This window comes from Lepidochelys kempii, chromosome 7 (genome assembly GCF_965140285.1).
Source record: "Lepidochelys kempii isolate rLepKem1 chromosome 7, rLepKem1.hap1, whole genome shotgun sequence".
NCBI lineage: Eukaryota > Metazoa > Chordata > Testudines > Cheloniidae > Lepidochelys > Lepidochelys kempii.
In genome coordinates, this window is record NC_136386.1 from 92,244,285 (window position 1) to 92,532,642 (window position 288,358).

General features: G+C 41.2%; 2 protein-coding genes across 15 annotated transcripts; both read left to right on the top strand.

Moving 5' to 3' along the window:
* The first annotated feature begins 3,653 nt into the window (after positions 1–3,653).
* Positions 3,654–152,933, top strand: PCGF5 (polycomb group ring finger 5). Of its 10 annotated transcripts, none has more exons than XR_012160028.1 (12): positions 3,659–3,857; positions 4,440–4,740; positions 10,370–10,466; positions 29,907–29,962; positions 30,076–30,135; positions 43,715–43,863; positions 52,216–52,314; positions 53,837–53,926; positions 56,040–56,099; positions 89,721–89,877; positions 129,208–129,618; positions 133,830–133,902. XR_012160028.1 is itself a non-coding variant. In XM_073353828.2 (12 exons), exons 2-11 carry the CDS (start codon positions 4,629–4,631, stop codon positions 133,865–133,867), a joined length of 918 nt encoding a protein of 305 aa, XP_073209929.1. In that variant the 5' UTR covers positions 3,659–3,857; positions 4,440–4,628; the 3' UTR covers positions 133,868–133,901; positions 151,940–152,933. The 10 variants fall into 10 exon arrangements, 9 of the variants coding, with proteins under 9 accessions (XP_078709958.1, XP_073209929.1, XP_073209930.1 ...); XM_073353828.2 differs by lacking the exon at positions 129,208–129,618 and adding an exon at positions 151,940–152,933 and having other exon boundaries at positions 133,830–133,901; XM_078853830.1 differs by lacking the exons at positions 3,659–3,857; positions 129,208–129,618 and adding exons at positions 4,187–4,286; positions 151,940–152,933 and having other exon boundaries at positions 133,830–133,901.
* Positions 152,934–156,424: 3,491 nt separating this feature from the next.
* Positions 156,425–230,982, top strand: HECTD2 (HECT domain E3 ubiquitin protein ligase 2). 5 transcript variants are annotated; one of them, XM_073353824.2, is made up of 24 exons: positions 156,598–156,657; positions 162,274–162,421; positions 162,957–163,036; positions 169,145–169,274; positions 178,348–178,512; positions 182,960–183,098; positions 185,995–186,097; positions 187,622–187,711; positions 190,463–190,527; positions 194,501–194,546; positions 195,811–195,920; positions 197,411–197,559; positions 199,823–199,946; positions 204,856–204,952; positions 205,515–205,622; positions 208,437–208,569; positions 209,368–209,456; positions 210,917–211,075; positions 213,264–213,338; positions 214,231–214,318; positions 214,568–214,674; positions 220,286–220,401; positions 221,263–221,406; positions 228,349–230,982. In XM_073353824.2, the coding sequence occupies exons 5-24, from the start codon at positions 178,413–178,415 to the stop codon at positions 228,467–228,469; spliced, it is 2,163 nt and encodes a 720-aa protein (XP_073209925.1). In that variant the 5' UTR covers positions 156,598–156,657; positions 162,274–162,421; positions 162,957–163,036; positions 169,145–169,274; positions 178,348–178,412; the 3' UTR covers positions 228,470–230,982. The 5 variants fall into 5 exon arrangements, with proteins under 5 accessions (XP_073209923.2, XP_073209924.2, XP_073209925.1 ...); XM_073353825.2 differs by lacking the exon at positions 162,957–163,036; XM_073353822.2 differs by lacking the exons at positions 162,274–162,421; positions 162,957–163,036 and having other exon boundaries at positions 156,425–156,657.
* Positions 230,983–288,358: the final 57,376 nt, after the last annotated feature.

The following is a 288,358-nucleotide window of genomic DNA, read 5'->3' on the forward strand; positions in this document are numbered from 1 at the left end:
AATTTTTCATTTTGTATGTGTGCAATTGATCCTTCCTAAGTGGAGTACTTTGCATTTGTCCTTATTGAATTTCATGAGTGTCTAAACCAGTCACTTCTGTATGGGTAGTTAGCAGAACTGCAGTTTGGCTCTAAAATATGGTATGAGCTAGACATCATTACAACAACATCATTCCACCTTTGTAGCTATGCTTTAATGGGATGTTGTGCATCAATTACTATTTGAAACTGAGTCTGGTGGAAGAACAAATATACTTAGAAATGTCCTTTTAACAAGCAATACTCCTGGGGGAATTCTGCACCACTGCACAATGCAGAATTTTGCAGAAATTAATGTTATGTAGGCAGAATTTCCTTTCCCGCACAGAAACTGGCTGCAGTGCTGCTGGCCACCACTAGGGGCCACTGGCCGCAGCAGAGCCCAGTTCGCACATAGAAGACACTGCCAAAGGAAGGGAGCTAGAGGGTTCCCAGCAGCTGCAGTTCCCAGCACGCCTTGAGGGAAGGAGACAGCCTGCAGGAAACTCCATGCAAGCCTCCATCAGGCTCTTTCTCCTTCTGGATCCCTGGGCTCTGAGGGGTAGGGGGCAAGTGTCTGGGCATGGCTGGGCTTTGGTGGGTAGAGGGTGTGAGTATCTGGGCAAGGAGGGGCATGGTTGGGCTCGGGGGGGCCTGCAGCTTGGCTGTGGGGGGAAGGGAGTGTGGGTGTCTGGGCTATGGGGGTCCTGTGACTGGGCTCTGGGGGGAGGGAGGGGTTGTGGATGTCTGGCTCCCTGCTGGGCTCGGGGGGGGGGCAAAGGGGGCAGAGAAACAGGAACTGGGTTGTCATAGGCTTTCTTTAACTCTCTACTCCTGGGGGAATTTTTGTGTGTCTGTATTGTTACAGAGATACTTGCTGATTTTGAAATAAATTACCAAATTAATTGAAACGGGCATGATTATGCAATGTTATTTTGACAAAATTTGCAGAATTTTAAAATATTGTGTGCAGAATTTTTAATTCTTGGCGCAGAATTCCCACAGGAGTAAAGCAAGAGATTTTATAAACCGAGTAAGTTTTGAAGTCCACAAAATTAGGATCCAGACAGAATTTCTTTTTAAAGCAACCCTCCCAGCCTCAACCATTTTGAAACGGCCAAGAGAATGTCAGCAGCTTATTTTACACCCAAAGGGGTTTCATATTGTACTCTGATGCTTATAGACTTTATTTCATGTTCAGTAGGGCCACCCAACTGATGATACTGAAAAAAAAAATCAACTTCTGACAGTTGATAAAACTTAATCACAAATGGAAATATTCAATTTGCCAAATAAAAGATTGATTGATATGAAAACGGTATTACAGTTATTCTTCTAGGAATAAATTTGTTAAAGATCATTATGATTTTTAAAAGAGTAACAATTCAATGTTTTTTTTAAATACTCCATTCAGACATCCACACCCTTTCCAGCTTTCAATTTCAAATAGCTGAACTTCCCTGTATCTTAATAATTTTGGTTTTAATTATGTTTCAAAACTGTTACTTGACTTTAATTATATTGTAGTTTGTAAAAATTAATGATTTCCTCTTCCCTCCTCCCCCACATTTCCCTAATCTGAGTCAATGCCTGTCTGCTGTGTGTAAAGAAGGAACAGCTTTAGAAAATCGGGTCTTAAAATCGTCCTTTTTATATACCTCATGGTAAAAGTTGTTTAGATTATGGGAAGCAATGTTTTTTCATTAACTTGTAATGTTTTATCAATTGAAACTTTTGAAAGTACTTGGGAATTTATTTCACTGTTTCCTTATACTTCTTTTAAACAATTTTGTCATCTAACAAATATTTGCTTACAATGCATGTTTTCCTTCTTACAAGGTAATGTTTTCTAATCTTAGTAAAACTTGCCAGAGGGTCTAATATGACAAACAGTGGGAACAGTACAAGGCCAAAGCCACCAAAATGTAACTTTTGATAGATGATAGTTTGCCAGAAGCTGGGAATGGGTGACAGGGGATGGATAACTTGATGATTACCAGTTCTGTTCATTCCTTCTGAAACACCTGGCATTGGCCACTGTCAGAAGACAGGATACTGAGCTAGATGGACCTCTGGCCTGACCCAGTATGGCCGTTCTTATGTTCTTAATACATGCTGTTTTTGTTTTTTTACTACTAAGTTAAAATTGATTATAGTTCAGCAAACTTTCATTTATATTGTAGTCTTTTTTTGTTGGAAAAGAACTTTTGGTGAATTAAAAAAAACCTCATACTTAAAAAAAATTCCAATACTTTCATTGTACCATAACTTTAATTATAAGTAAGATTTCTTTTGAACAATACTTGACCTATCCTGCACTCAGACTGAAGTAATGGGACTCCATTTGGGTGTAACGGTTCCACGCATCCAGATTTGACGGCAGGATTGGGCCTTAGGAAAGCCTCCTACTGTTGCAGCATAGCTAAATATGGAAGATGAGACTGAACTGGGCCTACACAAAGCAAATGTTTCACAAGTAAAGTGGAAAGTCACAGGCTACAGGTGGTAGACATGGCACGACAGTCACAGATTCTACAGCAAAATCACAGCATGGGAAGTACTTTGTTCTGTTTTTATCTTTAGCAAATTCCACCTAATTTGTGTCTTCGCCAACCATGCATCAGTTTTGTTTTTTTAAATATACACCAGCAGGTCCATCCCAACAACTTTGATAGCAACCCTGTATTTTAAATCAGGGAGCAAAACAGCAAATATCTGACAATGGGGAATGCTTTCATTCATGCTTAATTTTACATCCATGAGTAGTCCCATTAAAGGTAAGCGTGTATGTAATTATTTTCTGGACCTGAGCCTAATTTATTTCAGTATTTTACTGATAGTAACTGTGTTCTCTCCCTAAATGCCCAGCGCTATATAGAAAGGATAAAAGTTTTGAAAATTCATTTTAAGTTTCAGCTGTCCAAAAGTTTGATATGCCTTATAATAAGAACAAAATTCAATATTTAAAAAAAAAACCAAACACCTTGAGAGGTGTGATTCAAGTCCCTTTGGAGATATTTTTATTAAAACCATGACAGAAAGAGAAGTCACTGAGTACAGATCAGTGGGGCCCTATCTTGTTCCAATTACTGCTCTCCTCACCTAATGCCACTCAACACAGGCTGCTCCCAGCTTCAGAGCCATCCAGCCTCTTCGCTACCCCTCCTCTCCCCAGCCATCTGCCCCCTCCATCCCCACATCTCCCAGCCGCCCCTCTTCTCCATCCACACCCGTCTGCCAGCCCCATTGCAACTTCCCAGCCATCTGCCCTCTCCAGCTCGGTTACCGCCCCTCCTCTCCCCAGCCATCTGCCCCCTCCATCCCCACCTCTCCCAGCCCCCTCTCCTCTCCATCCACACCCGTCTGCCAGCCCCATTGCAACTTCCCAGCCATCTGCCCTCTCCAGCTCCGCTACTGCCCCTCCTCTCCCCAGCCATCTGCCCCCTCCATCCCCACGTCCCCTCCTCTCTCCAGCTGCCCTCTGCCTCACCTCCAAAACTACCCACTCTCCCCAACGGCTCCCCCGAGTCCCCAGCTGCCCGCTCCAGCAGCCGGTGCCTGGGGCTCTTGGGAGCGGCAGCCCCAGGGCCCGCGGGGGGACGCCGCGCCCTGCCCCGAGAGGCCGCCTGGGCTGTGGCGCAGGAGGGCTCGGCGTGGGAGCAGCGCCTGCGCGCCTGTCCCGCCTGCTCTCGCTCTGGCCCAGCGCTGGGACCGGCCGCGGCAGCCCGGCGGGAAGGAGGGCGGGCTTGAAGGGGCGGGAGGCGCACGCTGTTTCCCTTTCTCTTTCGCTGGGCAGCGCGGCTGGGGCTGCTGCCGGCCAGAGGCCGACGGGCGCCGCAGGTACTGCTCGGGGGGGCTGGGGCGGACACGGGGCAGGAGGCGCCGCAGGTGCATGGGGGGAGGGACAGGAGTTTTCCAAGAGGGAGGGAGCGCCACACTACAGCCCTGAGTCTGGGCCGTGGTGTCCCGGCCTGCCCAGCGCTCGGGGAGACTACCCCCCTTTCCCCTCAGGCCGGGGGACGGGACCCGCGCGGGGAGAGCCGCCCTTCGCCGGGACCCACTGTGAGGCCTGTTTACGGGCTGTGCCTCTACGGAAGGAGGAGTTCGCCCTGTGTGTGGTTCAGTGGGACGTTCCCAGGCTCCTCCAGGGCTTACTGAAAATCTCCCAGGGTCCCGGCAGCTTAAGCGCAGCCCCTGCACCTGTCCCCCACCCACCTTCTCCCCCAGCCCTGAGTGTCACCTTGCCCTGGTCACTTTGCTAGCCTCACGGTAAGCTCATGGGGGGCGGAGGCACTGGCTTAATTCTTGTCAGCAAAAAGCACCTAGCACAGAGTCAGTGCTGCGGATTGCCCCATGCGAAGGACTGTGACACTTGTCTGTTGGGACATCATCATTATGCTTCTCCTTTCACATGCCTTGCAGGTATGAAAACGCCTAGTCCAGAAAAGGAGCAGGAGTTATGAATGATGTCCCTGTGAGAGGTCTGGAATGTCCATCAAATGCCTGGAGAGGTGCAGTTGCACAGAGCAGCTCCTGTGAACCACATCACCTCCAGCTGTCAAACTCACGCCTCTGGCCTAAAGCGTTCAGCCAGCATCGCTTGCCCCACGAATGGCTACCCAGAGGAAGCACTTGGTGAAAGATTTCAATCCTCATATCACCTGTTACATCTGTAAAGGATATCTTATCAAGCCAACCACAGTAACTGAATGTCTCCATACCTGTAAGTAGTACTTTGCAAGGTATCCATCCTTCACAAGTAATGCATCCTCCAGATATCACCACTCATTTTTTAAAAATTGTATAGCCTGAAAGATTATAAAGTGTTTCAGGATGTTCAGCTTGGATATACACTGTTATCACTGAAAAATCTCACTGTGGAGTACTTTGGGCCTTAGAGTTAATTGGGGAAGAGAGAAGTCAAATATTTCAGTGGGATTTATTATGGTTCTGGTAGTATACTCTATTTAAAATTACAGTATACTGTATCCAATGTACATTTCTAGTAACATAAGAACATGAACTATGGGGAGGGAAGGCTCTGAACTAAGCCAAGCTCTGCCAGTTGGTGAGAAATTTTCTGTCTGCACTGAAAATGAATGCCCAAGGCATCTGCACAAGACCCCCCACCTTTGAGTTTCTGCACATGGAACTGACTACAGCTTTACAATGTATAGCCACCAATGTGGGAACCATTCCCTTTGTGGCAAGTTGAGTTGCTACTGGTGACTATCCAAGAACAGAGACTACTTCTCCCTGAGAATTCTTTGGTTTGCAGAAGAGCACTCTGGGAGATATAGCATAGGAGGAATCTGTTGCAGTGAAGCATGTCCTGCTGATCTGTATGCCAAAAATACCTACATTCTTGTGAGGATGGAAGGCTTCCAAAACTTCTGGGGCTGTGGATTGTTTTCACTTCCCAGTTCTTTAACCCCAATCAGCCGTCAGAGTTCTTCAAGCCTAAATCATACAATTCTAGTAATTTAGGCTTGATGGATCACACAGGGTGCTTCCTTAATAATAAATGCTATTTGTGCAGCACAGAAGGGCTACTAATGGTGTTAGTGCTGTGGCTTCTTAGGGACTTGACTTATCATTTAGCTAGTAAAGCCACACCCAGATGATGAAGATGTTGATGAATGGCATCTCCTCAGCCTGGATTCTCTCTTCGTTTCTCTCCCTTTAGACCAGATGTATATTATTAGCTTTTCTTGGTAGAGAAGTTGTAGATGCGGCTGCTCTGCCACTCGTAATATTTAGGTATCTGGACAATGGTCTTAGTGCAGTGTCTGTCATAAGTAACAGCTAGGAATTTTAAACCATCCTGTGCCTTCTGAATGATAGAGACAGGGAGAACTCTCTGGGGTATCTTACACACAGAGTATAGTCCTTGCAGATCAGGCTCAAAGAGCAGCATCCTCATCAAGTGAGCGTGTAATGTCTACTCAGTGAAGTTCAGGAAGGAGGGAGTACTAGCTTTACTATGATTTAAGGATGCCATTCCACACAGAAAAATTACCTGGGCCAGAATTTTCATAACTGTTTGTTGTTGCGTATTAAATATTAATAATAATAAATATATATATATCAATCTGAGTGTCTTTGACATAAATTACAAAAACAAATCTCCCTGCTGAAACTACCAGCTCATCCTACAGCATCTCCTAACAGGACTGTACTCACATCAGAAGGCCTACAGAATTTCCCAACCCTCAACAAACAAAACTCAGTCCCTTTGGTGCCCTTTCCTCCTCTGAAGCCTAAGTAATTGTGTATGACTTGCAGTGTGTTCTGAAGGTCAGTAAACCCATCCAGTTTTGGAACAAGGTGAGTCCCTCAAAGAGGATACCCTACCACCAAGACCGCTCCATTTGTAAATAGAGGGAACTCCAATTTGAGTCTCTGCTCCTTGTAATTGTGACAGTAAGGTGGTCTCTTGAGCGTGTACTTAAATAGGCAGATAGGCACTTAATGGAGCGTGTAAGTGGAAGATAAGTGCCTAAGCAATTTTCAGAAGGGTGATAAAGTGCGTGCAAGTCTGCAGTAGATTTGGGGAATAGTTGATCCTTTAATGGAATTCTACATTGTAAGTGAGTGGCTGATTAACGGTCAACTTTATTTGTGCCCTTGAACAAGTGAAGTGTTTTTAAATTATAATTTTAAGCTTGCTAATTGTTCTAAAAATTAGGTTATTTTTAAAGTTACTATATAAAGAGGTAAAAGTTTAGTTTAATAAAGTAGCTGATCTACAGAGAAGCTTTTCTGTGTATCGCCTATCTTGTTACTTAGCTGTGGATAAGGGAGAGATGAGTCAGAGCTGGAGAACCACATGCTATGCAGATCCTCTGGTCCTTCCATATGCCCCTTCTTGCTCCAAAGGCGTGGAGGCTGGAGTAGCCTCTGAGAACTGACTCCAGTTTGTCTTTGAGTTTTAGGCCTGCACTCCCTTGATTTGGGCTGGATTCTGAGGGAGGTTTTGCCCTATAATGAGCACTTCTATTGAAAATTTCATCTTATATAAATAGAACAGTTATTCAGTGTAAAATGTAAAATATAAGCAAATCTCTTGTTCCAATATGAGACTTCTGCTTAGTTGCAATCAGTGCTTAGATACCTTTGTGATTATCACTGAAAATCTTAGAGAGGCTCTTTCCCTTGAGCTATTTTTGACATAAAGAAACTAGAATGGTATGTAAATACAATTGTTTGCAGTCTTGTTGTAGCTGTGTTGATCCCAGGATATTCGAAACACAAGGGGGGTGAGGTAATATCTTTTATTGGACCAATTTCTGTTGTGGAAAGAGAGAAACTTTCAAGCTTATGCAGAGCTGAAGAAGAGCTCGATGTAAGTTCAGAAGCTTGTCGCTTTTTCAAACAGAAGTTGATCCAATAAAAGATATTACCTCACCCACCTTGTCTTTGTAAATAAAGTATCAATCACGTTGTGTTCCTTCAGTGTTAATGTGGGTGCAGCAGCACTGACACGTATACATAACTGTTTGGCTCAGTACCAGGGTTTGAAAGTGGATCATCCGTATTAACAATTACCCTATATAAAGGGAAACTAGCGCACTGTATGGCATGATTTGTATGTTAGTGAATTAAAGGTATGTCACATTGGTGCTTTTAAGCTGTGGTAAGTCACCTAGAGTGAGTTGTGAAACTTGTATAATGGTTTGCCCTAAGTGTCATGGTGCAGCCAAAAATCAAGTATATCTGACGCTTCTCTCGCTTCACTGACATGCATGGCACATATCTCAAAATTCTGAAACCCATCTCACATTTTGTTTATTTTTTTCTCCATTGTATTGGCTGTCGCTTTGTGTTGTACTATAAAACAAGACAGTTAAAATTGTACCATATTTGTGTATCTCATACTGTAAGTGTAAAGGTTTTTAAAAGGTGTTAAATAAATATAGTTGTCACTTAAATTCCTGCTCCGAGATTTTTTCCCCCTACTCTAGAAATTTCAAGTGATAGACCCAGGACAATATGCGGAGTTTTCCATATTAGGAATAATAGAATAAGAACATGCCTGTGACAGATGAAAATATTGGTTGATGGGCCTACTCCTATAGAGGTATCAAAGACTGTACAAAGTTTTTGAGTGCTAGAATTCGCATTTTGAGTTCTAATTTACTGACAGATATGTAAAAGTCATATATAGCTACTGGTAAACAACTCCCTAATGACAGCACAGTTGTACATAATAAAGAGCACAAGTTATTCAATATTCATTTACAAATCAGTTTTTCCTTTTTCTGATCAAGTGTTTTGGGCTGGTAACATTCAATTTTGGTCAAACTATGCCCTTTTTTTCTTTAACCTTGGGTAATGGAGGGGGAGTTCTTATCTTAACATCTGTCCTTTTTGGAGGATGAGAAGATTTTTGCTTATTCTGAGTTGCATGCAGAGGTAATTATCAGTCACTTTTATAAAACTAAATTACGAAGAGCTTAATTGCAGATCTGTAAGAAGTCATTGCGACTACTTATCTGCTTAAAGTAAAACATGTCTTTAAGTGCTTTGCTGGATCAGGGCCTTAATGTTGTTAGGTAGATTTTATAGCTCTTTTATATTTGAAGTTTAGAGTATTGATAACTTATTGCATACTGTTTTCTAAGGTAATAGTTTGTAAATATATTCATATGACACTAAAAACGATAGTACTGAAGTATTCATGTTTAAGAGGTTTAGGTATAAAAAAAGTTCATATAAGAGCAAACAAGACTAGAATATCAAGTTTGTTCTTCTGTTCTTAAGCCCTTTGAAGAATTTTTGCTCTGTAAGATCGTTTTGTTTTGTGCATGTATTTTCATACAAATGAAAATCAAGTTCAGTATTTAGACAGTCAGAAATATTGAAGTATTTTATTGTTGATTGCTGTAATGAGATCTGTGTAGCGAGTCTCTGTGGTTACTGTTTGTTGCTATTCCATATTAATACTTAATACCATGCAACCCCAGATAATGAAAGTTCATTTGTGTCCTGAGGGTTGTACTGTGCCTCCTTGATGGCATCTGCTTTCTCCTTTGTACCCTGTGTGTCACAAGCCTGAAGTGCATCAGGTGTGCCCCTGTTGCTGGACTTGCCAGCAAGAGATCCTCCTCACTTCATTAGGATGATGGGGGACCTGCAGTGCAGCCTGGCTTCTAGATCCATCCATCCTTGGGAAGCCAGTCATCACTCTTTATAATTAGGAGGGCCAGCCAGTGGGCCGTAAAGTCGATGCCCCAGACTCAGGGAGACGTGAATGCAGACTTTAGAACTTCTTGTGCTGGCTTTCAAGATTATTAAAATGCTTGTTTTGTGAAGATTTCAGGAGTCCCTCAAAGATCCCCATATTATTAGGGTTCACTGTTTTTGTTTCAGAAGTGGTTTTAGTTCTTTGGAGAATTGTTGGAAGAAATTACAAAATAGTTTTTCAGTCCATTTATTAAAGTATTTGCAGTTCACCTTTCAATTCAGGTGAAAAATAATAAATAGAAGAGAGTTAATCTGCATCCAGAACATTTAAACAAATTAATAATATCAGACCTATTACTTCTTGCCAAATTATGTTCCATGTTTTGTCTTAATGATGCTAAAATCTGCACTTAATCATATTTGGAAGCAACCACAGTGCCATACTTTCTGATTAAAATCTATAGTAGTGTTTGGGTTAATATAAATTTGTAGGCTCTTATTTTGATGTTATTTATTCCTAATGCAATATCCATGCTCCTCTGATTATTCTGATTTTAAGATTCAAGTACTGAATGTTCACCAGTGCTTCTACCATCACTGTTGTTAAAGGTTATATATCTGGAGAGGAAAATAGCTCATTTCAACCCGCAGAACAATTTTTTATAATTTTCGTTTTACCCTTTTAGAAAATAGTAGATGTCAAGTTTTTCAGTCACCAACATTGCAAGGAATTCTGTATCGTAACTGATTGCAAACTTACCTTCATTTCAGATCCTCCAAAGTCATGGCTAGCTCCTGCTCTGCTGAGACTCCCCAGCATGCAGTTTCTCTGAATTGCTGTGCAATGTTGTGAGGAATATAAAACAATAAAAAAAAATTGCATACTTATGAACAATACTCTCCTAACCTGTATTCGCTCAATGTTATAATATCTCAGCAGGCCACAGCTAGTCTTAATTTTTGGGAACAAGAAACAGATAAGTTAATGGTGCATTGTAATCACTTGTGTTAAAGAATACCCCTCTTATCCCTGCTACCAGAAGCATTCAGCATTAGTCTGTTTTTTTTAATTGCAAGCCAAATGTGAGCAATAATATTTTCTTGATCTAAAAGTTGCACTGTAATAATGTATAATTTTATCTAATGCACAATTTTTTCTTTTACAGTTTGTAAGACATGTATTGTTCAGCACTTCGAAGACAGCAATGATTGCCCCAGGTGTGGCAATCAGGTGCATGAGACCAATCCATTAGAAATGTTAAGGTAAGACAACATTAAACAACATTTGATTAAATATAACGGTATAATAATATACCATAATTTTCTTCTTTTTTATTTTTAATTTATTCAAATGCTGCCTCCTATGTGTATGCTCTAGGCACCCTTTATATTACTTGAATATAAAACTAAATGAATACCCAGCATAACCCACCAGCAGCAAACTGGTCAACTAAAAAGTTTCAATTTCCCCTCCTTTAAATTACTCCCGGTCTTCAAATACATAGAAAGAAAGGTGACCATTGTAGTTTGATTAACCTCCATTTAGAATAACATCACTTAAAAGGAGAAAGCACTTTAAAAATACCTCTGACATCTACATTAAATATTATACGCTTATTTTGCAACTGGGAAAGGAGCAGTGGCACAAACTCTATATATTCCCTAGAAAGCTCTTCCAAAACTGCCAGTTCCCCTTCTAGGCCTCTTCTTTTAATATGATTTTTTAAAATTTGCTGTTACTATATTTTAATGGTCTGTCGTTTTGCCCATTGCTCTGTAGCCTAATGTTTATATTTAAATTTACTGTTGTTTCTAGTATGGCCTTTCACTATATTGTTCATTCATAATTCAAACATTCCAGAATGCACTTGTACAGTTGCTGGGTACCATTTCAAACCCGATCTCTAATAAGTCCCTTTTCCAGAATTGCCTCACCAAGAATTGCATACAGTAAGCTTACATATGTAGATGATTGCTTGATCTAGGCCTGTAAATTGATTGGCATTAAAATTTATATACCCGTACACCCGTCTGGATGCGAACATTCTTAAAGTCTAGCATTAAATATCCATAATATACTTTGATTTATTCAAGACATTAGGCAGAAGCTAGACAGAAATCCCCTCTTTAGCAGACAAGAGAACAGTAGACATGGTGTTTTCCATCCCTAAAGGAACCCAGTTTGATGCTATATGAAATAGAAACAACAGAATTAGCGAATTACTATGTCAGATTCCCAATGGCATGTTTCTTGATTTCTCTCTGTCATATTTATAAGTTGCCTATCGCCTTGATATCAACATAAGATTTCCTCAGAAGAATTCAAAGTTTCAAGAAAAACAGTTGTTTAACAGAGTTTTGAATTGTCATGATGTGAAAATATATTTCATGCAGTTAAAGGCATAAACCTCCAATACCTAAATTCTCTGTCCTATCTGCCTTGTTGAGCAGCTTTTCCTTGATCCAGTTTAGACTAACAAGGCTACCTCTAGAAAATGTTCACCCTTAAGTACATAACTAATTTCCCACAGTGCAAAGTACTTACTCTAGAGAGAAACAAATGTATATGAAATATGGAATCCCATAGGCTGAAAGGCCAAAACAGTTCACCGCTATAATCCTCATGGAGAGAATGGGATATCTATTACTTTTTTAAAACACATTTTATTTTTGCACCAGCCCTAGCGCTGTCCCCCATTTCCTGCGTCTTTCCTTCCTTTTCTGTCTCTGATAGTGTCACCAATATACTGGCAACTGCAGAAATTAACAGGAGCTACATACACTCCAGAACAGTTTTTCCAATGTCCCTCTGTGTCAGCCCAAGTACATAATGGAGTATAAGTTCTCCTACCAGCCGATGGAGTTGGAGAAAAGCAAAATTCTGGTGACAACACTCCTGTTATAGAGGGCTCTGGCTGTGTCTGTTTGTCTGCAGCCCATGATGATAGTTCTTTCCTTCTTAGCCTAGCCATCTTTTTCTGTATGTGTATACTTTTCTTTTCTCTCTCTTACCTCTCTGTCAGGATTAGATTGTTTAGTGAAGGGCGCTTTGAAATGACACTAGAAGAAATTGTTCCATTCTTCTCAGCACTGATAAAGCCTCAACTGGAGTACTGTGTCCAGTTCAGGGCACCACACTTTGAGAAAGATGTGGACAAATTGGAGAAAGTCTAGAGAAGAGCAACAAAAATGATCAAAAGTCTAGAAACCATGGAAAGATTGAAAACAATGGATTTGTTTCTTCTAGAGAAGAGAAGATTGAGGTGAGGGGGGGTTTCATGGTAACTATGGTCAAGTACATAAAAAGTTGTTGTACAGAGGGTGATATCCTTATCCCCTGAGGGTTGGACAATAAGAAATGAACTTAAATTGTAACAAGGGAGATTTAGTTTAGACATTAGGAAAAATGTCCTAATGGTAAGGGTAGTTAAGCAGTGGAACAAATTGCCTGGAGAGTTTATGGACTCTCCGTCATTAGAGGTTTTTAAGAACAGATTAGACAAACTCCTGTCAGGGATGGTCTAGATAATACTTAGACCTGTCTCAGTGCAGGGAACTGTGCTTGATGACATATCCAGGTCCAGTCTACGTAATTCTATGAGTTCTGAAGGGAACTTTTAAGGTGAAAATTAGAAAATATTTTAAGGTCATTAAAATATGTTCATCATGGAAGGAGCCTTGGCCTTGCCAGAAAGGGAGTAAGAACTGCCTACACAATGTTTATTGCCTGGTGGTTCTCCTGAGGATGGCTGTTCCAACACTTTTTGTCCATGTTCAGCAGAGATAGTTACAGCTCCAGCCTTGGATGACTCTGTAGATTTGGGTGACCAACTCTTCTCCCTGATGATTACTTAGTAGGCCAAATGATAATTGGGAGAAATGCAGTTTCTCCCATATATTGTCCTTATATGAAATATATCAGCCTTCATGGCCATGGCCTCTGTCCTAGTCTCATGACAGCTCACAGTTTCAGCCTTTGACCCAAAGGAGAAAGAAACCTCAGTTTCAGAGTTTTTCTCAGCAGCGGATTAGCATCCCTTTGTGGATACCATTATTATGGAGAAAGCTATGAAAACTAATAATCCTGAAGGGAAAAAATTCCTATGGGGGTGAGTTGGACATCTTCAATGTCAAAATGTTTTAAAAAGAAAATATATTTATGCCAATTGAACAGGTGAGCTGCATTATTAATCTACAAGAGAACTCCTTGAAGTCAAAGAAGAGAGCTTCAGTTATTGCTAGCCAATGGAATATGTTTATCCACAACATTTTTGACAGAGGATGAACTATAATGGAAAACCCCCCACTATTCCATATGCTCTTAGACAACTTTTAAGTGGCTCCAAGAATGTATCTAATTTCAGTTCTTGTAGCATCTAAAGGTATGTGTACATTGCATCTGCGAGCAAGCCTCTCAGCATGGGTAAATAGACTTAGATTTGCGGGGCTCGAGCTTGCATGCTAACAATAGCATTGTGGACATTGTGGCTCGGGCAGTAGCTTGAAGACCACCCAACCCCTTGGGTCTAAGCTTAGGTGGCTAGCCCAAGTCTCTGCCAGCACTGCAATGTCTACATTGCTATTTTTATTGTGTTAGCTCAAGCCCAGGTAGCACAAGTCTGTCTGCCTGGGCTGGGAAGTTCACTCCCAGCTGCAGTATAGATGCACTCTAAAGTAGAATCCAACATCTAGAAGTGCATAGAAATACCACTTTCCTAGTTGACTGGAAGGGAGGGTCCAAAGGTTTCAGTGGGCTGGAAATCAGAGAGAGAGCACCTGAGAGAGTTCATGATTTTTGCAGTTTCTGTGCAGCTTGTGATCTGTTTGGCCTACAAAATCCTGCCATTAGTAATGTGGTATAGATCTGGTAAAGTGATATAGCAGAAAGAAAACACCAGTACAGTAGAGTCTGCAAGGGTTTTTCCTCCAGGGGTGATAGATATAGATATAAATATATTATAGATATTGACATTAGGGCTGTCAAGTGATTAATTAATCACGATTAATCACGCTTTTAAACAATAATAGAATACCATTTATTTAAATATTTTTGGATGTTTTTTATACATTTTCAAATATATCTATTTCAGTTACAACACAGAATACAAAGTGAACAGTGCTCACTTTATATTTATTTTTTATTACAAATATTTGCACTGTAAAAAACAAGAGAAACAGTATTTTTCAATTCACCTAATACAAGTACTGTAGTGCAATCTCTTTATTATGAAAGTTGAACTTACAAATGTAGAATTTTGTACAAAAAAATAACTGCATTCAAAAATAAAACAATGTAAAACTTTAGAGCCTACAAGTCCACTCGGTCCTACTTCAGCCAATCTCTCAGACAAACAAGTTTGGTTACATTTTCAGGAGATAATGCTGCCAGCTTCTTGTTTACAGTGTCACCTGAAAGTGAGAACAGGTGTTCGCATGGCACTGTTGTAACCAGCATCACAAGATATTTACGTGCCAGATGCGCTAAAGATTCATATGTCCCTTTGTGCTTCAACCACCATTCCAGAGGGCATGCATCCATGTTGATGATGGGTTCTGCTCGATAATGATCCAAAGCAGAGCAGACTGATGCATGTTCATTCTCATCGTCTGAGTCAGATGCCACCAGCAGAAGGATGGATTTTCTTTTTTGGTGGTTCAGGTTCTGTAGTTTCCACAACGGAGTGTTGCTCTTTTGAGACTTCTGAAAGCATGCTCCACACCTCGTCCCTCTCAGATTTTGGAAGGCACTTTGGATTCTTAAACCTTGGGTTGAGTGGTGTAGCTATTTTTTAGAAATCTCACACTGGTACCTTCTTTGCGTTTTGTCAGATCTGCAGTGAAAGTGTTTGTAAATCAAACGTGCTGGGTCATCATCCAAGACTGCTATAACATGAAATACATGGCGAATGCAGGTAAAACAGAATGAGAGACATACAGTTCTCTCCCAAGGAGTTCAGTCACAAATTTAATTAACGCATATCACCAGCATGGAAGCATGTTTTCTGGAATGGTGGCTGAAGCATGAAGGGGCATACGAATGTTTAGCGTATCTGGCACACAAATACCTTGCAACAGCTACAAAAGTGCCATGGGATCTCCTGTTCTCACTTTCAGGTGACGTTGTAAATAAGAAGCAGGCAGCAGTATCTCCTGTAAATGTAAACAAACTTGTTTGTCTTATTTCAGAGTAACAGCCGTGTTAGTCTGTATTCGCAAAAAGAAAAGGAGTACTTGTGGCACCTTAGAGACTAACCAATTTATTTGAGCATGAGCTTTCGTGAGCTACAGCTCACTTCATCTTAGCGATTCGCTGAACAAGAAGTAGGGCTGACTGTACTTGTAGGTTCTAAAGTTTTATATTGTTTTGTTTTTGAGTGCAGTTATGTAACAAAATGAATGTTTGTAAATTACACTTTCACAATAGAGATTGCACTACAGTACTTCCATGAGGTGAATTGAAAAATACTATTTCTTTTGTTTATCATTTTACAGTGCAAATATTTGTAATAAAAGCTATATAAAGTGAGTACTGTACACTTTGTATTTTGTGTTATAATAGAAATCAATATATTTGAAAATGTAGCAACACATCCAAAATATTTAATAAATTTAAATTGGTATACTATTGTTTAACAGTGCGATTAATCGTGATCAATTTTTTTAATTGCAGTTAATTTTTTTGTGTTAATGACGTGAGTTAACTGCGTTTAATCAACAGCCCTTCTATATATTCAGAAATTAAATCAATCGAGCCTCTGAAAATTTTTCATCCAAAAATGTTTCGATACAAAATGGCTTTTTGAAGAAAATGGAATTTTTTGTTTCCTTAAAAAGTTACAGTGAAATGAATCAAAGTGAAAATTGTTTTGTTTTGAATCAAAAAAATTTTCAATGTTTCCCCCCCTTTTCCAGTGGGAGAGATGAGGATGGGAACAACAATAATCCCTTTAATAACTGAAACAAAATGATGATTCAAATAAAGACAGTTTTAATTTCACTGAAGCATTTCAGTGAAAATTTTTGAACAAAGTGAAAATATTTTAATTTGGTTGAAAATTCACAGAAAATACTTGTTTTTTTTTTTAACTATCCCCCAAAACTGAGTTGACACAGGCAAAAAAAAAGTTAACAGATGACAACCTAGAGTTCAACTCAGTTCTTGGGTATGGAGCCCTGTCTTTCCATAGGCATTCTTCCCTCTGTGTCCCTCAAGCAGTTATTTTATGGTTCTTCCCAGAGTACATGTGCCAAGAGGAGGGTGAAGTTGAACTGAGGTTAATCCCTTGTTCACTAAGGACCAGATACTGCCCCAGCAACCTGTCACTGCTGTCTACAATACTGATTTCCAAGGCAGACTGATGAGCACTTTTTCTCCTAGGTAGAGAATTTTGAGATTTTTCTCTGCAATGGCATAATAACATAAGAACGACTATACTGGATCAGATCAATGGTCCATCTAGCCCAGTATCCTGTCTTCTGACAGTGTCCAATGCCAGGTGTTTCAGAGGGAATGAACAGAACAGGTATTCATCAAGTGATCCACCCCCTGTCACCTATTCACAGCTTCTGGCAAACAGAGGCTAAGGAAATTTCAGAGCATCATTTTGCATCCCTGTCCATCCTGGCTAATAGCCATTGATGGACCTGTCCTCCATGAATTTATCTAGTTCTTTTTCGAACCCTGTTATAGTCTTGGCCTTCACAACATTTTCTGGCAAAGAGTTCCACATGTTGAATGTGCATTGTGTGAAGAAATACTTCCTTTTGTTCGTTTTAAACCTGCTGCCTGTTAATTTCATTGGGTGACCCCTAGTCCTTGTGTTATGAAGAGTAAATAACACTTTCTTATTTACTTTCGCCATACCAGTCATGACTTTATAGATCTCTGTCATATCCCCCCTTAGTCGTCTTTTTTCCAAGCTGAAAAGTCCCAGTCTTATTAATCTCTCATATGGAAGCTGTTCCATAGTCCTAATCATTTTTGTTTCCCTTTTCTGTACCTTTTCCAATTCCAGTATATCTTTTCTGAGATGGGGCAATGAGATCTGCACACAGCATTCAAGATCTGAGCATACCAGGGATTTATATAGAGGCAATATGATATTTTCTGTCTTGTTATCTGTCCCTTTCCTACTGATTCCCAACGTTCTATTAGCTTTTTTAACTGCTGCTGCATACTGTGTGAATGTTTTCAGAGAACTATCCACAATGATACCACTCAAAAAAGAGATACTGAAAACAGTTAATTTAAATCCCATCATTTTATATGTATTGTTGGGATTATGTTTTCCAGTGTGCATTACTGTGCATTTATTAACACTGAAATTTCATCTGTTATAGTATCAGGACTTCATCTTTGTTGTGGATGCCCTAGTTAGACAAGCCTTAAGACTACAAACTTGATGGGCAAAAATCACTTTGGTAGTTTTGACCTACAAGAGACACTCAAATTTTAAATTGTTAAAGAAGAATCTGAAAGTTGCCTTCCCCCTTGGGTCAGCCCTTTTTACCAAAGGGTTAGCAGATTTGGGGATGCAGTGTCCTGACAGCTTTTCACCTCCTCCAAGGCCTTCAAATGTGCCCAGTTGTGCACACAAGTCTTTTACTTTCTGGGTTTTTTATAGGCACATACTCTGCAGTTTCTTGCTGACTAGAGTAAAGGTGTATTAGGGATAAGTAATTTTGTTGCTCCGTATTCCTCTATACCACACAGTATATAACCCACAATTTTTGTGGTGCTGTTTGAGTTAGGGTTGAGTTTTTCTTTGAATAATTTTGCATGTAGTTCCTTTACATTGGTAGGGTTTGTATTGTTCAGGTAACTTATATCTAAAGTAAATTGGGCAGACAGGCAGACTACTGTATAGAGGGAGTGATATCACAGGAGCTAGTTTGGTGGATTTGGTTTGCTATTTTTTTCTCTCTGCTGAAAAGAGGACATTTAACCATTGTCTGGGCTTTCAGAGGGAACTGAAGAAACCAAATTAACAGATAAGAAATTAACTATTCTCTGAGGTACAGTTTGCATGGTGAAACTGACTATAATTGATCTAATATCACCTGGGAAAAGCTGTAATAGGTATCTGACTCGTGCTTAAAAAGGCAGTTTAATGTTAATGGTAATTTTTGAGGATGCATGATGGACTACCTACCATCTCTTTGTGCCCAGCAACTATCTCTTTCTTTCTGTAAGGGTAAAAAAAATAACCCCCAACCTTTTACACCGGTAATAGTAGTCTGAGTTTTTCCTACTTTGTAACAGATATTCTACCAGGAGAGCTTATGATTAAAAGTGAAGAAAATATCCATATGGGATCAATATAAGAGCAAATATTCAGGTCTTAATTACATCAGAGTTGTTTATTTGTTTATTCCCTGGGGGTTTATGGTTAGGTGTTTGTATGTAGAGCAGTCCATGGGAGAACGACATGTTTAAATTGTATACAAAAAAGACAGGGTGATATTCAGCTGCATCTGACCAGTTTGGTTAATGAGTATCTCATAAAATGTCATTCTGAGCTTTTGGGGAGGTTAGGCATGAAAGGACCTCTCTCTCTTTATATATACTATATATAAATGTTATAGGTATTCATATTGCTTCCCCTCACCATAGTGCCTGAGTGACTCTGGTGCACTGTGTTTGTCCTCTCAGAAGATGGTGTGTAGCACAAACAATGCTACTTATGTGCTGAAAACAAAAATATAGTAGAAATATTTCTATGCTGATGTGAGAATTTCACTTAATCTGAAAAATATATTTCTGAACTATGTAAATAATTTTGTGCTCTAGACAGGAAATATGAACGTGAGAAAAAAACTAAGACCACAAGCTAGAACTGCAGAAACAGCAATATTCTGTGGGAAGTTTCCTTAAACCCAGTTACCCTAAAAGGGGTTTATTTGACAAGAACCTTCATAAAACAAGTAGTTTGCTAGTTACAATTTATAAAAAACAGTTTTAAAGATATGTTAAACTCAAAGTAATCAGAAGAGCAAATGAGCAGAAATATCAAACTGAGTCTTCTGATGTTGACTATATGGCTTGCTGTATATATTTTACACAATGAGTTTTCAGAGAGCCTATCCTTATCATTGCTTGAGAACAGAATAATATTTTATGTGCAATGGCATTAAACCCTGTATGAAGTTTTAACTAAAACGAATTGCACTGTTGTTTATTATGCTTGAAACTTCTCAGGGATATATGAGTGAACTGTGTTATTACATGTTTGAACCAGTTAGATTTTTGAAATATAGGTACTATATCATTATAAACTAACTTCTGAGTAATTGCCATAAGTGTTAATTTTTTAAAAATATATCTTTCAGTTACTAGTGTTCAGGGCCTGTCTAGACTGCAAAGTTAACTGTGAAATTCTATGTCAATCTTGAAAATGGAGATTCAGTTTCTGAGGGATGTTACATTGTTAAAATCACTTTGGGCCCTGTCCTGCATTCCCTGTCTAACAAAAATTATGTATGCACCAAAAATCATTGGGGGCTTTGGGTGCACCAAGAAGGTAGGATCACACTCTTTTGATATCCTGCTCTAGGGACACCAGTGAACCTGAATGAGTTTTCAGTTTGCCTTGTGATACACAATTAGTAGTGGAGAATTGCTTTGCTCATGTAATTCATCCTGTCTTTTAAAAATAAAAATGTCAGGGTTCAGTCTAAAGCTGGTATTTACATTTGATTGTTTATACTCTTCTGTACCTTTGGGGTTTTTTTGATGCAGGGAAAGGTGGCTATAGTTAATCTCTGAAAATACTTGCTTCAAGTTTTACAGGAACTATTTTGTTAAATAACAGAAAGGATTGACTTTGGAATTATCTAACGTAGGTGTTCAGGTTTCATTTTGGAATTGGTTTGGTGTAGAATGAAAGACATTTCCTTGCAGTTTTGAAAACCTTAGGATGATGGGACTACTCTGAAAGGCACATCTGAAAGTGACAAATACTTTCAAATTTTTTTTTATTCCCTATAGTTTGTAGTCAGAGCCTAACATTACTTTTTCTGCCATTTTTTGATTTATTACTTCAGACATATATTGATTTGTGTAATATTTATGCTTCTTAGAGAGCAAATGTGAAAATGACTCTGGTTTGTTTCCTTATTGAAAGAAAACATTAATTGTAGACCATGAAACCAGTACTCAATGCTATTTTCCATCTTTGGCACCCAAGTTAGAAGACAAAATAAAAGCCAATAGATGGGGAGTTCCACTCTGTAAACAAAAAGGATGGAGGAGGTTTTTTCGGGGTTTGTTTGCCCTTCTGGGGAATTAGGAGCTGTTTTGTTGGGGAGGGGGGCGGTGTTGTAGTAGTAGTAGAAGGAGTCAGATGGAGCTACTTTAGGATATAGAGTTGGTTCTAGGTAGCCTGTGCATATTCCCACTTGTGTAATATGCCCTTACCCCAGCACCACTAAGCTTTGGGAACCTTATACAAAACAGTGCCCCTTAGCTGCACTGGACATTCAGAGCTGAGGCTATAAAAGGGCCTCAGTGCTCCTGGGCCAGGCTGGTAGGCTTATTGGGGTAACTATCAGAGCAGGAGTGCTTCAGTGTCCTGGGATTCTTGTTCTCCCGCTAGCTCTATGAGTGTTGCTCTCTTAGCTTCCCTGGCCTGTTGGGACAGCCCATTTTAGATGGTAGAGTCTCAATTTAGTTCTGGCATGAAGTTGAGAAATAATTAGTAAGTGATTTGTAAAAGTGCCTAGAATATGAAAAATGCCATAGCAGGGTTTTCTTCACAATGTGACACAATAGGCCAGGACTAAAGTTCAAAAACTAGTATAGGTGTCTCATACCAAAATGCTTTGGTGACCGATCTAATTTGACCTTTTTTTAATTAGACATGCTGTCTGTAAAGAGAGAATCTGGAATTCTCATATACTTACTACAGGAAGATAATTATCTGTAGAAATCACCTTTATCCATTCCCCAACTATAAGATCACCTCTCTCCTCTTCCTTAACTTTTCACCCCTCATAGGAAAAGGTAGTGAACAAGCATGCAGTCTATGGGAGGATTATATTATAAATAATATATTTATAATAAATAAATTTTGACTGAAATTTGGCATGCATGTCTCAGTCAGAGAATAAGGTTGTGTACCTTAGTTTCTTTTTCTGTGAAATTTGAAAAAGGTATTTTATTGTACAGTTGAAGAATGGATAAAACGGAATCTGTTTGAGTCAAAATCATTTTGTGGAAGAAAGGTAACAGAGGCTACGGTGGGATAGTGCTTGGGATATGCTACAGACCCCAAGGATCCGATTTGGATATAGATGGAGACCTCTTTAATATTTTTAATGAAATAAATACTACTGGGAATTGTGTGATTAGGGGAGACTTTAATTTCCCAGATATAGTTTGGAGAATGAGTGCTACTAATAATGGTATCGCTCAGATATTCCTGGATGTGATATCTAATAGATTTCTTCACCAAATAGTCACCGGACCAACAAGAGGTGATGCCACTTTAGATTTAGTATTGGTAGCAAGGACCTCATAGAAGAACTGATTGTAGAAGACAACCTTGATCGAGTGATTATGATCTAATTTAATTTAAGATAAATTAAAGATAGATAAATGAAAATAGGTCTGTAACTAGGATCTTTGATTTCAAAAGGGCAAACTTTAAAAAATTTAAGGGAAGTAGTTGGGGAAGAGGACTGGACTGAAAACTCAATTATCTGAATGTAGAAGAGGCTTGGAATTACTTTAACTCAAGTTGCAGGAACTATCTGAAGCCTGTACCCGAAGCAAGGAGAAAAAATTTGTGGGGAAGGGTTGAAGACCAAACTGGATGAACAAGCATCTTAAGCAGGTTATTAAGAGAAAGCAGAAAGCCTACAAGGAATGGAAGATAGGATGGATCTTGGAGGTCAGAAAGTGTAGGGGGAAAGTGAGAACTGCCACAAGCCAAGCAGAGTTGGACCTTGTAAAGGGAATTAAAACCAATAGTAAAAGGTTCTTTAGCCACATAAATTAAAAAAAAAGCAAGGAAAGAAGTGGGCTAAACACTGAAGATGAGGTGCAGATTAATGATAGTCTAGGCATGGCCCAACACCTAAACCAATGCTTTACCTCAGTTTTTAATAAGGGTAATGAGATTAGAGGAAGTGGCAGGGCCTAATGGAAACGAGGATATGGAAGTAGAAATTACCACATCCAAGGTAGAAGTCAAACTCAGACAGCTTAATGGGACCGAATCGAGGAGCCCAGATAATCTCCAGCCAACAATATTAAAGGACCAGACACACAAAATTGCAAACACAGTAGCTGGGATTTTTAATGACTATGTAAGTTTGGGGATTGTATCCTATGACTAGAGAATTGTTAATATCGTACCTATTTTTAAGAGAGAGGGAAAAAATGATCTAGGATACTATAAGCCTATTCGTTTGACTTCAATTATATACAAGGACTTGGAACAAATTTTGAAAGAGAAAGTAGTTGAAGGCATAGAGGTAAACGGTAATTAGGATAAAATGCAACATGGTTTACAAAGGTAGATTGTGCCAGACCAACCTGATCTTTTTCTTTGAGAAGATAACTGATTTTTTAGATAAAGGAAATGCAGCAACTCTAATCTACCTGGATTTCATACAGTTCCACATGGTTAATACGGAGAAGATGGGGCTTACTGCAAGAATTGAAAGGTGGGTAAGGAACTGCGTAAAGGGGAGACTACAATGGGTTATACTGAAAGTTGAACTGTCAGACTGGAGGGAGGTTACTAGTGGGGTTTCTTAGGGATCAGTCTTGGGACCAATATATTTAACATTTTCATTAATGACACAGAATTACTCAATTTGGCACAGAACGTGGGAGTGTGCAAATAAATTTGCAGATGAGACAACGTTGGAAACTATCGGCAATACAGAGGAGGACTGGAATATCAGACAAGAAGAAGTGGATGACGTAGTAATAGAAGTGGAGTAATAGAAACTGAATATATTTAATAGTGTAAAGTGAAAAGTCATGCACTTAGGGAATCATTTTTGCTATCAGCTGGGGACATATCATTTCGAAGTGGCAAAGGAAGAGAGAGACCTGGGTGTTTTGATCTATCACAGGATGACTATGAGCCACCAATGTAATGCGGCCGTGAAAAAGGCTAATGCAATCATAGGATGCCTCAGATGAGGTATTTTCAGTCAAGATAGGGAAGTGTTATTACCATTGTACAAGGCACTGGTGAGATCTGATTTGGAATACTACATGCAGTTCTGGTGTCTCATGTTTACGAAAGATGAATTCAAACTGGAACAGGTTCAGAGAATGGCTACTAGGATGATCAGAGAAATGGAGAACCTTCCTTATGAGAGGAGACTTAAGGAGCTTGGCTTGTTTAACCTAACCAAACGAAGGCTGAGAGGAGATACGATTGCTCTTTATAAATACATCAGAGGGATAAACAGCAGGAAGGGGGAGGAGTTTTTTAAGTTAATGGCCAATGTTGGCACAAGAACAAATGGATATAAACTGGCCATCAACAAGCTTAGGTTCATAATTAGTGAAGGTTTCTAAGCATCAGAGGACTGATCAGGAATAGCCTTCCAATGGGGGGAAGTGGAGGCAAAAAACATAACTGTTTTCAAGACTGAGCTTGATAAGTTTAGTGGGGATGGTATGACATTCCAGGGTGCCATCCAGACCTGTGAGGGCCTTTCTCACCCTTGCCCTGCACCCTAGGATGTCTCACAATGCTTTGCTCCTGTAGCTCCCACCTGGGCTACTCTCAAACAGCCTGCCAGCCACACATCAGTCACATTCTGGTGTCCACTTCCAGGTGGCCCCAGCATTCTCACAGTCCTGAATTTCCCCCCAAAACATGTGTTCTGTACTGTCCAGCACTCTTCTGGATCAGATTCTCATGCCAGGATCTACTCCAAAGTCCAAAGGCTGTTCCTTTTGTCGTCTTAGGTGAGAGAGAGAGAGAGAGAGAGAGATGGATAGGGAGAGATATCTTGGGGTGTTTTTGCCCCTCACTTTATAGTTCAGTCCCCAAAGTTCATTGCTACTGTTGGAGTCTTGTGGTGAAAGAGGTTTCAGGCTATTGTTTGCTAAGATACAGATCTGTTCATACAGTAACTCCTTGCTTAACATTGTAGGTATGTTCTTGAAAAATGCAACTTTAAGCAAAATGATGTTTAGCTAATCCAATTTCTCCATAAGAATTAATGTAAATACAGGGGGTTAGGTTCCAGGGAAATGTTTTTCATCAGAGAAAAAACATATATACACACACACAGTATAAGTTTTAAACAAACAATTTAATACTGTACACAGCAATGATGATTGTGAAGCTTGGTTGAGGTGGTGAAGTTAGAGTGTGGAAGAGGGTGGGATATTTCCCAGGGAATGTCTTACTGCTAAATGATGAACTAGCATTCAGATGAGCCCTCAAGGGTTAACACATTGTTATTGTAGCCTCACACTCTACAAGGCAGCACGAATGGAGGGAGAGGAGACATATCCTGTGTGAGAGAGATGCGCATTGCCCCTTTAAGGATGCTGTCACCACTCTAAGTACATTGCCTTTTTAAGTAGATCAGCAAGTTGAGACAGTAGCTGCGACCAGCAAGCTCCCTCCGTCCAGAGCCCTGTCGTGTCTCCACCCTGCTCTATATGGAGAAGGGGTAAGTGGGGGACAGGAGCAGGGGGGTGGGGGCCACCCTGAAATTAGTGAAGGTTACTACTGACACACCCACACACACCCCCACACAGCAAGCAGGAGGCTCCCAGGAGCAACACATGGCAGTGCGGGCAGCTACAGCACAGGGAACTTAGGGGAGTGGGGAGCTGATAGGGGGGCTGCCGGTCCATCTGGGTTCCAAGCCCCTACCAGCTAGCTCCAATAGGCTGCTCTTCCTGCCAGCAGTGGACAATGCAGGTGGCTGCCAAACAACATTATATGGGAGCATTGCAGAACTTTAAACAAGCATGTTCCCTAATTGATCAGCAACATAAGAACGAAACAGCATTAACCGGGATGACTTTAAGTGGGAAGTTGCTGTGCTTGCTCCTCTTCCTTGCCAAAAAATGGCCACTTGATAGATGATTGTCCATCTACTTTTATTATATCTGGTTGGAGGTGTCATCTTGTCCTTTGTCTTTGAGAAACTAGTTTACCCAAACTTGTCTGGTAAACACATTTCAGACCTAATTTAGCTGTTTATAACTTTATATATAAATAATCATGATATTATTGACCAGTGAGTTATTAGTTTTCAAATGATACTTTACAATGCATATTTTGTACAAAGATTATTATAGTAGCATGTGGTATGTGAATACCATTATAGATGGTATGATGAGATTGCCTATACTGGCATATGGTCCATCCAGGCATATGGTCTGTGACTGCTAGTGGCAAATATCTCCAACTGCTGGACATTGGACACTACATGGGGAGGACTCAGAGTTACTACAGTGAAATTCCTTCCCAGGTGTCTGGCTGGTGGGTGTTGCCATCATGCTTGGGGTCTAACTGATCATCATATTTGGGGGCAGGAAGGAATTTTACCTCCAGGTCAGATTGGCAGATTGCCTTCCTCAGCAGCATGGGGCACGGGTCACTTGCTGGTTTAAACTAGAGTAAATAGTGGATTCTCTGTAACTTGAAGTCTTTACGTCAGTAATACTCAGACCTCCATGCTTCAGGAGTCAAATTAGTGATCAACAATACCCAAAAGAGTCACAGTAGTGTTAATTCATTTTTTTAAAATTTATTTATTTATTTATTTATTTTAATTTATTTTTACACACACACAGCAAAATGACTGACCAAGTATTATTATTTTATCAACTACAGTTGACTAATAACCTAGTAAAAGCATCCTGATTGGTTAATAATTAAATCACACAGTGTTTTAATATCATCTGCCACAAAGAGCCTCAGGAGACATTCTACAGAACCACTTGCAAGCCTAAGTCTGATTATCACTGCTTTTAAATCATGATTTGAGGACTTCATTAACTCAACCATAAGTTATGACTCTGTTACAGAAGTAGGTGGTTGGGGTTCTGTGGCCTGTAATGTGCAGGAGGTCAAACTAGATGATCACGATGGTCCCTTATGACCTTAAAGTCTATGAGTCTAAATAAACAAACTGCAGTTAGGAGTTTCAGATGATACACACACACAGCTTCAAACAGCTTTGTTTGCTACATTGTCATTTTGCAAGTTAATAACATCTAATATGCATGATAAGGGGTCAAGGATGGGAAATTTAAGGGCTTTTTGTTTAGAAAATATTAATAATGGTGTTAGTAAAATGTTAATTACTACTTCAGTATTTTTAACACAGAGATTTACCATAATTTCCAGAAAATAACATGCTCTTTTCATTGAATTTTGATGCTGAAAATTAAAGGAGGTGTGTGTATGAGTGCATTTTCTCTTCTACATTATTAATTATTGTGAGGGCAAGTAGAGTGCGCAACAGACATCTCGCATAATCCAACAGCAAACACTGCATTTGTGATGTGACCTCTGAGTGACTCTAGAATTGTTCTGTTTCCCTAGTATTACTATATTGTACCTTATTTGTTTGCCTTAGAGTCCTGTTTGTTGTCCAGGTTCTGAACAACGTACTTTACTGTTGGTGAGAGGAGATGAAACAGTGAGGAGAGGAAGGAAGAGAAAACAGGAGAGAAGAGGAAACAGAGAGGGAGAGGAGACCAAAAGGAGAGGTGAAGAGGTAGAAAGAAGAGGATAGACTAAGTGGACAGGAGAGTGGGTGAGATTAAGAGAGGTAAAAGAACATTGTTAGCTTTAGCAATAAAAACATAGATGCATGTTATTTTCTGGAAAATATTATATCTGTTCTTGGCAGCTGTATTGAAACAATGGGTCATATTTTAGTGATCAGAAAATTGAGAGAGAATTGATATCAAAACCCTGCATTTTTAAGTCTCTAAACGCCCTTGTACATAGTGTCTAACCATAAATACAGTATGTGGTGGGTTTTTTATGAGAGACTGTAGATGAACTGAAGGCTTAAAAACCTATTAGGACAGCTGTCTATTGACCAAATTTAGACCTGGATTAAATGAGTGCAACTCCTGTCAGGTGTAACTGGATCACAAACCAGTGTAAATGAAAAAGTAGCACAGCTAGCATCAATTTGGCACCTGGTAGCCTCAGTTCTCACCTGTGCCAAATTCACGCTCCTTGGGGAAAGTTGGGAGATGGCTCAAAGCACCTTTTTGCTTCCTTGATCCTACGCGGCTGATGGCCAAAAGGATTCCCAGCATAATTTAGAGCAGTCTCTAACTTATGCTCGCAGCAACCAATCAGCATCCTGGGGGATCTGGCAGAGCCCTCTGTGCTCAGACCTGCTCCTAGAATGTCCCACTCCATCACTCCCTCTATGTGAAGAAGTGAAACAAGTTGCATTGAGCCAACTACTCTAGCTTTACTTTAGAGACTAACCAATTTATTTGAGCATAAGCTTTCGTGAGCTACAGCTCACTTCATCAGATGCATACTGTGGAAAATACAGAAGACGTTTTTATACACACAAAGCATGAAAAAATGGGTGTTCATCACTACAAAAGGTTTTCTCTCCCCCCACCCCACTCTCCTGCTGGTAATAGCTTATCTAAAGTGATCACTCTCCTTACAATGTGTATGATAATCAAGGTGGGCCATTTCCAGCACAAATCCAGGAACCCCCCCCCCCCAAACCCACTCTCCTGTTGGCAACAGCTTATGTAAAGTGATCACTCTCCTTACAATGTGTATGATAATCAAGGTGGGCCATTTCCAGCACAAATCCAGCTTTTCTCCCCATACCCCCCCCCCACTCTCCTATTGGTTTGTGGTGGTGGGGGGGGGGGAGAGAGAACCTGGATTTGTGCTGGAAATGGCCAACCTTGATTATCATACACATTGTAAGGAGAGTGATCACTTTAGATAAACTATTACCAGCAGGAGAGTGGGGTGGGGGGAGAGAAAACCTTTTGTAGTGATAAACACCCATTTTTTCATGGTTTGTGTATATAAAAACATCTTCTGTATTTTCCACAGTATGCATCCGATGAAGTGAGCTGTAGCTCACGAAAGCTTATGCTCAAATAAATTGGTTAATCTCTAAGGTGCCACAAGTACTCCTTTTTGCGAATACAGACTAACACGGCTGTTACTCTGAAAACTACTCTAGCTTTGTGTCACATGTGGGATTCTCAGCGGGAAGAGTCCAGGGTTGAGTCCCCAGCAAAGCAGCCAGAACAGGGACCAAGAATTTAGCCTAATGAGTGTCAAAATTCAGGGTGCAGAAAGTGGGGTGATCAGGAAAAGAAACTTACAGAAGGGTTTAAAAGCAAGCCCACCCCACCACTTTCTTATACCTCTTTGCTAACAGCTTGACAATAGAGTGGAATCATCTTTGCTTTATTTTTTACTTTACTTTTTGTTTTCGATCTTGTCCTTCTGTTCTGTGGTGTGTAAATTACATTCATTTCCCACACCCAATTAATGCAATATTTGTGTATATGCTATTCTAGCACTTACTCCAATCTGCACCTCCCTTTATATCACCATTGAATTTAGTCCTATGGTTTTACTATTCTATAATATATAGTTATATTTTATATGGAACTGTTAGATTATTTTATCAATAGTCTGAATTGTTGATACCCAAAATACATACATTCTCTTTTAATCTAAAGATTATTTGGATGTCATATTACTATAGAAAACTGTATGTTTTGTTAATATATAAAAAAGCAGTGTCATAGAAACTGAGTTCCTATCCAGGCTGGTAGAAGTAATAGCAGACGCATATTCTGTCTTGTTTCATAAAGTTTAAGATAACAACTTCAGTACTAGGTAGTTACCCTCGTCTGTTTACACACACCGAGATAAAAATATATTTGCTACCATTATCTGTAAGTAGCCTTCCTTTTGTTAGTTTGTGACACAAAACTATAACCTTATGAAACATAATGTTTGTGTGTGCTAGCACTCTATATTAACCCAGTGGTTATTTTTCTGTATGGCTACCTGTTTTTAATTATTTTTAAGAGATGGTGTGTCGTTGCTTTGTTTGGTGGTACCTTGATACTGTAGTGATGGACATCTTAAAAATGCTTATGAGCATAATAGTTTATAGCAACATTCTTTAGTCCAGAAAAAAAACACAGTCAACCAGAAATTTACCAGAGAAACATTACGGTCAATGAATTTATTATTTAAAGTTGACTACAATGGCCACCATCTTAAAATGGTTGGGGGGGTGGTTACATTTTATCGTTTTTCTAATTGTCCTTTTCAAATATTAAGTGAAACACAATAATTTGCATGTGATAGAAATTGAAAAATACTATGAATGTTTTATATAGTGAGATTGTTTTTCTCCTCTTTCTTCCCCCCTTCCCTTTTTCTCTGTATTTTTTTAAATACTGACACCTGAAGTTATGCCTGATTCTGTAACAAATCAGTGCAAGGGATGGGTGAGAGGAGATAAGTGTGAATATATTTTTCTCATGTTTTTCTTTTTTTTTCATTTTGAAATCTATTGGGTTGTGAATGATGTATTACTTACCAGGAGCATTGTTATATAATTCCTGAAATGTTTGTTTAGGAGGCTTTTTAAATTTGTTTTTAATTACTTATAAGGGGTGTCTAAAATCCTGCATAGGCATCTTCTTTCTTTGAAAGAAATTTTTTTTTTCTTCCTTGAAAGGTTGGATAACACATTAGAGGAAATTATATTTAAGCTGGTGCCTGGACTTCGAGAACGTAAGTTTGATTAGTTTTGCTACCTTTTTTGTGTTATTGGAAGCAGCATTTCTAGTGATATTTCTATATTGCTGATCTGAAACATCACTTTGCTTTTGTTTGATGTTAACTAGAGGAACTTCAGCGTGAGATCGAATTTTGGAAGAAAAACAAACCTCAAGAAAATGGACAAGGTGATTTTTTTGTTGCTGTTCTAGCTATAAATTTAATAATGTATCTGTTCAGTAATGTAATGGCTCCTCCATAGGCCGCAGTCCCATGCAAATACTGGTGTTTGTGTATAGGTCCATTGAATTTAGTGGTTGGAACTACACAGGTGCATAAAATTACACTTTTGCATACGTGTTTACAGGATCAGGGCCACGATACCCTGATGTTTGTCTATTTAGCAATTGTAAATTTTAAATCTAACAATTTCATCCTTATTTTTACTTGCATTTCCCAATAATATTCCCATGTTTGAGATTCATACTACTTTCTGCTTTGAATTCTTAATATCTTTTATACTTGATGTTTTCTACTTTGATCCTAGTTATAATCTACCAGGGGTAAAACATAGAACTACGTGAGTCTTTATATACAGTTGATTTCTTTTGTTATCAAATTTGGCCAGCTGTTAAGTGGGAGGTTGTCAAGAATTAGGTTTGACAAGTAACAGAAATATTTTTCCACAAGTGCTAAACAATTGCTTTATATATATTCCAGAATGGATGTCTTTCACTATTTAGTCTTAAAAATCTTTGGGACTCCTTTATTGAGCTGATAAGTAGTGCAGAAAATCCAGGGGTTTTGTATTCTCTAAACTGGCTTCATGATTTGGATGCCACAGCGTGTTTGACTTTTTGTAAACCATTTAAAGACACACTGTCAATCCAAAGAGAGATTTATTATGCTGTATGAGGATCATCTGTTTCAAAGAGGCATTGTCAAGTACTCTTTTTATAAATTTTTTATATATTTTCTGTTTATAATATCCTCTTTGCAGTTTGAAAAAATAATATTTCCTACCTCACTAGTACTTTGTACATTTACATTTGGCAAACATTACAGGGACAACTTTAATTTTTTCTCTTCCTATTAATACAATTATTTTAATGTTAGCCTATAGTACAATTTAGACAAAACTTTACTAGTCCACTACAAAGTACCAGATATAATTAGAAGTACATATTAAATAAACTTAAGACAAATATATTTATTTATTAATTTTTATTAAAGATAAACAGAACTGTTGATAGTGTTATTTACTCATCATAATGATCCATTAAAAGAAGGGTGTCCTTTACAAGATAAAGGAATATAACAGAGTCAAGGAAATACACTGTAAATTACCAGTTACTGTAAATTTATACAGTTGTAAGGATTGTACGATTGATATATTTTTAACCAGTTCGTCCTTCTAGATCTTCCTCAAACAGTTCAGTTGTTAATCTAAGGACTTCTTTGCTTTGTAGATCAAAGTGTAGAATATAAACGGGTTATGTAGGCTGGCTACTTCCATCTCACCACGATGAAGTCTTCTTGGTTGTCATCTAGGCTGAAAGGTTGCTTGCCTTTGCTCCTACTGTGCGGTTGTTGTGACATTTTGGGGATCACCCAGGTGATTCTTTCACCACCTGTCTTGTAATTTTGGGTGCTTTACTGCTATGCTATAAGAGCTCAGAGTTTTGACACCAGTAGCCAGCCTACAAGCATAAAGGTCTCAACCCTGGCTTCCACCTGCCTAGTTACTCGTTGCAGGGCTGATCCCACTAGCCCTTCTAGTCTCGAGTGTCTCCCAAATCTGTCTGCCCAAGTTCTTAACTACCAGACACTTGGACTTTTCTCCTCCGGTTTGTCACCCCTGAAGGAGTGAAATCTGCCCCCAGTCACGAGTTCACTTGGGCACACACACTCCATACAGCTTGCACAACAAACTCTTGCTTGCAGTAAAAATAAACCAAAGTTTTGTTTGATAGAAAAATCATAAATTCAAAGATGGAATAGGGAGGAAAAACAAACACATGTTACACAGAAAATATATAGAAAGATGGAGTCTCGGTCTTTACACTTCTATGTTAGTTAAATTCCCTTTTCTCATACAAGTTACCTATTGCCTCTGAACAGTTTCCCAGCATATACCCTCTGTTCTACAGGGGATCCCATGTTTCCCAGATAGCACCCAGCTTAGAGGCTGGCCCTCAGTTTTTGGATAGCCTTCACTTCAAACCCTCATAGCACCCAGCTTAGAGGCTGGCCCTCAGTTTTTGGATAGCCTTCACTTCAAACCCTCTTCTCTTTTAACAGGGTGTGCCTTTTTTTTTTTTCCCCTTTCTGTCAGGCTCTGGTAATTCATGGATACACAGAGCAGGGGAAACTCCCTCCTTCCTTAGTTTTCTTTTCAGTTTAAATGTCTTTCCATTAACTTTAATGATCCACCATTGTATCTTCCTGGCTGGACAATGGGTGGGTATTTGAAGTTGGTTTCATGTAAACAACTGACCTGGAAGATGCCCTTCTCTGCCTGATTACTTCACCCTCTGTTCTGAGGTGATGCTGTAGTTGCACCACAGTTATTACAATTTTCTACACACACACACACACATTCATAACCATAATCTGTATACATATCACCTAATGACCGTCAAGGTCAGAACATTACAAGCTTTCATAAAAGACCTTACTTGGCATATACTTATACACAATAACACTGTATACAACCAGTTGATTCAGTTGCTTATTCTCTCGGGTTCAGACACACCTGTTCTCCCTGGGGTGTCTGTGCCCTGATTGTCACAGTTGTTGCCTTCTTTTTCTTCTCAGGTGTCTGTGGCAGCTTGCTTGTAGAGATCGATAGGATGACTGTAGGAGTGCTTGAGCAGGATAGCAGAGAGTGTGAGTGAAGGGTGGTCACTTAAGAGTTTTATACTCTTCTTTCTATTTTAATGGAATTATAGGAAAATACACCTCTTTCAGGTCTCTTTAGATTCAAGGTTGGCTGCCGTTATACTTTCATGGGCTCCATGCCTGGTTTTGGTCACACCTTCAGCTCCTGAGCACACAATCTGTTTAATGAATTTGCCGCATACTTCTAATTGCCTTTGTTCTCTTATCCTCAGATAATCTTTTAAAGTTAGTTTTATCTTTTTGTTGTTGTTATTAGTATTATTATTCAGTCCATTTCCTGAGGGCAGATCTACACTTAAAAGGTGGCAACGGCACAGCTGAACTAGAGTAATGTTTAAGTGAAGACACGCCTATGTCTATGGGAGAGCTCCTCCCGTTGGCGTAGTTACTCCACCTCCACAAGAGGCGCTAGCTGTGTTGACGGGCAAACCTCTCACACTGACATAGCGTTTTCTATACAAGGGGTTTGGTCAGTATAACTACTGGTGTGAACAATCCACACCCCTGAGTGATGTAGTTATACCAAACTAAGTCTGTAGGGTAGACATGGCCTCAGAGATCTCTTCAGTTTCATTAGGGTTCAGTAGGAAATGAAATTCTGTTTGTAAAAACTCCAGACGCTCTTAATATAAACATTTTCAGTTTTACAGTCTTTTTTAAAATTAAATAACTTTTAAAGAGGGTCTCTAGCTTAAATGGTCATTACAGAATTTATTGATTCATCATAATTTTTGGAGAGATGATTCTTCCTGACTTGGGGGAGGGGATTGCTTACATATTAAATAATTAATAAAGCTCCCATCAATATATATATATTCTATACTTAAAAGGCTTCTTAGATTAGAAATCAGTTTAGCAAGGTTATTAAATTTCAGGTTGGTACATAAAGCATTTTACCATAGCCATGATATTAACAAACCATATTAAATGTTTTTCATTCACTTAGAATACTTGCAGATACGCCATTTCAACATTTAAGAAATAAACAAAAATTTTCTGTAAGGCATTTTTCCTAGAATTTCCAGAATGAAGATTTTAGAGTGATTGTGAAAGAAACCCATTTCAATAAGGATATTTCCAGCATTCTTTTGTTTGGGTTTACTACAGTGTTTTTTTTCTTGGAAAGGGGAGCTTGCAGAGACCCGCTATACTCCTGGGTTTTATGTCTTTGATAAGGATCTTCAGTGTTCCTCTTCGAGTGGTGTCCCTGTGGGTGCTCCATTCTAGGTGTTGGTGCGTCACTGCGCCGGAGATTGGAGATTTCTCGCAGCAGTACGCGGTCGGGGGAAGGGCACCCACAGGAGTCGTCTCGTGCAACCGTTAGAACCTCCTATAGTGCGCACTCCCCCAACCATCCTCGGCTGCAGACAGATTTCCGCGGCAGTGCTCTCTTTGATACTTTCTATTAAAAAAAAAAAAGTTGCAAGTTACATAGGAACTTCTTTTTAGTCTATACTTAGTTACACTGTTTAGTTGGTCTTAGTCTATACATAATTACATAGTTTCATTAATTTCTCTTAGATGTTTTTCTTAAAAAAAAAAAAAAAAAGGAAAGGAAAGGAAAAGAGAAGAACGAAAAAGACTTTTTCTCTCCTTAACTCCCCTTTGGGAATAGTTTCTGTTTACCATTACCTTATCTCTAGAGAGGTGGGAGAGGCTTAACTGCAATCATGCCGGGCTCAACAGGATTTAAAAAGTGTGACTCCTGCCGTGAACCGATGATGGCCACACATCCTGCATTCGCTGTCTGGGAGAAACTCATATCTCCCAGAAATGCATACATTGCACCAACTTAACAACAAGGGCAAGACGTGACAGGGATCTCCGCTTGAAAGTGCTTGTCCTGGAGAAATCCTCCCAACCTCCGTGAGAGACATCCTCCGGGGAGTCTCATAAATCGAGATCCCTGAGCTCTGATAAGGCTCTGACTTCCAAACTGTCAGGAAGCGAGCCTTGACCTCTCCAGCAAGGGTCTCTCAGAAAAAGAGAGCTTCCCCAGCGAGGTCTTTACCCTCAGTGCTCCACTCATCCAGAGTTAGCACTTACGAGGCACTGGGCTCCTCCAGCACCATCCCTCAGTGGAGCCCTGCCCAACCTCAATGCGCGGCACAGGAGTTGAGACGTCAAGTCTCCTCCACAGCACACCCCGGTGCAGAGCACGGCACAGGCAGCGGCACCGCGGTCAATGCTGCCACCACCGGCACTGACCCAAGACTTGCTGCCGCCTAACAAGCCGAACCCAGTACGTGTTGGTGCTCCAACGGTCGACCACAACCCCAAGGCGGGACCAGCACAACTCCTGCATCCTGCTGACATAGCAGTTTCTTCAGCACCACAGTCACCGCTGCTCGGCACTGAACACTCCCCGAGCTACATAGCGCGGTACCATCCTTCATCTCCTGCACCACTCTCCATGCATAGTGGCAAGGAAGGAGATGTGCAGGACAATGGCGTCTCCTCTCAACGTTCATCCCCATCACACATGAGACCTACGTGGAATGCTGTGAAGCCTAAGCCTCATCCCTCCAAGCATTTACAGCCCTGGTATGCACAGCGCTGGCCTTACCCATTACCACCTTAGCCCATGCAGTGGCCACAATGGGGTCCTTGGCCTACATACCAGAGCCCCTATTCTGGTCCCCCTTCCCCAGCAACAAGAGGTTCCAGGGTACACCCATCATTACCACACAGAGAAACCTCTGACCCCCCTGAGACAGAGATAGAAGAGGAAGAGATACTATCTCAGGCAGACCTGGATGATTCACCACGTGCCCCACACTCATCTTCTGCACCAGATGAAGCAGTGACGCCGTCTACCCCTACGACACCAGATGACCTGAAACGGTTCCAAGAACTCTTCAAAAGAGTAGCAGACAGCCAAGAAATTGCCTTGCATGAGGTGCAGGAGAAACAACAGAAGTTGTTAAAAATCTTACAACCAGCATCATCGACCAGGATTGCCCTCCCCATGGATGAGGCTATAATGGAGCCTGCAGAGGTAATATGGCAAACAGCAGCATCGGCACCACCCACCAACAAAAGGGCTGACAGAAAATACTTCGTTCCAGCCAAAGGCATGGAATTTTTGTTTTCACACCCTCAAGCCTGTTCTCTGGTAGTAGAGGCTGCTAATCAGCGCAGTAAACAGCCTCATTTCTGCTCCTCACTGCAAGATAAAGAACACAAGAGACTGGACCTCTTTGGGTGAAAAGTTTACTTGTCAGCCACCCTTCTGCGTAGAGTTGCCAACTATTCTGCTCTACTAGCAAATTACAACTACTCTAACTACAGTAAAATACAAGAGCTTGTGGAGGATAAAGCATAAACATAGCATAAACGTCCTCAACTCAACACCATTATCGATGAGGGTCAGTTAATAGCCCGCACAGTGCTGCAAGCCTCAATGGATGTAGCGGACACAGCTGCCCGAACAACCGCAACAGCTGTCGTAATGAGAAGAACATCATGGTTGCAGGCTTTGGGAATTCCAAAAGAACTACAAATAAAAGTGGAGGACCACCCCTTCGATAGGGATAAACTATTCTTGTCTCAAACAGACAACATCCTCCATACCATGAAGGTCTCCCGAGCAATGCTGCATACACTAGACATACACCCACCGCCAGACAAACGCCCTTGCTTTACACCATACTAGAGGTCACGAGACGCCTTGTTTAACCGTCAACAAGCAAGATACTTCACTCAGAACAGACCCAAACAACGGGCCCAGAGACGACGAGCTCCACAGAACCAGGCCTCGTCCACCTGTCCATTTACATCTAAGCCACAATTTTGAAGTCATGGTCAAGAGTATGCACGACCTCCCCACACCTCTTGCGCCAATAGATACCCCATCCCACAATTTTGATCACCGTCTATGCCCAGTTTACCATGCCTGGGCTGCGATAACGACAGATCAATGGGTTTTGGAGATCATGCAGTCTGGCTACACCATTCCTTTCACAGCTATCCCCCCCCCCCACAGTCCCCCCTTCCCCGTCCCTCTTCAGGGACCCCTCTCACGAGCACCTTCTGCAGCAGGAGGTAGAGCACCTCCTACTGCTGGGTGCTGTAAAACCAGTACCACATCAATACCGAGGGAGGGGGTTTTTATTCCAAATATTTCCTGACAGAGAAGAAAGGAGGGGGATGGAGACCAATCTTAGATCTCCGAAAACTCAACAGGTTTGTATGCAACTGCAGGTTCAAAATGGTCACTGTGGCCCCAATAATCCCAGTGCTAGATGGGGGGACTGGTTTGCAGCCCTTGACCTCCAAGATGCATACTTCTATATTACAATACATCCTGCCCACAGACGGTTCCTGAGGTTCACAGTAGGACCCATCACTACCAATACAGGGTCCTTCCCTTCGGACTGTCCCCTGCTCCCCGCATGTTCTCAAAAACGCTCACGGTAGTAGCAGCACATTTACGATGCAAAGGAGTCATCATCTCCCCCTATTTGGACACTTGTCTTCTCAAGGGTACCAACCGACAAAAAACAGCAGGCATGCTGAAGACCACAATAGACCTGTTTCACCACCTAGGTCTACAGATAAATGAAAAGAAATCCATCCTGGAACCAATCGAGCAATTGGAGTTTATTGGAGCCGACGTAGACTCCATACAAGCCAAGGCAATATTGCCAAACCACAGATTCACTACATTGACCAATCTTATTTCCATGGTGACCGTCAGCCCACAAACTTCAGTGAGGACATGCCTCCAGATTCTGGGATGTATGGCAGCTACGACTTTCGTAGTAAAGTATGCCAGACTCCATATGCGCTCTGTGTAGCACTGGTTGAGCATGGTCTATGCACCCAGCAAACACTCAACAGACGTGTGACACTACCACCCAGGGTTATCCTCTCCCTACAATGGTGGACAAAGCCAGGGAATGTATGCTCTGGGATTCCCTTTCAACAAGACTACCCATCAGTGACTATTACAACAGATTCCTCCCTGATAGGTTGGGGCGCTCACTTGGGTCACCACAATGTACAAGGCAAGTGGTCTGCAACAGAAACCCGACTACATATCAATCTCCTGGAACTCCGTGCAGTACACAATGCATGCTGACGCTTCCTCCGTCTCATACGAGAAACCTCAATCTCTATTCTCACCGACAATGTAGCATGCGTGTTTTACATCAATCACTAAGGAGGAGCCAGGTCTCACTCGCTGTGCATAGAAGCCATGAATTTATGGAACTTCTGCATCCGCAACAATATAAACATCACAACATCATACCTACCAGGGTGCCAAAACATTACAGCCGACAACCTCAGCAGGCACTTCTCACAGGAACACGAGTGGGAAATCCACAACAGTGTTCTCAACACAATATTCCAAAAATGGGGTCACTCAGTAATTGACCTTTTCGCCTCAGTGACAAATCACAAATGTCCACTATTTTGCTCAAGGGCAGCCCTGGCACCTGGATTGTTAGGGGATGCCTTCCTCATCCCATGGAGTGCATCACTCATGTACGCCTTCCCGCTGATACCACTGATCCCATGGGTCATCCAGAAGATATGACTCGATAAAGCATACATCATTCTCATTGTCCCCACACAGCCCAGACAGACTTGGTTTGCGTACCTCTCACGTCTAGCAGTCTATGCCCCACAACCACTGCCTTTCCGGATGGATCTCCTTCCTGTCCCAGAACAAGAGCCTGATGCTCCATCCAGACCCAGCGAAACTTCATCTCAAAGCATGGCTCCTCTGTTCGGAGAAAGTAAAACAGGTATTACTAAATAGCTGTTCCCTCACCACTAGAAATACTTACCGCCATAAGTGGAAAGATTCTCCCTTTGGTGTCAGCAAAAACAGCTGAATGTGACCAAGGCGCCTCTCTCTATGATTCTAGACTGCCTACTAGAACTTAAGGAAACAGGGTTAGCCATAAGCTCTATTAAAGTACACCTCGCTGCCATTATGGCCCTCCACGAACAGATAGAAAGGGCTCCAATATTCGCTCACCCGATTAAATGGCGCTTTCTAGCAGGTATACAGAACATGTACCCAGAGGCACGCCAACCTGCACCACCATAGGATCTCAGTCTTTTGTGTTCAAATGTCTCACAAGACCACCCTTCAAACCTCTAGCAACCTGCTCACTCCTTCATATGTCAATGAAGGCTGCATTCCTAGTGGCAATCATGTCTGCCAGATGTGTCAGTGAAATAGGAGCATTTATGGCTGAACCACCGTACACTGTATTTACCAAAGACAAAATTGTTATGTCCTCTCCCAAAATTCTTCCCCAAAGTGGCTACAAATTTTCATATTAACCAAACCATAACTTTACCTGCCTTCTATCCCAAGCCACATAACAACTCTCGAGAAGCAACATTGCACATGCTAGATGTCAGACGGGCTGTAGCCTTCTACTTGGACAGAACTAAACCTTTCCGCAAGTCACCAAGACTATTCGTCTCTATAGCAGAGCGCTCTAAGGGCTCTACAGTATTCACTCTGAGACTTTCCAAATGGGTCTCTACCTGTATTCAAACTTGCTACCACCTGCATCACACCCGTGCCCACATACCCATGGGCATCAGTTCCCACTCAACGCAAGTCATGGTGACATCGATTGCATTCTTGAACAATGTCCCCTTAATAGATATTTGTAGAGCTGCAACCTGGATATCGGAGCACATTTTTGCAAAGCATTACGCTATCACCTAAGGCCTTGTCTCAGACTCTATCATTGGCCTTATAGTGCTCTCATCAACAGAGGGACTGTCGGGAGAGCGTGTGCTACAGGAGGTGCCAACGGCCGCACGAGACGACTCCTGTGCGTGCCCTTCCCCCGACCAAGTACTGCTGCGAGAAATCTCCGGCGCAGGGACACACCGATACCTAGAGTGGAGCACCCACAGGAACACACATCTCGAAGAACCATCGTTACTGTACAAGGTGAGTAACTTCTTCTTTCTTCTTTTTGAAGTCCTTTTGACCAAATTGTGTTTAACAGTTGCAATTTTTACAATTAAAACTCCAGTTAAATATTCTATACAAAGTATGAATCACAACAACCAAGTTTGCATCCATTTTCCAAAACATAGCATAAAAGGAATTGGCATAGAAGGTAAAGTTAAAAATGCAGCATTTCCAAGTTTTTGTAAACACTCTTAGGCGTCCTAAGTATCTCCCTTGATACTTGGGGACTTGTCCCTGAGGTGACAGGAAGCAGAAGCCTCCTGGAATTCCTTTGATTAGCTAGAAAACCTCCTAACATAAATAACTAAAAACGTGTTTGTCATACTCACCAAGCACCCTGGCTATAAGCTGCTTGTAACTATATGTTACTATTCAGTAAAGGTACAAGCAAGTTTGTTATGACCTAATGTTTTAAGAATAAGTTATAATAATTTTATTAATATCAGTAGTGAGGTCTGTTCACCGCAAGTCTCAAACTACCAAAATATGCTGCCACAGATATAGGGTCTTTCTGTTAGAGCAAAGGTGACCTTGGGCTGAGGGGTTCTGGATCTGCAAGACACTTCTAAGTCCAGATTACAGGTTGGATAGATATGTTTACATAACAGAAGCATTTGGAATAAGTTAGACTCCCAGAAAGTGCTTAGAAATCTGCTCTGAAAAGAAATTAAGTGTATGGATTTCTTACTGAATAATTTCACTAGTGTTTCCTTGTGGTACCGGCAGCAGCTTAATACTGTAATGTGTGAAGGACTTTTCTGCCATGTGTGGTTTGGTTCTTTTGACTTGAAGAAATTTCTTGGATACTGATTCAGTATTATAAGTCTAAAAAAGATTTTTTTTTTTCAATCACATCAAGTCATGCTTTAATAGGTTGCTTGTACCAGATGCCTGGACAGTTGCCTAGACAAGATCATAGTTGAAATAGCTGCAAGGACTTTTCTGGGAAATAGCATAGAGCTCTTAAGGCCTGGGAGGGGAGTTTGAATTCCTGTCCGGGCGTCCTGAAAGATATTTCTCTTGCACATGTTCCTGGATTGTTTATCTGATTGAAAGTTAGCTAATTCCCTAGTGTCTGGTATTGGAAAAGCCTTAACAGGAAACCCAGATCCTTAATTGAAGCTTCCTCTATTATTCAACATTAGTAACTACTGAAAATTAAAGTTATGCAAGGTTTTGTATTTGCTGCAGAAGCCGTGAAGCACAGATAATTCTCCACAGACAAATGCTTGTCATATGTACTTTGCCTGTTCGAGGGAAGGGGTTTAATTCCTGGAATTTCACAGAACTTTCCTTGGTAGTTTGATACAGTATATCCTGTTTATAGATGGTAAAAAGCAGCTGCAGGGACAAATAAAAATGTGGTTTGTTCAACTAGAAAACGTGCCAGTGATTAGTGATGTCTTGTTTCTGGCTTGTCTAAGATATTTTTCTTTCCAAAAATTTGGAGTAACAAAAGTGGACAAGGTGAATAAGGTACTATGTCTGAAAATGTGTGCATTTATTCATTAATTACTTTAGGCATGAGAGATTGTTTTCCATACAGTTTTGACTCTGGTTTCACATTTTAACTGTTTTTATTCATGTATGAGTAGTTTGAGGTGGAAATAAAAAAACATAATAGAAACTGATTTAACAGAGTATCAGAATCGGCAAAAAGTAATCCATTCAAGTCACTTGTTTATCTCATAAACCAGTTTTTGCATGCATGTGAATTGGAGCTGATAGATCAGAATGTTTAAACTGTTCTTTTGTCCTAGTTTCATTCTTATTTCTCAATTTTTATCAGCTACTCATTTTTCTGTAACTCATGTCAGCACTTCATTAGTCTTGATATGTTGAATTAGTGTTTTGTACCTGCAGTGAACAGCATTTATTTAGTAACCCCCTAAATAAAATAGAAAGACTCTGAGATTGCCACTATTACAGAGGTGGGCAAACTACGGCCCATGGGCCACATCCGGCCCGCAGGACCCTCCTGTCCGGCCCCTGAGCTCCTGGCCCAGGAGGCTAGCCCCCGGCCCCTCCCCTCCTGTTCCCCCTCCCCCGCAGCCTCAGCACACTGTGCCACGTTCTGGGCAGCTGGGCAGCGCAGGTGCAGAGCTGCGGCCCGACCTGGTGCTCTGGGTGGCGCGGCTGTAGCACTGCCAGCCACCGGTGCTCCAGGCAGCGCGGTTAGGGGGCAGGGGGAAGGTTGGATAGAGGGCAGGGGAGTTCGGGGGTGTGAATAGGGGTTGGGGGGGGTCAGAGGGCAGGGAACGGGGGGGGTTGGATGGGGCGGGGTCCCGGGGGGCAGTCAGGAATGAGGAGGGGGTTGGATGGGGCAGCAGGGGGCAGTCAGGGGTGGCGGTCCGGGGGTGGTCAGGAGACAGGGAGCAGGGGTTAGTGGATGGGGCAGGAGTCGTGGGGAGGCCATCAGGAGACAGGAAACAGTGGGGTTTGGGTAGGGCAGGAGTCCTGGGGGAGCCGTCAGGGGTAAGAATCAGGGGGTCGGATAGGAGGCAGGGGCCGGAGCACACCTGGCTGTTTGGGGAGACACAGCCTCCCCTAACCGGCCCTCCATACCATTTTGGAAACCAAGTGTGGCCCTCAGGCCAAAAAGTTTGCTCACCCCTGTACTATTAGGTGTATATAATAGGTGTGTTGTATGTTGTCTTCCAAACTTGTTAAAAGCTAAGCCAGTTAGAAACGCACCATTTTAATTTGCTGTATGATTAGTGTTATTTGTATTACAAAAACACCCAGAGGTGCCTGTTAGGATTGGGACTCTGTCAGGGGCACCAGAATGGGGGGGTCAGGGAGCCACGGCCCCCGCACTTTTAAAAGTGGGAGGGCTATGCACTTTTTACCAGCCATGAGGGCGAGTGAGGGGTGAGGAAGGGGCGGAGAAGAGTGAGCGGGGACGGGGCCTTGGGGGTGAGGGGCAGCATGAGGGCAGGGGCTTGAGGAGAAGGAGCAGTGCAGAGGCGGGGTCTAGGGGCTGGCAGCAAGGGCAGGTCACCAGTGGGGCTCCCCCCACTTCCCCCCACTTTTAGGAAGCTTCCGCTGATACTGGGCTCTATTGTGCTGGACACTGTAACATACATGGTAGGAGACACTCCATGGCCTGAAAAGTTTACAGTGTAAATTAAGATGCAACAAGTGGGTGTAACAAATAAATGGAGGGAATGGGTGAAGGAGGATAAAAGGTAACTGATAAGAACACATAGTTACAGAGGCTATGTCTTCACTGCAAAAAAAAAAAAAAAAAAGGAGGGGGCGTTTACAGCAGTATATTTAACATATTAGCTGTAAAATCTTAGTGGAGACATGGCACCTGTAGATATTACTGCAAAGTCAATACTGTACCTCCACCTGTGGCTGATCTTGCCTAGTATACTTCATGGTAAAAATACAGTGCTTTGTCGCCTCTATCCTTTACTGCAGGATAGCTAATGCATGTTAGTTATCCCACAGCTAATGCATGTTACTTTTGCATAGTTAAATGGGGTTGACTTATTCTGAGATGTGAGCTTTATTAATTACAGGAAGTAAACACACAAAAATAGACTACCATAATCACTATTCACCACCTGCCTAACCACTATCTGTAAAGTAGCAATCCTTTATGTGCATGTAAAATTGAAATTTCAGTAGTAAACTTCAGTTTTCAAGGATTGTAAATTGAGCTGTTTTTAAAGAATGCATTGAATGAAATTCAGTCCAATAGCATATTTTTAAAGAACATGCCAGATTTAAAATAATTGAACCAAAGCATTTTAATGCATTTGGGAGAATTTAGCTTTAAATATATCTTTGATTTCATATCTATATCTCTGTGTGTATGCATGAGTGTACTAATTCATTCCCAGACATTGCAAACCATTCCTTTTAATTGTATGGTATCTGAATAATCTGATCTTTATATTTTACAGATGAAAGTTCAAAAGCTGACAAGCCCAAAGTAGATGAAGAGGGTGATGAAAATCAAGACGATAAAGATTATCATCGGAGTGACCCACAGATTGCTATTTGCCTTGATTGTTTACGGAACAATGGGCAGTCAGGGGATAACATAGTAAAAGTGAGTTGTTGGAAAGAATCTGTGCTGCTTATTATTTCCTGACAATTTAAGATAAACTTCTGTGGGAGAGAGTTTTGCAGTGTTCATGACCTATAACCATCTCCATTGTCGCCATAACAAAATCCTCTCTTGGTTGGAGCATTATAAAGAATCTTGCAATTTTCACAATTCGCTGCCTATAAAATTACTCATTTGTGATTAACCTTTTCAGTAATCTATAGGACTAGCACATGTTGTGGTAAAACAGGATGAGAACTGGAATACCAAATAGAAATGTACACCGTGGTATTACAATATTTTAGATCTTCTTCTGTTGTGGTTTGTCCACTTAACATGAACAGGCTCAAATATTTTCCCATCACTTTCACAAAAAAAGTATTTAGTATTTTTAACCCAAGGATTGCTCGAGTACTGAGGAACTGAGAGCCAAATCTTCTGAGCTATAAACCTGGTGTTGACACTAACTTGTTCTGTGACCTTGGGCAAGTCACTTTCCCTATTTGAAAAATGGAGATGATGAGGCTTGCTTACCAGTCTTCCAGCACTTAGGGGTATTTTCTTTCTCTCATGTCTGAACTCTTTCTAGGGGGAGTAAGCTATGTAGGAATCCTTGCCGATTTTACTGTCAAATTGTCAAACTGCTGCAGAGAGAAAATCATAAAATGGTAGATACAAAGTACTCACCTAGTCAAATACTACAGAATGTTTTACTGTGTAGGTGTGTATTTTAAACAATCATGCTCAATATTTGAAACTCTTACTCAGTAGAAAAGTCTTTGTTCTGACCTAGGATCATCAGAACTGTGTGTGTGTCCATGTCCCTCCCTCAGCTTGATAACTCACATGTTGCAAGAAATGTCTCTTTCTCCCAAGATAGGTCTCTGTGTTTTGCAGGTTGGATGAAAAGCGTTAACCACATAAGCGCTAGGGTCTGCAATAACAGATCACATCTCAACATTGGGGCCTTAGAGAGTTTTCACTGGATTACTTGAAAAAGGTTTTAGTCTTTTACTCTTATAAGCCAAAGAGGTTTCAAGAAGTGTTCCATCTGTTCAGCTATCATGTGACTGTGTCCCTTTCCTGTTAGCCTATGTCCCTTTTATATTTTCCTCATTTCTGTATTTTTTTAAAAACTGTACAAAATACTGATACATTGGAAGAACTTGCTTCGTCAATGTTGTTGATTCCCTTAAAAGAAAGTTAAAAGCAATGCAATAGAGGACCAGCAGGGGGCTGGACAAAAATGTCTTCCTGAAGCCTGAGATGTAAGGGGTTAGCAAAGTAAACTGCCTCCATCAACTTTCTGAACCTACTAATTCCTCTTGTAAAGCAGAGCACAGGGTTTCAGAAGATGGAGTCTCCAAGGGAAAAAAAAATCAGAACACCTACTCCAGAGGTAGAAATCAAGGAGAAAATGCTGGAAAAATCCTGGCAGATGGTGAAACCCAAGAAAAGGAGACTAGGAAAAGAAAAGACAAATCCTCTCGATAACGTAATGTCAGTGGCAGAAGTGAACCTGAACAGGAGTACTCAGATATCTGAGGAATCAGCTAAAGATTAATCATAGAATATCAGGGTTGGAAGGGACCCCAGAAGGTCATCTAGTCCAACCCCCTGCTCCAAGCAGGACCAATTCCCAGTTAAATCATTATACAGAAGGGACTTCCTGAAGTCATCAAGAATGAACAATTGTGAAATAACTGTATTAATGTTAGAAGGGAAATAGTATGGTGTTTGCTTTAAGTGAGATGAGCATAATATTGTGATAGCTGCATTTTAGAAAATAAAGGTTCAATAGGGAATGGGTAGGGGTATCCTAGGGATGGAGGAGATTGACAATAGAGAGGTAATGGGGAGGAGCCCTTAGGATCAAATGTAATTCAAGTTAGCAGGTGATAATCAATCCCTGAGGGTGAGGGTCAAGGTCCCATAGGTGGAGAATGTACCATCTTTGAATTACAAGAGAAGCAGTCCAAGTATTCATGGGGAGAGTACAGAGGTTTAGGGTTCAGCAAAACACTTGTTTGGGGAGTGATTTATATGCTATGGTGGTATTTTGGTTTTGGATTGAAACTATGGGAAAGGCAGGAGTGGGGAGGCAGAGGGGAAGTGTTATAGGAAATAGCTAGGGAAGTTTAGAAATAGAAATCAAGCCATATTTAGGCAAACTATCATGAATGCAACACAATTAGAAACCAGAGACATCGGACACACAAGGATTCATGCCATCAAACAGCTAAAAAAATCACAATAATTTCAAGTTTTTCAGTAAGCTTAAATAGTTATTCTCAATGGCTCTTCCTTTTAAATAACAACTTTGAATGTCAAAGGGCTAAATAATTGCATTAAAAGGGAAAAAGTTCTGGCCAAATTTAAAAAACATGCTCTTAGATTATTGTACTTCAAGAAACTCATTCTCAGGAGGGGCAACTTTATGGGCATGAAAGGTAATTGGTTTAGGCAGATCTTTACTTTGGCTGAAGCAAAAAATAGATGTGCATGTATTTGCTGAACATGTATGTTTTAACATTAAAGACCAGTTTAGCTTGTTGAAGGGCACCATGGCTGGGTTATTAATAAGAGTTGGCTCAGTGCCTCCCAGTGAAAAGCAAATCTTTTTTTTAAGATTTTTAAAATTCTGAAGGACTTTAGGATGGAGAAATTATACCTGGAGGAGACTTCTGTTTCACACTGATTCTTTAGGGGGACAGATCTGACAAAAAAGTCAAGAGGGGTGGGAAAACAGGTGTAGCATTGATTTCTCTGTGCTAATAACGCAATCTCAGATTGTAGGAGAGAACTGCACCCGTGGGAAAGAGACTATACATTTTATTCACACCCATACTAGGCTAGATGTATTGTTTCTGTCTAAATCCTTAATGACGCAGACAGGACCTGAACAAATTGGCACCATTGCAGGGTCAGATCATGCACCGCTGAAAGTAGTATTTGATAGGTGGGATAGGTCCTAAAGATGACTTTTTTGGGGAAAATGAACTGCTTGCTTCTCCAAGACAAAGATCGGGTTTCAGCAGTTAAAGAGGATATTGTTAAATACTTTCAGATTAATGATATACAATGATCTGATATTTATATTATACAATATAAAAAGAGGTCTTATCTGGGAGATAGGTAAAACTGTATTTAGGGGCCATTTGAATAAGCAGAACTCTCAATTGAAGAAAGAAAGAGCTCAAGAAAAAAACAGAACTAGAATGGGAGATTAAAAGATTACAAGAAAGTCATACAAATAGGTTCAAAAGAAGAACATCAACGATTAACTAATATAAGGGGAAACTGAATATGTTGATGACAGATGCCACTGAAAAATCCTGTAGGTATCCAAAGCAGATGTCTTATGGAAAAGGAAATAAAAATGATAATCTTTTGACTCAAAAGCTTAAAGGGATTCAACAGCAACGTGTTATTCCAGTAAGTAAAAACAATCAGCAAAAGATAATTAAACACCCTAATGAAATATCTGCTATTTTTGCTGCTTATTATAAAAACCTCAGTATGTCAGATTATCCAAGCTCTGAAGCTATTCAGAAATATCTGTAAATAGCAGGCTTGCCAAAGATAAAATTGATTAAGCAACTTAAGTTAAAGAAATAACAGAAGAAGAAATGTTAGAGGCAATAGCAAGCATCAACAGCGATAAAACTCCAGGACCTGATGGTGTTCCAACTGAATTTTACAAGATATTTAAGGAGGTATTTGTGGGTCCCTTAAGAGGTATCTTTTGCCCTTTTCTGTTAAAGGAAGAACTTCCACAACCTATGAAAGAAGCTACTGTTATTCTCCCTAAAGTAGGAAAAGATCTTACTTTATGCACTGTTGAATCATAACATAAATATTTTAGCAAAAATACTAGCTAGCCAATTGCAAAACTCCATGCTCTCAGCTTATATAAATCCAGATCAAACTTGATTAATTAGAGACAAATGTCAGACAATATTCAGAAAGTACTTGGAATCATCCAAAATGCTGAATCGAGTAAAGATTTATTTCTTTTGTTATTCCTTCTTGTAGAGAAACCCTTTGGTAGAATAGAGTGGAACTTTCTATTTCAAGTCCTGCCCCTTATGGACGCTGACCCCCAGTTCCTTAAATAGATAATTGCTTTTTACACCAGTCCAAAAGCAGCTGTGCAAGTTACTGGGGTTAAATCAACACTGTTTGAATTACACAGAGGGACTAGGCAAGGATGTCCATTGTCCATTACTTTTTCACTGGCATGGAGCCTTTTGCACAAAGAACAATGAATCTATCACAGGAATAAAACTTGCAGGAACTTCATAGAATCATAGAATATCAGGGTTGGAAGGGAAGTCAGGAGGTCATCTAGTCCAACCCCCTGCTCAAAGCAGGACCTAATCCCCAACTAAATCATCCCAGCCAGGGCTTTGTCGAGCCTGACCTTAAAAACCTCTAAGGAAGGAGATTCCACCACCTCCCTAGGTAACCCATTCCAGTGCTTCACCACCCTCCTAGTGAAAAAGTTTTTCTAATATCCAACCTAAACCTCCCCCCACTGCAACTTGAGACCATTACTCCTTGTTCTATCATCTGGTACCACTGAGAACAGTCTAGATCCATCCTCTTTGGAACCCCCTTTCAGGTAGTTGAAAGCAGCTATCAAATCCCCCCTCATTCTTCTCTTCTGCAGACTAAATAATCCCAGTTCCCTCAGCCTATCCTCATAAGTAATGTGCTCCAGCCCCCTAATCATTTTTGTTGCCCTCCGCTGGACTCTTTCAAATTTTTTCACATCCTTCTTTTAGAGTGGGGCCCAAAACTGGACACAGTACTCCAGATGAGGCCTCACCAATCCCGAATAGAGGGGAATGATCACATTCTTCGATCTGCTGGCAGTGCTCCTACTTACACAGCCCAAAATGCCATTAGCCTTCTTGGTAACAAGGGCACACTGTTGACTCATATCCAGCTTCTCATCCACTGTAACCCCTAGGTCCTTTTCCGCAGAACTGCTGCCTAGCCACTCAGTCCCTAGTCTGTAGCAGTGCATGGGATTCTTCCTTCCTAGGTTCAGGACTCTGCACTTGTCCTTGTTGAACCTCATCAGATTTCTTTTGGCCCAATCCTCTAATTTGTCTAGGTCCCTCTGTATCCTATCCCTAACCTCCAATGTATCTACCACTCTTCCCAGTTTAGTGTCATCTGCAAACTTGCTGAGGGTGCAATCCACGCCATCCTCCAGATCATTAATGAAAATATTGAACAAAAAAATTATCAGAATGTATCTTTAAATACAAGTACTGTCATATTATTTTTAACTAAGCCAAATATTTCCCTAAAATAAATTTCTAAAGAAATCCATGACTTTGGGAAAGTGACATAATTTACTTTAAATCCAATCTGAAATGCTAGCTATAAATTTGCCAGATTCTGAAAAGTCTGCTCCAGAAAATTTGAAGGTACAAATGGGCAACAAATTCTACAAGATACCTGGGAATTTAAATCTCAGACAACCTAGAAGAGCTCTATGATTTAAATGTCAAACAACTATTTCAGCAAATGAAAAAAGATGCGGAGGACTGGAGCGAGTATGCAATTTGGTTAGGAAGAAGAGTCCATTCAAAATAAACGTTTTGCCAAGAATATCTTTCTTGTTTCAAAATCTTTCTGTGATTATCTCAGATAAAATCCTTGCAGGAATACAAAGGTTGTTGTTAGAATTTATATGGAACAAGAAAAGACCTAAAGTGAGTGTAGATACTTTATACAGACCCATTGAATAGGATGGGCTAGCTGTTCCAAATATCTATGGTATTTTCAAACTAGCCAGTGCAAAGCAGTAGCAGATTGGGGGTGCTCTAACTCAGCCAAACACCGGGTCTTTACTGCCCAAGAAAATTGTGGCAGTGTAAATGTCACCAGCCTACCTTGGATTAATAAAAAAATCAAGCCTTCCAGAAAGTTATACACATCCTTCATGAATTAATAATAAAACTAAATAATAATATAGGATCCTGACGCAGGGAACAAAGGTAAGCAGCAGGATACGGACCCTGGACTTCAGGAAAGCAGACTTCGACTCCCTCAGGGAACGGATGGCCAGGATCCCCTGGGGGACTAACTTGAAGGGGAAAGGAGTCCAGGAGAGCTGGCTGTATTTCAAGGAATCCCTGTTGAGGTTACAGGGACAAACCATCCCGATGAGTCGAAAGAATAGTAAATATGGCAGGCGACCAACTTGGCTTAATGGTGAAATCCTAGCGGATCTTAAACATAAAAAAGAAGCTTACAAGAAGTGGAAGGTTGGACATATGACCAGGGAAGAGTATAAAAATATTGCTCGGGCATGTAGGAATGTTATCAGGAGGGCCAAATCGCACCTGGAGCTGCAGCTAGCCAGAGATGTCAAGAGTAACAAGAAGGGTTTCTTCAGGTATGTTGGCAACAAGAAGAAAGCCAAGGAATGTGTGGGCCCCTTACTGAATGAGGGAGGCAACCTAGTGACAGAGGATGTGGAAAAAGCTAATGTACTCAATGCTTTTTTTGCCTCTGTTTTCACTAACAAGGTCAGCTCCCAGACTGCTGCGCTGGGCATCACAAAATGCGGAAGAGATGGCCAGCCCTCTGTGGAGATAGAGGCGGTTAGGGACTATTTAGAAAAGCTGGACGTGCACAAGTCCATGGGGCCGGACGAGTTGCATCCGAGAGTGCTGAAGGAATTGGCGGCTGTGATTGCAGAGCCACTGGCCATTATCTTTGAAAACTCGTGGCGAACCGGGGAAGTCCCGGATGACTGGAAAAAGGCTAATGTAGTGCCAATCTTTAAAAAAGGGAAGAAGGAAGATCCTGAGAACTACAGGCCAGTCAGCCTCACCTCAGTCCCTGGAAAAATCATGGAGCAGGTCCTCAAAGAATCAATCCTGAAGCACTTGCATGAGAGGAAAGTGATCAGGAACAGCCAGCATGGATTCACCAAGGGAAGGTCATGCCTGACTAATCTAATCGCCTTTTATGATGAGATTACTGGTTCTGTGGATGAAGGGAAAGCAGTGGATGTATTGTTTCTTGACTTTAGCAAAGCTTTTGACACGGTCTCCCATAGTATTCTTGTCAGCAAGTTAAGGAAGTATGGGCTGGATGAATGCACTATAAGGTGGGTAGAAAGCTTGCTAAATTGTCGGGCTCAACGGGTAGTGATCAATGGCTCCATGTCTAGTTGGCAGCCGGTATCAAGTGGAGTGCCCCAGGGGTCGGTCCTGGGGCCGGTTTTATTCAATATCTTCATAAATGATCTGGAGGATGGTGTGGATTGCACTCTCAGCAAATTTGCGGATGATACTAAACTGGGAGGAGTGGTAGATACGCTGGAGGGGAGGGATAGGATACAGAAGGACCTAGACAAATTGGAGGATTGGGCCAAAAGGAATCTGATGAGGTTCAATAAGGATAAGTGCAGGGTCCTGCACTTAGGACGGAAGAACCCAATGCACAGCTACAGACTAGGGACCGAATGGCTAGGCAGCAGTTCTGCAGAAAAGGACCTAGGGGTGACAGTGGACGAGAAGCTGGATATGAGTCAGCAGTGTGCCCTTGTTGCCAAGAAGGCCAATGGCATTTTGGGATGTATAAGTAGGGGCATAGCGAGCAGATCGAGGGACGTGATCGTTCCCCTCTATTCGACATTGGTGAGGCCTCATCTGGAGTACTGTGTCCAGTTTTGGGCCCCACACTTCAAGAAGGATGTGGATAAATTGGAGAGAGTCCAGCGAAGGGCAACAAAAATGATTAGGGGACTGGAACACATGAGTTATGAGGAGAGGCTGAGGGAGCTGGGATTGTTTAGCCTGCAGAAGAGAAGAATGAGGGGGGATTTGATAGCTGCTTTCAACTACCTGAAAGGGGGTTCCAAAGAGGATGGCTCTAGACTGTTCTCAATGGTAGCAGATGACAGAACGAGGAGTAATGGTCTCAAGTTGCAGTGGGGGAGGTTTAGATTGGATATTAGGAAAAACTTTTTCACTAAGAGGGTGGTGAAACACTGGAATGCGTTACCTAGGGAGGTGGTAGAATCTCCTTCCTTAGAGGTTTTTAAGGTCAGGCTTGACAAAGCCCTGGCTGGGATGATTACCTGGGAATTGGTCCTGCTTTGAGCAGGGGGTTGGACTAGATGACCTTCTGGGGTCCCTTCCAACCCTGATATTCTATGATTCTATGATTCTATGATTCTATGATAGGCACTACAGTAAAATTAGTTAACAGTAAACATGCCCACTCTAATAAACATTCTTGTAGCAAAAGTTGCATACATGCTCTTTAAGTGAGGGTGCTTTGTTTCAAAATATCTAACACCCCGACTCTGATATGTTCCTTTAGGGTTTAATGAAGAAATTCATCCGCTGTTCTACACGAGTGACTGTGGGAACCATCAAAAAGTTTCTCAGTTTAAAATTAAAGCTTCCGAGTTCTTATGAGGTAAGTTCCCCTGCCCCCAACTGCAAAATATAAATTTAAGCTTCAGCTAAACAAAGGCCTTTTAAAATAACTCAATCAGTGGGTACAAGGCAGTATTCAGTCTCTGGTACAAGGTTTTCTAAACCTGGAAATGAGCCATGCCCACTAAAGGGCACTTAAAAAATGGAGCACCCAACTGCACTTGCTACCCAGGCACCTTCATATAAATACTGCTTGTTGCTCAGCTTTGGAGTGACCATCATTTTGTTTTATCAGTAAGGTTAAGATTCTGTCACAGGTATTTTTAGTAAAAGTCAGGGACAGGTTGCGGGCTTCCGTGAACTTTTGTTTGTTGCCTGCGACCTGTCCCTGACTTTTACTAAAAATACTCTGGGGAGGGAGGGACAGCTGCTCCAGCCCTTCCACTGCTCTTGCGGCAGGGACTGACCCAACCCCAGCCAGCTTCTTCGGTGGCCCCGGGGCTAGCCGCTAGTCAGCTGTTCCGGGGGGTCACTGCTCCAGCCCCCATGCTGCTCCTGCAACAGGGGCTGACCCAACCCCGGCCAGCTGCTTTGGCAGCCCAGGGCTGACAGCAGCTCCAGCCCTGCCCCAGAAGAAGTCGTAGAGGTCCTGGAAAGTCACAGTATCCATAACAGAATCTGTGTAATACTTACGTATTAGTTATCTTTTCAGTTTTTTGATATACAGGTCTGTTTTCTCTTCTTGCCTCCTTTTATATAGTTAATAACAAAAGTGAGCCCTATAGCTATAACTGCTGAGAAAGGAGGAGTGGTGACTAGACACCACCTAACCAAAACATTCTGCAGTTTCATTAGTGATTCTTCATTTTTACTGTGTAATGTGAAAAGCAGCCCAGTTCTGATAGACTAGCCTATGTCTAAGAACTTATATGGCCTCCATTACCATAGTATCTGAACACCTCATGATCTTTAATATATTTGCCCTCACCATACCTGTGTGAGGTGGGGAAGTAATATTCAACTAGTCAGTGGAGCAGCTCCTCTGCTAAGCAGCAATAGGAAAATTTCTAAAAAGTCTCAGTGGAGATAAGACCTGAGTGACGATAAACAGGGGACCCCACAATGCCATTTTTGTAGAAATGCTTCTCACAGACTTATCTCACTTCATCACATTGCTTCCTTCTCCTGCCCTAAGTCCTCAATTAATGAAGAATGGTATTTGCATTTTTGGGTTATTCTTATGTTTTTTAATACGCAGGAAAGTGTGATAGTCATGTGTGTATCCTTAGGACTGAAAGAGTATTGCAATGTTCAGAGCATCTTCCAAGGCACACTGTAAAGCTTTTCTCTTTACTCAGATAACTGTATAGGATTAATAAAATCAATATTTTAGGGGGAATTCATCTGCATTGACATTTATCAACATGTTATTTAAGTCAATGTATGGTTCATGCACTAAGAGTCTCTGGTGGGATTATTAAATACCTAAGAGATTCACTTATGATTTCATTTAAAGTAACAATTTTATATCTGTTGGACTATGTCATCATTTTTTTTTAAAGCTGGATGTACTATGCAATGGTGAAATTATGGGGAAGGATCATACTATGGAATTCATCTATATGACAAGATGGAGACTAAGAGGCGAAAATGTGAGTACTTTTATGATTTTTACATGTATTTGTGTGTGCCTGTGTAGAGAGAGATTTCTTTATAGAGTTTGTATGTCTTCATGGCTTGGTCCAAAAGGTGTTCTGTGATCTTTACAAAATTTGTATTTAAAAATTAATCTCACATACTCTTCAGATTATTTATATTAAAAAATTCTAAGATTAGTTATTGAAACACTACAACAGGCATACTATATAGAGTTTGACATTCAGAATTAGCAGGAATACAAAGTTTGAATATACGTTCTAATTTTGAATTCTTAGGTGAAATATCTGAAATCACAAACACTTAGTCATCCTGGGAATTTCAGCTGAAATAGTATGATCCCTTAACTTGCAAAAGTCTAAGAGTTTGTGTCCAATCATTCTGTATTCAGAATGCTCTATTTATAATACGATGGGACATTGAGAAATCATTCGAGCCATCTAATTATTTTGACATTGCTTAATTCTGTATTCATGTCATGTACACTAAACATATAATAATGCCCACAACAGATAGGACAGCTAATTTTTTACCCCCACATATATAGTTTAGAAAAGCAATAGCTATCTTGCTGAAGGACATTTCTTAGGGATCAATAATCAAATTAAGTTAGTAACCCTTAGGTTTGTTTTGGACCATTAACTACTCCCATTTGATCACTAATTGTCAGAAATCATCTCATTGTCTGTTGTATTTATTTTATCTTTCTTTTATATATTCATTCATGTTATATGTGGTTATATATTTTGCTATTACCTTGCAAGGCTTTGGATTGTGTGCAAAGTGGTTGCATTTCAGTGCAAGGGGAAGCTGCACATGGGTTCAATTAAATTAAGTACTGGTGTAGTTTTACATACTGAGCTGTAGTAAATTCCAGAGCACCCCCATCACTCTGTTTTTCTGATTTACGAGTACTCACTGTGGCATGGGCAGAGGAGATGGGATTAAGCACAATGATGATCAAACAACTTGCAAACTTCTTTAACAGTTTTACCTTTAAACCTAGAAAGACCTTTAAAAAAATTAATTTCTGCATAGCAAATATTGACTGGGTTTGAGGACAGAATATTGCACAGAGATTAAAATAGCTATCAAGAATGCAATATTGCACCATCAAAGAGTGTTTTAATCTAAGAGTAGTATTGCCCTTGAATCCAGTTGATATTTGTTTTACTAACCTTCTGAATTTTGGTAACATTGCTTTGTGCTCTAAGGAAATATTGAGGAGAAATGAGGCAATAACAATAATAGAATGCATTCAAGATGGCTGAACTACTGCCTCCTGTCAACACATGGATCCTTGACAGTTGTATTGGTTTGGAGGCAATATTTGGACAAATGCTCATATTTGCATCAGCTTAAATTTTTCAAAAAAATTAAAAGAAAAACTTTTTCTTGGATATATATGATGTTACTGAAAACTCAGTGAAATTTTATGGATCATTTATAGTCCCACAGAATCTCCAGGTGATGCATTCACCTTTTCCATTGGAGAATTATAAATTATTCTTAATAGCCAATGATTGCAAACCAAAACCAACAGAAAAAAATATAAAATGTATAATACTATCATCTTTGAAGTAGCTCAAGTCTCTTCAGGTTGCTATTCCTGCCTGGGTGAAATATTTCAGAAATTATGTTGGTAACAAACTCTCCAGTTATTAATCTGTTTGGAAACTTCTTTTTTTTGGGGGGGGGGGGGGGGGAATTATCAAGAAGGTTATAGTAAGGCAGCTCCAGTGATGTATGCTCTTCTGTGGTTGTCTAGCCCCTGGTCAAGTTGGTTTTAGGCCAAAGTGTGGTACAGAAGCTATACTGGTTCTTAGCTGATAATCTTTCTTTGATGGATGAAGCTCAGTTAAATCCATTATCTGTGTCTATGACACTGTTCACTGTGACCTTTTGTTGACACACCTCTGGACACCAGGAGAGCTAGATATAGTCTAAGAAACAATGATAATATATTCCTTGGAAAATGCTTTTCTATTTTAAAAATAATTAATTTTAATTCTCTAATTTGAAACAAAAAAAAATTAAACGATTGATGATAAATGTATGTGTCCAGTTGTGGATGCCTCTTATCTGATCAGAAAATCATCTCCTCCGCAGTTTCGGTGTCAGAACTGCTCATCTTCGCAAGTCTGCTCACAGGATGGCACTTTTTATCAGGTAAGAGGCACTCACGACTGTACATATTACAGATCCTGTCAACATTTTAATTGTAACTCGTCATTGTGGAGGTTTTATAACTCTATGTTCCTCTGAGCTAAAACTTGACATATAAGGTCTAAGTCGTCTATTTATTCATTCCATAAAGCTTGTATTGAATTAATGAAGTACACTCAGGAGTTTTAAGGCTTACGATTTTTTAAATAAAGGCTTTTTATCTTCGTGCTTCAGTGCATACAATGATCGCCAGCAGGGTGCTAAAAGACGGCTCCACTCTTCCCTTTCTCCCCTTGTCCTCCCTTATGATAGTACTGCATGGTTAGGGACTGCATGGTACTGCATGGTTAGGGACATAATGGAAGTTTATACCTCTCTAAAGTATCCAAAATTGGCAAGTAAAGAAATGTTAGATTTTTCTAATGTTGTGTTCCTTTTTACTGCTTTAAAATTTGGAAATGGGCTGACATCCCAGCTTCATATCCCTCTAATGGAGCAAACCAAAACTCTAGATCTAAACACTCCAAAACATTGGAATCAAAATCTGATCAAAACTTTCTCAAATTTTCATATTGTTCACAATGGGTGTTCTAATTTAGCCTATTTTAAAGAAGATTTCAAGCTGTAAATTTGGATCTGAACCTGGTTTCAGTGTTTGATTTGAGCCCATCTCTATTAAAAATGGCTGTTTTTTAAAAATGACCCCAAGTAATATTTTTCTTACATGGAAAACCAAAATTAATGATCGAGGGTCAAATTCTGATACAAATGACACTTTGCAATTGTGTTGACTTCAGTTGAGTGACTTGGGTGTAACTGAGGACAGAATTCAGTCCAAATAAAAGGGTGTTCTAGAAAAACATTGTTGTTCACGCATCACAATTTGTATTTGTTCAGTTAGCTCAACATTTCTAGTGGTATGCAGACTTTGTCCACAGCAGTTTTGAGTATAGTATCGTCTCATACTAAATTTTAGGGGTGTAATTGTCCTCAGTGCTTGTGTGTAATTCCCATTAGTGTTAATAGAAGTTAGGTGCTTGTGTTCAGAAGCAAATACATAGTCTGCAAGACCAAGCATTAGTTTGAGGTGTGAAAGATTCTTAAATGTTAAATGGGATGGTTTCCTATTTCTCATGTAGTAATCATATACTGGACTAAATAATCTGAGATTGAGTTTATTTGAGCATATGGTTATTACTTATAACAAGAACTCACTTAAGGTGTTTTCTGTCTTCTCACCCAGATGCCCTAGCTACTGTAAATACCTTTGCTCTAATTGTCTGATTTTTCAGATTTCCACACCTAAAAGCCCACAACAATTGTGATCACTCCAATTTCTGACTCTTTTTCTACCATAGTGAGAAAAATTCATTAATTTCTTGCATAAGTCTTGAATGCAATGGTTATTCTTTTTTTCGGTCTCTGAGATTCATCTGTTGTATTTGAAGAATGAAAAAAGAATGCAATATTTTTGTTGCTAATGATAATTTTGTTAAACCTCAGTAATTCCACCCACACAATTAAAGAAGTCTGCACCTCAACTGTTGTCCCTTCTGCTAGTGAAGTCAGAGGCTATTTGAACCCCATGCTACTGCTGACATAATAGACCATTCCTGATTTGGTGTTAGAGAAGCTTCAACACTGAAGTAAAGTTATGTGGAGAAAACATCAGACTTCGACTGAAAAAATATACATTATATAAATGGAACTTTCAGCAGCAAGTGACCACAAGAGCCACCTTCCTTCCCTAATCACAGTGCTCCTCAATTTATGTATCCAAATGGATGTGTTGCATTTTTGTGAATGCACGATTGAGAGCTATTGAAAATGCAGCCCTGAATGAATATGAAAATAAGGGAAATATTTTCAGGAGATTTCAGTCCTCCTTTCTCATGAAAGCAAGTGACTGGTTGACTTGATTTTCAAAAGAGTTGAGTAACTGCAGCTTACATTGGTTGGTACTGGTTATAATGGGAGCTGTTGGCTCTCTGTACTTCTGAAATATCAGGCCAAGTATGTCATCTTAGAATTGATTTGATCAATATGGGATAAAAACATCTTGTGAATGTTTTTGTCAAATCTAACAGCACAGGAATACCTGAATTATTTCTAGGATCACACAAGTGTGGTTCCAGTATGTCATACATACAATTTAAGTTATGTAGCATGTGTATTGTGTATGGATGATATAATTATAATCTGACTTGTGAACTCACCGTGAAAAAGAAACTTTTCATTTTATTTTTGAAATCTGGTTGTGGATGTAAATTTTATTGAAATGTATAAAACCACATTAATCTAATGATCATCCTAGAGGTAAGTTTTTAACTTTCCTTACGGTACGGTTTAATTATATCTTGTTTGTATTTCGTATAAACCATGCCTTCATGTTATCCTTGTTTGTCTTTTTTTGTTTGTTGTTGTGTTCTTCTTTTGTTTTTGTTTCTAGTCTTACCCTATGGTACTGCAGTATCGACCCAGAATTGACTTTGGTTAGACCAAAGGGCTGGATCCCACTGAGATGAATCCTGCACTATTTGTTTACCCATCGACAGATTGCACAATGAATGGATGTGCCTGGATTAAGGGGACACAACCAGACTTTCAGCATGCAAATAAGGACATTGTCTTTCTTAAAATTGTCAATTGCATCTTTGTTGTTTCTATTAGAGCAAGCCAAGTGCCATTCTGTTACTGAAATGTGCATAAGATATTTGTAGTATCTTAAAAGTGTGCTGCAAGTCATAGCCAAAATCATGACGTGTATAGTCAAGATTCAAAAACTACAGAACATTTTGCCTGCCTGTTAGAAGAGTTTTCTGGTCCTAATGTTGATTACACTAGCAAAATGGCAGAATGCTCATTCCATGTGGTGTTGCAATTGTCACATATTTACTATTTTACTGATTTTTGTTGTATAAATGATAGCGAACTGTACAAAAAGTTATGGATTATACCTTGAAAATATTTTGTATAGAAAATATATTTAGAACAGTGGTGATTGTGCCACTACATTTTTCTTGTTAAGTTTCTCGTGCGTCCAGGTATAGCTCGCTCATGAGTATGCAGCAGTCCTTTTTCAATGAATGAAGATTATCCTTACAACAATATTAGAACATAGTAATTCAACTAAGCCATTTTAAATTGTCTAAATAGATTCTGCCAGTGTCACCTAATAGCACAATAGCCCTTGTGAGTGCAAAATTGTATGATTGGCCTAGAGATTGGAAAATGATATACAACTATTTAGGATAATGGCAGCTGGTCAAATTAAATTTCTTTTAATAAAGTCAGGGTAAAAGTGAGGTTAAAATCATTTAACTATCCAATAAAAAAGCAGAAATTCCTGTCTGAAATTACACCATATGACAAACATTTATATATCTTTTGTCACTCTGTTGCCATTCACATTAAGGATTTCTTTTTAAGATTGGGTTTAGATGTGTCCAAGTGTGGCATATAATAGAGTAAAATAATACAAACTAACATTTTTCAAAATACACAGCTTTAATGGCATTAAATTTCTGTTATGTTTATCTGGAGTTCAGAAGCTATTGCAGATTAATTTAATTAGTTATTGTCGCATCTTAAAGCTAGTTCCATAAAACTAGAGGTAATGCAATGTAGTAGATAAGCAGTCTGATGAAAATAGGCTGTTCAAGGCATTTTTTTTTTCTCAGACCTGGTGGTGGTGGGGAAAAATGTGATTTTTGCCTTAGGTATCACAAATATAATGGTTCTAGTGAAGAAAATTGTATTAAGGTTTCTAGTGACATTGCAGGGAGCATTATATTTCATATATTTTCTGTAGTCTTCCATTGTCTTTGCTCAGTTTACAAGTCAGAGTGGGTTTTTTATTTCAAACTCTGCAGAGATACTTACAGTTCAATACTTGGTATAATTTCTACTTAATGCACAGCTGCCAGCATTCCTACGAACTTTTATATGACTTTATGTATACAAAAAAAGGAAACAAATTGACTTTCAGAAGCTACTATAGAATGAATTACTCATGCTTTGAAAATCAAACAAAAAACCGAAATAAAAAACCACAGGGTCAAAGCATAAAAGCTAGATGATGGGAAATAGCTCCTATAGAAGTTTGGTGTCAGTACAATTTATATGTGTTGGGCATGCAAACAAACATGCATTACGGGTGAAATGGTGGCCCCTGAAGTCAATGGGAGTTTTGCCATTGACTTTAGTGACAACAGGATCACATCCTGTTTGTACGCACTGAGTCAAATCCTACCTTTGTGTTCCAAAAGCCACATAACAAGGGGGAGTAGAGACATTGTCCATAGCATTCTGTTAAGGAATCCTGCCATTGCAGATGAAGATTGCATATAATGTGCTGACACAGGGTGCCATGGGAAACACTCTGATACTCCCTTCTGCAGGCACAGTGTGCTGACTGGTTTTGGGGTTAGTTGGGTCATACAGTTGATAGCAAGAGATGCACTTGCTGGTTGCAAAGGCTAGTCACCTCTTGCCTTCCCAGTCCATGGCATGCTTGTTCCCAGTCCATGGCATGCTCGTTGGCAGATGTGACAAGCTGCTCCATGGTGGTAAACCCCCAGCTCCTACACAGAGCCTTAACAAATGCAGAGGTACTCTTGACAGACACAGAGGTCTGCCCACATGGATCAGCTTGCAGGAGGGGGATCCAAATTTCTATTGCATATCAATGTTATGTGCATCATACTAAATTCCTTTATAAAGTAGCAACAGGATGTTATTTCTAAATATTTACATGTATGTACAAATGACACCTTACAATTTTTATGCCCTTCACATCATAGAAGTATTGTTTTTATGCCAGGAGTATTTTCAAGGTGGCTTCACGTTCAAATGAAAGGTTTGTTTCAAAGCTTTTGGTTTCAGTTTGTCATAAAATTAATAGCAATATTCCAAGCTTAATTTTTAGTTGATTTGGGGGAGACAATGTATTTCTTCAGTTGTATATTTGCTGGTTTGGTACATTTGGACTGGGTGTTTTAAACAGAAGGACAGCACAGAATTTGTCTGCAGTGTTGTTGTAGCCATGTAGTCTCCGGATAGTCGAGAGACAAGTTAGGTGAGGTAATATTTATTGGACCAACTTCTGCTGGTGAAAGACAAGCTTTCAAGCTCACGGAGCTCTTCTTCAGGTCTGAGAAAAGTACACAGTGTGTCACAGCTAAATACAAGACGGAACAAATTGCTAAACGTAAGGAGTTAACACGTTGCAAGAGACCATGCAGGTCATTAAGTGAGCAGTTAACACCTCTGCAGTCATGGGACAAAGGAGGACTAGTGGAGCACAGATGGTTATAAGGAGCCATAAATCCAGTGTCTTTATTGAGTCCATGGTTTTTAATGTCTAGCAGAGTTGTGAATTTTTTCCAGCTTTTGAAGGTGTTATGCGGACTTCCTTTGAGGATAAGGATAGGTCAGATATGGAGTGATGGCTTTTTGAAAGGTGTTTGGTCACGGGTGATAGGGTGATTTTTGTCTTTTAACATTTTTCTCTGTGAGTTCATTTGAGAGTATAGTGATTGTCTGGTTTCACCCACAGTTGTTAATGGGGCATTTAGTGCATTGGATGAGGTACACCACATATTGTGTTAGGCATGTGTAGGACCCATGGATCTTGAATGGTGTATTGTGGAAGATATTGATCATTATAAAAGTGGAGATATGTCATCTGGGTTTTGCATCTGTTGTTCTGGCAGGGTCTAGTGCCACTTTGAGTTGGTGTATTCTGATCTGTGGGGAGCTTGCTTCTGATGATGACCTTGGTAAGGTTGGAAGGTTGTTTGAAGGCCAGAAGAGGGGGTTTGGGAAAGATTTATTTCAGGATGTGGTCCCATCGAGTATGGGTTATAATTATTTAATGATTCCCTATATGGGTTCCAATGTGGAAACACCATATTACCTGTGGGTAAACATTTTTCTCAAATATTTTTCCCACTTTATCTTGAATGATCTCTTGAAACGTGTTAACTTTTTATTTTTAACCGTCTGTTCCATCTTCTATTTAACCGTTGACAATCTGAGTATCTTTCCCAGACCCAAAGAAAAGCTCTGTGAGCTTGAAAGCTTGTCTTTCATCAACAGAAGTTGGTCCAATATAAGATTTTCCCTCACCTACCTTGTCTAACACAAAATTTATCACTTTGAGTCCATTCTTAAGGCCATGCCATAGACAGAATTTTGCACCCAACCAACAAATTCATATTGGATTTAGCATGGCCACTGAAAATTCTTTTTACTCTATTATGAGGGCCCATGAGTGACAATGAATAGAGATTTGAATGTTTCATAAGATTTTCTGCATTCTAAGTTCAGGAAGCCAAAAATTTGTCTTGCTCAGAATTGACAACTGTGTTATTTCATGGTTTTTGTTTGTTTTTTAAATCCAGCTCAGAACTGGATTAGGGAAGTCAAATCTTCTTCACTGTAAGTTCAAAAACTAAGGACAGATACATTTTCAATGTACTTAGTTGAGTATCCTGTCTTTCAGTGCTTTTATAAACATATGATCTAGCTACCTACAAGTATGAATTTCAGATATGACAGCATAGTGCCTGCTTGTGGTTTGGTTGAATGCTTGTCCTAGGGGTTAGATGCCAGCCAAATTGATATCTATATGGGCAGTTTGCATAATACAAGTGCTGTCTCTCCTGCAGTAAATTCCTCTTTTCTTATACTGCATAGTGTGACATGTCTACAGATATGTACGTGTGATTATCCCTGTTGATACATTGTGCCAATTAAAAAATAAGACAAATGTAAGAATAGTCAAGTGCATGTACAGACACTTTTGAGTGCCAAAGTCAGATTATAATGCAGTGGGAACATGGGTATTCAGTGAAAATCACACAGCGTCTCCAAATAAAACAGGACACTACTACGTACAGGCGTGCTTGATGTGGACATTTAAATAGCAGACAGTGTCTCACTGCTGCATAAAGTCAATCAGGAAGGAAGAAAATAGCTGAGCCCACAATAGTTATTCTGCAATTATCCATATTGTTGGTTCCCACCTGCAATGGGGGGTGGTCAGACCTAAAATGAGACACTTTCCCTAATTGTACAACCTTTAACTCTATCTCACAAGTTTAGGTTTTTTTCTAAAATGAGAGCCCAGAAGTTACATCCTCCTCCTTCTCCCAGATAGCCCATTAATAGAAGTCAAATGTAATGCCTTTTGTTAGACTAGAAATCTGTATGCAGTGTATGTCCCCTAACATACTGTAAATTAAGAGTTTACAGAATAGGATCTTGTAAGATCTCAAAAGCATATATAATACAAATCTATTAGATTAGCATGAAATGTGCATTACATTGTGTACTATTAAACTACCTTGACTAAGGGCCCAATCCTGCAAACACATGAATAATTCTTATTTGTCTGAATAGCCCCCACTGTAGTCAGTGGAACTTATCACTACAGTAAGGATTATTCAAATAAATGTTTTCAGAATCAGACCCTAACGTATGGGGTGCTCAGATAGGAAACAATGTGCAACAAAAATGTAACTATATTCTTCTTTTTAATGACATTTTATAATGTAAATTATTTTGACTCTTCTGGTTTTAGTGAAAATGTTATTTAAAGGAAAATGGTGGATTACTAATATAGAATATCTTTTAGACCCACTTCATACATTTTAATTAAGAATATTTTTCTGTGTATTATAAATGGTCTCAATATTTTCAGTAATAGTATTTCTTAATAGAACTCTACATAGAAGAATCTTCCTTCAAGTGAAACAAGCTGACATCAAAGAAATATTTTCTGTTAATTAGGCAGTTTAAATATGGGCAAATACAGTATCTCACATACTAGAAACTATTTAAAAAGGATGAGTCTTATGTTGAGTCAATTTTATTTTCCCCTAATCTTGAATTCTGGATCCTTATCTTTTTCCTTAGTCTGAGATATTTTGGCTGTATTTCTCTTGCAAATTCCAGGAGCAACTCAGATTTGTCCATTGTGGTTTAGGACTTAAATTTACTTTCTGCAGCAGAGTGGTAGACAGGGCTCCCATCTTATCCATTTCAATCCTAGCTTTTTAAAGCTGATTTTGTGACAGCAGCAACCAAAATCTTTTGCTCTCTACTCTCCCATAGTGAACCAAAATTTGTAGGGCTTTTCTCCCTAAATGGGACCACCCACTGAGCTCTTTTGCTCTATATGTTTTCCATTTCCATATCACCACAGAGGTCAAGAGGCAATCTATTTGCCATAAGGTCTGAGAAGCTACAGAAGGGCATTCCATGGAGTTGCAGCAAAACCACAAAAGCCAACTCAGCCAGACACTAAGGGCTTGTGTACACAAACATTTAATTTCCCACAAACTGCAGTGTGAATATACCCTACACTAGCCTGCTCTCGATACTGCTGACAAGTATTAACAGTTCATTAATATAGTCTCATTTAGTTAATAAAAGAACTGTTAATGCACGTCAGTTAGTCCATGGCAAAATAAGGCAGGGTAGAGTCACATCCCAGTTTGCCACAAACTAGAGAAGCCCTAACTGATTGAAGTTCTTGACAGCATAGTTATTCAGTGCCAATTCTCTGAGTTTCAAAACACACCAGTGGAATCCTACGTGGAGAAAAGCTTGATACAGTTCTAGCCAATTACATGGACTAGCCAAAGTGTTTGCTCCCATTCCAGTCAAGTTGAAGGATGTAAAGGTCCTTTTATTCCTATCCACAAGGGGGTAAGAACATAAGAAGAAAGCCCAAACCAAGAAATGAGTCCAACTCCTCTTTCCAGCTCATTCAGTTTGAACAGTCAAGTAGGCCTACAACAGTTTTCAGTCAAGTAGGCCTACAAAGCAGGGTATTCCCTTTTCCAGATACCTCATTCTAATTTCAGGTTTCAGAGTAACAGCCGTGTTAGTCTGTATTCGCAAAAAGAAAAGGAGTACTTGTGGCACCTTACAGACTAACCAATTTATTTGAGCATAAGCTTTCGTGAGCTACAGCTCACTTCATCGGATGCATACTTGCACAATGACTAACAGGTAAGTTCAGAACCGAGTGAAGCAGAGATGCACCCTGGAGTTCCAGACTCCTCCACATCTCTTTTTCATCCCTCTTCAACCTTGCAAGACAACTAAAAACATCAAATAATCCTGAAGGAGATCTCGCACCTGAAGGAGAGTGTCCTAGTTCAGTCAGACAGTCACCTGGAGTAAGAAGCAATAGAACTTGTCCCTCAAAGGTTCGGGACTCTGCTTCATATTCTTCAGAGTAAGAAAAAGATGAGGAGAGTCCAAGCGGTCTTAGACAAGGAAAATGAACAGGTTGACAAAATAGAAAATATTCAGATAGAAGAATTTTCTGAAGCCCTCTCAAAGTATCATTCACCTAGGAGTTGAATGCAGCCTTACCAACACAGGAAAGATTAAACATGGCCCACGCACTGATCTTTAAGTTGTGCGTACTTGCAGCCCCTTGGTCTTCTGGCCTTGTACATAGAAATTACACCCTAGACAAGAGTGCATATGGTGTTACGTCAAGGATTTCTCTTATGAGCCTGGAACTGTCACAACAAGAGATGTGTAGGAAAGCAGATACTAACTATCCAGAGTGTTTCAGTGATTCATTTGGTGGTGATGGGAAGCCCATATGATTGTAGCAACTTCCTTCTGCAGTCCAGATACCAAAATCCAGACCTCTGGTATCAACCTTTCAGGATGGGGAACACACCTGGAGCACCACAATAAACAAAGTTAAAAAAGCTCCAGAGCATCAGGTTCCCAGATTTGGGAGCCTTCAGGCTGGCTCTTTGAGACTTCAGCTCTTGCCTTAGGGAAGGAGCATATTCTAGTTCAGTCATGACCATGGCATATATAAATTGACATGAGGACATGAGAATTTCAAGTCTAAATGCCAAAGTAATGCAGATTCCCTCCTGAGAATAAACTCATCTATTTTCCAATAAAGCAAGCCACATAGGAGCTGTCCACAATGCTACAAGCTTTCGCAATCCAGACCTTTGAATCAATGATACATAATTCCCTGTATTTCCTTATAGTAAAGTTATGCGTCATGTCAACCAGAAGAGTTTCAGAAAACATTGCTTTTAGAAGACAAAGCTTTACTATATCTTCCAGGAGGACAAGATAAAGCTCTTTCTACTCTAGAGGCATTCATAAACAAGGTTAACCCATCAGTACTTCATGGGAGATTATTCATTCATTTTGTCCAATACCTCACATTTGGAGAGGATAGAAGCATGGCATATCCTACATGTGAGAAGAACAGTGAAATATACCTTAGTAGAACCAATCAATTCAGAAAAATATTGATTGTTTTGTTTTTGCCCATAATGCCTGGGCTAAGCCAGCTAAATCCTCCATAGTCAGGTGGATCTAGTCCTGCTTCACCACAGCATATTCAGCTGTAGACAGACTGATTCTAGAAGGGATCAGAGCCTACTTAACACTTTCCAAGATGGCTTTCAGGGCAGAAAAAGCTTGAGCCACCACAGAAGAAATCTGAAAAACTTCCACCTGGTCATCTATCAACATTTTAGTAAAACACTATTGGCTGGATCTTCCCTTCTCAACTGAAGCATCCTTCTGTGGGAATGTGCTCCAAACAGTGATCCCAGAATAGATTAATGCTACTAATTTTAGAGAAGGGGAATATTTTCCTTGTCTTACTCCTCTTTACTTCCCAGCTAATTTTTTTCCTTACTACTCACTACATCCCAAATGTCTCAGATGGATGGGAGGGAGAGGTCAGGATCTTTCAGATGGGATTTCTAAGTAGGGTTTCCTTTGACACAAGACATTCTGCTGGTGTTTTTACAATGGTCACTTCTGAATCCTGTCATTACCATTAAGAAGTTTGTTTCCTTTACTGATAAGCAATTTAATGTTTCTATACAGCTCTGGAAGCACTTCAAGAGTGGTGGTAGGGGTGTGGAAAAGCCCGTAGACCTGAGCTGCCTCTTGTATTTGTAGAAAGAGAGGTGCAACTCTAATGTTTCAAACTGCAGGAGAGGCCAGTCCCATAAGATAAAGATTCCATGATTATATTAACGAACCAAAGAGAGGCATTAGATTGAATTTGCATATTGCTATGATATATGTACTTTTTCTTACAGTAAACTTTATATATATATATATATAATATATATATATAAATTTTTTCTAGCAGATATTTTTAAAGGGGGCTTAATACATGACATATAAAAGGATGGATGGGATGAAAATAAATTGTTATTTTTTTCCCTTAAGGTGATGAGCAGCAGGCAGGGTTTGGATTAAGAGAGAATGGTGTAGTATATAAAATTCTTACAAGGGTAAAACATTTTTGTGCTGCTGGCTATAGTCTAAGTTTTCTATTGCAAACAAAGGTGAAGCAAAGATGTTTACTGTCAAAGTGAGAAGCATTTATTCTGTGGTGATATTCTGGTCCCATAACTGTGTTTTGTATTCTATCAGGTGATTAGCAATGTAGATGTTGCTGTTGTGTCTGAGGGATTTTGGTGCAGTATAATCAGTTGCTCACTGTACCTTTTTACTGGAAAACTGAATTCTGATTGACTTAAATTACTCCGTGCATCTGCCTATCATACATTTAATTTATTCATAAAGTTTTTTTTAAAGACTATATTTTTATGACTTATTTGCTTGCCTAATAGTTTAAGGGACGTTTTAATACCAAAGGTCAGCCATCCAGAAACTGACTTGGAATAAAGCATTGTCATTTTCCATTGAGGAGTGCAGTGGACATCTAGTTAGTCAAGTGTAATGCATCTGGTATCAAACAAACGTATGTTACTGGTGGTAGTTGTTTATTGCCAAACTAGAGTTTGGCATACCTGTCAATTTTTGAATAACAGATAAATTATTGGAAATTAGCATAAGGATTGAATTTACCAGTCATGGGTAGAAAGAATGGTCCCTTTTAGGTCATGGGTAATGTCTGTTAACAAAAAGAAGCATAAAGGCTTGCATTACTGATATCTGTGCTATACCTGGCCTGTGAACTAATAAAATACTTCCGTGTACTGTCAATCTCATAAACCTTCTGAAGCACAAAATATTCACAAAGATACTTTTGGGTTTTCTAGCTGTAGCTTAGTGAATTTTTGGAGGGTAAAAAGGACAGACTTGGAGGATCATGCAAAGATGTTAAAGTACATTTTACAGATTTTATAGCTATTTTTTTAGCAAATGGCATTGCTTTCAGTAACATCAGACTATTGATTAGTAAAAATATCAAGGTTATTTTGTGTGTGGTGCAGTAAAAATAAAAAATTAGATAAATCGCTTGCATTTCTTTTCCAGGATAGTCCTGAACTACATTGGAAAAAACAGAACAATTATTTAAAGAGATTTTAAAATCTGTCACTTAAAAAATTGCAGTAGCTCTTATTTCTTTTCTTTTTTTTCAGGAGTAGAAACTTCCTGGAATAAACATTAAGCAATGGATAATTTTGTAAATATTTTCCCAAATGCAAACTCAAAAATATTTTGCATTTTAAAAAAATCAATGCAAAGCCTGATCTATTAGACGTTCCAGGCTACCGAATAGTCTGTATAGAGTACTCTAAATGGCATTTTTTTGGATGGGGGCCTAAGTGTCCTTATATAAGCTGTGATCCAAGTAAAGATAAGAAAGGAGCTTGTGGTGGGCAGTAATTCTTCCTTGCATCTGGTCAGTGGCTATCCGTTTTTAATACAACAGCCCTCACAATACTTAGAGATCATAGAACGTATTGTAATGTTATGTTGCTAATTTTCTTTTAAAATATAAAATATTTTAAGCTTTTTGTCAAAAGTGATAACACCTTATTACAAATGAACCTTTTTGTGGTTGTAAAATTTAGCTTATAAATCATTCAAATTGAAGTGAAAAAAAAATACCAGGTCATTGTTAATGACTTAGTCTATCCTACTACTAAGAATATATGTATTTTTATAAAGGAAAAGCACTTGTAGATATTTAATCAGTCCAATATCTATGTTTATGTTTTGAAAAAACAAAAAGCTGCTTAGAGAATCACTTAAATATTTTTATTTTTGTGCTCAAATGCATTCTCAGTTGATTTATGGAATGTTTATTCTGTATAAAGCTGTATAGTTGTTACAGCTGGGCTAAATGCATTTTATACCTGGACTTAGCCAAGTCTATCTGACCATGCTACAAAAAATGTCTACATTATCAATAATTTGATTGCATAACATATAATGACGGTGCTGTTTTTTCATTTTTGACATTAGTTTCTTCCTACCTTATAACATTCCTACTTTATTGTATTTGTTGTGATACAGCAAATTTCATTGTGAGGGTCACATTCCAATGGATGTTTTAAGGTATACAGTATTTACATAGTCCATTTACAGTTTATGCAATCCATAAAATTATCTAAAGTTACAACAGATTTGCTAGACATCAGTATTTAATAGCAAATTTCCCCACTGAATGAAAATGACATACCAGATATGTGAAGCAAATAGTATTTTCCTAGTGCCGTGGGACATATCTGATACTCGATATTTTTGAATTTTAGGAAACTGCTGCTGGAACATATGCATGTTACAACTGCACCTTTTGAGTTACTAGTACATAGTAATTTGTACCAACCGTACTTTTAAACTACTTTTTTGAAAACACAAAAAACCACATGATATGACATTAGGACTTAATCTCATGGAACCATGGACACTGAAATGGTGAAATTGCAATGATGGCTGAAATGCCATTCTTAACCCATTTTTTGTGCCAGCTTGTACGGTAGTATATCTAACATCTAAAAGAACCCAGCAACACACACACACCATTCCAAATGAATTCTACCAGATCGCTGTTAAAGACAGATGGCCAGACTCTGATCTCAGTTCCACACATGTAAACCCACAGTCTTCACACAATGGGACTCTGCATGGGTCTTCACTAACAGGTCCTCAGGCTGGGTCAGAGCTCTAGATTTGACTTTAATGGTGTTTCTTTGCTTTTACGTTCATGTAACTTAGACTTGAATATGGCCAAGATTTCCCACCTTAACTCTGAATTTCCTTACATTTGTGGCATCTGTCATATCTCTAACATTAGTCACACTTAATGTTTTGTGTTAGTTTTCCATAAGTTTGTAAAGTTTAGTAACTATAAGCCCAGAAGTCCACAGTAAATTACAATATTACAATCCTAAATGTGTGTAAATATTTACATAATTAAATAGTGAGAGGATTTTATTCAATAGACTGCAAATACTTGGTAAAACCATTACCATATTAATACACTTACGCTTTTCTTAAGTTCCTAAAGTAGTCAGTATTTCTTAAACATCTTACAATTTGAATATTTTACACTTTTTAAATTTCTTGTTAAATAGCTACTAATAGTATGTCCATATTAAATCAATGGGGGCTCAACATCTCAGGGTCAACAAAGTAGTATTTTAGAATCTCAAACCACTTTGAGTTATAAATGTAATATATATGTAAAATATATATTGCAGCCCTATATATTTTTTTAAATAACCAATTGAGTATTTTTGTTAGTGTATAAAACAAGTACTGTCGTTTCCCCCCGCTCTGCCAAAGGTCACTCTGGAATATTCTTTTCAGCTGAGTTATAACTCTTTTAAAAAATAGAGGGTTGTCCTGAAAAAGGATGATAAACCCATAACTACATTAGAACAAGTGAACACTTCTATAATTAGGTACTGAGTTGGTACTAGCCTTCATTTGGCAAAATCAGGTCTGTGTTGTATTTTGATGCAGAGAGAATTGAGTTTGTTTGGAGTTATATCTACATTTGTAAAGAGGGTAAATTTTAGTACAATAACTCATGCAAACTCTGTAAATGGACATTTTAAGAAATATATTTGATATGTAACAGTTTCTTATTGTGATTGTATGTATGCTTCAGTACCAGTGATGTTAAATTGAGTGTTTCATGTAATTGTCAAGAATATCCACGGCACCTTCATTTACTGCTATAGTAAGTTACAATTGTGTAAGGTCCATATGCTGCAAGATGCCTCTGGCCCAGTTGAATTAATCCTATGAAAAATCTAGATGAGCAAGAAGTATAACTAATCTGCTTACTAGCACTGAATTGCTCCTTTCTGAAAGCAATAAATATATTCATGTTGTAACATCTGTTGTGCAGCCTACAAATACAAATTGTTTTGTTGCATTTTGTTTTCTATATAATTTATTTTGTGCAATAAAAAGTTTCTCTGGTTTCTCTGACTTTTCTCTAGATTGTAAAAATATTTGAATTCACATTTCCTAATTTCAAATCTAATCATGCAGGCTTTATAGACCAATTAAACGGCAGGTGCCTTGCTTCAAGGAGTCTCTTTTTGCAATACTTGATTTAACGCTCAATCCTATATGATGCTTAGTGCCTCCTATAGGCATGGTGTGTCCTGGTCATTGATGGCACTCAGCTAACCACAGGGTTGGGCTTTAAATTAAATACAACACAAGAGTTGACCTAAACAAGGGGAGAAGAGATAGGACATGACAGTGTTAGAGCAATAAAAAATCAGGACTTTTAGTAATCAATTAATGTAATATTAAAATGTCTGAAGAGTGTCCAGAAGTGAAAACTTCATTCAGAATGTAATTTTATAAAAACCTACTTTTAAAGTTATGAAATACCAGTGCTCAAAACCAATTGGAAATGGAACGCTATATATTTTTGCTAGATCAGCATGCACTTGTTTTATGTGGAAGATTGTTGAGTGTTGACTTAGAGTTACTACCAGCAACCACTTAAATGTATAAGTATTCTACTGTATGTTAAACTTCCTCTAGATGAGTGTTTCTCAACCTTTTTGATACCAGGGACTGACTTGCTGCCTTCCTAACTGTATCAGGGAGATCTCAGGGACCGGTTGTTGAGAAACACTGCTCTAGATGACATCATATGTACGGCCCTTGAAGTTTTTAAAAAGCTGTATGGAAGTTCAAGCATTACACTGCTTTCTCTCCTACAGTAGAAGACAGGATGTGCAGTAACCATTAGAGCATAATTTCACCAATTATTTGCAGTATAAAGAAAAAATTCTTATGTCAGATCCACACATCCTGATCTCAGAAAAGTGGCAAATAGGGCCTGAGGATTGAAACAGTAGCTCCAGATCATGTTTCAGATGGTAGAGTTCCAAACCAGATGTCATCAACACACCTTCTTCTCACTTAATTTCTGTTAGAAATTTGCGTAAAAGGTTAATCTCAGGAGTGCCAGCTATTCTATCTTTTAGGTGAAATAAGTCCCACTCTTCCACTTTATTTGATGTGAGATTGGTAGGAACATTTCAATCAATGTGTTTTGTATGTATAAATCTAATGTTAACGTTTCTGAACTAAAGAACCTAATGCTGATTTCTGGACACTCCTTAGAAGTTCTAGGTTCCATAATTACCATAAATAATCATGTGCTATGCACAGCCCTGCCCCTGTGTGTTTTGTGCTGTGGAAGAAGAAACTATCTACAGCAGGGGTTCTCAACCTTTTTCTTTCTGAGGCCCCACAATATGCTATAAAAATTCCATGGCCCACCTGTGCCACAACTGTTTTTCTGCATATAAAAGGGCTGGCATTAGGGAGTAGCAAGCAGGGAAATTCCCCAGGGCCCTATGCCACAGGGACCCCCACAAAGCTAAGTTGTTCAGGCTTTGGCTTCAGCCCCAGGTGGCAAGACTCAGGGCCCTGGTCTTCAGCCCCATGCGGTTGGGCTTTGGCTTTCTGTCCTGGGTCCCAGTGAGTCTGTCAGCCCTGCTTCATAGACCCCATGAAACCTACTTGCAGCCCCCCAGAGGGCCCCAGACCCCCGGTTGAGAACTGCTGATCTACGGTACTTTATTTTTCTTAGACCAAAATTCTGAAATCTCCAAATCAAAAGACCCATAACTCTGAATAAAGTTCAAAATGCATATGAGATACTGTTTATTTAGATAATTTTAATGTGTTCCTATCTGAGCCTCTTGGTGTAAGTCCAAATAAATGAAAATTACATAGAAGTTCACATGTACCTTAGGAATAGGGCTTGGCTCTAATGATTTTTCGTTAACGTCCAGATCAGTAAGATTGATTTGATTGATGAGTCTTTCTATTTTGCTTTTATACTTTATTGTGATACAGCCATGAGATGTAATGGTAAAACATTTGGGATGGAAATTTCAAAGGCGCTCAGTGTAGGCCTAATATTGCTCCTATTTAAGTCATTGGGAGCTTTACCATTAACTTTAATAGAAACAGAAATAGGCTAATAAATACTGAATGGTTTTGGAATACCCATCCTTAAAATACAGTTATCTTAAGTGTATTTTTCAAATCAGAGTATATAGTGTGGGCGTGTGTTTTACCATACAATTCAGTATTTTACGGTCACTTATAACTTCCGAAGCAATCCTTTAAAATGTAACAATACGATTGTAGCTTTTTCATCATGATATTTAATTTCCCTTTTACATTCTTTCCTTTTGATTTTGTTACAGCATCTGCTTGAGTTAACCTGATATCAGTATTGTTCCTTGTGATTGGGTGTATATTTTCTAATTTCTGTTTGTTAGGAATTTCAAGAAACTAAAAAAAAAACATTAAAAATAAATATATACATACATAAAAATTATAATCCAGCAAGTACACCACAGGAGAGACCCCTTCAGGAAGATGAGAAATCACCTTATTTACTCCTGGGGGAATTCTGCACCTAAGCCCTGTGCTGAGCCTCATCCCCCTGCCAAGAATCCCCCTTGTCATAAATATAAAGGGAAGGGTAAACCCCTTTAAAATCCCTCCTGGCCAGAGGAAAACTCCTCTCACCTGTAAAGGGTTAAGAAGCTAAAGGTAACTTCACTGGCACCTGACCAAAATGACCAATGAGGAGACAAGATACTTTCAAAAGCTGGGAGGAGGGAGAGAAACAAAGGGTCTCTGTCTGTCTTTATGCTGCTTTTGTCGGGGATAGATCAGGAATGGAGTCTTAGAACTTTTAGTAAGTAATCTAGCTAGGTATGTGTTAGATTATGATTTCTTTAAATGGCTGAGAAAAGAATTGTGCTGAATAGAATAACTATTTCTGTCTGTGTATCTTTTTTTGTAACTTAAGGTTTTGCCTAGAGGGATTCTCTATGTTTTGAATCTAATTACCCTGTAAGGTATCTACCATCCTAATTTTACAGAGGGGATTTCTTTACTTCTATTTACTCCTATTTCTATTAAAAGTCTTCTTGTAAGAAAACTGAATGCTTTATCATTGTTCTCAGATTCAAGGGTTTGAGTCTGTGGTCACCTATGCAACTTGGTGAGGCTTTTTATCCAACATTTCCCAGGAAAGGGGGGGTGCAAGTGTTGGGAGGATTGTTCATTGTTCCCAGCTGCCTGCACCTAGATTGCCCCACACAGAACCCTGGTACTCTTGAGGGAATTCTGCATCAAAAATTCTATGCCAAATAATTAAAAATTTTAAAATTCTACCAAGTTCTGCATATCTTATTTGTCAAAATAACACTAGCACAATAACAATATAATCACACCATTTTTAAGTATTTTGGTAATTCGTTTCACAATACTTGTCAGCAAATGGTGTGATTATATTGTTATTTTAACAAAATATGCAGAATTTTAAAATATTGTGTGCAGAATTTTTAATTTTTTGGTGCTTCCCTCAGGAGTACTTATGTTCTGAGTCATCTCAGACACAAAAGGGGGAAGCCACTCATGAGGAACTCTGTCTATCCCTGTTATGGTCAAAATCATGTCACTATTATCTCATGGTCAGTGATCTCAAAGGCTGTTCATAAATCTAAAGAAATAGGTAGGGATACTTGGTCTTCATCCTTGCCAGAAGATGATCATCAAACAACAAGATACGTACAATTTCCAAGCTCATAATATGTTCAGGGTATCCAGGAAATCTGAAGACTTCAGATTTTACAGAATTGCGTCACCACACACTTCTCAATATTCATTAAAGAGGAATATTAGAGAAAGGTCAATAGTTGATGAGATTCTCAGCATTGCAAGGATTTTAGTAAGAGCCTAGCAAATCCCCTTTCTAGCACTAATCCTTCTGAAGGGAGGCATTGGAGGATTTTTCCAATAATGGACTCTCTGCCTCCCTACTGGACTTCACAAGCCAACAAAAACATGTGTCCCATAGCTCATAGCCCAGAACTCTTCAAACACTTCCAGAAACTTTGTAATTGACGCTGACTGAAACTAAATCAAAGACACTATATTTGCATCCTGTCCCACTCCTCTCCAGCTATGGTTCTGCCATCCAAATTGGAGTGATTTTATGTAGGTAATAATCCCACAATGAGAAGTGCTCCATTCTGTAAACTAATGGAGATGGTCTGGATTCACCAGGCCCTGTAGCACCTGGAACAGTTCTTTCCCACTTTCTCTGTCACAAGCAACCTGCATATCTTGGTGCCAATGGTGTGCGTCATGATACAGAGGATACAGGACTTGGCTGTAGTGAACAAAAGGGATATTTTATTTAGAATGCTGTAATGTAGCCTACATTGCATGGTGCCACCACGCATGGTATAAGCACTGGTCTACATTAATCAATCCTACAATGGATTGTTGACTGTAATACAGTGAGTATGAAGAGAGCCTTTCAGACCATTTGGCATCAGCTTGTGAATTTTCTTGTAGATTGTTGGAAGCAATTTGCATCTGCTTATCTAAACTGGATCCATACCCTCACCGAATGTGCTGTATTTCTCATCTAATTTAGTACAATGCAGCTATCTATTTCAGGCATTTTTAAAGCACTCATAGTATCTAAGCATATAACACAGGGCCAGATTGCACCACCTTTACTCATGCTGAGTAGCACTTGACTCCACAAGTAGCTCATTACTTTCTTAAAATGAATCATGTATTGTCTCTCTTAAAATGGACCATTAGCTCTGCTGCTTGAAAATATTCCCTTCCTGGGAGTTCTTCCTGGGTAATAAAGCAAATTTTAACAAATCAGTATCATGAGCCAGCAACATGCGGGAGCTACACCTAATTAGTTGAGTCCCCTTTAATACATTTTCTAGAGGTGCTCAGATACTATGGATGCAAAATAAGAACCTCGACACCAGCAGAAACAGCTGGCTCCAGGTCAGGCTGTTGCATTTTGTTTGGTATATCAACTGGATGAGCAAGGGATTAAAATATCTTTTAATATGTAGTCATGCAATATCATATCATGTTGAGAAAGATGTAGGCAAGGAAAAGAAAAGGGAAGGAAGGAAATTGATTCACATGGAATTCTGACACTACAATAGATGTTTATGACTGTTAATGAATACACCAGCACTACTAAAAAATCTTAGAAGCCACTTAAGAAGGTGGGGTGGAAGAATGGGAGATGCATGCATTTTGCCTTTTTTAAATGTTAAGTTTCTCAAAGATCAGTGAATGAAAATCATAAATCTGAGAGATGTATGAATCTTGCAAATAGTTCCATTAAGCACAGCATTTTTCTTTTGAAAATGGATTTTGTATTCTTTGGGGTTAACCTGCATATCTATACATGTACACACGGTGGTTACATTTGAGCTTGGGAAAATGATAGACCTTCAGATATAAATAGTTCGGAAAAGAGGGAGAGAATGTTTTGAGCATAAGAATATTTCTCTTCCTCTGTTAATTTAATGGGATAGATGCCAATGCTTTTATGAATTATGAATGCAGCAGACGTTTTTCCAAATGAAGTTGTTGGAACTCTGCCCTTGGAGTGAGGCACTCACGTTACAGACTGGCAGCAGATTTCTGTTTCTTTAATGAAAACTGGATTATTAAATCTCTTTTCCTTTGAAGGAAAAATGTTATACAAGAAATTGCTATAAGCCATAGTGCAGTTGCATATCATATTCTCCTGTAGAGTGTTATAAGAAAAAATGTCATGGTACAAAAATTCAAAGCATAATTCTACCATCAGGGAGATTTATATGCAGAACTCCTGATGTTCTTTGGATTGTTGTATGATAATAAAGCTGCAAAACATTTACCAGATTCTTCCCAAATTTCTAGTTCATACATTTTATTTGCAGCTCTGGCTGCAAAAGTGACTTGCAGATTCCCACTTCAGTTACACATGGTCAGGATTTGCTCAGGAGCTAGCCATGGAGCTGCTGCTAACCCTGTGCATTGTTTCTCCTATTAAAGTACCTCTTTTTGACTGCCCAGACAAAAGACTCCCTTCCAGTAGTTTAATTACCTGAAATTATGGTGGAGGTGCTGGCTGCTGCTCCATAATTAAGCTTGAATTGAATTTTGTACTTAAAGCAGGATTCAACCACTTTATTGCGTATGAAGAATACTCATCATTCCCCTAACTTGAAGGTGCATTATGTAAAGCATAGTTATGTTCTGGGTCCATAAGTGATATCAAAAAGCAGCTCCTGAAATGTGGGCAAGTGGGCCAGCCGCCTCAGCCTGGCTGTAAGGATATTGAGCCACTGGCACCAGGAACGGAAGGGATCTTGTCCAATAGGAAGCGTTAAATTAACCGAGATGAAAATCACGTTTCCTGCCGTTTGGAATAAAACCAGCCCTTACAGGAGCGTGGGGCTGCAGTGTGCGTAACAGACCCAACGCCTTGCCCTTGGGCGTAGGAAGCAAACCATAGCTCCGTTGCCCTCCCAGTCTCAGCGTCCACCCAGGTGCATTCATGTCCGTTCTGCCCCCACTGCTGCCTGCCTTGGGGGCGGGGCTTCAGCGGCCGGCGGGCTCGGCGCTGCAGAAGGCGGCTACCCGCGGCGTGGGTTAGACGCTGCTGGCGGAGACCCGCCTGCACCGACCCAGCTTCCCCAGCCAGCCCCCGGGCCCAGCCCGGCTGCCGCTTCCACGTCTCCGGGCTCTGGCGCACTGAGCTCACCCGGAAAGGTGCGAGGGGGGGCCGGTTGGGGGGGGGTGCAGGTGTGGGGGCTAAGGCGTGGACGCTTCTGCTCTGTCCGGGGAAGGAGCCTGCTGCCCCTAGCTTGAAGGGGATCAGCGCCCCGCAGCCCTGGTGGCTGCATGCAGGGAGTCCTCGCTGCCCATTAACTGGGGCCCCGCGGGGGGCGAGCTGCTCTCTCAGCCCGTCCCTATCCCGCGGGGTCTGTCACCGACACCCAACGGCCTCTGCAAGCCCAGGCCGGGGTCTGCTCAGTCAGTCCGCCTCCGACCCGGCTGCATGAGGCTCGGGGGGCTGCCGCGGACTCCGGGGGGAGGGCTTCTGTCCGGAGCGGCCTCCGCATTGCAGGTATGTGAGCGTGTTCAAAAAGAGCTACTTTTGCAGCCTACTTCCAACAGATTCATTCTCCCTCAGAGCAGGGCGCGCCCCTGCGTTGCACCTGTAAAGCTGGAGTTAGCCGGCTCCTCCCCACCTCAGAACCAGGCTCCGTTCTTCGCTGGGGTAGCAGTTTTACAGCCCATGTGTACGGTTCCCCTCTGCCGGCCAGGGTCCGGTTATCATTCCTGGCGGTGAACATCCATGGACCAAGAGAAGGGGAAAGCCGCCTCCCTCCCAGGAGCTAGAGTTGTCTGAGTGTAACTTTAGCCAATCCACTCTTGCCCTCTCTTCTGGACGCTTCCAGTTGTCAGAACCTTTCTTTTGTCATTATGTGGTACTTGACAAAGGGAGGCATGGCACTGCTAATTCTGTGAGGAAACAGAGTAGCAGCGTGTTAGTCTGTATCCGCAAAAAGAACAGGAGAACTTGTGGCATCTTAGAGACTAACATATTTATTTGGGCATAAGCTTTCGTGAGCTACAGCTCACTTCATCGGATGTTGTAGCTCACAAAAGCTGATGCTCAAATAAATTTGTTAGTCTCTAAGGTGCCACAAGTACTCCTGTTCTTTCTGTGAGGAAAGGAACTGAAAACATGCTGTTTATCCTGATTTAATGGCTTCTGTTTTGAACAGCCCCATGGTTAATATTCCAAGACAGCAGATGTTGTGATGGCATGTTTAGAGAAATTATTAATAAATGAAGTAGAATTCTGTATCTAACTCAATAAAACTTGTGTTCCTTCATATATAGACATAATGTAAATACCACTTGGTTGTGTTGATATAGTTTGAAATGTATTACAAAAATAAAGAAACTGACTAGTGCTCTAGCCTATTTAAGAAGCAAGTTATGCCATGAAGGAGAACAAGTTCATCTATTCTTATTTCAGTTTTCAGAGAAGGCGACTGACTCTCTCAAGAATATATTTAAAATGTCAAGTTTTTCCTCAATCTACAGATTAGAAATCCACTCTGGAAGACATTAAAAACACACAAAGTGATGGGTTCCTTTAGAGAGTACCCCAGTACTGTAGTTAATGTGTGATGTGATTTGTCCTGTAGGCCCTTCCCCCAAAAGCTTAACTTTCATTCTGTATTTGCACAACATTTACCACAATAGGGTCCTGATCAGTGACCCTAAGTGCTATTGAAATATAAATCAATAATCATATTATAATCCACCCATAAAAAGGTGGTCATGTTTACTGTTCAAGAGTAACTTTCATATCATTTTATACATCCTACATTACAAAAACCTTGAAACCGAAAAATGATTACAATTTAATATCCTTTTCCTTCACCAAAACCATAAGAAATAAATAGAAGGAAACAATTTTTATATTGCACTATTCTAGCAGTGTGAAATGGATGTCATGATCCTACAACCAGGCATGTGTGTAAATTAGAAGTTCCCGTGAATAAAGTTATACATGTGTAAGTATTTGCAGGATCGAAGCCTTAGTACTGAAGTAACAGTATCTTGGAAACTTGGAAAACACAAATGTCCATGATGTTAATGAGCTGTGTGTGTTTTACAGAATGCATTTATGCAAGAAAAACATATCAGCTAGAAAATAAATAAATTTTAATCTCAAAGGAATCCAAAGTTTTATAAATTTTACACATACACACTACCCTAGTTGCTACATTGCTGAATTGCAGCCATTGGTAGAAGTAGAAAGAACATGGTAGCTTATGACAGAAAAAGTATACTGAACCCAACTGCAACCTCAAGGGAAATTTTTTAAGGTAGTTATTGTGACGTTCCCCTCGGGTGTTATCTGGACTGGTGATCTGCTAGGTCAGTCCAATCCTTGATTCTGGGAGCCAGACTTACCCTGCTTTGCTGTGAGAACCCCCACTCCTGGGTGGTTCACGCACAGCCTCTAGCATATAAACTGCTCCCTGGATTGTGCAACCGAATGACACTAGCCAATATCTCCGGTCCCAGACACAACCCTAGGAACCTCCATCTTGCAGTGTCCAGTTATGCCTGCTGGACACTGCAAGCTTATATGAGTTTGTCAATTTAACAAAGAAATTGATATGTACCAGGCCTTTTATCCCAAGTGGAGCATCTGACACACTTCAAACCAAACACACTGCTTCAGGTTGAATAAACAAACAGATTTATTAACTATAAAGATAGATTTTAAGTGATTATAAGTCAAAGCATAACAAGTCAGATTTAGTCAAATGAAATAAAAGCAAAACGCATTCTAAGCTGATCTTAACATTTTCAATGCCCTTACAAACTTAGATGCTTCTCACCACAGGCTGGCTGGTTGCTCTTCAGCCAGGCTCTCCCCTTTGATCAGTGCTTCAGTCACTTGGTGTGGTGATGTCTTTAGATGTAGGTGGAAGAGAGAGGAAAAGCATGGCAAATGTCTCTTCCTTTTATCGTGTCCTTTCCTCCCTCTTGGCTTTGCCCTCCTCCCCTTCAGAGTCAGGTGAGCATTACTGAGTCTCTCCAAGCAAGGTGGAGCAATTCCCCTGGTGTGGCCTCATGCAGGTGAGTCATTGCATTGTAGCTCCCTTGGTGGACAATGGTTGTTGATGGGTTGTTCGACACCCTACCTGGGTGTTGGTTACTTTCCTTGCTGTTGCCTCAGAGGAGCTAATATCTGGCTGATTCCCACAACTTACAGCATGTTTTAGGATATGTCTACACTTACCATTTAAAGCGCAAAAAGTTCCTTTTTTGCGCTAAAACCACAGGAGCATCTACACTTGTTAATGACCTTTTGTGGTGAAACTCAGAAGTTTCACCAAAAAGAAAACCACCTTCACGAGAGGTGTACAGCTCTTACCGCTGTTCTTTTCGTGCTGCTGTGAAAGTGAAGACATGTTCCACCAGTGTAAACACCCTTTGGCCTCCGAAGGATATCCCAATGTTCCAAAAGCAACCACTCCGGCCAGCATCTCTGACGCATGGATATCTGCCCCTCCCCCTGTAAGCCCCGGGAAGTTTCCCTTTGTTTGTAAATGTGGCGGGGAAAGCAGCCAGAAAGCAGGAGGTTTTAAAAAAAAATGCCACAGAAAAAAACAGGAAGTAATGCGGCTCCTGAGACATGAAGCAGGGCAGCACTGAGCAGGGACCCAGAATGCCTTTGGCTCAGCCCTCTCCCCCTTCCCACAGGATCTATCGAGAGATCTGCCCTGTGGGATAGCTGCCCCACAGCGCTGCTCTCATCAGCGATGGAAGTGCTGGTAGTGTAAACGCTTTCTGATGCCTGAGGAATTGAGTGAGTACACAAACCAGCGCTTTACTTTTACCGGTTCCCTATCACCCGTGAAACTTAACAGTGCAAAAACTCTGTAAGTGTAGATATACCCTTAGTGACAACCATACTACACAATTCTCATAACTTCATATGCATTAATGATATACACATATGGATAGAGAAATGACTTTCAGCAGATTGTAACCTTTCCCCTGATACGTTACAAGGCAGGCTTTATACATAAGATCATGATTATATGAAAATGAGGAATATGGGGGTTACAGCATGCTCCTCCACGGTATAGAATGTCACAGCTATAATGTACAATAATCACCCATTATGGAATTTGACAAGATCTAATACCCATATTCTTGAGAAAAGCGCTAATATATCTTTGATAAGGGGTAAAGAGCTCAGATTTTACATGTCCCCCGAAAGACTATTCTTTTTTATTTCTGTTTGTAGCTGCTGGCCAACTCCCATAGAAGCTGTGCAGCAAATTCCATAGCAAACAGATTCTTTGGAGCAAAGAGCCTTTAATTAGAATTTTACTCCATATTTCCTTTCTGTCTGTAAGCCTTAATAGAGTTAGTTGCTAACCTGGTGAAGCTACAGCAATAATCACAGCCCACAAAATTGGAAGAAAAACTATGTTCTTTTGAAGTTCTTCAGACCACTCACCTTAGAAAAGGTCATTTACGTGGTGGCAGTGACTACAGTACCCTTTTGGGGCCTATGTACTTAGTTTATCTTTTCTTCAGTCAATGAAGGAGACCAGCTAAAACAAAACCTTGAGCCCAGGGAGAAATTAAATGTCCAATATGCCTAGTTCCACTCATCTCCCATATAATTAGCATTTAGCACCCAGTATCAATCTTAGTACAGTGCTAGATGAAAGTGAGGGCAGCTTTTTACATGGGAATCAATTGTGAAAGGTTTAAGAACATGTGAGTCAGTACCTCATGGCAGGAGGGAGGCGAGGGGAGCTAGAAACTCCAGTTTTAGAGATGCTCCTGAAGCAAAACCCTAGTTCTGAACACCCCAGAACTTCAGGGAGGTTCAGCTACGGATCTGAACTTTATGGCTTGTCCCTATCTCTTATAACAGGATGTTTGGACCTTTCCCAGGTTAACCCTCTGCCCTGCAACAAGGACCAGAGTTTCCTGCAGTGAGTGCAGGGTAGTAGGGCTGGACTGGATATGAGGAATTAATTAGTTTCCACATCTTTGTTATAAAAGAGATGTACTGTGAGGTGTTGGGGCTGAAGCTGGCGGTCAGGATCTCTGCAAAGCACTAGTCCTGAGTGGGGAACTAGAAGACAGATATTTTATTCTTCTTTGAAATTTGGTTGTATTGAACCACACTTAAATACTTTTCTTTGGACTTGTCTGAAGTGAATTGTCTTTTACCTCTATTTTGAATTTTGTCAGAGAGAAGTCCTATTGTTGTGTTTGTCCTTTGTGGGGGTGGCATTTTCTTAACAATAAAGCACATCTCAAAGATGTTTCAGCTACAAACAGATGTGTACAAAAAATGTTCCTGTTCCACCAGCCAGTTGCTTCCTTACAAAGGTTCAGATCTGATACCTAACTGCCCCTCCCTCCACACACCTGGGCTTTGGGGAAGTTTGGCCTGGGATATGAACTGTTCAGCACAGACACAGCTCTAATTAGTTCTAGTTCACTGACCTGCTGGGTGACCTCAGGCATGTCATTTCACCTGTCTGTGCCACTGTTTCCTCTCTCACTCTTTACCTGTATAGTCTGTTTAGACTGTGTGCTCTTTGGATGAAGGATTGTCTCTTACTACGTGTTTGTACAATGCCTAACACAATGGGGCTCTGAACCAGGTTGAGGCTTCTAGGTGCTACTGTAATACAACTAATTAATAATAATGAGCACAAGGGTATGAAGGACTGCACTGAGGGGCAAAGGTTACCTGGGCCAAGGCAACTGTTCCTGTATAACTACATGTACCAATTCTAGCTCAAACCACATGTGCAACATTTCCTCTAACGAGCGATGAATGAACATTTGTCTGTTTCTTCATCTAGTTCTGGTGCTTTGAGAAGACAGGGTGTTACAGCAGTTAAGACAATTATGCAATAAAAAACAGTCACAGTTGCCTGGTATGAAGGTAGGCCGAGTTATGATTCCTCTTCTATTATAACTTCCCATCCTTCACCATAAAATAAAATTCAGGAAGTGGCCTTTACTGAACTCTCCCAATGACAGAGGCAATTAAGGTAGGAATGCAAAACAGATTTAAGGCTTCTTTCTGAAAATAGCTACTGAGAGCCAAAGGCTTGATTCACACGGGGGTCATTGAGTGTTGCAGCACCTAACTTTTCGAGTATGTCTACACTGGCAGAGTTACAGCACCAGCAGATACAGCGCCGCTCAGAGAGCTCTGAAGGGCAACCACTGTTGTGTGTTCACACTGTCAGCTGCCTGCACAATAGTGTGTTCACACTTGCGACACTTGAAGCAGTATTCAGAGTGGTGCACTCTGGGCAGCTATCCTACAGAGTATCTCTTCCTCTTCTGCCGCTAAGAGTTGTGGGAGTCGTGGGGCATCATGGGTCCTGTCCCAATGCCCCATGATGCATTGCTTCACATCCTAGCAATTCCTGTGCTTCCGTCTGCATTTGGCGCCATCTTTCAACAGCTTGTGTACTGTGCACTCTGCCTCTTCAGGCTGCAGGAATGGATCCTGAACCGCTGACCAGTGTGCTGCTCACTCTAACACATCACAAGTGTCAGTGGAGTTATTCCTTAAACTACAAAGGCAAAAGGAGTGCGACAATGATCTTGCCACACGTAATAGCTATGACACAAGATTGCTTGTGGCATTCACGGAGGTGCTGACCACAATTGAACGCTGCTCTTGGGCTCGGGAAACAAGCACTGAGTGGTGGGATTACATCGTCATGTAGGTCTGGGATGACAAGCAGTGGCTGCAGAACTTTCAGATGAGGAAAGCCATATCCATGGGACTGTGCGATGAGCTTGCCCAAGCCCTGCGATGCAAGGACATGAGAATGAGAGCTGCCTTGCCGCTGGAGAATCGTGTGGCGACTACACAGTGGAAGCTGGCTACTCGAGACTGCTACTGATCAGTTGCTAACCAGTTCGGAGTGGGAAAGTAGACTGTTGGACTCATGTTGACTGAAGTGTGTAGGAGCATTAATTGCATCCTGCTCCAGAAGACCCTGACTGTGGGCAACGTGCGTGAGATTTTGGATGGCTTTGCACAAATGAGCTTCCCTAACTGCAGAGGGGCGATAGATGGCACACATATTCCAATTCTGGCACCAGACCACCTAGCCACCAAGTACATTAATCGGAAGGGGTATTTCTCTATGGTTCTCCAAGCGCTTGTGGATCACCGTGGGCGTTTCACAGACATTAATGTAGGCTGCTCCAGAAAGGTGCATGACACATGCATCTTTTGGAACACTGGCCTGTTCAGGAAGCTGCAAGCAGGGACTTTCTTGCCGGACCAGAAGATCACTATAGGAGAAGTCGAAATGATCCTGGGAGACCCTGCCTACCCCTTAATGCTGTGGCTTATGAAGCCATACACGGGGCACCTTGACAGCAGCAAGGAGAGTTTCAACAACAGGCTAAGCAAGTGCAGAATGACTGTTGAGTGTGCTTTTGGCCGTTTAAAGGCCCACTGGCACTGCCTATATGGGAAACTGGACCTGGCTGATGACAATATTCCTATGCTTATAGCTGCATGCTGTACGCTTCATAATATTTGTGAAGGGAAGGGTGAAAGCTTCACTCAGGGCTGGTCCACTGAGGCTCAGCGCCTGGAGGCTGAATTTGAACAGCCAGAGACCATGGCTATTAGACCATGGGGTGCAGCACGGGGCCAGGGTCAGGGGTCTCTTGAGGCAGCAATTTGAAGCTGAAAGCCACTAATATTTTTTGCTATGATTGGGAGTGCAGTGCTTGTAAAGCTAGGAGGTGATTTGGATTGGTGCAGACGATGTACTATAAAGCTTTAAGATAATTGTTGCTTTGCAGGGCTCTGTTTGCTTTCAATTAATAGGATAAAGATTGCTTTCAAACCAACACAATTCTTTTATTAAAAAACAACAACTGGAGGAGAGAGACAAACAAAAAAAACATATCAGCACTGAGGAGGATGGGGGAAGGGAAGGTCCCAGGAGGAGGTGGGGTCCTGGGACAGTTAAGCATTTGTGTATGTCCAGGGATCATATCCAACTTTCTTCTTTGGAATACAGTGCAGCGGGTACTGTAGTTCAGAAGGGCTAACCTGAAGAGGAATGGGTGTTGAGCACAGTGGGTACTGGGAGTCCGCAGGGCTGGACTGTGACGGGGCAGGAGTGGAATGCCATGGGTACAGACTGGAGCCAGGAGGTGGATAAGAGTGTGTTGACGGTGTCTGGGGGGGTGCATGGGAAAGAGTTTTGTGACGGTGGCTGCAGGGAAGGGTGAGCGTGAGGCTACTTGGTTTGCAGTGCTAGTATCGCCTGGAGCGTGTCCGCTTGGAGCTTCATAACGTTTAAAAGCCGCTCTGTGGCTTCATTCTGGCGTGCCACATTCTCCTCTCTGTCCCTCTTCTCGCTGTCTCGCCACTCCTTCAATTCCTGTTTGTCGGCCACAGAGTGCATCATAACCTCATACAGAAAGTCCTCAGTTCTTTGTTGCCGCTTTCTAATTCTGTGCAGCCGTTCAGCTGGTGATAACAAAGAGGGAGGCTGGGCTCCCAAGGTCATCTCTGTGAAGTTTAAATACGACGTTTTACAGAAGCAGTATTGTTTGCAGCACAGACAACACTGATTCAGTGCTTTAAAACACAGGCAGTACTCACACACCTGTCACTAACTGGCTGGCCCCAGGCAAGCACACATGAGCCACAAGACCCCCAAAATGGTGAGTAGCTGCGGGGGCAGGGGAAATCAGTGTTCCCAAACCCTACTGTACACTGGGCACGTGGCTCTTGGGGAGAGCCAGCACTGTGGGGGGTGAGGCTGATAACCATTCCTGTCCCCACATGGACACCTGGAAAGATGAGCTGAGACCACTGCACACATCACTGAGCAAACAGGAAGGGGACTTTCAAAATTCCAATGGAATTTACGGGGTGGGGATGACAGTTGGTCACCTGAGGGCAGGGCAGTAGATTTCAAACTGATGACCAGAGAGGCAAGAACAGGCATTGTGGGACACCTCCCAGAGGCGAATTGCAGCGCTGTAATCGAACAGGGTATCTACACTGGCACCGTGGCGCTGTACCCCCAGCGCAGAAAGCTGTACGTCTCTCGGGGTGGTTTTTTTACAGTGCTGAAACTGCACAGTTTCTGCGCATTAAGTGGCTTGTCAGTGTGTACACCTCAGGAGTTACACCGCAGAAAGCTGCTTTACTGCGCACAAGCTTGCCAGTGCCCTGCCACTCAGTGGAATTCACAACCCTGAGTTAGTTGTCAGTCTCCCTATGCATTCAATGCATGGGAAAAACTAGGTGGCTAAGAATGGGATCCACAGAAGCCAGCATGCTGACTGGGAAGCCACCTCAGTTAGTTATTAGTAAGGCTACGTTTTAGTCATGGGTATTTTTAATAAAAGTCATGGACAGATCACAGGCCATAAACAAAAATTCATGGGCCCATGGCCAGTCCATAACTTTTACTAAAAATACCTGCCCTGACTAAAACTTGGGTGGGGGGCTGTGGCCTGGGACCCCTGCTGGTGCTGAGGCTGTATGGGGGTTGGTGGGGCTGGCAGGGGCTTCCTATCCAGCTCCGCATCCCTGCAGCTTCTAGGGTGGGAGGCAGGGGCCAGGGCATAGGCTCTGTTGCTCCCGTCACCAGTGCCAGCTGCCACAGCTCCCATTGACCAGGAACTGCAGCCAATGGGAGCTGCGGGGGCGGGGCCTGCGGGCACAGGCAGCGCACAGCACAGAGACCCCCCCCGCCCCTCCACCACCTAGGAGCTGCAGAGGGGCCATGCCAGTGGGAGCTAAGGAGCCCCCAGCCCCAAGGTAAGCACCTCCCTGCACTCTCCAACCCTCTGCCCCTAGCCCTGAGCCCCCTCCCACACACCCAAAGTGCTGCTGCTGGCCTCTAGCCCCTGAGCCAGCACCAGCCACTGCAGACATCACGGAATCCATGACAGACTTGCAGCCTTAGTTATTAGGAAGTTGGACACCTAACTCTGGGCTAGAGGAAGGCACCTAGCTCTGGTCAGGATTCTCAGTCATAAACCCTCCTGGAGCTAGGTGCCTAAGCTCGGTCATTCCTTTCTCATGAAAAATGGGGTTGGGGTTCCCTTTATACCCAATAGCCCACTGGTTAAAGCACTCAGCTGACAGAGGAGATCCAGATTCTAATTTCCACTCTGCCTGATTGGGAAGAGGGACTTGAACCCAGTTTTCCCTCTTCCCAGATGAGAGTCCTGAGCACTGGGGTGGTGCTTGCTGAATCTCTCCTGTTGAAACTTCCATTATGTATGAAATATTTAAGTAGTTACTGGACCAGAGAGAGTGAGAATTACACTATAGCCCAGTGGCAAGAGCACTATCGTGGGAGGGAGGAGACTTGGGTTACAGTCCCTGCTCTAGTGACTAGTCAAGTAGTTCATACAAAGTGGAATTGCTTCAATAGGAAAGAGTGCCACCCCAGAATACCCAATAGCCCAGGGGTTTGGGCACTTACATGGAAGGGGAAGACCAGGGTTTATGTCCCTGCTCCAAATCAGGCAGAATGGGTATTTGAGCCTGAGTCTCCTAGCTATGTGCCCTAACCACTAGGCTATTGAAGATAAAGGGAGCATCTCTTCCTCCCCAGCTGTCTTTTGTGCAGGTTAGATGTGCTCAGAAGTTGGCTGCTGGGTTGGGCCCTCCAGCTGAGATAGGCATGGGACTGGCTAGTTTGTGAATCCTGCTGGGTGTTAGCTAGGTCTGAGGTAGGGTTCGAAACAGCTAATGGGGTCAGGACTTAGGGAGCTGTGCCACAAGCAGAAATTTAAGTGCCTAAGGAACTTTAGCAGTGGCAGCGTAGTTGCCTATTGGGTTAGGCAGCATTTGAGTGGTGATTTTGTGGCACCTAAAGGGTGGCCTTAGGCAGCTAAAGAGGCAGTTAGACTCCCTTGTGAATCTAGCCCCAATTACTCTATGTGAGATGAAGGAAAATTACATTGTCAGAGACACCTAGTGGGGAGGAATGAGGCTATGTATTATGCAATGTGGAGTCAAGAAAGAGCACACTGTTTTTACATAGAATGCAACCGCCTGCCACAGCTCTGGAGTGAACAGTACAATTAAACTACGGATAGGCAAGACATTTCAAACCAGAGTCAAAACAAACCTCAGATCTTGCTTTACCGTTTGTTGTTTCAAATGTTTATAGCTTTAATTCACTTCTCTAGCTAACTGGTACTGTCTGGTTTTGGACTAGAAGGAAATGGCACGGGAGAGATTATTATCATGACAGTGCCAACTTGACCAAAAGCAGGAAGTGAAATGAAGATAGCATGAGAACCTCTTCTTGCGTTATTTCCTGCATCAATGGCAGCCTACAATCTATGCAGCAGCACAGGGCCTAGTATTTCCAAAGGCTTTGCACTATATAACTTTCCAGCCAAAGCATTATTCTTCATTTGCAGTCCTGTCTAAGGCCTGTCTATACTGAAAAAATGCTTCCTGTTATAAAAGGTTCTAACACAAGGTTAAATACTATGTATCCTTTACTGTCAACAAGGACAGTAATGTTTAAAAATATGTTAACCTCGACCAGCTAACACATTTTTAACACAATGCATGTCTCCAGTACGAATGAGCCCTAATTCAAGTATCAACCCACCACAGCAATGACTGAATACAGTAAACACCAACCCCCTCTCACTGTTGGAAGTTAGTTCTTCAGCTGCTGGTTTCCCTGTCCATGTAAGGGGATTTCTAGAGGACACAGAACTGCATGAATTTGGAAAGCAGTGGAAGGTGCATCAGGGCCTTGGTATGAGGTCATAGTCAGGAGAAAGGGCCAAAGAGTTGGTCTGAGCATGCAGAATCTTGGACACTTTGTTAGAGGTGGTGATGGAATTAGAAGGGGCTACACAGCTACTTAGCATAATCCCTGGTTTTATTTAATTTCTTGTTGTCAATCATTTTAGGAAGTGCAGGCAGTGGGGAGGAAGTGCCTGACTGCAGACAGTAACACGATGCAGCTACAGCAGCAGGACTGTTTTTCTTCTGAAAGACAGCCAGGTAGCCTCGGAAGAATTCATCAGGAGAAGAAACTTTGTATGAGAAAAAAGAAAGGTGCCTCAGGTAATGTGGTGAGGAATGTCATAGACATGGCTATAACTAAAATACCTGTGTGAGTGAGTGGACGCTAGGCAATGCTCCTTACCACTAAGAAGTTACTAAAGAGAAAAAATGTCATTTAGCATGAGCAGCAACTTGTGGTCTATAGTCTACAGCCAAGAGAATGTGCCCCCAAATTACCCCCATACAAAGTATCTGTATCCTTTTAGGGTACAGATCAGAGGTTGCTCTTTCACATTTTAGTTCAGGTTCCATTGTACGTGTTTGTAATGGGGAAATACCACAGGTACAATTGCCACAAATACAAACAGACCACAAAAATGCCAGTACATTTTTAACTAAGGAGCTAAACTTTGGGGGCTTAACTGAACGTCCAGCTTTTGTATGCATCACTGATCATTAGAATTAAAAAAAATGATGTGGGTGGGGTGGTTACTGTGAGGGGTGCATTAAGGATGCCATAGCTATGGAGAGAAAGTACATTTCTACCTGACTAACAAGTTCTGGAAGTTTTGGATGTAGGAAGTCAGTGCCCTGCCGCTTATGTGTAGCCCCAAGAAAATGCCAACTATGGGTCAAATTCTGTCCTCATTTACACCCAAAACAAATCCACTGAGGTCAGTGAGATTGCACAGGACATAAATCACAGCAGGATATGACTCTATAGATATATAACCTGAATCTGACTTCACCCCAACATAAATCTAGAGTAGCTTCACTTAGGACAATGGAGTGACACACATGTAAGTGAGATTAGAATCAGGCTTCTAGTTCCTCTTATATCATATATATCATATAATATATCATATATTATTAAATGTTATAATATATGATTACCAGAGCTGGGCAAAGAAAAGATTTTTTTGTTTTCTGACCATTCTAAAAAATACACTGAAAAAAAATGATGGTCAGGCCAAATCAAAGCAAAAATCTCAAAAATATTTCAGCAAATCAAAAAGTCAGGGAGAAAAAATAATTATAGGTCAAACAAAATGTTTTATTTTGATTTTGAACATTTTTGAAAATTAAATGAAATTTCCAGACAAAAAAGTTTCTTTAGTGTTTCAAATTGAAATGTTTATTTCAAAAATCTCAGAACAAAATGTTTCAATTTTGAGAGGGGGGTAGAGAAGAGGGGAAGGTTCCAACCAATACAATTCAGTGAAATCAACACAAATTCATGAAATGTTTCAGTATCACTGAATCTAAATTTTTTTCTGTAAAAGGTTTTGGACAAAATTTTTTACCCAGCTCTCATTACATCCAAAGTAGGCAGCACATATAAAAAGAGTGTACATTTGCAGGCATTTCTAACTTGATTGATGTAACATGCACTACTCACTACAGGGTACACTACTCAAAATGAGTCTTTGAATGACTCCTCTGTATATTGATTGATCCATATGTCTTACACTATAAATCAGTGTTAAGTTTACCTAAAAATAAGCTGAAATGATAAGACTGTGGTATTTCCTCAGGCTTTTCTGAGGAACAAACTTTCTTTCCCCTTTGGAAGTGGCATCTCTTTTATAAAGTGGAATGTAAGCGACACAAAGGTTATGTCCACATTGGAATTAGACACCCGCAGCTGGCCTGTGCCAGCTGACACGGGCTAAGGGGCTGTTTAATTGCGGAGTAGATTTTTGGGCTTTGGCTATAGCCCGAGCACTGGTCTTAGAGCTCGGGCTCCAGCCTGAGTCCAAACATCTATACCACAATTAAACAGCCCCTTCGCCCGAGTCAACTGGCACAAGCCAGCCGCGGGTTTTTAATTGCAGTGTAGACATACCCAAAAAAGCAGTTTCCTTTGATCTTTGTGCCAAAGTCAGAGGAAGTGTATTTTACACATTTTGGTCACACAAATGAAATCATTCTTGTGTCTGAATTTGGCTCATTAGGAAAATGACATTATAGTAAAATGTTTATGGCAATAAAAAAATAAAAATGAATGTTTTAGAACTGAATTGTGACTGACTGTTTTTAAAAAGAAAAGAAATAGATTATTCATTCTCCAGTCATGCCATTATGGACAGCAAAACAAGGATACCTCATTAATTCCAACTTTAACTGTGGGTTGACAGTTGGTGAGAGGCATTTGCATCAGAGTGGGTTTCCTGTTTTAGAGTGAGTGTATTTGAACATCTGCTTGGGTGGGTGGCTGCTTTAGGGAGTGAAAATGAACTTTATTAATTAATTGAGCATTTGCCTTTATAGAGCATCTGAAGGGGTGGATTCCATTTCCTGCTCAAAATACTGTCGGTTCATTGAGTGCATTTGGAGCATGATTCAGTGGGAAACTGGAAAACAAAACTGGAAAACAAACAAAAAACAAATTCTTTACCTCAAACAGGGAAAGAATGCTGTTGCTCCAAAAAAGCATGGGAAAAGTTGCATTGGGATATCTGGTATTTCAGAGTAGCATTATCAGAAGATACTTGCTAGCTTTCATAGTGATGGGCACCACAGAAATATTTTAAATGAATATAAATTCTGCTTTTAGAATGGAATGGCTCATATGGAACTTGAGGCATCTATCTAACCACCACATATGTAAACACACTTCCTTCAGAAGAGAGAGCATAAAAGGCTAGATACAATGATTCTTACTTAGGAGAACGTGATGGTATGTTTAAAACACAGACAGTGAAGGACAGCAAAAAAAAGCTGGATTTCCATTTTATGAACTTGTGTGGAAATCCACATCAGAATATTACAAAACACTGGCATGGGAAAGCCTAGGGCTGAAGGAAAGCTGTGTCATATTTTGGTCCCTTTCCTTATGTGGACAGGTGAGTAAGAATCATAGAATATCAGGGTTGGTAGGGACCTCAGGAGGTCATCTAGTCCAACCCCCTGCTCAAAAGCAGGACCCATCCCCAATTAAATCATCCCAGCCAAGGCTTTGTCAAGCCTGACCTTAAAAACTTCTAAGGAAGGAGATTCCACCACCTCCCTAGGCAACGCATTCCAGTGTTTCACCACCCTCCTAGTGAAAAAGTTTTTCCTAATATCCAACCTAAACCTCCCCCACTGCAACTTGAGACCATTACTCCTTGTCCTGTCCTCTTCCACCACTGAGAATAGTCTAGAACCATCCTCTCTGGAACTACCTCTCAGGTAGTTGAAAGCAGCTATCAAATCCCCCCTCATTCTTCTCTTCTGCAGACTAAACAATCCCAGTTCCCTCAGCCTCTCCTCATAAGTCATGTGTTCCAGACCCCTAATCATTTTTGTTGCCCTTCGCTGGACTCTCTCCAATTTATCCATATCCTTCTTGTAGTGTAGGGCCCAAAACTGGACACAGTACTCCAGATGAGGCCTCACCAATGTCGAATAGAGGGGGACGATCACGTCCCTCGATCTGCTCGCTATGCCCCTACTTATACATCCCAAAATGCCATAGGCCTTCTTGGCAACAAGGGCACACTGCTGACTCATATCCAGCTTCTCGTCCACTGTCACCCCTAGGTCCTTTTCCGAGGTGTAAGAGGGAGGTGTATGAAGAAAAGTGAGGTGTGGAGTTTACTGCTTGCTTTTAAAATTCATACATTAGTTTATGGACCCTAACTCTGGAACAGAACAATTCTGTGTCAATGCAACAGGGGCCCTTCCCCCACTGAATCAAATCGAAACAATTTAGGACCAGACAGTGCTTTTTAGGTTCAAGCTTGGGCAAGTGACACTATGGAGCCACGCTCCCCATGTGGAAACACTAGGCGGCATTGTGCTTCACGATTCCCCATCATGCAGGGCTCATGAGGTTTAAATAGTAAATGCTTGTGAAGTACTCTGAGGTCCTCAGATGAAATGCAAAGTATATATAAATGCAAAGTATTATTCCTCTTTTTATTTTTAAACAGAAACCCTAGTTGTTGTGCTTCCAAGCAGCATTTCTGAATATGTTGAGTATTTTTTTCTCTCTGACTTATTTAGCATTTGTTAGCTTATTCTAGCTTCTGCAAAAAGATATAAAAGGCAAACAAAGCCATCTCTGCATTGCTGATGCCATGAAGAATAATTTAACAGCACCAGAGAATGCATTTCTACCCAGCACGTTGGTAGCCATCACTCATCTTATTCTCTTGCCAGCTGGATGGTTACCACTTTGTCTTAAGCTACACTCCTCTCTGTGCCATTGTGAAAGAGTACAGTGGGTAGTTAAGATTCAGGATCCAGAATGTCACAGACCTTTTACATCACTGGCATATTATGGCCTGATATTAGCATCTCATTGTCTCACCACTCTCATCAGAAAAGCATGCATTGTGTAAATGCCAGCTAAAAACTCTGGCACCTTTCATGCACTGAGCAGTGTTTCCTATCCTTTTTTAAAAAGATCTGTTATGTTTATAAAATGTTATTGACATATAATATTTCAAGGATACTATTTGTTCATTTCTAAAGACTGTCATTTTAATATTATCTTTAATTGGTTTCTCTGCATTTTTGTAATAAAGTTAAAGATGTACCAATAAATGGGGGACTGAAAGGTTTGCAAACTTAGAAAAAACAGACATTTTCCATTATTTTTCAGATCAACAAAACATAGTTGAACATACAGTGTTTTTATTCATTAGTGAATTGTCAAATAGACCCCCACAAAAAAAATTTTTATGTGAAGCTTTCTGCTCTTTAGATGAAACATGAGTCCTGGTCAGATAGGGGTGTTTACCCCACTTTCCAGATGAAATACCATTTGGATTATTACATTCTGTCTATCTAAAGTTTTCCCTGTCTCTTTAATTGGCTATGTTCTAATTGGATATGTTGCCTTGTGAGTCTGGGTAAGAGGAGCATGCTGTGAAGATAATTCTGCCCCTCCTGCCAAACTAGGGATCAGGATACCAAAGAAGCTCCTGTAAAGGGGTGTCTATGAAGTCTAATGAGCAGGCTGCAGAATCTGGTCTGCCACCCTGTTAATCATCTGTCCCAGCCAGTTCCATGGATTTCAGCTCCCTGCTGCTTGTAAAAATGGAGAGGATTGTGGAGTGTTAACAGTTTACACAAAATATATATCTGCTGCTATCAAATGTATTAAAATGCTCTGGGTAGAATAAATGTTCAGAAACTCCAGAAATCTTGCACTAGTATTACAACCTGTGTATCACCTTTAAATATCCTCTGTCTTCTCCAGTTACCAACTAGAACTTGCTTTTCAGGAGTTAGGGAAGAGGTGATGGTATTCTGCTTAAGGAATCATTCTCAGCTATTCCTTTGATCTCTCTCTCCTGGCACTGCACTATGTCATTATATTTGGTTTAGAGGCACTAGGGCAAATTCTGGTCTGTGACACCAGTATAAAACTGGACTAACTCCATTTAGTGGAGTTACTCCAGATTTACATTGGTGTGAATGAAAACAGAATTAGGCCTCCTGAGCAGGCCAAAATCATGTTTGAGATAGAATAAAACCCCAAACATTTTAAAAATAGGTTTTTCTGTGTCTTTGCCCTTCTACACGAACTAGATTTTGTTTGCTAACATGGTTGGAAAAGTAGTGTGGGCGGAGATGGGGCATGAGAGAGATGGGAGGAGGTCTCCTTCAAAAAGTTCCTACAAGCTATCAGTTCTGATGACAGTCGAGGGTAAAAAATTCTAAAAAATGGTGTTTCAGAATTGTAGTGAATACTACAGTGTTTTTGCTGGCTGTGTTCTTCACTTTGGTAGTAGAGAGAGAGTAGAAGGCAGAAAGCTTTCGGCAGTGGTTTTATTGAATAATGTACCAAACAGACATACCTGATGGTTGGATTACTTTAGGCACATGCCTCCTATATTTGTTCGACAAACACTTTTAGATGTATACATACAGTCAAATAGTACAGTCTGATGCCCAGAGATACCATGGTCCACAAGTGGAAGAATATTAGTGGTAAACTTTTATTACTACAAATGAAGAGGCACTTGCCTACTTAAATTTTAAAAATATGAAAGGTGGGAATAGCTAGTTGAGTTGTGATATATCACATGAACTGCATACCTGTGTTGAACATCATGACCTAAAAGACCTAGTTTGCTCATCTTTAGACTTAACCAGGATGTCTTCTATACTCTAGTACAAAAGTACTATACTGGTACTGTCTAGACAGGCATGCAGAGATATGGATTCATTTCACTTCCGTTCCACTCTGAGGCCAAAGACTTGCTGCTTTACCACAAAGTGCAAAAGAGCGTTTTTAAATTAAATTATTTTTGTTAATAGAACTGGAGTACATCTCTGTTCATGTAGACACATTCTATGTAGCCATCAACAGTTCCACGAAGTTGCTCTCCTAGTATATTAGGTATTTCTATGTGCATAGATACTAGGAACTTAACAATTACCTAGTACACTAGAACCAAATTTAAATAATTGTAGTAATAATAATAAGAATTATTCCTATCTTAAAAGTAGATTAGAAACAATTGCCATACCATTAGTTCCTATGTCATATATTCATAGCTTCTCTGAGGTATAGAGATAACTCTAGAGTTCAGTGACACTACTGGGAGTGAGCTTACTTAATGTATTTCTTATTATCGGGGTTCTCTTTAAACAGTGGTGAGAGATCTCTACGTTACAGGTTTGAATTCAATGGGAATTGTAGATGTCTACTCTAAACTAATCTTGATGGATCCTTGAAACAGCAAAATAAGAGAACGTAATCTAATTACTCTGTTTAATCAACTGCAGTGTTTTTGTGACTGTCACTCTGAAATATGAAATACTGAATTTTTTATTGGGTGCCAAACAGAGAAATAGGGTTGTGATTCTTCGCACACTGTGCTTTATAACTGCAGTACAATGGTACCTATTTTGAATATTTTTTTAAAAAAAACCTTAGTCTAAATTAATTGAAATGTGGTAGGACATAACAGATTTGATGTTTACAGTGAGTTGTCTTTTGGTAAATTTCATATTTTCCCACAGAATTGAGCAAAATTAAAGAAAAATGTATACTTGCAAATTAAACCAAGTGGCATAGCCTACAATACTCTGTTACATCATCACTGCTTTTGCTTTTGACTTTCTCCACATAGGACCGCATGGCTTAAAGAACTGGTAATGAGCTACAGACTAGATTGCAACCTCTAGGCCACTTGTATGAATGCCTAGGTTAGTAGAAAATGGACAAAGTCATTACCACCTGACATCTGGTAGGTGGCTTACAAAAAAGAGAAGGAGGGCTCTAGGTGACCTGCCTTAGTTCTATATGTACTCATTATTAAAGGCACTTCTAAAAGCATCCTTCAAACTCCTGCCTTTTGTTGCTGTTTTGTGGGACCAACAGGAATGTCTTTGTATAGGCTGGGACATTGCCTCATGTGGATCCTGCATTTGGCAGTTTGTCCATCAAATTTTCAGCTCTGAATGGGGCAAAGATTTGGGATGAAGGTAGGGTTATTCTACTGTGAATATTTTCATTCTGTGTGTGAGGTGCCCCACTGTGGAATTTCCAGTTGTCTAAAAGTGAATTGTGCCCCAAATTTAGGAACTCATAACAATGGACAAACTAACAGCCTCCGGGGCGGGTGGGGGGAGGAATGCAAGCTGGATATAAACACATGGTTTTCTTTTTTTGTTCACAGATCACAGTTTAAGAACCATGTTATTTCTGTGCTATTTGATTAACATTCTTTTGATTGTATTTTGATGCTCTTGAATTCACCTGACAGATCCATATCACATGCTATTTCACCTTCAGAGTAAATTGTTTCCAACTGCTATCTCTCTCTCTCTTGCATATACGTACCTGAAAAATTAAAACTTTTTTAAAAATAGCAAAGCCTTTGTGCTGTTTAATAGAGTTACATGCCCCAAGTCATGTAGGTGGGGTGTAAGCAAAAGCTGATCTCCAACAGTGGCTTTGCAGTACCTGACTACCCAACCACCCCTTAATGAAAACTGTTAAGCAAATGTGAGTACGTTATTGAATGAATTTTGGTGTAAATGGGGAAAAAAGCCCCAAACTGTACTATGTTATGTATTGCTCACAGAAAGGAATGATAAGAAATGCTCACTATGTCCACAAATCAAGACAGACTTTTAAAGGAAGAGTCAACTTTTGCAGTCTGTGCTTAAGCAAAACTCCCATTAATTTGAAATGGATTCCTGCTCCTGTAAGTGTTACAGAATGTGGCAGCAAAAAATAAGAGCCTTTACAAAACTTTGGTAGTTTAGGGGTGATATTCCTCTTTATTTACTACCTTTTTTTCTAAACTATTTTTCTGCCTGAACTGCAAGAGCTCTCCCTCACAACACAGCCCACAGAGCCTACTTTAGAAACAACCCATTAACACTGTCCCTAAGATATTGTATTGACTGTTTTCAACTGCTTATCTTCACGTCGTTGCTGAGATCTGTCTCTCACCTCAAAATGTACTAAAATAGCTGCAGTGACCGTTATAAATAGATCAATAAACAAAGAGCTCTTCTAAAATAAGGTTTCAGAGTAACAGCCGTGTTAGTCCGTATTTGCAAAAAGAACAGGAGTACTTGTGGCACCTTAGAGACTAACCGGATGGAATCCGATGAAGTGAGCTGTAGCTCAGGAAAGCTTATGCTCAAATAAATTGGTTAGTCTCTAAGGTGCCACAAGTACTCCTTTTCTTTTTTCTAAAATAAGGGAGCATCATGAATTATTGCAGAGCTCATTTATCTCCTTCCAGCAGCATCAACAGGTAAGTCAGCTGCTCCTGTGCTCAGCAGTTGGCAGGAGCACTGCTGTCAGGACTAGAGCTGAGTAGGGATTTTTCAATTCAATGCTTTTTTGTCAAAACCAAAGACTTTTGCTGGAATCTACCAGTTTTGACAAAATTTTCATTAGAAAAGGGTTCTCAGATGCAGGATGAAATTTCTGCTCAAAAAATAGCCCCACGTACTCTGTAATAGCCATAGCCTATTTATTAGCCTGTTCTGAATTGGGTATAGCAGGGACTCGAACCTAGGGCTCCCACATCCGAGAGGAGTCCCATAGTTGCTGGATTATTGGCTATTCTGGGAGGAAGGGCTCTTTTTCCTTTTTCATGAAAATTTCAGAAGGTTTCAGTTTCATATAGATGTGGAACAGGAAAATGTTTGAAATCTTGAAAAGTTTTGCGGGACAGGAAAGCCTTTTGCTGCTCTGCTCTGTACTGGTGCCGCCTGTTCACTTAGTACTTCCAAAGCAGAGGTTTTCAAAATGTGAGGCTCTGAGGAACATTCCAGGGGGCCAGCTCCAGGCGGCGGGGCTTGGGGAGGGAATGCCACCTCCGCTCCCTGGCTCACCTCAGTGGGTCACCCAGCCTGTCTGGGTTGGGGGGAGTGCAATCAAAAATTGTATCTCAAAGGGGTGGGGCTCAGTTCCAAACTTTTTTGGAGCAACCCTCTGAGATGAGTTGGGATAGAGGTGGTGCTCTGTCTCCGAGCCCCGCCATGTGGGGCTGGCCCGAGCTGCCTGGTGTCGCTGCTTGCCCCCCTGAACGTTCCTCTGTGCCCCCTAATGGGGCATGCCCCACAGTTTGGAAACCTCTAGAAGCTGTTGCTAAATAGAAGGCAGAAATCTTGGGGGTGCATTTGACCTTGTGTGCCCCCCACATGTTGCCTCTGGGGGTACGCGGTAGACTACATTATTTGGAAAGGGGTACGCAGCCTAAAAAGTTTGTAAACTACTATTCTAAAGAATTCAGCCATGTCATATTATCATTGAAACAGAGGAAACACTTCACAGTTCAAACTAAGACACAGAGTAAATTTATTACCTAGGAAAAAAGACATAAAACACATGCTATTACTTTACATTCCCTGTGGAGCAAATTGATTACTACACAAACATAATGGCTGGTCTTTTTCACTGCTCTTTCACACTCGAGGAATGCAAAAGGGTAAGCCAGGACATTAAGTGGCTTCTCTTGTAACATGAAACTCAGATATAGCATGCATATGAGCAAAGCACTTGCGTATGGCTCATCACAAATAACCCTGCAATGATGATCATACTTCGCTATTGACGGAAAGATGATACGGCTAATCAGTCACACTGAAACAGCTCTCCTAATGGCTTGCATTATTTCATACTTAAGGCATCCAGACTATGTTGCTAGCAAACAGCTCTACCTTATTAGGATGAGACAGAGTTCCTTTCACAGAGACTACATTTTCCTGTGTTGCAGGAGAGACTGATGGATAGTTAGCACACTAAACCAAATCTCACTTTTTTTCTACCAAACTGGTTATACAGTTACAGTATAAACTGTAATCTGCTTCCAGTAAAAGATAGGCTGCCATTTCTTTAGGTATAATTGTTTTCCTTCCATCTCAACTCCTGTTCATTGCCATCTATGGATGAATAGCTACACTGTTGACATTATTTAGGTCTGCTTGAGCCTCTTCTTCCCTAGAGAGAGGTTCCGCTTGAGTCTTTTCTTCACTATCTGTTCTGCCATAAGAAGAACAAACTCTTTATCAGCGGGGTCTTCTCAAGCGACTTCAGTAGTATTGCTATGCTACTTGGAACAAGCAATCTTGTGACATGATAGATATTCTGTATGCATGAACCTCAACTCTGCAAGTAATCAGGAGTACAGTATTACATATAGCATATATCAGCGTTTTTTAAAGTTCAGGTCGCGACCCAGTACTGGGTCACTCTGGTCATCACCGCCAACCAGGACATTAAAAGTCCCATTGGCAGTGCTGCCCAGCTAAGGCAAGCTGGTGCCTTCCTGTTCCAACACCGCACTGCGCCCCAGAAGCGGGCAGCAGCGGGTCCGCCTTCTCGGCAGGGAGTGCCAGAGGCTCCATGCGCTGCCCTTGCCTCGAGCACCAGCTCCGTACTCCCTGGCGGTGTCGGGAAGCGGTGCCTGTGGGCAAGAGTCACGTGAAGCCGCTTGTATGCATCTGCCTAGAAGCCGGCCCTGGTGCTGGCTGCTTCCAGGGTGCAGTGCAGTCTGCAGTCCGGGATGCAGAGACAGGGAAGCCTGTCTCTGCACCCCAGCTGCGCTGCTGACCGGGAGCCGTCGGAGGTAAGTCCGCACCCCGACCCAGTGACTCAATCCCCAGCCCTGAGCCCCCCTAAACCTGGAACCCCTTCCTGTACCCCAAACCCCTCATCCCCAGCCCCACCCCAGAGCCTGCACCCCACAGAGCCCTGACCCCCTCCTGCACCCCAACCCTCTGCACTAGTCCAGAGCCCCCTCCCACACCCTGAACCCCTAACTCCTGGCCCTACCCCGCAGCCCTCACCCCTGCACCCCAACCCTCTGCCCCAGCCCTGAGCCCCTCCCACACCCCAAACCCCACATCCTGAGCTCTGTTGAGTCAGGACATCAACAATTTTCTTCAACTGGGACCCCAGAAAAAAAGTTCGAAAACCACAGGCCTAGATGTTATTTGCGTATATGGAATGTATTTGCATTTCAGTTTTGATGTTAAGCATATGTCTACTTTTTTTGGCAGCTATGAATCTTGGACTTAAAAAAGCCTTAAATGATACAAATTCCAGGCTCCCAATTTACCAGATCAATCTAAAAAAGGTAATAACACCAAAACAGTTCGCAAAAATGAGTTGTGATCTGCTTGAGAATTGTAGGGTTTTTCCAGCAGATCACAAATCTACTTTTGTTATTACCAGTACCATAGCAGAGGGCTTCCATAAACTGGGCTTCCATATCAGGAGAGAGATCCAGATGCACTATGGAAGTTATGTTCTTGGTCTCCAACTACGGATTGTCTAACACGTAGATCAGAAATTTAATGTCAGTAAGACCTAATGGTGGATCTCTTAACTATCTGTGGATCTGTGCAACACGAAAATTCACCCTAGTATTGAAATCAATGGAGTCACACTATGGATTATTTCAGTATAGAGCAAGCTGTTCAGATGATGTTAAATGTCATACTTCTACTGAAATCAGTCGGAGAGACTTCCCAGAGCAGCCAATAGCCCAGTGGTTAGGGCACTCAGGGCTTGTCTACATTACCGGCTGGATCGATGGGCAGCAATCGATCCAGCGGGGGTCGATTTATCGCGTCTAGTCTCGACGTGGTAAATACACCGCTGAGTGCTCTCCCGTCGACTCCAGTACTCCACTAGGGCGAGAGGTGCAGGCAGAGTCGACGGAAGAGCGTCAGCCATCGACTTACCGCAGTGAAGACACCATGGTGAGTAGATCTAAGTACATCGACTTCAGCTACATTATTATGTAGCAGAAGTTGCATAACTTAGATTGATCCCCCCAGTGTAGATCAGGTTCAGTATATAAGACACCCCGTTTCAAGTCCCCACTCTGCTTGATTTGGCGTGGGGACTTGAACCTGGGACTCCCATATCCCAGGTGGGTCTCTACTCTGGAGTGTGTTTTACAAAACTTTTTGAAAGGTCTAGTTTTAACCTCCTTTTTTGGGGAGGGGTGCAGGAGACACAGAGGGTGGAATTCTTGTTTTCCAGCCAGCCCTATTTAGAACATAAGTTTGAAGAGTTGTTGACCATGACTTTGTGGTCAACATCAATAGGAACAAGTCATAGAGAGTACAGTGTCAGCTGGACTGAGACCCACTCATTTCCCATAGGCTACCAAACAGCTGTCGAATATCAACTTCCAACTACTTCTGAAATGAGCTAGAATTGAAACAATGCCCTAAATTGCTGATATTTTGCTCTAAAATACAAACAAAATGACAGTGCTGAAAATATAAGTATCATTAGATAAATTCTTCAGTCATTCTAATCACCATGTCCTATCACCTCAAAACCTAAACATTTTTTAAAATTATAATTGTATTAATTTATTAAAGACAAGTAAGTCAGTGATAGAATAAAGGTGAAATATTTTTGAAGCCCCCCACTGAATACAAAAAAATCTGCAACCTCTTTTGCGGTCACTGTGTGAGTTGCCTCTTTTGCCACCTCTTGGGATTCATCTTGGTGCTGCAGCACTTAGCTTCTTTTCTGAACCCTTTTTGTGGGGACTCATTTGGCAGATTGCCAGAGCAAAAGAATGCCTTCCCAGACTCATAATCATAGGAGATGTTCTGTTGCTATGACCTTTTCACAGTTATTTTTTTATCTATACTTTTTTACTTTACAGCTTTTGTTCTCTTAACTTTTCCCAGGGACATTCCACAGTAGGCTTTCACCAAAGTTAAAGAGAATTTGAAGTTACACCCATAACTTCCTTAAATGGATTCCAAAGAGAATGCATAATCTGTTAATTTTTGGCTCACTCTAACATACTATATCTTTGTGAGCTTCAATATTTTTTATATTAGCCACCAAACAAATGAGCAGTGTATAAGATCCCTGCATTGCATTTACTATTTAGAACTTTGTTAAGCATACTCGAAAGCACAAAGTCTGCCAACTGACTGTGATCCCATTTTATATGAAGGATGTGCTTTTATTTAATAACAGGTAAAAGAAAACCTCAAGCAGATAGTTTATGGGATTGTTCTACTAAAGTCTTAAGCCCTGATCCTGCAACATGACCATAAGGATGGACCCCTGCACTCACGGTGAGCCCCCTGACTTCAATGGGACTCTGTATGGTGCCAGTGGGGTTGTGTGGCTCATTCTCTTTGCAGGATTGGAGGCTTCAAGAAGAAAGAGTTGTGTATATCATGACAAATATGGGGAGTAATACAAAGAGTAAAAGAGGAAAAAGGTGATGTTGAATTAAGGCAATATGGAGTTTCTTTACTTGTTTAAAACTTTGCCAACTACCAAATTCTTATTTCTGCACTGTAGTGTTTAGACTAACAGTTACATCAGTAAAAAAAAATAAAGGTGTAAATACAGCTATTTGCTTCTACTTCCAGTTAAGTTTGGTACACAAAACAAAGCTTCATACATTGTTACCATGTTGCGTGCAGAAAAGATGAAATATGCTTAAAAACAAACTGATGCTTCATACAAACTTTGAATTCCTTTCCATTTAGAGACCTAACCCTTACTTATTTCTTGTATTTTTCTTTTTTAATTGTTACAGACACTTACATAAAAACAGGAGTTTGGTATGAGTTCATCAGTAATAATCCTCTGGATGCTTTCATAAATTTGTAGGGGCAAAACTGGCTTCCATTGTAAAGCCAGTTACAATGAAAAATGGGTTTAGTCTGAAAATGCCAGGGTTCCTATGAAGTTGAAAGAGAATATTTTTTTCAAATTTGAAGAAAACTAATCAAACTGTTGCTGGATTACAAATCATTTACAAAAATTACCCTGATAAGAAAGTTTGCTTCTTGTCTAACAATTGCCTCCCTCTCACTCACAAATGGCCTCTTCATACTTTCCATGTAATTACATTTTCCTTAAACTCATGCACCACTTTGTCTGAAGAAAGTAGTTTGTAAGTAAACAAAATCTTCTTCTTTTTTTTTTGCTGTGGATAGTGTTAGGTCCACTTCTGCTCCCATTGATTTTAATAAGTTTTGGGCTTGATTCTAATCCCATTAGTACCTATGAGAATTTTTTGCCCTTGATTTCAGTGGGAAGCAGAGTTGGGCATGATACGCGTGCGTGTGTCTATGACTATGTTGCAGTTTAGAGAGAACATAAAGGTGTTATTCTATTAGACAACTAACAGAGTTCTCCCTTTAGTTTGAGGCCTGTACTTCTGGCGCTAAAGGGCCAGTGTTCCAGTCTTGGCTCTGCAGAGGTGTAATTTATTATGGGGCTCAATCATTTTGATATATTTATTTTACACTTTCTACCAACCTTGGGAGTAAAGGCAGGCTGAATTGCGCACAGTGGTAAACACATGACTGGCTTAATTAGAACTTATATAGAACTCTCGCACCTTGCCGGATATGCTTGAATGAGCCAAGCATCTTAGCTACCTTTATCATCTTGGATAGTACTACTCATTCTTTCAATTTAATAATCAGGTGATCTCTCCATCCCACATACCTAATTTAATAATTAGGTGATCTGTCCATCCTACTTATTTAATATTTTAAATAAATTGTGTCTTCATTTACCATCACACCATTAAAAAAAGCCTGTGAAATTCTCAAATACACGAACAAAGAAAAACAACAACAACCCTGCCCTGGATAAGGTGACTAAATAGTATGAATGTCATTTCAGCATCTGTAAAACTCAAGCACTTAAAAGCATTTTAATGAATTGTTAAGGACACCATGAATTCTACATAGGGTGACCAGACAGCAAGTGTGAAAAATCGGGATGGGGGTGGAGGGTAATAGGAGCCTATATAAGAAAAAGACCCAAAAATCGGGACTGTCCCTATAAAGTCGGGACATCTGGTCACCCTAATTCTATGCTGCCCATGGGACAAGTAACATTGTTTTATCATGTGGGTAATGTAACATTTATTATCTTAACTATTCCATTCTGTGCTTGAATCTAGGTTTTGTAAATGATGTTGTAGGTTACTGAATTGTCACTTAGCAACTTCAACAGTTTTTTCTAAACAAAGTTTTTTGGGCTTGTAATCACTTCCAGAATAGCCAGTTTGGATGAAACAGAACATTTGGATGAAATTCTTCCCTATGTAACTCTTACAAAGTCAGACAGGGGTTTGACTTTATGACTTAATAAATGTTCTGTGAGCAGAAGCCAAAGATATATTAATATTTATTTTCTAGAGTTAAAGAAAGCTAGATAATCTACGTCTTAAAAGTGAATGTTTATAAAGGTAGTGTCGGAATGAATAGTCTTATCCTTGAAGGGGGTTGTTTAGTTTGGAACTTGCTGTGACTGATAGAAGCCCTCTGTCCCCAAGGGAGCTTTCAAATATTGCACCACTATTTGTCTTAGTATCTCCTGTTATAACCCAGTCCAGTCCCACGCTTTGAATGGACACCAGTCCCTTAATGATTGGATCCGGATCTTTTGGCAGGTTTAGAACCAAGAGCTGTGGAGGCTCAGGGTCTCCAATACTCCCTCATTGTTACCAAGAGAGACAGATGAAGAGGTACCTCACCAGTCTGGGGTTCTGAGGTCCCACAGGAAGTCCTATCAGAATACCCAAGACCTAGGAGCACGTGATTGGCTCCCACTGCTACTTAAGCCAGGAAGTGACCCAGATGGTCTGTCTGCGTAACTGCACAGACTCTCTGTTGCTGCTGCATTGGACTTTGCTCTTTGCCTGTCCCTCATGATCTACAGCCAACTTTTGCTCCCATTTCCTGCCTTGCTCCTGCTCTGTGCTTGATCCTTGCCTTATGTTTGGTTCCTACTGCTACACGTCACTCCTGACCATCAGCTATCAATCCCAGCTCCGACCAAGGCTCTCGGCTTTGAGCATTCGGCCTCTGACCCTTGACTCCAATTCCTGGCTCTGACTCTGCTTGACTCTTGGCTTTGGCATCCAGTTTCTGACCCTCTATTCCATTTCCTGACTCCTGCTTCAACTGCTAGGCCAGACTCCTGCTCTGACTGCTAGATCAGACTGCCTATGTCTTGATTCCTAACAGGATCCAGCTACTGAACCCATGTGCTTCTAAGTCCCCTGAATCTGGATAGTGACTGATCAGTGCTTCTAGCTCTGGGTCTCTCAAGTTCACTCCTAAGTGCAGAGCCAGTGTCTGACAGCCTTCTTGGGAAGTGGGACCCTACATTCCAGCCACCTAGACCCTAGAACCAGTGGCACATCCCTCCCAAGCCCCCAAGTTGCTTAGGCACACTCTGCCCTGTTCCCCCCCACCATGACCAAATCCATTTGGCAGTGGGACCTCTGGTTTTCTAGTTGCACTCTTCAGGGACAACATGGCATAAAGCAAGGAAACACGGGCCTTTCAAAGGAATTTCTTATCCACAAACACTTTACTCTTAAAAAGCACAGAGAGTTAAAGATCTATGGAAAGCAACAAACTCTTGAATGCAATCCCCCTCAGTGTCATTATAAGCAGTGTGAATCCTCAGGTTTGGTTATCTACCTTATGGGAAGCCAGTTCCCTCCTACTTCCACTCTTTCTAGCTGGGTCTTCTCTTTCTGGCATTGAAGTGGTTTCCTTGGCTTAGACAACATTTCCCTTTTAAAAAACAGCCTCTGACCCTTTTCTGTGCTGGAACTTTGCTAGGGAACCTCCAGGCTCCAAACTCCACTTAGGCTTCTTGGTAGATGACCAGTATAGACAATTACATTTTTGGTGACAATAGATGCCTGTGTTTAACTGGAAAAGCAGTAGTAGAAAACTTAGATGGGTACATACTGAATAAATACATTTGGCCAATAGATGAAATCGGGTGTTGTATTTGAGACTGGAGTGGGACACTTAAGAAAGCATGTCCCCCTCTTCCCACAAAAAAACATCCATGAGCCAGCCATGTACCCCTATCACAGTTCATCCAATGAGGCAGACAAGAGAACATCTGAAAACACATTTGTAACTGGAGCTAACCAAGTATACACAACTACAAAGCTGTGTGTGGTTGACAGAGATTGCAGTGAAGATGCAGACCAGTAAATACTCTAAATGCATTCAATATATAAGAAAAAGGTGCTTCCATATAACAGGGAGAAAGTAGCTAAAATTCATCAGAAAAACTCTTCACAATGAACAATTCAACTAGCTTTACTGGCTAAGATAGTTCTAATTAGATTGGGCCTTCTTTAAGGGCCTGATCCAATTCCCATTGCTTCCAAAGGGTGTTGAATTTGGTCCTAAGTAATAGCCCTGAAAATCCAATATTGTCTCATTTCCATGTGCCCTAGCTTTTAGATAGGGTCCTATACCATATCCCTTACTCACTAATCCTCATGTGCATGGAATTGCAATGAAATCAATTAATGAGACTAAAAGTTTCAGGAGGGGCTTTTGTAATTTTAAAACAACAATAGTTTGCAATATTATCTAAAATTTTACTCCACACATAGCTTCATGAAAAACTTTTGTTTTAATACAGGTCCTGGACAGAAAACAATCTTACTTTAACATACTTCATTATAATGCAAACAATATAGAATATGTAGTCTAAAATAGCAGATAACACTGAGCAATCATCATTTAAGTTTTATGAAACAGCATTGAAACTAAATATAAAGAGAAAAATGCAGCATTTAAAATACAGTGTTCAGTTGTATGGTTCATATTGTCACAAGGTACACCTGAAGTTCTGTCTCTGCTGCCTTTACCAGCTACTTTCCAATTTTTATGAGCTGAACATTTCACATCTCATTGAGATGAAATTAGATATGCAAAGTGTCAACACCAAGGCAAATGACTTCATTATCATTTTTTAAAATAACAGAAAGGGGTTTTAAAATGTCTTAAATATTTAACATTAGAAAGTAACTACCAGATTTGTACAGTAGGATTCAATAAACACATTCAATAAGCACATTTTCAAAATAGTTGACAAACATTTATTCAATGTTTATAACCAATCCATTTCTGAGGCCAGTAATCAGTATAAATTAATTATATCCATTTTATAGATGGGAAAAATGAGGCAGAGAGATTAAGTGACTGTGACACAAGATCAGAAAAGCAATTAAAGTAGGAGTCAGGATTAGAATTTTTGTGCTCTAAGTCTCCCAGTTGAGAGCATAACTCATTAGACCACACTTCTTTTTATGAAATTGTTTTATGGATTAATCTTGTAAAGGGCTGAGCCCCTTAATATGTCAACTCACGAGTCAAATAAATAGGGAGCTTGTGTACTAATAAAAGTTGCTGTGCATAGTTTCAATTATACATAAGCAGTAATTACTCTCCTTGACATTTAAAAAAAATCAATGTTTTTAAATACAACCTGTTGAAGTGAATGCTAAGGGTAATGCATATTTTAGTATGAAAATCAGTTGCAGGGTAAATCATTCAATACTCAAAAAGAGAAACCCTTTGTGACAAGATCTCTGATACCATTGTAGTAGTAGACCTGTTGGGCAAATTTTAAATCTTTACTGTTGGTTTTTAGTGCATGCTTTTGTGCAATGCCTGAACCAAGTGACATTGCTCTAGCCTGCTCCCCTTGTCTATTATAGTCCTTAGCAGAATTCAGTCTTGGCCTCTCATGCAATGAAAAAAGGAAATACTTAAAACAGTCTATTTTTATGTCACCATGGTGGATCCGCTGTCAAAGTTTCAGCATGCTATCATTCCTGTTGCTCGGGCTCATGGGACTCTCTCCTAGTATATGTCCACCACATGAAGACTCAGATAATAGTGCTAGTGTTGGCTGCCAACCTGAGAAATGGACTGAACCAAGTACCTACTCACCTTTCCTTCCCACCATTAAGGGAGCTGGGTTGTGGAGGGAAACATTTGCAACACAATAACTTTTAATTACAATCAGTGACCGCAAAGTTCCTTCTACATCTCCAAAGTCAAAAAGCAAGCTGATTCACTCTTTCCTTATAACAAACTTAGTCTTAATGGTTCATTTGGCTCTGTAGAGTGAAAAAAAATATATAAGAAGCAAGTTATAAAGATTTATATGCAATCTGTTGCTTATCCAAGCTAACAGCTGGTGTAACAAGCTTTAGCATTTTCAGATGCAACAATACAAGTTTTCCCTTAATTTGCTGCAGACAGCAGACATCTCTGGCTTGCAGAGTGAAACAGTGTAGAGTGAGATGAAAAACACTCTGAACCTCTCCAGTCTCTGCTTTATTATTTCTTGCTTTTCAATTGCTTTTGTGACAACTGCCAATTTAGTGTTATCTGCTAATTTAATTAATAAAATATTTACTCCATTTGTCATCATTAATGGAACTGTTGAGTAAGATCCACACCCAATGGGATAACACCCTTCCTCCTCCCCTCAGTTCAAGTGACTTCCAATTTGTTAAGGTCCTTCAGAGCACATTCCCGTCCAATGCAATTTGAACAGATTTTTCAAATAGGATTGAAGGCTGCTCCGCTGATCTGACGCCACCAGGCAATCCCCCATATACCAGAGGTATTTCTTGGGGCTGGTGAAGCTTGTACTGTGACCTCTGTATGGCTGCAGAGACAGTTTATGGGAGCCATAGCAGAGGCCAGAATCAGGTTCATTTGACTTTAAACTTGAGAATTTACTTTGGAACATTTCTAACTCATTTATATCTGAGCCTTCAGTATCTGAGTCAGTGTAACAATGAGGCGTCTCTGTTCTTGTTATTTGTATCTCTGATGGATAGTTATTTAATTGTTTTCCCGGACCACACAACAGGGTAGTAGTTTCAGTAGAGGTGTATAGCTCTTCGCCTTAAGCAGTGGCAGTGTGTTAAAGTTATCCAGTGTTGGAACTTGCCTGCCTCATTGGTTGTGTAAGGTTCTTGATTCACTGAAGTTTGTAAAACACTTTGAAATCCTTTGAGTGGCTGTAGACACACCTGTTGTTATTATATTTCAAATGGTGGAACTGTAATAAGATTGTAAGTCTTGGTTTGTTTTAGTGTCACACAAGAGACTCGGTAATCTTCCTGCTGCATTTTGTGCTTGGAGAATTTATTTTTAAAGAGTCTTCACGTTGGTCCTGCCCATAGGCAATGTTCTGCAGTGCTGGGTGGGAGAAGCACATTCAGTTGCCAGGGCCATTCTCCTCTTCGTCAAGATAGTGGTGCTTCGTGCTTTGAGTCCTCTGAGAGGTGAAAATGTCTTGTATTCCTCAGCTCTGATTTCTCTGTACAGTTAAGTAGCAGCATTAATGGGCTCCAAAGGGAATCTCATCCTTTTTGCAGGATCATGGCCATGACAAGCAATCTGAAAGATCATTGTAGCCTCAACATGGGGCCTTGAGAGAGCGATCAAATGAATATTACAAAAACCTTGCAAATAATATCAAGACAGCTGGTTAATATCAGCTGAACATAATTATAGTAAACACAACTTTAAATCACAACTGTTGTGAAAAATAAGTAAAGTAAATTGTGACAGAATTATTTAGTTAAAGGTATATTTACTGGATTCTCACTAACGTTCTAAGATTGTCTTCAGCCTTGTACATTTGGTAGTCCTTTGGGTACCTACAAGTGGTAGCTGCTGTTACAAAACTAGATCCAACTCTCATCTAAAAGCTAGCTTGTGCACAAACTGTCCAGCTTCCTCTGTTTATTGAGTGATGGGCCAGGAGATTCCAGATTTTCTTCAGAAATGTGGAATGCTGAAAAAGGATCTATTGTACATCAAAGTCGACAGTTCCTCCTTGTCTGAGCACTATATGCCTCTTATGCTGCTGAGTATGAAAGGAAAGATGGTCTTTCCTATGGCTATGAAATGGGAAGGGCTCAACTTTCAAATTCAGACTCTAAGGTTAGGTATCAAACCCCACTTTTGGGGTATGAATCAGCACTTACTAAAACAGGAATTTACATGTATCAGGGTCAGGGGACAAGATGTAAAATAACATTGGGAAGATCAGCATTCTGTTGCATCAGAAGTCATGCAGGATTTGCTATGGAGAGGGTATGAAGTTGTGGAGAATGGCTATTACCCATGGCCCACCACTTCCTACACATGAAGCTCATACCATGTGTAGCACCTGTGCAGACAATTCTGTTGAGCCGGGGAAGTGGGTGGGCATGGATCTTTTCTCCCTGTCTTTCATCACCTTCACCACAAGAGATGAATGAGAATACACCTCTTTAATTTTAGAAAAGGAAATGTTTTTTTCTCCTTTATAACTCAAAATGAAAAGTGTAAAGTACTCATTATCTCCATAAGCCTTAGGACCTAAGGTCATGGTTAGAGCTGGTTGGGTATTTTCCACCAAAATGATTTTTGAAAATGTAGCTTCCACAAAATCAAAATTTTGTGTTCAGGACCCACTTTTTTTAAAGTCCCTCCAATTGGATCAGTATGCATGTTCAGCATGCCCCTCCTGGCCATCCATGTCTCTCTTGCATGGGAGTGTCCATTAAAACCCATCAAAGTTACATTTCATTAACGTTTCATTAACTTTTACACAAGAGTCTTTGATCAGAAGTCCCATATGGGGGGAAGACCATATGATTATTATTGCCTCATTATGTTCTGGGAGTTTCCTTCCAATCTTCTGTCTCCAAGGTTATGTTACGTTAAAACCCACCACAATATTCATGGTGATCAGCTTTTGATCTTGTTCCTGTCTATCAGTGCTAGTTCATACCTCCTTCTATCTATCTGGGGTATTTGTATAGCCCCCATTACCACAGAGTTTGAGCCATTCACAATCTTAGAATAAATAAATTGAAGACCCCTATGAGGCAGGGAAGTACTATTACCCCCTCTTTGCAGATGGGAAATTGAGGTACAGAGAGGCCAAGTGACTTTCCCAAGATCACAGAAGAAGTCTGTGGTGAAGCAGAAACTTGAATCCACTCTAGTGCACTAATTACTGGAACCATCCTTTCTCTCTGCATGCATCCGGTTTCTTTCTGGCACCATAACAAATACATGACTGACGGACTCTTAATCCTCTGTCACATGCCTAAATGTGCATTTAGTGGCTGAATTTTAGACTCCTACTTAAAAAAAATCTCAGCTATATAAAATTTCTGCATATAGACTCCAAAAAGATATTTCTCAAGAATGTTGATAAGGGAAAACCAAAAAGACTTAAATTTCAAGGGAAAAGTTATGGACCAAGTTCTTTGCTGGTCTAACTGATTTAATCTCCAACATGCATATATTATTTTCAAGTTGCAATAAGGCTAATTTCAATTAATAAACTGGATCTTGTATTTGTTTACTGTATGTTTTATTAGAGAAGTTCCATTTTAAATAAGTATATTTTATTTATGGGTTTTTTTAAATATTCAGTTGTTGGCGCTGTTGACATAGTCCTATTAAAACTTTCCAATTTTAGTGAAGCAAGAATTTTTTATCTGTGATTCAAAGTTCTTTAAAAAAAAAAAAACTAAGGGAAATTTATTTCCTAAGCCTTGCTGATGAAAGAATAATGATTCTTTCATTAGATAACACTTTGTAGGCATATTTTGCTGATACTTCATAGCTGGCACATTCTTTGTCCATCCACAGGCTTGGCCATATGCCAGGCTTATGTAAGCATTTGTAACCCATTTAAATCTGCAGTAGGGTGAGTGATATATTCTCATGTATCTCAGAGTGTGAGCTCATATCTTTGGTTCTTGACAGATCTGAAAGCTTCTGACATCTAGCACAATCTTTCTTGGTACATCTTTCAGACACTGCTCACTAGACTGTCGATATCACATCAGTCCCTTTGGAAACTAAGGAAAATTAATGACGTGTTAAAGCCAATGTTACAGAAGGTTAGAATGTGAGTGCATAGGAATTGAAAGATTGGGGGTTGTTGCCAAAATCAACAAAGAACTAAACTGTAACAAACAATTGAATCTGATGTTGCAAAACAAAATGTTCCTTTTTCCAGTTCATTTAAGTTTTATGGTAGGCTTACCCTAAACTATGATTGTATTAATAGAAGGTGATAAATACTAATGGTTTTTTTTGCTAGAAAAGATTTTGCTCTGTGGTTGTGTTTAGATTTTCAAATGAAGGATCATTTTTCTTCGTACTATCTTTATCTCCTTAAGATGTGTCTGTTCAGAGTCTATTTTCCCCTATTTTGCTATATAAAAACAATATTTAACCTTACAAAAAAAAGTCTTAATTGATTTTTTTCTTCAGCATGATATTGCACTATTGTATATGTAATTTTAAAATTCCTGATGTTCATGTATCATTTCAGCCAGATTGGGATATCCTTATTCAAACTAATATCCTATTACACAAGAAGTCCCATCGAAGTACCCATGAGTACAGGTATCACAGTTTGGCCCTCAATACTTTCCCAAACTACGTTGAATTGTATTATACAAAATAGAGAAATATTTATTTGTAGTTCAATAGCACCCACAACATACTAACTACTGTCCACCTACATCTGAAATCAAAATCCCTGCTCTGAAGAGCTCATAATCACTGTACAATTACGCCAACACAACTTTGCTACAAGAGTGATTTCAAAACGCTTTGCAGGCAGATGGAAAACCTTCTGCTTCAGTTACTTCAGCCACAGTTTAATGAGGTATCTTCTTTAAAAAACTTAATCCTAGTCATACCACACATCCAAAAATCCTCATACTTGTTTTGCTGTTTCAGTAGCATTGGCTGACAAACACTGTCGTTGTGGTTGCTAAAAGATACCATAAAAAGGAGGTCAGTTTAAGCACAGCTAATCGCACAATGGTTCATTTTATTTCATCTAGTTTATTATCTGTACAATAAACCAGGATTTGCTGAAAGAATAGTTAAGGAATAGGAATTAGTTTTAGATTTTGAATTTTAACTAATATATAGCAAAAAATTGTCTAAATTTAAAAGTACTGATGGTAAACAGCAAGTACTGTGGTAATAATTCCTTTCTCCTAGAAAAGTGTCACTTCATAAAACATGAGTTGGATTGCTAGCTTCATATGTTTGCTCACTGTAAGTAAAGAAATTCAGTAATTGGGAGACTGGAGGGCTCTGATTTGGTAACAGGATACAAAGACTCTTACTTTGAAGTCACAGGACTGAATTTAACTCAGCCTGTAAGCAGCCATAAGTAGTTACTATGTAATAGCTATTGAGAGATTTATTGAGAGCCAAGGTCAGTTCCTCCTGGACAGGTGTTCACTTCAAAAACAAGAAAAAGTCAAAACTAGCATATTTACTGGTCAGCCAAGGGCAAAGACTGAACAGTCATAGACTGAACTCCCCATTCATCCCTAGAAGTGACCCTCTAGCTCTGGGCTGTTGAGAGACACAGTGAGTAGTGTGGAGAGGCTAGTACTGCTGCTGCTTGTACTGTCCATTGTATGTTCTTTGGAAAAACAACAGGATCAAATGATCCACACTACGACCGTTTTGCACCACTCTGGCAGCTCAAAACTGCCTTAAACACAGTTTAAAGCACCTGCCCTGAGGATTCCCCCAGCATGGGGCAATCCTCCAGTGACACAGGGCTACCATGACAGCTCCTAGACGACCCTTTCGGTAGGCCATTCACACCTGCCTTTGTGACTCACTTTCTCAGTCTGAGTCATGCTAGAACCTCAACTAGGCCTTGATATTCAGGCAGAAACAGGGGCAAAGAGGTATTTTTTTTTACCTATCTGTCGCTAGTGAGAAGTGTGCGACCATTCCTTTCAGGTGGAGACCTTGCTACGTATTAGCCTTGCCTTTCTCACTTAGATGTTAGAATACTGTAATGCACTTTATGTGAGGCTATCCCTTAAAGACTGTTTGGCAGCTTAAGTTAGTTGTAGAATGTTTCTGCAGTATTTTATGCATTAGACATATCATTGGTGGTCTATGCTGGCTTCAGATTAGCTTCCGGATAGAGTTTAAGTTGTTCTTGACCTGCCATATAAAGTCCAAAGGTTTGGAGGGAGGGGTTGGCTTTCTTCAGAGGCCATATTTCTCCCCATGCAATGCTGCCACAGGCAGCAGAGGTTTCCAAGCCAAGCACCGCTGATTTGGAAGAGGAAGCTCGTGGTAGGGGATTTTCCTTAATAAAGTCCTTTGCTCCGGTACTCTTCTCGTCCTTTCTTCTTACTCTAATGAAGTCTGGGCCTGTTGATCTTTAGAGTTTGTAGCAAGGCTTAGCTCTGTTCTTGGGACTTTGTGGAGGAGTATGAGCTGTCCAGATATGCTCTATTTGTTTGGGCAAGTTTTTGTTTTAGCCAAAATTGCATGGGTAGCTTTTTGTACTTCTATTGCGTTGTCTCTTTTAAATATTAAAAAACTGTTTGGATCAGTGCTTTAAAGAATCCTAAATAAATAGTCTTTCCCGGATGTTGGCTTCGTTAGGCACAAAAATTCTGAGCGCTAGCAGTGATCAAGTAGGCGCTCAGTGAAGAAAACATCCAAGCAGTAGTTCTGGTCCCTGCCAAACTTTGAGTTAGCTTTGTGTTAATTATGGAAACACTTAGTTTAGGACAAAGATTCTGTTAAGAAACTAAAAAAGACAAATGAAGCACAATGGGGGCAACTGAGGACTAGGAACTGGGTTTGTTAAGTGGCTGGTACTCTTAGCCTTTCCCTCAAATGTTTTTAACTGAGAGAACCACTAGTCTGCATGAAAAGTCTCGCTCAAGATAAAAGTATCAATTTATCCTTATTTCTCTGATGGAAAAATTACCCTTTTACTATTGTTTTGTGTTTGGGTGGTAAAGAAAAAGCCATATACTGTTCTAAGATTTACTTTCCTACTTGGCTAAGGCTATGGAAAGCAGTGCTGCTTAATTAAGTTATTCTTAGATGAAATAGCTCTTTGGTAACTGATTGAAGCTCAAGTATAATTCCCATATCAAAATCTCTGAGTTACATTTATGATTGCTTAACTGCATTCCATATCAGCACAATCACTAAAAATTCAAGAAATCATGGATTTAAGCTAAAATTTTTATCAACTTTACTCTTTATTTACATGCTTTGCCACCCAAACCTCATAATATTCAAACATTCACAGATTCCTTTTCAACCCCAACATATTATCAACTATAGTGCACAAATACAATTCCTTACTATCCAACTATAGTGCCCAACCTGAAACTTCTGTCTGAGGGCTTGGCTACACTTGCAAGTTACAGTGCAATAAAGGAGCCCCGGGCACACTAGCTCACTACCCGTCCTCACTGGCAAGGCACGTAGAGCGCTCTGACTCCGCAGTTACAGTGCTGCTGGTACTCCACTTCGCCTAGTGGAATAACGTTTGCTGTGCCCTTGCTGGAGTGCCGCGGCACCAGTGTAGACGCTCTGGTCCTATAGTGCGCTCTGATTGGCCTCCAGAAGTGTCCCACAATGCCTGTTCTAGCCACTCTGGTCATCACTTTGAACTCTACTGCCCTGCTCTCAGGTGACCAACCATCAGACCTGCCCTTTAAATTCTCTGGGAATTTTGAAAATCCCCTTCCTGTTTGCTCAGCCACGCATGGAGTGCGAATCTCTCCAGGTGACCATGCCTCCACGCGCCAGGCGATCCCGAGTATGGAGCAATGGTGAGGTGCTGGACTTCATCACTGTTTGTGGGGAGGAAGCTGTCCAGTCCCAGCTGCGCTCCAGCCGTAGGAATTATGATACCTTCGGGCAGATATCAAGGGACATGATGGAAAGGGGCCATGACCGGGACACACTGCAGTGCAGGATTAAATTGAAGGAGCTGTGGAATACCTATCGCAAAGCCCGCAAGGCAAACAGCCGCTCCGATGCTGCCCCTGCGACCTGCCATTTCTACAAAGAGCTGGACGCGATACTTGGGGCCAACCCCACCTCCACTCTGAGTATCACCATGGACACTTCAGAGCCCAGTTCAACAAGGTGGGAGGAGGAGGAGCAAAGTGGGAGTGAGGGTGCTGAGGCAGAGGAAGACACTCCGGAATCCCTAAATACATGCAGCCAGGAGCTGTTCTCGAGCCAGGAGAAAGGTAGCCAGTCACAGCGGCTGGTGTTTGGGGAAGGGCAAACACCAGAGGAGGTTCCCAGTAAGCGGCTTTTATTTTGGGAAGGAAGTTATTCGGTGTGGGCTCTTGGGGTGAGGAGGGTTAGGGCTGCATGCATGCCCAGATGCGGAAGAGGGCATTGATGTGCTCTCTCACATCGTGGTAATCAACCTCAGTGATCTCTTCAAAGGTCTCATCCAGAACTTGGGCAATGCACTTGCAAAGGTTTCTCAGGAGAGCCCCTGTGTTCCTTGTCCCAGTAAGGCTAACTTGTCCGTGCCACTGTGCCGTGAGGGGTGGGGGGGCCCTTGCTGCACACAGGCAAGCTGCATATGGGTCAGGGCAGAATCCGCCTTAGAAGACCCTCCCTTGCTTCCCAGGTCACCCTCAGCAGCGAGATATCTTTCAGGATGAATTCCTGTGGAAAATGTGGGGACAGTGTTCAGTATAGGGGCTCCCTGCTGCTGTTGGCTCTCCCCAAAGCACAGAAACCCAGAGAACAGTACAGCCGTGAAACAATCAGTCACACTTGACCCTGTGATTACTCACCATTTTGGGGCTCCTGTGGGTTATGCGCACTTGCATTGGGACGGGCAAATTATGCTATTGTGTAGACTGTTCTTGCCCTTAAGTATGGGGGAATCATTGCTCTGTCTGGTGTGAACAATGCTGCCTCTGTTAAGTGTTGTATTTTGCCTGTACAAGTGCAACCTTGAGATCTCAGCCATCTGTGTTATCACCGGCCAAAAGACTCCAAAGAATCAGAAAGAGGCCACGTAGAGGCAAGGAAGACATGTTGAATGAAGTAATGCAGCATTCAAGTAATGAAAATCGAAAAGTGCAGGAGTGGCGGGACAGTGAAAGGAGGATCTGCCAGCAGAGTGAGGAGCGCCGGCACAAAAGCGCGGTGCTCCGGCAGCAAAGCAAGGATCGGCTGATAAGCATAATGGAGCACCAAGCGGACTCAGTCCAGGCGCTCGTAGCCATGCAGGGGGAACACTACCGTGCCTGACCCCCCTGCAGCCCTTGTCCCAAAACTCTTTCCCTTGTGCCCCCATGTCACCTCCAACCCACTTTCCCCAACATCCAGGTTCTTATCGCCACCAGTTGCCTCTAACACCTGTAGCTTCACCACCCAGCCCTGAAAACTATGACCCTTACCCACTGCAATCAACCTCCATCGCCATGCAGTATAGCCATCCTGAAGTGCAGCACTCATTGCACAGCACTCCAGACAGGAAGGCTGAGTATGATAACAGGACATATGCAAATCTGTGATTATACCATTCCCCCCTGCCCTGCCCTTTCTGTTTCCCAAGCAGTTGTGTTTCTTTTCAATAAATGAATTTTCTTTTCAATAAATGGATTTTTTGGCTTTGAAAACATTCTTTATTATTGCATAAAGTAAAAGATACCTTAGCCCAGGAAAGAAACAGGCACTGCAAGTCAGCGTAGCAAACACAGATTCCTACTAACATTGGAACCACTGCACTTCACTCCCGTGCAGGGCATTAGACATTACTGGTGGCTTTCAGCCTCAAATTGCTCCCTCAAGGCATCCCTAATCCTTGCAGCCCCACGCTGGGCCCCTCTAATAGCCCTACACTCTGGCTGTTCAAATTCAGCCTTCAGGTGTTGAACCTCCGAGTTCCATGCCTAAGTGAATAGTTCACTCTTCCCTTCACAAATGGTATGGAGGGTACAGCACGCGGATATAACTGCAGGGATGCTGTCATTGGCCAGGTCCAGCTTCCCATACGGAGAGTACCAGAGGCCCATTACATGGCCAAAAGCACACTCCACAGTCATTCTGCACTGGCTCAGCCTGTTGTTGAACCGCTCTTTGCTGCTATCAAGGCTCCCTGCATAGGGTTTCATGAGCCAAGGCATTAAAGGGTAAGCGGAATCTCCAAGGATCACAATAGGCATTTCGACTTCCCCTATGGTGATCTTCTGGTCTGGGAAAGAAGTCCCGGCTTGCAGCTTCCTGAACAGGCCAGTGTTCCGAAAGATGCGTGCGTCATGCACCTTTCCAGGCCAGCCCATTGTGATCCACAAGCACCTGGAGAACCATAGAGAAATACCCCTTCCGATTAACATACTCAGAGGCTAGGTGGGCTGGTGCCAGAATTGGAATATGTGTGCCATCTATTGCCCCTCTGCAGTTAGGGAAACCCATTTGTGCAAAGCCATTCACAATGTCATGCACGTTACCTGGAGTCACGGTTCTTCTGAGCAGGATGCAATTAATGGCCCTGCAAACTTGCATCAACACGATTCCAGCGGTCAACTTCCCCACTCCAAACTGGTTAGCGACTGATCGGTAGCTGTCTGGAGTTGCCAGCTTCCAGATTGCAATAGCCACCCGCTTCTCTACCTGTCAGGGCAACTCTCAATCTCATGTCCTTGCACCACAGGGTGTGGGCGAGCTCCTCACACAGTCTCATGAAAGTGGCTTTTCTCATCTGAAAGTTCTGCAGCCACTGCTCGTCATCCCAGACTTGCATGACGATGTGATCCCACCACTCGGTGCTTGTTTCCCGAGCCCAAAAGCGGCGTTCCACAGTGGTGAGCATGTCCGTGCATGCCACAAGCAAACTCGTGTCATATGCGTTACTCGAATCGATGTCGTCGGAGCCCTCACTGTCACTTTGGATCATAAGGAATAACTTGACTGCCAAATGTGACGTGCTGGCGAGACTCGTCAGCATACTCCTCAGCAGTTCAGTCTCCATTCCCGCAGACCGAAAGGGAAGACAGAATGTGCAGTACAAAAAACGTTGCAAGATGGCTCCAAATGTGGATGGAAGCACAGGGATCACTGGGATGCGAACTGATGCATCACGGGGCATTGGGACAGGAGCCAGAATGCCCTGCAGCCCCAGCCCCTTTCCCACAAGCCACAGCGCCAGAATGGGAAGAGGGGCTCTGTGAGATAGCTGCCCATAATGCACTGCTCCCAATGCCGCTGCAAGTGCTGCAAATGTGGCCATGCCAGTGCTCTTGTTCCTGTCAGTGTGGACAAACTTCAGCGCTTTCCCTACTGCGCTCTCCAAAGGCGGGTTTAACTCAAAGTGCTCTACATCTGCAAGTGTAGCCATGCCCTTAGCTAGTGTAAGGCTTGTCTACACTTGAAAGTTAATTCGAATTAGGGTAGGGTGTGAATTTAAAGCTTAATGGCTATTCCTGATTAACTCCATTTGTGGACACACTTTTATTCTGGAATAAGAATGCCTTGTTCCTGTTTAGCTTAATCCACTTTCAAATTATAGCTATTCTGGAATTATTCTGTGTGTAGACAAGCCATAAAATAAACTACTTACAGATGTATGTGTAGTGGTAAAGTCTTTAGTGTGCTACTTGTACATGAAAAAGTATGAGGTAGGATTTGAGGCATTGTATTGGAGTGGATGCGAATGATTATCCAGCGATTTCCTAACCGGGAATGAGATAATTGCAGTTTCAGCTATTTCACTGTAAATTATGTTTTTTGTGTTGAAATTTCTCAGGTTTTTAATAAGTATGTACCTGTCAGTGTGAATAAGTATCTTCAGTGATATCATTGCTGATATATATTGTTTTCCAGTAACTTCTCTCAAAGTCCTGATATCCCCCATGTCCTCTGCACAACCCTTGTTCCCACTCTGCCCCTCCCACACACAGCTGTCCTGCTTCCCTATGTCTCCTTGCAAAGCCTCATTTACCTATCAAGCCTTTCCCATTTTACCCTATATTAATCCTCTCCTCCCTTTCATCTCAGGAAGCACTGTTTTCCCCCCTCCTTCTGCACAGATCTGCTTCAGTCTCTGTCTCTCTCTTTCTCTCTCTCACACACACTCACTCACCAATTCCATTCCAATGTTAAATGCTGATCTACATTGATATCTGTCAATTTATAAGTAGAATGAGATAGGAGACAGGAAGGGCATGGGGAATGTGGGGCTGTGAGTACAGGAGCATGGGGGCAATATCTAGAGAGGTCAGAGCGCCTTGTGGGGAGACCTAGGTGAGCTCTTATGAATCTCCTTTGGTTCCTCGAAATGGAGCCTTCTATGGTGGTGAACTGTAGATAGTATATCCGAGATGAGCTCCACTCTGATGAACCACTGGAGAAAAGGCTACATTGTCAGAGCTGAGCTGCTAGGCCTGCTTCTTCCCTTCTGAAGTTTTGGGAAGGGGGGAGAGGGTGGAGGAGAAGTGTTGGGTTGTGCAACCTATGTTCGGGGAGTGGAGGGAACAGGGATTCTGAGAAGGTTGGGGAGGAGCCCAGTTTTTAATTTATGTATCAATGTCTCCATGCATATGGATGGGATTTCTCACTGAGTTATTGGCCTAACCATAATCCTAACTGTTGGGGAGCCCTTGTTGTGCTGAAACACACATTACACACATTTGGCACATTACAGCATTTGATACCTAAGCAGTATCTCATTGGGAGCCATATACTGGGAAAGGAGAGAGCTTTGACTTTGTACTGCATGCCTTTTCAAGTTGCTCAAATGTTATCTGCATTTGTGTAAGTGGTGTGATTCTCTGGAAGACATCATTTTTCTGACCATAATATGGGCTCATTAGATTGTAAAATGTGTACAAGTGAGTTGTTTTTCATGGGGTGGGTGCAAAGGAAGTAAAGCTCTGGTGAGACCAATATATTTTAAAAGTTTCTATATTTTCCTCCAAATCTATTCATGTGTAGGCAGACCTTGCTTGGGCAAGAAAGGGATATACAGTATTTCAAATGGACCAGAAGTTCTGAGCATTGCTCCATTTGTGCACATTGCTGTTGGCAGTTTCCTGTGCAGAAATCCAAGATGGCGTTGGCTTGTGCAGCTAGAAAGGAGAGATTCAATTTTGGTGGATATCTGGTCTTATTTTCTTTCTTCTAATGAGGCTAACTCTAGCAAGTTTTAGGATGACTGTTGTTCAAGACAAACTGTGTAACTCCTCTTTTGGAGACTCTTTAAAAATTGGATACGGAAGTAGAGCTGCATGAATAATTGATATTTTAAGTTTGATAAAGTGGGGCTGGGATGTGTGGAGGGGTTATGGTGAGGCAGTTGTGTCCGACCTATAGATTATATATTTAATATTTAGTGTAGAGAAAAATGAATATCCCATAGCCCAGTGCACTCACCTGGGAGATTAGAGGCCCAAGTTCAAATCAGGCAGAGGGGGAATTGAACCCTGGGCTCCTACATCCCTGGTCAGTTGGCTAACCATTGGGCTAAACGTTATCAGAGGTTGTGGCTGCTGTCTCCTCCTTCTCCCATTTTGTGAATCTAGCCTGAAACTTTTTTTGGCCAAAACTATTTGATGAACTTGTGTCAAATTTGTGAACAGTTTTGGATAGACTGAAACTCAATTTTTTGACAAATAAACTATTGGCCTAAAAAATGTGCCCAGCTATGTGTGGCACCATAGTGGGAAATACCTGAATCAAGAAGTTTTAACTCATAAGATGCTCATCTTATAATGTTAATGCAAACTTTCCAGAAAAGTGACAGGTTATGCCCACGATACAAGCTATGAGATGAAATTTGCGCTGAAGGGGTGTAAGTCTAATGCACATAGCTCTGTGATATACCCTGAAATATTATTTTTTAGAGAGAAAAGGTGGATGAGGTAGTATCTTTCTTTGGACCAACTTCTGCTGGTGAGAAAGACAAGCTTCTCCTGACCTGAGGAAGAGCTCTGCATAAGCTTGAACGCTTGTCTGACCAGCAGAAGTTGGTCCAATAAAAGATATTACCACACCCACCTTGTCTCTGTAATATCCTGACACTTACATGAATACAGAACTGGATACATACTATTTTTTAGTAAGTCAGTTGAATTAGAAGTGCAGTGGAAGGGGAAAATTTTCAAGATTTTTCACTGAGACTATGTGCTAGTGAGATGGGAATAACCACTGTTTTTTATTTTTTATCTTAAAACCCAAGATGGTGCCAACTATTTATATTAATGACCTCTTTGCTACTTCTCTCATGCATTCATATGATACTGACCAGAACTGTGAAAGAAATGTTTGAAATGTATACCTAAGTTCGTACTTCTGTTCCAGCAATTTGTACTATAGGATACAAAGTAATATGAATCAGTAAAAGGGGCCCAAGGTGTCAGTTAACACTGTCCTGGAAGGTTTATTACCTTCCCCAAAGACCAGAAATTCTTCTTGGTTGACTGATGTTATTGTGGTGAGATCTCAATTTGAAAACCCACATACTGTGGAAATTCTTGAAAACTTTCCCTTTGTACGGCTGTGTAGTAACAGTCTGTCAACCAGTGTCATCCACAGGACTGCTGCAGTAGCAGAAAGATTTTGAACACTATTTCAGGAACAGGAAACATTTTTTCATTTCTAGCAAGTTTCATCACTTTAACTTAAAAAAGCTAAAAGATACTGTAGTTCCAAATGAGAGGACATGAATTACTGTGCTTCCTTAAAAACAAAAATAAGATTAAGTATTATACAGTATGGCCTTACTTCGTATCACTTACCCTAGTCCTGTCTCATTTATAAGCTACCTTTCACCAGGAACCCCATTGTGCCATCAGTTTTAGGCTGGATCACTTGTACACCTGGTTATGGCACAGTCCTACAGTTCTCACTCATATAAGTAAAAAGAATGAGGAGTACTTGTGGCGCCTTAGAGACTAACAAATTTATTTGAGCATAAGCTTTCATAGGCTAAAACCCACTTCGGATACATGCAGTAGAAAATACAGTAGGAAGATAGATATATATATATATCCACACACAGAGAACATGAAAAAATGGATGTTGCCATACACACTATAACAAGAGTGATCAATTTAGGTGAGCTATTATCAGCAGGAGAAAAAAACCTTTTGTAGTGATAATCAGGATGGCCCATTTCCAACAGTTGACAAGAAGGTGAGAGTAACAGTAGGGGGGGAAATAAGCATGGGGAAATAGTTTTACTTTGTGTAATGACCCATCCACTCCCAGTCTTTATTCAAGCCTAATTTAATGGTGTCCGGTTTGCAAATTAATTCCAATTGAGCTGTCTCTCATTGGAGTCTGTTTTTGAAGTTTTTTTGTTGAAGTATTGCCACTTTTAGGTCTGTAATCAAGGGACCAGGGAGATTGAAGTGTTCTCTGACTGGTTCTTGAATGTTCTAATTCTTGACATCTGATTTGTGTCCATTTATTCTTTTACATAGAGACTGTCCGGTTTCGCCAATGTACGTGGCAGCGGGGCATTGCTGACACGTGATGGCATATATCACATTGGTAGATGTGCAGGTGAAGGAGCCCCTGATAGTGTGGCTGATGTGATTAGGTCCTATGATGATGTCCCCTGAATAGATATGTGGACACAGTTGGCAATGGGCTTTGTTGCAAGGATAGGTTCCTGGGGTAGTGTTTTTGTTGTGTGGTTGTGGTTGCTGGTGAGTATTTGCTTCAGGTTGCAGGGCTGTCTGTAAGCAAGGATTGGCCTGTCTCCCAAGATCTGTGAGAGTCAGGGATCGTCCTTCAGGATAGGTTGTAGATCCTTGATGATGTGCTGGAGAGGTTTTAGTTGGGGGCTGAAGGTGACAGCTAGTGGCTTTCTGTTACTTTCTTTGTTGAGCCTGTCTTGTAGTACAGTGGTCTCCAAAGTTGGGTGCATGCACCCCAGGGGGTGCGCAAGACGATCAATTGGGGGGTGCAGCAGGAGGAGTGCAGCTGGAACAAAAGGGCAGAGTGGCAGGAGGACCACTGCTGGAGGGGGGAAAAAGGGGGGGGGGCCCTGAGTCCTCCGGCCCATGAAGGAGCAGGGGCAGCCGCGCAGCCAGCAGCCGGAAAGAAGCGGCACTTTCCCCTTCAAAGCCGGCCGGAGAGAAGCGGTGCTTTGAAGGGGAAAGCGCCGCTTCTCTCCGGCTGCTGGCTGCGTGGCTGCCCCTGCTACTCCTGAGTCCTCCGGCCCATGCTCAGAGAGCCGCATTCCGAAAGGGGCTTTAGAGCTGCAGGCCAGGGCCCCGGGGCCCCCTTAAGTCAGGGCCTTGAAGCTCCTAAAGCCCCTGTGTTCCGGCTGGCCTGCCTGCTGTGTGTGGGGGGGGGGGCAGCTCCTAGAATTGCGGCTCCCAAAATCATGGCCATGGGGATGGTGCTGCGCTGCGCAGAGCCACCTGAACACCCCCTGCACCAAACAGGAGCTTCCCCAGGTAAGTGCTCTGCACCTCCTGCCTGCCCCAGCCCTGAGCACCTTCCCACACCCTAACTCCCTCCCAGACCCCACACCCCACCCTGAGTGCCCGCTGAATCACAAAGTGTTAAACCAAGATTTTCAAAAATAATAAAGCATATTCAATCACATTGCTCTCACTAAAAATATTATTATTAATAATAATTGTTTTAGTGAGAGCAAAAAGGTTTTTTGTACCATCAATACATAAAATAAAATAATTTTTTTAAAAATATTGTTTATTTAATCTTTATCTCATCATTTTTTAATTTCTATTTTTGTGTATGTTTTATTATTTACATAATATATAAGTACAGTAGTACATGCATATAATTTATACATAAATTGGAAATTTTAAAAAATTGTTTTAAGAAATTATCATAAGAAATAGTTACTTTACTAAAATATTTAATAATTACTCAAATAAACTTATTGTATATTAAAAGGGAAAATATTTGCTAGAAGTACATTATTAAAATCATTGACGTTTAATCCATATATAGCTTTTGTATTCTTTTACATTTGTCATCACATCTTTCCATTCCTTTCAGATCCATCCCTAAGATGATCTTTCATTACTGTATTTATGACAAATAAGTGATTACTGTGGGCAAATCTAACCCCACTAGTGTTTGCCTAGTGTTATGTTCAACAAGATAAGCAATTATCTTTATATCTATATTAACTTTTTGGCATGGAATTACATAGGCCAGATTACTGGATCCACCCTCATGACTCTAAAATGTTACATGCCATACAACTTCTAGGGGCAGAGCGAATAGACAGTTCCTTCCTTTATTTTCTGCACCTGTTATAAATTTTTGTTTACTTTTCCTTTGTGTATTCTGTTGATACTAAATTTACATTAGTACAGACAAGGGGAAATTCACCAGAGTAATGTTCAGAATGAGTTAGAGCATGGGCATCTCAAAGCATAGGTTTCACTGTTTGATTCAATTGTATCCCTATATCCAGACATTCACCTTGGAACACTCTATCCAGCCCCTCATCCCCATATCCAGCTGATCCGATATTCTAAATAGAATAATAAATATGTCATTAATAGAATTATTAAAGTAATATTCACAGTAGAAACATTAGAACAAAAGATTTAATTTTCTTCAGTAATATAGCTAGTGACTTAAAAAGCAAATAATTATAGTAGTTTGAGACTACTTATGTGAATGAAGTGGGCATGATTTAACTCTGTATCTCTCTCAGACTGAGGCATTTTCTGCTATTTAATCATATTTGTTCCAGAATCCTTTATCCAGAGTATCCTGTTTACTACTTTTTCTCCATTGCAAATATATTTTCTTAGAAAAAGTGCCTAAATTGTTCCTCTCCTTTGAATATTTGATTGTGTAGCTTAACAGCATCCCAAATGAAGGTTTTTATTTCATGTACTTAGAATGCTGCTGACCTTAACCACAATAACGAAAGGGCCATGGGAGCTTTTTGAAAAGTGTTGTCAAAATATTGATTCCTCTTTAACTGCTGCCTCAAATTAAGATAGTAATAAATGACTCCTCCCCCAGAACAAAAGAGGGGAAGAGAGGTCCCATTACAACATCCTCAATAGATGAGCATGCATTGTGTATAGCAATAAAATGGAATGTTATATGGTGCAAACATATACACACTGTTCTACTTTCAAATGACTCATTTCTAATTATAGATAACTGTTCATCCCAGGGAATGGGGGATAGGAATTTGAACCAAGTACTGGCTTGTTTTGTTAGCTACTCAAAGGTTTACTTTAATTTTTTTGTTATAAGATTTCCCTCTCCTATGGTTCCCTCCTCTCCTGTGATGACTTACACTCTGTCTTCCTTTCTGCATGTGATAACACACCTTATTTACATGCACCCAGCACAGAGTATTTTTAGGCACATATTCAAACTCCCTAGATGGGAATCAAAACCAACCATAACATTCTCACTTCAATGGTATCATGTCTAACCATTGCTATTCAGCTGGTACTTAAGTCATACATCCTTAATTATATCTGTTGAATACTAAGCTATAATTCTTTGCCTTTGAAGGTTACTACAATATGTCATGTGTCAACTCAAGTCACAAGCACAAAATGTTTTCTTTTCCTTTTTTGGATACAACCTCTAAGAATTACTTTAACTTAGTCACATAATTTTAATATATAACATTATGAACCATATTATAATATGTAATATTACTAAAAAAATGCCTCCTGTTCATGTGTACTGTTTGATCTACTATATTAAACCATGCTTTTCATATATGAAGGTAACCTGATCCTGAGACAGACAGGATAAATCACCCTTATATTTCTAGGATTTGAACTAGAGATGGAGACTAAAAATCATAAAGACAGGTTTCAGAGTAGCAGCCGTGTTAGTCTGTATCCGCAAAAAGAAAAGGAGGACTTGTGGCACCTTAGAGACTAACCAATTTATTTGAGCATAAGCTTTCGTGAGCTACAGCTCACTGCATCCGATGCATGCAGTGGAAAATACAGTGGAGAGATTTTATATACATAGAGAACATGAAACAATGGGTGTTACCATACACACTGTAACGAGAGTGATCAGCCCCCACTTCAGCCCCTGCTCTCCTGCTGGTAATAGCTCACCTTACCTGATCACTCTCGTTACAGTGTGTATGGTAACACCCATTGTTTCATGTTCTCTATGTATATAAATCTCCCCACTGTATTTTCCACTACATGCATCTGATGAAGTGAGCTGTAGCTCACGAAAGCTTATGCTCAAATAAATTTGTTAGTCTCTAAGGTGCTACAAGTACTCCTTTTCTTTTTTAAAAATCATAAAGGGCATGATCAGTGCTTACAGCAGATCAGAATAGCTCACCTGTTTTGGTGGCCATTGTGAAAGATCTAGAGCTTATGTTGTGATATGAATTCTTTTTAAAGAGAAAAATCATATTAAATAACAATGGCTGAATCAGGCTAAAAGAGAATCTCCACAAGCTGTGAATAGCGTGACCAATAATCTCAGTCAGTCATGAACAATTTTGTGGTCACAGACAGAAGGGCAACATAATCACAAATACCTAGCTAGATCTGAAATTCAATCCAGCAGAAGGCATTGTTTTAGGAAAATGTCTTTAGAAGTTCTTGAATGTTTATACCACTGCTCGCAGTTTTATGAATTTATGACAGCTTTTAAGAACTGGTATGTTTCTTAAGGTGCCATGGTTACAGAAAAACCCATGTTTATTAGTGCCAACTCACTGTGACTATCCAGGGCCAGATTCATCAATTGGCTGTGGATACTTTATGTTGCAGTGCAAATCAGCCATAAAGATAGCTTAGCTAGTTGGTTAAACTGTAGTGGCACAAAGTAATCGGAGTGTACTAGTGAATCTCGGCCCCGGTGTCAAATTCTACTCTTGTCAGAGGTTAGGTGACCAAGTGCTTGCACATTCAGTTACACAATACTTTTTTAAATCATTAACCCAATAACTTTAATCAAACTTTCAAGCTTGGAAAATTTCTGCAGAATTTAGTCTTCATGTAGGTTTTTCATTTTTAAAATCACACACATGTTTGGGAAGAGCAGAGATTTCACACCTGCAGGATGAGGCATGAACATCTGCAGGGGAGGAGGGAATTCCTGGGCCAGTGCCCAGCTCTTGTAAAGGACTGGAATTGGGGAATTTCTAAAGGAGTTGGCGCACTCTTGGACAGTGCCTCACACTGGACAGTCTTTGGGATCTTTTATGAGGTTACCTGCAGTGGAAGCCTCTATGCTATAGCAGAAGTGAATGGAAGATCCTAAACTAGAATGTATGTACATCCACACGGTCTCCTGTGCCTCAATGATTGTCTCTGTGATATCTCCATGATTCTACAGATTAGGCCTCAGTTGGTTCAGAAAGGAGCAAAAACTGTTCCTCCAAGAAAATCAAGTTTGTCTGCAAAGAGTTCTCCAACCATCCACCTTAGAGATGCAATACTCAGAAGAATCGAAAGAACCTTCTACAAGGGACAAATGTACAACAGGACAGTGTGCTGCCTTCCTGGAGCCAAGACACAAGACACCACTCTAAGACTGGTTAGGATTCTGAAGTTGATAGGTGAGGATCCACTGGCGGTTGTTCGTATCGGCACTAATGACAGTGTATTGCGGGATATCTTGCAGATAGTAGATGACTTCAAGGAACTCGGAAGCATGCTGAAGAAGAATAATTTTGAAATGATCGTCTCTGAGATTCTTCATGTTCTACAAGTGGAGGAAGACAGTCAGCAGAAGATTGTTAGCTAGGTAAGTTGTGTAGAGTTCTGGTTTTGTGGAACATTGGCCCACCTTCTCTGGGGAGAGGAGGAGGTATAGTTTGGATGGCCTCCACTTCAGTAGAAGGGGAACCAATCTTCTTGGGGACAGGCTGACTAGAGTAGTCAGGAGAGGCTTGAACTCATAGCAAAAAGGGAGGGTAAAAAAAGGGAAGATATTAGCACTCCGCACAAAATTGAGATGTTGAGAACAAAATTAATCAAGGAACCAAAGGACACAAAGAGAAGTAATTCTTGAATTGCCTATACACAATGCTAGGAGCCTGGGAAACAAGAGGAATTGGAATTGCTCATTTATTAGCCTAAATTTGATCTAGTTGGTTTTACTCAAACCTGGTGGGATGAGTCTCACAACTGGAATGTTAAAATCAGTGGTTACAATCTATTTAGGAAGGATCAAGTGGGCAAAAGTGGGCGTAGTGGCACTTTATGTCAAAAATAGCATTTTCTCTTTCCAAGTCACTGGTAGCTCAGAAGAAAATGATCTTGAATGCTTAGGAATCAATGTCCTAACAGATAAAGCACAGGATGGATACTAGTTGATGTCTGCAACAGACTACCAAATCACATTAGGGAAGAGGATGACTGGCTTCTTATGCACCTATCTATGAAGGATAGGGAAAAAAGCTGCCTGATCACGGGGGACTTTTGAATGACACATGCTGGAGGTCTCATACTGCCATACTACAACGTCCTTGGAATTTCTAAATGTAATAGATGACAACATCCTAACTCAAAAAATGTTGCTGCCAACATGGGGGAATTATTGTTAGACCTTGTCCTAGCAGATAAAAAGGAACGGTTCGCAGAACTAAAAATTAATGGTAGTTTAGGTACAAGTGATCATGACTTGATCACATTTATAATGTGCAAGCAGAATAAAGTCCAGATCAGTATTTAATATATTTGGTGCTTTAATTGGGCCAGTTTCACAAAGCTGAAAACAATTATGAGCCAAATCATCTGGGAGGAAGAATTTAATCAGAAAAATTTAAACGATAATTGGGAATCATTTAAGAACTCCTTACTAGATGCTCCAAAAGCCACAATGGAGGAAGAAGGTCATGCTGGTTAAAAAATTGGCCTGGTTTAGAGGGGAAGTGAGGGCAGGTATTAAAAATTAAAAGAAAACTGTAACAAATGGAAGAGAGGGGAAGTTGACAGTAATGAATATAAATCAGAAGTTAGGAATAGTATAAAATTGCTCAGGTACGCCCAACGGGCACAAGGAGAAATCTATAGCAGCAGATTTAAGGACAATAATGAATTTTTTAAGTATATTAGGAACAAAAAGAATCCTGACAATGATATATTCATTCAATACTAAATGGAAATGTAGAATTATCAATAATGATGCAGAAAAGGCAGAAGTGTTCAATAATTTTTTCTATTTTGTATTTTGGAGGGGAAAAGATGATATGGTCTCATTATACTGTGATGATAACACTTTTTCCATTCCATTAGTATCTCTAGAGGATGTTAAACAGAAGTTGCTAAAGTTAGACATTTTAAAATCAGCAGGTACAGATAACTTACATCCAAGAGTTGGAAAAGTGCTGGTTGAAGAGCTTCCTGGACCAATAATGTTAATTTTCAAAAAGTCTTGGAGCACTATTTTAAAAAGGGTAAACAGAATGACCTGGGTCATTATAGGTTTCTCAGCCTGACATCAATCCCTGGCAACAAAGAATGTCAGCTGTACTTACAGGACAGAGGACTCTTATCCTGGTACTCAGTGGCTCTGAAAAAGATTTGGGGGTTGTGGTGGATAATCAGCTGAACATGAGCTCCCAATATAATGCTGTGGTGATCAGAGCTAATGTGATCCTGGGATTCATAAACATGGGAAACTCTAGTAGAAGCAGAGAAGTTATTTTACTTCTAGATTTGGCATTGGTGCAACCACAGCTGGAATACTGTGGCCAGTTCTGGTGCCCACAATTCAAGAAAGATACTGATAAATTGGAGAGGGTTCAGAAAAGCCATAAGAATGATTAAAAGATTAGAAAACATGCCTTATAGTTATAGACTCGAAGAGATCAATCTATTTAACTTCACAAAGAGAAGGCTAAGGGGTGACTAGATTGCAGTCTATAAGTGTCTACATGGGGAACAAATATTTAATAATGAACTTTTCAATCTAGCAGAGAAAAGTGTAACATGATCCAATGGCTGGAGATTGAAGCTAGACAAATTCAGACTGGAAATAAGGTGTACATTTTTAAGGAAGAGTAATTAGCCATTGGAACAATCTACTCAGGGTTGTGTTTGACAATTTTTAAATCAAGATTGGATGTTTTTTCTAAAAGATATGCCCAGGAATTATTTAGGGGAAGTTCTGTGGCCTGAGGTATACAGGAAATTAGTCTAGGTGATCACAGTGGTCCCTTCTGACCTGGGAATCTATGAATCTATACCAATTTGACAACATAAGGACCAACTCTTCCCTTCTGTGGAGAAAACAACAAGAGAGATTCCTGAGGGACAGGAATATTCTGAGATTTACCTCACAGTGTTTACTGTAATTCATGCTTTCCAGGGAATTTGGAGTTCATAGAATGGGAAGGGGATGCACCATGTCTCTGACCTCTATGTTGCTCCACTAGTGCCCTTTTCCCTGGCAGTATGACTTCTTCAGGAAGCATGTAACAATTGGCCAGAGGATGATCAGTAGCAGAAATGAAAAAGACAAAGTGGTTAATACAGCTCTGAGCTGTACCAACTCTCTCCTGGAATTCCATACAGAAATTTGTGAGGGTTTTGCAGGTGAGAATGCCATGACCAGTCCCATGCTTCTCCCCTCCACCTCCAAACCTCCGGGAACCCCTTCCACAGGGAGAAATGGAGGGGGATGTGCTACAGAGGTGACATTGCATTCCTCACCACCTTCGGGGAAGGGAGAGGAAGATGGAATGATGATATAAGACCCCATACACCTTCAGATCCCAGGGAGATGGACCATTCCAATGTCAGTAAAATTGTGTATTTTTCAACTTGTACTACATTGGCCATATTATCTCATCCAGTGTGCAAACTCGCATTTTCTAGATGTAACAACTACCTCATTTTCCCTGCACTAGAGACTTTTTACTGAGAAAGAATTGACTAAGTAGAGGAGAACCCATTGTCACTTTGGGTCACAATGGGAATCCAACATTTAGAAATAATAAACCAAATTCTGTTAACTTTTGTACTACACACAACTATTTCTTTATAAAACATGAACATTTTGGATCAAACACCATACTTGATTAGATGAGAAAGTGGATTCCTAAGTTTTGATATGTTAGCTATGAAACAAGTTTTCCAAAAGACACATGTGAAATAGAGTACATGTTTTCTGGTCATCAAGGAAAGTTGTAGGGGGAGGAAAGGAAACTTAATGCCAAATTTCTCATCAAATAATGATGGAGAATGTGTGACCTTCCCAATAATGTATAGCAGCTATATTGTGAAGACTGGTGGCAGAGTATGCTCCAGCTGGCATTATTTCAAAACCTACCCATAGACTATTCTTCATCAACATCTGCCTGAAAGCCAGCTAAATTAACTCAGCTTCCTCGCATATTCTCACCTTAACAGAAAGGGCTGAATACTGCTAAATTTTGAAGGCTAGAAACATTTGCATTTCATAGAATGTTAAATATGAGTTATTAAATCTTGACTAGTAAAGAGATTGTTATGGCATTTTTATCCATGGATTTGCTATGACTGAATATAGTAAAGTATGTTTTTAGGGAGAAATGGGTAATGAGATACTATGAAACAATATAGACAAGGAATATTCAAATATTACAGTTCTTAAGGGGCAAAATGATTAAACAGTGAACATTTGACGTTACGTAGAGATCCAATCCTACAATTCTTTCATCTTGTGAATAGGCATTCCGCACAGGTGGAGTCCAATTGAATTCAGTGAAATCGCAGGATCTGGCTTTAAAAGTATAAGCACATGGCCAGTTTGTTGAATGCTCTTTGTTTTCTGCACAGATGGAGTGGATCACCCAGAGAATGGTAACAAAGGAATAGGAATGCACATTAATTTTTATTGACACTGGTAATTCCACAAAAAGATGATTTTTCTAATTGGAAAAATCAAAATTTAGAAACTTGGAGAAATAACTTCATGTTAAACAGGCAAAGCATGTACTGAAACCTTTTCATCATCATTATCTTCTTCAGGTAATCCTGAAACTTGGAAAATCACAAAAGAAACGTGAGTGCCAGAGGACAAGCACACAAAGATGAACATAGATAAGTATTTTTATAATCTACTGCGCAACTATTACAGCTTTTGAAAATGTAAATATACTTTTCACACACGCAAATATTTACATGTGTTTTGTCCACACTCTTTGAAAATGGAGCCTTAGAGACCTAGATTAAATCCATTGTAACAGAACTGTGACTAACCAGGATTACAATAATCACTGTACCGTCCACTATGGCCAAGTCTTAAAATCATGACTTCAAAAGTATAGCCCCTTACCAGTCAAACTAAATGAGACGACTCTTTCTCAAAAAGGTGCATAATACCCGTGAACTGGTCTGATCTTCCATCCAATTAGAGGTAGCTAAAACCCACCTGGCTGAAAGGAGAGGTAGGCGTTGGCAGGACATTCTCCATGAAGATGTTGGGATATATTGTGTTTGGTTTTGGGTGGTTATTGGGGGGAGAGGCTAGTTTGATTTTACTATATGTATGGGAAGCTCAATGAGTGTTAGATTATTAAAATGTTGTGCTCAATAATATTGTTTTAAAAATTGTGAAGTCCCAGACTTTGACATAGATGCTGCTAAATAAATTAGGACAACCTTTTCTCACATTAAGTAGGTTTCAGAGTAACAGCTGTGTTAGTCTGTATTCGCAAAAAGAAAAGGAGTACTTGTGGCACCTTAGAGACTAACCAATTTATTTGAGCATGAGCTTTCGTGAGCTACAGCTCACTTCATCGGATGCATACCGTGGAAACTGCAGCAGACTTTATATATACACAGAGAATATGAAACAATACCTCCTCCCACCCCACTGTCCTGCTGGTAATAGCTTATCTAAAGTGATCATCAGGTTGGGCCATTTCCAGCACAAATCCAGGTTTTCTCACCCTCCACCCCCCCACACAAATTCACTCTCCTGCTGGTGATAGCACATCCAAAGTGACAACTCTTTACACAATGTGCATGATAATCAAGTTGGGCCATTTCCTGCACAAATCCAGGTTCTCTCACCCCCTCACCCCCCTCCCAAAAACCACACACACAAACTCACTATCCTGCTGGTAATAGCTCATCAAAAGTGACCATTCTCCCTACAATGTGCATGATAATCAAGATGGGCCATTTCCAGCACAAATCCAGGTTTTCTCACATCCCCTCCACCCCCATACACACACAAACTCACTCTCCTGCTGGTAATAGCTCATCCAAACTGACCACTCTCCAAGTTTAAATCCAAGTTAAACCAGAACATCGGGGGGGGGGGAGTAGGAAAAAACAAGAGGAAATAGGCTACCTTGCATAATGACTTAGCCACTCCCAGTCTCTATTTAAGCCTAAATTAATAGTATCCAATTTGCAAATGAATTCCAATTCAGCAGTTTCTCGCTGGAGTCTGGATTTGAAGTTTTTTTGTTTTAAGATAGCGACCTTCATGTCTGTGATTGCGTGACCAGAGAGATTGAAGTGTTCTCCGACTGGTTTATGAATGTTATAATTCTTCACATTAAGTAGTATCTTATTCTGGGCCAGCTATTGCCACATTTACTCATGCTTACTCTAGAGAAGTCCCACTGACTTCAGTAGACTGACTTGCAGAGTAAGGTAATACTCCGCATGAGGACAGGTATCAGTATCTGGACCCCCCTGAGTAACTCTCCTGTTCTTGGATATTATGTTATTTTGCTGACTTTTTGCTTTATTTGCCATGTTTGTTACATTGGAAGAGATACTCTGGGGAAGACACTGTGCTGCGCTTCTCAGGCTTTAAGCCATCGCTGTTCCCTTCCTATCCTGGGCTGCTCCAGGGGCTGAACTTTGACAGTGGAGGCTGTAGTTATATGGCAACATCCATGGGCTGCTCTCTGGGTTGTGGTACTGCCTGGAATCTCCATAACACAGCATGGGGCAGCCCAGCCTCTGACACATCCTTCCACCCCAGCATGTCCCCTATGCCAGGACTTGCGAAGGGGTCCTCAGAAGGCAATTTTATAGCTGGGAAATTCTCCCTCAGCTCAGACTGAAGTTTTTAAAGCCAATTTACTCTACTCTAACCCTTTTACCAGGTGTACAGGGTCCCTTGTGAGGGTGAGGATCTTACCTTCTGTTTCATTGTACTGAGTTGTAATACTTGGTCATCACAATTATACTATGTCCATCACAGGGGTCTCTGCATTTCCCCACCTGGTTTCTGGGGACTCAACTCATATATATAACGATATTTCAGCCACATTATTGTTAGTTTGGGTTCTTCTCAGAGAATACATTTATTCCATTACTGTTATTTTGCCTCCTGTTCTTCATTGCTGAAGACTCTAAATGCTGGGATATGAAATTAAAAATATTATTTTATAATTAATCTTTTGTAGTTAGAGCAGCTGAAAAATAAAACATCTGAAACCACTGCATAAATAAACCATATGACACCTTTAAAAGCTTTAACTTACACTATTTTTAGAATAAAACTAGCATCTGGGCTGACAGCTTGAAAGCCAAGTTTCAGCTTGATGTAAATTTAAAATGTCCATGATGAAAACTGCCGAATAACTGGAAGTTTATAGTGAAAACCTGATCTTAAGTGACATTCAAAATATACAATAGTTAAGCCACAGTATTTATGATACTATACATCACACATTTGTAAGATGTAATCTTCTTTAGAATGGGTTTACCAAGATCACGTCTCAGTCATGTGAAATGTTATTATAAATAGAACTACTTAACTTGGTTGAATAAAATTACATAATAACTTGGCAACACCACTGACTTTGAAGGGACCTGGAAAAACACTGATTGCTATATTCCTACCTCATGGTGCACATGTAATACCACGATGTTTTGTAATATTAGCTGAAAATAATGGAGACTTTGTAGCATATATACAGGCCGCCAGATTGTGGTTAGCCCTTCTTGGGTGAGCAAGTAGAATGGAGAGAAGAGGGGTCCAGGAACCTTCAATGGCCCCTTGCAGCCTGGAACCTCTGTGATAGTGTCCCCATTTCTAACATATACAAAAATAACACTGACCTCAGATTTAGGGGGTTTGCCTGGGTTAATTAGTTAATCTAAATGCCCTATTCTGAAGATCTAAAGCATGATGGCCCAAATTCACCCCATTCTACAGCAAGCTAACATAAAATCAGTGCACCATTTAAATCCCACATAAGCTTGCAAAATAGGTGTAAAGTTGGATTTAACTAGGGCACAGGCCTGGGCCGACCCTCTTCACTGTTGTAAATTTTGTCCTTCATTAGTTCAAAGTATCAGACTACTTTGCAAAGGCACTCATACAATGTCCTACTTCTAATGGAGAAACTGGTGTATCACAAAAAGGTCTGAGTTTGGGTCCAGAAGCCTACCTGAACTGTATGACTCTTTACTTCTGTAGAGTCCTCTCTACAGTTTTTACTAAGTAGCCAGAAAGAATCTAAGCTTATCTGAATTGTATGAATGTTAACTCTTGGAGAGTCCTCTCCACACCTATTACTAAGAAGCCAAAAGGTGACTCAGCCAATGATCAGATGGATTGTTGGAATCATATTGCTGGGGAGAGGCGCAGCTATCATCAATGAAGGAGCTGTTTCAACAGATCTAGGAGTGCCCTTTCCTGCCAGTTGCTGGGGATCTGTGGGAGCTGAAGGCTTAATGGATAACCTTTTCCACATTACTCTATGTCCCACCACCTCGAGAGCATGATTCAATGAAAGTTCTACAAGAAGTTTTCTCTCCTTTTTGGCTTTTTCCTTCAAGGTCAGGTGTGGTAGAGTGGAGGAACAATCTGAGTTTAGCTTTTCACTAACTATCTTTAAAAAGTTATGTTCTATCCACCCAGCTAGAATCAGCCAACAAAATTTTGTGCGACTGCAAAACGTTTCCAAGAACAAAATCTAAAAGGTAGTTTGGTTTGGTTTGGGTTTTTTTAGGATCAGGGAATTTTCTGTTTCAGGATTGGTAATAATTGTGACAGAGGCCTTTGAACAGCCATTAGTTTTAATGTCTGGGTTCAATTACAAGTATTTTATAACCCAAACTAAATTCCTCATTTAGATAAACAGTGGAAAAGTCCAGGGAGTGTATCACTGTCTGATATTATTTCAAAGACTGGGGAAGCTGGAGATTTTTTATGTGAAACATTTGACCTTTGGGGGGGAGAATGTTGCTTTTAAAGAGAAATTACTCAGGAATAAACCAGTTAGATAAACAGATTTAATATTCACCAGTGATATACTTAAGAGGTATTTGTGATTGGTGTAACACATAATTGTTAAAAAACAAGAATTCTGTGAGGACAAATGAGAAAAAATGTAATGAAATGGTAAAGAGGATGCAATACATGGATTTATCAAAAGTAGATCATGCCTGACTAACTTAGTTTCCTTCTTTGAGAAAATTACCGATTTTTTTATTTTTTTTTTTAGATAAGGGAAATGCAGAAGAACTAATAGACATAGACGTCAGTAAAGCATTGACATTGTGCCACACTAGAAATTATTAATTAAATTAGGGAAGATGGGAATCAATACAAGCCTTGTAAGGTGGATAAGGAATTGGCTAGAGGGGAGAAGGCAGTAGGTTGCGCTGAAAGCTGAATTATCTGAGCGGAGGGAGGTTACTAGGGAGTTCTTCAAGGATTCGTCTTGTGACAAACCTTATTCAATATTTGTATTAATGACCATGGCACAAAAAGTAGGAGTGGGCTAATGAGCCATCAGCAAATTTCTAAGTTGGGAGACATTGTCAATACAGAGGAGGATCAGAGGAAGATCTGGATGACCTTGAAGACTGAAGTGACAGAAATGGGATGAAATTCAATAGTACAAAGTGCAAGGTCACTTAGGTTCTAATAACAAGAATTTCTGTTACAAGATGGGAGGGGGACGTCATCAGTTGGAAGTGCAGAAGAGGAGAGACCTGGATGTGCGAGTCAGCAAGATGTCTATGAACCACCAATGTGATGCAAGTGTGAAAAAGGCAAATGTGATTCTAGGATGTATTAGTTGAGGCATTTTTAATACCATTGTATAGGGCACTAGTAAGACCTCATGTGGAGTACTGTGTACAGTTCTGGTCACCCATGTTCAAGAAAAATGAATTTAAACTGGAATGGGTACAGAGAAGAGCTACTAAGATGATCAGGGGAATGGAAGGCCTATTTTACTAGAGGAGACAAAGAGCTTAGATTGTTTAGTCTAGCAGAACGAACGCTGAGGGGGGATATGATTGCTCTCTATAAATACATTAGGGGGGATATATAGTAGGAAGGGCGATGATCTTTTAGGCTAAAGGACAATGTTGACACAAGAAGGACAAACTGGTCATGAACAAATTCAGGCCGGAAATTAGAACTTAATTAGTTGTCAGGGAGAGCTGGACTAATTTATAAGTGTAATTGTAAGACAGGTTTGTGTATGATGGTGTGGGGCAGGGCTCAACAGCCCTGGGACTCCTCTGGTTTATGTCTTCTGTTCCTAAAGCTCATGCTTCAGGGTTTCAGCCAGCCACCAGAAGGGGTCAGGATCCCCTCCCTTCCAATGTAGTCTGAGTTGGGTTTTTTTAGTCTCCTTCCTCTGAAACATAAGGAGAGGACCACAGCTGGAGATGGAACACTGGGATGGTAGGCCAGTGCTCTGAGGTGGCAGTGAGCTTTCTCTCTCAGGTGCGTGGCTGGCTGGCTCATGCTTAAGGTCTAACAGATCACCATATGTGGGGTTGGGAAGGAATTTTTCTCCAGGTCAGATTTTCAGTGTCCTTGGGGCGGTTGTGCCTTCCTCTGCAGCATGTGGGTTTAGATAATCACTTGCCAGGATTATCTGGTTGTATCTCACTTAATCATTTCCTTGCCATTGCAGGGGCCTTGGGCACTGGTGTACCTCAGTCCTTCCTATCCTCGGCCAGTGGCACATAATAGTCTAGTCTCCTGTGGGTTGTAATACTTTGATCTCATGTTGGTTGTTGGGTTAGTGTGTGAGTGCTGGGTGGTGCTAGTGGTGACGTGTGCTACACAGGAGGTCAGACTAGAAGATATAGTGGTCCCTTCTGGTCTCTGATTCTATAATTCTTTAAAAAACAAGAACTCTGCGAGGAGAAATGGCAGAAAATGTAATGAAGAACTATTGGGTTAACAATTCCTCAGGAAAAGATGGATGTGGTAATGCACGTACATACAGGGTATTAAATATAGTCTGGCTAATAAAGGACAAAGGTATTTGACAATATATGACATTTTTTCACAAATATTTGGGTGACAACTTTATTTGTATAAATGTTTGAAGAAGAGGTTTTATTAGTGTGAATACTGGTATTTGTGTATGAATGAGCATGTTCATGTGTGTTGATGGGTATTTCTGTCAAAAGTGCTAGCATGTTATTCACCTTGGCTGAGCTGTCTCTACACTAGACTTCTTTTCTGAGGCATGGTCTACACTAGTGGGGGGACTGATCTAAGTTACAAAACTTCAGCTATGTGAATAATGTAGCTAAAGTCGACGTACTTAGATCTACTCACCGTGGTGTCTTCACAGCGGTAAGTCAATGGCTGACGCTCTCCCGTCGACTGCGCCTGCGCCTCTCGCTCTGGTGGAGTACTGGAGTCAACGGGAGAGCGCTCAGTGGTCGATTTATCGCGTGTAGACTAGATGCGATAAATTGACACCCACTGGATTGATCGCTGCCCGTCGATCCAGCGGGTAATGTAGACAAGCTCTGAGTTTTCTCTGGTGCTACCACTGGTACAGCCTGAGCCTGTGCTAGGCATAAGCGGACTAAGCAATTGCTTAAGGCCCTGAGTAGCTCAAGGGGGCCCCCTATTAATTATTAGTATGTGTCATGCAAGGGGGGGGGGGATATTCCTGTTTAGAACCCACAGTGAGCTGGTGCCAGCACTGGTACAGCTCAGTCAGTGGGAGTAGTGTTGATTATTCACTGTGTAGTTTAATTGTGCTCAGAGCACTTCTAAGCCATTAGTTTTAAACATGGCCAGCTGGTCTACTGTAATACTCCTTGTAGAGCTCCACTGCTGACAGCAAAGGTGGGAAACCTTAAGGAAGTCTAGTGTAAACAGACCCTGTGTGTTTGGGTTTGGGTGTTAGGAGGCAGTGAGAGATTCGGAACAGATTTTAAAATAATTGACTTTTTCAAGCAAACAAAATAAATACATTATCATGAGCTTCAGTGAGGAGGAGATGGCAAGACAGGCATAACAGGTGATGGTTAAGCATCAGAAAAGTCTGTTATCTTCTAGAGGCACTTTGCACGTAGTCTAGACCCAGTGCATGATGCAAGATATCTGCAGTCTATTCAGAAGCAGGGATGGGAGATAGATCAGGACCTGAGACCAAAATGCCCTATATTCTATATGTATATGGACCTGTGACCACCATTGCAACATAAAAGGTGGGCTACCTGGGGTGAGAGTAATCAGACCCATGTTGCCATTGTTGGAGAGAAATGTGAGGTCAGCCAACAGCAGCAGTCAGAGGGAGGGAGGTCACAGATAAAGTGGGGCACTCCGTGTATATACCTGAAGTATTCAAAACCCTTATGATTTGTTCAGGCATCCCTCCTGTTTATAAAGGTTAGAAGGCCACCTGTTCAGGAAGCAGAACCCATACCACATAACTTAGGTGACCAGTCAGACTCACAAAATACCAAAGTCTGAACACCAAAAGGAAAACTTTACCCCAGGGTTGGCAAATCCCCATGTAGATTTATATACGTTCCTTTTTTAAAGTTTGTTGAACAATTACAAACAAGGATCAATTTTGAGAAAATCCTCATCATTTTGAAGATAATTTGAGAGCAGGGCTAAATAATTTTTATCTAAACAAATTTAGAGCAATTTGGTCTTAACAAATAGTTCAATCAGCTCTAGTAATAAAGCCTCCCTCCAAAATGTGAAGGATTTGATTAAACGTGAACTGAATCCAAAGTAGTACGCGTGAAAGTTGCCAGTTGCAGCTGCATTGGAGTGGCACAAAAAGCCTATAAAATAAACCCGTAAGACTCACAGAGCTCACTGAAGTCAATAGAAAGGCTCCCATCTAAGTCTTCCTATATGACTCAGTAGGTGTTAGATCAGATCCATATTACCATAGACTGTATGCTGTTCCATCTTAAATGCTTCCAGGCAGCCTACATTCATCCCAGTCAATAACCAAGGATAAAATTGTTGAAAGTTCTGACTTGGCTGGGTGAGTAATAGTTTGTGATAAGCTAGTTCAGTATCTCAGTGTTTTTATGGTGTCACTAAAATCTGTCTTTCTGCTGCCAAGGTGTCTGGCCCACTTCAGTTAAGGCTGATCTGAAAACTGCTTTTGCTTTTCTCTTATGGTCTCTACATTTATCTAAAAGAAAACACTCTTTTCAGAACTTTGTTAGCAGCACAGGACATTATATCCATTGATAATATGGAATTTCCTTCTACAATATTAATGACTGGCTATATTCAAATTAATAATCAGTAATATGATTCATTGTTTATTTTCTTTTGAAACTGCCAACGTTTTCAAATGTGTTTATGAAAATGTGTTTATGAAAAGCACATACCCCATGCATATTATGAAAAAGGATTCACTGTGACAAAATTATTTCCCCATATGTAAAATCAGGATAATATTTATCCACTTTTGTAAATTGCTTTAGGATCTATGGCTAAAAAGTGCTATACAAGAGCTAAGTATAATCATTATTTATTTATTATTTACTGGAGTGTTTCATTAAATGGCAACCAAGATACATGGAAAGGTGAAGTATTGTACCTTTAATGTTTAGACACCATGTAGGATGTAAATGCTATGAAATTCTCAACACTTTAACAGTTTCAAGGCGCCAGTCCTGCAAAGATTTACATATGTGTTTAAATTATTCATGAGACTGCTCTCATTGATTTCAAAGATATTAGTCATACAAATAAAAACAAGCACAAACATGATCTGACCGTAAATAAATAATTATTAAAAAGGGCCCAACGTTTGGGAACTCTTATATTTGTCATCATGCCTACGAAGTACGGAAGAATTCAAAAAATAGTCAGGAAATAAGACTATAGCAGTTTGTAATGCTACTTTTATGAAAGATGCTATATTAAAACGTTTACGTTGTTACTATTAGCATATACTGCTGGACAGCCACAAGAGGGAGCCATAGCCACAGTTACATTATATGAACAACTACAATACAAATACTTTGTTTTCTTCCCTCCATATGTACAGATTAGCTTTGTATAGTCACCCCTTTTCTTCCATAAAGCAACAGCTCCTTAGCAGCTTAGACAATAATAATAGTAATACAAATAGTGTTTCACTGACACCATGACTAGCACGTTTTGTTTGTAATTCCTATCACTAAGACTGTGCTAATAATTCAGTTTAGGACTCCTTTAAAGTAATAGAGAGAGTTTATTAATGACTTTCTCTTTTTCTCATTTTATTGTGTAGTAACATCAGTTTAAACATTTTTGCTTCCTAAAACAAAAATCAGGTAATTTTACTAATCTGTAAATAAATGAAGATTAGGCAGTCCTCCATATCCTAATAAGCCTTTACCCACCTTTATAATGCTTTGTAGGGAGAATTTAGAAAACCAAAGCAAACTCCTTAATACGAAACAATTAAGTGACTTGATGTCCTGCCTCAGACTATTATAGACCAGCACTGTCTGGTATCTTCCTCATCACGGTAAACTTGTTTTTTACATGCTTCTCAAGTAGGAATTGGCCTGAAAGACCATGCATAAAATCTTTTACAAGAAAATAAAATAGATTCAGGGTCAGATTCACCAAAGCTGGCACCATCTTTCCTCCTGCACTTTAGTGAGGGATTTACCCTGGGGACAAGTAGGCTGTGATATGGCTGTCACTCTCCCTGAGACTTTTCATTGCTGAAGGCTGATGGAGAATTTACTGAGTGAGCACATATCCAAACCATGCCCGACCCTGAGACAGCATCAGCTTTCTGGGAACAGTTGGCCTTTTGTGAGCCCTCTATTGGAGGAAAGACTGACCACTTTCTACCACATCACTGTCTCTTTTTGATGGATTTTATCTTGTCATGGGCCTTCTTCAGGGTCCACATGAACAGAAGCAAGCATAGTCCTTGGATTAATATGGTCTATTATTTATTAATAGCCTCTATCCCTTTAATTTTTTTTACTAGGAGAAAGTAATTATCAAATACTTAATAGTGCAGAAGAGAATTAATTGGATGTTTCCATCTTGCAGCTGTATGTAAACCACCAGAACAAAAAAGAAGGAATTGGTTTGAAAGCTTGAACTGAAGACAGCTTAAACAACAAGTAGTCCTTGTGGCACCTTAGAGACTAACAAATTTATTTGGGCATAAGCTTTTGTGGGCTAAAGCCCACTTCATCAGATGCATCTGAAGTGGGTTTTAGCCCACAAAAGCGTCTGCCCGAATAAATGTATTAGTCTCTAAGGTGCCACAAGGACTCCTCGTTGTTTTGGCTGATACAGACTAACTCGGCTACCAGTCTGAAACCTGAAGACAGCTTGTAACTCAAAGGAGAGAAAGGCAAGCCACAAATAATCATGCAGCAGTAAGATGCTTTGAAAACAACTTACAAAGTACTATATAGCTTTATGCAGAATAAAGAGGAACAGAGCTTTCTGAAGCATGCACTCCTTTCCTGTTTCACCTAGTCTGCTTCTACCCTCTCTTCTCCCTACCCTTCCCAGGGGCCACCTCACTAAGTCCACATCTATTATTTAAGCCTCCATTTTCTGTACTGGGAACTGTAAGATACCTAGCTGTATACTCAATCAATATATGAGGAATAAGAAAAAGTATCATGGAGCGAGAGAGAGAAACACAGGAAATAATCAGATCAAAAGGTCGACCCCCCCCCACACCTCCAGCTGGCCAATGATGCCTGCTTCCATCATCCACTTGTTAAATTTTCAGACAAGTACCTTTTTGCTTTCTTCCATCATGCCACATACGCTTGGGAGAAGCTCCCTGTAAACATCAACAAAGCTACCTCATTGTCCACCTTCAAATCCCTCCTCAAAACTCTCCTTTGACAATGACAAGTCTGCTGGTGTGCTGTGACCACAGCCTCTGATGCTGACCGGTATTGTCTCATTGTTTCTTTGTACGCTTGCATCAGTCTCTCTGAATCCATCTGTTGTTTTTTATCTTATACTTAGATTATAAACTCTTTGGGGTAGGGATTGTCTTTTTTATTCTGTGTTTGTACAACTCCTAGCATACCGGGGTCTGGGTCCATGACTGGGCTTCAGAGTACTACAATAATCCAAAAAATAAAATAAGAATACATCAGTAATGGAACAGAAGACCCAGACTAACACTTCTGAGGGCAGAGTCCACATCAACTACCAAGATGCATGGTGATGCTCCAGTTTGCATCAGGATCTGCAGCATCACTGCAACTAGTAGCAAAGCAAATGAGGGAAAGCAAAAGTACAAAATTGGTCAAATCCATCCTTAGACTTATTCCACCAGCATTAATGGAGTTGAATTAGGGGTGAATTGGACCCTCTTTGATTTTCAGTTTATGCCTGTCAGGGAATTTATTATCAGAATTGGTTGAATTATAAATTTGAATAAATCATCCAGTGAATTTAGCTTTTTTTTCGCCATTCATGAATCTTAAATACATACTGGCTTCTACTAACTAATATATTTATTTGCAAGCATTTGATAAATACTTTTGTGAACATATTTCAGTCCATTGGTTGTTTGCAAACAGCTCACTTGCATAGTTTGCTGTTGGTAGTGTGTGACTGGTCACCTATATTATGTGGAATGGTTTCTTTTCCCTTATTGGATGACTGAAACTTTTTAAACAGGAGAAGAATATTTGTGAATTATTTTTTGAATTATTCAAGCATCTCTTTGTCTAACTGAAAGGAACTGGAAATAACACTCCAAATCAGGTAGGATTGTCCTGTTATGAAACTGGGGAACATTTTCTGGGACACTTATTGTATTGCAAATATTCATAGTTGGATTGCAGATATACATTATGTTCAGTTTAAAAAGTGTTTTTATAACTTTGTTAGGAATGGGGGAAATGTTTGTTTTGCCTTAAGTAAGATAATCTTTTTTTTCCCTCTGGTAACAGAAAAAACAAAAGTTGGGATAAAGTTTTGTGTCTGTTGCCACAGATATAATGGATGAGATCCTCAACTGGTGTAAATCAGGATTGCTTTATTTACACCAATGGAGCTACGCCAGTTTACACCAGCTGAGGATCTGGGTCAAATTGTTTATGGAGAATAGGAAAGGAATTTTCATTTTAATATTGCATTGGATTTTTGTGAACATGAGATTGGTAGGAAATTATTTCAGTGCTTTTGAAGGAGTCTAAACTTGAATATTTATATCTCAATAGAGATGAAGTAAATAGTGTGAATTCACTTGAATACTCTCCTTTCTGTGTTTGTTTCTTTTTGCTTCATTTTATTAGGATTTTCTATACTTTGCAGTTCTGGGGCGGGGGTGGGGGATGGGGGCAGAGCCCCCAGCTAACGTAAATTGGGAAAGGTCCACAATGCATCTGTGCCATCTTACTCCAGCTGAGTCCCTCTCATAGGAGCATAAACTCCAGTACTGAAGTTGTTATAATTAGGGTTGTCAACCCTCCAGGATTGGCCTGGAATCTTCCAGAATCAGCATTGATCTCCCAGTGACTATGGAAAGCAATCTGGAAGATTTTAATAGGATATTTTAAGAAAATGACATTACGTCATGTTGGGGGGGGGAAATCTCCTGGAATAGCTTCAGTCAGAGTTGGTAACCCTAGTTGTAATGCCCATGATTATGTGATTTCTTGATAAAAGGGAAGAGATAAGCACGTGAATGCTTGGTGTTTGTGCAACTGTGCTTGATTATTTATATTAAATAATATTATTAAACTACTGGGAACCAAACATGGTGAGAAATCGAACCTGAAAGTTAAACAAGTTATCTTTTAGTAAAGCCAGCTCTTAAATGAAATTTCAATTTAACTTAGTAAGAAAGAGAGGGGAAAAGCACATTCTTAATTAAATTTAATAAATTTAAGTTTTGAGTTAACTGCCTGTTAACTCAAAAAAAGCAAGCAAAAACTTAATTAAATGTTATTCTACCACTTCAGTATCTATTGCAAATTTAATTCAAAGTCTCTGCTCACTGAATCCTTACATGGAGCCTATATAACTCTTTACATCCACCACACACCCCATCCCACTCACTGGGATAATTACTGGGGTAATTTGAGTATTGGCAGTGTTCACAAAAAGTATATGCTCTGTCTTCATCTGAAAAATCACACATTGGAAAGATTTCAAAAAAGTGACACATAGCTCATCTTTGCGCTCCCTGATATGGCTGCTATGTTGGGCCATTCTCCAGGCATAGAGTAGCCTGAGGGCAATTCTAATTTAGACTGGCTGCTAATAGCTTCAAAGAGCCAAAACCAATCTATGCAGCTGCATGACATGGCAGCCATAGTTCCCTTCTGACTCTGAATGATTCCCACCCCCTTGTGCTGCCACCACCTTTACAGGCAGAATCTGCCAGCACTGTATTGAAAAGTGGCTGCATTGCATCAGAGGATCTAGCCCAGAGGTGAGCAAATTATGGCCCACGGGCCACATCCGGCCCATGGGACCGTCCTGCCCAGCCCTTGAGCTCCCGGCCAGGGAGGCCAGCCCCCAGTCCCTCCCCTCCCCTGTTGGTACACCGCCATGCAGGCAGCACGGCTGGCTCTGTCTGGGCAGCAGGGCTGCGAGCTCCTGCTGCTCTGGGCGGCATGGTAAGCGGGTGGGGGGCGGGGAGCAGGGGTGGTTGGATAAGGGGCAGGGAGTTCCGGGGGGCAGTCAGGGGACAGGGAGCAGTTGGATGGGGTGGAGGTTCTCAGGGTGGGCGGTCAGGGGACGAGGAACGGGGGGGTTGGATAGGGCGTGGGAGTCCCAGGGGGCCTGTCAGGGAAAAGGGAGGATAGGGGTTAGGGGGCAGTCAGGGAACAGGGAGTGGGGGAGGTGGATAGGGGGTGGGGTCGCGGGGGGAGCGGTTTGGGGTGGGGGGTCCTTGGAGGGGGCGGTCAGGGGACAAGGAGCAGGGGGGGGTTGGATGGGTCGGAGGTTCTGAGGGGGGCAGTCAGGGAGCAGGAAGTGGGAGGGGGCGGATGGGGGCAGGGGCTGTTTGGGGAGGCACAGCCTTCCCTACCCGGCCCTCCATACAGTTTCGCACCCTGATGTGGCCCTTAGGCCAAAAAGTTTGCCCACCCCTGATCTAGTCCAACCAGTGTGTCCTGTGTCATGAAGATGAATTCACATTTTCTCATAGTGTAGCATTGCCAGCAACTATGCAAAGGCTGTGGAATAGTTACTAACACACTTCCAGTTTGTTGGTTAAATGGACTGAAGATGAGAAAGTGCCTGCCAAAAGGCAATATTATGTTCTCATTTGGCAATTAAACATTGTATGTATAATTGGGGTTATGTTTCCCAATGTGCATTACTTTGCATTTATCTACATTGAATTTCATCGACCATTTTGTTGCCAAGTCACCCACTTTTGTGAGATCCCTTTGTGACACTTTGTCGTCAGTTTTGAACAGAACTATCTTGAGTAATTTTGTTTCCTTTGAAAACTTTTCTCCCTCACTGTTTACCCCTTTTTTTCTAGATCATTTATGAATATGTTGAACAATATTGGTCCCAGTACAGACCCCTGAGGGACACCACTATTTATCTCTCTCCATTCTGAAAACTGACCATTTATTCCTATCTATTGTTTCCTATCTTTTAACCGGTTACTAATCCATTACAATATCTTCCCTCTTATCCCATGACTCCTTACTTTGCTTAAAAGCCTTTGGTGATGGACCTTGTCAAGGCTTTCTGAAAGTCCAAGTATACTATATCCACTGAATCACCCTTGTCCACAAGTTTGTTGACACCCTCAAAGAATTCTAATAGATTGGTGACGCATGATTTCCCATTACAAAAGCAATGTTGATTCTTACCCAACATATTATGTCCTCTGTGAGTCTGATAATTCTGTTCTTTACTATAGTTTCAACAAGTTTGCCTGGTACTTTACGTAGGCTTACTGGCTTGTAAATGCCAGGGTCACCTCTGAACTCTTTTTTAAAAATCGGCATTACATTGGCTATCCTTCAGTCACCTTCTACAGAAGCTGATTTAAACGATAGATTACGTGCCAGTTAGTAGTGCTGCAATTTCATATTTGAATTCCTTCAGAATTCTTGGATGAATACCATCTGGTCCTGATGACTTATTACTGTTTAATTTATCAATTTGTTCTATAACCTCCTCTATTGACCCCTCAATCTCGAAAAATTCCTCAGATATGTCACTTAAAAAGAATGGTTCAGGTGTGGAAACCTCCCTCTGCCGTGAAGACAGAGGCAAAGAATTCATTTAGTTTCTCCACAACAGCCTTGCCTTCCTTGATTGCTCCTTTAGCACCTCAGTTGTCCAGTGGCCCCACTGATTGTTTGGCAGACTTCCTGCTTCTGATGTACTTAAACATTTTTTTTTTGCTGTTAGTTTTTGTGTCCTTTGCTAATTGCTCTTCAAATTCTTTTTTGGCCTGTCTAATTATATTTTACACTTTATTTGCCAGAGTTTATGTTCCTTTCTATTTTTCTCTGTAGGATTTGACTTCCAATTCTTAAAAGATGTCTTTTTGTCTCTAACCTCCTCTTTTACTCTGTTGTTTAGCCATGGTGGCCTTTTTTTTGTCCTCTTACTGGTTTTTTTTTTTATTTGGGATATGCAGGTAGTTTGAGACTCTATTATGGAGTTTTTAAATCGTTTCCATGCAGCTTGCAGGCATTTCACTCTTCTGACTGTTCCTTTTAATTTCTATTTAACTATCCACCTCATTTTTCTGTAGTTCCCTTTTTTGAAGTTAAATGCTATTGTAATGGGTTTCTATAGTAGGTTCCCTCAATACAAGGGTGTTAAATTTAATTACATTATGATTGTTATTACCAAGTGGTTCAGTTATATTGATCTCTTGGACCAGATCCTGTGCGACTCTTAGGACTAAATCAATAATTGCATCTCCCGTTGGGTTTCCAGAACTAGCTGCTCCAAAAATCAGTCATTAATGGTGTCTAGAAATGTTATCTCTCCATCCCATCCTGAGGTGACATGTTACCTAATCAATATGGAGATAGCTGAAATTCCCCCATCATCAATGGATTTTCTGTTTTTGTAGCCTCTCTAATCTCCCTGAGCATTTAATAGTCACCATCACCATCCTGGTCAGGTGGTCAGCAGTATATTCCTACTGCTATATTCTTCTTGTTCAATCCTGGAAATTCCCTTGAGATTTTACTCTATTTGATTGTATGCTTTATTTCACATATAATGCCACTCTCCCACCAGCATGACCAACTGTCATTCCTATATATTTTATACTCTGATAGTACCATTGGTTATCATCGCTTCACCAAGTTTCTGTGATGCCTATTATATCAATATCCTCATTTAATACCAGGTACTCAAGTTCACCAACCTTAGTATTTAGACTTCTTGCATTTGTAAACAAGCACTTATAAAATTTGTCAATATTTTGTTGTCTGGCTTCATGTGATGTAACTGAATCAGACTCTCTTTCATTTGACTGTTTCTCTTCAGTTCCTGTACTTTGTAACTTCTATCCTGTCCTCTTTATTAGGATATAGAGTATCCCCTTTAAAAATTCCTTACCTAATGGATGTGTCGTCAGAACCATGTGCTTCACACGTGTTGGCTTTCCCCTTTCTCTTACTTTAAAAACTTCTCTAAGACTTTTTAAATTTTACCTGCCAGTAATCTGGTTCCGTTTTGGTTTAGGTGGCGCCTTCCTCTTTTCCCAAAATGTTCCCCAGTTCCTAATAAACCTAAATCCCTCCTCCAAACACCATTGTCTCCTCCACACAGTGAGACACTGCAGTTCTGCCTGTCTAACTGGCCCTGTGCTTGGAGATAGTTGCATTTCAGAAAATGCTACCATGGATGTCCTGGACTTTAATCTCTTACCTAGCAACCTAAATTTGGCATCCAGAACCTCTCTCCTACCTTTTCCTTTGTCATTGGTTCCTACAGCTTCCATGACCACCATCTCTTCCCCAACAATGCACATAAGCCTTGGTAGACGTTTCAAGAGGTCTGCAATCTTTGCACCCTTCAGGCAATTCACTATGCAGGTCTCCTGGTCATCACAAATCCAACTATCTATATTTCTAATGAACGAAACCCCTTTTACTATTACCATCTCTCTTCCTAACAGCAGTGGTCCCCTCCCTTGGAGAGGTGTCGTCAGTGTGAGAGGATACCAGGAAATCATCTGGAAGGAGGGTCCCAACTATGGGATCATTTCCCTCACTCCAAATTCTCCTTCCCCAAGACTTTCACACTCCTCAACAGCACAGAGGCTGTCATATGGGGGATGGGACTGTGCTGTGTCCTGAAAGTCTTATCTATGTACTTCTCTGTCTCCCTTAGCTTCTCCAGGTCAGCCACTCTGGTCTCAAGAGCCCAAACTCTTGTCTCAGAGGGCCATGAACTGCCTGGACCGAATGCACACATACACCAACCATACATGCTGCATTCAGTGCAATAAATTGGATAGCCCCCATTCTGCTGCTGGACTTCTGCCTGTCTTATTTTTACTTTTTTGTTTGTTCTTTATGTGTATGTGTGTTTTTCTTTTACATGTGACTGTAAGTTTTGAGAAACAACACTCTAAAGAAAAATTGCAATTCCCGCTAACTATATAATACCGAATAATAACAAGCAGGAGTAAGACTGAGTTTGTATTAGTGGTATTGTATCAACATTTTTCTTTGAGGTCCCATAAGTTTGTGAAGGATTTAAGATCCTGCTTTTTAAAAAAATAAGTTTCTAACTCTCCCCTGCATCTTGCTCTGGGATTTTATTTTTTATCTATTAGTCTGTGGCTAATGGGTGTCTGGTCTAAATTTGAATTCCTCCTCCGCCTCTGGCTGCTGACAGAAAGAAGTTACTCTCTGTGTTAATTTTGATATAATAAATGGGCCTAGAGCATCAAACATCTCCCTCTTTTGTCTCCTGTCTCCACAATAGCTGCCAGACTGTTGAGGAGGTTGTCCTACTAGATCCCTTCCCATCAACAAAGAAAGTAACAGAACGCCACTAGCCATCACCTTCAGCCCCCAACTAAAACCTCTCCAGCGCACAATCAAGGATCTACAACCTATACTGAAGGACGATCCCTCACTCTCACAGATCTTGGGAGACAGGCCAGTCCTTGCTTACAGACAGCCCCCCAACCTGAAGCAAATACTCACCAGCAACTACACACCACACAACAAAAACACTACCCCAGGAACCTATCCTTGCAACAAAGCTCGTTGCCAACTGTGCCCACATATCTATTCAGGGGACACCATCACAGGACCTAATCACATCAGCCACACTATCAGAGGCTCCTTCACCTGCACATCTACCAATGTGATATATGCCATCACGTGCCAGCAATGCCCCTGTGCCACGTACATTGGCCAAACCGGACAGTCTCTACGTAAAAGAATAAATGGACACAAATCAGATGTCAAGAAGTAGAAAATTCAAAAACCAGTCAGAGAACACTTCAATCTCCCTGGTCCCTTGATTACAGACCTAAAAGTCACAATATTACAACAAAAAAACTTCAAAAACAGACTCCAATGAGAGAGAGTTGAATTGGAATTAATTTGCATACTGGACACTATTAAATTAGGCTTGAATAAAGACTGGGAGTGGATGGGTCATTACATAAAGTAAAACTATTTCCCCATGCTTATTTCTCCCCCTCCCTCCACCACTGTTACTCACACCTTCTTATCAACTGTTGGAAATGGGCCATCCTGATTATCACTACAAACGTTTTTTTTCTCCTGCTGATAATAACTCACCTTAATTGATCACTCTTGTTATAGTGTGTATGGCAACACCCATTTTTTCATGTTCTCTGTGTGTGTGTATATCTTCCTACTGTATTTTCCATGCATGCATCCAATGAAGTGGGTTTTAGCTCACGAAAGCTTATGCTCAAATAAATTTGTTAGTCTCTAAGGTGCCGCAAGTCCTCCTCATTCTTCCCAACACTGTGACTGTCTCCAGAACTACAGGGACTGCTACTCTGTCCCTGTCTGCAGGAAGACCTAGCCTCTGTCTGCCTCTGCTGCTGTTCATAGTTTCCCCAACCAGTCGCAAAGTGAACTTGACAGTTTCACAGATACCCTTAATCAATATGAATGAAACTGACCAGTCTCATCAACTTCAAGCTGCTAGAAAACCTATGTGCAACTGTAGCTGTCAGAGAACAGTGCATTGTTCACATTTGGAGTGGAAGCTCTACAACCACAAGGGCTAGAACTTTTCTCCTTAAATGAAAGCTTAAATATGACAGAAATTGATGACTTAGCTCCCTGAAACCCTCCTCCCAATTTTTTAAAAACTATCCTATGGGGCTCTTTATAATAAAACTAGTGCTTTATGTTAGTTTCAGTATAATCAGCCATCTGTCCGACCTCTCTGCACCTGACAGTCCATAGTTCCATTCCAAGTTCCCACCCCAAAACTGAACCTGAGATAGCTGTGTTGATGATGGGCTCTGGGCACCTCTCTATTGAACTGTGGTGAGTTTTAGAATGCCACTGAATCTGTGGTGCTCCAAATCCTGGTCTTGTGTTTTCTGGACCATGCAAGAATCAGTGATGTAGTGCAATGGCAGTGTGGGCCTAGAACATAAATAAGCAGGCTCCACGTTAAAACTGAAAAGCATGTGGTGGGGTCACTCTAGGCAGTAGGAGGTTTTAGGCTTCAGAGCCTGGTACAGCTGGTTAACAAGGAAAAGAGGGGGAAAGAATTAGGTACTTTGTTTGAAGTGACACGTGCTCCCAGTTTCCAAACCATCCAATCTTCATTTGACAATATTAAGAACTATGTCCTGGTTTTTAGTTTTTAAAAAAATGCTGTCTATTCTGATGGGAAAAGAGAAGCTGGCAATCATGCAGCAGCTATTTGGTAACACATTTTAGATTGATTGATAAGGAAATATTATTGAGTCACCTGGAAATAAATTAATAGGCTGGGGAGAATGTATGGAAATTGGGGACAAACCTACCCTCCCCACTGTTTATTGTGCTCAGAAAATTAAAATATTGTAGCAAGCCAAAACAGAGTCAATTATGGACACCTCTCTCCCTCCATTCTACCTTATTCATTTACCTAACTGTTTTATACTGCCACCCATCACCACAGTATCTAAGTAGCTTCCATGAAAAATCAATCTCAATAGTGAAGTCTCCAGTGGACTTCCTCATCTGTGGTACTTTCCCCTTTTCAGCATAAAAACTCTGCATGGTTAGGGTTTGTTTAGATTTTATTTATTTCCCCTTTTCTTGGTGGGTTCGTCAGGATTTATTGGGTATAAGAGGGTGCATCCATGTTGTATCACTTTTAAGGTGGACAGGGTTTTTGGAAAAGGAGGAAAGCTTTGCACTATTTCCTGAAGATGGTCATTTAGGGTTGCCAGGTATCCACTTTTTGACCGGAACATCAGGTCGAAAAGGGACCCTGGCAGCTCCAGTCAGCATCGCTGACCAAGCGGTTGAAAGTCAGGTTGGCGGCGCAGGCAGGCTCCCTACCCGTTCCACGTGACTCCTGGGAAGTTGCCAGCATCTCCTTCTGGCTCCTAGGCGGAGGGACGGCCAGGGGGGCTTTGTGTGTTGTGCCCCTGCCGCCAGCTCAGCAGCTCCCACTAGCCAGGAACCATGACTGAGGGGACAGCGCCTGCAGGGCTCAGAGCCATGTAATCACGCCTCTGCCTAGGAGCCGGAGAGAGACATTGCTGCTTCTCAGGAGGCACCTGAGGTAAGCGTCGCCCTGAGCCCACACCCCCTCCTGTGCTTCAACCCCTGAGCCCCCTCCTGCACCCCAAACCCTGGCACCACCCCAGAGCCCTCACCCCACACACACACCCCCCAGCTCCTTGCCTGGAGCCCTCTCCTGCACCCCAAACTCATCTCTGGCTGGCCCCACCCTAGAGTCCACACCCCAAGCTGGAGCCTTCACACCTTCCTGCACCTCAACCCCCAGTCTCCTCCTGCACACCAAACCCCTCATCTCCAGCCCCACCCAGAGCCCGCAGCTGGGGCCTTCACCCCTCTCACACCCCAACGCCAGCCTGGTGAAAGTGAGCAAGGGTGAGGGAGAGCGAGCAACAGAGGGAGGGGAGTGGAGTGAGTGGGGATGTTGGCCTCAGAGAAGGGGTGGGGCAAGGGTGTTGGGTTTTCTTCAGATAGAAAGTTGGCAATCCGATGGTTATTGGTGAGGGCTCTGGCTTCACCTGTCTCCCTGGGAAGTTCGTTGCCTAGCCCCATGCCGCTGATGGGGCATGCCTTGTCCCCAGCCCTCATACGCTTCAGCGTGGGCTTTGTGAGCTGCAGTCCCCGAAGGGCAGCTATCGCGGTGGTTCGTGGCCGGAAACTGACTGGGGTTTGATCCCCAAATTGCTTTGGAATGCGGGGGAGACTCCCTCGATGGGGGGAGAATTAACCTCCATCTGGGCAAACGCGGGTGCGACAGAGGAAAGGCTGGTTTGATTATGGGGGCGGAGGAGAAACCCCCTCTCCGGGGAGAACGAGGGATTCCGCGGCCTTGTGAGGAAGGGTAAAGGGAGGGATTCTCTGTCTGCGGGGAGGGGCACACGGCTGGGGAGAGACCGACGAGGCTCCCTCCCGAGTCAGAGCGCTCTGCTGACAGGGTGCTGCTGAGGGAGAGACCCCCTCGCAGGCCCCGCCCGGGCGGGGGAGGGTGTTGCAGAGTCCCTGGGCGGGCTGGACGCCCATGACGTAAGGTGTTGGTTCCCCCTCTGCCCCGGAGCGCTCGAGCCTGCGGCTGCGCAGAACAAACGGGCAGTCCCTGCAACGTGACCGGGGCACCGCGGCATTTCTTACACTGCGGCGTTTCCGTAGCCGTGTCCTCCGCTGCCTCCACGCCGCGCTCGTGTGTCGCCAAGCGCGTTTCTATGAGCAGCCCGTAAACAACATGGCAGCTGTGCCGGCTCCTTGTCCAGTTCTTGGGCTGTAGGCGGCTGTGAGGGGCGCGGGCAGCCGCGGCCGCCCGGAGCGCTAAGGGCAGCGGGCAGGGTTCCGAGAGCGGGGAGCGCGACAGGTCTGGCCGCGGGCTTCCAGTGCGGGCGGCAGGGCCGCGCTCCCCGCGCCGAGCCGTGCGGGGGTGTGTGTGTGCCCGCGAGTAGCGCCCGCTGCGGCACCGCGGCTTGTGCCCGCAGTGCGCTGGGCGCTCTGGGCAGGGGTCCTTAGGGGAGCTGGCTGGGGGGGCTTGGAGGTGACTGGTTCTCTTCCCTGGGGTGTTGAGTGGTTTTGGGGAGGCGGTGGGTGTTTGGGGGCGACCCGGTTGGAGCAGGTGATCTAGGGGCTGGTGTCTGTGGGCGCGTGTGGGGAGGCCGTGGGTTGCTGGGGTGATGAGTTTGGGGGTGTGATTGGGGTGTAGGGGCTACTGGGGCGGGGGTTAGGGGGGCGGGGGAGTTGTCGCAGACCCGGTGCGTGTTGGCTGGGCGAAGTAGCGATGTCACTGCAGACCCCGCCGGCTGCCACAGCCGGCTCAGATCTCCCCGCAGTTACCGAGAAAGGGTCCTTTCTGGGTTACAAAATGGGCGAGGACAGTTTTGTTCCCCCTTCAGTGGAGGAGGAGGAAGAGGAAGACGGGGAGAAAGAAAAGGAGAAAGAGAAATTGCCTCCTATCCTGACTGCATCTAATACTGCTGCTGGGGTATGTGGAGAGCAAGTGCCTTTTCCTGTTGCCATAAGGCTCTTGACACAGATGCTTTGTGAATCATTATGAAGGGGATTGCGTGACCTGTCACTTTTCGTTAAAGAGCATAACTCAGATTTAATCCAATTTTTTTAGAAGGGCTTTAAAACCAGAAAGCAAAATGATTAATTTTTTAAAGTTTTTTTTTTTAATTTTACTTTATTTTATTCTTAGTAGATAGACATTTTTTCTTTTTTATTTTACTTGCTTTGGGGTGTTTTAAGTTTTTGTTTTTTAGAAAGTGTACCAATAATCAGTGATGTAGCTGTGAATTTTAAATTTGCATGTGCTTGTTTGTTTTATAGTGACGCTTCCATTTTTTGTTGGACGTGAGTGAGGTCTTTGTAATATACTTATAGTAAATTTACCATCTTGAAAGTAATGTAATGCTAATTATTTTCAATCCATTACATTGTCTGCAGTATTTAAAGAATTTATTTAGAAGATTCTCTTATGTTCTTCAGTCTGCTTAAACAAAGATGACAAAATATTTTTGGTGATAAAATTACTGCTGTATGGGTTAACGTAGACCACTTTATAAATATGTGAAACAAAAATGGCCATATTGGGTGAGAACAATGGTCCATCTAGCCCAGTATCCTGTCGTCTGACAGTGGCCAGTGCCAGATGCTTCAGAACAGGGCAATTTTTATCAAGTGATTCATCCGCTGTCATCCAGTCTCAGGTTTTGGGGTTGTGTCCCTGACCATATGGGCTAATAACTTCATGGAGGATAGGTTCATCAATGGCTGTCTAATAAAATTGAGGATGAAGAAAGATACTTACATTGAAAAAATTCCATTTCATAAACCTTATTATTTTAGTGAAATCTCCATACTTGTTGGAATTTTAAAATTTATTTCTGATGAATATATAACATTTCCCACCATGTAACCTTGATTTCCTGGCTATAATCTGCCATTTAACTAGCTCAAGTAACCGTGGGGACTATTTTCATAGAATAAAGGAGCAAACAATAATTTCACTAATCCTCTAGTGTCAGAATTCTGAGGCCTTTTAGTTGAGTAGATTTAAATGACTGAATTATTAGAACTCATCATTTTACACAATTTAATTTTTAAATTGAGTGACTGCAATGTTTATGACACTGACAGTCTGCCTTCACTCTCTGGTCTTTAATACTACGTAAACTTCTCTGCACAATTCTGCCAGTGCACCTTGGTCTTTGTGTACAACCAAATTCACGGCCTCTGGTTTATTAAAAAGATTGTCAACTTTGTGAATCACTAATTTGCACAAATATGGACTTGGATAAGATCCCTAGTTTTATTTGTACTTGTGAACTCAAGTCAGAATTAGTAGGAGATAATCAGAGGCACAAATGCCAGTGCTAACTCCTGTTGAAAGTCAGTTGGAGTCAGACACCCAACTGGCACTTGGCCTGAACACATGAAAAGAAAGACAGAGAGCAAGGAGTGTGGCTTAGGTGAGGCCACAGCTTTATTATTTAACTCATCTGGGATCAAATTGTTACAGTGCAAGTCATGATTCCTTAAGTTACTTCTACCTGTTGGAAGGCTGCCATCAGCTCCCCACCCCTCCACAGCTAGTCTCTGCTTGTTGCGAGGATCCCCACCACCTTCCCTTCATATGAAGGTTATGGGGCTGAGGAAAGGGAGTTGTCTCCTTGCTCTACCAGATGTTACCTGCCCCAGCCCATTTACCTAGTTTCTTTACATTCATTTCCATTTCATCAAGGAACTGGTCCTCTTCTGGAATGATTACCTGTATTGGATGCCAGCCTTAAGGAGACATCAGCAATTAGCTTGGCTGACTGCCCACACACCTGAAGCTGAGTTCCCAAATAGCTAACAGTTCCTTCCCCAGTGGCCAAGAAGGAGAGCAGATGTATCCCATTACCTGAATAATTCAGGTACCAAATGTATTTTGGGTGGATAATTACCAATCCTCCCAGATCCTATCTAGATGCTTCATATGACTACTGGCTTTGTCAAGCTGTACAGGAAGCTTTTCAGACAAGTCTATAGTCACACCTTGGGCAAATGTTGTGAATCTGTCCTACATCTCTTTGGGCTCCGATTAGTAAATCAATCCGCTAATGAAATCCCAAATTGTTTTCACCCAAGAGTACTAGAATCATTTTAGGTGGCTGTTTCCTCACTGCCGAAGAGTATAAGAGGATCATAAGTTGGTTCCAGAGCATGTCCCTCTTGCCATGCCAACTCAGATTCATCTCTCCACCAAGACCCACCTGTGAACCTCCTGGGCAACTGTGCTTGCTGCTTGCACAGATCCAAACATAGACTCTCATGACCCATTTCCCAGCTCTCTGTAGAGCACTCCGGCATTCATACTAACTCAGCTGCCTCACCACTGATGCTCAGCCGCATACTTCGTGGAGGAACCGGCTACCTGCCTGTGTGCCACACGTGCAATCTTATCTCTAAACATCTAGTCACTAACTCCTGTGACCCAGTCATGGGATCCTGAAGGTTTAGCGCACAAATCACTGAATTATCCTCCCAATAGGAACCTCCATACTTTCATATGCATTTGGATGTCACCAAGTATAGGCATAATCTCTTAGGTTCCTATTCCTAAATTGTGCTGTGGATTAGAGCTTGGCAAATAGTTTTTTTTTCAGTTTTGCCAACAAACCAAAAAATAAACTAAATTATTGTTTTTGTCCTGAAAATGTTCTGAATTTGTCAGCAGATCATGTGGGTCACCTTCAGAAAAGCACGTGTCTAGCCATTCCTCTTATAACCTTTTAGCTTAGTGTTTAGGGCTCTTATGTGGAACGTGGGAGACCCAGGTTTGAATCCCTACTCTGGAGCAGGGACTTGAATTCTGATCTCCTATGTGAATACCCTAACCCAGGGGTGGGTGCGCATCCGGCCTTCAGATGTTTTAATCCAGCCCTCGAGCGCCTGCCGGGGAGTAGGGTAGGGGGCTTGCTCTGCGCAGCTCCTGGAAGCAGCGGCATGTCCCTGCTCCGGCTCCTACACGTAGGGGCAGCCAGGGGGCTCCTCATGCTGCCCCTGCCCCAAACACTGCCCCCGCAGCTCCCACTGGCCAGCAGACAGGGCCAATAGGAGCTGCAGGGGCAGCGCCTGTGGATGGGGCAGCGTGCAGAGCCACCTGGCCGTGCCTCCGTGTAGGAGCCAGAGCGGGGACATGCCACTGCTTCTGGAAGTTGCTTGACTTAAGCGCCGCCCGGAGCCTTCACCCCTGACCCCCTCCTGCACCCCAATCCCTTGCCCCAGCCCTGATCCCCCTTCCACCCTCAGTCCCACCCTCCTGCACCTGACAGTCCACACTCCTAGCCGGAGCCCTTGTCCCCACACCTTGTCCCCACACCTGCCCCAGGCCGGGTCCCCCTTCCGCACCCTTAACTAATTTCTGGCCCTACCCCAGAGCCTGCACCCCCAGCTGGAGCCCTCATCCCCTCCCACACCCCAACCCCCAATTTCATGAGTATTCATGGCCCACCATACAATTTCCATACCCAGATGTGGTCCTCAGGTCAAAAAGTTTGCCCACCCCTGCCCTAACCCCTATGCCATAGGCCAGTGATATTAAGACCTCACTGGTTCAGGAGCCAAATTAGCAATCAGCATTACCCAAAAGAGCCACAGTAGTGTGAATTCATTGTTTCATTTACTATAGTACTATATATTCATATTAAAACAGTATGATGGGACAATATTTGATTTATTGATTAATTCACAGCAAAATGGCTGACCAAGTAATATTATTTTATCAACTACAATTATTTTATCAATTGTTTAATAACTTAGTAAAAGCATCCTGATTGGTTAATAATTAAATCACACATTGTTTTAATATCATGTGCTGCAGAGAGCCACAGGAGACACATTAAAGAATCACTTGCGGCTCAGGAGCCTCAGTTTTAGTATCATTCCTATGGCTATTGTGCTCTTAATCTCTCCTGTTAAAAGCTGTTTCACTTTATATAAATACGTAACTATTCATTGGGCCAGAAAGCGAATCAGAACAACTTTATAGCTTATTGATTAAGGTGCTCACCTGCGAGATAGATGTGGATTCATCCAAAACGGCATTTACAAAGAATAAACAATTCATCCATAAAAATTTGCCCAGCTCTGCTTTTGATGTAACCAATCCAGTGCTGAAGGAATGGGATCCTACTTTATCAGTGGGAACATCAATGACATGCGCTTTGACATTGCCATAAACTGACAATCCTTTCCCAAGGTAACTCCTCTGTGAAGAAAGAGTGGCACCTTCATTAATGCTTTGATTGTGCAAATCTCAGCTTCCCCACACTCTTGAAATATTATATTTCACTTTGCCATCCTTTAATTGATTTTTGACACTTTGAAATTTGTTGTGTGAGACCCATCAGTTTGCTTCCCTCCTTCTTCCCTTTGCAGATCTCTAAATTCTGAAGACCTATCTAGATCCTTCCTTGCTGAATCCCTTAATAGCCCTGATCGAGAAATAAGTAACTTCCTCCACATCCTCAATGTACACCTGAATATTGAAGCTTTAAGTTGCACTAAGACAAAATGGTCAATCAAGAACTAAGCAGCCAGAGGTCTAGCTGCACCAGAATAGCTTCCTTATTGGCTGCCAGCACCAACTCTCAAGTTCCATCTCCCTCATACTCTGAGTAACTCGAATGGCCAGTTACTAGTGTGGACTTCTTCCTGAATCACCTCTCTAGTCCCTGACTTCATTCTTGCAAGGAGTCTCTGCGACTGGAGGGAGAGAAAAAAGAAAAGGAGTACTTGTGGCACCTTAGACACTGACAAATTTATTTGAGCATAAGCTTTCATGAGCTACAGCTCACTTCATCGGATGCATACAGTGGAGCTCTGTAGGGTTATGCTCCCATCCTCCCGGATATCCAATGAGCACTGCTTGCCCAGGTGAAGATCCCAGAACGGATGCCCCCCAGTACATTCTAATCAACTTCCAGGTCCAACTGTCATCCATCCTCCCTTCATGGAAATCCTATTGCACTGACTAGGGGATTTTCCAACACTCAAAACCTCCATCTCTTTCTTTTCCCTAAATAAATAAGTTCTGGCCATAACTGAGGAAATAGCCAGCTGCTAAGTGCAAAATATCCATCCCAAGGGCACCACCCAAGGTGGAAGTTGAAGATGACCAGGCTTGTAGTTCACGCAAACTAATCTTCTTGGATGCCCCAGTCCTTCATAGCCAACTCCTACAATCCTTGTAGTTTATTAACAGCGAGTAAAGATATCTTCCTGTCTCTGATGCAGACTCCAGACAAGCCAGCCAGAGGCTCACTGTGATTTCTTTGCTGGTATTATTCAGCGGGCTTGTATCCTCTCTTGAATCCACACTTGCTGCACATAAAAGAGTATCCAAGTGACTACCACCTGCAAAGTTGGTCTTAACCAAACTGTAACATCTGTACTTCAATTACCCAATGTCAGGTCAGGAAAGGTTTCTTGTTGCCACCCCTGACCCCAAGCTGTGGCATGCTCTCTCTTGCAGGTATGTCCCTATTCTTGGGCTCTGTGTTTGTTTATATGTATAAACCCTCTCTGGGCTAATCTTATGCTTCTTCCCCAGGGACAGCTTCCTCTCTCTGCCCCACCTCCATGTGGACTGCAAGTCAGGGTCCCTTGACTGAAGTGTCCCCCAATATCCATAGTCACACTCTGTAAAGGGTCTTCTGTTATAAGCACGGCTACTGCATATATACTTTTCCCACCCTCAGGTAGGTATCCTATATTGTGCAGTACTCCTTAAGAGCCTCAGTTTCCCCTTTCAGCTGAGATCTTTGTCACAGCAACACTGAGCTGTGCCTCGATTTTGGCTAGGATTGTAGCCGCAGCAACACTCAGCTGTGTCTGTTCCATTGTTTTGGCTACCTCACCACTGTGCATGCTCTCACGCTGCAATGCGGGAGAACCCAGGCAGCCCTTCTACCCCCAGGAGCCATACACTCAGGGAAAGCAGCTGCTGCGCTGAATTGCACCCTCACCACACACATGTGCTCTTGCCCCACTGAGGGGGAGTGCCAGAGGCGAGCCAGCTTCCCTTTCCCCCAAGGGGCTACCCACTCACTATTCTGTGGTGTGGGGAGCCCAGCCACCCTGCTCCTGCTGGGAATCACTCGCCCTTCCTCTTCTGGCTCCAGCAGCTGCTACTGTAGGCTGCCTTTGCGTTGGCCCTTCACCCTGTCCCTTCTTCCCATATGCATGTACTCTCCTGGCTGGCAACCACACCACACACGCTTTTGCTCTTTGCAGAATGAGGGAAGGAAAAGGCACAGCCAGGTAATCAAGGGGGCCCATTCAACCTCCTCTGGCCAAGGAAAAACCAGTGAAAGGCAAGTACACAATACCATCTATAGTTTAAAATCAAAATCATGTTATAGCAGGTGTGAAGTGTATTATGCTGAGGTTAATACTGTCAGAGTGCAGATATTATAACTTAAATCTATATCTGATTTAGTGGAGGTTTTAAGAACAGGTTAGATGAACACCTGTCAGGGATGATCTAGATAATACTTTGTTCTATCTCAGTGCAGGGAACTGGACTAGATGACCTATCTAGGTCTCTTCCAGTCCTACATATCTATGATTCTATTATTCTTATGTAGTTAATTCAAGGAAGATGTCATGTCAATGTGTTGCACAAGTTTTTTAAAAAGTGAATGATTGTTTGTCCTGTTAAAACAGCATAAAACATTACAGTGAGATAGTATAGATATGTCTGCGACTTTCATACTTCATTCAGTTTTGATAGTCTTGTTTATAAAATGGTATAAAGGAGATTTAAATAGATTGATCTACAGCAATAAACCCACTTTAGTAGATGCATAAAGGACTTTTATAAATAATACATTTACTTAACACTCTTTATCTTCAATTACTTAAAACATTAATCATTACAGTAGTCTTGAGTTAGGTATTTACTCATTTTGCATATGGGGAAACTGAGACAGAACAGTTAGATTGTTGAGTCACATAGTGGGAGTTGATTTCAGACCTACTCAGGAGTTCCTGACTCCTAATATTGTGCTTTCATCCACTTCATGCCTTTCTTATATGAAGAGTGACTCAGAAGGCTTGAGTTCTTCATACTAGTAAGAGAAGGTGTAATAAAAGTGTGTTAAAATAATTAACAATATAAAGAAAGTAGGCCATCGAATTCACAACTTTAGTCTTGCTTTCCTAAGAATTGTAGGGGTGGAGAGCAGGTGAAGCTATGAAGTAATGAGGAACTTTACCTCTGTGTACAGTCAAGGGAACGATGTTGGGGATCTCACCACTGATAGGACTTTAAGCAGCAGCTCAGAGATCCAGGCAAAAGGAGTCCTGGTACAAGGCCTGGTCTTCTCCATGGCCCTGGATTTCTCTTTATGTAAGCATGGAGATAAATTTTCAAGCTAAATAGACAAAATTGGTAAGGCTGCTAAGGTCATTGGTTATGAAGCAAGTACTTTATAAGCTGCTTTGATGAAGCTGATGAACCTTGGAAAATTGCTTTGCTGCACCCTAGTGCTCACTAAACCCAGATATCTGGTTCCAGGAGCTTGTATAGTGTGCTGCCAGATCCAATGCACCAAAGAAGTTCTTTTAAACCCAAATTTATTGTTAGTGCATCAAAATCAATGTTACAAAACACAGATCAGATCTTATAAAACACTTGTAAAAGAAAAAGGAAATTCTCAGACCCAACCTTATTAAGTTACAGTGAAGGTTGCAAGTTTGTATAACAACTTAAGAAAAAAAATCCTTATTAGAACATGTAGTTTTACTTAAAAAAAACCCCACCACTGACCTTAACATGCAAGGAATTTTTAAGTTGAAGTTTCCTTGCTTTAAAACAACAACAACAAAAAAACCCAAACACTGTAAATGTGAAAATGCAGTTAACTTATTCCAAACAACATTAACTTTGCTGCTGTATCCCTGTATATATGATCTGTCCAAATTTATATGACAATCTTACAATAGCACACCTGACATCTTCTGCAATGAAATCATACTCCTTCTGCAATACTCCACTAGATTTTTCTTGTACTTGGTATATTGTGTCAGTGTGCTAGACAACCTCTATGTATTTGTACAACTAACCTGGCTATACTGTCGTGTAATTATTCTTTGATGAACCAAACAACTCCTTGGATGTACATCAACCAGTTACTGTACTAGTTATGAAAGTGCAGCAGATCCAACTTCCTGGTCTCAAAGGTTGATGAGAAAAAGTATACCTTGCTGTCTGCTACATTACCATTTTTCTCATGAAAGCTTGTTGTCAGAGGTGTCAGGGCTCAAGGGAAGGCTGTCAGCACATAGGTAGTATATTTCGTAATCCTGAGCTGTGGCACTTAGAATCATTTGGATGAAAGGCTTACATATACATGGCTGTAGCCCTTTGTATTGTGACCCTTCATGGCCATAGGTGAAGTGGAACTACAGAAAGAGGATTCCATCATGACTTATTCTCTTCCCTAAGAAAAATGTTGGGCGCTTAAGAAACTAGTACATGAGTGCATTGATCTGACATGCAGTCAGTTCAGACCTTTGCCATGCATCAGGGCTTCTGCCTTAGGCATGGATATCGATAGTTCTGTCTGGCTGTAGGTGTCCAGATTTCAGCAAGAGAAAGTTTAAGAACTTGCCTTTCACTGAAGAGAATTTGTTTGAGGAGCAGGTGGTGGCCTCTGCAAAGGAAACAAAGGGCACTCTGCAGTCTCTGGGGCCTGTTTCACCTTCACTTTCTTTCTTCAAGGGAGGAAAAGGAAGGGCTCTGCTTCATAAGCAGGTATTCCATTGAGTGCCTTACTCTTGCAGGGAGTTCAGCCTTGATGCCAGAAACTGAAGTGTCCTAAGCCCTCTTTCAGCAAATGTTGTTATTTATAGTACCACAGTTCAAAAAAACCTTGACAAAGGTTCAAGTGTGTTGAGTCCACCTGCCTTTACCAATAGTCTGCCAGGACCTCCTGAGTGGAGGAGGATAGGAAGCATTTTATCTTCAGTGGCGCCTGTTCACCTCAGATATGTGAGTCGTGAGCATTGTTTGGATCTGCAGAATCAGGAAGGGCGAGTGATGCCCAGCAGGAGCAGGGCGGCTGGGCTCCCCACACCACAGAAAGTTGTCAAGATCTGCCTCTCCTTCCCTGTAGTGCGGTACAGTTAGACTCAAAAGGATGCCTTTATTTGCTGCTCACAGGAGCTGGGCTGTCTTCTTCACCTGTCTTAAGTCTAATTTATGCACACTTATATGCACATTGGTAACTGCTTCGGTCTATCATGAATTCCTTGAAGGTAGGCTGTCTGTCTGTCTGTCCTCTTGTCAGATTCATGCAGGGGTTTAACTCAGGGGTTCTCAAACTGGGAGTCGGGACCCCTCAGGGGATCACGAGGCTATTACACGGGGGGTCGCAAGCTGTCAGCCTCCACCCCAAACCCTGCTTTGCCTCCAGCATTTATAATGGTGTTAAATATATAAAAATATGTTCTTAATTTATAAGGGGGGGTGTCTCATTCAGAGGCTTGCTATGTGAAAGGGGTCACCAGTACAAAAATTTGAGAACCACTGGTTTAACTCTTTTGAAACTCTTCATTACTAAGCCAGTGCTATAGTGAGTTAAATGTGATCCTAACAAAGATGATGATAACCCTTTTGAATCACTTAGTTCCAGTGAGCTTAAATTTTGTACATGGAAGTCCATTTTTTTCTGATGGCAGTAAGTGAGCTTTAGACCCTCGTGACTGACTGACCACCTTACAAGTTTTTATAAGAATGAGATTTAGACTTATCCAAGACACTCTCCAAGGAAGTGTCAGTTCCTCATTAGCTCCTTTTCTGTGTTTGATGTTGAAAAGTCCTTGATGGTCTGCTTGGAGCAGATTAATGTCATTAGACTGTTCACTTAACTTTTTGTTTCATTTGATACTAGCATTCTGGGCAATGCTGTTTTCCAGAGGACACTTTCTTGTGGTTCAAAGGGATGTTTCTTGTGGTTCACATTGCTGTTCCCTGGCTAGATTGAAATTGAGAAGGCCCTGAAAAGTGTTATACAGTCAGAGATAAGGCTGCTACCACATCCTGTTTCAGAGATGTTTCCATTGCATTTGTCTACAACGTAGATTCATGGTTCTCTGTTCATAATTGAACTCAAGTTGTCTGGCTTTGTATTCTGCATGCCGCAGGACTTGATTGCAAGGTGGCCACCCCAAAAGAGTTTTTCATTTCAGTGTGTTCCTTATTTTCAGCTGACCAATTCTTACATGTTTTTTCCATCAGGTTGTAGATTTATTCTACAATCTTGTATGTTATACATGATAAGTTTTGAGAGGTATCTTAGTTTTTTGTTTTTAACCTTCAAGATAGAATGAAAGTTTGAATGATAGCCTAGCATGTTGCATGTCAACTTTTCTGTAACCTATTTTTAACACTTCTGGCATGTCAGGGGTTTACAATAGGAAATTGAAATTCGTCAGTCTAGAGGTCCTAGAGATGTCTTGTGCTGTTCTAAATTTGTTCAAATTTGGCTGAGCCATGGAAAATGGCCACTTGTGCAAGTGCAGTAGAAATTTCAAAACCATTTAAAATTTTCCAACTCCTGCCATGCTTCAGTGTGCGATTTTCTGGGCCTTTCTGAGCCCACTGTAGTATTTCAGAATGACTGTGTGTATGTATAGTTTTTCCCAGAACTCTAGCTATATAATTTTTTTATACCTTTTTTTGGTAAGGAATGAGAAAACTTGGGTTTTAAAAAATGGGTGGAATAATGCATTTTCAATATTAATTATTATTATTTATTATTATTTTTAAAATTACAGTTTTGGAGTTCTGCAGATTTATATAAAAGGTTATAATTTAATGTAGAAATGCAAAACAATTCTATATTTGTAGTGGTCAGAGCATTGGCAAGGTTTGTGGGCCAAATTCGTCATTGGATTAGTGTGAGGACCAAATTTATCACTAACAAAAGAGTAAATTCTTGAAGTGAGAAGACCTTGAATCTGCCTATGCCAAATGTGGATTGAGCCTTGAGAGTTCTAATAATCTGCACTCTGCTGCTGACTTCCTGTGTGATCTTGTGCAAACACATAGCTTCTCTGAGCCTCACTTTATTTGTTTGTAAAATAGGAATAATATCACCTTTACACTTCTATGGAATTTTACAAAGTGTTGTTTCTCAAGGGAACTAAAATAATAATCTCCCCCTTCAAACAAGTTGACATAAATAGTCCTTTGCATGTTCCATCATACTGATTCACATAGGCTCTCTGCTAATTTTTAAAGTTTATTTGCATACAACATTGATGGCAATGGTTTATGCAGGTTCCTCACTGGCATCAGATGTTCAAGCAGCTTCTCTTGTTGTCTAACTACAATAGCTAACCTTTTATTTGTAAGCTGAGTGGTAGCCAACATTGAAAACTCAAGTTATTGGTCTTCTGATTGGCCTGTAGATTAACATTACCAGCAGGCAGCCCACAGTTCATGGCCACATGCCTAAGTTCAGGTGCTCAGGGAACCTGCCCAGGGACCTGCTGGGGTAGGGGCGCCCCTCCCTCTGCCTGAACCCAGCCCCGGTCCAGACCTGTTGAGGGAGGGGCGCCTGACCTGTGGCCCCAGCCCTGAGCTGCCACGGTGGGGAGAAGTACCTTCCCACCCCCCACCCAGGTGTTGCTGTGGGAAAAGCAAGCTGGGGGGAGTCCTCTCTCCACGCCATAGCCCTGGAGCACCCTCCTGCACCCCAAACCCCTAATCCCTGACCCCACCCCAGAGCCAGCACCCCCTGCTGGAGCCCTCACAGCCCTTCACCTCAACACTCCACCCCAGCCCTGAGCCCGCTCCCACACTCTAAACCCCTCAGCCCCACTCCTCCCACATGAATTTTCTTACGTGCACCAGTATAAAGGTGTCACACATCTCCTCCATATTGATGGGCACATAACAAAATTCATTCCGCACATGGATGGGGAAAATTAGAGGGAACACTGAAATTGGGAACATTTTTAAATATCAGATTTTTTTTAGGTTTCTGCTCTAAAAACAGTCAGAATACATAAAGGTATTTTGATATAGGAATGTGAGACACACTGTTGGATATGAACTCAGTTACATGCAGAAGAGAAATATGAAGGTAATTATTAATTAGGATACAGTGAGTTAGGATAATACAGTATATTTAAATCATTTTAGTCATATCTGCTACTCCCAATTTATCTGCAGAACTCTTAAGTACATATGGGTTTTAAAACATGAGGAAAATGGGAAGGAATCTTACAGTGGCTTTTGTTACTCAATTTGAAACAAATTTGTTCAAAAATATTTAAGTATTACTCATGGATCTGTTCCTCATTCAAGAGGCATGTTGTTTAAGTGTTCCATAGAATAATTCATGAGTAAAGTTACTTTTGCAATAATAGATATTAGCGCTTTACTATTATTACTGCCTTCCTAATTACAGGGATTGGAAAGAGGAGCCAAAAGCCAATTTTCTACTTTTAGCAATTTTATTTCCACTATCAACCAAAAGAAAGAAGCAGCTGGAAGCAGCAGCTCACCTACACAACTTGTTATACCCAACATCAAAAATGGTAAGAGAATAAAATGCCTTGTTATTTAGTTAAATTATTAAATTATTCTGAGAAATGTTCAATATGCTGCAATCATTAGTTATCTGTATTACCATAGTGCCTTCAAACCTTGACTATGTTGAGTCTAAATTGTGGTAGGCACTGTACAAGCATATGTTAAACAGTCCAATGCTCTGAAGAGCTTACATTCTAAAAGACAAGACCTAACAGGTCTGTGAGACAAACAAGTGGGCTGAGGGATGGAGAACGGAGGACAAAGTAATAGTAATAATCAGAAGGTTTAGTGTAGACTTGCTATATGCACAAATTGCAGAGCCAGTCAGTAGCATGTAATCACAGCTTGCCACCTGCCTATCCATTGTCAGATGGCAGATTTTGTAGACATCATGACTACATGGGTTTTAAAGATGGGTTTTAAAGAGGTACTTGATGGGTTTTAAAGAGGTACTTGATGGGTTTTAAAGAGGTACTTGAAGAAGAATAATGTAGATATTCTGAAGGAGAAAGTGGGCTATACCTTGCAGGATTGGGTCCTATATTACTTTAAAATGATGGTATCTGCATCCATGCTGGCTATAGTGTGAGTTCTGTACTAGGTATATTAAAAAAAATCTAACATTAAATTTCGTAGCTGTTCTTGAGTAGACAAGTACCTCAAATCATTGATCTGCAAAAGGCAAGGCAATTATGAATCTGTAAATCACGTATTTGATCTTAAATTAGATATTTTGGACAGGATTCTCCAGTCTGCTCAGGTTATTTTGCACAATACAAACAGAGCAAAGTAGCCTGAAAGTAGTCAGAAAAGGCTAGTGGAGGATTATCCCAGTGTAGAGTTGGGAGTGGGTGTGTCAGGGACAACATGTGGGTAAAGCCTAGATGGGAGGTGTTTTATGAAGCAGGTCAGAGCTGTGCCCTCTGCTCCACTGGCGTAGGTCAATTCAGGATTTCTCTGTGCAGCCCTAGCTTAAACCAGGGCGACGGGTCCTGAAACAAGAAGCTGCAGCCAGCTCCCTGTGGCCCTCCCTCTCACCCTTATAATTGTAAATAAAACCTTTCAAATGTAAACTGAGTATAAACTGATGCAGTGCTGTTAAATCTGAAAGAGCTCTGAAAAAGGTAAAATTATTCATGCAAATCAGTGCAGTGTTAACTCTGGAAGCTAAAGATGACAATTTGTTAATATAAAAACAACAAGGAGTCCAGTGGCACCTTAAAGACTAACAGATTTATTTGAGCATAAGCTTTCGTGGGTAAAAACCTCACTTCAGATGCATGGAGTGAAAGTTACAGATGCAGGCATAAATGTACTGACACATGAAGAGAAGGGAGTTACCTCACAAGTGGAGAACCAGTGTTGACAGGGCCAATTCGATCAGGGTGGATGTAGTCCACTCCCAACAATAGATGAGGAGGTGTCAATTCCAGAAGAGGCAAAGCTGCTTCTGTAATGAGCCAGCCACTCCCAGTCCCTATTCAAGCCCAAATTAATGGTGTTAAATTTGCAAATGAATTTTAGTTCTGCTGTTTCTCTTTGAAGTCTGTTTCTGAAGTTTTTTTGTTCAAGTATAGCTACTTTCAAATCTGTTATAGAACGTTCAGGAAGATTGAAGTGTTCTCCCACTGGCTTCTGTGTGTTACCATTCCTGATGTCTGATTTGTGTCCATTTATTCTTTTAAATAGGGACTGTCCGGTTTGGCCAATGTACATGGCAGAGGGGCATTGCTGGCACAGGATGACATATATAACATAAGTAGACATGCAGGTGAATGAGTCTCTGATGGTGTGGCTGATGTGGTTGGGTCCTCTGATGGTGTCACTAGAGTAGATAGGGGAACAGAGTAGGCAACAAGGTTTGCTACAGGGATTGGTTCCTGGGTTAATGTTTCTGTGGTGTGGTGTATAGTTGCTGGTGAGTATTTGCTTCAGGTTGGGGGGCTGTCTGTAAGGAAGGACTGGTCTGAAAGTAGCTATACTTGAACAAAAAAACTTCAGAAACAGACTTCAAAGAGAAACAGCAGAATTAAAATTCGTTTGCAAATTTAACACCATTAATTTGGGCTTGAATAGGGACTGGGAGTGGCTGGCTCATTACAGAAGCAGCTTTGCCTCTTCTGGAATTGACACCTCCTCATCTATTGTTGGGAGTGGACTACATCCACTCTGATCGAATTGGCTCTGTCAACACTGGTTCCCCACTTGTGAGGAAACTCCCTTCTCTTCATGTGTCAGTACATTTATGTCTGCATCTGTAACTTTCACTCCATGTATCTGAAGAAGTGAGGTTTTTACCAACGAAAGCTTATGCTCAAATAAATCTGTTAGTCTTTAAGGTGCCGCCAGACTCCTTGTTGTTTTTGTGAATACAGACTAACATGGCTACCCCCTGATACTTGACACTAATTTGTTAACATTAAATTCGCTGCTAATCATTTTTAACAGAAATGTGCAATTAATGTGCTTATTTCACAATCCCAAACCATTTCCTTTGTCTTGCTGGTGCCACAACCCCCAGTTGTTTCCTTTTCAGCTATAAAACTTCAGCATTGTGAAAAATTGTACAATGCAATCTTCATAGAATCATAGAATATCAGGGTTGGAAGGGACCTCAGGAGATCATCTAGTCCAACCCCCTGCTCAAATCCCTAAATGGCCCCCTCAAGGATTGGAATGACCCCCTCACAACCCTGGGTTTAGCAGGCCAATGCTCAAACCACTGAGCTGTCCCTCCCCTTGTGTTGTCAATACAAAAATCTGCAGCACATTGAAAGTTGGAAGAGTAAAATAAATGTAATATTGAAATAAGTAACACAATGGATATAGTACCTTTTCTGGAATTCACGTCCATATTTAAATTTTTAAAAAATCTCAAAATTTCAATTTATCTGTAATTGACAGAGAATATCTTGTCCTTCACTTGAGTGCCAGAAGAATTTAGGTCCAGCTTTTTGAAGGGAACATAGACGCCTGGTTATAGTTATTACCCCAGCAATAGTGATTTTTTTTAACTTGTATGTATTCATTCAGAAAAACACTTATTTTGATTATGACTATATTTTCTCCTTATTATACAATCAATCCTGCAAACACTTGAGTAGACTCACAGAATTTGCTAGAACTCACATATTTGCAGAATCAGGACCTAATTTCATTATATTCTGTTATGATGAGGGTAGGAATTTTTTCAAAACTTGTTTGATTGTGTCTTTCATAGATTGTACCAGATACTGATATATAACTTTATGCTTTGGGAAATCGCTCATTGATATAAACCCAACATTTTTAAAAGCTTTTCCTTGGTATTCCTTTACTTTAATGAGAATTATGGTATTTGTTTAAAAAAAATACAAGTGAATGAATACATTAAAACACCTTAATAAATTAGTTAGTGGTATGTAATATATACCATGAAAAAGATGTGATAAGGCAAGTACTGTTGATAACACAAATTATGTTTAAGTACAATTGGTATAATAGCAGCTACAAAGATTGAATTGATATAACAATATGATACAATAAATATCTATAATGAAAAGTCTTTTTAATCAGGCTGTTTTTTCTAGTTTTACTGTGTAGTTAAAATATAGATAGGGTTTTTTCACTTTGGCTGACTGGAAAGGCTGATTGCTCAATGGTTATCAAGTTATTTCAGAAATGCCACTGTTCTAGATCTTTCATTTTTAATATCTTTGTAATAATCACTCCCCCCATACCAGTAAGGTTTTGTTCCTCAGAGTTTTCACATTGCTTGTTGCATATTGGTTAAGGTTTTACCTAATGTAACTAAGCAACCAGCTAAAAATGGTTACACAATATTATAAGAAAAGAAAACATTATTGCTGCTTATCAATTCAGCACATAAAGTTCCAAGTATTAGCTGAATGGAACTCAACTACCAGGTTTTTAATTCTGAATATTTTTGTACCTTTACAGAGCATTATGATATTGTGGAGCAACTGTGCATTCGTTGTGCATGGTGAGGGTGTTTAGAATAGAAGTTTGAGATTAATTTAATATCTCACTGTCCTCTTTGTTGCTGATTACTGCTTTTGCCTTCAGATTGTTTACAAGTTTAGCTGTGAGAACAGGCAAGAAACACTCTCGAAAATCAGTGCTACTGATACTCAAAGGTCTGAGAACAGGTCTCATCTGTTATCGTCTCATGAGTGGTATCTGAATAAGTCACATCAGTAGTTTGGCTCTACCGTTACTGTGAGTGAAAAGAACCGACATTCTTTCTTCAGCTGCAGCTTCCTGCTGAGATTAGTGGAATTGGCAGCAGACTAGGAATAATACTTTGGTGTTTGGTTAATTAGAAAAAATGTAAACTCACAAACAAGTTTTAGTGAAAATGGATACCTATTGGATTGCAGATAAAAGATTTAGATGAGCTTAGGTTTAACATGCATTTATTGTACATGACATCTTTTTGTATAGCATCTTTCATCCAAACAATACCTCAAAATCCTTATACATAATTTAATAATAAAAAGAGAAAAAAATTAGTAGTATAAATAAGGGAGAAACAAGATATTTGAAAAGAGAGAGAGGGTCAATGAAATGTGTTTTAAGTATGATGTGTTATAGTTTGTTTGATCTGACTAAGCTTAGCAAAGGCAGGGCAGATTGAAAAATCAAGATAAAATGTGGAGTTAGAGTAAAAGACCTCAATGAAACCCTTTTTCTTCTATTTGGAGAAGATGTTCTAACATCATAGTGACTAAAAGTTGGAAGGTAGAGTAGACACAGTAAAACTGATCTGCAAAGAAGTTAGAGTTGAATTTGTAGACTTTGATTACCTCTGCGTCCTATTTAATTCAGTAGAAGGATTCTTAAAGAAGGATGACCTCCCTTTGTCCTGTGCTTTATTATAGACTAATGGAACCTTGGTGCTGCAGTCCTGATGATTCAATAGGTGACATTCTTCTCTCCAAGTCAATGACAAACCAGTGATTGAGTGCCAGATCACGGAGTTGCTAAGATGCCATCTTTTTAGAGAGAACAAAAATGAAAGTTTTGATTACACATGATCATTCTAAAATTCTTCTTTGAGTAGTGTCCCTGTGGGTGCTCTGCTTCAGGTGCACATGTGCCTCTTGAACCATTGATTAGAGATTTTCCGTTAGTAGCATCCATGCAACCTGCTCATGTGCTCTGTACAACCTTATGGCGTATATAGGGCTGCATGGGCTGAGGGTATATAGGGCTGCATGGGCGAACCACCTTCAGTTCCTTCTCTACTACCTTGGACTCAGATGGAGCTCTAGCATGTCTACGTCATGTGTACCTGAGTGTGTTTACAGTTGTTGTTATTTAGTTAGTGTTAGTTGTTATTAGTATAGGAATAGTTAGATAGCTTTGAAAGATATCAGTTTGTCCTCTCCCCCTTTTTTTCTGAGGAATTGATCTGCCATGCCTGGCTCACCAGGTTTCAAATGCTGCCTCTCTAGTTGGGAGGCTGTCCCGGTCAGTGATGGCCACTCCAAGTGCATGCATTGCTTGGGATGTAATTTTTGCCTGGCTCTCAAATCTAGAACATGGGAGAATCAGGAGACCAAATTGAAGCAGCTATTGATCGCCTCCAAGTCAGGTCAGGAGACCGCCCTCAAACATATGTGTCTGAGCAGATCCAGTGCTCCTTTATCTTCAGCTAAGGTATCTCCTAGGAAGGGAAAGAACTCAGAGGACTCAGGGAAGACTCCAAAAAAGAAGAGCTCTGTCTCTCATCACAAGGAGTCAGCTCCCAAGAAGCCCTGATCTCCCACTAGGTCTATGGTGTTGGAAACCTTGACCTTTCAACTTGGTACAACTTGGTTTCAACTTGGTGGCAAACTCTTCCTCCAGAACCAGTGAAATAGGGAGAGCCCAGAGCACTTCAGAGAAACAAAGCTTCAGCAGGGCCCCAGTACTGACCATGAAGGACAGGGAGGTACAAGACATGCATTCCTCCAGAATGGCACTGTCTACCTCAGCCTTACCAACAGTACCTTCACACTCGGTTCCATCATTATCAACAAAATTGAAGCCTTTGGCACCAGTGCCTACAAGCTCCAAACCAACAGTTTTATGTGCTGTATTAGTACTGACCCACTTGGTACCTCAGAAATTCTGCTACAGCAGGGACTTGTCAGTGTTAGACAAGCAGGAGTCCCCACTGCTCATAGGGACCGAACAACTCTCAGTGCTGTGACCCCAGTCTGCAGATTACCATTGCTTCCCAATACTGCAGAATTCTCTGCCCTTTCCTGTTGGGGCCCTCCCAGTGGATAACATTGAGGATGCTGAAGGAAACATTCAATCAGACTTCTCCTTTTCAGTGCAGAATTCACCTCCACATCATTCCAGGACCCCATATTTTGACAAAAACCCTCATCCATATCAGGAATGGTGGAATCAGCCCTGAGTAATATCCCTTCTCCTGCATGGGCTTTCCCATTTGCTATACTGGGATCCTTGGGTGATGTATCGGCGGAAATTTACCAGATCTCCATCTCCATTTCAAAGGGACATTAGGGCCACGCAGTCCCCTATACCAAGCCACCACCATGAAGAGACCTTAGAGGAATAGGAGGTTAGGGTGGACAAGGAGGCTACCCCTCAATCCCCTATTTCATCTCCAGATGAGGCACCATTGATGGCCAACAATTTTTGTCAATTCTAGGACCTTGTGAAGAGGGTGGCTAATGCCCTCCACATACCTCTTGAGGAGGGTAAAGACTCTCAACATGAGCACCTGGACATTTTGCTGTCAGCAACACCCACCCAGGTTGTACTACCAATTAATGCAGTGCTCCTGGATCCAGAAAAAAATGTGTAGCAAACTCCTGCCACCATCATACCAACTTGTAAATTGGCGGATAAAAAATACTCTGTTCCTACAAGGGACTCAGAATTTTTGTTTTCTCACCGCTAGTTTAGTTCACTGCAGATAGATGCTGTAAACGAGCGGCATCAACAGCAGGTCTAAAGGCGTATTTATCCATGACCCTCCAGTTTTAGATTGCAAGCTATTAGGTGATCATGAACAAGTATGATTACACAAATTACAAGAAGTTTGCATCCTTTATTGAATATCTTCTACAGGAGCATTTCAGGTCATCGTTAAGGAGGGTCACTTATTAGTAAGGCAGCTTGGGCAGCCCCTGGACAGCTGCACCAGCCACTGCTGGGCAATCTCGGGCCGCTGTCCCCTACCCCTCTGCAGCAACAGGAGTTTGGGTGTGAGAGGGGGCTCAAGGCTGGGGGTTGGAATGCGGGAGGGGATGAGGGCTCTGGGCAGCACTTACCTTGCGGGCTCCCCAGAAATGGTGACATGTCCCTCCCTCAGCTCCTAGCTCTGCATGCTGCCTCTGCCCACAGGCACCGCTCCCACAGCTCCCATTGGTCTTGGTTCCCAGCTAATGGAGGCTGCGGAGCCAGGGCTTGGGGCAGGGGCAGCGCACGGAGTTAGGAGCGGAGGGAGGGACATGTTGCCGCTTCCGAGGAGCCGGGTAGGGAGCCTGTCATCCCTGGAACCCCCTCCCCCAGCCACAGCGGGCGTCCCAGGCTCCATGCTGCCGCTCACCCCCTTCACCCCCCTCCCCCGCACCAGCAGGGGTCACAGGCTGCTCCCCACTGAGCACCCGTGGTGCCCCCCAGACTGCCCCCAAGTACCCATGGCACCCTCTGGGCTGCCCCCCCATGAGCACCTGCGGCAGCGCCCCCCCCGCCGCTCCAAGATTTAGTCAAGGGTACATAGTACAGGTCACAGGTCATGAATTTTTGTTTACTGCTTGTGACCTGTCCATGACTTTTATTTAAAATAGCTGTGACCAAAACGTAGCCTTACTTATTAGCCAAAACCTTTCTTCAAGTGTCCTTAGATGCTGCAGATTATCTCCACAGCAATTGTCATGCACAGGACATCTTGGCACCAGTCATCAGGGTTTCTGAGAATGGTTCAGAATACTGGTGAAAACCTCCTGGTTGATGGTCAAAAACTCTTCTCAGGAACTACAGACAAGTCCCTGCATATACTGAAGGACTCTAGGGCCATGCTAAGGTGTCTGGGTATATACACCCCCACAAAGCGGAGATGGGCGGGTCGTGTAGTCTGCCGGCAAGACAATAGGTGGACAACCCTCATCAGTGACTGGATGTTCAGAGACTACAACCAACCTTTGGGCAGACCGAAAACGCTCTGGGCTGATCCCATGACAAAAGTCTTGGGCCAGAAATGGAACGAATGTGCTCACAACAAAATGAATGGTGTGACGTCGACTTATGTTCGTGGAAGGATGGACGAAGACAAGCTGCACAAAGGTGAAACAGCAGAAGATTTAGCAGGTCTTAAACTGCCCAGTGATTGCTCCCAGCTCAGTTCTCCAGTTTTCGCTAAACCACCAAACCTGCTAGAAAAAGACAAAGGTTCCAAAGGAGAAGAGCATTTCACCCTTCATCACTGAGTACCCAGTCATCATCGAAACAGCAATTTTCATGAGTTGGTCAAGGGTTTGACTCCTCCCTCACCTATAGTTTGTAAGCTGCAACCCTTTGCCCACTTCCCCACTTTTGGAGACTGCCTTTGCCATTTCCAGCAGGTCTTATGGTATGTTGCAACAGACAAGTGGGTTGTGGAGGTAATAACTTTGGGCTACACCATTCCCACATTGCCACCCAGCAGCAGCTGTTACCTGCCCACTCCCTGTGACCCATAATCCACAGAGGTTCAACGTGGATCCTTAGCTAGGTGTCATGACTACCCTGCTTCTCTGTTCCTGAACTCTCCGTATTTATCTCAGCTCTGACTTGGATTCTGATTCCTGATTGACCCCTGGAACTGCAACAGAGACCCTAGTACCTGGTATTGACCTTTGGCCTGATTTCTGATTGTCTCTGACCCTTGGCTCAACTCCTGACTCTGACTCCAGTTTGACTCTTGACCCTGATACTGGCTCTGACCCCGGCTTCAGTTCCGGAATCTCAAGCTCCTGCCACTAGTCCTGCCTACCTTCGCCCATAGTCTTGACAAGTACTATGTTATCAGTTAATGTTCAGAAGATGATACCTGGATTAATTTTTTTAATGTTACAGATTACTACAAATGGAAGAAGTACTTCAGATTGATTTCCCATCTTCAGCAAAAAAGAAGCAGTTCAATGGTATTGAACTTTGTTTACTATGCCAAAGGAGTTGTAATGAGGCACTGGTTAAAACGTCAGCATCCATCCAGAAATAACTGGAATCCATCTTCAAATGGTATGCATATAGTTACATAACTTACATTACTTAACATAATTACAATCCCAGAGTAATTTATTACAGTATCCTTGTTTTTCTTTGGTCTCAATCATTTTTAGGCATCAATGGGGAGACAAAGAATACCAGCTAGTAGCTGAATCTTTGGAGAATATCACGTCGGATGACCTGATTGAACATAACACTTGGCATTGTGAACCACATTTTTGTAGGGAAAAAGTTGTGATATGCTGTAGAATCACACACCCAAACACTCGTTGCCCTTCAAAAATGCTAACTAGATGTCATCTTTGAAAAGCATACTGATGTATTTTAAGTTGTTTCTCAAAGGGTACAGGACTTGCAAGACGAGTTCCACACATCCAGTGTACATTCCGTATTCAGTGACCATTATTGTCCATGATGGAGAGCTACAATATCACAGAATGGATCATGAAATTTAATGAGTTTGAATTGGTGACAAAGACAACTTTTGGACTAGTGCAGTAATGCATGAAGATGCTTGAGACTTTGCTGCTCTTTATTCGATCTGCTAATTAGAATTTGTATCTCACACTGGAAGACATAGCAAAATTCATTTTTGCTTTAGATTTAACCAGCTATTCTGGGATGATTGCCTGCTACCTCGCTGAAATAAGAGGTGTGAAAAGTTTGACCCTGACATGGGAGGAATTTCAAAAAGGAAATTGGGCTGCTAAAAGGTCACCAGTTCCCTTCTGTTATCTTATTATCAAACTATCTTACTGGACGGTATTAGATTCAGCTTCCAAAGCCTCTTTCCTCACTCTGAAGGTTCTCGGAATGCATGAGACAGTCACTGATGATGTCATAAATTAACTGGAGGCATTAATATATACCAAGTTTACCATTTGAAGACTAACATTACGACACTTACAGAACTATGTTGATGGATGTTTTCTAAGAAGCAGATAAACTGAGAAAAATTGCCATTGATGTGGGGTACTATTTATACTTGGTGTCATGAGGGCAAATTATCAAGCAATGGAATGGCGCTGAGATGATCGACCATATCCAAAACTGCCCTCCCCTATTGGGCATGGTTGGGTCTTGGAGAAAGAACTGATCATACCAGTTATGTGTGAATTACCATGTGGTCCCAGATCAGTACTTCAGCTAATCAAATGCTCGTGTGCAAAGACCAGATGCTCACCATCCTGCAAATGTTTGGCCAGCAGCCTGCCTTGCACAGACATATGCAAGTGCAGCTCAGACAAGGATCAGTGTGAGAATATGTCTAGCAATGGTGCCCTAGAAGGAGATGACACTGATGGTGACTTTGATAAATAAATGTTTTCAGTCCTACATGTCAAGGCTAACTTCACTAGAATTACAAAAGATCAATGTCTTTTTTTATGTAAGCAATGCATCCCTCTGTTAAGGTATAATTTTAAAAATGTTGATTTTAAACATTTTCTCAAATATATGTTTACATAATTGTTCTAGGTTTATCATGTTTGGTGCCTTTGTGTTGATGGGGGAAAGGGCTCTTGAATGATATCCAACTGGAAGCATTTCTGACAGCACTGTATTATCAACTGTATTATCAAAATTTCTACCAATCGGAGGACCTGAAGCTGGGTGCCAGGGGAGCAGTAAGCCCCCTTACCATGTCACAGAAGTTGGCACAATTGAAACTGTGATTCTGTAGGTTTTTAGGAATCAAATGATACCTCCATCACCTTTCTATCACTAATTTGCCCACGGAATGAAATTTTACTATATTGTGTTCCCAGATTTATGCTAAAAAATTGTGGTAGAGCTGTGAAAAATATAATATAGGGCTGTCGATTAATCGCAGTTTTAACTCACGCGATTAACTCAAAAAAATTAATCACAGTTTAATCACACTGTTAAACAATAATAGAATACCAATTGAAATTTATTATAAATACTTTTTGGATGTTTTCTACATTTTCAGATACAGTAAGAGCTGTTTTATTCAGTATGTTGGAGGAATGGGGGTTGCCGGTAACTGAAAAATGCCAGTTAACTAAGAGGGAGGGAGTTTGGGTGCGGGAGGGAACTCAAGACAGCAGGTTGGGGCGCGGGAGTGGGTGCGGGCTGCCTCCGCCTGCAGGCACCGTCCCCACGGCCAATGGGTGCTGCGAAGCTAATGCTTGGGGGTACGGCAGGGGCAGCCTGCCGCACCTCTGCCTGAGAGCAGCCAGAAGAGGTCGCCGCTTTCCTACCCCAAGCATTAGCTCCACAGCTCCCTCTGGCTATGGGGACGGTGCCTGCAGGCGGAGGCAGCCCGCACCCACTCCTGCGTCCCAACCTGCTGTCTTGAGTTCCCTAATGCACTCAAACTGTATGAGCGCCCTCCGGATCCCCGAATACCCTCCTGCGCCACACCCGCTGCCCCGAGCCTCCTCCCACAGGCAAATTCCCTCCCAGAGCACACACTCCACACCCCCTCCCGTGTCCCTGCTCTGGACCCACACCAACTGGCCTATAAACCGGAATTTCACTGAAGATCAGAAATGCCAGTTTATAGAGCTTTACAATTGGTGAAGTGCTGGATAAAAGAGCTTTTACTGTATATTGATTTCAACACAGAAGACAAAGTGTACAGTGCTCACTTTATATTATTATTTTTATTACAAATGTTTGCACTATAAAAATGATTTTAAAAGTACTAAGTGCAACTTACAAATGTCAATTTTTTTGTTGCATATCTGCACTCAAAAACAAAATAATGTAAAACTTTAGAGGCTACAAGTCCACTCGGTCCTACTTCTTTTTCAGCCAATTGCTCAGACAAACAAATTTGTTTACTTTTATGGGAGATAATGCTGCTGAAAGTGAGAACAGGCGTTCACATGGCAATATGTAGTTGGCATTGCAAGGTATTTATAAGCCAGATATGCTAAACATTTGTATATCCCTGCATGCTTTGGCCACTGTTACAGAGGACATACTTCCGTACTGATGACACTCATTAAAAAAATGTGTTAATTAAATTTGTGACTCAACTCCTTTGGGGAGAATTATATGTCTCCAGTTTTACCCACATTCTGCCATATATTTCATGTTCTAGCAGTCTCAGATGATGACCCAGCACATGTTGGTTGTTTTAAAAATACTTTCACTGCAGATTTGACAAAATGCAAAGAAGGTACCAATGTGAGATTTCTAAAGATAACTACAGCACTCGACCCTAGGTTTAAGAATCTGAAGTGCCTTCCAAAATCTGAAAGGGACTAGGTGTGGAGCATGCTTTCAGAAGTCTTAAAAGAGCAACACTCCGATGCAGAAACTGCAGAACCTGAGCCACCAAAAAAGAAAACCAACCTTCAGGCCACACTGCTTTGGATCATTATCGAGCAGAACCCGTCATCAGCATGGACCCATGACCTCTGGAATGTTGATTGAAGTATGAAGGGACATATGAATCTTTAGCGCATTTATCATGTAAATATCTTGCAACGCCAGCTACAGCAGTGCAATGCAAATGCCTATTCTTACTTTCAGGTGACATTGTAAACAAGAAGCGGGCAGCATTATCTCCTGCAAATGTAAACAAACTTGTTAACCTGAGCGATTGGCTCAACAAGAAGTAGGAATGAGTAAACTTGTAGGGTCTAAAGTTTTACACTGTTTTATTTTTGAATGCAGTTATTTTTGTACATAATTCTACATTTGAAAGTTCAACTTTCATGATAAAGAGATTTCACTACAGTACTTGTATTAGGTGAATTGAAAAATATTATTTATTTTGTTTTTTACAGTGCAGATATTTGTAATCAAAAATAAATATAAAGTGAGCACTGTACACTTTGTATTCTGTGTTGTAATTAAAATCAATATATTTGAAAATGTAGAAAACATCCAAAATATTTAAATAAATGGTATTCTATTATTAATAGTGCGATTAATCGTGCAATTAATTTTTTTAATCGCTTGACAGCCCTAATATAATATAAATATTGAAGCTGGTCAGGCAGTAAGTAAGCTTCACTAAAACATTCAAAAGAAATGAAAATTTTTGGCTTAATTTGAAATGTTTTTAAATGAATTTTTTTTTAAAGGTTTGGGAGGGAAAATACCATTTTCTCTCGTTCCTTTTACTTATTTTCACTGCAAAAAGGGAGAAGGAGGAAAGTAAAATAGTGAGAATGTGTTTTTTCCACAGTGAAATTTTAAATTTTGATATTTGTCAAAAATGGAATTTTGAGCAATATGGAAAAAAATTAAGCTAATTTTTATATTGGTTGAAAAGGCATTTTCTGTCAGTTTCACGTATGTACGAGTTCCTAGTTTACAAAAACAATGTTTAGGTTCTCTTTACAGATTACAATTTAAACTTTAGTCCTTTTGCATAGTTCATATGCCTTTGTGTTTTGCAAGCTAAATAAATCAATCTTTCTTTGTAAATTATGTATATGATTACAATACATTTTACACTTCTTTAAAATTTTTCAATAAGTGAGAGATCTACCACCAATTTGCCTTGATGTTAGGCAAAAGCAGCGCATCTCTATAGATACACTACCACCGGAACCAAAAGCTCCAGTCCCTCCAGAATCTTCCCTTCCCATCCGAACCAAAACTATGAAAGACTTCCAGTAAGTATACAGTTAAAACCAATACAACTCTGTTTTGGTTTTTATTGACTGACTTTCCATTTCATTTAAGTATGTATGTATGTAATATATTGATTTTCTGGCTGACCTCTCGTGATGGGATCAGTACAAGACAACAGAATGCTAGATAGAATGTAATTTTGTAAGTTATTTTGGCTAGGATGTTGGAATTAATACTTCTGTGACTGTGGAAATTGTCATGATTCCTTGCTCAGCTTGGGTTTTATGCATCACCTAAAAGATAGCACCATCAGCAGCTCAGTACCACATGCATTTTTTCTACCATTACTGTTTTCTTGGAGGGTGGGGGAGTGAAAGAACTACTGATATTTAGTGGATATTTAGTTTCAGTTAGAGAAAAGACATACTGGGGTATTCTCATGATACAAAAGCTCTTTCGATATTTAAACCACATCTCTGAAGCTTTGCTGTTTATCATCCACTCATTTGGGGTCCGATCCAATCAGGAGCTGGGCATCCTCAACTCTGACTGAAGACATTGTGTACCAGGCCTTTAATTTGTAACTTCCTATGTTTTTGGTCCTTTGACAATAGTTAATAATATGAGCTGTGCCACCTCTCACTTAGATGTTTAAAATGTAGAAATATTTTTTTCATATTATGTGAAAGGACATTGTTGTCGGCAGTTCACTTTTTTTGTAGTTCCTTTTTATTTTTTTTCTTCCTCCTTTCTGTTGATGATAGTGCTATTTTAAATAGCGTAAGTAAGCTTGAAACCATACTGGGGGAAATCCCCTTCGTTCTAGTTCCCTTATGTGAGAAGCATTACACTTAACAGGCCTTTTATTTCTGTGGACTTAGATCAGAGTCCTTACAGGTGAGCTTTATACTGCTGCCCTCTTACAATTTAGCAAAAGGACAATATCATCACTGTGCCAAATCAATTTGGCTTTGTTCCACTTTCATATTTACTCTCTCTGTCAGAACACAAACCTAACTGATCTCATTTATCAAGGAAAAGTTCACAGTTGCTCTTACTGACATATGAGTTTATCTTCTTTTAATAAGTTGGTTGCTTTTTGTGTGTGTTTGAGATTTCTCACATTCAGTAGGAGTTCAAAAGTTCTGATTTGTCAAGTGTTTCTTTACTTAGTGCAGAATGAGTCAGGTATCACAAAGGAATTGGTAAAAGAGAATATTTGGCCAGAACTCAAGTGATCAAAAAACTGAAATGTGACAAGCCTATCTACCACACATTTTATAAATTTTGACTAAAATTTTCAAAGGTGTCTGTGACTTAGGAATCTAAGCCCCATTGACTTTCAGCAAAACATGCTTCTAAATCCTTTAAACACTTTGAATATATTACATCTGTTTTCACATTTACAGTGTGTTTCATCAAAATAAACAAGTTTATTTCATATGAGTGAATATATAAAAATGTTTTATGTTGTAGAGGAAAAAATTAATTGTGATTTGTATCACTAACATGTAGGGCCAATGTTTTCTGGAAATTGGTGCAATTACTGCTTTTTTTTTTTTTTTTTCCAAAATGACTTTTCATTTCCGGAATTGCCCTTAATTTTTGGAATTGCCATTCAGAGGGTGAGCAGGGCATGCAGGGTGATGTCCACAGCACCTGTCCCCCACTCATCTCCCCTGCACACAGCTGGCTCCTTCCCTCTGCCACCCAGCACGTAGCTTTCCTGGCTCTGGCCCTCAGTGCCTGGCATTTTTGTAAAGCAGTGGTTCTCAAAGTGTAGTGTGCGCCCCCATAAGGGGGTTCAGAGGACTGTTCAGGGGGTGCGTGGTGGGGGCAGGGAGGGAGTGCCACGCTTCCAGCCCCACTCCGCACCCAGACCAGCTCCACCTCCAACACCTTTTTGTCCTCATCCAGTCCTGCTCTGCCCTCATTCCTTCTCCGCCTGCAGACCAGCTCCACCTCCAGCCCCAGCTCCTCCCCCACCCCCAGTTCTACCCCAGCTCTGCCTTCTGCCCAAGCTCTGATGCTGAGGAAGCCTTGGCTATGCAGTAATGCGGGGTGGGCGCAGACAGATTCCATTACTGGTAAGGTGCGGGGTGTGACTGGAAAAGTTTGAGCACCATTATTGTAAAGGATTACATATTGCTCATGTTTGTCAATAAGTATATTTTTTATTAATATAAAGCATATCAAAAATGTCTGAAATATATAGCTTTGAAAATCTGAAATTACTGTTTTCATTGCTGGAGAACACTGGCCCTACTAATAGAAATAAGTTGTCGATTGGCTTTGCATGAATGTTTTTACTTTTATTTTCAAGGTATTTAGAGTTTTCCATTATTTCAGACATTAGTTCTTTATGGCTGTTTAAAATGTTCACATAACATATCCAACTCCCAGCTTTTAGCTAGGTGTGAATCTTTGAATTTTATGGTTGCAACAATGAATGTGATCTTACATATGTTATGTAAAATTTAGGAATTTTAAAGCTTGTAATAGAAGCAAAGATCAGTACCTGTAATGTTAAATTAACAGTTTTACGAGGTTACTTACTATTTTAAATTATTTCTACACATTGCATAAGAATTGATAATACATTATTCTATTACTAATTTGTTTTAAAATACTGAAATATAATCCACTGAATTAATAAATATTATGATCAGGTAGTGCTGAAATATATTTTGCACAACCAATTTCAAATGCCTCCATTCTTTTGGAGCATCAGTGTTTCTAGATTTTCAGGTAAAATATTAAAGTAGAAATTAACTTGCACACGTCCATTCTTAAATTCACCCTTCTCATAAATCTGTTTAGAGATGAAAGACACTGGAGTAATAGTGAAGTATGAAGTACAAAGTCTATTTCATAAAGTGCTTAATATTTGTACATAAACTTGTGTGATATATATTTATTTGTGAATTTTCTTTCTAGGGAGGATATGGAAAAAGCTAAGTCATCAGGAGATTGGAAAGCTGTACATGATTTTTATTTAACAACATTTGATTCTTTCCTGGAGTTAAATGCTGCATTTAAGGTAGAAAACAATTCAGAATGCTGCTTAGCTCTTTCTATCTTCAGGATGCTATAAATCCATCACATAAAATTTATTTTTATCTTTGTTTTCTTAAACAGACTAGACTCATAGTATTATCTTGTTTACCTTACCCATACACTTTGTAGTTATAGTATTTCATTGTTTCATTTACTAGTTCCATTTATTATTTGTTTTTAGTAAACCATTTGTCCATTATTCATGTATTAGTAAAGCAATGTTTCAAGGACATTTGTAGGATTTAAAACAAAAGAAATTCAAAAATTGGTGTCCTGAGAATTAAAGAAAATGCAAGGACTTTATAAAAGCTGTCTCTGTACAACCCATTTCTGAAAGATTAACTTTGCATTATAGTAAATGAAACTATATACATATTATTTTGTTAAAATTTGTAATACTTTATGACTATGGAGTTGCTTTACTATCTTTTTAGACTATTGTTGATTTAGATTCCATTGCTGGTAAAATAGTTATCTGACAGCCCTGGAGACTGAAGCCCTCAATTCCCTAATCAAATACAGTATGGTTTGTGGCAACGCTTTCTTCCTTGCATTGCTTTCTTAATGTGCCTCAGTCCAGTTCTGAAAGGATCACATCTATGGGTGGGTACTTCAGTCTCCATGACCAGTAAATTCTTCTTATTTTTTTCAGAATCTGCCTGTGGCAGTGCTATTTCATGTAAACAGTGGGATCTGAATTGAGGGTATTAATTCGTGTCACACAGGTTATCTAACAGATATTGTGTGGTAGTAATTTTGTTGCTCTTGACTGTTGCTGAATTTGAATTTGAACCAGTGACTAGAAATGGTAGACTAAATCACCCATCAGCTGACACATCTAATGTAGTCCCATTATTTTAGACTTTTGATAAATTGGAGCCAGGTGAACTTTGCTAACATAATGTATTCTTGCATTAGAATTTGAAAAGATACAATATCATATCTGACCTGGTTTCTTTTTTGTTGTTACAAAAAATTATCAATTTATTTGTTTCAGAGTAACAGCCGTGTTAGTCTGTATTCGCAAAAAGAAAAGGAGTACTTGTGGCACCTTAGAGACTAACCAATTTATTTGAGCATGAGCTTTCGTGAGCTACAGCTCACTTCATCGGATGCATACCGTGGAAACTGCAGCAGACTTTATATACACACAGAGAACATGAAACAATACCTCCTCCCACCCCACTGTCCTGCTGGTAATAGCTTATCTAAAGTGATCATCAAGTTGGGCCATTTCCAGCACAAATCCAGGTTTTCTCACCCTCCACCCCCCACCACACTGCATCCGATGAAGTGAGCTGTAGCTCACGAAAGCTCATGCTCAAATAAATTGGTTAGTCTCTAAGGTGCCACAAGTACTCCTTTTCAATTTATTTGTTTTCTCTGTACATACTTTTTTCTAAACTTGATACAGATGTTAGCACACCAAAACTTTTATTTTTAAGGGAATTTTAAAATGACATTTGAAATAACTTGAGTAAAAAATGCTTATGATTTGAATTTGCAGAAAGATGTCAGTCTCCCTTTCAGTACCATTGAAGACTCTGGAATCAATGCTAAATTTGTGAATGCTGTCTATGATGCCTTACTAAATACTGTAAGTAAAAAAGATGTTTTTAAAATGTTTTAAAAGATTCACAATTATGAACTGAGGAATCTGCTGAAATTGAATAAAATGTGCAAGTTTATGTGAAATCACCATAAAATCCTGAAAACTGCACTCTACGGATAGAACAACTTTTAGTTAATAATATTGTTTATATTTTGGCAGAGTCTAGAGGCCTCAATAAGGACCAGGATCCCATCATGCTATATGCTGCACAATCATAGCAAGGCATGGTTCCTTGCCCCAAAAGCTTTTTATCTGGATTGAAAAAAGATACAGAAATGAGTGTAGGAAGCAATGGGGAAGATGGAATGAGGGTGACAATCATATGAATATGCATGGGCAAGTTAAATGTGCAAATGATGGGTTCCAAATAATTTGAAAGTTATTTTTTCTTTAATAATTAAGTGTACAGTATAGGCTATTCTTGACCACTTATTAATATAGTCAATTTTTTATTCTTTATTTGATTGATTTTGTGTGACCTTTGGTGTTTTGCTCAACAAAAATATTTGTATCTGGTATAGTGAACTTAATATTACTGTTCAGTAAAGGATATTGTGTAACCGTTAGTTTGCTTCTAAGCTATCTGTTTGCATGGTACCAAACTGTTCTCTTTTGAGAGGCATGAAAGAAAAAATGGTAATGAGGACTTTTCCCTCACAACATCTGAGGTTCTTACTTAGGCTCAGATCGTGAAAATGGCTTTTGCAGGTAGATTCCTGTGATTGTGCAGGACACCACTGATTTCAAGCAGGCTGTACATTGGGTATAAAGGTCCACATGTGCAGTGTTCTAGTGAAGTTAGAAGGACCCTAGCCCTGGCACAGCATAGGGCTCTGACCTCATAATCAGATTGCAGGATTGGGGACTTGGACAGTAGAAAGAGAGAACCTTTTCTTACATACTAACAAGTAGTCAGGAAAACAAGATAATAGAAAAAGAAACCATAAGATAATATATAATATGTAAGAGACACTAGTGATACCAAAAGTTAAACTTAGTTGTGCAATAGAAAAACATATTGTTTCCCAATGTATTGATTCAAAACAATGGTGCAATCTTTGTCTCATCACTTTCACTGGACTCCCAGTCTAAATCTATCTCTCTAAGTTTGGATGATATACTTTTTAGATGATGTAGCTTTTTATTAAACATATTTTTTCCATGTTTGCATCCAATGGAAAAGTTTTGTGCCTATTTAATAGGGCTTAATATAAGATAAGGTATTCTGGTAACTTAAACGATATTTTATATAACCAGACAGAGAGCCTAGCTAGCTGTGATTTGTCGAGGGTGGTCTCTGATTTTGTTTCTTTTCTATGCATCCAGCCTTGATAATTTGTATTACTTTAATAATCCTCCTATGGTGTCACATCTAAATAAAGATTTGGGGAAAATGTAATAAACTGATAACGTTTTGATTGGGAAGTGTAGCTGTGGTGAAAACACACTTGCTCCCCTGATTTGTTTTTCTGTTTCAAATTCTGCTAGTAGTATTACCAAGCACAGCTTTGAAAGATCTGCAAACTAAAAGATTTAAGTTTATATATGAAAAGAAAAAAACTATGTACTGAACTTTTTCTAGACTGACTAGATTGATGGGATTTGCCCTTCCTAATTTTTACAAATGTAATCAAGCTATTAAACAAGAGCTTCTGTTGATTAGAGCTAGAATCATCAAGAAGTATTCAGCAGACCTTGGGCATTTAACTTTTGTAGAGAAGGTAATTTGCATGGAGGAAAAAATTAGGACAGCTTTCTTATACAATTAACCTAGTACTAAAGTCAGCATAAGGTCATTCTTTCTATTACCATTATAAGAAAATTAGTATTTTAATTCTAAATTAGTAAAATGGAACCCTGAAGACTGGAAATGGGGGAAAGTTAAGGTAGCATTTATTACATATTCAGCAACTCATTAAGAAATTGAATATTATTAGTTCTGCATACATATTTAGTTGTCATGTCCTAAAATGAGAGAATTTTAATAACCAATTTAATAAATCTTGCCAAATCTAATTTACCTGTAGACCTAGTATTCAAAATTCAACTAGCTGAACTAAATATTCATCTGAAAGTTGTAAGTAAAATAATGTTATATATGCAATTTTCATTGAAGGTTTCTCACAGATCACTTTAAAATCAGTTTCTCTCATAGAGTGGGTGGAATTAGAATCTTAAACTTCACTGCTCAATGTAGATCAGTGTAGGTCCGTATGTGCGATATTCCTCATTTTAAGTATAGGGATAACCACAAATACAGTACTGTGGTAAAGTCAAATTTTTAGAGGCACCAAAAGTTTACATTTTCTCCTGGTTTCTTTGTTCAACAGTAAAAGCCCTAATTCTTCTACTGATCTATTAATGTTACTTTATTGTGAACAGAGGGCAAAATGCAATAAACATTTACATGTGGATAATTTTATGCACCTGAGTAGTCCCAGTTGGAACTAACCTGGGCATTTCTCTCAATGAAGGTAGCAGAATAGTATGGATATAAATTTCCCCTTAATGTTAATTGTATTGTCATTAGTTTGGGTTGTTTTAGTTATATATTTTCTGTGAAGTAGACAAAACAAATAGTTGTGTTTTATTGTGGAGTAAAAACTATTCCTAATCCTTTAAATAAGAATATTATCCTACTGTCATGCTTCAACAATTGTATTAGATGAAATGTAAAAAAGAAGTGTACTCTTTAACCTAATGCTGTTTGTTTTTTTTTCTTTCCATTCTTCCTAGCCTCAAGATATTCAGAAGTCTGTCCTAAAAGGAATAATTAATGGTCTGTTACAGGAGTGGAAAGGGTAATTATAACCAGCATTTGCACACATTTACATTAGTGAAAAATCTGGGTTTATTGTACTAGTATATTATCTTTCTTTAATACATGACAAGGATCTATCGTGTTTTTAGACCAAGAATGAAAAATTATTTGAGTTACATCTTATTTGCTTTATAAGTTTCTCCTTTGAAGAGACACATCTGCTGATCATCTAAATCTTAGTCAAATCCCCTCTGAGTGACTGATCAGAAATAGCTGGAGCTCTCACGGTATTCCTACACTGTAAAAAAACTTAAATTGGGTAGGAGAGACAAGGAGGGTGATATACTATCTTTGATTGGACCAACTTCTGCATTAGCTAACTCAGGTTGTAAAGACATGGCAAACTCGGCATAGCAGTTCATGTTCAACCCCAGGGTTCCTTCTAAGGCTTGAACTCAAGCTGCTAACTCAAGTTAAAAACCTGGTTAACCATGTCTTCACTGCTGATTTAACCCAAGTTAGCCAGCATGGGTTAGCAAACCCAAGTTAACACACAGGGTTTTTTTTCTTTTCCTTTCTTTGTTTTTTACAATGTAGATATATCCTCAGTCATGGTGGGCACTGGTTCAAGAGGACCGCTCCCCAACTTCTTGCTAGAAATTTCTTAGGAAATGGGTACGCGGCTCTGGAGCTCCGTCGTGCTTTTCCAAAAAACCTTTATTTTCCAGCTGGAAACCCTCTTTTTCTTTTCAGCTTTTTGCTTTCAGAATCTCTTCTCTCTGCTGCCTGTCCACAATGCAAATTGCTCTTCGATTGCCAGGGTAATACTTAACCAAGTGGCTTACAATGGTTAACAATGGTGTTCCAGACACAGAATTCTTTTCCCTACTCCACTCTTGGTCATTACTGCTTCTTTTGGTTGATAGATCTCTGCTGGATAGAGGGGAATGTGATGGATAAGCTACTTCCCAATTCCCACCAAAGTGGCTCAGCAAACAGTAATAGCTTAAAACAGAAGAGCCTGAAGAGGCACACAAAAAATTCAGTGAGGGAGGCAAGTCTCAGCAGTGACAGTAACAGCAGCAAGAAAGTAAATGAACAGCAAGAAGTAGCAAAACCACACTGATACACCTGTCATAAAGCTCAAAAAGGCAGGTAGGTAAATCCTCTACCATGAAGGGCGATGAGAGCATCCATGCTCCTCTAAGATAGAAAAAAATCCTTCTTTTCCTACACTATTCCCAGCTCCCCATGCGTCTCCCATTCCATAAGATTCCCCCCACCTCTAAGATGTGGGGATGATTTTTAGTAAATATTTATATTAACTAGTATTTGGGTCCTTTGTGTTGGGTGCTGTACAAATATAGAAAAGAGAAAAGATGCTAAGATAGCTAGCTGGCTGACATTGTTCCTGTTGCACAAGGTCCCCCTCACTCAGAAAGTAGCCAGAATTTGGTAAGGGTCTTCCCAAAGGTGTCTCTCATTCAATTATTTAATGGAGAGCAATGGATCGTATATGCAATGAGCACTAAAAGAGCTTATTCCTCCCCCTCTCTCCTTCTGAATCTGTAGACTCTTTCTGTCGGGGACATAAGATCCATGATTGGATCTTAAGATCCAAGATTAAAGAAATACAAGAAAAATTTAGGAGCTTTGGAAGTGCTACTTGATTCCTCCTCCAACTCAACCACTTCCTTTCACTCTCTTTCCTCAAAGAACAACTGTCTGAATCTATTCTTTAAAATCTTAACTAAGCTCCCAAGAAAGACTTTTTACCCCATAGAATACTGCAGTAGTATGACTAAAAGGATTATTTTGGCTCTTGAGTCCTCACCAAAAGAAGGCAAGAAAGAATCAGTTAAAGCCTAGGTGGTCATATATTTTCCTGCTGCCACATGGACTTTCCTTTGAAATGATTGCTTAAGGAACAGTAAACTCAGAATGGGAGCAGCCATGAAAAAGCAATTGCCTAAACTAGCAGATCAATAACTTTTGAATAAGCTGCAAAGAAAGGAACTGTCTACAGTGCCCAAGAGTGATGGTGTTTTGACAGGCATGATAAAGGAAACAATCTTCTTCATTGAGAAAGATTTCTTTCGTAAGCACTATGTTGGACAGGAAGGTCAAAGAACCATTCCAAGGAAATTCAGGCCTTAGTATTATTTTTCCAGCCCTCTGTCTCTGTCATCTACTTTGCTGGAGCATCTGTATTATAGTTCAGGAAACTTGGGGTGGGTTTTTCAAAAGTGCTCAGCATTGACCTCCTCTTGTCCCATTAAATCCAGTGGGAGTTTTATCATTGACCTAAATGGAAGCAGAAGTAAGCCAATGCTGAGAGCTTTTGAAAATTCCATCCTTGAAAAGCTACGGCCTTCGAACACAAAATAATGCAGGCCATCTTGAAGACTTCTCATCTCTTCTTTCATAGTAGATGCCACCATTCGCTCAGTTTGATTCTCCACAGGATCACTGATCCCAACCATCATTGTCAGGAAACAAACATAGCTGTGTTTATGGAAAGCTAACCACCAAAGCAACTGGTAACCCTTTAACACCTTTCCATGGAGGAGGACCATTTGGTGAAGCTCTCAAAAAGGTCATGATTAAAATCCCTTGAGGACAATTGACCCAAGAAATATAGACCATTCAGAAATTGTAGGCTGTCTCTTCACACATCTCCAATAGATGCTACAAGAATGAATTCACTTTTTCTAAACTATGAAAGCCAATGATTACAAAAAGCACACCAGGATTTCTGCAACATTTCCTATATCAGAAACAAGTGGGCAGTTTGATTATACTTGTAATACCAAGGACATTTAAGAATGATTCCTGCTTTCTGCTCTCATGAGAGGGATTCATCAGAGACTTCTACTTCCAGACTCTTACATGGACTTACCTTGTGGGATTTACCTCATGGCTAACACTTCCTCAGAGTGTATCATTATCAAAAGTCATATTAGTTGAGACTCATTACAGCATATTCCATAGGGAACAAAGTAACCCCCAGGATTTCAGACTTAGAAGTGTATCTCATGTCTTAGTATCCTGTTATTTTACCCTAATCTAAAATGGCCCCAAAAAGAAAACTGATATATCTCAGATTTTTGGTTTGTTCTCAAGATTTATCTTAAGAGAACAGAGCAGTATTGATGGTCAAGTTTTTCTCTTTTTTATTAGTCTTCAACATAGGAGTCAGAAAATCCAAACAGGACAAAGTCTCTTCTTGAATCAAATGCTTTGTTAGTAAAACATTGCAGGCCAAAGGTCTCTCCTTGGAGGGACTGTGGACACACTCCTCTGAATCAGCTTCATTTTCATGGGCAGAGAAATCTTAAACATCAATCAAGGAAATGTATAAAGCAACCATTTGCTTCCAAAAGGAGTTCTGGGTATCTTGTTGTACAGTGTTTCATAGGAAGGTATTCAGTGAAGTGGTGCTTCAGCGATTTTTTTCTATGCTTTCCAGTGTTTCTGGCCTAACCTTGTTCTTCCCTGCCTGTCTACTTTTCACTTCTGGCTATGCTTTCTATGCAGAGGATCAATGGACAAGTCTCTCTAATAAAAGACATGTTGTTTCTTGTCAATTTCTCTTACGTGGGCATGTCTGCTGATCCTTCTTTATATTGTTTCAGGAATACATAGGGTCAATCAACTTGGTGTATCTTCAAAGGGTTCTTCAGGATCATATTGAGATCCTTTTAGAAGACATTTTCCCTGTGTACATAGTTATTTACAGTAACATGCTTCTTGCTTATAATAACTTTGGAAGAACTCTTTATGGCAGAAAGTAGGTGGATGGTGGGTTCCTCAGCCTCTGGTTTACAATGATAGACTACTTTTGCTTCTTCTAACCGATCAGTGAAAGAGACCCAGAGTATGTATAGATTGTAGAAGATCAACAGATATGGTATCTTTGGAGAAGCAAAACTGAGAAGTTAGATACATGTTTTCATTGACTGTTAATTTTTTTATACTTACATATGATTTTGGTATAATCTGTTTGTTCTTAGGCCACGAACAAAAGATGATCTTAGAGCATACTGTATACTTCTACAGGTAAGAAAAATAAAAGCTTTTTAGTAAAACACATAATCTGTTTAATGCATGATGTACAATCCTGTATGCAATCAAAGTGTAACTAAAGTGTACTGTAAATTAAAAAATATAAGTTATTTATACATGTATATAAAAAAAATACATTAAATGGATTTATATTTAACTTCCTTGTGTATGGAAACTATGTTCTGAAATATTTACAGCTACCTTACAGAAAAGTCTACTGCTGTGGGTTTTTTCTTTTAAAATTTTAAATTGATATGAAACATAGAGGCTTTCTTTCCAATTAACATGCAAAAACAATACAAATTTACTGCTTGGAAACTGCCATCTTGCAGGATGAGAGAGCAAAGTGGGTTATTTTATTTTCTACCCATCCCCTGCTCTCCTGCATTGATCTGCCCTTGTGCCCACTTTCCCAACAGGCTACATTCTGCATATTTTGAGCAGTTTTGTTTCAACAATTAAATAAGGCTGTAATGTTGCACGAAACATACAAATAGTATCGATAAATACATCAGATACAGAGGTAAGAATGCCTGAGTCCTATTTATACTAGCATTTGACTGTTGCTGCTACTAGTGGAGTTGCACCGGTGATGAATTATATGTCCAAATTTTACTAACGTAGATGAGGCTTGTGGATGTGTTTTGTACACAAGAGAGCAGTTCACCAGTATTTGGGGATAAAATCAGCTGGGAATCTAATTCATGTAGGAGAAAAGTTTTTCAGTACACCAGGGAGGGGAAGCAACTGTGAATTGTGTGAAATATAACCTGCTGTGATAGTGGAAATGTGATCAGTCCAGTGCAGGGGTGATGATAGAAATTAAGACTAATGCTCTAATCCTGGAAGATGTCAATCATTAGAATCTATGTGGAGAAATATAGTTGTATATAATATTGAGCTGTAAGGTCAATGCTAGCCACAGCCGTAAGAATATTAAAACTTCCATAAGCTTATCCAACATGTTTTAATTGATGTTCACTTATAGCGAAGTCTTCATTAAATAAACCTCTGCTTTCTGTTTAAAATGTAAGAGCATTTTAAATGTTTTCTGTTGCTATATTGAAGTTGTACATATCTTTTGACTTTGAACAGAAGTTGTAAATAAAAAATTATCTATTATTTTATAATCTTGACTCTATCACAGCAATTTTCAGAATGATATTTTCATCCATGATTGTATTGTTTGGAAAAGTGTAATGGCTTTTTTCTTTATACAATTTTGGTACTAACAACATGTTTTTAATATCTTTTGCAGAATCCTCAGTTTAGTAACACATCTACTTATGTCATCTATGCTCACTTGCTAAGACAGATAGCAACCTTGGCAGAAGCTGACCATCATTTCCTAGCTCACTGGTTTAAAAAGTAAAAAAAAAATACTTTCCATCATATAGGATCACAATTTTTAGTGTACTTTCATTTTTGTATTCTGACAATTATACTATATTAATTATATTAACTGAAAAGTTTTATTTTTTTAAACATATATGGAAGGAGCAGATTGTGAGGTACATACATAGTTCTCCTATACTCATGGAAGTTACAAGGCTATGTTAACTTTTGCACAGATCCCATTGGTGGAAGCGTAGCCCTGTTGGAGCTGTGTTAGTAGGGACCACTATGGGCTGTAGCCTCATCTGAATACAGGGTTTCTGTCTGAATGAGCCTGGCCTTGCAGGTTATCTGCTAGGTTTGGGGGCAGCTTTTCCATGAGGAGGTAAAAATTTCCCTCTCAAGCGGAAATGTGTCCTAGTTTACCAAAAAACTCTAATAGCTATAATTTGGTTTGGCTCACTGTTTGAAAATAGTGATTGTTCTCTTGGTTAAGAAGGTAACATGAAGATTGACGTTTTTCACAGTTACAGCCAGGATAGAAAAGCCAAACAATACTAAAAATTTGAACTTTTTATCTTTTAAAAAGATTCATAGATATTTAGGTCAGAAGGGACCATTATGATCATCTAGTCTGACCTCCTGCACAACGCAGGCCACAGAATTTCACCCACCACTCCTACAAAAAAAAAACCTCACACCTATATCTGTGCTATTGAAGTCCTCAAATCGTAGTTTAAAGACTTCAAGGAGCAGAGAATCCTCCAGCAAGTGACCCGTGCCCCATGCTACAGAGGAAGGCAAAAAACCTCCAGGGCCTTCCAATCTGCCCTGGAGGAAAATTCCTTCCCGACCCCAAATATGGCGATCAGCTAAACCCTGAGCATATGGGCAAGATTCATCAGCCAGATACTACAGAAAATTCTTTCCTGGGTAACTCAGATCTTACCCCATCTAATAACCCATCACAGGCCATTGGGCCTATTTACCATGAATATTTAATTACCAAAACCATGTTATCCCATCATACCAAGATTTTGCACTTCTCTTACTATATACATGGAAGCTATGTATTGTACAACATAAAAAGTGTTTGTAGAATACTTAATCTATACTCAAGAGTGCATGACGTTCTTTTCAGTGTCTCTGTTCAATGAAGCAAAATATCTCTAAATAGAAAATTCCAAAAAGCTGTCAGGATTAAAAGACAAACTTTACAGAGAACAGATAATTTCTATCTTTCTATTTACCACTTTAATAAAGAGCCAAAGGAAAGATGTAACTTGTGATACAGTAATCTGAAAAAGATGTAGAGACTAAAGCATATCTAGAGTACGCCTGATGCATTCAGTAGAATTGCTATATCCTTTAAAGAAAAATATTGCCACATGTCAATGTTTAGAAGTATGCAGTTGTCAATAAACTTTATATTGGGAATTTTGTCCATTATGTGGTAATTTATTATAGTGGGCTTCAGTGGGGGCAGTACTAGCATAAGAGTAACTTCAGTGTGTTTCTTCTAGGATTTCGCAGAGAAGGTTTAAGCAGTTAGTAGACAGGTTGCTGCAATTTATTTCTTTACGTCTGTTCCCTGCAAAACCTGAAGAATTCCCACCCATGATAAAATGTACCTGGTGGATTCCATCAGCAACCAAAGTCTTGGCTTTATTCAGTAAGTTTTTCTCACTAAAATTGATTATTCTTAGTTCATAATTCTGTTAGGATATATGGGCTTTTTCTTTTTACCATAGAGATATAAAATGGTAACTGACAAAATAGATTCCTCAGTCAATCTCATCAACAGACCATGATGTTCCCACAGCACTTCAGTTTTTACCACTGCATACTGAGAAGAATGCAGCCCCGTCTACACCTACCAAATGCTTTTTCCATTATCCTAGAAGAATGCCTTTAAACTGTACCCAAAAGCAAGATTTTCCCTGCAGAAGTGATCTAGTCTACATAACTATCACTTCTTTCCTAATCCTATATGTATATTTAGGGAGAAGGCGCATTCTTATCTTGCACTTCAGGGGATGAGATTTTCTCTCACAAAATTGTGACCAATTAAGTTTTAGTCAAAACTCACAGGTGCAGATAGGAATATATTGATATCAAATGATTATACAAAAGGTTTCTCCAGCAACTGAATAAAACTGTAATGTTGTAGTAAGGATACATATATTTTTACCACATAAATACATATAAAAAGATATAGGTAGTCTGAACACAAATCAAATTGAATGGTCAGCATTTAGCCTGTTTCCCCTTAAAAGAAAATAGATCAAATGAATGTGAGATACTCTCAGTCTCATAGATAGCCCATACCAGTCTCACTGATATTTGCGGCAAATTGCTGACGTATAAATCCACCAATCCCACTGGCACAAGCCTGTTAGCAAACATGCATGTGGATTAGCAGATCTTAAAAATTTCCAACATGCAGCATTCAATTTATTTCACATCCAGTGAAAGTCAGATCTCGTTATAGTGCAGTATTTTATACACGTTTTTTATTGTGGAGTGAACAGATATTTACAAACCTTAGTATTAAATTTGGAATTGCTAATCCAATGTATTGCTTGACTGATCGCAATAAATGCATTGCGACTCATAAATTTGGGCTTGTTGAAAGGAGTCATCATTTGCCATGAATATTAGGTCAGTTATGGGGAGTGGTTTCAAGTCTACAGTGTGGGCCCTTTTTTTCCATCAAGACAACAGTTGATTAAAGATCAGATCCCCAAGTAATGACAAGTTGGCTAAATCTTGTTCTCATTTAGTATCTAACTATTTCACTATGAAGCTTAGACAAGAATTGGAACTCTGAAAGGAAATAGGTAGGGCCTGGAGTGCATCCATGCCTTTTTTCCCTTTACTAAGACTTCATTGAACTTATACCTGTAACATAAAAACATATTATGTCAATAGATGTGTTTGAAATATCTAGATAAATTAAGACTTCAGGGTCTTGAAAAATAAAATAAGGAATCAATTGATTCCTTAATCAAAGGTGTCCATTGGTCTGGTGACTATACTTTACTCATATAAGCCATAAATAAAGAGTAGACTACTCTTTGGTTTCAGAGTAGGAGCCGTGTTAGTCTGTATTCGCAAAAAGAAAAGGAGTACTAGTGGCACCTTAGAGATTAACCTAAGGTGCCACTAGTACGCCTTTTCTTTCTACTCTTTGGTGAAATCCTGGCCCCGCTGAAGTCTATAGGAGTTTTATTACTCTTTTATGGGGCAAGATTTCACCCTTATATTGAGGTACAGTCAAACTAAGATATTTTTTCAGGAAAGCCGTCTTCTATTGCTGATGAGTAAAATACTTTTTAGATTTCCATTGGAATTTCAAGGTTGGGTTTTTTTCCTTAAATTCTTACAAAGTATTTGGAAAAAATGGAAGCAGAAAAAAATTACCTTGGAATTTTGGTCCCTGTTTCAAGTCACTGATCACAAGCATTAGCTGGTACTTTAATTTCAATGACAAAATCTGTTGGTTCTTCATAAAATACCAAAAAAATAAATTAAATGATACATATCAATTGCATGTCAAATTTCCATATGTCAGAGACATGTTTGAGATAGCAAAAAAAAGCAATTTGAGTCCCTAGACTTATTATTTTTTAACATTCAAACTGCAAAATAAAAATATTTTAAAAATGATCTTGAGATTAGCACTTGTTTGTCTAGTTTCTCTTTGATTATAATGGTTTGTAAAGTATTCTTATTAAGTATTGGTGTGCCAGCATGACAATATTTATTTTAGCAGAGTGATAGCAGTGCTATAGGTAAGGTTCAAAAGAGATGGCTGTATAACAGCTGATTTTTCTAAGTGCTCTGACATTCACACAGCTTGAAAATTGGTGTGCCTCATTGGGACAGTAGTTTGAGAGAGTTCCTAATAGTGATTCTGTGTGTTTTCTTTGTAGATGCTGCAAATAGCCTAGCTAATCCTGCTATTATTCCATATATGGATTTTTATAATTCTACTTTGGATCATATTGATCTCATGGAAGAGTATCATAACTGGCAGTGTTATGGAAACTCTCACAGGTAAAAGAGAAACTGGCAAGAGTCAGGTTTTGTCTAACAATGAATAAAAATAGATTGTTTTTTTGTTGTTCGTTATAGGTTTGTCTATTTATTTTAAAGTTCAGCACCATGTCTTTTTCAAATAGATAGTTTTGACAGTTTCAGTAAAATCCTGACCCTACTGAAGGCATTGGAAGTTTTGCCATGGACTTCAGTGGGGCCAGGATTTCACACTTTGATTTAAATCAGATAAAAGGTAAAAATTGTAGACAATAATATAAGTTCATTGTTTGCTAATATTGACAGTACAAAAGGCAGCTAGTGAAATCTAATTACAGTAGAACCTCAGAATTACAGACACCTCAGGAATGGAGGTTGTTCGTAACTCTGAAATGTTCATAACTCTGAACAAAACATTATGATTATTCTTTCAAAAGTTTACAGCTGAACATTGACTTAATACAGCTCTGAAACTTTACTATGCAGAAGAAAATGCTGCTTTTAACTATCTTAATTTAAATAAAATAAGCACAAAAACAGTTTCCTTACCTTGTCAAATCTTTTTTTAAACTTTCCCTTTAATGTTTTAGTAGTTTACATTTAACACAGTGCTGTACTGTATATGCTTTTTTTTGGTCTCTGCTGCCGCCTGATTGTGTACTTCAGGTTCCAAATGAGGTGTTTGGTTGACTGGTCAGTTCGTAACTCTGGTGTACGTAGTAACTCTGAGGTTCTACTGGACAAATTTTTTAATATGAATTATTTTTATCATGATACAAATTATTTTTGTCTGCCACACAATAAGAGAGACACCTATTAATATCAAGTGGCATTAACCATTTTATATATAAAACATATCAGACATTCATATACTATATGAGTCCTTCCAGAATTTGGCTCTGATCCTGCCAAGACTTAAACACATGCTTAACTTTACAGACTGTGATCAATTTCACTGAGGTCAATAGAACTATTTTCAGTGCATAAAGATAAATGTGAGTAAGCCTTTGCAGGCTTAGGGTCTTTCTTTAACTGTCACTTTTGGCAACAAGTCTCCTGTTCTAAGTAATACTTCAGGTTATTAAAGTGGAAGAAAATGTAAAATTCAGTTTATTTTTCACTGTTAGGCTGTTTTATTTTTTGCATTTTGCTCAGTTTGTACAGTGAAATTAAGACTTTAGATTCTCATGAGACAGCACAATATTTGGGTTACAAAAACAGAAGAGGAATATTTATTAAAATTTTCGTTTGAATTTAAAAAAAATCTTTAATGAAAACTTTTTTCATTGATTTCACAAAAGCTTGTTTTTACAAAATGAAAATTTTGGATCAGATTAGACAATATATCATCTCATTAAGGATTTCTGAAGGGATCTTGGTGGCTTGAATCAAGAGAGACTAATTATATCTTTCTTTATTTTACTTTTTATTTTTTTATTTCAAAGTACACTGAAATGATCTCAGTAAGTTAAAGATACTAAAAACAAATGCGGCCTTGTGTTTATATATGTGCTATTTGTATTGACTTTAGTAGGAGCTGAAGAAAACCTTAAGGGCAGAATTTGTTCACACCATTTTAGATCAGGCTTCAGTGTGATGCCTGATATTTGGATTTGGAAATATAAAAGCATTTTACAAACTTTTAGTATCATGGAATCTTGTCGTACAAATATCTTCAGAAAACTACAGAATTTCAGCTGCAAATTCACAGGTATGTCCCAGAACTGCTGAGCTTCAGGAACTTCCTAGGAAACAATGCCATTTGGGTTCACAGGAGTGCCTCCTTCTGGCTCTGAACATTCAGAACCAAGCTTTTAGTAGGGCTATTTGGCCTTCACCCCACCTCAGTTCTTTCCTTTTCTTGGCTAGCTGTAGACATTGGGACCTATTGTCTATAGCCAGACATGTTTTGTTTGGCTTTTGGCCATAGTGTAGTTTAGTCCAGCTATATCACTCTTGGTATAATTTTAATTCTTTTTTTACTTTGGGGTTTTTCCCTTGTTTTTTCCCTTGTTTCTGCAGTATTACATAGTCTAAATCCCCAGTGGGGCCTCAGAACAGAGGACTGTAGCCAATCTGGACAAGCATACCAGTTTCAAACTGTGTTTTTTGTGTGTGTAGTCTTCACCATTCTTGCGACCACAACCAGCTCCAGTAACTCTGACTGTTTCTCCTTCCTTCAGCTTATATCTGTTATGATCTGCCTGGCTTGGGGGTGGAAAAAAATAGTAGGTCAGTTTTGACTACTGATGTTCACGTGGCTTCTGCATCCACTAAGCAACATATTTAACAAATTGCCTGAGAAACCTGTGCCATTCATTAATTTCTAGTCATCTTTGGTGGTTGGGGACCATTTGGTCCATTTCCTTGCAATGGGGAGTGAAATTACCATGGATCATTGGTGGTTAAAGTTTGGTTGGGCCACACAATCCAATTCCATGGGGCAACCCAGTCTCTCTTCCCATATGCTTACAAGGGTTTCTTCTCCCTAAACACTATTCAGAGCAGAGGACAATTCTCTGTAAAGTTTGAAACTACAGAAGGAAGGTGCCTGATCAGCACAAAGGGGATGTTCTGTCTATTCAAGATCATTTCTCATGTAAAAAAATCAGGATAGATCCATGATGATATGAAGGCTAAAAAAATTAACAGAGTTAATGAAGAAATTCAAATTACAAACGCTGATATTTGCTTCCATCATTCTTATCTTTTCTCTATGAAGCCTGTATAAGGCTATCAACTTTTTTAAAAGATGCTTACATATCTCATTCAGACTTACCAACACAAATATTTAAGTGCAGGCAACAGACATTACTGTTTTCTGATTTACCAGTTGTTCGGCTGTGCTTGCACCATACTTCTGATATTAAGGTATTCCAGTGTACCTGTACTTGGAGAACTGGCTGGTTTGCATTTGTATACCACAAACCTTAGAAGAATTCCTGAAAGTGACATGGGTATTGCTTCATTTCTCTGGTACCTACTCAAAAGATATCTTCTTATATTGGTGCAATCCTGGCCATTTTTTATCCTGAAGAGAGATTTCAGGATGTTTTCTAAGCTACTATTCCATTAAAGAATAATTATCAAATGTCAGTGAGTTTCTTTCTAACGTGGTTAAGTCTTGTGGCCTCCTGCACCTATGTCACAGGACCTAGTGGTCCCTGCCTGTGAATGAAGCCAGTGCAGTACTAGTTAGCTGCCCGTTAAATTCTCAAAACAAGGATGATATGAGAGCACTTCTCATCATCCTGTTTTATACCTCATGATCAGGAATATACAGAGGCAAACCTTGGGGAAAAAAAAAGATTATTCACCAGCAAATGTAGTTCTTTAGGAGGGTTGCCTCTGCATATTCACACTCTGCTCCCACCTTTCTCTCTTCTTCACAACTTTGTTCTCGTGGGATTATGGAGTTCATTTGGTGGTTGTGGGCTCCATAATCCTTTGTATAGGCTTGAGTCTCAATGTTCAGAGCAACAGTGGAGTGTTTTCCAGAAAGTTCCTGAAACTCAGCTGTACCAGGCCACACATCCCATAAATGTGAACAAAAGAAATACACTCAACTTAAAGTTATTGGTAAGTAATCTTTTTTGTTAGGTTTTATAAAAATTCTTGATAGAAATGCTGTGCTGATGCGGTTCACATACATTTCTTATTTTTTTTTGTCTGTTGTTAATGTAGCTGTAAATTTTTGTATTGTAACAGGACATGTGGACCACTTCATCAGTCTTAGAGTTAGTTTCAAATTGATTTTTAATGAGTGGTGTAGAATATTTAGTAAGTTCATTTTTAGTTTACATGGTGAATCAATGTTTCTTTAGTGAATGATGTCTCTGTTGACTAAGAATACTAACTGTTGACTTGTGGCCCATATAATGTTGTTAAAGGTGAAGGATGAAAGAAACTTTAGGTATTATATGAAAGATGACACTGTTTTTTTGGCAGATAGTACAGTGGACTAATACACTATCCTTGCATGTTGGGGGCCCAAAGTCCAAATTCCTGCACAAGTTCCAAGGCAAATTTTGTTTTGGGAGGGAGTGTCATACTTCACTGTAGTAGCTTTATGATATGTACAATGTTCTACACAGTTATCAGAGAATAGGCTAAGGAGACAAATAACTTTACTGCATGTCATGACTGAATACTAGCAGAGCCACATGAGGAAGCTTGGACAGCATCTACATGCTCTGTTCTTTGCTCAAGTTAGTGCTGTCTATGCCCTCACTTTCATGAGAGCTTAACTTTAACAAAGAAAACTAACAAAAGAACCATAGGTGTCTGTCACTTTTGGGATTCTTGAGTGTTTATCATTCTTAATACTGATTGATTGAAAAATAATGTTACTAATGGCCTGATCTTTTCAGAAGTGCTGGATACCTGCAGCTCCAAATGTCAATCAGGCCCCAGCAAATAGCATAAAATACAAGTATTTACATTATGTGCTTTAATTGACTGGAAAATAGTAGACATGAGACATCTTTTTTGCAATCAAAGTCATTTAAAAATTAAGTTTTTTTTTATTCTTTAGCTCTGCTTAACAATTCAAATTTAGTATTTAATACCAAAGATACTGTTTGCATACTATAGTGGCTGGCTTTCTTCTTCAGTCACGTGAAAGTGCAATGATGGTAGATGCTACAATAAAGATTAAAGGTCTATTGTGAAAAAGTATATACAAATACTTTGAATGCTAAGTCCTTGTTAGTTAACACTAAAATGGTTTGCACAAGATTAAATTAACATCTGTGCACACAATGCAGAAAGAACAATAGCTATTTCAGAAGAAGAGTTATTTACAAATAACTCTTATAAAATATTAACGGAGGGGAAAATTACTAAACTGTAATACAAAGATTGATTCTTGTTTTATTATCTTTAGTAAAAATTACACCTTATTTAACTTCCTGTCTATTTTGCCATTCAGGTTTTCTTTCTGTCAGTATCCATTCATTATTTCTATAGCAGCAAAAAAAGTTATTATTCAAAGGGACTCAGAACAACAGATGATAAGCATGGCACGGGTAAGTAACTTTGTGATAAATGATGTTCAAGTAAAAATAATGTTATACATTTTAATCTGTTAAACATTCTGTAAAATTATTCGTTGCAATCTCTGAAATTTAGGGCTAACCTCATAAGAAAAAAAAATTAGATCATTCTGTAACTTCTAGTCTGCAAAAGGCCATGAAGAATGCTTACACAGTGTTCTTGTTTTAGTTTGCTTAGGGCTGCGGTAGCTTCATAAATGTGTTTCTACAGTATAATGTGCTGTTCTTTAGTCTTCTGCAATATATGAATCTTTCTTCACCACTCCCATGAGTGACAGGCAGGCCAGATTAATGAGGAAGATAATTATGAGGGAATACATTGCCCTGAAACGCATTGTTAGTTGTCAGTTTTATTCTGCTAATGTGAACAATGATAGATCGGAATACAAGAGTACATATACAGGTCACAGGACACAGTGTTGGATATAAGGGAGAAGTAGCTGTTAAGAGGAAATGGTGCTAGGTACTGAGCTGATCTGGCTTCTTAAGCAAAAATGTTGTGTATGTAAAATATTTTTTTTTTTATTCCAAATAGCAAAGCCTGGTGGACAAAGTCTCTCGCAGGCAGAGACCTGACATGAATATGTTATTCCTAAACTTGAAAGTGAGAAGGATGCACCTTGTTAGTGATTCACTTGATGAGGTACAGAAAATGGAAATTAATTAATGTTTGTTGAAAAGTATCTGTAACATTTTTAATTCAGTCTGATAGGACTTATTTCTATAGTGAATCTATTTAAAACATTTGTAATGGTAGCTGAGGAAACTAACCACATTTTCAGTCGTTGTCTCCTGCACATTTACCCACTTTACACACACAGTTATGTGCATTTTATGTATGTACATGCTAACTAAAAATAAATTTTAAAAATATTAATGTAAAGTTAACCCATTAATAATACTGTGCATAATCATCAGATTATATTGTATCATATTCCAAGGTAGGAGTTCCAACTTCTTCTAATGCTTTAGATACTGTGTGATTTCTTCTTTCACGACCTTCTCTCCTCAAGTTTTATAGTGTAGGAGCACAGTGTAGTAAAATCTCATTCTGTGGTGGGCAAGCTAGTGTTACCAAGATAAGGGGTGGGGGTTGTTTGATTTGTAAAAATCTACAGAATCATAATTGCAGTGGCATGGCAGGGGAGCTCACTTCTCCTCTAGTGGTGTTCCCCAAGGGTCAGTCCTAGGACCAATCTTATTCAATTTATTCATATATGATCTGGAGAAAGGGGTAAACAGTGAGGTGGCAAAGTTTGCAGATGATACTAAACTGTTCAAGATAGTTAAGACTGTGAAGAACTTCAAAAAGATCTCACAAAACTAAGTGATTGGGCAACAAAATGGCAAATGAAATTTAATGTGGATAAATGTAAAGTAATGCACACAGGAAAAAATAACCCCAACTATACATACAATATGATGGGGGCTAATTTAGCTACAACTAATCAGGAAAAAGATCTTGGAGTCATCATGGATAGTTCTCTGAAGACATCCACACAGTGTGCAGCGGCAGTCAAAAAAGCAAATGGGATGTTAGGAATCATTAAAAAAGGGATAGAGAATAAGACAGAATATCTTATTGCCCTTATATAAATCCGTAGTACGCCCACATCTTGAGTACTGCGTACAGATGTGGTCCCCTCATCTCAAAAAAGATATACTGGCATTAGAAAAGGGCAACTAAAATGATTAGGGGTTTGGAACAGGTCCTATATGAGGAGAGATTAAAGAGTCTAGGACTTTTCAGATTGGAAAAGAGGAGACTAAGGGGGGATATGATAAAGGTATATAAAATCATGAGTGGTGAGGAGAAAGTGAATAAGGAAAAGTTATTTGTTCCCATAATATAAGAACTAGGGGCCACCAAATGAAATTAATGGGTAGCAGGTTTAAAACAAATAAAAGGAAGTTCTTCTTCACTCAGCGCACAGTCAACCTGTGGAACTCCTTGCCTGAGGAGGTTGTGAAGGCTAGGACTATAACAGAAAAGAGAACTGGATAAATTCATGGAGGTTAAGTCCATTAATGGCTATTAGCCAGGATGGGTAAGAAATAGTGTCCCTAGCCTCTGTTTGTCAGAGGGTGGAGATGGATGGCAAGAGAGAGATCACTTAATCATCACCTGTTAGATTCAATCCCTCTGGGGCACCTGGCATTGGCCACTGTCGGTAGACAGGATACTGGGCTGGATGGCCCTTTGGTCTGACCCAATATGGCCATTATTATGTTCTTATGGGTCCCCCACTCCAGGTCCTGCAGTTGGTGGACATTTTGATAATACAGTGTGGTCGGAAATGGGTCAAGTTGGGTATCATTCAAAAGTCCTTTCTCTAACAAACACTATGGCACCAAACAGGACAAGTCTGGAACAATTATGTAGCTATACATTAAAGAAAATATTTAAAAATAATTTTTTTAAATTATACTTTAACACAGGCTTGTCAAACGTGGCAGCCCTCATGAAGTTCTGTTGAGGCTCTTGACTGACAATAATGTGTTATCGGTTAATGCCCAGAACGTGATACCTGGATTAATATTTTTAAGGTTGCAGATTACTATAAACGGAAGGAATGCTTGAAGTTGATTGCCATCATCGGTTAAAAAGGTGATACCATTGAAATTATGATTCCATAGATTTTAATGACTCAAATGACACTTCACTTACCTTTCTATAATTAACTTGCCCACAGAATTACACATGCTCCAAGATTATTAAATACTTTAGGCTTTCTTCTTCCAATTTCTTACCCAAATTTTTAACCCACTGCTGCCATACCCAGGACCCAGTTACTCAGAGAGAGCATGGATGAGAGCTATTTGGTGCCTTGACTCCCAAGATGGCTTCCAAGCCTGGACAGAGACCTCATGAGTCAGGAGGGAGAGTGGCCAAACAATTATGATTAGCTAAGGGGGTGAGAGAACCTGGATTTGTGCAGGAAATGGCCCAACTTTATTATCATGCACATTGTGTAAAGAGTTGTCACTTTGGATGGGCTATCACCAGCAGGAGAGTGAATTTATATGGGGGGGTGGAGGGTGAGAAAACCTGGATTTGTGCTGGAAATGGCCCACCGGATGATCACTTTAGATAAGCTATTACCAGCAGGACAGTGGGGTGGGAGGAGGTATTTTTTCATATTCTCTGTGCATAAATAAAGTCTGCTGCAGTTTCCACGGCATGCATCCGATGAAGTGAGCTGTAGCTCACGAAAGCTCATGCTCAAATAAATTGGTTAGTCTCTAAGGTGCCACAAGTACTCCTTTTCTTCCAGTCTAGACCGTTATTTTCATATAAACTTGAATTATGAATTAGAATTCAGTAACTTTATGGATTCATATTTCACTTGAAATAATAGCTGTAGAAATAAAATAAGCACATTTGTGTTATCCAGAAGTTCTGTAATATTAAATATGTTGGGAGTCTCTGATTTATTTAATTTTAATTTTTTAATAGCTGACACGGAAGAGGGCAGATTTGAAAAAAAAGTTGAAAGTTACATTTGTAGGGGAGGCTGGTCTTGATATGGGTGGCTTGACAAAAGAATGGTTTCTTCTCCTTATTCGCCAGATTTTTCACCCAGACTATGGTGAGTCCTCATAATTTACTTCTTTAAGATTAACAGATTAAAAACATGATGAATTAAAAACAGGGATGGATAGGCATTTTTAGTTTTTCAAATGTTTAGCCATCCACCTTGGATCTTTTTTTTAATATTCTCTATTGGGTCACGTAGCCTGAGCCCTCCAAGCCCGAGTTGGCTGGCAAAGGCCAGCTACAGGTTTTTCTTTGCTGTGTAAACATACCTTCAGTGTCTGTAAGCTGAAGCACAATAATTGTGTATAGATGTGGGACTTGCCTGCATGAGGGCCAGCTCCTTATTTGAGAATTGTGAACATGGTAGTCAGTATTGTGCTATCCAGTGGGTCTCTGTCTCCTCAATTTCTAAATCACATATCCCAAGGCCATTATTAGAACATATTTTGCTCTTGTTTTTTCCAGCAATTTTGACTCACTCTAACTCTCTAATTTTTGGCTCCATAAATATGGATCTTAAATACAATTCTTTAGCAAATTGACTTTAACATTGTCAATTTCACTATTGTTTGGTGATTTCTGTGAGACAGCCCACAACCATGCCTTACATGGCAATACAGCTTGTGACATTAGTGTCAGTGAATATGTGCTGGCATCCTTCAAGATTGCCAAACAACTACCTGTACTGCTGTGGAAAGGAAGGAAAGTATCTAGAATGAGGGCACTCACTGATATACACACACTGTTAGCTAAAAAAAGGATGAAGAAAGCGTAAGACAAATATATGCTTTGGGGGGATTTTTTTCATTGCAGATAAATAATGTTGTGAAATAATTTTTACATTCCACAGGTATGTTTACATATCACAAGGATTCACACTGTCACTGGTTTAGCAGTTATAAATGTGATAACTACTCTGAATTCCGATTGGTTGGAGCTGTATCCTTTGCTGTCCACTTGAAGGTGCTACCTGCATAGTATTTTAATCAGTTACTAAATGTAAAAACAAAAAGCTAGGAAGTTCTGATTAAGTATAAATATACAATATCAGAATTAGTTTTTATTATGCTTTTATTTTTCAGTAAAAGATTTTTTTTTTTTTTTGCTTTAAAAAGCTAAACAGAATACACTGACTAGTGATTCTTGTCGGAAAATACATATTGTGTGTATGTATACATATACATTACATACAAAAAACTACATTAAAATAATGTAAAGTCAGGAAAATCAAGCACTTCAAAGTTAGGAAATTAAGAATTAGATTTTTTTTAAAGTATGGAACTCCTATTAGTAACCAGTTTAAAATCTATTTTATAATAATAGTTCATAGACCGTAAAGTTTCATCTGTAAAATTGAATCTTTGGTTGAAAAAAGTAATTTCTTGCTGACTGTTAAACCAGTTGACATATAATCTAGTATAGGATACTCACACTGCTATTATAAATGACATAACTTATCAACAAAATGCTTAACAATAAATAAACTGAATTTTTTAAAAAAATCATTAAACAGTATAGTCATTACAAATAGAATGAATACATACAGTAAACAGGATTTAATCTGCTAAATACAAAAAGAAAAACAGCCTGGTGGAATAGGCAGTAAATCGGATGGCTTATATATTTGTTTATTAGAACTGGCATATTTAGTAAATGGAAACCAATAGCCTGGTCTTATATTTAAACTTTGTATAAGGAAAATATCCCATGCTTTACCCAGTTGGCTGCCTGGCACAGGAAGGTTAAACTAATGGGATGTAATAACAAATCTGGCAGTAACCAGTAACAATCACAAAAGACGGGCAGCTTCTCTTGATGGATAATTAACTTCTCAGGTACAACAGTAATCATATTGATTTGTACAAAAATGTGTAAAATCAACCTGATTTCTCATTAATAGTTCCCAAAAACTCTGGATCTTTGTGCACTCCCACCAAATATGCCTGAATAGGCCTGCTGGTGACCTACACTGTCAGCATAAGTTTGTCTTAATGTGTTTAATTTTTATGGAAACATTGGTATGTTAAGACCTCTGTAGAATTTTTTAGATTAAAGATACCCATATCTATAGTTTCATTTTAACTTTTTTTCCATATTATAGTAGTTCAAAAAATGTTTCATGCTGTATTAGAATCTTAAGTATGAAGCAATTCAAGTGTTGAATAGAAGTGCATTATTTGATCGTGTTAATATTTTTTAGTTTAATAATTCTTACATTAGACAGTAGACTCTTAAAAGAATGATGGAAATGTTGAAAAAGGAACATATTTTCTTGCCTTTTCAGTTTTGTTTAATACTTACTTACAAAATACTCACTAACAGTGTAAAATATTCTTCCAAAAGTGATTTAAAAAGAATAATAAGAATATGATTTTCTACTTAACATCTGACATGTAAAGCTTATGGGACTTGCCGTGTATAACAGTATCACCTTGGATATTCGCTTCCCACCTTGCTGTTATAAGAAACTTTTGAGTCCTCCCATTGTTCCCTGTGATCAGAACACACCTGTAGGCATCAGTGATGTTTCATTAGATGACCTGTGTCATATTATACCAGTAAGTAAAAAGCAGTATTTTAAAGGATAGTTTATTTAAATAATAATTGGTTTCATTTATGGGTGCTTGGGTGCTTCGGTTTCATTTAAATGTTGCAGAACATTTCATTTTATAAGCCCCTTTTTTATATGCTTTCCAAACGACTCACCATTTTCTCTCTTCTTGAAGATCTTATTTATTTATTTTTTGCTTGTAAAAGATTGAATAAAATTTTCCCTTCTGCCATTTAAGTTATGGGAGTTAAAAAAGCAAAACTACACACAAACTCATGAAACTTCACTTCTAAGAAATTTACTATGCAGAACGCCACTCTAAGAGACCAGTGCTATATTTTGCAATCCATGGTATCACTAGATGCAGTAAAACTCTCAACGGTGTACATGAGTCAGTTCTGTATCTAAGCATTCTCAATGAAGTTACAAATGGCCTCGGCCATTTAATTGACCTCAGTTCCTCTATAGCCACCTGCTAGATCATTATCAGTCTTCATTCCTATGGTTTAAAAAAGCCCACAAAAGTTTTGTAATGGCCAGATTAATTTCTAATAATTGTAGTGGGGTTAGTTTCTACAATTGAGTAGCAATATTCTGAAATCTGCATCAGCACAAGATGATATATCCTAAAAAGAGTTTGGGAATCAAAAAAAGGTGCCCCATGCAGTTGGAAGATGTCGCTACCCTATCATTAAGGCACTTCGTATGCTGATGGGTACTTGCATTAGTATTATTTTTTTGTGTGGCACCATATTCCAGGGTAGGGGTAAGAAGCATGAGCTCAGTCTTAAACTTCCCACCTGGATTGAAGTCTGACCTGCTCAACTCCTTTCTTCAGAAGTCTCAGAATCTTCGACTTTGAAATCAGAGATGATCTTTCGGTCCAGCTTCTCCAACAAAGAAACCATCAGATCATAAATTGAAGACAAGATCTTCAGATCTTATTTTTCCTGCCAAGAAACCACTTTATCTATCAGTAGGTTCCATTTTTGAATACTGAGAGTCATAGCTCCTCTTGCAGTCATATTGAAGAGGAAGGGGGAGGCAAAGCATTCCTCCAGATACACATACGCAGGCCAGACAGTAGATTTACCAAAGTGCATAGGAGCCTAAAGATGCATATAGGCGCCTAGTGGGATTTACAAAAGCACTCTGTGAGTTAAGTGCCTAACTCCCATTGACTTTGAGTGAGAGCTAGGTACCTAACCTACTTAGATATTTTTGTAAATTCCAGTAAGCACATAGCTGCATGTTTAGGTACCTATTTACCTTTGTAAATCTGGCCTATGGTGTCTTCATGCCACAAAGAGAAGTTACATAAGCATAAGATGGGCATGGAATGGGCTGTTTAGTTACCATCTGGACACACTGAGCCTTTCACTCAGGCTCATCACAGTTATTTGGGCATTTTGGGAAAAATACATTTCTCCCTCAGTAAAATGCCTCTGAATCCTCACTGTAGAAGGATAACATACAATAACAGAACCAAGTGGTGTCAAAGGAGTACTTTTTTTTTTTAAATTGAAGAGCTGCTCTCCCAATATTAGCATCTGATCTTGACCCCAGTGTCAAGAGTGTCGTGATTATTTAAACAACATAAAGCTGGAAACTACACTTCAAGTAGCAGCCCTACAAATTTGCAAAATACATACATTCTGGATGCAAGCATTCCAAGCAGTCACTTCCCTGGTAGAATAAGAGTTTAGTCTCTGTGGCACTGGGACTCCAGCTTACTTATTACAGACCTGGATACTAAATTTAATCTACTTGAATAAGTGTGATATAATGGTGGTAGGCAAAATACAGAAGCAGCCCCTTCTCTATGAGCTCTTTGTTTAGTTGTACCTTTCTTTCAAAGGTAACATCTGGGGAACAATTACTGATAAATCTCCTTTTTTCCATTTGTTTAAAAAAAATCTAACAGGGTTTTTTAGATCCATTTGTAGCTGATGTTTGAAAGATGAATTCAGTATGAACATACTGGAAATAAGTTCCTTTGCCTGGTGAGGGGAAAAATTCAAAATATAGTTATTAGTAGTTGAAAAATAATTTCTGCACATGTGGAGTAACAGGTTGCTTTATGTATAGTATGCTTTAATGTGCAATTTTGCCCATGGTGTTTCTCAGTAGTAAATTGTTGTACTTTAAAAGGACAAGGTGGAATTGTAGCTAATTTAGTAATTTTTTCCCCCCAGGAGTTGGCCCATGGACTAAGTGAGCTTCTATCCTATGAAGACAACGTTGAAGAAGATTTTTATTCAACTTTCCAGGTACTGTAGGAACACAGACTCTACAGTTTATAGTAATTATTGATCCATCTCAGGAGATTTATTCATAGGTAGAGTAGTCCATCATAGAGAGTGATTGCTGATTGTCTGGAGTTCAGTGGGGTTGGGGTTAAAGAACTATAAAGCTTGTCCTAGCTTTGAAAGAGTCAGTTTAGCCTGGAAGGTTGGCCCAGACAAAGGCTTGCTGTAGCTTTGGAGGATTTAGTAAATTTGGGATTCAAGTTGACCTGGAAGCCTGATTTAGGCAGAGACCTACCTAATTTGAAAGACTTTACCTAATCTGGGGGCTAGTTTTTGGCAAATGCTTGTACTAACTATTTGATATACTCCAGTCTGGAACACTGGCTTAAAGAGAATCCTGATCCAGTTATGAAAGATTTGGTATGCCATGGGAGTTTTAAACTTAGCAGAGGCTTGCTCTAATCTGGAATGATTTAGTTTAGCCAAGGAAGCTTGGGTTTAGGCCTGCAACAGCCTGAAAACGGTTGTTAGGCCTGACAAAGGCTTGTTAATCTAGTTCAAGGCTTTTTTGCTTTAGCTGGGAATTATACTGTCATCAGCTGGTATGAGAATTTTTATAACCTAAATTATTTTCAATTTTGTGGGACCTACAATTAAAAGAGAGTTTATTTCTTCTAATATATTTAATCTCCTAAATCCTTTTCTGCATCTTTCTCCTTTGTGGTATCTGAGCCTTACCACACAACTAACACATTTTAAATAGTATATTTGTTTGTTAAGAAAAATACTAAAAAGTATAACGCATAATTTTTAAAAATCTCTCAGAAATATGCAAAACTATTGATAAATGATTTATTTGCCATAATGGACCAAAGGTGTTACATGTACTATACCATCTTCTCTCTTTCTCCAGGTTTTTCAAGAAGAATTTGGAGTCATAAAATCTTATAACCTAAAGCCTGGTGGTGATAAAATTCCAGTTACGGCTCAGAATAGGAAAGGTACACTAAAGATATAAATATGCCAACTGCAATGCACCAAACTTCACTTGTAACTATAGATTTTGTTATTTAGCTGAGTAGTAAAAATAAAATTCAGAATGAACTTGCTAATGCTATGTAAAGTAAAATGTATTTTAAAAGTTTTAAATTATTTCAACTCTGTTTAAGATAATACAATAAATGATAGTCTGAAATAATTTTATTAATATCTAATATAAAGGGTATCAAATGTTTTGGTTTTTTTTTTAGAATATGTGCAGCTTTATGTTGACTTCATTCTCAACAAATCAATCTACAAACAGTTTGCAGCTTTTTATTATGGATTCCATAGTGTCTGTGATTCATATGCATTGATGGTAAGAATAAGATGAAAAGTCTTATAGTAAACTTTATTTAATATTATCTTAAAGTTTGGTTTACTTCTATTATAAATCTGTGACAAAGAATTGAAAATGACTGATCTGAATTAGATAAATAAACTTTAATAATTTAACTGACTTTTTTCAGTGTTCATAGAGGCTCTGATTCAGCAAAATATTTAAGCAAATGCCTAATTTTAAGCATATGAGTAGTCCCACTGTGATCAATGGGCCTTCCTGAATATAACCACTCAAGAAAGAGATCTTGGAGTCATTGTGGATAGTTCTCTGAAAACATCAACTCAGTGTGCTGCGGCAGTCAAAAAAGCTAACAGAATGTTGGAAATCATTAAGGATAGATAATAAGACAGAAAATGTCATTTTGCCTCTGTATAAATGCATGGTATGCCCGCATTTTGAATACTGCATGCAGATGTGGTCATCTCATCTCAAAAAATATATATTGGAATTGGAAAAGGTTCAGAAAAGGGCAACAACAATTATTAGGGATATGGAACAGCGTCCATATGAGGAGAGATTAATAAGACTAAGATTTTTCAGCTTGGAAAAGAGACAAGTAAGGGGAGAGGGGTATGATAAAGGTCTATAAAATCATGACAGGTGTAGAGAAAGTAAATAAGGAAATGTTATTTACTCCTTCTCAGAACACAAGAACTAGGGGTCACGAAATGAAATTAATAGGCAGCAGGTTTAAAATGAACAAAAGGAAGTATTTCTTCACACAATGCACAGTCAACCTGTGAAACTCTTTGCCAGAGGATGTTGTAAAGACCAAGACTGTAACAGGGTTTAGAAAATAACTTGATAAATTCATGGAGGATAGGTCCATCAATAGCTATTAGCCAGGATGGGCAGGGACAGTATCCCTAGCCTTTGTTTGCCAGAAGCTGGGAATGGATGACAGGGGATGGATCATCACTTGAGGATTAACTGTTCTGTTCATTCCCTCTGAAGCACCTGGCATTGGCCACTGTTGGAAGATAGGATATTGGGCTAGATGGACCTTTGATCTGACCCAATATGGCCATTCTTATGTTCTTATGACCAGAAAACTGTTTGAGAAAAACACTATATAATTGCATTAACATTTAGGACTCTGCAATATTACGGAGTTGGAAAGAATAGTGTTTTCATTGGAGAATCTTAAAGGTCTTTAAAGATATTTAATGTATTTCCTCTCACAATACTGCTAGTAAGTAACCAGTATGATCCCCCTTCTATAGACAGATAATTGCAACAGATTAAGGCCAAGATTTTTTTTTTTCTAATGGGTAGGATTTTTAACAGATAGGATTCAGTGTGGCCTGGTTTTTCAAAAGTGCTTATCACCCAGCAGTATTCACTAAACTTAGTGGCTGCTCATCTCTTTTGGAAATCAGGCCATTTATTTAGGAGCCTAAATGTGAACTCGAAACCTTAACTTTATATACCAGTTTTTTAAAATCTTGTCTTAAGTAACTGCAATTCTATAATAAAACCACAAATGGAACCTCTGTTTCCTCACTTTAGTCTTTAGTTTTAAGCCAGTGATTCCCAGGTGTGCAGAGCTAGATCCCCTCTTCTGTGGCAGGTTTGCAGAGGTGCCCCTCTGTCTCTCATGATTAAGGTTCCCAACCCTCCAGGATTGTCTTGGAGTCTCCAGGAATTAAAGATTAATTTTTAACTAAAGATAATGTCATGTGATTAAACCTCCAGGAATTCATCCAACCAAAGTTGGCAACCCTACTCATGATATAGCCCAGGTGGTGTCACCTAGTGTAATCCATTCTCTTCCCCTCTCTATCCTTGTTCTTATTCTATCCTTATAATCAAAGGGTGGGACTACTAGGGTCTGTTAATAAACAGTTCTTTGGGCATTTTTGGTGAATTTTAGGTTATTTTCATCTTAGAAAGTAATGGGAGAAAAAGCAAAGAGAAGTCACCCAAAACTCAGCAGAATGAACATAAAATCCTTCAGTAGACCCCACACCGCTGGCTGACATGAAAAACCATCCCTTGAAAATAATATTGTTCCCCATTTTTCCCCTGAAACTTCCCTTTTCTCCCTCACTTTTCCCCATGGCTTGCCTCTTCCTAGTAGCCTACCTTGTTTTGGCTGCAAAAAATACCTCGTGGCTGCTCAGTTGCCTCCTCCCTGCTGACTGCTTCTTTTCAGTGCATGCAGGATCTGGCTCCAGACTAAACCCTTTACTGAGCTGAACACATCTCTAGACCATTAGAGAGGATCGGAACTGGAAGCCCAGTATGTGCAAGTGAGAAAGGATGCCAGCAGGTAGTAGAGGAAAGAGTGGTTGCCTGTCATGCACACCTGTGATGCTGACCAGGAGCTGAGTTACCTTGGGCAGGTTTTCTAAAGCGAAGCCTGTTCTGGCCAAATGAGGACTAATGGCAGATATACTGGTGGCTTCCCTCCTCTGCCCCTCCCCCATTTCTAGTTGGATTGTTGAGAGGGAGTTGTGAGGATCATGCAGTCTTGTGTACTTACAGGGGAGTAAATAATGGGTACAGTTTTACTCAAAGAGAACATGAAGAAAAGCCAGATAGCCATCTTAAAAGCCTTTCAGGGTCCCTCAGTTTCAGCCCCCCACTTATGGATCATCCCTACAGTGGGGCAGGAATCTGATAACTTCTCTGGCACCACTTCTTCTCTCTTCCAGTCTTTGCTGGCATCTTCAGCTGCTATATCAGTTCCCTTTCTCATGAACCATGGGGCCAATCAGAAATTGACAGGGAGAAGAGCTGACACTGGAGCTTAGTCTCCATTAGTTTTTCACCACTTCTGCAACCTGATAGTTCAGCCACATAGTTTGCAAGTAGCCACAGGGCAATGTTGCATGTTTGAATATTATAATAATAATAACACTAGGTGGTAGACAATTGTCTTAATTGGAATTACTTAATTAGAGCTTATTAGTTAAAGATTCGTACAGTATGATACAGAATACTTTACTACCCTCTGTAAATTATGAAGAGATGGCATTGTTCTCTTTTTAAATATATAAAAATAACTGAGATGGCAACTTGCTCACTTCCAACTAACTTTTCAAAATTTATTCCTTTATATACTGGTTTAGAACAAAGACCGTTTATTTGTTGGGAGGGGAAAAACTACTTTCCCACAGTTGATTGTGTGTGTTCTGTTTTAATATTTTAATTTATTTAAATTAATACTTACGGAATTTTTATGGTATTTTAATTTACATGATTGATACGCTAAAGGGATTTCTAACCCCAGTTATTGTTATTAAGAACATCTGTTCCAGCAAGCATTTCCAAAGGAGTTAAAAACATCTTTGAATGTGTCATTTTTTATAAATTACAGAAAATATTTGTATTCACAAATACCCTCTTATTAATCACAGAACATAACTGGATTGTAAGCACCCTTTATCAATTATCCAATCTTGTTCATTATATCATACTTCTATAGTAATAAGTATTCTCTGTTAGTGCCAGGATTCCCTTGACATCTGTTTTAGATTAAAGGAGTTAAAGTATACACATTTCATTACTGAGTACATGCCTTCCTTCATTTTCTTACTCAATAAAGTTTAACTTAAGCACAGAAAAAGGATTTTAGTTAATGGGTTTGGTTATACGGGTTTTACGATATCAGTGGAGATTGAATATGACTGACAACCAGAAATCCCAATCAAGGAGTATCTTTCCCACTTACTGACCAGAGAGCAGTGAATTTGGTGAGATTGCAACAGAAGGCCCTCTGGTCACTGGGACAGTTAATTCCTTCCTGGACAGGGAAGAGCCTATTAAGGTGGCTTGGAACCGGTTTTATGGTACTGTGGCTCCTAATCTGACCAACAGCATGTCAATGAATTGCTCCAAGGTCTAGCTTCTGATTGATTGGGAGCTTTTCGGGTCCTGAAATTAAGATGTCACAGGTTCATACGTACTTGTTCCCTGCTCCCTACATTTGCAGGCACCACACTAGTACTTCAGGAAGAAGGGGGAAAGATTTAAAACTAGTAGTGTTCTCAGGGCGAAGACTCCATTCTCAACACCTGGAGCATCGGAATATTATACAGAAAGAACCAGATGACCTAGAGGACTGGGGTAATAGAAATTAGATGAAATTTAATAATATCAAGTTCAAAGACATGCACTTGGGGAATTATAATACCGATTTCTACTACAAGCTGGGGCTCAGCCTTTGGAGGCAACAGAAGAGGAGAGAGACCTGGGTGTGTGGGTTCATCCCAGGATGGCTATGGCTATCAATGAAAGGCAGTTGTGAAAAAGGTAAATGTGATCCTAAGATGTATCAGGAGAGGTATTTCTAGTAGAGATTGGGAAATATTAACACTATTGTACAAGGCAGTGGTAAGACCTCACCTGGAATACTGCATACAGTTCTGTTCACCCATGTTCAAGAAAGATATATTCAGACTGGAACAGGTGCAGAGAAGGGTTACTAGGACAATTAGTGCATGTGGGGCCTATCTTATGAGAGGAGGCTGAAAGAACTTAGTTTCTTTAGCCTAGCAAAATGAAGGCTGAGTGGGGGATGTGAGTGTGCACAAATATATCAAGGAGGTAAACACCAAAGAGGGAGAAGAGCTAGTTAAATTAAAGGAAAATGTTGACAGAGGAACAAATGAGTATAAATTGTCCATGAACAAATTAAGGCTCAGAAATTAGAAAGTTGCTAACCATCAGAGGAACTTCCCAATAGGAGTAGATTGGGCAAGCAATCTAATTCTAAGATAGAACTTGATAAATTTATGAGTGGGATTGTATGATGGGGTGACATGCTGTGACTGGGGGGTTGAGCGTAGTGGCCCAGAGGTGTATTCTGTATTTTTTTTCCTCCTCCCTCTGAAGTATGAGATAGGACACTTGACAGGATGGGCCAGTGCTGTGAGGCATAAATGGAGTTCCTTCTCAGATGCTTGGCTGGTGAGTCTTTCTCACATGCTGAGTGTCATACTGATCACCGTTTCTGTTTTCAGGAATGAATGTCCCCAGGTTAGATTGGCAGGAATCATGGGGAGTTTTGCCTCACTCTGCAGCATGGCATGCATGTCGATTGTTAGAATCATCTGAGTATATCTAACCTAATCAATTCCCTGCAATCGCAGAGGCCTTGAGTATTAGTGCTACTCACTCCTTCCTGTTCTCTAGCTGTGGCATACAATAGTTTACTGGTGTTGGGCTCAGTACAGGGTAATTGGGTTCAGTTTAGGGCCTGTGGATGTGTAGGAGGTCAGACTCGGTGGCCTAAATCTCTGACTCTAAGTAAGTAAGTGTAAACATTAGGAGGAAAGGGGAATAAAGGTAATAGTAATAACAACCCACTAATGGATATTAGCCACATTTATCTTGCTTGTTAGTACAGGATTTTAAAATTAAGCGCTGAGGAATTGATCTTCCTGCAAAATAGTAAATACTGGAGTTCACATATCAACTTTTATCCATGAAAAATGTTCATAAGAAAATAACACACTTTGTCTACAATACATAACAAAACATCTGCAATTTAATTTTTCAATTCTTAGTCTGAATCGTATTAGTATCATTATATATCTTTTAAAAAAGTGTTCTGCCAGCAAATGTTATGACTTTTTGGCAGCTACTTCGTCCAGAAGAGGTTGAAATTCTTGTTTGTGGAAGCCCTGAACTAGATATGTATGCTCTACAGAGAAACACCCAGTATGATGGCTACCTGAAAACTGATCTCACTATACGGTAGACTTAATTTTTAATCTTCTTAATATTCATATAGAAGAACAGTATAGACTGATGCACTAATGGGAGCAATTAAAATCTGAATTTCAATATAGTCATTAAGTACTAAGATACAAGTTTAGTTTTAAAAAGGTTATCTCAAAATGACATTAAAATACTGTAGTCTTATTTCCTTTAGTAGGAAAAGTTATATTAGTTGAACCTCCTTAGCTATGCCAAGTGTCTTTAAAAGGACACAATTGGTTTAAGTCTAGTCAGTTTCAGGTACTACACTAAGATACTGTGTGGTTTTACATTATTTTCCTATATTTTAAAATGTTATCTCTCTTCTCTGATGATGTGTGAAAGATCCACACAAACTGGGGCAACTGTCTATACACAAAATATAAAATGCATAAAAAATTGAGAAGAAAATATTTCCATCTGATCTTTCTGTAATACCTAGTAACCCTTGGCATTTCTTGTAACTAATAGGTTTTAAACAACGTTTCAGACAGAAATGTAAATATGTATCTTTATCTAAACCAACGTTTGAAAAATAAGGGTTTGTAAGATACAGGCATGTAATCTATAGCTCAGCCAAAACATCTCTTCCCTTTGCCTCACTATGCCAGTTATAAAATCTGGCTCCAAATAATGGCGGGGGGGAGGAGTTGTATAGAGGAGTGTCACTAGCACATTTTTGATAACACAGTGTTTGAAAATGTACATAAATACTTTTTGCTTTTAAGTTCACCAGTTAACTATATATTTATGGGAATTTTTATATTAAGTGACAATATCTGAGCCTAGGGTGTAGTGATAACTTTACATTGCTTTTATCAAGATATTAACTCTCCCCTTCCCTAATGAATCCTGTAGATACTTTTGGGAGGTAGTACTCGGATTTCCTCTTGATCTCCAAAAGAAGCTGCTGCATTTTACTACAGGAAGTGACAGAGTACCTGTGGGAGGGATGGCTGATTTGAATTTCAAGATTTCAAAGAGTGAAACGTCCACTAACTGGTAAATAATTTTCAGTTGTATTCTTAAATATTTTAACAGAAGAGTCTTGCTGTAATTTGTGTATGTACTGTAAAGAAAAAGCAAACTGATTGAGAAACTATATTAGTTCCTTTAGCTTGGTTTACAAATATTATTAAAACCAGGTATTGTTTTACAAATATAGCAGATGTTCATCTAATACAGTGCTAGCTCTCTAAGCAATGTGTAACTCTGAAGTCCAGTTTCTGCTTTTTAATACAAGTGGTCCTTATGCTTCAATTCAGAGAAGCAATTTGCATTAGTCCTTGACTGGGGCTGAGCTGGTGAAAAATAAACTACCATATTTACCAGGAGTTCTGCTGGATCCATTTGGGTGTTCATCACTATGGATACCAGTCTCCGCAGCTTGGAGGATGCTCTTGTTTCTTACAGCTGATCTGAATCAAGCTTTTTAGCATGAGCCCTGAACAGACTGACCATTGCTTTGGGATCTCTATCAAGTAAATGGACAGATGGTCCAGAGGTTCTTCTCTGTAGGTGAAACAAGAGAGTCTGTAACATGAAATTAAAGGTTAAATATTTGTATGCTCTGCTGGAACCTTTTATATCCTTTTGAACTCATGCGGGAAGTTTCTCATTCCTTACTAGCAAGCTAGTTTTTTGGATGGCTGTTTTCTCCAGAAGGTTAGGAGAAATTCAGCTCAGTTAATTTGGAGAGCTATATAAAGAAGCTTACTATCACCAGAAATTCCTGGTTCCACTTTGCATTGTCAAGTCTTCAGCATCACAAGTAATCATAGATTTGAAATAAGTACAGTACATGAGATCTTTTTTCAAAAATTCATTTATTGTAATTGGCCTTATCATAATATTATAATGCTTCTACTGATTTTTAGATCAACAGACTCATGAATCCAGTAATATGTTAAAGGAATATCAAGGCAAGAAAATTGCGAGCTGACTGCTAATCTGTTCTTAACTTGGTCCCATTTTTAAATTCTCAAAATTGTATATGATCTTATATATATTTGGGTACACGCAACACATATCTTCCTGTTGTCTGGTGCAGTGGCACAATTTAAAAATGGAGTAGTAGCTTTTAAATAAAAGGTGTATGTTAAAATAATGTAGGCCCTATTCCTACAATGTCATCTTTGCAGTCAGATTCTTGCACCCATGCAGAGCCATATTGGCTTCCATGTGCCTCTTCATAAGCATAAGGATCCACCTGCATGGATCATATTACAAGATCCAGGCCGTAGTAATGGCCAAAATTTTCAAATCTGAGTGCCCAATATTAACCTCCTACATTCATTGGATATGTACCTCGTAGTAAAAGTGGCCTGAGTTTTAAAGATGCTGAGCACCTGCAGCTCCTGTTGACTTTAGTGAAATGCGTGGATTCTCAATGCTTGTAGACATCTGTAGCCCGGCCTTCAATGGCCTAAAGGCTGTGATTTTTCAAAGAAAGTTATGCCATTTCTGAGAGCATTTGAAAATCCCACCCCAAATACGAATTTAGAAACTTAACTTTAGACATCTAGCTTTGGAAATTTGCCAATATGTCCAGTCAGTTTCATACCTCAAACTGAGCTGAACTGTAATTCCATACATATTCCACTACTGGTGCATGTGCAGCCCCTGCACTTGATTTTGGGATTCTTTTGGCTACCAATATCCATATGGGGCCATGCCTATGCTCTTGGTGTCCTTGTGCCTCCCACATAAGTGTTTAAGGGTAGGGAAACCCTACCCATCCTTCAGTTCCTTCTCAGTGCCCATGGCTACAAGTTGGAACTTCAACAGTGGCTGAGCCTCTTGATCACTGTGCCCGTTCTGTTGTTTGTAAATACCTTCATGTTAGGATTAGCTTTTTACTTAGCATTTCCTTTCTCTTTGAAAACAAAAAAAATTCTCTAAACGACTTCACCTGGAACCAGGGTTAGTCCTTATAGCAGAATAGAAATTTCCACGATTTTAAGAATTGTCCTTGTGAGGCAGTAACACCACTTAATGATGGGTATATGGGTGTTTATGCCTTACCAAAGGGGCACGTTCCTGAGAGAGGTGCCATTTTGCAAATCATTCTTGAAGCAAACACCAAAGGGAAGAGAGACTCTCAAGAAGCTTCTTTTACTGGAGAGGTCTATGCCTCTTCAGATATTGGAGTGGCTGGACATGAAATTCCTGAACAGTCCTCTTCCAAAAGTGCGCCAGTCAGCTCTTCAGTCTACTCTCTGAGGCACATGTCTAAGGGACCTTCCTCTCTGGCTGGTAAAATATCTGAGGTTGGGGGAGAAAGGAGCATTGCACCTCTAAGGGCCACAGATCTAGGTGCCCCCTCACTAGGTCCTCTGATTCTGCTACTGAGAAGGGTAGTTCAAATGAGTGGGTATCTCTCTGGCACCCAGTCCACACCAGTCACCATATCCTAGTACCAGCTCCCACAAAGCATCATATATCATCCAGAACTGACTTGTCATTGAGGCTGCTGGTACCAGTCTCTTCCATTCACTTGGTACCACCATGCTCAGTACCAAGACCCTTTGCAGCATCAACAGACCTCACACCCTCTGCAGGACCATTGTTGTTGTTCATCTAACTTCCTTCTGAAGTACCAACCACTACTCTGTCTCTTCAGTACTGAGCACATCTGTGGTACCAGGTAGACAACATACTAAAGGCTTGCCTAGCACCTAAGCTGGTACTGCTCCACCATTAAAAGAGTAGTAGTTTTTCTCCTCCTCTCATTCATAGAATCATAGAATATCAGGGTTGGAAGGGACCTCAGGAGGTCATCTAGTCCAACCCCCTGCTCAAAGCAGGACCAATCCCCAATTAAATCATCCCAGCCAGGGCTTTGTCAAGCCTGACCTTAAAAACTTCTAAGGAAAGAGATTCTACCACCTCCCTAGGTAACACATTCCAGTGTTTCACCACCCTCTTAGTAAAAAAGTTTTTCCTAATATCCAACCTAAACCTCCCCCACTGCAACTTGAGACCATTACTCCTTGTTCTGTCATCTGCTACCACTGAGAAAAGTCTAGAACCATCCTCTCTGGAACCACCTCTCAGGTAGTTGAAAGCAGTTATCAAATCCCCCCTCATTCTTCTCTTCTGCAGACTAAACAATCCCAGTTCCCTCAGCCTCTCCTCATAAGTCATGTGTTCCAGACCCCTAATCATTTTTGTTGCCCTTCGCTGGACTCTCTCCAATTTCTCCACATCCTTCTTGTAGTGCGGGGCCCAAAACTGGACACAGTACTCCAGATGAGGCCTCACCAATGTCGAATAGAGGGGAACGATCACGTCCCTCGATCTGCTCGCTATGCCCCTACTTATACATCCCAAAATGCCATTGGCCTTCTTGGCAACAAGGGCACACTGCTGACTCATATCCAGCTTCTCGTCCACTGTCACTCCTAGGTCCTTTTCTGCAGAACTGCTGCCTAGTCATTCGGTCCCTAGTCTATAGCTGTGCATTGGGTTCTTCCGTCCTAAGTGCAGGACCCTGCACTTATCCTTATTGAACCTCATCAGATTTCTTTTGGCCCAATCCTCCAATTTGTCTAGGTCCCTCTGTATCCTATCCCTGCCCTCCAGCGTATCTACCACTCCTCCTAGGTTAGTATCATCCGCAAATTTGCTGGGAGTGAAATCCACACAATCCTCCAGATCATTTATGAAGATATTGAACAAAACCGGCCCCAGGACCGACCCCTGGGGCACTCCACTTGACACCGGCTGCCAACTAGACATGGAGCCATTGATCACTACCCGTTGAGCCCGACAATCTAGCCAACTTTCTACCCACCTTATAATGCATTCATCCACCCATACTTCTTTAACTTGCTGACAAGAATACTGTGGGAGACCGTGTCAAAAGCTTTGCTAAAGTCAAGAAACAATACATCGACTGCTTTCCCTTCATCCACAGAACCAGTAATCTCATCATAGAAGGCAATTAGATTAGTCAGGCATGACCTTCCCTTGGTGAATCCATGCTGACTGTTCCTGATCGCTTTCCTCTCATGTAAGTGCTTCAGGATTCAGAGTAACAGCCGTGTTAGTCTGTATTCGCAAAAAGAAAAGGAGTACTTGTGGCACCTTAGAGACTAACCAATTTATTTGAGCATGAGCTTTCGTGAGCTACAGCTCACTTCATCAGATGCATTCCACGGTATGCATCCGATGAAGTGAGCTGTAGCTCACGAAAGCTCATGCTCAAATAAATTGGTTAGTCTCTAAGGTGCCACAAGTACTCCTTTTCTTTTTGCTTCAGGATTGATTCTTTGAGGACCTGCTCCATGATTTTTCCGGGGACTGAGGTGAGGCTGACTGGCCTGTAGTTCCCAGGATCCTCCTTCTTCCCTTTTTTAAAGATTGGCACTACATTAGCCTTTTTCCAGTCATCTGGGACTTCCCCCGTTTGCCATGAGTTTTCAAAGATAATGGCCAATGGCTCTGCAATCACAGCCGCCAATTCCTTTAGCACTCTCGGATGCAACTCGTCCGGCCCCATGGACTTGTGCACGTCCAGCTTTTCTAAATAGTCCCTAACCACCTCTTTCTCCACAGAGGGCTGGCCATCCACTCCCCATGTTGTGATGCCCAGCGCAGCAGTCTGGGAGCTGACCTTGTTAGTGAAGACAGAGGCAAAAAAAGCATTGAGTACATTAGCTTTTTCCACATCCTCTGTCACTAGGTTGCCTCCCTCGTTCAGCAAGGGGCCCACACTTTCCTTGGCTTTCTTCTTGTTGCCAACATACCTGAAGAAACCCTTCTTGTTACTCTTGACATCTCTTGCTAGCTGCAGCTCCAGGTGCAATTTGGCCCTCCTGATTTCATTCCTACATGCCTGAGCAATATTTTTATACTCTTCCCTGGTCATATGTCCAACCTTCCACTTCTTGTAAGCTTTTTTATGTTTAAGATCTGCTAGGATTTCACCGTTAAGCCAAGCTGGTCGCCTGCCATATTTACTATTCTTTCGACTCATCGGGATGGTTTGTCCCTGTAACCTCAACAGGGATTCCTTGAAATAGAGCCAGCTCTCCTGGACTCCTTTCCCCTTCATGTTAGTCCCCCAGGGGATCCTACCCATCCGTTCCCTGAGGGAGTCGAAGTCTGCTTTCCTGAAGTCTAGGGTCCGTATCCTGCTGCTTACCTTTCTTCCCTGTGTCAGGATCCTGAACTCAACCAACTCACGGTCACTGCCTCCCAGATTCCCATCCACTTTTGCTTCCCCCACTAATTCTTCCCGGTTTGTGAGCAGCAGGTCAAGAAAAGCCCCCCCCCCCCCCCCCCCAGTTGGCTCCTCTAGCACTTGCACCAGGAAATTGTCCCCTACGCTTTCCAAAAACTTCCTGGATTGTCTATGCACCGCAGTAGACAATCCAGGATGCAATAGCAGGTTGGGGTGACCATCTCATTCCCTGGAGTCCTTTGATCCTTACACACCAGAAAAGGATTCTAGAGCGCATTGCTACCGTCTAAAGCCCAAAATTCTAGGAGAGACACTATGCCTTGACCCCCATGGTTCAATATCCATACCAGGACCCCAGCAGTCATACTCACTCTCATGGCTCCCTGTTCAATATTCTTACCAGCACCCTGGCAACCATCCCTCACGCACAGCAGAGCCCATCTGAGAAGTATCAGAGATTCCAAACAAGGAAACCATCAGCTTCTGCTGCATCATCATTTTATCCACCATTGCTATTGAAAGCCTTGGTCACAGATGCCTCCAGTCTAGGGTGGGGAGCCCACCTAGACAATCTTCAGACACAAGGTCCCTGCACTTCTCAGGAAGTCTAGTTGCATATAATACTAAAATACCTCCTGTCTTTTAGGGAGCTTTTAGACAGTTCTGAATTCCTTAAGGTTCACCTAACAGCCATTTCAGCTTTCCATCTTCCCATTTGATTCAGAGCTAATCAGCATTCTCACACCTCACAGTAGGTAGATTCCTGAAGAGCCTTATAAGGGTATATCTCCCAGTCAGGGACCCTCCTCTTCCTTAGGATCTTAACCTCATGCTGACAGGTTTGATGGGTCTTCCCTCCCCCATCCCTTTGAGCCCCTAGCTACACATTCCCTCTTGTCCATCAAAACAGCCTTCCAGATTGCAATAACAGCAGCTATCAAGGTAGGAAAAATGCATATGCTCACTGCAGAACCTCCATAGACAATATTTCAATGAGGCCTCACCCAAAGGTGTTGCTAAAGGTAGTCTCTGACTTCCATTCAACCAAGTAATACACCTGCCTGTGTTCATTCCCAAGCCATATGCCAACAAGGAAGAATTATAGGTTACTCCACCAGGGCTTAAGCAGCTTTTACAGCTTTTTAAGAAGCATTTTGATACTAGAAATATGTAGGGAAGCAACTTCGGAATTCCATGCATACATTTTACCAAATATTACTCCACAGATGAAGCATCAAGATCTGATGCTCCTTTTGGCAGAGCTATCTTATTGTTAGACTCCAAGCACCCACCTCCTGTGATATAGGTCACTGCTTGTGAGTCACCAACAATGGAATATATATGGACAACTAACCTAAAAGAAAATTGTTACTTTGGTTCTTCAAGATGTGTTAGCCATTTATATTCCACAGCCCACCTTCCTCACTACTACAGAGTCTCATAATACCTGGATTCTGTATTGGCGAAGAGTCTGAGGGTTAGTTGGGGTTTCCTCACCTTTTGTGCACTGAGGTGAGAGTCACAAGGACACCGGTGGCCAAAAAGAATCCAAACTCGGCATGGGGCACATGTGCACTAACCATAGAATACATATGAACAACACATGTTGAACCCCAGTTACTGTGAGGTAAGTAACACTTTCTTCATGTGGGTTTGTAAAAGTAATGCACGTAAATTACAACAATACAGGTAATATCGTAATGCTATAAAATTTATGTTAAAAACAAATGGTGCATTATTTTTTTAAATATTTTTAGGTTGCCTGTGGCCCACACGTGCTTTAACCAGCTTTGCCTCCCTCCTTACAAGAGCAAAAAAGAACTGAAGCAGAAGCTGATCATTGGAATTTCAAATGCAGAAGGTTTTGGTCTAGAATAATTTGAAAGGTTTAAAATACAGGATTTTTTTATGTAGCACTCACTTTCCTCTTATTGTGCCTTTAAGCTTTTCATGTTTGTCTCTTGATACTGTGCCAGTCTTATCCAATTTAAAACATGATTTTTTTAGTTAAATGCAAAGTGCGTTTGTTTTTGCTGTATGGCAATACATTTACTGCTTTTTTTTTTTTCACAAAGTAATTTTCATAAAATACAGAATGCTGCATTACTTGACAGAAGAAAGCCGCCAGAGGTGACAAATTCCAGGTTACAGTTTTGAGTCTGATTATTCTTGGAGCACTTTATAATTAATCATAATTTACATCCGGATGCATGTTCCACTGGGAAAGGAAACATAAAAGGTTTATTGATTAGATAAGCCAAGTGGCAGAATGTCTTCAATTAATACACGCAGTAGCAAAGTGTATAACTGCCATTCATGTGAGACACGGGGCCATATTTTCATATTGAGACATAAAGCAATTACAGCCTAGATGAAATGTATACAGTTTTAATGTTCTGGCTTTCGTTATGAAATAATTAAGCAGGATATTTAAAAAGCATGTAAATAACTGCCTGTGGAAAAATAGAATTTTGATAGTGCCATTAATTGCTAAAGATTTATTTTTACAAATACACAGTTTTAGATGTTATATATTCAGCTTTTACAGATCAACAGAATTGATTTGTACAGGAATGTTAAAAGTACTATTTTCAGTATAGCTGGACTCAAGGACAAACTTTAAGTATTAAACAACCTGCATGTAAATCTTATGAAATTGGCAGCAAACTAATCAGTTTGGCTGTAGATATTGTAGTTTTGTAACCATGGCTTACTTAAAGAAATTGGATGTTGACAGGTAAATTCTAAATCTCTTTGAATAACTTAAGAAATAAGTGATATCCACATCACATGGAAAAATATTAAAATTTTAACTTGTGTACAATGCTGTCATTTGATCAACAACTTTATGCTAGAAATCTTTTACTAAAAGTTTATTAGAGTAAGCTATGACAAAAGTGAATACAAGAACATATCAAAATGCTGTATCTTTCATTTAACTTGAAGGTCGGTATTTAGACAATGTTTTGGTTTTTTCACTGCACACTAATAAAGTAAATGTAAAGATATTCTTGTCTGAAAGTTTTAGCAAATTTGGAGCTGAGGAAGAAACTGGTTGTAAAATGCAGGCATAATTACAAGTCCATTTTTATTCACAACCTGAGACAGTAGCAGCATACAGTATAGTATATTGTATTTTTTTACATCAAGTAATACCTACTGTATGTTCTATGGATTTTGCAATGGAACTTATTTGCAATAACAAAATATATAGTAATTTTTCTGATACTTTTCTTATTCTGGCTATTTCTTCCTTTCTATACTACTTACACACAACCAGCAGATTTCTACATTGGTTAGTAAACTAATCTGGCTACTCTGTAACCTTAATGCCATTAATCCTTTAGTAGATAATTACACATTTCATTCTGTTCTGATCCTTAAAGAAGGTAGTGATGGTTTTCCATTTTTATTTTATTAGGAATAGAGATTAGTGGTAGGATTTTTGAAAGCATTCAGCATTGGCCTAACTCAGCTCCTCTTTAAGTGAGTGGTAAAACTACCATTGACTTCAGTGGAAGCATATTTAGGCCAGTAATTGTTGCTTTTAAAAATACCACTCTAGAATTATATTTTTAATCTGAAAATGTAAAGTGAATCAGTTACACAAATCACACTGCTTCACCACTGTACTGCCTGAACTAAAAAGACATTTAAAATGGGTAAAATACTAATAAGCACAAAAATGTGGGTGTATTTTAGAAGTCAGAATTATGTATATTTTTATTAAGTAAACTGGAAGCAAAATTTTTGTTTCTAGAGGGGGTGATTCATGGAAAGTTGTCTTATGCATTTTTGTTTATGAATTAATAGCTCTACAGTTTCTCATGTAAAAATGCACATGTCAATATTTTTATGACTCAAGCCCACATTTAATAACTGAAGCATTGTTTCTGCCTATCATTAAGATAAAAGCTTTACATTTTAATCTTTTATCATAAAATTGCACTTTGCCTTGGTTTAGTTTTAATTATTAAAAGCTTTTTGGGTTTACTGTGTAATATTACCTCAAAATTTTAAAAGCTATTATATTTGCATCCATTTTTAAATAAATTAGAGAACTGTCATTGAATTACATTTTATATTTCCTGACATTAAGTTAAATAATTGTAATTTTTGTATTTGTTAAATGAAAGCATTGCACAATATTTATGAAATAAGCCTCTGATCTCCTCATTTAACATTGTTTGCTCAACTACATTTTGTTTTTTGTCTTGCAATGTAATCCAACAAAACCTTCCTCCTCCTCCCTCACCCCCCTTTTTCTCTCTACAATTGTTTTGTACATTACCTAAGAAAATCTGGTTTGTATACATTTGTTCATTACTGGGTACCTATTTTTATGTATTGAAATTGTGAAGTCATTAAATCAAACACGTTTCAATTTCCAAGTCTGACCTATTTAAGTGCAGTATTTTTTCCATTGAAACATTTTCTTTGCACTAGCAGTTCATAATCTTCTATTAAATCTCTGCATGTTTCAATGAATAAGAAATCTTGACTTACTAATACAGAGGTACCCACCAAAAAGCCCTAAAATAATATTCCATATTCTATCTTGAACTACCGATGTTGCAATGTATACCATGCTAGAAACATAAGAATGTAAAATAGTGTTGATCCTGAACCTATTTCTCCTTATTTCCAGGAACAATCCTGATCCCTCAGCTTCAGGGCTGTTCTAATTTGTGATGATAGAAACTGGCTCAGATGTTATCATGCTCCAGCCATATCTCCTCTCAGTCCCACAATGACTCCTAAACCAGAGGGGAGATAAGGGTAAGGAGCAAGAACTATAGAACTAGGTTCTCTGCCTTTGCGCTGCCTGAGGTTTCCCCTATGCAGGCATAATCTCCAGCCAGCTGTTAAAGCCATCTTTCCTTCCCCTTTGCACTACTTGAGTGGCACACAGGGGACATAAGGGACCAATATCTGAACTATTTATTATAAATATCAGAGTGACTTAACTTTTAGGTCTGTATTCAATGAAGAAATATTTTATTTTCTAAATATGCTGTTTCTTCATGAAGCTCAGCCGCTGGTATAAATCCTACTTCCAGCAAATGGAGATGGGGGGGAGCAATTCTCTTCTGACATCACTCTGTCAGATGACTTGCCCTAGTATCCTGTACCTGCTTTCATTTACCTTGCCAAATTTGGCTTCTCAGCCCTCTCACTGAGTCTTTCATCTGGTGAATGCAGGTTGTTAATCTTCACCACTGGTCACTTTTAGATCCTCTCAATTGATGGTACTATATTTATTATAATAACAGTACTCACTATGGACATGAGCCTGGTAGAAATAGACACTTAGGGCATCTTGTAATCTAGGACTGCTGGCTGCTGACAGAGAAGATTCTCCTGGTCAGTTGGCTAGAAAGTAGTGCAGCTGGTAGGCAATTTACCACTTCAGCTAGGATCCAAGTTCTAGACAGGAAAAATTCAAACAGACAGTAGCATAACCATTTGTAACTGTGTTGGCCCCAAGAATTTAGAGAGACAAGATGGATGAGGTTGGTCCCATCACAGATATTACTTCACCTGCCCCTTGTCTCTCCAGTATCATAATCAGTAGGTCAGGGAGCACAATGTAAGAGCATGGCAGCCAAATCCTCTTTTCAGCAAAAACGAGTTTTACGTATTCCCCATGGTCATCCATGTTACCAGGGGTTCTGAACTCCAGAGCAGACAGACTTCTAGAACTAATCAAGGGAAGGAAATGCACCAGTCAGCATTCCTCCTAATTTGCCACAAATGGAGTCCTCAGATGAATCTGATGGCTTTATGGTCAAACATAAAGAAAAATGTCATCTTCTCCAGAATCATTAGTTTTCATTATCATTATCATTAGGAATACGGGTGTTCTCTTTTTGGAAGTTTCACATAGGATATCTTCTGTTCTACCTCCCCATCAAATGAGCAAACAGTTAGTCGAGTCTTCCTGATAGCCAATGATGCTTTGGTTATGAGACTGACTGAATCTCTGCCTAGATCATTCTTTAATTCTTCCCTTCAAATGGGACATTCTGGCCTAAGATCCAGTCCACCATGAATACTGTGATCAAATATGTTAGTTGGGCTGGTTTATGAAGTGAGACTCATTAAGGAGGATTTTACAGCTATTTGCACGTAAGTAGTCTACATTCCCTGTATGTTAATCTGGGTTCCTTAACAACATCAATTTAAATCCTTTAAAAATGTGATTTTTTTTTTAACACTCTTGCCTGAATATGGGCTCTCTTTAGATCCAAATTGCTGCTAGTGGGGCTTTAAAAGCAAAACGGTGCATTCTTCTGTGGCTTCTGATCAAGAAGTGGTGAGATTTTTTGGTTGGCTGGGTTATTATTAAAGCTAAGGAAGAATAGAATCTCTGTTCTAGCTCAGTGGTTCTAAATGCACTCTCAGAATCTCCTTCTGAACACCTGAAGAAGTTCTGAGGGATTTTGACTCTTAAAACTGATCTTCTGGCCAGGAGAATGTAGGAGCATAGGGTTTTGTTTTTGCTGGGGGGTTTTCCCCCTGCAAGAATCTCTGCCAGATTTTCCATAAGGACATGTTAGTGATTAAGACATTTGTTTTCCAAGATGGTTTCTCCTTTTCTGTTGGTACCTTTTGAATAACTGTCTGACCAATCCACCAGGATTCTCTCTCCTGGATCTCATTTTCATAATGTTTGTTTGGTGAAAATTCTAAGCTCTTAACAATTTTTATTCTCCAAACCAAGTGGTAACAGGATGGAGATTTGCACCATGCACAGCAGGGGATCATGCACCACCTACTGACTTGGAACTTCCCACAGTGGTTAACTAAAGAGTACCCCACAGGAGACACAGCGTTCCAGTTGCTAACTCAAGCTCTTTTACTTCGACTGATTTAAATACAATGGCTTTAACTAAAGACTATAAAAGGAAGATGGTAAGATGATTGTGTTACAGTGTAATAGTTACTAATATAGCCAAATTCCCAGCAAGATGTTCATAGCAGTAGAAAATGTTTGTTTGAAAAATATCTCATTCTACAACGTATGTATGGGAGGGAGCAAAGTGGAGAAGATGGAGGAGTGGTCTGTTTTTGTAAGCAAACCCTTTACTGACAGGTTTCAGAGTAACAGCCATGTTAGTCTGTATTCGCAAAAAGAAAAGGAGTACTTGGGGCACCTTAGAGACTAACCAATTTATTTGAGCATAAGCTTTTGTGAGCTACAGCTCACTTCATCGGATGCATACTGTGGAAACGGCAGAAGACATTATATACACAGAGACCATGAAACAATACCTCCTCCCAGCAGGACAGTGAGTTTGTGGGGGGGGTGTGAAAAAACCTGGATTTGTGCTGGAAATGGCCCACCTTGATTATCATGCACATTGTAGGGAGAATGGTCGCTTTGGATGAGCTATTACCAGCAGGAGAGTGAGTTGGGGGGGGGGAGGGGCGGAGGGTGAGAAAACCTGGATTTGTGCTGGAAATGGCCCAACTTGATGATCACTTTACATAAGCTATTACCAGCAGGACAGTGGGGTGGGAGGAGGTATTGTTTCATGGTCTCTGCGTATATAATGTCTTCTGCAGTTTCCACAGTATGCATCCGATGAAGTGAGCTGTAGCTCACGAAAGCTCATGCTCAAATAAATTGGTTAGTCTCTAAGGTGCCACAAGTACTCCTTTTATTTTTGCGAAACCCTTTACTGTGTGTTTGGGCATCACCTAGCAAAAAGAGGCTTTGGGAACTACTGCAATACTAATGTTAAATAATAATTACAGAGTATATTGTATCTACTTTTATACAAATGAGCAGGACCCTGCCAAATTCGTGACCTATTTTGGTCAATTTCACAGTCATAGGATTTTTAAAATAGTCAATTTCAGGTTTCACATGTTTACATCTGAAATTTCAAGGTGTTGTAATCATGGGGGTCACAACTCAAAAGGGGATCATGGAGGGGGTCACAAAGCTATTATAGGGGGGTTGTGGGATTGCCACCCTTACTTCTGCACCACTGCTGGCAGGGGCACCGCCTTCAGAGTTGGGCAGTGCCCAGCTGTAAAGCCAACACCACCGCCAGTAGTAGCGCAGAAATGATGGTTGCGGGGAATGGGGGTGTTGTCAGTTGGGGGGGCAGGGCCAGCCTCACGGGCAACCGCTGGGCTGGGACTAGCAGCTGGAGCCTGGTGCACGGTAGGTGCCCCCAGCCCTGTCCCTTCCCTACAATAGCCAGATATCACAGAAGGATAAGATTTCACAGTCCATGAGGCATTTTTCATGGCCGTGAATTTGGTAAGACCCTACAAATGAGAGAAACAAAATTCTATAAAAATATACAGATGAATAGTTCAATTGCATTTCTTGATGCTTGGATGCTGCACCCTTATAAATCAGTATCATAGAATCATAGAATATCAGGGTTGGAAGGGACCCCAGAAGGTCATCTAGTCCAACCCCCCGCTCAAAGCAGGACCAATTCCCAGTTAAATCATCCCAGCCAGGGCTTTGTCAAGCCTGACCTTAAAAACCTCTAAGGAAGGAGATTCTACCACCTCCCTAGGTAACGCATTCCAGTGTTTCACCACCCTCTTAGTGAAAAAGTTTTTCCTAATATCCAATCTAAACCTCCCCCACTGCAACTTGAGACCATTACTCCTCGTTCTGTCATCTGCTACCATTGAGAACAGTCTAGAGCCATCCTCTTTGGAACCCCCTTTCAGGTAGTTGAAAGCAGCTATCAAATCCCCCCTCATTCTTCTCTTCTGCAGGCTAAACAATCCCAGCTCCCTCAGCCTCTCCTCATAACTCATGTGTTCCAGTCCCCTAATCATTTTTGTTGCCCTTCGCTGGACTCTCTCCAATTTATCCACATCCTTCTTGAAGTGTGGGGCCCAAAACTGGACACAGAACTCCAGATGAGGCCTCACCAATGTCGAATAGAGGGGAACGATCACGTCCCTCGATCTGCTCGCTATGCCCCTACTTATACAAGTACTTAGTACTTTCTTACGTAGCTAGTTTCTAGTGTCATTGATTTCTATGTTTAGAAATTTGTAGTGAGTGGCATAAACAAATGGAGTCTCTTTTCATTTTCCTGCCAAATATTTCCTCCCTAAGAAAGTGGTGCCAGATCACGTAGAGATGTGACCAGACTTTGTCTAAGGTCATCTTGTATATATAGTACTTTGACTCTAAACTATGACTATAATCTAATCTGATAACTAAAAGCCACACACCCCCAGATTCAAACTTGTGCTCTTGCACAAAATCTTAACAGCATTTTAACAGGCTCCTCTATCAACTGATTGCCACATCTGTCACCTGTAGCATACAAATGAGAAGTTATTCTGCCTTAACATTAATGAGGTCAGTTATTAAGGTTTTGTGCTAGAGCACAAGTTTGATGAAGTTGGGGTAGATACTGCTTTTTGCTGTTATCAGTGGTGGTGTAGGCAATGTGAAAGTGGCAAGGAATGCAGGAGACTTTAACTTTTCACAGTTTTGAGTGGAGGGAAGTATTCTGGTGCAACCTTACCTGTCAAAGTAACGCACATTGGAAAAAATAATCTCAACTATACATACAAAATGATGGGGTCTAAATAGCTATTACCACTCAAGAAAGAGATCTTGGAGTCAGCATGGATAGTTCTCTGAAAATGTCTGCTCAGTATGCAGTGGCAATCCAAAAATCTAACAGAATGTTAGAAAACCTTAGGAAAGGGATAGATAATAAAACAAGATATCATAATCAGGGGTCACCTAATGAAATTAATAGGCAGCAGGTATAAAAGAGACATAAGGACGTATTGTTTACACAACGCACAGTCAATGGGTGGATCTCATTGCCAGGGGATATGTGAAGGCCAAAAGTATTGCCTGTTCTGTTCATTCCCTCTGGGGCACCTGGCATTGGCCACTCTCGGAAGACCGGATACTGGGCTGATGGACCTTTGGTCTGACCCAGTCTGGCCGCTCTTATGTATAACTGGGTTAAAAAAAGAATTAGATAAGTTCATAGAGGATAGGTCCATCAATGACTATTAGTCAAGATGGTCAGGGACACAACCTCATGCTCCAGGTGTCCCATAACCTCTGATTGCCAGAAGCTGGGACTCGGTGACAGGGGATGGATCACTTAATAAATTCCCCTGTCTGTTCATTCCCTCTCTGTCAGAAGACAGGATATCTGGCTAGATGGACCACTGATCTAACCCAATATGGCCGTTCTAATGTCACTAAACTAAGCTTTTTTTGGTATCAAATTTTTAGGTTTTTTGTTTATATGTAGGAATGGTATATCTCACTAGGTATGTTCTCAGGGTCAGAGGGGAGATGATAACGACTGAAATGCAACACACACCCTTTCTGAGATGTTGCTTAATTTACAGAAAATGATTTTCAGTTACAAATGTTGCAGGATGCTCATTGTCTGAACTAAATAAACCAGTTTATTTAAAAAAAAATGAAATGTTACCTGCACATGCCCTCACATGGGTCAACATCAGGGTTTGAACCCTGGACTTTCCAAGCCTCAGACTCTTACCACTCATGGTGCATAAGTAATTGTTAGCTTCTGTTTAGTAACACAACGGAAAGATGACTTGATACACACTTTTCTAGTGGGTTACACAATTATTTGGTAGGCATCAGTAGCGTAATGGAGAGCAAACAATTGTGTAACCCACTAGAAAAGTGGGTTCTGTCCCTGGCTCTTGGAAAATAGTTTAGGTTTAGGGGGTTAGCAATAGCCAAAGCATAGTCAATCCTATCTGACAGGCAATGAGTCTGACTTGGCCTGTTGTGTTGAGTCCTAGCTTCTATTTCTGATTGTGTCTGTGACATTGTGTAACCTCTCAACTTATTTGTATAGAGTGATGTATCAGTTCATGCTTGACTGCCATCTGAGATTGGGGTTCAGGCTTGGTTGGGTGAGGTGCATGGGAATATAAACCACAGAGAGTTGAAACTTGAACTCAAGGTCTCCTCTTTCCTAACTCAGGAACTTTGCCTATGGCTAAAGGGACATTTGGGGGAGAGGAGGTGTGCCTGTCTCCCTTCCTGCCTCCATCCCCAGTAGAAGATTACCTGACTAGATACGCTGAATCATCACCATTCAATGCATTAAATTCATCATGATGCATTTCTTTTCAATTATGGCGAAAGAGCATGATACAGACAAACACTACATACTGGTATTTATAAAGGATATTGCATTAATTAGCACATGAGGAGCAAATCCCCAATCTCAGAGTATTTTACATTTCTTCCCAAAGGGGTTTAAAACAAAAGTGAGACAATCCAGTGAGAAACTTCAAAAAAAGGGTGATTTTAGAACTCATTCTTTCTGTAGCCATTGAATTCGCAACAAACTGCTTTGAAAGATTCAAATAGTAGATTATATTCCATTTTTTGCTAGTTGAGATTTTTACAAAATAAAGTTTCTTAGAACTCCTGTTAAACTGAAATCTTCTGCCGCCTCCTTCCCTATTCTGTTGTGACCAGTAGCAGCATAATTAGCTGGGCTGTTGCTTCATAATCAGCATATCTGCTCTCTTCCTATTTTCATACATTCTGTTTAGACTTAAAATTTGAGGGGGATTGATATTACTCCCTACAACATTTGCCTTTTCTCCAGAAAGGAGAAGACACTTCATAGGTCCTCGCTCTCTCCCTCAATTCTCTATAGCCCATCACTAGTGCTGAAGATTTTTAAAAGAAAAAACTGGCAAATTAATTATATTTGAGGATTCAATGACACTTGACAGCTGAATACAGGTAATGGAAGGTGCTTGATAGGGATTAAGGTTATTCAGTCCTTACAAAAATGAAATGGGAAGCAAGAAAAAGAGACTCTCCATTTTCCAGATGATTCCTCTGAAGCAAAACGGAGAAGCATTTACTAAGTTTAAGGTTGCAGAATAGTTTCCATATTCACTTCTTTTCACACACTTACCAAAATATTCTTTTTTGGACTGAAATTTCCCATGCTTCGTCTTTTATCACAGATTAATTTTATTTTTCCTTTGGAAAGTCTAAACGAAATCTCCTCAGCAGTTTAATTTACAAGTTCCACTTGATTTTACAAGTTGATCACCTCCCCACATATATTTTCCTTTTTTTCTTTTTTTTAATTAAGTGTAATTAAAAAAGAAACACTTCTACAATACTATATTAAAGTTGTAAGACCAAACATGAATCAGGAAATTCCTAACGTTAAAGTTGCTCTGGCAAAATTAACCACTATGTTGAGCACACAGTATGTTCTCTTCCTCTTTTTTTTATGTAAACCTTAATAGTTTTGCTTTTGTTAATATATACCATAAAGTATACATCACATGCAACAGGACTGAATTCACATTAACTGAACTTTTGGGATCTCTTGACCCCATTGCTTGATTGTGCAATCTTATCAAGCATTAAACTTTTTGTTTATTTGATCTTCAACAGTTTGCAATAGGCATTCCATACACACTGCAATTCTCTCATCTCTGTGTTTTTGCAGTTCTGAATCTGAAGACATAATTATTTGTCATATTGTAGCTGTGTAAATGTACTGCCTGATTTCACCACCTCCTCTCCAGGACATCACTGGAAAACACAAAGGCATCCAAATTTGAATCTTTCATGGTGAGACAGTATTCCCAGTTTCAGTATTCTTGCTTCTCAGCGTTGACGTTATTGCTTTGGGGTTTTGTGGGGGGAGCGATTTTGGAGAGGGTTATACCATGGATTGCTAATTTTATATGCCATAAGCATGCAAGGCACATCTAATTATACATTGTTAGCATTAATTCTTAAAAGGTGTGTCAGGAAAAAAGATTTACTTCTTACACAGCACTACAAATTCCTTAGCAATTTCTCTTAGCTGTCATTACATTCAGTATTAAATCTACATTCTTTTCAGATTAATACTGCCTTTCACAATCTTCAAGTGCTATTTACTGTCATTCATAATAGTCCAGACATGTAAAGTGATTAAGAAATGCAAGTTTTCATTTATGAATTATTTTTGTACTATATGTAAGTCTAAAATCTTGAAAGTCAATCAGCAATGCATAACCAGAACTCCCCAAAGAAGTTCGAAGGTACTGAAGAAGACATCTGGGATAGATAGAAACCTTCCTCTTTCCACGAAATCCAAGTAATATATTTTGAGAAAAAAGCACATTTAAAATGCTCTTAAATAGATAAAATCTGTAAACCTGTGTAAGATCCTTATTGTGACCATTACCATAGTATTAAAGTGCCTCATAGTCTAATGTATTTATCCTTGCAAAATCCAATGTGGTTGGGGAAGTACTGTCATCCCCATTTTACAGATGGGAACTGATGGACTGAGAGATGTCGTATGTTTACACTGCATCTGGGAGCGTGCTTCCCAACACAGGTATACAGATGTGTTAGCTCTGCTCAAGCTACAGTAATGTGCCAAAAATAACAGTGTAGGAGGATATGGTAGGTAGCACAGACAGCAGCGCAGGCTACTCACTGAGTACAAACCCACTTGGGCGGCGTGTCTGTCTCTCCAAGCTGGGAAGCATGCTCCCACCTGCAGTATACACATACCATAAGTGACTTGCACATGGTTACACAGAAAGTCTGTGGCAGTGCAAGGAATAAAACCCTGGTCTCCCAAGAGAGTGTCCTAACCATTGGTCCATCTTTTCTCTGTCTATAGCAGTTATACATCTGCACAGACAAATGTCATGCCCTAAGCATGGTACAGTTTTCATCCCAAATGCTGCCCCCTTTCCCACATTCGTGGAGGGCCGTTGCCACACAACTTCTTCCTTCCCACTGCACACACCACTGAGGATGCCTGGGAGTCAGCAAAAGGGAGACTGCAAGTGCGTGGTGGCCAGTTGTACAAAGGGCGCTCCTGATTTTACCCCATTCAGTAACAATTCGGCCTGGGCAATAAGAGAGGCTGAGGCCAGAGAATCTCTGTAGTGGAATAGAGGCTTTTCAGGGTATCTCTACACTGTGAAGTTGTCGTCAAAACTTTTGTCTTTCACGGGTACTTAAAAAAGCATCCCTGCGAAAGACAAAAGTTTTGCCAACGCAAGTGGCAGTATGAAAGTGGCTTTGTCGGCAGGAGCACTCTCCTGCCAACAAAGCTAACGCCGCTCACGGGGCTGGAAGTATTTTGTCAGCAAAAGTGCCAACAAAGAGCGTTTACACACGCTCAGGGGTAGCAGGTTTGTAGAAATTTTGGTGGTGTCCAGAACCCGCCCCCCCCCAACTCTGCCCGCCACCTGCCTAAGGCTCTGGGAGGGAGTTTGGGTGCGGGGAGGAGGTCTGGGGTGCAGGCCCTGGGCTGGGGATTAAAGTGCAGTAGGGGTGCAGGGTGCAGGCTCTGGGAGGGAGTTTGGGTGCTGGGTGCAGGCTCTGGGCTGGGGTGGGGGTGCAGGAGGGGGTAAGGGATGCAGGCTCTGGGCTGGGGGTGGGGGTGTAGGAGGGGGTGAGGGGTGCAGGCTCTGGGAGGGAGTTTTGGAGCAGGCTCTGGGCTGGGGCTGGGGGTGTAGGAGGGGGTGAGGGGTCCATGCTCTGGGAGAGAGTTTGGGGATAGGAGGGGTGAGGGTTGTGGGTCTGAGAATGAGAGGTTTGGGGTGTGGGAGGGGGCTCAAGGCTGGGGTAGAGGATTAGGATGCGGGGCGATGAGGGCTCTGTCTGGGGCTGGGGTTGAGGGGTTTGGGGCGTTGGAGAGGCTCAGGGCTCGGGCGGAAGGGCAGCCTGCCCTGCTATTAGTGAATGGGGGGCACTAGGACCTTGCAGCAGCAGTTGATGCGGGGAGCCAGCAGAGCAGAGTCAGCATGAGCTGCAGGCTCTGGGGCCAGGGGAGGTGAGCGGGGGCAGCAAGTGGGCGCCGGGGAACATTCGGGGGAGGTGCGGGGGGGCGGCAGATGGGGCAGGGGGAGAGACCTGGCCCCAAACATCGGTGGAGCCGGGCCCCCGGGCCCTGAGTATTGCTGGAGCCCGGGCGCCACAAGTGTATAAAACTCGCCGCCCCTGCACATACTGACTTTTAGCGACAAGGCTATGTTAAGACAGCCTTGTCGCTAGCCGCGGTGTGGTGTAGACAAGCCCACTGCGCCTATTCCGAGGTCTTTCCAGAGGAGTCTTTTCTCTCTCATGCACTTCACCAGCATCTAGTCCACACTTCTAAAATAGTCAGCTTTAGATTTCAATGGTGAACTTCAAAGGAAATAAAACAATTCCATTGTTGAATACCTACATTAACCAGGCTAAGAGATTTCAATACAATAATTTCAAGCTAACTCTCCTTTCAAGTTAACAAATCCTTTACAACTGTGTCCGTTTAACTCCTGCACCACTGTAAATCCTGATAGTTACCCGCATGGGGCATGATCAGCCCCACCACTTGGGTATGTCTACACTATGAAATTAGGTCGATTTTATAGAAGTCGATTTTTAGAAATTGATTTTATACAGTTGGTTGTGTATGTCCCCACTAAGCGCATTAAGTCAGCGAAGTGTGTCCTCACTACCTTGGCTAGTATCAACTTATGGAGCAGTGCACTGTGGGTAGCTACCCCACCGTCTCCGCTGGCCACTGGAATTCTGGGTTAAGTACCCAGTGCCAGATGGGGCAAAAACATTGTCGTGAGTGGTTTTGGGTACATGTCAGTCACCCCTCCCTCCCTCTCTCCCTCCGTGAAAGCAATGGCAGACAATTGTTTCACATCTTTTTTTCCTGGGTTACCCGTGCAGATGCCATACCATGCAAGCATGGAGCCTGCTCAGCTCACCGCTGCTATTGTGAGCATTGTAAACACCTCGTGCATTATCCTGGAGTATGTGCAGAACCGGGCTAAGAGACACCAACCAGTATGAGGAGGATTTTGATGAGGACATGGACACAGATGTTCCTGAAAGCATGGGCCATGGCAATTGGGACATCATGGCGGCAGTGGGGCTGGTTGATACAGTGGAACGCCGATTCTGGGCCCGGCAAACAAGCACAGACTGGTGGGACTGCATAGTGTTGCAGGTATGGGATGATTCCCAGTGGCTGCGAAACTTTTGCATGCGTAAGGCCACTTTCCTTGAACTTTGTGAGTTGCTTTCCCCTGCCCTGAAGCACAGGAATACCAAGATAAGAGCTGCCCTGACAGTTGAGAAATGAGTGGCGATAGCCCTGTGGAAGCTTGCAACGCCTGACTGCTTCCAGTCAGTTGGGAATCAATTTGGAGTGGGCAAGTCTACTGTGGGGACTGCTGTGATCCAAGTAGCCAATGCAATCATTGACATTCTGTTATCAAGGGTAGTGACTCTGGGAAATGTGCAGGTCATGTTGGATGGCTTTGCTGCAATGGGGTTACCTAACTGTGGTGGGGCGATAGATGGAACACATATCCCTACCTTGGCACCGGGCCACCTTGCCAACCAGTACGTAAACCTCAAGGGGTACTTCTCAATGGTGCTGCAAGCACTGGTGGATCACAAGGGATGTTTCACCAACATCAATGTGGGGTGGCCAGGAAAGGTGCATGACGCTCGCATCTTTAGGAACTCCAGGCTGTTCAAGCAGTTGCAAGAAGGGACTTACTTCCCAGACCTGAAAATTACCATTGGGGATGTTGAAATGCCAATAGTTACCCTTGGAGACCCAGCCTACCCCTTGCTCCCATGGCTCATGAAGCCATACACAGGCAGCCTGGACAGTAGTAAGGAGCAGTTCAACTATAGGCTGAGCAAGTGTAGAATGGTGGTAGAATGTGCCTTTGGATGTTTAAAAGTTCACTGGCGCTGTTTGCTGACTAGGTTAGACCTCAGCACAACCAACATTCCCATTGTTATTGCTGCTTGCTGTGTGCTCCATAAATATCTGTGAGAGTAAGGGGGAGACTTTTATGGCAGGGTGGGAGGTTGAGGCAAATCGCCTGGCAGCCGATTTTGCGCAGTCAGACACTAGGGCGATTAGAAGAGCACAGCTAGGTGTGCTACACATCAGAGAGCCTTTGAAAACCAGTTTCATGACTGGCCAGGCTATGGTGTGACAGTTGTGTGTGTTTCTCCTTGATGCCAACCCGCCCCCTTTGTTGATTTTAATTCCCTGTAAGCCAACCACCCTCCCCCCTTCAATCACAGCTGGCAAAGAAAATAAAGTCACTATTGTTTTGAAACCATGCATTCTTTCTTTACTTATTAAAAAAAAAAAGGGAGATAACTGATAAGGTAGCCCTGGTGGGGTGCGGGAGGAGGGAAGGACAAGGCCACACTGTTTATTGTAGCCACGCTACAAATCAAAACTGTTTGAATGACAGCCTTCTGTTGCTTGGGCGATCCTGTGGAGTGGCTGGGTGCCCGGAGCCTTACCCGTGGCATTCTTGGGCATCTGGGTGAGGAGGATATGGAACTTGGGGAGGAGGGCAGGTGGTTATACAATGGATGCAGCGGGGGTCTGTGCTCTTGTTGGCTTTCCTGCAGCTCCAACAGATGCTTCATCATGTCTGTTTGCTCCCCCATTAGCCTCAGCATTGCTTCCTGCCTCTGCTCTTCGCATTCACTTAATGCTTTCCTGGCCTCTGCCACTGAATGCCTCCATACATTCAGCTGTGCCCTACCAGTGCAGGAGGACAGCATGAGCTCGGAAAACATGTCATCATGAATGCATTTTTTCTGCCTTCTAATCTGCGATAAACTCAGGGACGGAGATGATAGGGGGAGCATAGACCATTCGCTGCCATGCATTGTGCTGCAATGATTCCAGGCTACTGGCTTGGCGTGTTAAAGTGTCCTACCATGGAGGACGAAATAAGGCAGCCCTCCCCAGAAACCTGCAAAGGCTTTCAGAGTACCTCCATGAGAGCTTCATGGAGACGTCCCTGGAGGATTTCCGCTCCGTCCACAGACACGTTAACAGACTTTTCCAGTAGCTGTACTGGCCGCAAATGCAACCCAAGGCAGGATTTCCAGGGCAAATCAAACATTAAACGCTATTGCTTTTAAACCCTGTACTGGAGTTACAAATGTGCACTCACTAGAGCTGCCTTCTCTGGCTTCAGGGTCGGGGATCCCGCCTTGGGAGGGTATTGGCTCCAGGGTGATGAAAAGGTCTTGGCTGCCAGGGAGAATGGATTCACCACTTGCCTGCTGCGCATTCTCCTCCTCCTCCTCCTCCTCTTCCTCATCCACAAAATCCTCCTCCCTGTTGCGGGAGACTCCCCGCTTGCAGGTGTCCATGGACGGTGGGGTGGGGTAGTCATAGGGTCCTCTCCTAGAATGCCATGTAGCTGATCATAGAAGCGGCATGTATGGGTCTTTGACCCGGAGCGACCATTTGCCTCCTTTGTCTTTTGGTAGGCTTGCCTGAGCTTCTTAACTTTCACAAAGCACTGCTGTGTGTCCCTGTTGTAGCCTCTCTCCACCATGCCCTGTAAGATTTTGGCAAATATATTAGCATTTCTTCTTTTTGATCGGAGTTTGGCCTGCATAGATTCTTCTCCCCATACAGCAATCAGATCCAGTGTCTCCCTTTCAGTCCATGCTGGAGCTCATTTGCGATTCTGGGGGAACTGCATGGTCACCTGTGCTGCTGAGCTCGCCACGCTGACCAAACAGGAAATGAAATTCAAAAGTTCCCGTGGCTTTTCCTGTGTACCTGGCTAGTGCATCGGCATTCAGAGTGCTGTCCAGAGTGGTCACATTGGAGCACTCTGGGATAGTTCCCGGAGGTCAATAACGTCGATTTGCGTCCACGCTTCCCCAAATTCGACCCAGCAAGGTCGATTTTAGCACTACTCCCCTCGCCGGGGAGGGGTACAGAAGTCGATTTTAAGAGCCCTTTAGGTCGACGGAACGGAGTTGGTTGTGTAGACACATTAATTATAAAATAGACCTAACGCAGCTAAATTCGACCTAACCCTGTAGTGTGGACCAGGGCTTAGAGTCCAACAATTAAAGTTATCCACCACAGAAAGTTGATTGTGTTAAGCAGCCAAACAAATGTCTGAGGAACAAGATTATTACTATGCTAACCATGGACTACATGACACACTCTTAGAGCAGGGCTCATGCTAGGTGTCATGGCACAGTCAAGCATCTGTGTGTGGCATCTCCCTTTTTTCTGATAAGCATGAGCTGTGTCATGACAAACGGCATCTTACATTTTGTATAAAAAATTGTTATTCTTGTGTGCACTTACACATGATGTAGTAAAAGTGTTAAAATAAGCCACATATTTCCTCCATCCAGAAAGATGACACTTTAAATTCTGCCAAACTTGTCATAAGTGTAGTTCTCACATCACTCATATTTAATTTTTTATTTTTTGTTGAGAAAATTCTGAGTGCTCATCTGAAGAAAATGGATAATATTGGAATAAGATTACCTGAGTGACAAAATATCTCATTTTTCCGCCATTAAAACTACAGATATCCAGACAGGAGTTACACACCATCTCAGATATATGAACCATTTCCATCAGTCGACTGTTAGGATGTGTATTCCTGTCATCCAGGAGATCCTGCATTCTAGCTGAAGTTGTAAGAAGCCCCTGCCCTCCAACTACCTGTGTACCCACCAGGTCACAGAACAATTTCTCCAGCTGATTTGACATTTAGATTTTTTCCCCTCTTTTCTCTAAACCTCCTGTTTTCTCCATATTTTCTTAAAACCTTAATGTAGACTTATGGAGTCCCATTTAAGTAACTAAAGATTGTCCTTTATAGTACCATGTGGTATAGATAGCTTTCTTGGTAGCTATTATGCCATCCAGTTAAATCAGTGAATTTCAAGCCCATCCACCCTCCACTTGCAATTTTTCACAAAAACAAGGTGGTTCTAACATTCATAAAGCACTTTCACAGTTTCATATTAGTCAAATTATTCCTCTGTTTCTCCTCATGATTACTTTAGTGATTAGCAAGAGAGTCAGGCTTCATATACTGGATGTGGAAGGAGTCCTCAATCTTCTCTTAAACAAAATTGAGTCCCTTAGAGAGTTCACTGTTTATTTTATAGACTGCTCTCCAAATGCTAAGGAGTTGTTTACACATGAAAATTAATCCAAAGTAAAGTAGGATGTGAATTTAAAGTGGATTAACTATTCCTGATTAACTCAATGTGTGGCTATTCTTATTTCATAATAGGAACACTTTCTTCCAAATTAGTTTAATCAACTGGTTTAAATTAATTCAGAATAAGATTGTCCGTATATGGAGTTATTCAGGAACAGCTAACCAGGAATAATTCCCCACATAAACAAGCCATAAAGGTTAAAGCAGTCTCAGTCCAAGAGCTGTCTGAATTGATCCATTTTTTTGTTTGTTTTTTTTTTAATTCAAACCTGTTTTAAACAGGGCTGGGTGTTAGTACCAGACGCTGGCATTTACTCAGCAAAACACCTCACAGCATGCTGCCATAATGGGAATCTTTCTAAGGCTGCCACTTGGAAGTATGCTACATACTTTTACTCAGCAGTATTATGTCATTGGTGGAGCTAAATTGGCTGTATGTCTTTAAATACTAATGTAGTCTTCTGCTTTGGAATTGCTCATGTGGTAATGCTGAGATAATACTGACTGGAGTTCTCTGAAATTCACGCATTGCTTCTGCACACCTGCATTTGACCCACTGTCTCCTCCAGCCTCGTCTGAGTCTTATGCTAGAAACTGATAAGGAGAGAGAAACCAAAAGCATTTGGGACTTGGATTTTTCAGAACTTGCTGCAATTCACAGGTTAGTGGCCACATGCCTCCCTTGTAGCCAGCTGTTTGAATAGGCGCTCATACAGCTCACGATCATTGTGGTAGGATCAGCAGAGAGAAGACATCTAGAGATCTCTGGTTGCTGAGAAGTAACCTTTGTTAAAAGGTTTCAGAGTAACAGCCGTGTTAGTCTGTATTCACAAAAAGAAAAGGAGTACTTGTGGCACCTTAGAGACTAACCAATTTATTTGAGCATGAGCTTTCGTGAGCTACAGCTCACTTCATCGGATGCATACCGTGGAAACTGCAGCAGACTTTATATACACACAGAGATCATGAAACAATACTTCCTCTCACCCCACTGTCCCGCTGGTAATAGCTTATCTAAAGTGATCATCAAGTTGGGCCATTTCCAGCACAAATCCAGGTTTTCTCACCCTCCACCCCCCACACACAAACTCACTCTCCCGCTGGTAATAGCCCATCCAAAGTGACAACTCTCTACACAATGTGCATGATAATCAAGTTGGGCCATTTCCTGCACAAATCCAGGTTCTCTCACCCCCTCACCCCCCTCCAAAAAACACACACACACAAATTCACTATCCTGCTGGTAATAGCTCATCCAAAGTGACCACTCTCCCTACAATGTGCATGATAATCAAGGTGGGCCATTTCCAGCACAAATCCAGGTTTTCTCTCCCCCCCCACCCCCATACACACACAAACTCACTCTCCTGCTGGTAATAGCTCATCCAAAGTGACCACTCTCCCTACAATGTGCATGGTAATCAAGGTGGGCCATGTCCAGCACAAATCCAGGCTTTCTCACCGCCCCCTTTTTTCCGGGGGAGACACACACACACTCACAAACTCACTCTCCTGCTGGCAATAGCTCATCCAAACTGACCACTCTCCAAGTTTAAATCCAAGTTTAACCAGAATGTCTGGGGGGGGGGTAGGAAAAAACAAGGGGACATAGGCTACCTTGCATAATGACTTAGCCACTCCCAGTCTCTATTTAAGCCTAAATTAATAGTATCCAATTTGCAAATGAATTCCAATTCAGCAGTTTCTCACTGGAGTCTGGATTTGAAGTTTTTTTGTTTTAAGATAGCGACCTTCATGTCTGTGATTGCGTGACCAGAGAGATTGAAGTGTTCTCCGACTGGTTTATGAATGTTCTAATTCTTGACATCTGATTTGTTTCCATTTATTCTTTTACGTAGAGACTGTCCAGTTTGACCAATGTAAATGGCAGAGGGGCATTGCTGGCACATGATAGCATATATCACATTGGTGGATGTGCAGGTGAACGAGCCTCTGATAGTGTGGCTGATGTTATTAGGCCCTGTGATGGTGTCCCCTGAATAGATATGTGGGCACAGTTGGCAACGGGCTTTGTTGCAAGGATAAGTTCCTGGGTTAGTGGTTCTGTTGTGTGGTATGTGGTTGTTGGTGAGTATTTGCTTCAGGTTGCGGGGCTGTCTGTAGGCAAGGACTGCCCTGTCTCCCAAGATTTGTGAGAGTGATGGGTCGTCCTTCAGGATAGGTTTTAGATCCTTGATGATGCGTTGGAGAGGTTTTAGTTGGGGGCTGAAGGTGACGGCTAGTGGCGTTCTGTTATTTTCTTTGTTAGGCCTGTCCTGTAGTAGGTAACTTCTGGGAACTCTTCTGGCTCTATCAATCTGTTTCTTCACTTCCGCAGGTGGATATTGTAGTTGTAAGAAAGCTTGACAGAGATCTTGTAGGTGTTTGTCTCTGTCTGAGGGGTTGGAGCAAATGCGGTTGTATCGCAGAGCTTGGCTGTAGATGATGGATCGTGTGGTGTGGTCAGGGTGAAAGCTGGAGGCATGTAGGTAGGAATAGCGGTCAGTAGGTTTCCGGTATAGGGTGGTGTTTATGTGAAATTGTTGAAATCATGGTGGAATTCCATGGGTCTCGTCCCCTAAAGCCCCTACTCTACTTGCGCTATATTGATGACATCTTCATCATCTGGACCCATGGAAAAGAAGCCCTTGAGGAATTCCACCATGATTTCAACAACTTCCATCCCACCATCAACCTCAGCCTGGTCCAGTCCACACAAGAGATCCACTTCCTGGACACTACAGTGCTAATAAACAATGGTCACATAAACACCACCCTATACCGAAAACATGCCGCTGCTTCCGGGAGCTGCGGGGAGCAAGCCCCCAACCCCACTCCCCGGCAGGAGCTCAAGGACCAGATTAAAACATTTGAAGGGCCAGATGCGGCCCCTGGGCCATAGTTTGCCCACCCCTGCCTTAGAGGATATGTAAGGTGCAATGTGAATTAAGAATTTTAAAGATGTAATGCTGTGTGTAAGGGCTAAGTATTTTATTGTGTGTTTATATTTGATTTATATATTTTAATACCATTATGTCTTCTTTCATTATTCTAGCTAGAACAAGAGCCTTTTTAAAAAACTAAAGAATATCAGTCTTGAAGAAGAATTTACAGAATCCATAAAAGAAAGGCAAACAGGTTACAATAAGAAATGCAAGGTTCAGCAGCCAAACAATCTTAATGCTGTTCTATGCTGCCACCACTCATTAACCACACAAGTATGATTAAAGCGTTTCAGTGTTTTTAGTCCAAGAATAATCAAATCTTATTTTTAAAAGCACATTAGTTTTATTCATATTTTTCCCCTTATGTTACTACAGTGCAGAGTTATTTCCATACCTAAACATGTTTGTATTTCTTTTAAATATAATCTTAACTCTGGATTTCCAGGGTTTGTAGGGCTTGGTTTGGGAATAATTCCAACATCCTTGTGATGATTTTTGCTCTTCAATTACTGACGTATACTCTCAATCTTAACTCCATTTTATTGTCATGCAGCTTCACCCTGAAAAGTCATGCTGTAAAATGGTACCTTCTCACCCAACATCTCGGGCCTAGAGGCATGATTCTCATTACACTTACTCCAAGATAAATCAAGAGTAAATCACTGGTGTAAGGGAAATTGGAATCTTGCCCTCAGTGTGTATTCAAACTCATATCCTCTCTAAGGATAGAAACAAAACTAAAGTTTTACTACCTTTTCCTCCAGTTAGCACTGCAGAGCCAGCCTAACTAAAGGACCATCAATGGGATCCTAGTCCTTTTCACACATCACCAACAAAACAAATAAGTAGTTTCCAATGTCATTTGCAAATAGAGGGGTTGCATAGATATAAATGAAGCCAGAATTTGCCCTGCAGAATATTGACAGAAGGCACTAATCTCAAATCCCAGATTCACTTTGCGGGGGGCTGACTCTTTAAGTGTGGAGGGGTGGGGGAAATCTTTTGAATTGTAAACTGAGCCCATTTGTAAGGAGGTCACTAAGAAAACATCAACATGGGACTGTGTGGTACCATTTCTACAGAGTGCCTTTTTAAAGAAGGGCTTTTAGGATGACATCAACAGGACTCCACTGGGAATTTCATGGGCATGCCTACATGATTCAGCCACCTGATTCCATTAATATATCAAAACTTTTTTAAACTAGTGTGGCTCACTCCAAAGCAGATATTTTGTTATCTGAGATGTTAGAGATATTGAGTATTTTAACGTTTGGTACGATACAAGTTTCCTACAGGTATTTGGCATTACAAGACACCTGTTTGACCTTCATTTAGAACTCACGTGTCTCTCACATGGTAGGATATAAGGTGAAGTGATATTTTGGGCCTGATCCTAGGTTCTTTACACATCTAAAACCTCTACTGTATTCTGTGTTTATATGAGGAACCAAAGCAACACCTTAAGCTTTGAATCTGAATCCCTGCACAGGTGTTCATAACAAAACCATGATTATAAGGAGTATAATAGCTCTTTATATGCATTCACGTTATATGGCATATTTATTATCAAATTATTGTTACAACGTTATTTTGAGAGTATTTAACAGATGAACATCTAAAAATATAGGACCATATAGCAATGACCTTTTAAGAACCACTTTGCAATCCCTTTTTAAGTGCATTTACTATGTCCCATGTGAATATGTTTGATGGCACTGTTGGGGATGGGGGGATTCCGTCCCTCCTAATTCTATGAAAAAGTCCTAACATAATGTAATGCAAAATAATCTTTCCGTGGAATTTTTCAACCCAGCTATAGAAGTCTATGTCAGGTGTATAATTCTGTATTAACAATTCTATTGAGCAGATATCATTCTTGATTAAATTCAGTGGGGGGTTACAGTAAGTTTTACAGGACTCTATTTAATTTCTATGGAATCCTATTGGCTTCTTTCTTTATTGTTTTCTGTAAGAATTTTGCATAACAAAATGTTTATAATTTTAATTTTTCTTTTGTCATCCTTCTGCAGTTTGAATCTCTGGAGGCTGATGATGATCTGAACAGTGGTGAGAAGGAAGGATGGTTTGTGGTTAAGGTATGTTGGGCACATCAGTCAATATTTCTGTGCTTCAGTTCCCCATATGAAAAAGGGGGATAATACATTCCTGAGAGGGTTATTGTGAGGATAAATCCATAAATACTCAGGAGGAATTCAGGTGGTGGGAGCCAGATGAGTACTTAGATAGTAGAAAGTGCACTACTGATTCCTGAACAATCAGAAAACATTACTGGAACTAAATCTTGCTTCAGAAAAATTACTGGTTCAGAAACAGAGCTCTGGAATGGGTGATATAGTACAGAGGAGAATGAAGATAATTCTTGGTTTGTGGTTGGAACTGAAATAGCTTAGTCGTTAGCCACAGCAAAAATTTCTGGAAGCCAGAATAAATAGATTCCAGTTTTTTCTAGGTCCTTCCTTTGAAAAATAATTACACGTACGTAGCTGCCAACTTCTGTTGGCTCAGTTATTAGTCTTCTTGCAAACTCAACTCTAACTCTCCATTAGTGATTACAATAGCCTTTCTTTGTCTTTATATGGTTGTTTCGTATCCCACTGGAGCTAACTCAGACCACTCCCAATTACATTTTTATAGGTTAGGGAATGACAAGCCTTGTGATTCTGGGCATTGGTCCCACTTTTAAAATAGAACATAGCCTTTCCTGTTTACATGAAAGGTGTGCTAAACCCAAGGCTGTAGACTGCTGTTAAAATTTAATATAATCAACAAAGAGTGATGTTTAATTAGTAAATATACTAAATAACCCCTTTTTTCACCCATTGATAGGACAAAATATACTGGAACTCATCCTGCTTCCCTAGCATTTGGTTCATATTTGGCTTATAAGTTTGTTCTTAGATAGTCAGTAGGCACCGCTGAAATGAAGAATAAATCTTTGCCCCAATGTGCACATTGTTTATATAGAAGGGAGTTCAGATCTCCTCATTGGAGGATGTTCGCTCAGGGACGTAGTCTATTAGCATTGCATTTTTGAGATTGCTCTGCATGCACCTGTATTACTGGCATCTCTTTAAGCAGAAATTAATCAATTTACAAAGTGATGTGCGACTATTTAATCATGTGCAACTTCTGAGGATTTTCAGTCTTCAACATACTGCAATGATATATGTACTGTGGAACATAATACTGTACTTTTATACTTCCAAGATAATAAAAACTAAAAATACAGTGGTGGTTCTCTCCTTGGTTGGTACAATGTGGTGTGGCATGGAGGAGGAAAAGCTGGCAGACGCATGTGGGAACAAAACTAAGGAGCTGTATGGACAATTTAGGAAATGTTAACGTGGATTCAGTTATTCTTCTCTTCTCCATAAGATTAGTATTGCCTCATCCAATGCCTGATGAAATCACTGGAAAGACTCTTGTTGATTAAAAGTTGCTTTGGATTGGACCATACTAATATACCGGGAATTGGACATATCCCATTGCATAAGACAAACTGTATTGCATATGCATGGGATTTGTATTTTTGATATCAGGTTTTTGAAAGATTATGGAATTATTCAAAAATAGAATGCACATGGTTTTCTTTTGTTCACACTTTATTGAAGTTAACTGAGAATGTTATTGTTTTGGAAGCACTTTTGTTAATATTGAAACAACTTCTCTTATTTCAGCTCTCCTCTTGCATAATCTCTATTTAACCTGAAGTTCACTCAGTCCTCTGTAAAATTCAAGAAATATTGTTCAGGAGGCAAGAGTAAAATAAGATATTGGTAAAGAATTCAGGATAAGTGCAAAGTCTTAAGCATGGAAATAACAAACTAGTCAGTCACCATTATTTTGCATCATTTTGGTTTATAGAACAAGCAAAGGTTGGGTCTGTATGCCGGTGCAGTTCTTTGTTTGATATATTCCGCCAGACTGTTTGTACTTGACGGAGAGAAGTTCTGTTTGGCTGTCTACCAGTACTTCTCTGAAGAACCCTCTTTGCTTCCTGAGGAGGAGGTCTGTGTAGAGTATGTAGGGTGACATTCCAGAGGCCAAACTGTCCATATAGTAAGGTCCAGTGTGTTTAAACTTCTACTGCCATTAGAGATATCAGTGAACCTGAGATTGCCCATGTGAACTCATAAGGACGGCAGGACAGGAGACTCAGTAAGTGTTTAATTTCCTAACAGGAACTAAAACTGCACCCGATAATATAGATAGTTAACACAGTGACTGGCTGGCAGGAATGGCAACATTTTGACCAAGGAAAACTTGCCAATGTTGCTGTTTATTTGTATTACAATAGCACCCAGACACCCTAACTGAAATTTGGGCCTCATTGCGCTAGGTGCTGTACAAACATGATTAGTGACAGTCCCTGCCCCAAAGAGTCAGAGTCTAAATAGACAAGAAAGACACTTGGCTGTGGGGAAGCAGCAACACAGATCGGTGAAGTGCCTTGCCTCAGGTCACTTAGTGAATCAGTGGCAGAGCCAGGAATAGAACGCAGGTCCCTTTACTCCTCGGCCAGTTCTCTATCCACTGGGCAGTGCTGCCTCTAAACAGGGATTAAGTGGAATGTAAGTAGTGCATAGACTTTGTGCTGGCTCTCTGAACGGGGCTATTTGCACCCTTTGTGAATGCCATTTTATTTTAAATCAAGGAGCTATATGCATTTTAAGAAAGCTATAAACTTGTGACCAGATCCCACTGATATTTCATGTATACAAACTAATTATGTTTTTTTTAATTTTTGTGTCTCTGTATTTTCTGAGCTAGTATCCTGTGTGATGCTCTGGGGATTGCCCACATAAGGGGTTCTTTCACCACCTTCCCTGTAACCCTGGGTGCTTCTGTACTGTGCAGATTTGGCTCAGAGCCCTGACACTAGCAGTCTGCCACAGCACAATGGCCTCACTCTGGTTTCTACCAGCCTGGTTACTCTTTTGCAGTGACACCAACAACCCTTCTGATCTTGAGTCTCCCCATCTCCTCTATCGCCCCTGTAGGGTCCAGTCCCTTTTACTGGATACTCACAGAAGTTAAGTTTGCTGCCGCCAGAGAGACAGAACACACAGCAGACTCGTAGCTGAGGACTTCACCTTCGGTTTAATATGAAGCACTGAGATGATTTTATAATAAAACAAGAGTAAGTTTATTACAAAGAACAGACATTTTAGTGATAGTAAATAAGAGTTCATGACACAGGCACGGTTACAAGTCAAACCAAACCAAAACCGCTTCTAGTGACTAAAACGTAACTTCAGCAAATTACAATCTTTGTCTAAGCAGGCTCCTCACCTATAGTCAGTTCCCAGAGACCTCAACCCCATTAGTTGGTCTCTTGTGTCCCCCAGGAGATCAGTGCCAAAATGGTTTCTGCTTCTGCTTGTAGTTCCCAAAGTCTACTGACTGTTTCCAGACCCAGGAAAGCTTCTTGGGGTTGCAGGCTCCATCCCCCAGTATGACTATTAAGCAGTCTTCCCCACCACCACCGGTTTAGCTTTCTGACTTTGTTTACCCTTTCTCTGTATATACACTTTTCATTATCCTCTGAGGTATTACCTGGCCCAATTTACACTGGAGACTCAGGAAAACAGGTAATACAACATTCCTATGTCTAGGACAGACTGGACTTATGCACTGCTTGCAAAACACCTTCTAAGAACATACTTCCAACACACATCTATCATTCTTTATACACCACCCGTACATACATCACACAATAATTTTAATTCCCAGCATGTTACTGATTTGGATATGATACCTTACATGACAGCTTTCAGATGCAGAGTATGACAAGAGTGTGTTAGGGCAAGTAGTGTGTCAGGCCGATGTGAGTTACAGGATGAGGTGCTCTCTGGCAGTGGGACTGAGGGACTCCCTGGGTCACAGCTGTACAAATATGCTATCAACAAGACAAGGAGATGATAATCTCAGCCATCAAACCAAAAGCAATTTGCTCAGTTTTCTCACTCCTAATGCTCCACGAAGAATTTCAAAGGCATTTGCTATTGGTTTGCTAACAGCTGCTTCTGTTCCTTTTATCCAGTAGATTCTAAAGCCCTGATCCAACTCCCATTAAAGACAATGGAGAGATTCCATTGATATCCCTGGGAGTTGGATCAGGCCCCATATAGTCTATGTTCTGTCTCTGGAACATTTACACTGATACAAAATACAAATCCTGGAGTTTGCTAGGGAGGAGTTCTGCATAGCACCTAATGTAACAGGGTGTGCCACTATAATATAAATATTGGTTGATAATATTTGTGTGAGGGTTCACAAATGAGCACTCTACTAACTGTCTGCTTCTGCTTCATTGTACATTTTATTTTGGGTGCTAGCATTTAGAAAAGCATTTAACATCTGCTAAAGTAAAATAGCAGAAAATAATTAATTAATTTAATTAATCTGAATATGAATTATGCTGATATTGTGAAGGCGGTGAATGTTATAAGCATTGCTTGGTCAGTTTTTATAAATGTTTGAGAACAGTTGCAAAATGACTGCATGTAATATTTTTAATTTCTAAAATATGTCCACTGAGATTTGAAAAACAAAATAAACCCTTCTAAGAATTAGCTGACAATAGGGCTGTCATTAACAAATGTTCCCAGTATTTTACCACAGCCCTTGGTTGACAGATGATGTGACAAAAGGAAGGCCATCTTATAGTTTCATTTTCTGTAAGTTTGCATTTAAACAAGTTTGAATGCTTGAAAGAAAACCTGGGATTTTGAATATCTTAACTTTTTCACTAAAAGTCAGTGCATTTTCATTTCATTGCCCACGGCACAGTAGTATATCTATGGTAACCTATAATGGTCTCTGGGAAAATGTTCTGAAATATGGAACTCCTAGTGAAACAAGCCATTGCACTGTTGAATAGGGAGGAACTTAATAGGTTATAAGAGAGAATCAGAGAATCAGTGACAGAAGCTAAAAGGAAGTTGACTAAAATTCAAAATATATAAAGATAATGTAGTGTTTTATAGCAGCTTGTGGGTTGATCATATACCACACAGCAATCCTTGACTATATAGCAGTGCTTCTAATATAACTGGAAATGTGCAGAAACCCTCAAAAGTGATCACTGCTTCCTGCTCAAAATAGGATGTGTGCTGCAGAAGCTACAACAAAGGCTTACCGCTCATCAGACACCACATTCTCCCATGCCTTCACTCAGCTCCGTGCATTTTCTATTAAAGAATCAGAGTTTACACACACTACAGAACTTGCTAGAAGCAGCTGGACTTACCTGTTTGCTACCACACTTTGGACAGTTAGCACATTTCACAGATTCTTCATCAGTTTGATTTGTGTGCTGCAGCGTGCTCTACAAATCAAGACCTGAAATTCACTGCAGTGCAGAGGGCCCTATGCATTTCTTAAACCCAACTTCAACGATCTAAGTGGTGTTTAAGTGGTGCAAAGCCCTGCACAGATACTCTACACTGGAGTGAATTTCACCCTATTGACTTGGAATGAATCGAGTCCTTATGTGCAAAGAAAGCAACAAAAGATGTTTTGGAGCAAAAGTACACTTTCTGCCAGCTGCTTCCTTTCATGTGTCTCGTGAGCTAACTATGCAGTGAAGTAGCATTTTCCACCAGGGTATACTCTGTTGCCCCATATGATTTCCTACACTCGGCTACAGACTCGCCTTTAGTTCTGCTGGCGGCTTGTAAAGTAAAGAAAGAAACATGCTTTTGATTCTGTGATCCCTACCCTTAGTCTCCAGCCTCTAATGATAGAGAAGCATTTCAAAGTCAGATGCCTTTGAAGTATTGTGATAATCAGACCTAAAAGAGGGGAAGTGATAATACTTCACTAATAGAATCATAGGAGAAACAGTGCCCAGGTAAAAGAAGCACATGGATAAAGAGAAGGTTCGTATTGAAAATGGCTACAAATACTCTGGTAAAGCATTGGCAGTAGACCAAAACCCCAACCGGGGTTGCATTTTTGAGCAGATACCCTAGAGCAGTGTTTCCCAAAGTGTGCACAGCACCCACCAGTGGGATTCAAAAGGCAAGCCAAGGGGGTGCAGGCAGCTTTCTCCATTGTTCTGCAGCATCTCAGCTTTCAGTAAAAAAAGAAAAAAAGGAGGAATGCAATTAATCTCGTACTCCTGAAAAGAGGGGAGGGGGGAGGGCATGTAGCTTTTCCAAAGAGCAGGAAATGTTGTTCTAGACAAATAAAAATGTTTATTTAACCCTTTCTCGATATAGAAAAATGATGGAAAGAAAGATATGGGAACCAAAAATCCATAAACTGACACAGAAACTGTATAAATTTCCAGTAACTTGGTTATATGTGGCTTTGAAACCTGGGCAGGTCACAGGTAACTCCTGTTCTTATCACCAGTGTAGAGTCTTGTTTTCTTCCTCTCGTCCCTAAAGACAGGTTCCCATAAGGCTCTGATTCAGTAAAGCCCTTCAACGTGTACTTAAAGTTAAGCACATGCTTAAGTGCTTGCTGAATTGGGGCTATACTGAATATTTTACTGCTCTACTTTTTGTTTTTTGAGAGAAGGCATGTCATAGCCAGTCAGAATAAGAACCACTTAATATGGTAAGTTTGTTTATAAAATGTACAGTTCCCAAATAAAACAAAGAAGCTAAAAAATCAGAAAACTTAGTATGGTTGTTCAGAAATGGTGGCATTTTTGTTTTCATGGAGATCTTTTTCTGGATCAAATTTGTAAATACATTTGAAAGTATCTGCTTTTTCTTGTAAATATTTATTAATTAGTCATTTTCCAATTCCAGTAAACCAATCTAATTAATTTTCCAAGCTATTTTTACGTCTATGGTACAAAATTTGCTCATAAGATAGTGGAAGTAATGATCCAAAAAAATGTTTTCAGCAGCAAGTGGAGACTTACTGAGCAAATATTCTGTTCCCAATTATTCAGAGCCATTCTGAGCTCCCTGTTTTTAATCACTTCACATAGACAATTAGTAATGCACTTAATATTGGAGTAAGCTTCTTTAACTAAAACATGGAAAATGTGGTTATGAAAACATTTGAAGTCTGTGACTTATTTTCTGGATAGCCATGTTAACTTTTTAGCTAACATTGTTTGGATTTTTTATTTTTAGCCCAACACGTGCTAAAAGAGGGCAAAAATGGTTTGTGAATCAGATCCAAGCAATTTCCCAAGATATTTCATCATGATCAAGGCAGACTTTTATCAGAAAAGACCATTTATATTGGCAATTTTTCAGAGGTTACCATTCTCAAATCAGGTTATTTACACGGCTAACTCATACTTTACTCTGGACATTGATTCAGAGATTGCAATCATGTAGTAAAAAGCAATATGTTAAATTTTAACTGACCTTTAATAGACTTTTTAGTTTCTCTCTGATGTATAAACTCAAGTTAGCTATGAAGAGTCAATATATATTTTTAGCCCTGCAAATGTTAGCAAACAACTGAAGGTTAACTGAAAATTTTGACTGCCCTAGTTTTCAGTTTCATCTTCCTAGGTATTATTAAATGTAATATGTATTTTAATCAAATAATAGAATTGATTCACTTTTTACCCACAGTATGAAACTCTTTCTTGATTGCTAGCTAAAAGTACAGTAGTATAGTGCTCATCAGTTAAATGGGTTGAACTGATTAGGAAGTTAATTTTTACTTTTTCCCCCCATTTTTTTTCTTGAATTTGCCCATAAGTGTGTGATGTGATGTGAGAGAAAAAAAATTTCCTTTTAGCTGAATCCCTCTTTGTTATGAACTATTGTTCTGAATCTGCATTATGTCCAGGACACCCAAAATTGTGCAGTTAAAGGGACCCTCAGGTTGAAGGGCCCCCAAACCTTTGCCACAGGTCATACTGAGGTAAAAAAACAGAAGGTGATACTTTTCTGAGCTGCCTTCAGTATGCCTGTGCGCTCTGCTAGGCTTCTTGGACTTTGCTCCTTCTTGATCAGGGTAAAAAAGTAAGTGGTGGTATCTCCTAGACATCATCTGCATTAAATTGTGTAGATCTGTGATCCTCCCTCTCCTTTCTTACGTGAAGAGGAAGGAAATAGTTCATGCTGACAGATACAGTGCCATCCACTGCATAGCTGAGTTAACCCCTCCCTGAGAAGAATGAATAGTTCTCACCTTTGATTGCTGCGGTCCAGGTTCCCTGCAGACTCATCTCTGTATTATTTACACTTATTTCACACTTTTGAAGTTTTCTGCACAAACATATCACCTAGAGACTTTTTTTTATAATAAAAGCTGAGATTCTAGCAAACAAGATAGTAGCTTTGGAGAGGCACTAATAGGATGTAGGGCTGTGTACTGGCTGCTTCTGAGCTCTGACACTTGCAAATTAAAGAGCCAGCCCTAAAATAGGCCAAAGAATTGCAAACATAGGCTGAGATCCTCTAGTATGATTTATGTGGGAACATGCCTATGCCCCCGGAGTCCCATTGAAATAAATTTGGGCTCTGTATGAGCACAAGGTTCTGCCTGCAGGGTTTCAGTTGCAAGATTGGGGTCAAATTTGTTTTAAAATATTTTATTTTTCTTGTTCTGAAAAGGAATAATATATAATAAGAGATAGAAATGACAAACTACTTTTTTATCCTAATTTCTTCACCTGATGGGAGATTACAACTTAAGACCATAGATTTTTATAGGAAAAAATTGTAGGGACTTAGGGAAGCCAAGGGACTCAGGCTTCTAAAATGTTACCTTTTCTTCTAGCAACAAATATACATGTATTTAACATAGCTCTGAAAAGCTAAGAATCCTTTTTCACCAACATCTCTCTTCTTTCCTCTTGACCAGTAATATCCTGAAGCTTACCATTTTGTCTGGTCTGTCGCCGACTGCACATTTGGTATTCTGAACATGTCCTTCATGTGGCTAACGGGTTTTGGCTGTGGCTTTATAACTGGAAGCTGTGAAAACACAAAATGTTCATGTTCTGCAACATGAGCCAGAATGTGATTTTGAGGCCACAGTGCCACTGAGCAAGTATAGCACACAAGAAGGAGATGGACACAAACTGTAGCACTTACTGCACATAAAACTAGCCTGAGGAAGGAATGGGGAAGACATTCTGCTTTTCAACTAAGTGAGAAACATGGCAAACCATATAATACTCCATTCTATGGTGGCCACATACTTACTACAGCAAGAAATAAAGGTATTTGCAGAACCCAATGACCCAAAAATCATTTAATGATTTACATGCAGCAAAATAAGTGTGTCCCCTTAAATGGGCCCCTGTATAGATGCCACTTATGTGTAACATCCTACGTACATGGGCTGTTGTCCCAGTGGTATAATGAACTAGGATATACATGCTGTTTGCGCACATAGGTCTACACAGACTCTGTTAGGCTGCCTTGAAAATATCATTGCAGACTTCATTGCTAGGCCTCAGATGATGTCTAAGCACCCACAGTGACCAGAATTTGGGGCCCAAGTTTTTCCATAGGTGCACAAATATTACTGAGATTTGGCTTCTCAGTTATATGTGTACTTAGGATAAATCTGTCTCTAAAATATTTCCTTCTGTCCCAAAACTTTCTAAAACTGCAGACTAAAAGAAATATAATCTACAGCTTCATTCCCTGCCAAGACCAATCCTGATTTACTTCAGGGCATACAGAAGATCAGTCTGAGTTGTGCAGGGTTCAGTTGTATTTTGCTTTTCAGAGACCATTTTAATTCTTCACGGACTCATATATGGGGTTAAAATAACCTGTGAACTGGTCTTTTCACTATGTATAGTTCCTAGATGATAGAAACACTGTGAGAAGACGAGATTTCATGCAGGTTTCAGCTGCATAAATGGCTGTCTCTGAGGTCAAAAATATGTAACTAAAAACATGAACAAAAATACTAACACTATGATATTCAGGTTTACCTGAATAGGCCCCCATTCAGCAAGGTACTTAACCTTACACATATGCTTAAGTCTCATTGAAGTCAGGACTACTCACATACTTAAAAAGATTCATGTATTTAATACCTTGGAATCAGGGCCATAGTGAGAGGTTGAAGTTTATTGTGGTTCCCATGGAGCACTTGTGAGGTCTCAGCTGGAGTACTGTGTCCAGTTCCGGGTACCAAATTTAGGATGGATGTGGACAAATTGGAAAAAGTCCAGAAGGAGAGCAACAAAAATTATAAAAGTTTTGGAAAATCTGACCTATGAGAGAGGTTAAAACTGGGCATGTTTCCTCTTGAGAAAAGAAGCCTGAGGGGTGACCTGGTAACAGTCTTCCAATATGCGATGGGCTGTTATAAAAGTGATGGGGATCAATTGTTCTCCATCTCCACTGGAGGTAGGACAAGAAGTAATGAGCTTAATCTGTAACAAGGGAGATTTAGGTTAGAGATTGGGAAAAATTTACTAACTATCAGGGTAGTTAAGCTCTGGAATAGGCTTCCAAGGGAGGTTGTGGAGTCCCCATCATTGGAAGCTTTTACTATTGGGTCACCCTCACAGTTATATAAGTATGGTAAAATTATAATCAAGTAGTAGTAGAAATAAAGATAGATATCAGAGTTATATAGGCATTGTAAAAGGTTCTGAATATCAGCTCCATGCTGTATTATTATGTTGAATTTCACTCTGTAACAAATGCAAGGCCAAAGTGCAAATTATCTCAGGCTGGTACAAGGACTGAGTTAATAGGCCAGGGGTCGGCAACCATTCAGAAGTGGTGTGCCGAGTCTTCATTTATTCACTTTAATTTAAGGTTTCGCGTGCCAGTAATACATTGTAACGTTTTTTAGAAGGTCTCTCTCTATAAGTCTCTATATTATATAACTAAACTATTGTCGTATGTAAACAAGGTTTTCAAAATGTTTAAGAAGCTTCATTTAAAATTAAATTAAAATGCTGATCTTACGCCACCAGCCCACTCAGCCCATTGCCGGCCTGGGGTTCCGTTCACCTAGGCCGGCAGCAGGCTGAGCGGGGCCTGCAGCCAGGACCCTGGCTGGCAAGAGACCGGCAGCCAGAACCCCAGACCAGCAGTGGGCTGAGCGGGGCTGGGACCCCAGACTGGCAGCGGGCTGAGCGGGGCTGGTGGCTGGGACCCCAGACCGGCAGTGGGCTGAGTGGCTCAGCCCACTGCCGCTCAGCCCGCTGCCAGCCTGGGGTTCTGTCCACCAGCTCCTGCCAGCCAGGGTCCCGGCTACCGGCCCCGCTCAGCCCGCTACCGGTCTAGAGTCCTGGCCCTGTCCACATAGAGTACGTACCTACCTTCTCCCTGGTTCTAGCCATTCTTTTCCTCTCTCTGCACTGAGATGAGGGTGGGAGTGTGCTGAGAACAGGGCTGGAGGTGAAGGAGCAGGCTGGGGGTTGGGGTGCAGGGTCTGGTCAGGAACTAGAATGAGGGAGGGGGCTCAGGGTTGGGGCAGGAGGTTTGGCTGTGGAGTGCTTACCTGGGCAGCTCCCATTTGGTGCGAGGGGTGCAGCTGGGAATGTGGGTCTGTGTGTGTGCAGGAGCTCCCGTTTGGTGCTCAGGGTGGGAGTGGGGATGTGCGGGGTGCAAAAGTCAGGGCATGGGGTGGGGGGGGCTGGGTATGTGTGGGGGTGCAAGAGTCAGGGCAGGGGGCTGGGGGGGGCTGGGTATGCGTGGGGGGTGCCGGAGTCAGGGCTGGGGTTTTGGGGGTGGTGCAGGGGTCAGGGCACGGAGCTGGGGTGTGTGGGGGGGTGCAGGGGTGAGAGCAGACGGCTGGGTGTGCGTGAGGAGGGTTCAGAGGTCAGGGCAGAGGGCTGGGGATGTGTGAGGGGGGTGCAGGGGTCAGGGAAGAGGGCTGGGGTGTGTGGGGGGGTGCAGGGGTCAGGGCAGAGGGCTGGGGGTGTGAGCTGGGGTCGTGTGGGTGCTCCCAGCCCCCTGCCCTGAGCAGCTCATGGCAGTGGGGTGGAGGGGATATGCCCTGATTCCACGCTGTGGCTCCACTTTTACATCTCCCCCTCTGTAGCAAGAGCTGTCAGCTGATCGGCGGCCGCAGGGAGGGAGAGAAGGAGGGGCAGGAACCCAGCACGCTGGGGGAAGAGGTGGGGGGAGGGGGAAGCTTGCCTGCCCTGCAAGGAGAGAGCCATGGACAGAGTGCGGAAAAGAGCGGGCCGAGCCGGGCAGGATTTTTAGTGGCACACTGCTGTCTGCCCGGGTCCGGCAGACAGCAGCGTGCCATTAAAAATTGGCTCGCGTGCCATGTTTGTCCAGTATAGGACAAAGAGTCTGTGCTGGAGAGTGATAAAAACGTTGAGAAAACAATGCTGTTCTTTGAAGCAACACCCTGATGCTCTTCCTCCCCTGCGGGGTCCCCTTATCATGCCTATGTAAATCTTTGTAACCAAAGAGGGAAAAACAGTGGGATGAAACTTGTTAAACCCAAAAGAGTCCTGAGACTGTGGTTTTAAGTAAAAGAATGAATAATGAGTGCATGGAATTGAATGTCTGAAGCGGGTAAATAATTGGTTAGTAAATGGTGCCAGCCTACTCCTAAGAATTACAACCTTGGTATTGATAGGCCAAAGAGTATACAGAGTGGAGATAACTGGATGACCCCTGGAGGGCGAACCAGAATCCACCCAAAATGCAGCAAGGAAGAACAAGAAGATAACACCTAGCCGTCATGGAGCCGTCATGGGTGTACCATCTGCTGATTGATGGTCATCTCAATTGTAAATTCAGCATGATGAAGCAACTTCCATAGACTTGTATTGAACCAGAGACCTATAAAGATTGGACCCCGGGACTGTGTTCTTTGAGTCTGGTTCTGCGACCACCCTCCAGGAGCATCGGATGCGCATCTGACAACGACTCGGCTCCACTCTCGTGTCCAGGCCACCTGGCCAGTGACTTGGCATGAGCAACGTCTAGGCTGGTAACTATAACAACCTCTTTGCAGAACCTGTGTGAATGTCTGTGTGTGTGAATGGATCTATATAGAAATTGTATATAGTAATGTTTTATTGTATTTACAATAAACGTGGTGGTTCTTTTGCCTTATCCCTCTTATAAGATCCTATTGGTATTATTTTATTAGTGTAACATAATTGGTGGAGAATTGTGGAAGAGGGAATATTGGCATCCATCCCAGTTATTGTAAACCAATCAGTGTGCACACAACGGCTCATAGGAGGACGGCATTATTGGTTAACCTAAGCTCACTGGCCTCCGGGAGGTAGGAACGCTATAAGAGATTGGTACCTAGCTCACCTCCGGTAGGTAGGAGCTTCACAGAAAAACTGAGAATTTTGTTAAAATTACGATTATGGTATTCAAGCCGGATTGCTCAGTGAACAAGATCAGGAGTAATAAAGAGCCGAAAGGCCCAGCACAAACTCGCTGAACAACATCGAGGTAGACAGATCAGTAAATCTTGGCTGAGTTACTCACTGAGCAATACCGGGGTAAAAAAGGAAATAAAATAAGCTTGTAAAAATGTTTAAGAAAAGGCAAGGTAAGCCAATAACGGAGGGAGGAATGGAATTAACATACACTCCAGCTTCCCACTTCATAAAAGAGATTACACCTTTTAAACAAGTTCTTCAAAGGTACAGGCACAGTCCCTGGGCTGAACAAGCCCTTGCAGATGTATGTTCTATTTCGGACTTAGAGGATAGATTGGCTCAATACATCCTTATGTACAAACCCTCCAATGCGGCTAAAAGAGCTAATTTGGTTATTATGGGAGGTATGCAATAACAGCTTCCTCCGCCTAACCACATGCAAAGAAAAGAAAGTGTCACTAAAAGAAAAAGTATCCCAATTGGAAAAAGGGATAGAAAACTGGAAAATAATGCCCACAAATTCCCAAAATCAAATGGAAATCATAAAACAAGCCTTACAAGAAAGTGAAGGCCAGGAAAGATTTCTAACAAACCAAATAGAAAACTTTAGAAAACTAGAAAGTGAAAACCAAGCTTTAATTAAGGAAAATCAAATCCTACAGGGGATGGCAGGAATACTCTCACCTCTAGACACTTTGGATATGACTTGTAATCTCTCAGTGAACTTAACATCTAATTCCATGTGGAAGCAGAGGTTGGTAAGGGAAGGACAACAGAACTTTGAGTCTAGCTTGTTAGTGAAGATGGTTGGTCTCTCTTTAAGACAGAGTGCAGCCTTGGAATTGGTAGCAGTTAAGGATCTGAAAACTGGTGAACTGGCTCCTGTCTATGGTAATGCAAATTACTTGGCTGGCAGGGAAAAGAAGGACTTGCTAATAGCCCCTAGCAGAGAGAGCACATCCAATCAGCCAGTGAATTCTGTTAAGCAAGGAAAATCAGGGCTTGATCCTTCAGGACAAAGAGGAAAGAGAGACCTTAATTTTGCAAAGGGAAGCCACAGGTTGACCCTAAAAGGCCCAAACCCCAATGGTATTGAGCCAGAGGTATGGCAAGACAAACATGACTTTAGATGGACACTTGCAATGAATTTGTTGTTATTGCTCATGGTAATTTTTGTAACTAATGTGTTGCTATTACCAAGAACTGTAAAGATGTACAATGTGCCTAATCTTTTGGAAAATCCCTTGAATATGTTAAAAGTGATACATAAGAACACACTTTATGTTAAAAGGCCTTGTTATACTGATGATGCAAAGTTAATGCCTGTAAACAGTACTGAAACTTTTCACAGGGAAAAAGACATAGCAAACCTGATGTGCTGTATGAAAAGGGAAACTGAGGCACACTACCATATTGCTTTCATGGCTAAATGCCAAGATTTCTATACTATGGACAACATTGTCACCCTGAGCACCAGGGGCATGCTGGGGAGGACCCTGAAGGCAGCCATCCACTCACTGTACATGGAAACCCTGAAGTGTAAACTGGACCAGGGTAAAGCCTTCGAACTGACCAGCAAGTGGGACACCAGCAATCACTTCCTCGCTGGGGGTGGCTTCACCCATTTCGCCGACTGGCGGTTCATCCACCATGCCCAACTCAACTGCGTCCCACTCAATGGAGCCGTCCGCCACGGGAACTGAGACAAGCGTTGCAAGAAGTGCAGCTACTCCAACGAGACCCTGCCCCCCATCCTGTGCAGCTGCAAGCCCCACTCCAGAGCCTGGCAGCTGCGCCACAATGCCATCCAGAACCGCCTGGTGAAAGCCATCGCACCGCGCCTGGGGGAGGTCACCGTGAACTGCACCATCCCCGGTACTGACAGCCAGTTGCGACCTGACATGGTAGTCACTGACGAGGCCCAGAAAAAGATCATCCTCATCGACATCATGGTCTCCTTTGAGAACAGGACCCCGGCCTTCTGTGAAGCCCGAGCTCATAACCTGGAAAAATACACCCCCCTGGCCAACACCCTGAGAGTGAAGGGCTACAAGGTACAGATGGATACCCTGATCGTTGGAGCCCTGGGTGCTTGGGACCCCTGCAACAAGCGTGTACTGCGGACCTGTGGGATCGATCGATACTACGCACGGCTCATGTGGTGCCTCATGGTCTTGGACACCATCCTATGGTCCAGGGACATCTACATCGAACACATCACCGGCCACCGACAGTACCAGGAGGTGCGAGCCAGTACGACATCGTGCATCAACTATGGGAAAGGGACTGAGAGATTTTTTCCATTGGACCATATGAACTGGAACCATAAACTCACTGAACATTAAATCCCACCAAATGAGGGTAAATCCATCCTCATCATCGTATCCACTCATTATACTCCACACCTGAACATAGCCATTATATGGACAACATACCCCCATATCTCAATGTCTGTACTTTGACCCGTTAAACTTTTACCCCCAATCGGGGAGATTGCAGATTATGTATTCCTTACGCCACCTGTTTCTAAACCGAATTTTGCACCCCTTGATAATCTGTACCTTATTCCCTGATAACGAGAAACTTCTATGCTTAAACTCTGTACCGTTTTCTTTTTACTTCAACATCATCTTAATAAAATTATTATTTCTGAGAGGGGTGAATTGCTGCTTAGAAAAGCTCCTGTGGAAAGAAATCCTCATGATAGTCTTTGCAAGCAGTTTACTGCAACTGAAGGGTGTGAAAGTGATTTAATCAAGAAAGTTTCAGTTCCTAACAGCCAAAAATTTTCTGTTGTGAATGGATCCACTGACTTTCCTTTTGAAAGATCCAGTGTGGATAGCTTTGAGAAGGTCTCAGATGGAGTGAAAGCTGGTAAGAAAGCTGAACAGTCCTATAACCAAGTGGCTGGGTTTGGCCAGCTTGTTGGGGAGACAAGGTTGTTGAGAGAGGAATGTCTCCATGCTGATTCTGTAAGTGAACAGTCTGTGTCTCAGGTTCAGAGGGAAGACTGGGTAGCTGAGTCTGCAGAGCAGAACAGCCGAGCAGTTAATCTCTCGAGAATGGAAGGGGATGAAAGATGATGTAGAAACATGGGTCAAGAACTGTGTACAGTGTGCTAAGGATAGGGCTCGACCCCCACACCAACCCCAGATGCTCCATCAGTGGAGACTGGGTCCCTGGCACCGCATCCAAATTGATTTTATTAATAAATTGCCAAGCAGCAAGGAAGGATTTTGTTACCTCCTTGTAATTATAGATGCATTTTCTGGGTGGGTAGAAGCTTTTCCCACCAGAAACAACAGTGCTCAGACAGCTGCCAAAATTGTTGACTCCGATAATGGAGGGTCTTTTGTCGGGGAAATTTTTAAATTTATGCTTAAAGCTTTGGGGGTCACACATAAGTTCCATGTCCCCTACCGACTGCAATCATCCGGTCAGGTAGAAAGAATGAATCGCACTATCAAGGAAGCAGTCCGAAAAGTTGTGGACAATACTGGTAAAAACTGATCAAATAAGCTGCCGCTGATTTGGGCGGCTATCCGCAGCAGCAATAGACTGCGGACTAAAATACAGCCCTACCAACTCCTTTTTGGACAAGCCATGAGACTGGCCATCGACCCTGACCAAATTCTGGAAACAGAAGGGTCAGAGGCCCCCAGAAACCATGACTATTGGCAGTGGTTAAAACAATTACAGGAAGACAAAACCACACTCCGATTCAGGGTAACCCAAGCTATCGAACAAATGAATAAAAAATGGACCAAAGAAAACCAGGGGACCCCCAGCTATGGGAAGTAGGAGATCAGGTAATGTATTTAAAATTGGGCAAAAGGGATCACACCTTGGAGTCAAAATGGTCAGGTCCATACTCCATAGTGGATCGCCTCAGCCCTCTTATCTATCGCATAAACAAGGAAGGTAAATTGAAGTGGGTCCATGTCTCACAAATCAAATTGTTTGGCTAATATAATATCACCACCTTTACACTTGCATTTGCAGACCCAGATCCCCGCCCCCGATGTCACCTGGATACCAGGACACATGGACATGGTGTATTTTTATTGTTCTCATCGCAGGACTCGTGGGTGCCGTACGGTGTTGCTATTACTCACCGTGCTGTGGGTGCTCCCGAGACAACCAGTCCCGACTTCATATCCGCAACTTTGGGCAAGCCCTGACAGTTGAGAAAGAAACAAATGATGCCATCCCAGATCCAACAATTATTGATTTGGACCCCATGGCTTAACACCTTTGTAAGGGGGATGCTCATCCCTGAAGATATGTTGAATCCTGGTATCAAGGACAACCACACTCATCACATGGAATCGCAAGGAAAAGGTAGAACCATTTCAGTTACACCCACCAGCAGTATACACTTGGATACAACATACACACCGTGGGTACCATCACAGGACTTGAGTATTTATGTAAGATGGGTTGACTTAAGAACAAATCTTACAATACCACCCTTTGGGGACACGTATGTATATGTGGGAGAAGGGGAACTTGGGTTACAAGTAAACATTGATGTCCCAGAAGGAAAAGAGAAAAACTGGATGGTGGGGGTCTGGATGGAAGGGTATGTGGGAGACACCACAGTGATTTCAGATTACCCCCTCACCCCATATATCTGGGATGGAACAGTTAAATCCAGAACGTTAATTAAGTTGTGGTAGTATATTGTCCAAAACACACACAGGAAATAACATTCCCAGATGGACTGGACATGGGAAAAAGATCATCTTTATTAGAAACACCCCTGTTACCGTGCCTAAACCTATGCTGTTTACAGTAAAAACAACTCCTGTTAGAGTCCTTGTCAGCCCCCTCCTGGTAGAAGTAAGGATTACTATGGATTGGACACAGTTAAATGTATCAAGAGTAGAACCTAAGTGTGCACCCAATTTTCTCTCCCTATTTTGACTGCATGGATAAAAACACACACACTGATTCCCAAGGTTCAACACACCCAACGGTTAGAAGGGGCATTATGGATACGGAATTAGGCGGGTTTGGGGCAGGGGCCAGATTGGCCAATGCAGTAGATTTGGAAATAATTAAAAATAAACTAAATTCCCTGGCAAAACTACAAGATAGCCTGATTCAGAAACAAGTTCATGCTAACGTAGACCTGGTCCAAATAGGCACTGGCAATTTAAAAACTAGATGGAATCTTTGGCAATAGCTGAATACCACTACCTGGATGTTGCATAAACAACAACTACAGCTAGAGAACCGTACAGCCATAGCCATGGGGTGTATGGAGATGCAAATTATGGCACTCTCCACATTAGAACAGGAAATATTCTGGGTTATATCAGGGAATACTAAGGTCTTGCTACACCTACTAAAACAACGAAAAAGATCACTGTTTGACATGTATCAGTACAAGTGGATGCAGTATGTGTCCAGTAATGTAAGACCAGACCTACTGCTCGGAGAAATTGTTATTAAAATAGCACATCAACAAGTACATGAGGCTCGGATATGGAAAGTTAGCTCACTCCCTACAATACATTTGGGATCAGACTGGCTACCTCGGACCCTGAGCCAGTGGGCTGTGGAGGATGGAAAACTATTGGATATTAGAGGATGTACTGAATGGACACCTCAAAAGTGGGTGTGCTTATCCCTGCCCGAAGCCTCAGAGCCTTGCAGTAAGGATATGTCTATAGGATCCTGTGTACGGGATGATTTAATTAATGAGACGAGGGTACTGTATAACAGGCAATGCATTTGTATCACCTCATGGGAAATTGTACATTGGGAGGATGGGAGCACCAGTAATCCACCAGTAGATGAATGTACATGTAATGTGAGCACTATTTTTACTAAGAATCATACCTACCATTGGCCACAACCAAAAAGATCTCAATTCAAAATGGAGGCAGAACTACCACAGTTCTCCATTCACCTTGATTGGCAAGAGTTAGCTCTAGAGTTACTAAAGAGCAAAAAAGTCACCCAGCTATTAGAACAAACACGTGATACCGTAGGGAATAGAACTATCCACATTATCCATGAAAATGGAAACATGCTAAAAATTGCTACTGCAGACAAAGAAATTACTACTTATCATTGGTATGACATTTTTTTTCAGGATGGTCACCTACAACCACGGGTATATTATCTGTAATGTTACACCCTCTGCTGATTGTGTTAATTTTAAATTGTATTTGTCTAATTGGAATGTGTGGAATGTGTTGCTGGATAAAAAGAATGTATGTGAGGCTAGAGCCACAAGCCCAGCTCACCGCCTAATGTATACTTTCTCAATGATTATATAGAAAATGACACTATTAACTATATTATTATAGTGTCAAAAGAGGGATAATGTTGCGTCACCCTCACAGTTATATAAGTATGGTAAAATTATAATCAAGTAGTAGTAGAAATAAAGATAGATATAAAAGTTATATAGGTATTGTAAAAGGTATCTCAGGCTGGTACAAGGACTGAGTTAATAGGCTATGCAAGGAGATGATAAGAATGGCCAGTATAGGACAAAGAGTCTGTGCTGGAGCGTGATAAAAACGTTGAGAAAACAATGCTGTTCTTTGAAGCAACACCCTGATGCTCTTCCTCCCCCGCGGAGGTCCCTTATCATGACTACGTAAATCTTTGTAACCAAAGAGGGAAAAACAGTGGAATGAAACTTGTTAAACTCAAAAGAGTCCTGAGACTGTGGTTTTAAGTAAAAGAATGAATAATGAGTGCATGGAATTGAATGTCTGAAGCGGGTAAATAATTGGTTAGTAAATGGTGCCAGCCTAATCCTAAGAATTACAACCTTGGTATTGATGGGCCAAAGAGTATACAGAATGGAGATAACCGGATGACCCCTGGAGGGCAAACCGGAATCCACCCAAAACGCAGCAAGAAAGTATAAGAAGATAACACCTAGCTGTCATGGAGCCGTCATGGATGTACCATCTGCTGATTGAGCTGATTGATGGTCATCTCAATTGTAAATTCAGCATGATGAAGCAACTTCCATAGACTTGTATTGAACCAGAGACCTGTAAAGATTGGACCCTGGGACTGTGTTCTTTGAGTCTGGTTCTGCGACCACCCTCCAGGAGCATCGTATGCGCATCTGACAACGACTCGGCTCCACTCTCGTGTCCAGGCCACCTGGCCAGTGACTTGGCATGAGCAACGTCTAGGCTGGTAACTATAACAACCTCTTTGCAGAACCTGTGTGAATGTCTGTGTGTGTGAATGGATCTATATAGAAATTGTATATAGTAATGTTTTATTGTATTTACAATAAACGTGGTGGTTCTTTTGCCTTATCCTTCTTATAAGATCCTATTGGTATTATTTTATTAGTGTAACAAAATAAACAAGTTGGACAAATACCTGTCAGGGATCGTCTAGATTTACTTATCCTGCCGCATTGCAGGAGGTTGGACTTGATGATTTCTTGAGGTCCCCACCAGCCTTATATTTCTGTGATTCTATGAATGTATAATGTGTCAGGAAGAAAGTAGCATTCACAGGAGCTAACATTAAGTGATGCATTTAATAGGCAGCCAGAGACATACAAATCTGAGTTCTGTCATGGGTAGTTTGTCCTTCATTGTGAGATGTCTTTTGCCTAGGCAGTATGCCACCTTATCTGTAACTTTAGCCTGTTGAACTTGGCCTGAGCCTTATTTATTTTTACTTATATAGTGATGAAATGAATTATTTTTCTGAGACATGGCATGGCTAAGTGAATTCATCTCATATGATCAAATGTTTTCTACTGCAGGAGGCATTAATAGATTAGGAGCTTCATGCCTTCATATTGTATGTTTCCATATCTTAAGATGTCATGTAGTAGCTCTTAGGAGCTCCTATGCCCAAACAGACCACTGAAGCCTAGGTCTACTTAGTGATAGAACATGTTTATGAACATGGTCCTATCTAGTGAAGAGAATCTGCCAAAGTAAATAATTCCGCAATTTCCACAGAACACGAGAGATAAGAGAAACCAGAGAGGTTTGGGGGTTAAACAAACCCTATAAATGTCATCTTAAATAACTGTATAGATTTAACAAGATGTTTTAGGGCATAAGTAATGACAACAAAATTATACTGGTTCCCAAAAATGCCAAATACTCTTGCTCCAAATGTTTGGTACAAATTTAAAGGCAATTTCCATAGGCAGGAAAGTCTCATTCATGCACATGAATACTGTATTGATGAAGCAAAACAGGATTCATTTTCAGCAGCTCTCTGAACTGTAGGTTTATTGATGGCTGGATGGATTAACTGAGACATCAGTGGGGTTGTGGACTCAACTCCCCAGGCTGTAGTCCCCCTACTTTCACCTAAGGCTTTTGTTGGGGCAGAAAAAAACATTTCCTCATCTTGCAGTCCTGCTAATGTTTGCTTTTGTGGTTCTCTAGCACTATTTGAAGGGAGGAAGAGAAGCTTTTTCTTCTCCCTGATGGCTAGTCTTGTGTCTGAGATTGCTGCCCCATTGGTGACTACCAAAATCAGTGGCAAATTACAGGATTGAAGTATTACTGGAAGTCACTAGAAGGCACTATTCTAGAGAGTGCTATAATTTCCATTCATCTCAATATATAAGGAGTTAGCTCTTAGGAAATGCTTATTGTCAGCTGTGATTGTTTGACTTAAAAGTGGAACATATCACTAGTAAAGTCTGTTCTGTCTTAGTCTGTTGTGCTAAGCGTCATGATTCCTAGCTGTAGGTGCACCCAAATGCGTGAACAAACTGTTACATGCTGCCATAACAATAGGGGGATGAAGACTCCAAAAGTGAAAGACATAAGAGTAACAGTAATGAAGGAAGCTTCAAAGGGAAATCTTATGGTTCAGTGAGTATATTAAGGCAGGTAGGGTTGCCAACCCTGCAGGATTGTCCTGGGGTCTCTAGGAATTAAAGATTAACCTTTAATTAAAGATTATGTTGTGTGATGAAACCTCCAGGAATACGTCCAACCAAAATTAGCAACCCTAAAGGCAGGAGACTTTGTGTTCTAATTCATGTGCTGCCACAGACATCATTGTTGACATTGGAGGAGTTGCTTAATATTCTGTGTCCTCAGGGCTCCTCAGTGCTAGTAAATTCCAACCTGCTATCCAGTGACCTGCTAACAGTTGCCAGAATAGGAGCTGAACTCTGACAGAGGACTCCAGTCCCAGAAGCTGACTGGTGGGATGCTGGAGGTCCTGACTGATTCACAGCTTCTCTTTATACCCAGCACAGGAACAGGAAGTTGTCTGTGCAAGTGGGTTCTCCCTGCTCAGGTGGTCTGCTTCCCCTGCAATACCTGCTCCTAATCTCCTGGTATTCTGACCCTGCCTGCATCCTGACTCTTGGTTTTGCCCTGTGACCTCCCTCAGACTCTGACCTCCTGGTACTTGACCTGGCCTGACTCCCACCCCCTGCTCTGACCACTGTCTATGTCTCTATCATGACAACTTGCATGGACCATGTAGGCCACAGAAGTGGGCCCGGTGCCAATAGAATAGACCTGGCTAACCCTTCGGGCTACCCACCTTCAGGCAGACAACCAAGTCCTGCAGACCTGGGTCATCCGGCAGACCTCAGGAGCAAGTCACACAATTGCTTGCTGAAAACAATGCACTCCGGATACAGCTCATGGAGTCCTGTTCCCCAATACATCCGCCGGAATGGTTTGATAGCAATCACCAGCGACTCCAGGGTTTTACAAACCAGTGCCATCTAGAGACGCCAACTTCCCCAGTTCCTGGGAGGTGCTGGAACTGCACTCCTCCTCAGGCCCTGCCCCCACTCCACCCCTTCCCCCACCTCTTCCTGCCCCCGCTTCTCCCTCTCCCACTGACAGTTGATCGCAGCGGGCGGTAGGTGCTGGGAGGGAGGGGGAGGCACTGCTCAGCGGGGGCTGCCAGTGGGCAGGAGGGCTGGGGATGAGGGGGAGGAGCTGTTTCCCGGGGCAGCCAGAGGGTGCTGAGCACTCACTATTTTTTTTCTGTGCTTGATCCAGCCCCAGAGTGCCCACAGAGTTGATGCCTATGATGCACCCTCAGTCCTATACTACTGATCATGCAAAGGTGAGCCCGGTTATCAGCCTGCTGCCTAGGGCAGCAGTAGACTGGGCCTCCCGCTGCTTGGAGTGTCACAGTCTGGTACTCTCGACCTGGGAGGTCTTCATCCAAGGCATGTTGGTATTATCTGATGATCTGCACCAAGTTCAAATGGCAGAGGCTGTCCTAAGGAAGCTCTCACAAGGGTAGGGCACCGTAGCCTCCTGTGCTGCACGATTCTGCTGCCTCACCACCGATACAGACAGGAACAAGGTGACACAGATGTGCCAGTTCCCGTGGGACCTGCAAGAAGAAATTAAAGATGAATAAGCCCAGGTAGAGATGCCTATGAGTCTGGATGCCCTCATGGATCTCGTCATCCATATAGGCAACAAGTTACGGAAACAATGGGGTTCTTGCAACCCTCCAATCCAGGTACCTTTTCACAACTACCTCCCATTGAGCCAATGCCGGTGGATGTGGGCCTCACCTCCGTAGAAAAGGAACAACAACACCAGCTCTATCTCTGCTTCTACTGTGGTGTCAGATCACTTCATCTCTGTCTGCCTCATATGAATGCCAAGGAATCAGGGACAAGAGCTCCCCATACTTCACTCTTGCCTGGAACACACCTGGAACCCTGCCCAAGAGCTCCCCACTTGCATGTGCCAGTTCAGTTGCACATGCGTGGGGTGTGTTAGGATATAGATATTCAGGCCTGTCTGTAAAGGCCTATACGTTAAGAATTTAGGTGTATTCTTATCACTTAGCTAGTTACAGAGGTATAAAAGAAAGAATCAAAATCACTGTCTGCCGGTGTAAGGGCCTTCTCTTACTGTGACAGTCTGAGGCCCTGTTCTTAGACTCAGGCCTTTGGCTAAGCAGCAGAGGCAGCCATAAGCTAGAAACCGGATGGTCACATTCTCACATTCCAAACTAGTTACATTGAAATAAGGTGCTATTGGGCTGTTAGGAATTCAGTCCTTTCCTGATAATGCCTGTCGCCTCCAGAGAAAGGGAAGTGCCTAGAAGATGTAAAAGGAAACTTAGTTTGATAGCATCCTGTCTGGCAAGAACTCACTTATCAATAGACACAGCTGGGAAACCCTTATGTCTTTATAGATGTAGTTGTGAAATCCTCACTTCTGTATTGTTTTGTCATTATAGTTCCCTCTATGCTATTGTTTATTCGCATGGTCTCTGTCTGCTTCTGCGATTGTTTCTGTCTGCTGTATAATTAATTTTGCTGGGTGTAAACTAATTAAGGTGGTGGGATATAATTGGTTAAATAATCATGTTACAATATGCTAGGATTGGTTAGTTAAATGTCAGTAAAATGATTGGTTAAGATATGGCTAAGCAGAACTCCAGTTTTACTATATAGTCTGCAGTCAATCCGGAAGTAAGGGGGGGAATGGGAACAGGGAATGGGGGTGGGGAAATTGGAATCATGTTTTGCTAAGGGGGGGAATGGGAACAGGGACACAGGTAAGGCTCTGTGGTGTCAGAGCTGGGAAGGGGGACACTAAGGAAGGAAACTGGAATCATGCTTGCTGGAAGTTTACCCCAATAAACATTGAATTGTTTGCACCTTTGGACTTTGGGTATTGTTGCTCTCTGTTCATGCGAGAAGGACCAGGGAAGTAAGCGAGTGAAGAAATAAGCCCCCTAACAGGGTGTCCCTGCAAAATCCTGTCCTACCAGCCCTCATCAACTCAGGAGCAGCTGACTGCTTCATTGATGCAGCAGCAGCCCAGATCCTGCAGATTCCCCTACAATACGAGGCCACTCCTGTCCTTCCAGAGACTATTGACAGTTCCCACTTTGTCTTCTGGTCCAGCCACAGAGGAAACAACTTCCCTGGAGGTTGTGATTCAAGGGCACTGAGAAATATTACACCTTGGTGTGATCCATTCTCCATGTTTTCCCCTAATCCTTGGTATCTCCTGGCTGGCCCTCCACAATCTGCTCATTTGGTGACAAGCACAGGAAGTCTGTTTTCCATCACAGTCTTGTAGACAGTACTGTTGGGGACCACTAGCTCTAGTCCCAGCATCCGAATCTTGAGCGGCTCAAATGGGGGTGGGTATCCAGGTAGAACCTTCCACTGAAGCAACAACTGAACTCCCCTCAAAATACCAAGACTACACTGATGTTTTTGAAAAGAATGAGAAAACTCTACCTCTGCATGGGGACTATGACTGCCCAATAGAGCTGCAGCCAGGAGCAAAAATACCGTTCAGATGAATGTATGTAATGTTAGAACCTGAGCTGACAGCACTCTGAGTACCTCCAGGAGAACCTGGCCTGAGAGTGTATCCACAAGTCAACCTCTAGTTAGTGCACCAGTACTTTTTGTCAAGAAGAAAGAAAATCTCTGACTCTACATTTATATGACTCAGTGCACAGCAATCAATATCAGGAATTGTTACCTGCTACCCCAATACCTGAGTTGCTGGATAGCACAGGGGGTGCCTCTATGTTTACTAAGTTGGCCCTCTGAGGGCATACAACCTTGTACAATTCACAGAGGGGGATGAGTGGAAGACTGCCTTCCGAACCCGGTATGGTCACTATGAATATCTCGTAATGCCCTTCAAGTTGACCAATGCCCCAGTCACCTTCAAACATTTTATAAACAATGTGGTCCGAGATACACTGGACCAGTATATAATATTCTACCTAGATGACATACTGATCTGCTCTGGCTGCCCAAAACAGCATACCACTCATGTCTCACACAGTCCTGAAATGCTTATGGCAGCATGGCCTTTATGCCAAACTTGAGAAGTGTGCCTTCAATCAGACCTGCACACGCTTCATGTTATCCCCAAAAGGGATCCAGATGGACCCATGCAAGCTCCAAGCTATCCAAGATTGGCTGATTCCACACACAGTACATGTGCTGCAATGCCTCCTGGGGTTCACCAATTATTATCAACTATTTATCCTGATATTTTTCAGAATAAATTGATCCCCTCACCACTCTCCTCTGGAAAAATTCCCAGTTCCATTGATCTCCTAAGGCCCACCATGCATTCAATTAGCTGAAACTCACCTTTACTACAGCACCCATATTGTCTCATCCAGATGTCACACAAGCCTTCCTTGTAGAAGCTGACGTCTCCAGTCCAGCGATCGGCTCTCTGAAGATTCACCTACTGTTTCATGTATAACTTTTGAAATCCTACACAGAAAATCCTTTTCCTCACAGGATCCAGCAACCTCCTGCACCAGTACAGGTACAGGGCCATGTGATTCACAAAATCCTGGATTCTAAATATAAACGTGGCAGACTCTGGTATCTTGTTGACTGGGAGCGGTATGGTCCTGAGCAGCGCACTTGAGGAAAAGATACATGCCCTGCCACAAGCGTGCCATAGGAATCACCCTGCAAAACCTGGCTCCATGTCACCCTGAGGCAACCGCTTTGGGAGGGGGGTGATGTCAGGAACCTCAGGTGTTGAACGCTGGTCCCCAAGGCTCTTCAGCACTAGTAAGTTCCAACCTGCCAGCCAGCCAACCAGCTAACAGTTGCCAGAATAGGAGCTGAACGCTGACACAGGACTCCAGTCCTGGAATATGACTTGCGGAACGCTGGGTGTCCTGATTGGTTCACAGCTTCTATTTAAATCCAGCACAGGAACAGGAAGTTGTCCATGCAACTGGGTTCTCTCTGCCTAGGCCTGCTTCCCTTCCAATACCTGCTCCTACTATCTGCAGATGATCTCCTGGTATCCTGACCCTGCCTGCCACCTGACTCTGGGTTTTGCTCTCTGACCTGCCTCACACTCTGACCTCCTGGTATCTGACCCAGCCTGACTCCTGACCCCCTGCTCTGACCACCCATGCCCTGATCATGACATCCTGTTTATAAATAGACAAACAAAAACTCACAGGAATGTTATGAGGCATAATCCAACTCTGTTTCATGATGCAGCATTTCAGATGTCATTAACAAAGTGAAATAGCAGAATTAAATCTGGTTGCAAAGTCACCCACAGAGTAACAATTGAGCATAATCATGGATGAGAACTGCCTCTGAAAAAGCAAGGACTGGTTTTCAAACAAACAGAATCATTTTGTTCCTGTTCAGCTGAATACCCCCCTCCTTGCTTTCTCCCTGAATCTCCAATAGCCCTTGACTGCCCCTGCAATGATCTTTCAACAGGACTGTATTCCAAGACAGTACTAATTCTGCCAGCTTTTTGGATGCTATGCATGTAACTCCTTCCAGAAATCAAATCATTACTGTTCAATGCTAGTTCCAAGCAGTATGTGACGAGGTGTACCAGACCCACACTGGGCCGCCAGTTTGTGGGCCCAGGAGGCCATGCCTCTTCTTCCCTGCTGCACATGCTCAAGTGGAGAACTCAGATAAAAGGAGGCAGCCCACACGAGTCGGTGGAGGGGGAATGGATGGAGGAGGAAGGAAGTAAACTGCTGGCTCCTGCAGAGGTACCTGCAGCGCCCCAGTGGTAAAACCCAGGGACCTGGACTACCCGCCGGCTGCAGAGACCGCCATGGAAGCCAAGCCACCGCCCGCTGAGGAAGCTGCCTGAACTACGCCCCAGCCCAGAGAGATGTGAGGCCTATAGACCAGGGATGGGCAAATTATGGTTCAGGGGCTGCATCCATCCCTTTAGCTGTATTAATCTGGCCCTCAAGCTCCTGCCGGGGAGCGTGGTAGGGGGCTTGCTCTGCACAGCTCCCGGAAGCAGCAGCACGTCCCCGTTCCACCTCCTACACGTAGGGTCAGCCAGTGGGCTCCACACGCTGCCCCTGCCCTAATTGCCGGTGCCGCAGCTCCCATTGGCCAGCAAATGGGGCCAATGGGAGCTGCAGGGGCAGCATCTGTGGAAGGGGCAGCGCACAGAGCCACCTGACCACACCTCCGTGGAGAAGACAGAGGGGGGACATGCCACTGCTTCTGGGAGTTGCTTGAGGTAAGTGCCACCTGGAGCCTGCACCCCGACCCCCTCCTGTGCCCCAACCCCTTGCCCCAGCCCTGATCCCCCTCCTAGCCTCTGAACCCCTCAGTCCCACGCTCCTGCACTCCAGAGCCCACACCCCCAGCCGGAGCCCTCATCTTCCCCACTTGCACCTCAACCTCCTGCCCCAGCCTGGAGCCCCTCCCACACCCTGAACTCCTCATTTCTGTCTCCACCCCAGAGTCTGCACCCCCAGCTGGAGCTCTCTCCCCCTCCTGCACCCCAACCCTCAATTTCAAGAGCATTCATGGCCCAGCATACAATTTCCATATCCAGATGTGGCCCTCAGGCCAAAAAGTTGGCCCACCCCTGCTATAGACTGATTGTTCACTTGCCTTGCCCTGCCCAGGGGCTGCAGCCTGTTTGCTGCTTTGCCCTGACCAGGGGGCTAATTCCCCAGACTGCTTAATTGTTTGCTGCTCCTACCAGGAGGCTGCAGGGCTATAGACTGCTTGTTTACTTTGCTCCGTCCATGGGCTGCAGACTACTTTCTGCTTCAACCTGATGAGGGGGCTAATTCCCCAGACTGTTGGATTGTTTTGCTGCCCCAGCCAGAAGGCTGCTGGGCTATAGGATATTTGCTTAATTTGCCCCACCCAGGAGCTGCACCTGCTTGCTGCTTTGCCCTGACCAGGGGACTAATTCCCCAGACTGATTGTTTTGCTAGCCCAGCCAGGGGGCTTCAGAGCTACAGACTGTCACTTACCTGGCCCCACTCCGGGGCTGCAGGCTGATTTCTCCTAATAACTATTGCCTGCCCCACCAGGAGGCTGTGGGGCCACAGACTATTTGGTGGTTTTGTTGCTCAGAATCCATGGATTACCCGTTTAGGTGACCCCATCCGGGGGCCAGGCCACAGTTGGCAGAAATCACCCGCTTAACGGGGAACTCCAACGACCGAGTGGCTGAGTGGGCCACCCCCATACTGGACTGCTGGGAGTGCCCCAGCTTGATCAGCAAGGCCCCGCCTGTCACACGTGGTGGAGAATGTGAGCAGCGGTCAGGTCCTGCTAAAATGACTAATCTGAGGAGAGCTACATGTGAGAATCCCACAGAAACCATGCACACAGACAAGATATTAAAATATATGCTAGAAAGCCAGCAGCAGCAGGCTACCCAGCAACTACAACAGCAAGCCCAGCTACTTCCGCAAATGGCCACCCAATAACAACAACAGATGGCCCAACACCAACAGCAGCAGCAGCAGCTGATTAGGGAGCTAGCCACACAACACCAATCCTAGCAAGAACGGCTAGTTTGGCAGATGATGGCACTCCTGCAGCTGCAGGGCCCACCCGATCCTGTCAGGTGAGCCAAGGCTCAGAGAACACCCTTACTGGGTTACCAGAGAGGCTGGCCAAAATGCTACCTGGGGATGACCCAGAGGCCTTCTTGGTCATATTCGAACAGGTTGCCATGGCGGCCCGCTGGCCTCCATTACACTGGGGTACCGTAGTGGCCCCATACCTAAACAGACCCACACAAAATGCCTACCGGAACTTAGACCCTACAGAAGCCCTCGACTACGCTAAAGTGAAGGCCGTCACCTTAGAGCAAACCAGGGTGAGCCCCGAAACATTCCGTCAGCAGTTTTGACGGGAGAGGTATTCCCCAGGAGCATGACCTCGGGTGGTGGTTTATCGACTCCAGGATTACTGCTGGAGGTGGTGGGAACCCAAGAAGTTGACTGGACCTCAAGTGGCGGAGGCTATTGTACTGGAGCGGTTTACACAGATCTACCCCCAAAGGGGGAAGGAATGGGTTCGCCAACACCGGCAAGGGCTGTCACTGAGGCGGTATCCTTGATGGAAGATTACTTGGCCACACAAGGGCCCTGACTTCTAGCTCCTAAACAAAGGAGCCCTGGGGACCACACGAGGGACCCAAGCAAAAAACCACCCAAACCAGAGGAATCATAGAATCATAGACTTTAAGGTCAGAAGGGACCATTATGATCACCTAGTCTGACCTCCTGCACAACGCAGGCCAAGGAATCTCACCCACCAACTCCTGTAACAAACCCCTAACTTATGTCTGAGCTATTGAAGTCCTCAAATTGTGGTTTAAAGATTTCAAGGTGCAGAGAATCCTCCAGCAAGTGACCCGTGGCCCCACGCTGCACAGAAAGGCGAAAAACCCACAGGGCCTCTGCCAATCTGCCTGGGGGGAAAATTCCTTCCCAACCCCAAATATGGCGATCAGCTAAACCCTGAGCATGTGGGCAAGACTCACCAGCCAGACACCCAGGAAAGAATTCTCTGTAGTATCTCAAATCCCACCCCATCTAACATCCCATCACAGGCCATTGGACATATCTACTGCTAGTAGTCGAAGATCAATTAATTGCCAAAATTAGGCTATCCCATCATATCATCTCCTCCATAAACTTATCAAGCTTTGTCTTGAAACCAGATATGTCGTTTGCCCCCACTGCTTCCCTTGGAAGGCTGTTCCAGAACTTCACTCCTCTGATGGTTAGAAACCTTTGTCTAATTTCAAGTCTAAACTTCCAGATGGCCAGTTTATATCCATTTATTCTTGTGTCCACATTGGTACTGAGCTTAAATAATTCTTCTCCCTCCATGGTATTTATCCCTCTGATATATTTATAGAGAGCAATCATATCTCCTCTCAGCCTTCTTTTAGTTAGGCTAAACAAGCCAAGCTCATTGAGTCTCCTTTCATAAAACAGGTTTTCCATTCTCGGATCATCCTAGTAGCCCTTCTCTGTACCTGTTCCAGTTTGAATTCATCCTTCTTAAACATGGGAGACCAGAACTGCACACAATATTCCAGATGAGGTCTCACCAGTGCCTTGTATAACGGTACTAACACCTCCTTATCTCTACTGGAAATACCTCACCTGATGCATCCCAAGACCACATTAGCTTTTTTAAAGGCCATATCACATTGGTGGCTCATAGTCATCCTGTGATCGACCACTACTCCGAGGTCCTTCTCCTCCTCTGTTACTTCCAAGTAATGCATTCCCAGTTTATAACAGAAATTCTTGTTATTAATCCCTAAATGCATGACCTTGCACTTTTCACTATTAAATTTCATCCTATTACTATTACTCCAGGTTACAAGGTCATCCAGGGTCAACTTCCCACCGAGGAGTTACGGGGAGACCTAGTGGGCAACCCCTCGGGGAAGAGGTCCCTGCTGAGAGGCCTGTGTCAACATTGCTGAACTCAGAAGGAAAGGCATTGAAAGGTCAATGTTATGAGTGTGGCCAGGAGGGGCACTTCAGACGTGACTGCCCTTTCATGGACTGTAATTATGGCCAGGTCTGGTAGCAGGTTCTCAGGCCCGGCAAAGAGGCTCACCAAAATTGATAGTCCCTATGCAGGTCAATGGCACCCTACTAGCAGGTCTTATTGACTCGGGTTGCAGCCAGATCCTCCTACGGGCTGATCCGGTGGGAGACTAGACCGGACAGAGGCCCCTATATACCTCCAGTGCATCCATGGCGATGTACAACCCTACCCCGCCACCAAGGTGAAACTGAAGGTGGGCAGGCACAAGGAGAAAAACTAGTATACCCCGCAGTTTGGGGAAGTCATGCGATAATGCGGGAACCGGCCACCAGTGGAAACAAACCAAAGACCTTGGGCAAGGGGACTCCTGGGCCAGCAGGAGGAAGTGACCCCCCCTCCGACCCCTCTGAGGACCCCAGACCATGTCCCGCAGGAAGGTTGACACTGGAAGTGGAGCATGAATGGCTGGTGACTGACAGGGACTTCCTGAGAGAGCAAAGAGAAGGATCCTACCCTGAGTTGTGCATGGGAGCAGTTGACCCCAACCGAGGAGGAAGGGGACACCAACCCATGGCCACCCCAAGGGCCCCACTTTGAGGTCCAGAATGAGCACCTATACTGGATGACCAAGGACCCACAAACCCAGGTGCTATGTAAATTCTGGTGGGGCGTGCTGTGGCTGGCATTCTCAGTGCCCTGGGCCGGACACCTGGGGTGAGAGAAGACCCTACACTGGGTGGCCTTTAGGTTTTTCTGGCCCGGCATCCATAAGGAAGTAAGTGACTTTTGTGGTTCCTGCCCGGAGTGTCAATGCGCCAGTCCCAAAGGGATACCCAAGGTGCCCTTGATCCCCCTCCCAGTGGTAGGAGTGCCATTTGAGAGGATACGTATGGACTGAATAGGGCCCTTAGAGAAGAGTAGTGCTGTGTTCTGCTACTTATTGATGGTGGTAAATTATGCAATCCGATACCCCAAGGCTGTCCCCTTGCATTCAATGATGGCAGCCACCATAGCAAAGGAACTTTTGAAATGTTTGCCCGAGTTGAGATACCAAAAGAGATTCTGACAGACCAGGGCGCCAACTTTTCATCCCAACTAATAGTGGAGCTATGCATGCTACTAAACATCTGGGCCCTGAAGACTTCCATCTACCATCCCCAGACGGATGGCTTAGTTGAGAGATTTAACGGGACCTTGAAATCGATGCTCTGTAAATCCATAGAGGATGATCCATGGCATTGGGATAAACTGTTACCTGCCTTGCTGTTTGCGATACGGGAGGTGCCACAAGCATTCACGGGGTTCTCCCCATTTGAACTGTTGTATGGAAGACAACCCAGGGGGATCCTTGACCTCCTTCGTGAGATCTGTGAGGAACAAGAGTCCCAGGTCACCAGGTCCGTTCCATATATATTACAACTGCGAGAGCACCTTAAGAGGCTCGGAGGGTTTGCCCACGAGAACCTAATGAAAGCACAACAGACCCAGGAGCAGAGGTACAACCAGGGTGCCCGCTGTGGACCTTTGAACCCAGTGATCATGTCTTGTTTCTACTCCCATCATCTGAGTCCAAACTGTTAACCAAATGGTAGGGACCGTTTGAAGTAGTCCAAAGGGTGGGACCGGTAGATTACGAGGTCCGGTCGCCCAGATGGCGTCGTGAGGCCCGGGTGTACCACGTCAACCTCCGAAAGGCCTGGAAAGCCCACAAGGGCATGCAAATTGCCCCTTACCCAACTGACCCTGAATTAGGGCCAGACACTTTAAGCCCCCCCCCCCCCCCCCGATGCAACAACGATTGACATCGGGCAGGAGCTCACTGAAGGACGACGGCAACAACTACAACAACTGACCAAGTCTTTCTCAACCATTTTATTGCCTTACCCTGGACGGACAAAGATGGTGTATCATCACATAGCCACCAGCCCAGGACAGAAGGTGCGGGATCATCACCAACCGTTGCCCCGGAAGATGTGGAGGATCAGAAAGGAGGAACTTGAGGTGGTACTAGCCTTGGGGGTCATTGAGAAATCCCATAGCGAGTGGAGGAGTCCTATCATCCTTGTTCCCAAGCCAGACGGGTCCATGAGGTTCTGCATAGATTTTTGGAAAATAAATTAAATCTCCAGGTTTGATGCATATCCTATGCCACGGGTATATGAGTGACTGGAACAGTTGGGGAGTGCCAAGTTCATATCTATACTCGATCTCACAAAAGGATACTGGCAAATTCCCCTGACTCCAGCATCACGGGGAAGACCGTCTTTACCATACCACTCAGCCTCTTCCAATTTACGACCATGCCATTTGGGCTACATGGGGCCGCTGTGACCTTTCAGAGGCTTATGGACCAGGTACTGTGGCCACATGAGCAATATGCAGCCGCCTATGTCAACGATATAGTGAAATAGAGTACCAACTGGGAGGACCATCTTAGACACCTCACCACTATGCTGCAAGCCCTTGGAGAAGCCAGATTGATGGCCAAGCCCTCTAAGTGTCACCTAGGGCAAAAGGAGGTAACACATCTGGGGTACATGGTGAGGCGGGGGAAGCTGTGCCCACTCATGGATAAGGTCCAAGCCCTGAAGGTCAGTCCAACCCCCATGACCAAGAGGCAGGTGAGACAGTTTCTAGGTCTGGCCGGCTACTACGGATGCTTTGTTCCTGAGTTTGCCACATTAGCAGCACCCCTAACAGACCTGACGAAAAATTCCCAACCCAAGTCAGGAGCCAGTTCTTTTTCACCCAGATTTTGCAAAAATGTTTATACTCCAGACCAACGCTTCAGAGGTAGGCCTGGGAGCTGTCCTATCACAGGAGCATGACAGAGAGGAACAACCGGTACTTTACCAGAGTAGGAAGTACCCTCGTGAGACCAGGTACTCAACGATGAAAGAGGGTGTGAAATGGGCCGTTAAAGCACTACAATACTACCTGCTTGGGAACCACTTCCAGCTCATCGCAGATCACGCGTCCTTCCAATGGTTCCATTCTATAAAAGACACTAATACCAGGATTATGAGATAGTACCTTGCCCTCCAACCCTACAGTTTTGAGGTACTTCACCACCCGGGCCAAACCCATGCAAATCCAGACTTCTTTTTCTAGTTACGGGGGAAGAGGGTGAGGGGGGACCACCATCGGGTCCAGACTTGAGGGGGAGGGTGCGTGATGGGGTATACCAGCCCCGCACTGCACTGCCGGGGCGGACCAATCATTGTGGGCCCAAGAGGCCACACCCCCTCTTCCCTGCTGCACATGCTCCAAGTGAAGAACTCAGATAAAAGGAGGCAGCCCAGGCCAGTTGCAGGGTGGAGGGGAAACGGATGAAGGGAGTACACTGCTGGCTCCTGCAGAGGAACCCGCAGCACCCCTGGCGGTAAAACCTGCGGCCCTGGACTACCCACCAGCTGTGGAGAACGCTGTGGAAGCCGAGCTGCCATCTGCTGAGAAAGCTAGCTGAACTACGCCCCAGCCCAGATAGACGTGAGGCCTATAGACTGATTGTTCACTTGCCTTGCCCCACTCAGGGGCTGCAGCGTGTTTGCTGCTTCGCCCTGACCAGGGGGCTAATTTCCCTGACTGTTGGATTGTTTGCTGCCCCAGTCAGCAGGCTGCTGGGCTATAGACTATTTGCTTGCTTTGCCCACCCAAGGTCTTCAGTCTGCTTGTGCTTTGCCCTGACCAGGGGACTAATTCCCCAGAGTGATTGTTTTGCTGCCCCAGACAGGGGGCTGCAGAGCTATAGACTGTCGCTTACCTTGCCCTGCCCTGGGGCTGCAGCCTGATTGTTGCTCAGAATCCACGGATTACCCGTTTAGGTGACCCCGTCTGGGGGCCGGGCCACACTTGGCAGAAATCACCCACTTAACGGGGAAGTCCGATGACCAAGTGGCTGAGCGGACCACGGGGCCTCAGCTCGACCAACACGGCCCCACCCGTCACAGTACATTCTCTATATTTTAATATCATTTATTTGTACCATGTTTAAAGGGCTTTTTTTCTTCTGATTTAAGAATAGAATTTGAACCTATTAATATGCATAGAAAATCCAGAAATTCCCATATTTACCAATGGCACCTAGGTTGGAGCCATCCAGTCCTGGAGTCCCCTGTTGGCTGCACCAGGAGAATTTAGTTCCAGAGAGAAGCAAAATGGAGCATTATTTAGTTAGTTAGAGCTAAATAACTTTTCCCCAGAACAATAAAGCCCTTCTTGGCGGGGCTGGATCATATCCACACGGTAAGAGAGAACTGGGCAGCAGCAGAGCAGAGCATACATTATTTGTAACAGCAGGCCTGACCGGAGGAAACTCTGCTATCATGCTGAAAAAGAAAATGAGGAAAATCCGGGAAACAAACTGGGAAAGGGAATGAAGCTGGAGGGAGGCAAGGAGGGGACTAAACAGAGAGAAAGTGGAGGAGAGCGGAGAAGGCTAAAGATTGGGGTGCTGAGGGAGAGACGCCTCAGATGTGTTCCTCTTCTTGTTGAGCAATGAATAAAAGGGAGAGGCAAAATGAAAAGCTACTATAGACAGGGAGAGAGCTGGAAGAAGGTTATCAGGGAAATGGAAGCAAAAGAAGGTCAAGGGAAGAAAATAACCCATATATGGGGGAAAGGAGGTTGTAGATGTAAAACCATATTAAATAAGCTCAGAGAAAAGTAGACAGGAGAGGGAGTGAGGGGGAAATACAAACTTGAAGGGAAACAGTCACAACAAAACCAGTTGAGGGGAAAGAGATGAGGACGGTGGAGTTAAAAATAAACAGCCACACTTGAAAGTTTGACAGATTTTTTAGGAAGCATAGAAAACAAGAGAGAAAGGAAAAAACCAAGCGTGTTAACAAATGGTGACCTAAATCCGTTGTCAGCAGTGGGGGGGGGGGCGGAGTTGGAGTGGAATGCAGTGTCCTTTTTAGTCAGATTTGGTCTAGCATAGCCTTGCAGCAGCATAGTGGCTAAGAGATTTGGACTAGATCCAGTTACTGTAAATAGGCAACAATCTGATATGAGCAGGAGTTCATTTTATATCTAAGGTTTCATGAGCTCAGCAATTTTCTCTATGGTATGATCTAAGAGTTCCCACCTCCAGAAAATAACCCAGCCAGTGACTCTATATAACCTATGAAGCCTGTGCAGTATATCTGGCTTTGCAGGGAGATGAGTCAGTAACTGATGGGGAAACTGAAGGGCTTGCCTAGTAGGTGCTGATTTTAATACTTAGC

Bases quoted from the DNA above. Each gene is read 5' to 3' on its own strand.
- PCGF5 (XM_073353828.2), top strand. From the start codon at position 4,629: ATGGCTACCCAGAGGAAGCACTTGGTGAAAGATTTCAATCCTCATATC. The intron at 10,467-29,906 runs GTAAGACAACAT...CTTCCTTGAAAG, and splicing joins AATCCATTAGAAATGTTAAG to GTTGGATAACACATTAGAGG. The intron at 52,315-53,836 runs GTAAGTTCCCCT...TTTTTTTTAAAG, and splicing joins AGCTTCCGAGTTCTTATGAG to CTGGATGTACTATGCAATGG.
- HECTD2 (XM_073353822.2), top strand. From the start codon at position 156,454: ATGTCACTGCAGACCCCGCCGGCTGCCACAGCCGGCTCAGATCTCCCC. The intron at 187,712-190,462 runs GTAAGTAAAAAA...CATTCTTCCTAG, and splicing joins ATGATGCCTTACTAAATACT to CCTCAAGATATTCAGAAGTC. The intron at 211,076-213,263 runs GTAAGTAAAAAG...TTTTCCCCCCAG, and splicing joins ACCTGTGTCATATTATACCA to GAGTTGGCCCATGGACTAAG.